The 288,358-nt window shown below is 44.2% G+C and overlaps 4 protein-coding genes across 14 annotated transcripts; 1 reads left to right on the top strand and 3 right to left on the bottom strand.

The window, feature by feature from the left end:
* Window positions 1–13,709: 13,709 nt before the first annotated feature.
* Window positions 13,710–96,500, bottom strand: LOC135545846 (vascular endothelial growth factor receptor kdr-like). The gene is made up of 30 exons (XM_064973788.1): window positions 95,914–96,500; window positions 83,000–83,087; window positions 81,424–81,626; window positions 79,323–79,450; window positions 77,924–78,083; window positions 77,687–77,823; window positions 77,413–77,596; window positions 76,816–76,942; window positions 76,430–76,599; window positions 74,789–74,945; window positions 70,525–70,639; window positions 63,132–63,240; window positions 61,693–61,980; window positions 61,275–61,421; window positions 59,813–59,941; window positions 58,685–58,791; window positions 49,847–49,970; window positions 49,191–49,295; window positions 46,462–46,575; window positions 46,194–46,282; window positions 45,837–45,990; window positions 43,853–43,950; window positions 43,150–43,272; window positions 42,518–42,629; window positions 40,045–40,144; window positions 33,957–34,062; window positions 30,770–30,891; window positions 29,573–29,651; window positions 27,072–27,172; window positions 13,710–16,034 (listed from the first exon to the last, which is right to left on the bottom strand). The coding sequence occupies exons 1-30, from the start codon at window positions 95,972–95,974 to the stop codon at window positions 15,851–15,853; spliced, it is 3,921 nt and encodes a 1,306-aa protein (XP_064829860.1). The 5' UTR covers window positions 95,975–96,500; the 3' UTR covers window positions 13,710–15,850.
* Window positions 96,501–103,912: 7,412 nt separating this feature from the next.
* LOC135545191 (testis-expressed protein 11-like) lies at window positions 103,913–106,013 on the top strand. Its single transcript, XM_064972823.1, has 3 exons — window positions 103,913–104,387; window positions 105,304–105,421; window positions 105,523–106,013. The coding sequence occupies exons 1-3, from the start codon at window positions 104,256–104,258 to the stop codon at window positions 105,687–105,689; spliced, it is 417 nt and encodes a 138-aa protein (XP_064828895.1). The 5' UTR covers window positions 103,913–104,255; the 3' UTR covers window positions 105,690–106,013.
* A 15,949-nt stretch (window positions 106,014–121,962) lies between these two features.
* LOC135545843 (disks large homolog 3-like) lies at window positions 121,963–261,857 on the bottom strand. 8 transcript variants are annotated; one of them, XM_064973776.1, is made up of 24 exons: window positions 261,062–261,857; window positions 259,139–259,270; window positions 254,223–254,308; window positions 242,297–242,410; window positions 182,623–182,676; window positions 175,480–175,530; window positions 172,826–172,950; window positions 171,135–171,304; window positions 170,730–170,866; window positions 167,691–167,835; window positions 162,159–162,318; window positions 144,426–144,621; window positions 143,673–143,775; window positions 134,596–134,710; window positions 131,804–131,980; window positions 131,631–131,706; window positions 130,611–130,707; window positions 129,198–129,239; window positions 128,847–128,897; window positions 128,620–128,721; window positions 128,331–128,503; window positions 126,801–126,910; window positions 126,600–126,691; window positions 121,963–126,480 (listed from the first exon to the last, which is right to left on the bottom strand). In XM_064973776.1, the coding sequence occupies exons 1-24, from the start codon at window positions 261,075–261,077 to the stop codon at window positions 126,374–126,376; spliced, it is 2,631 nt and encodes an 876-aa protein (XP_064829848.1). In that variant the 5' UTR covers window positions 261,078–261,857; the 3' UTR covers window positions 121,963–126,373. The 8 variants fall into 8 exon arrangements, with proteins under 8 accessions (XP_064829848.1, XP_064829849.1, XP_064829851.1 ...); XM_064973777.1 differs by having other exon boundaries at window positions 259,139–259,264; XM_064973779.1 differs by lacking the exons at window positions 130,611–130,707; window positions 242,297–242,410; window positions 254,223–254,308; window positions 259,139–259,270; window positions 261,062–261,857 and adding exons at window positions 129,963–130,008; window positions 216,759–218,006.
* Window positions 261,858–261,945: 88 nt separating this feature from the next.
* Window positions 261,946–275,460, bottom strand: LOC135545845 (glycerophosphoinositol inositolphosphodiesterase GDPD2-like). Of its 4 annotated transcripts, none has more exons than XM_064973784.1 (15): window positions 275,358–275,460; window positions 272,377–272,642; window positions 270,336–270,439; window positions 270,117–270,210; window positions 269,972–270,031; window positions 269,703–269,801; window positions 269,337–269,430; window positions 268,960–269,105; window positions 268,435–268,517; window positions 268,106–268,265; window positions 267,316–267,519; window positions 267,072–267,220; window positions 266,408–266,555; window positions 264,633–264,715; window positions 261,946–262,732 (listed from the first exon to the last, which is right to left on the bottom strand). In XM_064973784.1, exons 2-15 carry the CDS (start codon window positions 272,461–272,463, stop codon window positions 262,588–262,590), a joined length of 1,656 nt encoding a protein of 551 aa, XP_064829856.1. In that variant the 5' UTR covers window positions 272,464–272,642; window positions 275,358–275,460; the 3' UTR covers window positions 261,946–262,587. The 4 variants fall into 4 exon arrangements, with proteins under 4 accessions (XP_064829856.1, XP_064829855.1, XP_064829857.1 ...); XM_064973783.1 differs by having other exon boundaries at window positions 275,257–275,441; XM_064973785.1 differs by having other exon boundaries at window positions 261,946–262,657; window positions 275,257–275,439.
* Between the last annotated feature and the right edge of the window lie 12,898 nt (window positions 275,461–288,358).

Raw genomic sequence — 288,358 nt, 5'->3', positions numbered from 1 at the left:
CAGTTGGAATCGGCTAGCATCAAATAACCCTGATGGAGATTTAAGGTTGAATTTAATTGAATTTATTTGGGTAACATACATATACAACAAAATATACAATGTGGACCCAGTGGATATCACTTCCAAATATCAATTAAAACACGTCTTGTTTCCAAAGCGGTCCTCGATGGTACAAAACAACAACACATGTAACTTGTCTAGTTAAATAAAGGTTCAATCAAAAATAAATACAAATAAATATGAAAAAGGCAAGACAAAATTACAAACAGCCACATTACATTCATTTATATTGACATCTTTAAAAGTGGCACATTTCCCTAACCTTAAAAAATATATATTTATTGCATCATCCCTGCTGCCCTATATTTGTCCTCCTGGTGCTTTTTTCTGTTCAAAGTATGCAAAGTGTGGAAACAAATAGAGATCTGTATGGCATCTGAATCTCATTGACCATACATTGATACAGGTCAGGTGAATTGAGTGACTGTAAGCAAGAAATTGCTTATTTCTTCAGGCCTTGGTGTAAGGATATTTTTGCTGAGATAATTGATGACCACTGCTCCCTTGTGGATGGATACAGAGGTGAAATCCATCCCTAACAACTGTCATGTAGTCCCCTCAAGAGGGCACCATCTACCAGAGAATGAGATACTGTTCACCATGGAGTATGTTTGGCAATTTATGCACAAGACACTGATGCCTTCAGCAAAGGTACTTACTGAGAGCCATTTACAGTTCTAAAGTGCTGAATTTATATTGCAAGTCAAATAATTGCTTTACAGTAGGCCTATATGATGTACAAGTCCTCCCAGAACAGAACAGCAAAAATAATATTCATTACATTAAATAAAGAATTTAAAAAAAATCCCCTACTGAATCCAACTCATCAGCTGATATCCCTCTGTATGTACTTTGATAAGTGCATTCCATAGGTTTGTACAATGCATAACCACAGGATGTGTTGGAGTTACTACTGTATTTTTGGGGCACTTTTATGTATGTTTTTATGTGTGGATTTAGTTATAAATACGTGTAAATAGAATCTTCATACAAAGGTATTAATTACAGAACAGTGTAGTTTGTGCAGCTCCCTGTGACAACTGCTTGTCAGTGATTGCCCTCTGCTGGTGACAGAGTGAACCCCTCTTTGCACATAAATTCCTCTGTCTCTGTAAACCCCAAATCACTATGGAAATTTAACATATATGGTAATGTCGTCTCAAAATGCCAACACTTCCATAAGTCCAATGAATCCATATTCTCTCTCTCTCTCTCTCTCTCTCTCTCTCTCTCTCTCTCTCTCTCTCTCTCTCTCTCTCTCTCTCTCTCTCTCTATATATATATATATATATATATATATATATATATATATATATATATTTAGACAGTACCTGTCTAAATGTTGGACACACCTACTCATTCCAGGGTTTTTCTTCTCATTATCTATTTTCTACATTGTAGAATAATAGTGAAGACATCAAAACCATGAAATAACACATGGAATCATGTAGTTACCAAAATAGTGTTAAACAAATCAAAATATATTTTATATTTGAGACTCTTGAAAGTAGCCACCCTTTGCCTTGATGACAGCTTTGCACACTCTTGGCATTCTCTCAACAAGTTTCATGTGGTAGTCACCTGGAATGCATTTCAATTAACTCACACAAGGTGTGCCTTGTTAAAAGTTAAATAGTGGAATTTCTTTCCTTTTTAATGTGTTTTAGCCAGTCAGTTGTGTTTTGATAAGGTAGGAGTAATATACAGAAGATAGCCCTATTTGGTAAAGGACCAAGTCCATATTATGGTAAGAACAGCTCAAATATGTGAAGAGAAATTAAAAGTCCTTCATTACTTTAAGACATGAAGCTCAGTCAATATGGAACATTTCAAGAACTTGAAAGTTTCTTCAAGTTCAGTCACAAAAACCATCAAGCACTGTGATGAAACTGGCTCTCACGAGGACCGCCACAGGAAAGGAAGACCCTCTGTTGCAGAGGATAAGTTAATCAAAGTTACCAGACTCAGAAATTGCAGCCCAAATAAATGCTTCACAGAGTTCAAGTAACAATCACATCTCAATATCAACTGTTCAGAAGAGACTGCGTGAATCAGGCCTTCATGGTCGAATTGTTGCAAAGAAACCACTACTGAAGGACACCAATAAGAAGAAGAGACTTGCTTGGGCCAAGAAAGACGAGCAATGGACATTAGACGGGTGGAAATCTGTGCTTTGGTCTGATGAATCCAATGTTTTTATTTTTGGTTCCAACCGCCATGTCTTGTGAGATGCAAAGTAGGTGAACGGATGATCTCCGCATGTGTGGTTCCCATTGTGACCGCAGTGTGAAGGAAAAGCAGCCAACAAGTGTTCAGCATATGTGGAAACCTCTTCAAGACTGTTGGAAAAGCATTCCAGGTAAATCCCAAGAGTGTGCAAAGCTGTCATCAAAGCAAAGGGTGGCTACTTTAAAGAATATATTTGTTTCACACTTTTTTGGTTACTACATGATCCCATATGTGTTATTTCACAGTTTTGATGTCTTCACTATTATTCTACAATGTAGAAAATAGTAACAATAAAGAAAAACCCTTGAATGAGTAGGTGTGTCCAAACTTTTGACTGGTACTGTAATGTAACAAAATGTGGAGTCAAGGGGTCTGAATACTTTCCGAAGGCACTGTATATACACAGAGTGTTCAAAACATTAAGAGCACCTTGCTAATATTGAATTGCACCCACTTTTTCCCTCAGAACACCCTCAATTTTTTGGGGCATGGACAAGGTGTCAAAAGCATTCCACAGGGATGCTGGCCGATGTTGAGTCCAATCCTTACCACAGTTGTGTCAAGTTGTCTGGATGTCTTTATGTTGGTGGATCATTCATGATACACACAGGACACTTTTGAGCATTGAAAACCCTAGCAGAGTTGCAGTTCTTGACACACTCAAACCTACTACCTGTTCAAAGGCACTTTAATCTTTTGCCTTGCCTATTCACCCCCTGAATGGTACACACATACAATTCATGTCTCAATTGTTTCAAGGCTTAAAAATCCTTCTTTAACCGGTCTCCTCCTCTTTGTTTACACTTATTGAAGTGGATTTTACACGTGACATCAATAAGGGTCATAAGGGTCATCTGATCATTTAGCACTCCAGTGTTAATCTGCAAAATTGTAATTATTCGCCTACCTCCTCATGCCTTTTGCACACAATGTATATATATATAAAAAAATTCTACTGTGTTATTGACTTGTTAATTGTTTACTCCATGTGTAACTCTGTGTTGTCTGTTCACACTGCTATGCTTTATCTTGGCCAGGTCGCAGTTGCAAATGAGAACTTGTTCTCAACTAGCCTACCTGGTTAAATAAAGGTGAAATACAAATAAAATAAAAGGGATTATAGCTTTCACCTGGATTCACCTGGTCAGTTTATGTCATGGAAAGAGCAGGTGTTCCTAATATTTTGTGTACTTGGTGAACATGTTATATATCAGCGAGGTTTTGTTGGAGAAACTTTGTTTAATATAACTAAATTATGTTGCAGGTGTTTTTAATGTTGTGTATCTCGTTTCTGCTACCATCCCGATGTTGAACAGAAGTGCGTCTCGAGATGAGGTTGGAGAAGCACAAGTTTTTAGTTGGTTGCATAAGTCCAGAGATGACCCCAGGACATCGCTGCAGGAGAAGTGCTCGAACATGACCCTGTGCTAGTATTTCTAGAGTCGCTGCTCTGACTGACCCATGTAAAAGGCCGATAAAGCAACAGACACTGGATCTCAGTTTGTTGATGGGATGTAACGTCTTCACATGCACTTTCAAGTTCAAACAGGATGCTTGTTGAAGCCCAACTTAGGTTCAAGTATTTCAATCATTTTCTTCAGGGGATAACAGGAAAGGGGTGTTTTGCTAGCTTGTTGAAACAGCCTTTTCCCTCCCTGTGTTTTATCATTAGATTTACAGTGAACATTTTGTGCATCTACAGGACAGGATATTACAAGAGAAGTGAAGGATATTCATAGAGGAAACATGTACAGGAAACTTCAAGTTGAAGACATCCCTCTCAGAGCACAATGCACTGTATGTGTATCAGCAGCTGTGCCTCCACTAGGTCCTGTCCTAGTCACCTATAGATTGATGAAACTTACTCTACACTGTTTAAGTGAGCGAAACAACTTACTCATAGGCTGTAGTCATCAAGGAGTAATACAAGTATTTCATTCCGTCAAATATAGTGCATTTCGGAAAGTATTCAGACCCCTACACTTTTTCCACATTTTGTTACGTTACAGCCTTATTCTAAAATTGATTATTAAAAAAAAATGTTACTCATCAATGTACGCACAATTTTACATTTCAAATTGAACCTTTATTTAACTAGGCAAGCCAGTTAAGAACAAATTCTTATTTACAATGATGGCCTACCCCGGCCAAACCCGGACAACGCTGGGCCAATTGTGCGCTGCCCTATGGGACTCCTAATCACGGCCGAATGTGATACAGCCTGGATACCCCATAATGACAAAGCAAAAACAGTTTCAAAAAAATGTTTTCACATTGAAATAACTTATTTACATAAGTATTCAGACCCTTTGCTATGAGACTCAGAATTGTGCTCAGGTGCATCCTGTTTCCATTGATCATCATTGAGATGTTTCTACAACTTGACTGGAGTCCACCTGTGGTAAATTCAATTGATTGGACATGATTTGGAAAGGCACACACCTGTTAATATAAGTTCCTACAGTTGACAGGGAATGTCAGAGCAAAAACCAAGCCATGAGGTGGAAGGAATTGTCCGTAGAGCTCCGAGACCGGATTGTGTCGAGGCACAGATCTGGGGAAGGGGACTAAAACATTCCTGCAGCATTGAAGGTCCCTAAGAACATAGTGGCCTCCATCATTCTTAATTCAGAGTTATTTGGAACCACCAAGACTCTTCCTAGAGCTGGCCCCCCAGCCGAACTGAGCAATCAGGTGAAAAGGGCCTTGGTCAAAGAGGTGACCAAGAAACAGATGGTCACTGACAGAGCTCAAGAGTTCCTTTGTGGAGATGGGAGAACCTTCCAGAAGGACAACCGTCTCTGCAGCACTCCACCAATCAGGCCTTTATGGTAGAGTGGCCAGATGGAAGCCACTCCTCAGGAAAAAGGCACTTGACAGCCCGCTTGAAGTTTGCCAAAAGACACCTAAAGGACTCTCAGACCATGAGAAACAAGATTCTCTGGTCTGATGAAACCAAGGTTGAACTCTTTGGCCTGAATGCCAAAACCCGGCACCGCTCATCACCCGGCAAATACCATCCCTACAGTAAAGCATGGTGGTGGCAGCATCATGCTATGGGGATATTTTTCATCGGCAGGGACTGGGAGACTAGTCAAGATCAAGGGAAATATGAATGGAGTTTTTTATAAATTGATCAACATGACATTACATAACACGAATAACAACAAAAACATAACACTCAACAAGACAGCAAACAAGACAGCACCTTTCAACCATATATCAGTGGTTGGAATATTAAACAGCAAATAAAAACAAATAACAATCAAAAAAATTAAATGCACAAAAAAACCACCAATTATATATATATTTTTTCTAACTTATGCCCTAGCTTCTCACCCTTTCTCACACTTTTTATATAATTCAAAAAGTGTTCCCATATCTTACTACATTTCCCTTTCCTCTCCTGTAATTTTGCTATCATTGATTCATAAGATGCAGTCTCCACCATGAGTTTGAGCCAATCTGTTGATTCCAGACCATCTGCGCTCTTCCAGTTACGTGGTATGAGTCTAGCCGCAGTAAGAAAACCCACTGAGGCAAGACCAAACTCTTCTTTGTTAATACCTGGTGGTAAAATATATATATATCCCCTAATAAGCACAGCTGTGGGGACTTAAAGAGATATTGTTGGTGAAAATCTACTCCACAGCGCTCAGGACCTCAGACTGGGGGATGGCTTAGGGACAAGTCTCTGAATGTCCTTGAGTGGCCCAGCCAGAGCCCGGACTTGAAATAGATCAAACATCTCTGGAGAGACCTGGAAATAGCTGTACAGCGACGCTCCCCATCCAACCTGACAGAGCTTGAGAGGATCTGCAGAGAAGAATGGGGAAACTCCCCAAATACAGGTGTGCCAAGCTTGTAGCATCATACCCAAGAAGACTTGAGGCAGTAATCGCTGCCAAATGTGCTTCAACAAAGTACTGAATAAATGTCCTTGCTTCTTAAAGAAAATCAAAATTGTTGTCCATTAAAATAACATCAAATTCATCAGAAATACAGTGTAGACATTGTTAATGTTGTAAATGACTACTGTATCTGGAGCATCAGCATTTGTGGGTTCGATTACAGGCTCAAAATGGCCAGAAACAAATACCTTTTTTCTGAAACTCGTCAGTCTATTCTTGTTCTGAGAAATGAAGGCTATTCCATGCGAGAATTTGTCAAGAAACTGAAGATCTTGTGCAACGCTGTGTACTACTCCCTTCACAGAACTGCGCAAACTGGCTCTAACCAGAATAGTGGGAGGCCCCGGTACACAACTGAGCAAGAGGACAAGTACATTTGAGTGTCTAGTTTGAGAAACAGACGCCTCACAAGTTCTCAACTGGCAGCTTCATTAAATAGTACCCACAAAACACCAGTCTCAACGTCAACAGTGAAGAGGTGACTCCGGGATGCTGGCCTTCTAGGCAGCGTTGCAAAGAAAAAGCCATATCTCAGACTGGCCAATAAAAAGAAAATAATAAGATGGGCAAAAGATCACAGACACTGGACAGAGGAAGATTGGAAAAAAGTGTTATGGACAGACAAATCTAAGTTTCAGGTGTTCGGATCACAAAAAACATTTGTGAGACGTAGAAAAAATGTCAAGCATTGTGGAGGCAATGTGATGTTCTGGGGGTGTTTTGGTGGTGGTAAAGTGGGTGATTTGTACAGGGTAAAAGGGATCTTGAAGAAGGAAGGCTATCACTCCATTTTGCAACGCCAATCCATACCCTGTGGACGGCGTTTAATTGGTGCCAATTTCCTCCTACATCAGGACAATGACCCAAAGCACAGCTCCAAACTATGCAATAACTATTTAGGGAAGTAGCAGCCAGCTGGTTTTCTGTCGATAATGGAGTGGCCAGCACAGTCACCGGATCTCAACCCTATTGAGCTGTTGTAGGAGCAGCTTGACTGTATGGTATGTAAGAAGTGCCCATCAAGCCAATCCAACTTCTGGGAGATGCTTCAGGAAGCATGGGGTGAAATCTCTTCAGATTACCTCAACAAATTGGCAACTAATTTCATGTATGTTTTCATAGAAAACAAGGACATTTCTAACTGACACAAAACCTTTGAAAGGTAGTGTATGTAAATGTGACATTTCAGTGATTTTTTAATTTTTTTTTTATACATTTGCAACAAAAAAAACTGTTTTTGCTTTGTCATTTTGAGTATTGTGTGTAGATTGATGAGGGGGAAAAATTATTTTAACAATTTTAGAATAAGGCTGTAAAGTAACAAAATGTGAAAAAAGTCAAGGGGTCTGATTACTTTTTGAATGCACTGTAGTTTTGTCTAAATACTAGGCCATTGTAGGTCATTGTCTCTTTTGATAGAATGTGCTGGAAATGACTAATGACAACAAGCTAAAAGGAATGCAGAAAAAATGGAGCATGATATGCACATGTTTGACAAATGCACCTTAGAGCCAGCTCATTTCAAGACTGAATACTCTTCCAAATAAACGACAGCAAAGATCTTATTCTATGTATGGTTCATTTCCATTCATGTGTTGTGCATTAGGGAGATGAGATGGACATAGCTCAATTAGGATTTTAAAGAAAGATTTTGAAAAACAGACGAGAGGAACAATGGAATGCCTGTGTGGAAGTCTTTATTTGTATCAGAAAGGCATGCCATTGTGGGAAACACTAATCAACTCAAAGAGATATTGCACAATGTTTACTCTATTCATGGCGTGTTTCCCTCCTGTCGTTCTCTATTTGTGTATCTGCGGGTAAACTGAAAACACACTACATGCTTATCAGACAAACTGACTTAATCTGAAGATCTGCTTCCAGTTTTCACAAATATTACAGACTGCAGACTAAACTGGACTTGTAAACCTACATGATGGATTTGGTTTTCGTCCAAGATCTGTCAAAAACATCTTAGCTCTCACCGAAAATGTAATTGACTAAGTATGACAACCATTAGGCAGAGAGAGAATGTCTGCATATTTATCCCTGCCAATCAAATGAAAAACTCAGTGAAACCAGCTCACCCGTGTTGCCACGGCATCAGAGAGAGAAAGAACGCAGTGCTGGAACCATCAGGGGGGCATGGGGAAAATGCAGAGACCACTTTGTCATAATCAATTCCGAGGAACGCTGCAGCTATTTATGAGCACAAAGCCAAGTTTGTGGCAGGCTGCGGCGCTAATCCTGGTTGCCCAGACCCCTCTGGCTGGGTCTGGTGGTGCTGAGGCTACCATTCGGAAGACAACACATCCTGGCAGCCAACCCACCAACGCCTGCTCTGTGTCTAGGATGCTCCCAGTCAACTGGTCCCCATGTTGGACATCACATCACTACTTCCTGTTGCCTATCAGCATCAACCAATGTCGAGCGTGGCGGAGGCAACCAACCAACCAGCATCATCCTCAGATCTGTGATGGTGAACGTGCAGAGTTCGGTTTAGCCTCAACGCCACTGGGTCTAATGCTACACAGTGCCAACATTTTCAGCAGTTTTGTGTGGCTTAAATGATCATACATCATTCATGAATAAATGAATGAATGTGTAAACCCATCTATTGTTTTCCCTTGTGTTGATTTGCAGGCCATTCTCTTCAATGTCAGGCAACAGGGGCGGTCTGTTTAAGACAATGCAGTTACAGTAGAGCAGCTTTTGGGGGATTCTGTGGTCCAAATGAAATGATAAATTGGAGGGCTTTTATTTCTAGACCTCATTCTGCTTTGCCTTGAAACACTCGCAGATGCAATGCATTTTCTTTCAGTCACTGTTGGTAGAGGAACCAGCTAATGTTTGCTGGAACTCTGATGGTCTATACACACAGTGATTCTTTCCCACACCCGTACATCATGTTCTGCACCCCTGGAGTTTCCAAGTCCATTTTCGGGAGGAATCTTTATTTAGTTGCACTTATTGTTGCTTGTGATACTTCCTTGCTGCTTAAAGGTGGGGTGAAGCTCCAGCTAGTCTGTCTTTGCAGACAGCATCCGGGCCATTGTTCTGCTTCTAGGTGAGAGGAGGTGCGGACGTGACCCACAGTCCACCTTCTCGGGGCAAGGGGTCTGGGAATAGTTATTGGGCATTATTGTGTGGTGGATGGCTTCAAATGGGCACATGATAGGATTTCAAGCTGCTTTAATTTCCCCCTGATGAAGGGAATGTGTTTTGGCATGGTTTCAAAAGGCCCTCAATGTGTCGCCTCTGTTATAGTGATTAATGTAGAATTCTGCTACAGGGGGTGGCGTCTGTGTTTGTGGAAGTAGGATTTCAGGGAAGGGGGGAAATTTCTTAAATACAATAGTTAAATGAAAGAAAGGAAAACAGAGCTCAATAGGTGAGGCCCTTTAATTAGAGGCATTAGAGGATGTTTTTTTACAGGCCCGTCTTTTGTTGTTGTTGCAGAGACCATGGGGTTACCTGGGGCAACACACAAACTGTGACTAACAGCTTGTTTTGTGTTGGCTTGCAGTCAAAGCATTGTATTAATGATGCTTCGTCACAAGCCCTGGGTGCTTCAGATGGCAGATTTATGTGTTTTTTTTTTGTGTCATCTCTGTGTAGGTGGTGTATTAGTCATGTTTCTGATCACCTAAGCTCACAACCTTTTGAGTAAAGCTGTTTTAGGGGCAACGCTCATTTTTCACTGTACTATCAAGATGGATGTTTTCATTTGAGAGGTTCTGTTATGAAAGACCAGCGCCACTCAATTGATTTGGTTTCTGCTTAACAATGTTTTATGTCTTTACTGGCAGAGCAGTTCCACTAATGACATATTTCTCCTAGATATCCACTCATTGGTCAGTTCCAGTAATGACATATTTCTCCTAGATATCCACTCATTGGTCAGATCCAGTAATGACATATTTCTCCTAGATATCCACTCATTGGTCAGTTCCAGTAATGACATATTTCTCCTAGATATCCACTCATTGGTCAGTTCCACTAATGACATATTTCTCCTAGATATCCACTCATTGGTCAGTTCCAGTAATGACATATTTCTCCTAGATATCCACTCATTGGTCAGTTCCACTAATGACATATTTCTCCTAGATATCCACTCATTGGTCAGTTCCAGTAATGACATATTTCTCCTAGATATCCACTCATTGGTCAGTTCCACTAATGACATATTTCTCCTAGATATCCACTCATTGGTCAGTTCCACTAATGACATATTTCTCCTAGATATCCACTCATTGGTCAGTTCCAGTAATGACATATTTCTCCTAGATATCCACTCATTGGTCAGTTCCAGTAATGACATATTTCTCATAGATATCCACTCATTGGTCAGTTCCACTAATGACATATTTCTCCTAGATATCCACTCATTGGTCAGATCCAGTAATGACATATTTCTCCTAGATATCCACTCATTGGTCAGTTCCACTAATGACATATTTCTCCTAGATATCCACTCATTGGTCAGTTCCACTAATGACATATTTCTCCTAGATATCCACTCATTGGTCAGTTCCACTAATGACATATTTCTCCTAGATATCCACACATTGGTCAGTTCCACTAATGACATATTTCTCCTAGATATCCACTTATTGGTCAGTTCCACTAATGACATATTTCTCCTAGATATCCACTCATTGGTCAGTTCCACTAATGACATATTTCTCCTAGATATCCACTCATTGGTCAGTTCCAGTAATGACATATTTCTCCTAGATATCCACTCATTGGTCAGTTCCACTAATGACATATTTCTCCTAGATATCCACTCATTGCATCATACAGGGCATTCTGAGACTATACAGACCCCTTGACTTTTTCCACATTTTGTTACGTTACTGACTTATTCTAAAATGGATTAAAACATTTTTCCCCCTCATAAATCTACACACAATAACCCAGAATAACAAAGCAAAAACTATTTTTGGGGGATTGCTAATTTATTAAAAATGAAAACAGAAATATCAAATTTACAGAAGTAAATTCAGATCCTTAACTCAGTACTTTGTTGAAGCACCTTTGGCAGCGATTACAGCCTCAAGTCTTCTTGGGTGTGATGCTACAAGCTTGGCACACCTGTATTTAGGGAGTTTCTCCCATTCTTCTCTGCAGATCCTCTCAAGCTCTGTCAGGTTGGATGGGGAGAGTCAGAGCACAGCTATTCTCAGGTCTCTCCAGAGATGTTCGATCGGTTTCAAGTCCGGGCTCTGGCTGGGCCAGTCAAGGACATTCAGAGACTTGTCCCGAAGCCACTCCTGCATTGTCTTGGCTGTGTGCTTAGGATCATTGTCATGTTGGAAGGTGAACCTTCGACCCAGTCTGAGGTTCTGAGCGCTCTGGAGCAGGTTTTCATCAAAGAACTCTCTGTACTTTGCTCTGTTCATCTTTCCCTCCATCCTGACTAGTCTTCCAGTCCCTGCTGCTGAAAAACATCCCCACACCATGATGCTGCCACCACCATGCTTCGCCGTAGGGATGGTGCCAGCTTCCCTTGGCATTCAGGCCAAAGAGTTCAATCTTGGTTTCATCAGACCAGAGAATCTTGTTTCTCATGGTTTGAGAGACTTAGGTGCCTTTTGGCAAACTCCAAGCGGACTGTCATGTGCCTTTTATTGAGGAGTGGCTTCCGTCTGGCCACTTTACCATAAATGCCTGATTGGTGGAGTGCTGCAGAGATGGTTTTCCTTCTGGAAGGTTCTCCCATCTCCACAGAGGAACTCTGGAGCTCTGCCAGAGTGACCATCGGGTTCTTGGTCACCTCTTTGACTAATCATGTCTCGGAGCTCTCTGACAATTCCTTCGACCTGATGGCTTGGTTTCTGCTCTGACATTCACTGTCAACTGTGGGACCTTATATAGACAGGTGTGTGCCTTTCCAAATCATGTCCAAATCAATTTAATGTACCACAATTGGACTACATTCAAGTTGTAGAAACATCTCAAGGATGATCAATGGAAACAGGATGCACCTGAGCTGAATTTCGAGTCTCATAGTAAAGGTTCTGAATGCTTATGTAAATAAGGTATTTCGGTTTTATTTTATTTTATACATTTGCAAAACTTTCAAAAAACCTATTTTCATTATGGGGTATTGTGTGTAGATTGTAGAATAATTTAAGCAATTTTTGAACAAGTCTGTAATGTATGAAACTGTGGGAAAATTCAAGGGGTCTGAATACTTTCCAAAGGCACTGTAGTTTGTTGCAGCAATGGTGTCACATTGAATTCTGCCTGTATTAGAGTGCCATCCAAGGTTCATGGATGCATGTTAAAGGAATTGGTTTGTCGTATATTTTGAATTAACGCAATACAACTTCCATATCCATACTGAACAGTACACATTATAATATTTTATCAATATTCTGCACATTATTAGCTTCAAATGCAGTTTTTGCAATGCCAATTGTCTTAGGAGATTCCTATTTGACCTTACTCAGAAGATATGACTGCTTAGTACTCACAAAAAAAGCATTGTCTGAATGGTGACCAGCCCTGAAGAAAGGCCCAGGGAGGTTTTCCTGCTTGTGTCTGTCTGTGGAAAACTACAGATGTAGGATCTTAATTTGAGCCAGTTTGTTACAGCAGGAAAATAATCACACAGTAATAGGAAATGTGAACTATTACGTAAATTATAATTCATGGACATTTTTGTAGGGGTTGATACAGTTTTCGTTAGGGCAAATCAAGTCTGAAATTTATCAGTGAAAACCTTCAGAAGCTTTTGAAAGATTTCGCATTTCCTGATCAAATTAAGATCCTACATCTGTACTAGGTGCGTGCGTAAATACACAAGCCCTGTTGTGTTAAGGTCCCTAACCCCCAACATGCTTCTCATGTTTGTTTACACTCCATTTTCCGGAATCCGTTTACATCGGAGCTGAACTGCTTGGCTTGAGACTTCAATAATTCACTCCGTTGGTCCTGTATATCAGGAGTGTTAAGCATTCTCAATCACCTATCTGTAAACACAGTGAATCTCAAGAGTGATGAGCGGAGACAGTGGAGAGCCCAACCTGTCCTGCATGACGTTGCCAGTGGACTCACCCTGTGCCGGCGGTGGGGGCACCGTGGCCTCGTAGGAAGCCCTCCGCGTGGTGACGTACCAGGATGATTAAGGGCCCCTTCCTTTCCCGCTTGGAGGGGCATTGTCCCGGTGACAGGCACATTTTGCCCCGCTCAGGAAGTGTGTCTCGCTGGTCCATGGAGCAGGACGAGGAGAGAGTAGCCTACTGATGACACACACCAACGGTGGACACACGCCTCACCCATTCCCACATTCCCAGCCAGAGACAAGTTGTGCTACACACATTTTTAGAGTCTTTTAGAGTCTACCATTGTGCTAAGTGCTCAAAAAGTGTTGATGACCTGGTGCCAGGACTTCAGAGGGTAGAAAACGGTAGAATGTCCTAGAGAAAGCTGAGGGTTGATATATGAATCAATGTTAGCAACTTCAGCAACTAGCAAAAAATATCTCTGCACTAGAAGTAATGCATAAATATATTGATCTTTATTCATTTATTCACTTCTTATGCTTAGTTAATAATACAAATACATTTAGAGTACAAAAATCTATATTTGATAGAAAACAAAATCAGTGCATACACTTTTTTCCTCCACAATGGACACAAGACCCAATCAGTCCACATTAACAATACAAACATCATTTGGCAGTATTTAAGGGTGTAGAGACAGCATTCATAATAAATCTTAAAGAATAATGTATTGTGCAGCAAAATATTATCTAGCAGTTTACACACACAAGCTATTCCCTCTCTCCTATGTGTAATGAAACACTAGCTGGAGTGACTGGAATTCTAATTGAACCAAACATTGTGAATAATCCAAACATTTAGACTCTTCATCCTGATCATTTTCAGCCTTGTTTTTAACGGTAATTACGTAGACTAAACGTGCTAAAGTAGTCACCAGTATAGTGACCAGCCTGGTGATAACACGTAGGATTCCTGGAGCCTGCCCTGCAAGCTTTAGTCACACTTTTAGCACAACAAAATGGATCAGCAACAGAAGATTTCCATTACAAACATTCCCGCTTACAAACAGTCAATTCCTTCATCTTTACTAATGTAATTATAGTGTGTTCAGCAGTGCAAACGGAATATACATCTGGAATTAAATACTGGAATGTTACATATCGTGTTGTCAAGGAGGCAACGGGGTACAAATCCTTTGGTTAAATCTTCAGTGTGAAATTAATAGGTGACATTGTAGAATATAAACCTAAATAAATATGCATTGTTTATTTCACTGGTGCTTTCATAGACCCTCTTCATATGAAATTCTAACCCAAGCTCATGTTTTTAACTAGCTTTTTACACATACAAATAAACCAGTCTCTCTCGTATCATCCAATTTCCCTTTTCCCACTCGGCCATAACAATAATACACAGAGTTAGTCCCATATCGGGAAAGGAATCCAAATAGAAATGTTCATTTCAAATAGCTTCACGGTAGAGATGTAGTATTAAATCCAAAGCAGCGTGGTGTTCCTCTCTGTCCTGTCCTCTTCATGCCTTAACCCCATTCAGAGACGCTGGGAGCTGGGATTCTATTGGCTGGTTAACCTATTACTACTCAGACTGAGCCTAAGGGACTATGGGCCATATCCATCTACTGTAGACAACCCTGTCAACCCATGTGTCTCTCCATCTGATTCCGAACAACAACAACATGTTGACTGGGAATACTGGAGATTGGAGTACTCAAGTGAGAAGTCTTTTCTGACGAGTACATTCCAGTATTCACAAACTGTTCCTGTAATCTGTCTGACAGGTGCTTTTCTTTTTAAACAGGAGCTTTAGCTCAAGTCAACCTGAGGAACATGCTTGAAAAGATCCACTCTGTGACACAAATATTTTGTCAACCTTATATCAATAATCATTACTTATAATAAAATAAAATAGCACATTACAGTTTTCAAGTCTATAAAATATTTGTACAGAAATAAAATAGTATCAATGAAAATTCTCCCATCTTATTTCCTTCTCATCTACATGTTGTATCCCCGTGATAACACATTTTCCATTTACACTACAGTATAAACTGACAATAATACATTTCATGGGAATGTCATTCGTTACAAGTCTGGAATCGGTTGTGCTTCTTGGTGTTGTTCACAGTAGATTATAGGAATACCTGAGGCTGTCTATAGGTCTACAGAAGTCTATAGGGATCTTTCCATAGCTAGCTGTTATGTGTGGCTATCAGAGTGAGCTATGGAGAAGGCCAGCAGTACATAGGCAAACCTCTGGGTCAGGCTGAGACCTTTACAGAAGAGGGCAGGCTCTTCTTCCTCCTTCCTGCAGAGTGGGCTGATGGGAAGCAGGCAGGCTAAGTGCAGATCTACAGTAAGGTGTCTCAGAGTGTCCCTCAGTAACAGATCTCACGTTGTAGTAAAGCGTCTCAAACGTGTCCCTCTCTCAAGCCTCGGGGAGGAGGAGAAATGGAAGAAGATAAAAGGACGGAGGCAGCAGCCGTTTTACGGTGCGCTGTGAGGTCGGAGACGGAGTCAGAACCGAAGAGAACAAAGGAAAGGCCTCGAGGCATTTAGTCAGATAGATTCTCCCTGGGGCGGAGGGTGGACGGAGGGGCGTCTCCCACGGCGACGGCTACACAGGTGGGGTGGAGTAGCGCACTACATAGCTGTAGTCAGGGGGCGGGCTGTGGCACTCCAGACCGGGCTCCAGGGACGAGTCATCCAGGGTGAAGTCCAGAGAGGAGACAGGCTGATGGTACTTGTCCTTCTCTCCCTCAGTCAGCACCGACTCCTTACTCCTACTCACTGCCTTCATCCTAGAGAGAGAGAGAGAGAGGACATACTGGTTAATAACAGACTCAGTAAAATATAATTGACTTAGCTGCTGCCTTGGCAGGAACTAATGGGGATCCGTAAAATACAAAAATATAACAATAATGCCTTTCCATGATAATTGTTCATAAAGCATATCATCAATCACGTTCTCTGGCCTCTCTCACGGATGTTGACTTCTTCTACTCCCGTAAATGCTCCAAATATGAGTAATTGACTACTATTGTCTTCTGGTTGCTAGGAGATTCCAGAACTTCTCTCACAGGGGCCAAGGTCGGCTCTCAGTGGTGTAAATCACATGACTGACTGGCTGCATTGACTATGAGAGTGGGGAAATGACAGGGTGGTGTATTACAATGATTCTATTCTAGAATGGATCAGTAAATGTTAGATTGGTGAGTCAAGTACTGACAACGATACTATCCCAAGCATTTCCACACATCTACAACGAGAGAGAGAGAGAGCTAGAGAGAGATAGAACTATAGAGATAGAGCTATAGAGAGAGAGCGATAGAGCTATAGAGAGAGAGCGATAGAGCTATAGAGAGAGAGCGAGAGCTATAGAGAGACAGCGATAGAGCTATAGAACTATAGAGAGAGCGATAGAGCTATAGAACTATAGAGAGCGATAGAGCTATAGAACTATAGAGAGAGCGATAGAGCTATAGAGAGAGCGATAGAGCTATAGAGAGAGAGCGAGAGTTATAGAGAGAGACCGATAGAGCTATAGAGAGAGCGAAATAGAGCTATATATAGAGAGAGATAGAGCTATATAGAGAGATAGAGCTATAGAGAGAGAGAGCTATAGAGAGAGAGCTATAGTGAGAGCTATAGTGAGAGCTATAGTGAGAGCTACGGAGAGAGCTATAGAAAGAGCTGTAGAGAGAGAGAGCTATAGAGAGAGAGCTTTAGTGAGAGCTATAGTGGGAGAGCTATAGAGAGAGCTACGGAGAGAGCTATAGAAAGAGCTATAGATAGAGAGCTATAGAGAGAGAACTATAGTGAGAGCTATAGTGAGAGCTATAGAGAGAGCTATAGAGAGAGATACGGAGAGAGCTATAGTGAGAGCTACGGAGAGAGCTATAGAGAGAGCCATAGAGAGAGAGGGCGCTATAGAGAGAGTGAGAACTATAGCGAGAGTGAGAGCTATAGAGAGAGTACTAGAGAGGGAGTGCTAAAGAGAGAGCACTAGAGAGGGAGCACTAGAGAAAGAGAGCTAAAGAGGGAGCGCTAGAGAGAGAGCACTGGAGAGAGAGCACTAGAGAGAGAGCACTAGAGAAAGAGCTAGAGAGGGAGCGCTAGAGAGAGAGCACTAGAGAGAGAGCACTAGAGAGAAAGCACTAGAGAGGGAGCACTAGAGAGGGAGCACTACAGAGGGAGCACTACAGAGGGGGCACTAGAGAGGGAGCACTAGAGAGGGAGCACTACAGAGGGAGCACTAGAGGGAGCACTAGTGAGGGAGCGCTAGAGAGGGAGCGCTAGCGAAGGAGCGCTAGAGAGGGAGCGCTAGAGAGAGAGCGCTAGAGAGGGAGCGCTAGAGAGGGAACACTAGAGAGGGAGCACTAGAGAGGGAGCGCTAGAGAGAGAGGAAGCGCTAGAGAGAGAGAGAGCTAGAGAGAGAGAGAGACCGTTATAGAGAGAGAGCGCAAGAGAGGGAGCGCTAGAGAGAGCGCTAGAGAGAGAGCTATAGAGAGAGACCGTTATAGAGAGAGCACTAGAGAGAGAGCGCTAGAGAGAGAGAGCTAGAGAGGGAGAGCTAGAGAAAGAGCGCTAAAGAGGGAGCGCTAGCGAGGGAGCGCAAGAGAGAGAGCGCCAAAGAGGGAGCGCTACAGAGAGAGCGCTAGAGAGAGCGCTAGAGAGAGAGCGCTAGAGAGAGAGATCTAGAGAGGGAGCGCTAGAGAGAGAGCTAGAGAGTGAGCGCAAGAGAGGGAGCGCTAGAGAGGGAGCACTAGAGAGAGAGAAAGCGCTAGAGAGAGAGAGAGAGAGAGAGAGCGAGAGCGCTAGAGAGAGGGAGAGCTAGAGAGAGAGAGAGCTAGAGAGGGAGCACTAGAGAGGGAGCACTAGAGAGGGAGCACTAGAGAGAAAGGAAGTGTTAGAGAGAGAGAGCTAGAGAGAGAGCGCTAGAGAGAGAGAGAGACCGTTATAGAGAGAGCGCTAGAGAGGGAGCGCTAGAGAGAGAGAGCGCTAGAGAGAGAGAGAGAGCTAGAGAGGGAGCACTAGAGAGGGAGCACTAGAGAGGGAGCACTAGAGAGAAAGGAAGCGTTAGAGAGAGAGAGCTAGAGAGAGCGCTAGAGAGAGAGCGCTATAGAGAGAGAGAGACCATTATAGAGAGACCGCTAGAGAGGGAGCGCTAGAGAGAGAGAGCGCTAGAGAGAGAGCGCTAGAGAGAGAGAGCTAGAGAAAGAGTGCTAAAGAGGGAGCGCTAGCGAGGGAGCGCAAGAGAGAGGGCGCCAGAGAGGGAGCGCTAGAGAGGGAGCGCTCTAGAGAGAGCTAGAGAGAGAGCGCTAGAGAGATCTAGAGAGGGAGCGCTAGAGAGAGAGAGCTAGAGAGAGAGCGCTAGAGAGAGAGAGAGCGCTAAAGAGAGAGAGAGCGCTAGAGAGGGAGAGAGTGCGCTAGAGAGAGGGAGAGCTAGAGAGAGAGCGCTAGAGAGGGAGCACTAGAGAGGGAGCACGAGAGAGGGATCGCTAGAGAGAGAGAGCTAGAGAGAGACCATTATAGAGAGAGCGCTAGAGAGGAGCGCTAGAGAGAGCGCTAGAGAGCTCTATAGAGAGAGAGACCGTTATAGAGAGAGCGCTAGAGAAGGAGCGCTAGAGAGAGAGCGCACTAGAGAGGGAGCGCTAGAGAGAGAGAGAACTAGAGAGGGAGCGCTAGAGAGGGAGCGCTAGAGGAAGAGCGCTACAGAGGGAGCACTAGAGAGAGAGCGCCAGAGAAAGAGCGCTAGAGAGGGAGCGCTAGAGAGGGAGCGCTAGAGAGAGAGAGCGCTAGAGAGAGAGCTAGAGAGAGAGAGCACTAGAGAGGGAGCGCTAGAGAGAGAGAGCACTAGAGAGGGAGCACTAGAGAGGGAGCACTAGAGAGAAAGGAAGTGTTAGAGAGAAGAGCTAGAGAGGAGCGCTAGAGAGAGGAGCACCGTTAGAGAGAGCGCTAGAGAGGAGCGCTAGAGAGAGAGAGCGCTAGAGAGAGAGATCTAGAGAGGAGCACTAGAGAGGGAGCACTAGAGAGGGAGCACTAGAGAGAAAGGAAGCGTTAGAGAGAGAGCTAGAGAGAGCGCTAGAGAGGGAGCGCTATAGAGAGAGAGAGACCATTATAGAGACCGCTAGAGAGGGAGCGCTAGAGAGAGAGAGCGCTAGAGAGAGCGCTAGAGAGAGAGCTAGAGAAAAGAGTGCTAAGAGGGAGCGCTAGCGAGGAGCGCTAGAGAGGGCGCCAGAGAGGGAGCGCTAGAGAGGGAGCGCTCTAGAGAGAGCTAGAGAGAGCGCTAGAGAGATCTAGAGAGGGAGCGCTAGAGAGAGAGAGCTAGAGAGAGAGCGCTAGAGAGAGAGAGAGCGCTAAAGAGAGAGAGAGCGCTAGAGAGGGAGAGAGTGCGCTAGAGAGAGGGAGAGCTAGAGAGAGAGCGCTAGAGAGAGAGAGAGCTAGAGAGGGAGCACTAGAGAGGGAGCACGAGAGAGGGATCGCTAGAGAGAGAGAGCTAGAGAGAGACCATTATAGAGAGAGAGCGCTAGAGAGGGAGCGCTAGAGAGAGCGCTAGAGAGAGCTCTATAGAGAGAGAGAGACCGTTATAGAGAGAGCGCTAGAGAAGGAGCGCTAGAGAGAGAGAGCGCACTAGAGAGGGAGCGCTAGAGAGAGAGAGAACTAGAGAGGGAGCGCTAGAGAGGGAGCGCTAGAGGAAGAGCGCTACAGAGGGAGCACTAGAGAGAGAGCGCCAGAGAAAGAGCGCTAGAGAGGGAGCGCTAGAGAGGGAGCGCTAGAGAGAGAGAGCGCTAGAGAGAGAGAGCTAGAGAGAGAGAGCACTAGAGAGGGAGCGCTAGAGAGAGAGAGCACTAGAGAGGGAGCGCTAGAGAGGGAGCGCTAGAGAGGGAGCGCTAGAGGAAGAGCGCTACAGAGGGAGCACTAGAGAGGGAGCACTAGAGAGGGAGCGCTAGAGAGAGAGCGCTAGAGAGGGAGCGCTAGAGAGGGAGCACTAGAGAGGGAGATCTAGAGAGGGAGCGCTAGAGAGGGAGCGCTAGAGAGAGAGCGCTAGAGAGGGAGCGCTAAAGACGGAGCGCTAAGAGAGAGAGCGCTAGAGAGGGAGCGCTAGAGAGGGAGCGCTAGAGGAAGAGCGCTACAGAGGGAGCGCTAGCGAGGGAGCGCTAGAGAGAGAGCGCCAGAGAAAGAGCGCTAGAGAGGGAGCGCTAGAGAGGGAGCGCTAGAGAGAGAGCGCTAGAGAGGGAGCACCTAGACAGGGAGCGCTAGAGCGGGAGCGCTAGAGAGAGAGCGCTAGAGAGGAGCACTAGAGAGGGAGCACTAGAGAGGGAGCACTAGAGAGGGAGCACTAGAGAGGGAGCACTAGAGAGGGAGCACTAGAGAGGGAGCGCTAGAGAGGGAGCGCTAGAGAGAGAGAGACCGTTATAGAGAAAGAGCGCTCGAGAGGGAGCGCTAGAGAGAGAGCGCTAGAGAGAGCGCTAGAGAGAGAGCTATAAAGAGTGAGACCGTTATAGAGAGAGCGTTAGAGAGGGAGCGCTAGAGAGAGAGAACTAGAGAGGGAGCGCTAGAGAGGGAGCGCTAGAGAGAGCGCGAGAGAGTGCTAGAGAGAGAGAGCTAGAGAGGGAGCGCTAGAGAGGGAGAACGCTAGAGATGGAGAGAGAGCGCTTGAGAGAGGGAGCGCTAGAGAGAGAGAGCTAGAGAGAGAGAGAGAGACCGTTATAGAGAGAGTGCTAGAGAGGGAGCGCTAGAGAGGGAGCGCTAGAGAGAGAGAGCTAGAGAGGGAGCACGAGAGAGGGAGCACGAGAGAGGGAGCGCTAGAGAGAGAGGAAGCGCTAGAGAGAGAGACCGTTATAGAGAGAGCGCTAGAGAGGGAGCGCTAGAGAGAGAGCGCTAGAGAGAGAGCTATAAAGAGAGTGAGACCGTTATAGAGAGAGCGTTAGAGAGGGAGCGCTAGAGAGAGAGATCTAGAGAGGGAGTGCTAGAGAGCTAGAGAGAGAGCGCTAGAGAGGGAGCGCTAGAGAGGGAGCGCTAGAGAGAGAGCGCGCTAGAGAGAGAGCGCTAGAGAGAGAGAGAGAGCGCTAGAGAGGGAGAGAGAGCGCTAGAGAGAGGGAGCGCTAGAGAGAGCTAGAGAGAGAGCTAGAGAGAGAGAGAGAGAGAGACCGTTATAGAGAGAGCGCTAGAGAGGGAGCGCTAGAGAGAGAGAGCGTTAGAGAGAGAGAGCTAGAGAGGGAGCACGAGAGAGGGAGCACGAGAGAGGGAGCGCTAGAGAGAGAGGAAGCGCTAGAGAGAGAGACCGTTATAGAGAGAGCGCTAGAGAGGGAGCGCTAGAGAGAGAGCGCTAGAGAGAGAGCGCTAGAGAGAGAGAGAGCTGGAGAGGGAGCGCTAAAGAGGGAGCGCTAAGAGAGAGAGCTGGAGAGGGAGCTGGAGAGGGAGCGCTAGAGGAAGAGCGCTAGAGGAAGAGCGCTAGAGGAAGAGCGCTACAGAGGGAGCGCCAGTGAGGGAGCGCCAGAGAGGGAGCGCTAGAGATAGCGCGAGAGAGAGAGAGATCTAGAGAGGGCGTGCTAGAGAGAGAGAGCTAGAGAGAGAGAGCTAGAGAGAGAGCGCTAGAGAGGGAGCGCTAGAGAGGGAGCGCCAGAGAGGGAGCGCCAGAGAGGGAGCGCCAGAGAGGGAGCGCCAGAGAGGGAGCGCCAGAGAGGGAGCGCCAGAGAGGGAGCGCTAGAGAGGGAGCGAGAGCGCTAGAGAGGGAGCGCTAGAGAGGGAGCGCCAGAGAGGGAGCGCCAGAGAGGGAGCGCCAGAGAGGGAGCGCAAGAGAGGGAGCGGGAGCGCTAGAGAGGGAGCGCTAGAGAGGGAGCGCTAGAGAGAGCGCGAGAGAGAGAGATCTAGAGAGGGAGTGCTAGAGAGAGAGAGCTAGAGAGAGAGAGCTAGAGAGAGAGCGCTAGAGAGGGAGCGCTAGAGAGAGAGAGAACGCTAGAGAGGGAGCGCTAGAGAGAGAGAGAGCGCCAGAGAGAGAGCGCCAGAGAGGGAGCGCTAGAGACAGAGCGCCAGAGAGGGAGCGCCAGAGAGGGAGCGCTAGAGAGGGAGCGCTAGAGAGGGAGCGCTAGAGAGGGAGCGCTAGAGAGAGAGCTAGAGAGAGAGATCTAGAGAGGGAGTGCAAGAGAGAGAGCTAGAGAGAGAGCGCCAGAGAGAGAGCGCCAGAGAGGGAGCGCTAGAGACAGAGCGCCAGAGAGGGAGCGCCAGAGAGGGAGCGCTAGAGAGGGAGCGCTAGAGAGGGAGCGCTAGAGAGGGAGCGCTAGAGAGAGCTAGAGAGAGAGATCTAGAGAGGGAGTGCCAGAGAGAGAGAGCTAGAGAGAGCGCTAGAGAGGGAGCGCTAGAGAGAGAGAGAACGCTAGAGAGGGGAGAGAGAGCGCTTGAGAGAGGGAGCGCTAGAGAGAGAGCTAGAGAGAGAGAGACCGTTATAGAGAGTGCTAGAGAGGGAGCGCTAGAGAGGGAGCGCTAGAGAGAGAGCGCTAGAGAGGGAGCGCTAGAGAGAGAGCGCTATAGAGAGAGAGAGAGCGCCAGAGAGGGAGCGCTAGAGAGAGAGAGAGTGCTAGAGAGAGAGAGAGTGCTAGAGAGAGAGAGAGTGCTAGAGAGAGCTATAGAGAGAGAGAGCGCTAGAAAGAGAGCACTTGAGAGAGAGAGCTATAGAGAGAGGGAGCGCTAGAGAGGAGCGCTAGAGAGGAGCGCTAGAGAGAGGCGCGCTAGAGAGAGCGTGAGAGAGAGAGAGATCTAGAGAGGGAGTGCTAGAGAGAGAGAGCTAGAGAGAGAGCTAGAGAGAGCGCTAGAGAGGGAGCGCTAGAGAGAGAGAACGCTAGAGAGGGAGAGAGAGCGCTTGAGAGAGGGAGCGCTAGAGAGAGAGCTAGAGAGAGAGACCGTTATAGAGAGGGAGAGAGAGGGAGCGCCAGAGAGGGAGCGCCAGAGAGGGAGCGCCAGAGAGGGAGCGCCAGAGAGGGAGCGCCAGAGAGGGAGCGCTAGAGAGAGCGCGAGAGAGAGATCTAGAGAGGGAGCGCCAGAGAGGGAGCGCCAGAGAGGGAGCGCCAGAGAGGGAGCGCAAGAGAGGGAGCGGGAGCGCTAGAGAGGGAGCGCTAGAGAGGGAGCGCTAGAGAGCGCGAGAGAGAGAGATCTAGAGAGGGAGTGCTAGAGAGAGAGAGAGCTAGAGAGAGAGCTAGAGAGAGAGCGCTAGAGAGGGAGCGCTAGAGAGAGAGAGAACGCTAGAGAGGGAGCGCTAGAGAGAGAGAGAGCGCCAGAGAGAGAGCGCCAGAGAGGGAGCGCTAGAGACAGAGCGCCAGAGAGGGAGCGCCAGAGAGGGAGCGCTAGAGAGGGAGCGCTAGAGAGGGAGCGCTAGAGAGGGAGCGCTAGAGAGAGCGCGAGAGAGAGAGAGATCTAGAGAGGGAGTGCAAGAGAGAGAGAGCTAGAGAGAGAGAGAGCGCCAGAGAGAGAGCGCCAGAGAGGGAGCGCTAGAGACAGAGCGCCAGAGAGGGAGCGCCAGAGAGGGAGCGCTAGAGAGGGAGCGCTAGAGAGGGAGCGCTAGAGAGGGAGCGCTAGAGAGAGCGCGAGAGAGAGAGATCTAGAGAGGGAGTGCCAGAGAGAGAGAGCTAGAGAGAGAGCGCTAGAGAGGGAGCGCTAGAGAGAGAGAGAACGCTAGAGAGGGAGAGAGAGCGCTTGAGAGAGGGAGCGCTAGAGAGAGAGCTAGAGAGAGAGAGACCGTTATAGAGAGTGCTAGAGAGGGAGCGCTAGAGAGGGAGCGCTAGAGAGAGAGCGCTAGAGAGGGAGCGCTAGAGAGAGAGCGCTATAGAGAGAGAGAGAGCGCCAGAGAGGGAGCGCTAGAGAGAGAGAGAGTGCTAGAGAGAGAGAGAGTGCTAGAGAGAGAGAGTGCTAGAGAGCTATAGAGAGAGAGCGCTAGAAAGAGAGCACTTGAGAGAGAGAGCTATAGAGAGAGGGAGCGCTAGAGAGGGAGCGCTAGAGAGGGAGCGCTAGAGAGGGCGCGCTAGAGAGAGCGTGAGAGAGAGAGAGATCTAGAGAGGGAGTGCTAGAGAGAGAGAGCTAGAGAGAGAGAGCTAGAGAGAGAGCGCTAGAGAGGGAGCGCTAGAGAGAGAGAGAACGCTAGAGAGGGAGAGAGAGCGCTTGAGAGAGGGAGCGCTAGAGAGAGAGCTAGAGAGAGAGAGACCGTTATAGAGAGGGAGAGAGAGGGAGCGCTAGAGAGGGAGCGCTAGAGAGGGAGCGCTAGAGAGGGAGTGCTAGAGAGAGAGAGCAGAGAGGGAGTGCTAGAGAGAGAGAGCAGAGAGAGAAAGAGAGAGAAAGAGAGAGAGAGCAGAGAAAGGAGAGCAGAGAGAAGAGAGAGAAGAGAGAGCAGAGAGAGAAGAGAGAGAGAAGAGAGAGAGCAGAGAGAGAGCAGAGAGAGAGAGCTACTACAGCCCTCCTTTGTAAACCTCTAGAAGGTCAAAGGTGACAGTGTTCGAGCGGCGACCCAGTGAGGGTTCTCTCCTCTCAATAAATGGATCATTCTCTGTATACCTCTGGTGACTGGTTATCCCATGGCAGAGGGCATGGCAACATGGGTAAGGCTGTGGCTGTGCTCACCGGTAGTGGTCTCGTCTCTCTCTGCCCAGCGTTGTGCATCACATAGGGACACAGAGAGGAGGGGAGCACTGTAAATGAGTTGATGGGTGTGTGGGGGTGGATTGTGGCTGGGAGGGTACAATGGTTGCTGAGGGAGAGGATTCAGAATATTTTTAATCAAACCAACACCTTCCGGTATGTTCATTGGGGGTTGGGAAGAGTTTCATTAATCGTGGTGAAAGCCACCAGCAGGCCCCATAAAAATGATATCAAACTCCCCTCGCCTTTTATTTCATGCTCCCTTTCTGTCAGTTTAGGATTATTGCATAAAAAAATAACATTCCTTTGTTAGCTGTCCTTGCTCATTTAAATATGCATAATCTTTTTTTTTTGTCCAGGGAAGAGGTGTTTGTGCGCTGGGCATTTGAAAGACAGAATCCATCTATATATATATTTTTCACGCAATTCTGCTCCTTGAAGTACACAATGGATAATGTGTCATGTTTAGCCTAACCTGTCCTTAGCCCTGGTTCCTCTCTACTCCACAGGTACGCCGGGTTATGACAAGGAGAGGTAGTAACTCTAAAAGGGGGTGGTTGCTCGCCGTATCACGAGAGTAAACTCTCTATAACCCGAACACATCCCCTTGTTTACTCAGCTTGAACGTTGCTCGTTCTCTAAGCAAGTTGAGGACCCGAGTGTAAGGAGAGAGAGGGGTGTGACCTGCTACATGAACCCTGCGATTGGCTGACATTCAAAACGATAAACAATCTCTCCGACCTAAATCATCCACACAATGTACATGCTGATCTGGGACAGTGGGTGTACAGTACATGCATAATTGAATGTTTTCTCTATCTGAACATCAGCTCTCAGGTCATTGCATAGTGAAGCCTCAAAGACACAGGGCGATGGTAGACTTCTCAGACACCACAGTCTGTTTATACCGGACCAGATAACATCCAGGGCGATGAGACACCTGAGTCCACAACTGTTCCTCAGCCAATGAGAACAGTGTTGTTCTGAGGACATCTGTTATCTTAACTCTGGACAGAGTCTGTATCACAAACCTCTTATGTCATCTCAAACTATGGCGGTTGATTGATGTATGAAACACGGCCTCTACTCTGAACCTTAACAAGTAAGCTGTTGGAGGACGTCTCAATCAGGCTCGAGCAGCCTTTTGGCGAATGCCAAAGCGAGATTTAATGCATGCTCTTAAACCACCCAGGCACCGAGTCACACTTCCATTGAGCTTTTGTTCCCTGTCGTTTGGGTTGTCACCTTGGGGCAATATTCCTCCCCCCAAGTCCTTTGTCTCGCTGGGGATATAGCATGCTTTCTTTTGGCAAAACGGAAAACCAGTCATTGGGGTTAAGGGGGTGAGAAGGACTGTGTGTGTGTGTGTGTGTGTGTGTGTGTATGAGTGTGTGAGTGAGTGTGGGTGTGTGTGTGTGTGTGTGAGTGAGTGAGTGAGAGTGTGTGTGTGTGTGAGTGTGTGTGTGGGTGTGTATGTGTGTGTGTATGAGTGTGTGTGACGTGTGTGTGTGTGTGTGTGTGTATGTGTGTGTCTGAGTGTATGTGTGTATGTGTGTGTGTGTGTGTATGTGTGTATGAGTGTGTATGAGTGTGTGTGTGTATATGAGTGTGTGTGACGTGTGAGTGTGTGTGTGTATATGAGTGTGTGTGTGTGTATGCGTGTGTGTGTATGCGTGTGTGTGTATGAGTGTGTGTGTGTGAGTGTGTGTGTGTATGAGTGCGTGCGTGCGTGCGTATATGAGTGTGCGTGTGTATATGAGTGTGCGTGCATATGAGTGTGTGTGCATATGAGTGTGTGTGTGTGTGTGTGTGTGTGTGTGTGTGTGTGTGTGTGTGTGTGTGTGTGTATGAGTGTGTGTGTGTACATGAGTGTGTGTATGTATATGAGTGTGTTTATGAGTGTGTCTGACAATTCCAACATCGACATTCCAGGCCAGCAGGTGGGTTTCCAGGGCAGGGCCAGTTGCTTTCCTCTCCTTTTCCCCCTGGCACTTTCTGCCTCCCCTAACTCTTTATCCTGCCTCTCTACCCCTCCCTGCCTCCAGTTCCTCTGCATGTGGCTCCCCTGCCTCTTTCTGCCTCCCCTAACTCTTTATCCTGCCTCTCTACCCCTCCCTGCCTCCAGTTCCTCTGCATGTGGCTCCCCTGCCTCTTTCTGCCTAAGCCTGTGTCTCTGGATGCTGTCAGTGACAGGGATCATGTGGACTCACGCCAGGGCCATGATGCTGAGTGGTCGGGCCAAGGACTCCAGGCGCTTCAGGGTGTTCATATCATCAGACGACAGGCCCATCCCACTGTCCGACTGGCCCCCCTGCACGTGCAGAGAGAGGGAGGGAAATGGCAAAGAGAGGGATAGAGAGAGAGAGCGAGCGCGATAGAGGGAGAAATAAGGATGAGAGAGAGAGAAAGAGTCAGAGTCCACCAAAATGGTCTTACATGTCTATTCTTATAGGCCAGATGTTTTACACCCTACTAAAGGGGCAGCTCTGTACGCGTGGTTCAGAGAAATCATCATGTTAGCCCAGCAAACCAAAATTGTTTCTGTGAAAGTTCACAGAACATTCATTAGGTCGCGGCAAATGTTCTCATAAGGCAAAAACTTTCCAGTCTGCTGATGATCATAGAATGTCTGTATAAAACATTCGCCTGATGTTGCAAGAACGTTCCTAGAAAAACATTTAATCTGTTCTTTAAAGGTTCCCAGAATGTTTCATCAGGTGAATATTTTTTGCAACCTAAAATAAACATTGTAAACTCAACTTAAAAAGAAACGTCCCTTTTTCAGGACCCTGTCTTTCAAAGATAATTGTAAAAATCCCAAATAAATTCACAGATCTTCATTGTAAAGGGTTTAAACACTGTTCCCATGCTTGTTCAATGAACCATAAACAATTAACATGCACCTGTGGAACGGTCGTTAAGACACTAACAGCTTACAGACGGTAGGCAATTAAGGTCACAGTTATGAAAACTTAGGACATTAATGAGGCCTTTATACTGACTCTGAAAAACACCAATAGAAAGATGCCCAAGGTCCTTGCTCATCTGCGTAAACGTGCCTTAGGCATGTTGCAAGGAGGCATGAGGACTGCAGATGACGCCTAAGACAGTGCTACAGGGAGACAGGACGGACAGCTGATCATCCTTGCAGTGGCAGACCACGTGTAACAACACCTGCACAGGATCGGTACATCCGAACTTCATACCTGCGGGACAGGTACAGGATGGCAACAACAACTGCTCGAGTTACACCAGGAACGCACAATCCCTCCATCAGTGCTCAGACTGTCTGCAATAGGCTGAGAGAGGCTGACCTGAGGGCTTATAGGCCTTTAAAGCAGGTCCTCACCGGACATCACCGGCAACAACGTCGCCTATGGGCACAAACCCACCGTCGCTGGATCATTCAGGAATGGCAAAAAGAGCTCTTCACTGACGAGTCGCGGTTTTGTCTCACCAGGGGTGATGGTCGGATTCGCGTTTATTGTCGAAGGAATGAGCGTTACACCGAGGCCTGTACTCTGGAGTGGGATCGATTTGAAGGGTCCGTCACGGATTGAGCTTGTTGTCATTGCAGGCAATCTCAACGCTGTGCGTTACAGGGAAGACATCCTCCTCCCTCATGTGGTACCCTTCCTGCAGGCTCATCCTGACATGACCCTCCAGCATGACAATGCCACCATCCATACTGCTCGTTCTGTGCGTGATTTCCTGCAAGACAGGAATGTCAGTGTTCTGCCATGGCCAGTGAAGAGCCCGGATCTCAATCCCATTGAGCACATCTGGGACCTGTTGGATCAGAGAGTGAGGGCTAGGGCCATTCCCCTCAGAAATGTCCAGGAACTTGCAGGTGCCTTGGTGGAAGAGTGGGGTAACATCTCACAGCAAGAACTGACAAATCTGGTGCAGTCCATGAGGAGGAGATGCACTGCAGTACTTAATGCAGCTGGTGGCCACACCAGATACTGACTGTTACTTTTGATTTTGACCCCCCCTTTGTTCAGGGACAGATTATTCCATTTCTGTTAGTCACATGTCTGTGGAACCTGTTCAGTTTATGGCTCAGTTGTTGAATCTTATGTTATTTACACATGTTACATTTGCTGAAAATAAACACAATTGACAGTGAGAGGACGTTTATTTTTTTGCTGAGTTTATAATTATCCACACAACTGGACAGTTTTTTTGTGTTTTGGGAACATATCTTTTGTGATGTCCCCACAATGTATCCACCAGACTCTTCCCACAACCTAATGAAACATTCTGGAAACTTTTAAAGAACAGATAAAATGTGTTCTGGGAACATTCTTGCAACATCAGGCGAATGTGTTATACATCATTGTATAATAATCAGCACGATTTGACCGTTTTTGTGTTATGAGAACATCTACCGCAACCTAACAAATATTCTGGGAACTTTCACAGAACCAATTTTGGTTTGCTGGGGAAACATTAACACTCAGCTCCCGAGTGGCGCAGCGGTCTAAGGCACTGCATCGCAGTACTAGAGGTGTCACTACAGACCCTGGATCAATTCCAACATTCTTTGAATGTTTTTGGGATGCTATCATGCTAATGTTAGATACAATCCTAACTCGAACTTCATGGGAATCCTAGTTAATGTTCTGGGAATGTTCCCGGTTTGCTGGGAGGTTTGGGTCACTTGGTGTTCATCGTGTGAGAGTGGGATAGGGGTGATGGGTTAATTCACCTCCTGGTTGTCGTTAGAACCGTTCTCCATGGTAACCTCATCAAAGGTCTTCACACTTGCTGGACGGATCTTAATGTTCCTGAAAGGAAACAATTTTTAAAGTCAGATCTTAATGTAGGAAAAATGTCCCAGCCAGAGAAATCCAAGATTATACAGGCGCCAAAAAGCATAGAAAAAAAAACACAATAATCGGGAACATAATCAATTCAGTCAACAATTACATAGTGTCGGGGGAATTGATCTTTAAAAATAAACCCTATTTTCTTGGCTTTCCAACACAGAGAGAGAATCAAATAACTGCTTAATTCAGCTTAAGGGATAACTGACATTAAAGCATTTTAATACTTTCTCAATAAACCCACTCGTAGGACCTATGAAAATACGAGGGTTTAACAAATATTATTTTAAGTGGACATAAATCCTGGTGCAGGGTCTGTGGTTTGGGAGGAAAATCTTCGAAGGGGCCACAATGCTTTGGGCTCCCTCACCATCAGACTGCCAGGGTATATAGTTCTCATCCCAATCTTTATCAGGTCTTTCATTGTCCTCAAGCAGATCTACTTGCACTTCTTTAAGAGTAATAAGTACACGACCGGCCAAGCAAAGCATATGTAAAGAAAATGGAGTGTGCTTTGGACAATGTACTGAATAAAGAGTGGGGAAATTATTGGTTGTTATCTTAACAAACAGTTCAGTTAAAATAACACAGCTTTAAAGATAAATTAAAGTTACCATTAAGCCAAGATGCCCATGGAGATATTACATTTCACTGTTTAAATTTCTCTATTAAATGGTATATAATGAACATAGACTTACGGCAGAATTATTCAAATAAGCGCTCTTCAATATGTATATCGCTGAAGCGTTACAGATTGCGTGATAGAAATTTTAAGATCATTTCCCATTGAGCCGATTTATGCAGGGTTTTCCGCGAATGCAGTCCCTGCTAAGGCGGGAACATTGCCTTTAAATTTCAATCACGCTGTAATGCTAAACTTCCACAATGCAGATTGAATACAGCCCTAAATTGCAACACAATAAATGTGAGAACATTATTCAATACTGTTGTGAGCCACAGGTGTGAGTGTGATCTTGTGTGTTAGGTTGAGGGTAATATCTCTGTTAGGTTGAGGGTAATATAGCTATCTGGGTAATGTAGTGTACTGACTGGCCAGCTGACAGACTCATCCTTCTTACCAGGTGCTCCCTGAGTCGCGGTAAGAGATTGGCCTGGTGTTGGTCTCCTCTGACAGGGCCGTGTTGGAGGGGTCTCCCTCCTTAGACAGCAGGGCTGCTATAGGGATGTAATGCTTTCCCTCCTGAATGGACAGAAAGAGGAGAAAACACAACATGTCAGACCAGAGGCCTAGCTAGCAGCTATCATAGACCAGAGGCCTAGCTAGCAGCTATCATAGACCAGAGGCCTAGCTAGCAGCTATCATAGACCAGAGGCCTAGCTAGCAGCTATCATAGACCAGAGGCCTAGCTAGCAGCTATCATAGACCAGAGGCCTAGCTAGCAGCTATCATAGACCAGAGGCATAGCTAGCAGCTATCATAGACCAGAGGCCTAGCTAGCAGCTATCATAGACCAGAGGCCTAGCTAGCAGCTATCATAGACCAGAGGCCTAGCTAGCAGCTATCATAGACCATAGGCCTAGCTAGCAGCTATCATAGACCAGAGGCCTAGATAACTGCTATCATAGACTAAAGGCCTAGCCAACTGCTATCATAGACGAGAGGCCTAGCTAGCAGCTAGCATAGACCAAAGGCCTAGCTAGCAGCTATCATAGACCAGAGGCCTAGCTAAATGCTATCATAGACCAGAGGCCTAGCTAACTGCTATCATAGACCAAAGGCCTAGCTAACTGCTATCATAGACCAGAGGCCTAGCTAACTGCTATCATAGACCAAAGGCTTAGCAAGCAGCTATCATAGACCAGAGGCCTAGCTAGCTGCTATCATAGCATGACGGAAAGCACAGGTGTGTGATAAGCGTGTGAAGCTTAGGGAGATTTGAGCTTGATACTGTTTGTGTGCTTCATAAAAATCCATCCAGGACTAGCAGGGAATGTTGCCAAAGAAACCAAGGTCATGCCTAATAAATCCAATGTGGAATGTCTGAGGAAAGGGTGATGATGCTGGTGGAGACAACATCGCTGACTGGCCTGTAAAGGAATTAGTCTGTATGTAACAGACCTATATTAATGAAAGGGTTTGAAATCCTCCCTGTTCAGCTCTTTTCTGTACTGTCAGGATGGGGTCCCATGAGGTTGGTTTTCAGCGAGAGTGATTTGTTATGTTATAAAGTGTTTTAATTCTGTGGTTTTATTCTGATGGGAGGTCTGGCCTGCTATCATCTCTTTACTATCCCCACCACTGTCTGGTCTCATTTTAGTCCTGTCTGTGTGTGTCTGGGTCAATGAACTATCTGAGTTAATGAACTATCTGGACCTGGGCCCAGTTGCATAAAACATTTTAAGTGTTACCTAAGGGAATTGTTTAATGACGTTGCATAGAGCCCCTCAAATATTTCCTTAGGTAAGGGCATACTTAAGGGCTTTTACGGTCGTTTCAAGGCATGTATGGCAGAAAGAGTATCTGGTTACCATGGATACGGCCTGAAATCGCATGTATTTTGTGAGATGGCAAAATAGTACTTCTACAATCAAGACAGGATAACCAAATTGATTCAGAAGATAATAAAGCATGTTTCTTGTAGGGATTTCTTCTCTCAACTTGTTTCTATTACTTTCTACCACGTCAAGCGAATTTACAGAGAAGCTAGCCATCTAAGCAGCTACTATAGCTCTGGAGCCATGGGTAGTGCACCTTCCATTGTTTAGCTAAGTAGCTAACTGTTAGCTAACTAGCTAGCTGTTTGATGTTTTCCTTTTGAAACCAGGGCAGAGGAAAGCAAGATTCACCTCCATACTGAATGAAGCACCCTTAACCTTTTCACTTCATTTAGGGGGAAATGCACCGTACAATGTTTTGTGCAACTGACTTAAAGTTAAAGATACTTTAAGTTCAAATGAAAGCTCACTTAGGGTGTTTTATGGAACCGGGCCCTGTGCCTTGTGTCTGGGAGAGAGGTGAAACTGGGAGCATGGCTGTAGATATCTGAGGAAGTCTTCCATTCTCTCAGTGACTTAGTTTTAGACTGTCTTTTAAACTCAACGTTTTGGGCATTATAAGGACTTGATGGGAACCTATTGTTTTGAAACAGCCAATTTTCCATCAGCACTCACAATCGCTGCTTTCCTTCTCCCTCTCTTGATTCCATCCCTTATTGTCAAAATCTCCCTGTCATTCCATTACCACAAAAGCAGCCCGTTCTTTATTAACAGTGTAGGAAAGTATAGTCCAGGACTATGTTTTTGTGTCATGGTTTCATGGCCTATATTATTTAGATGTGTTCAATCTGGTCATCTTTCAGCTGGTGGTTGGGGCTGGTGATGAGGAGTGATGGTAATGTGAAAGCGGATTTAGTCAGTGTCAGATCACATCTGTAATCCTCCGACGATCTGTCATTGTTAACGATAAAAAGTGATCCTCCCCATTCCCTGCTGGGTTTGGGATGTTTCCATTGTCATAAATGGCCATTGTGCTCAAGTTCTCCAATGTCAAATCCTCCCCAAATGTACAGCCTCCCTCCCACATATACTACTGCTGCACTAAATTGACCACATTGTGAATACCTTAATACAGAGCTTATGATATTGCGTCATATTTTTCCTACAGTTTTGAAGTGTGGTTCCTCTTACGCGCTAGCTACTTTTTCAAAGGGAGCCGAGGGGGGGGGGGGGGGTTGAGTGTGACTTCCCCTCCAAGTTCCCGTGAGCACCCCCCTGGGCCAGACCCCTTCGCATCATCTACAGTCTGTACTGCTTTACACAGAGGAGCCTGAATAGTTGCAATTTGTGTGAGTCACCATCCAGAACCAGGGACTAATTTCATCGTTAAAAGTGGTTTTGTAAGGACAATGTGGCTCAAATACTTCACTGGGTTTTAGCTTACTCCACGGAAGTGGTTTTGAGCTATTTGCCTAAACTTGACTTACTTAAACCCTTTTACTCCGTGAGGAGCATACGTCATCCACAAATGTTCTCCTCCACACTGTTTTGGCTCTTGCCTCAGCTACAGACATTTACTGGTCAGTAGAAAAACAGTACGTCACACAAGCCTTAAGCACTTAGATGAAACAAGGCCTTATCCACAACTCTGCTGACCTCTGATCTCCAGGTCACCTTGAACCTGGTCTTCATCATGTGACACACCTTAACCCTTCATGGGTTCAACCACCTTCACCTAGTCACTCATTTCAGATTAGTGGTACCCTCACAGGTGGAAGGAATGATACAACAAAGCCATGGGGATCTTACCTGCTGTACGCTGGCCTGTAGCAGGTCTCCTAGTCTCTCCACCAGTTCAGTGAAGGTTGGCCGGTCTCCTGGCTCAGCCTGCCAGCAGTCCAACATGGTCTGGTATCTGAGGGAAAATACACATCATGTCATTATGCTGGCTCGCAAATGCACATTAATAACAAAGACACACTGTGTAGCTATACTGTTGCGCTAAACTCAAATAAATTATGGTAATAACATGATAATCGCAAGTATTCACATCCATATGGGTTGCTAGGCTTGCTTCGCTCTGCAGTGCCTTGAGAAATTTAACCATAAGGCAAAAGATACTCAATCTTTTACAATCAGGAATGCTTTGACATTCATAGAAACCCAATGCTCTCCTCCTCCACCAGACAGGCCCTGTGTGTGTGTGGACGCTGACTGACACAAGAGATGACCTGTAGCTGGCATTCACCCAAATCAACTGTCATCTACAATACTCATATACCAAATATTTCATTTTCCATTTTCATCTGGTCTCTGGGGCTGTATTTTGTTCCCTAGGTCTCGGTGTGAACATTAGGAAACCCCGCCCCTCAGCTCTTTGACGAGCTGTCAGCGTCTCTGCCCATGTGGGAAGACTCAGGGCCGTCATGTGCTGTGTTTTCACTGCAGCAGTGGCCTGTAATAATGGCCGACTCGGACGTGGAGGAATTCAGAGACGGAGCGCCGGCCGCTGCTGCTGTTTAAATCAAACCCCATTGCCAGCGTGGTGAACGAGCTCGGCCGGGGTGTTGATGAATCCCTAGCTCGCTTCACACTATGGAGCGCGGCCCCCAAACGCAGAGGCCCTTACGTAAACACAGCCAGGTGCCCATTAGCTCCATTATGTTCCTCTGATTGGCACCATATTGAGTCAATTTGAGTTTGGAGAAAATTACAGTAAAAAGCAGATTGTCCATTACGCCCTCGATCCTCCCCCATACCCTCGCCTTTTGCCCTCTCCATCTGTGTTTGTATTCAGGACAACTAGACCTTGGCGAGACATCTCCTCTCCCCTCTGTGCGGTGGAGATTGGCTGGAGGAAGCGGCTGGCCTGTGATTCCCATGTTCATGAGTGTCCTTGGCCAGGTGGAGGGACTCGTAACATCCTCAGTGACAGGATGGAAGCCCAGAGTAGACCACCATGGCCCACATGGCCAACAAATCAAGAGGAGGGGATGTAGACAGCATTGTGGACAGCACAATTTCAACCCTGCTTCCTGTCTGCTTCGTAATGGGAAAAAAATTGGTTCCACCCCTCTTCTGTCTCTTTAGGGAATACGCTGCCGTGGGGGGCCATTGTGGTGGTACGAATTCCAAAGTCCACTTCTCTCTTCCCTGCAGGAAAGCTGTGGGACGTTGGGAGGTGGACATCCGTTTTTCTTGATTCCTACGTCTTGAGGAGTGTCTTCCACATTCTGATGAGGATGCATCAGATCGGAGCGCCGTTAGGCTGATGGAGGAAGTGGACCTTTCAATCTTCTAAACGGAGGGACACATTCCTGATACCACCCCATATCGCCCGGCCCTACGGCCCCTTTCATCATCCATATAACGGGGGGTTGGGGTCAAGGTCAGGGGCTCTGGATCTCAGGCTCCCACACACATGATCATCATCAGGCCTGGGAGGCTCTGAGGAGAAGTGTGGGAGACAGGGGGGTATTACCCCTGTAGAATAGAGTGTGTACCGCTCCCCTGCTTCCCATTTAAACTGATATCAGAAGGTTGTAGTTCATGGTTCCTTGGCATGAGATTAGCAGAGTGTTATCTGCTCTCTCTATCTTAATTCGGTCAATGGAGTACTTTGCTTTGAACCAGAATTGAAAGGATCTTAGAGAGGAGAACTTGGCACCAGTGGGTCTGACTGGATCTACAGAGCTGCTATTTAGTTCTATTCCCAGTCCCCATGCTCTAAGACTCCAGTCTGGGTCATATTTTTGCAGGTCAACTCCAATCACCATCTCCCATGTCTCCGTGATACATCCATTCAATTGGCTGCAGTTGGCACAAGATGTTATAAACATTCTGGACATCCCGGTGGTAAAGGGTTATGAAACATAAGTACAGGATTGATCCTTTCCAAATGAATAAGACAGAGGGAGTTTAACTCCACCACGCTTTGTCACAAATGAAATCCAAACGCTACGCACAGAGACACACACACACACACACACACACACACACACACACACACACACATAGCAGAATGTGAGATAGATTGAGAGCAGTGCTCAGGATGTGAGAGCGAGGGGTCCGTTGGGAGTAGGTTGTAAACTCGCAGGGTTGAGTGCGTTACTTTCTAACTGTAATCCGTTACAGTTGCTAGTTACATGTTCAAAATTGTAATTAGTAATGTCATTTTTGGATGACAAAAACTCTGTAACATAATCTGATTTATTTCAGTTACTTTTAGATTACTTTCCCCATAAGAGGCAATATTACCAATTGAAAAACATCTATTGCGGGATACATCAGTGTTAGAGTTTACATAGTTGGCCTTAAATGGATGTTGCATGTTATTTTATGGGTTGGTTATGTAGGCTTCTTCAAACCCATTGCTTTCTACTACAGATAATAATATATTAGCTAGTTAATATCTTTAGATTAAAATCCAAAGTCTGTCAGATTTACAGTCATTCCAATTAATTTAATACCTCTTGATCTTCAAGAATACGAATTGGAAATAAAATAATAAATAACATAATTTGGAGCGTGCTTATATTTTGACTATTTCACACATGTTCAAGTGTGTATTAATGCACATGTGTGAATTGGACATGTGTTTTTTGCATATCACAACCAGGGTCTGCCATTATCAATGTCAGCCCTGGAGCAATTAAGGTTATGTGCCTTGCTCAAAGGCACATAGACCTATTTTCACCTTGTTGTCTTGGGGATTCTAACTAGCGGTCTGACCTTTTGGTTACTGGCCTAACTTTCTAACTGCTAGGATACCTGCCACTACCTGGAAATATAGATTAGCCAAGTTGTTTTACCGGAGCATAACCCAAAAAAAAAGACTAATTTACTACTCTGTTTATGATTTTGTTGTCATGGAGCGAGTTTTCCCAAACTCAGTCCTGGGGCACCCCCCAAGGAGCATGCTTTTTTTTGTTGCTCTAGCACTACACAGCTGATTCAAATAATCAAAACTTGATGATGAGTTGGTTCATTCAAATCAGCTGTGTTATGTTAGAGCAAAAAAATTAAATATGCCCCCAGGGGGGCCCAGGACCGAGTTTGGGAAACCCTATCATGGAGGACTGATTGGGCTCATTGCTTCAAGTTGAAAAAGAAATGCTGCTCTCATGGAGTGGCATGCTTTGAGCAGTACTGATATCTCAATCATTTGCAGCTGTTGAAATTTATCAAAAGTGTGCGAGTTTGAGCATTTGTCCATTAGGCCTATGGATATTCAAAAAATTATATCAGCAAGAATTAGATTGAGCAATAAAAGCCCCACTCGTGGTCTTCTTAAATGAAACTTGTTGTTGACACTGTGGAGCACAATACCACGGAGGAGTTTAGAAGGGAGGAACTCCCTCAAACTTTAATTCCATAGGCTGGGATCCGCACTATGCTGCTGTTGCAAAAGCGCATTTTTAACTGTCTGTCCACTGGTTGCAAAAACAATGATTGATAGGCAGCTTAAACTTCTTGAATTCAACCATTATTGGGTTAAAGTACACTTTTGTGAACAGTCATCAACAACAACCACAATTTGCAAGGCGCAAGAAATAACTAAAGAGAGAGGAGCAGAGTGATCCAGATCTTTGCACTATGTACAGTCAAAGTCAGAAGTTTACATACACTTATTAAAACTCGTTTTTCAACCACTCCACAAATTTCTTGTTAACAAACTATAGTTTTGGCAAGTCGGTTAGGACATCTACTTTGTGCATGACACAAGTCATTTTTCCAACAATTGTTTGTTGGAGGTGTACCTGTGGATGTATTTCAAGGCCTACCTTCAAACACAGTGCTTCTTTGCTTGACATCATGGGAAAAACAAAAAAATTCAGCCAAGAAATTCTAGACCTCCACATGTCTGGTTCATCCTTGGGAGCAATTTCCAAATTTCCAATTTACTAGGATTAAATGTCAGGAATTGTGAAAAAATGAGTTCAAATGTATTTGGTGAAGGTGTATACTTCCGACTTCAAGCGTAGATACTATATCAATAATAAGTGATATCTGTATCGGCTACACTCTTTGAAAAAAGGGTTCCAAAAGGGTTCTGCGGCTATCCCCAAAGGAGAACCCCTTTTGGTTCCAGGCAGAACTCTTTTGGGTCCCATGTTGAACCTTCTGTGGAAAGGCTTCTACATGGAACCCCAAAAGAGTTCTACCTAAAACCAAAAGGGTCCTACCTGGAACCAAAAGGGGTTCTTCAAAGGGTTATCCTGTGGGGACAGTCGAAGGACCCTCTTTGGTTGTAGTGAGCATCTTCTTTTTCTAAGAGTGTACACCATTGCTGTCGTCCTTACCTCCAAGCCTTGTATAAAGTGTATAATCTTTACACCATTGCTAGCCTAAAAAAGGCTATTCCTTCGCTTTTCACTCGATCCATCAAACGCATTTTGTGAGTCATCATAGAGGTCTCTGACTTGTGGTCACACTTGCTCAGGCGGAACAAACAAAAATGTTTGTCTTTTTCAATTACGATCTTGTCTCATCGCTGCAACTCCCCAACGGGCTCGGGACAGGTCGAGTCATGCATCCGTGACCCGCCAAACCGCGCTCCTTAACACCCGCTCGCCAGCTGCACCAATGTGTCGGCAGAATCACCGCTCAACTGACGACCGAAGTCAGCCTGCAGGTGCCCTACCCGCCATAAGGAGTCACTAGAGCATGATGAGCCAAGTAAAGTCCCCCAGCCAAACCCAATTGTGAGCCAACCTAAGAGATTCCCGGTCTCGGCCAGTTGTGACACAGCCTGGGATCGAAGCCGGGTCTGTAGTGACACTACAAGAACTGCGATGCAGTGCAATAGACTGCTGTGCCACTCAGAGGCCAATATTTTACCTTTTTTCAATGTTGATTTGAATGTCATTGAGAAAACAGAAAGGTGCCATAGGTTCCTTTCTGAATTTAAAAGTAATCCTAGAAGTAATCATCTAGTTTTTCAAAAGTATCTGTAATCTGATTACAATATTTTTGCTGGTAACGTAACAGATTACAGCTGCAGTAAAAAAAAAAAAATCAGTTACATGTAATCCATTACTCCCCAACCCTGTAAACTCGGACGTGTGCCATAGCCTGGGACAGTGAGTGAGAGAGCCCCAGGACATAGTCCTCCCTGCTGAGAAGCCACCCAGTGACCTCATAAAGGCAACAACCCCAGCTCCTCCTGTTCAGTCCACCTCTCTGCTAGACTAACAGCACTGACACCACAGGGGCAGGAGAAACCACCCTCGACTCCCCCAAAGATATTCTGTTTCAGCAGCACCGTCCACATCTGCCCTGCGTCTGATCCCCCTTGTGTGGACAAGGGAGGGGAGTCTCCCGACCCTTGCTCTCATTACCCCGTGTCCAGCTACCCCCTGGCCACTCCCCACTCCCACAGTCTTTAATGTGGGGCTCAATTACGACCGCATTGATGTCAGTCCGAAAACGGATCCGCACCTCGCCGCCCACCACACCCCTCGGTTAACTGCCAATCAGCAGCTCCTGTCTCCCCTCCACATTCAGAGCTGGATTACCCATGATGCCTATCAAGCCCTGTCACTCATTCAGACGAATGAAGGAGCAGATACAAGGCCTCTTTTCAGTATATCGATATGGGAGGCTTTTCTTTACTGCCCTCTAATGTGTTGCCCTGAGTAAGAGTACCTGGCGGATAATTACCCTCAGGAGAGGTTGGGGGATACGTTGAGAGAACTAGAGGCATGCTTCGGGGTCTTTACAAGTTTCCGAGCCAAGGGAGCTCGATGCATTATGCACTGCCAAGAGGTGAGAGAGCTTTCTGTCATGGGCCACTCTTCAAACTGCAAGTGTATTCCTTTTTTTTGCCCTGAGTTAGAGGATGAGATTGGGGTTTGTATGTTAAGTAATGGAGTAACAAAGATCGCTTGATCCTTACATTTCAGAGGAGGAGTATTCTGGAGCTCTCATCCTGGTCCCTTCCTTCAGTCGGCAGCAGAAGTCCTCGTCGATGTGTAAGCCGGGATACGGAGAGGCACCTGGGGGGGGGGGGGATTTATCAGACACTTCTCCCACACAGAGAGGGCCCGGATACTTTACACAGATTAGACAAGAAAGCTTCATAAACAGTCAGTTAAGACTTCAACTGATTGACCTTGCACATGGACAATGTCATGACTCTACTCTCGACAACAATGATATTATACACTGAATAACATCTAGAGACAGCAATATGATTTAATTGGACTATTGGGGCTGAAGTAAGACTCTTCCTAGAATAATTAGAATTTATGCTGGGCTCAGCCGAAACGAAAACAATAATACACGACTAAGCCAACTTGTATCGAATATCCAATCCAGTTGGGGTTTTGGAAAATATTGCCCACGCCATCTAATCCATAAAAATGTCCAGACTCATGAACCAATATTTTCATGTACCCGACTGACATCCCTGACACAATATCAGATAGCATCGAAAGCTCCAGAGCACTATGTCGGTACGATGTACCATCTACTAGTACGCCATGTTATACTTTCTCTTCATCACGTCAACCGAACACGCTATGTAAATAGGAAGATTACCACGCAACACATGTCTAACACAGAAACCGAAGTGTAGATGAAGGTTTGGCATCTAAACTAACAAGACGGTGAAATCCCAAAACACAAGACAAAACTCAAGCTGCTAGACTGTGGGTCACGTTGCGATATGCAGGTTCCAGCACCATGGGACTGCAGCAAACTTTTGACCTCTAAACACCTATCTGTATCAGATTGCCAGACTTGAGTGTTTGAAAAAAAAGTTGCAGTTGTTTTCGTGTCCTAATTTATCTTTCTGAGACCATGTTAACACTACCCAGATGTGTGAGTGAGTGGTTCTTTGAAGGTATCAGTGTCTGTGGTTCTGTGTGTGTGTGTGTGTGTGGTTCTGATCGAGAAAGATTACGGGAGAGTGAGAGAAAAAGAAAGAGAGCGAGAAAGAAAGAGAGCTAGAAAGAAAGAAAGAAAGAGAGAGAGAGAGAGAAAGAAAAAGAGAGAGAGAGAGATAGAACAAGAGAGAGAAAGAATGAGTGTTTGAATGCTGAAAATGGTTTGGCTTCATGGCAGAGGTTGAAGTGTAGATGCCCAATGAATCCAAAAGCCCTGAATCGATGTACTGTTCTTTCCGTACACTTTTGTCACATTTACTCTGAATGTTGTCCTTGCTACCTATGGTGACATTTGAGCATACAATATGTCATGTGGAGTCTTGCTATAGAACAGCTTGGCCGGGTGTGGTGCACGGTGCATAGACAGTCATGGACCGACATACAATGGCATCTTGAAGGTGGCAGAGGTTTCACAGCAGGGGCAAACATTTACATTGATCGGCTGCTTGGTTACACGGTGTTTGCATTGCCAGCTGGGAAGGCAACGGCCAACTTAAATGGAAGGTATTCTTTCTTTTTAATGGCCCTTGCCTGTGATAGAATTCACAGTCCAAGTTCACTAATGTTTTTGCAGGAGCAGCATGAAAATAGTTTTCTCAAGCTGACAATGCACCCCTGTTTGCCCCAGAGGCACACTTACGCAGCAGCAGAAGCCAGCTATGACCCAGTGCATCTGGAGGATCTGCATGGCTGGGGGCACCTTGCCTCGCCTGGCTAGCTGACTGGAGACTAGTCTCCTCGCTGAACCTCGCTGGCTGATGACAGAACAAAACCTCTACCCTCCTTTGGAAGGAATACTGCACGCCGTGTGCAACATTGTAAGATTATGTGTGCAAATAATTATACAGACAATAGTTTTTTTCAAACTATTTTGTGACTATTTGATAAAAAACAAACAAATTATAAGCAGCAACATTTGTACTGAGTATCATCATAAATAGCGTCATAAGAATTCTCTGATAGAAATCCATTACAGGCCAGAAAAGATCAGTGTGCACCAAAGCAGTCTATGTTTGCAGTTTCATTAACAATCCTAAAACAGTAGTCCTTGTTGACGTGATTCAGGACCTACACAACAGAGGAAATCTGCTTTGAATAAGTCTGTATTGTTCCAAATGGCTGTGCACAGATGTTTGTTAATTTCTGCTCATTCATTCTGCTAACGGTGAGGTGAGGTGAGGTATTTGTCTTTGTATTTATTATGGGTCACCATTAGTACCTGCCAAGGCAGCAGCTACTCTTCATGGGTGGGGTCTAGCGAAATGAAGGCAGTTATACCATTTTAAAAACATTACAATACATTCACAACAGATTTCATTACTCATTAAGTGTGTTCCCTTAGGCCCCTACTCTACTACCACATATCTACAACACAAAATCCATGTGTACGTGTGTGTATAGTGCGTATGTTATCGTGTGTGTGTATGCATGTGTCTGAGGGACTAGAAGGCATGGTGAGTCATTCCTGGTATGTATATTTACCCAGAGAGAAGATCTCCCACATCAGAACTCCAAAGGACCACACATCGCTCTGAGTGGTGTAGATCTTGTCAAAAATGGCCTCTGGCGCCATCCACTTGAGGGGCAGTCTGGCCTGTGAGGGGAGAGATGGAGATAAGAGATGACAGCTCTTTTAAATCAGTATCTCATCTCACCTGTGTGACTGGCTGTCTCATCAATACCATCAATAACTGACCTGTCACATCTGAGGTGAAGCAGAAGGGCTTGTTGAGTAAAGTAGGGTAAATGCCCTCATGACATAGTACTACCAAACATCCTCAACAACCAAACGTCCTCTAGTCTATGCAGACAGACACGTTTATTACATTTTCAGACAAACAGTGAAATCTGCCCAGAATATCTGCCATTTCCCAGATTTCCTGCATTTATTCAATCCCTCTTTTGTTTTTGCCAAGTCGGTAGTAACAAAACACGTGTTCTGGTTCTTTTCCATCAAGCTGAGTGTTTTTGAATGCCGCTCTCTCTCACACAACAGGCGATAATCGACGTCAAGTGGTTGGTGCGTTTCATCACGTGTAATTGACTTATTATGTCAGATGAATAGTAGCACAGCATAGCATTGTAAAAAATATCAGATTGCTGTTCATACTTACATCTCCTTTGCGAACGTAGTCTGGGTCTTTGTAGATGTCTCTGGCCAGTCCAAAATCGCATATCTTCACAACATTATTCTCAGACAGTAGGATGTTTCTTGCAGCCAGATCACGATGAATACACTAGCAAAATAAGATAAAACATCCAGTTAGATTAGGATTGACATCGATGCATGACTTTACATGAACGTTTGAGTTATGAGGACATATCTCAAGTTACGATTCAGCCTAATGTGATAAAGCATGGCTCGGACTATTTCCTGACCATGTGACCTGATAGGAAACACTCAATGCTCTGTGCATGTCAGCTAAGACAACCATATGGAACAGTCATCAATTGTATTCGGAATGCGAAGTGTTCCATACCTAGGTTAAAGCCTTCTCTCTAATATTGACAACAATGGGTTCACTAATTAGTACCATCCGCTCTCGCAGAGCTTGTGACAAACCTTTAAATCTGAATGAGGTTTAGACTGATTATAGCCAATAGACTCGCAAGGAACATAGTGTTCTATGAATAAAATATGTGAACAAAACAACTTCCCCAGCTGTCAAAATACAACAGCCTTTTATTAAATCTAAAGTCAACTGTACTGAATAAAGCTTTATAAACTGGTATTAGATTAATACCCAACATGTGTGTCACAAGACTACCTTTAGCAAAGTATTTTGATAGCGTCATTTGCCTGGAGGAGCTGCATACCTTGCGTGAAGCCAGGAACTCCATGCCTTTTGCAACTTGGAAAATGTAGCAAATCAAATCTTCCATTGTCAGCACTCTTTTGTACAGATCCTCTGGCTCTGAGGGTAAAATGGAACATAAAGTGGAAATTAATACAAACTATTTTCATGAACGTGATTTAGTACGGTGTAACACGTACAGTGAGCTCCAAAGGTTTTGGCATGAAATGACATGATACAATGACTATGAGGTTAAAATGCAGACTGTCAGTTTTTATTTGATGGTATTTTATCCATATTAGGTGAACTGTTTAGAATTGACAGCACTTTTTGTACATAGTCCCCCATTTTAATGGAGCAAAAGTATTGGGACAAATTCCCTTATATGTCTATTAAAGTAGACAAAAGTTCAAATAAAAAATGGAAATATAAAAATAAATAATAAATAAATTGGTCACAGTCATAGCACGCAATTATCACATTTGTCACATCAAGCTTGTGACTTGTCACATCAAGCTTGTGACATTTTTTATGCATTTGCAGTTTGTTTTGGTTGTGTTTCAGATTATTTTGTGCCCAATGGAAATTAATGGTAAATAATCTATTGTGTAATTTTGAAGTCACTATTATTGTAAATAAGAATATACTTCTACATTAACGTGGATGCTACCATTATTGCGGATAATCCTGAATGAATCGTGAAAAATGGTGAGTCAGAAAATTACAGAGGCATAAAAAATGCCACCCAAAAATGCTAACCTCCCCTGTTATTGTCATGGTGAGAGGTTAGCATGTCTTGGGGGTATGATATAAAATGCTAACCTCCCCTGTTATTGTCATGGTGAGAGGTTAGCATGTCTTGGGGGTATGATATAAAATGCTAACCTCCCCTGTTATTGTCATGGTGAGAGGTTAGCATGTCTTGGGGTATGATATAAAATGCTAACCTCCTCTGTTATTGTCATGGTGAGAAGTTAGCATGTCTTGGTATGATATAAAATGCTAACCTCCCCTGTTATTGTCATGGTGAGAGGTTAGCATGTCTTGGGGGTATGATATAAAATGCTAACCTCCCCTGTTATTGTCATGGTGAGAAGTTAGCATGTCTTGGGGGTATGATATAAAATGCTAACCTCCAGTGTTATTGTCATGGTGAGAGGTTAGCATGTCTTGGGGGTATGATATAAAATGCTAACGTCCCCTGTTATTGTCATGGTGAGAAGTTAGCATGTCTTGGGGGTATGATATAAAATGCTAACCTCCCCTGTTATTGTCATGGTGAGAGGTTAGCATGTCTTGGGGGTATGATATAAATGCTAACCTCCCCTGTTATTGTCATGGTGAGAAGTTAGCATGTCTTGGGGGTATGATATAAAATGCTAACCTCCCCTGTTATTGTCATGGTGAGAGGTTAGCATGTCTTGGGGGTATGATATAAAATGCTAACCTCCCCTGTTATTGTCATGGTGAGAGGTTAGCATGTCTTGGGGGTATGATATAAAATGCTAACCTCCCCTGTTATTGTCATGGTGAGAGGTTAGCATGTCTTGGGGGTATGATATTTGTGCGCCTGTAACTTTCTCACTCATCATTCACGATTCATTCAGGACTATCCGTAATCATGGTCGCATCTACATTAATGTGGAAGTGTTAAGAAACATATTCTACTCTTATTTACAATAAATGTGACTCCAAAATGACAATACATTATTTACCATTCATATATATTGTTATATATTATATTTAAAATGGCCAACGTGCAAAGCAGCAGGCAAACAGTCAGGACAGAGGAGGATGTCAACAGAGGCCTCCTCCTCCACTCCTCCTTTTCCTCTCAGCCCGGGGTTCCTGTCCTATCGATTTAATTTATGAATACGAGGAGGAAACGTCCTATCAGGCCCAGGGAAGAAAACAATCAGGGGGCATGGGAGTGTGGGTGGAGGTGAGAGGGAAGGGTGAAGGGGGCGGTGAGGGGAAGGAAGACGCTGTTGGCTCATTTAGTTTACCTTCCTCCTCTTCCTCTGAGTCGCAGTAGCTCTTATCTTCCACAAAGCCGGAGCTGGCCGAGCTTCCGGTGCTGGCCACGCTCTCCAGGCGCCGCTTGATGAGCTCGCTTAGGTCACAGCCCGACCCCGACGTCACCACCTTACCATCCTGGCTCTGACATACGAGACACACACCAGATCAAAAATACAGATGCAAACCTTGAGTCACTTTAGAAAACGGTTCTTCTGACAATCTGGGGTTTTCCTATTAGGTTGAGAAATGTACAGAACCATGAAGGTTTTGACAGCTAAGTAGACTAAATCATGAAGGCTTTTGATTTGATGAGAAAGCAGGATTTCTGAAAGCTGCTGATTTACCTTATAAACAATGAAATCAGCCCTCTTGCTTCTCAAGAAGTTTGACAAGTTTCCATATTTGCAGTACTCCACTATCATCATCAATGGACCTGAGAAGAAAGACGCACGGAATTCAAAGAGGATTCCAAACAAGTAATGATTCATAAACAGTCAAAAACAGGATTTTCTCTGAGATTCCATCAATTTATAAACATACTTCACAAATTGCATGCAAGTCATAGTGTGACTAAGTTTAACCATAGAGTTAACCCTGTCCTCTCTCTCTCACCTCCAGGCTTGGTGCAGGCTCCCAGCAGGTTGACCACGTTCAGATGATGACCAATGTGGATCAGGATCTTCAGCTCCGACATCAGAGCCTTGCGCTCATTTGTCGTAGCTCCTCCTGTTTCAACATAAACACAGGCTATTTACAGGGATGAAGGTTAAAAATGTCCTATTGCGGGGATACTGTTTCATACTCCACAAAAGAGTGGATGTATTTTGGACTTTTAATGAAAATGTCATATAAATTCTTTATCTTGGTTTAAGATTACGCCAATTGATGTAAGTTCCTGGACGTCTGGAAACCAAACAGTATAAATGGAAAATAAAGAACAGATTTTTACGCATGCGGAGGAGATTTTAGATAGGCAAGACATTTTTCACATAAGGTAATATGATTATCTGCATGAGAACATTCAATGTGCAAGGTGAAGATGGTATGCAATGATGGACAGCGGGAAATAAATTAAGTCAACATGGGAATATATAGGACTTAAAAGACAAACATCAGCATTCTCTCACATTGAATTAGATACTCGCATACATGAGGGAACAACCCAAAGCACAGCCATACATTACATCACAATAAACACTGCAGCACACATGGAGAGTCAATATGACAGTAACATTATTTCTTCCCAGAATATAAAATGCTGTTTTGTTTCTCAGTTGTATAGCTAGTCTACACATAATATAAGAGGCCGATATCTTGGTCAGGAATGCTATGAGGTCAGAGGGAGGGATTTATTTAACCACGTAAACTAAACACCACCAAAGTGACTCATCCTTTTTTACGGGGGGGGGGGAGGCATCGACGCCAAGATTAACGGTCCCTCTAAACCACTCAGTAACATTGATCTCAAAGACTGTGGAATACCAACTAGACAATGTTGGGTGGCAGCCTAATGCATCCAATGTGCCTGTGTAATGTCTCTCTCTTCTTTTATCTGAAAAGCTCATCTGGACACAGGTGGTTGGAGTTAGCAACGGTACCAATAATGTCCCTAACTGATAAACAGAATGAAAACATTGACTGAACAAAATGGTGTTGCAAAATAATCTTGCTCTCAGCCATCACTGACTCCCTGGATGTGGTTTAGTCTAACGGGGATTTTGGGCGATTTAAATAATGAATCAACGACTTGAATTTAAAAAATGAATGGCGAACGTTCGATGACCAAATTACCAAAAGAATGGAGGGGGAAAACGACCAAATCGCCCTCTAGTGGCCTCAGGGGTGGAAGGTTATTCATATTTGACATAATTTCATAATTAATAAACATGTTATATTCTTCTGTAATATTGTGATGCAAACTCAAAATTGAATACATTGAAACGCTGTATCTGACATGGTACAGGTGTCTTCTTTTTAAAGCCCGTAACCATGTGTGTGAGGTGGATACTTTATTTGTTTAGGACTACCAAGAAACACTCTGTGTGACCCTGATTTAGCCCACTGCAGTAAAAGGTTTTAAACAATGAATCAATTACTTGAATTTAAATAACGAATGGAAAACTTGTGAATTGTGGGACTATACTTCTGGTCTGTCTTATTTTGGCTCATCACAGTGGTCCCAGCCTGCTCTGGAAGCTGGAGCTGACTGACGCTGAGTCTCAAACCACACTGCACGGAGGGTCAGTTTAGGGAAGTGAGCTGCTTTTCATTATGTTTGACCTGGGGGGCTGGAGTAGAGCAGTAGAGCAGCGGAGCAGCAGCCGGCCTGGTGAGTTTAGTTCCTCCATGATTAATGGAAAGAGATGATTAATGCTTTAACACTGACAGAAATATCTAACAAATGGCCTGATTTATCATCCCCATGGAGCTAGATGTTTCACAACACCATCCGTATCCATCTGTGGTCCCATTACTCTACAGAGTTATAGTTGAATATCCTAACAGAACCCGGAGGAAAGTTAGTTGGACCACATCAACCCTAAGGGGATACAGCCAGTGTCAGTGATATTGGGCTGAAATGTTTAATCTGCTAAGATCACTAGGTAAAATTCCTTGGACAGTCCCCCCCCCCTTCTCTCGGAGTCTCTCTCCTTCTGCATTCATTTTTACTGCTTCTTTACTCAATTGTTGTTGGGATAAATATGCCCTGCCAGATTTAGAAAGACTGAAATGTGACCATAATTTATGGTGACCATAAATCATATGTGGGAAGCAGGTGTGTGTGTGTGTGGGGGGGGGTCATTGTTTCCAATTGTTTGTGTATCTCCAAAGCATCTGGGTTACAATTATTAATAAGCACTTTTATTTTCTAACCTTTATTTGACAACCTTTTGTTTTTTACACTTTTAAACTTTGCAATCACTAACACCAAGTGGAATGCTATCCTGATTCCTGTCATATCTGTAGACTGTCATCCTCCTCAGGGACACCAAGGTCTCAGGCAGCCAACGCACGCCTCCTTTGAACAAATAGCCTGTGCATGACTGTTAATTACGCGCACATGTGCTAGCACAGCTTTTGAATTCATATCATGCGCAAGAAACCAAATTGTCTGCTGAAATGACAGATGGCTGTTTTACATCTGTTACACCCAAAACAATGGATATTGTGTTTGTATTTGGCGAGAAGCACCTTTATCAGTACCATTTCCACCAGGTGTGAACGAAAGGAAGCTATGTGGAAAACAGCCTGTATGACTTTTCAACGTGGTTTTTCAACAGAAGTGCTCATGAGAGTAAAGTAGCATATATAAAATGTTGATAATAATGTTTCTTCCATACCTTTCAGCATTTTGACGGCCACAGTCTTGCAGGTCGAGAGCTTGTCAATCCCAAAAGCAGAGGCCTCCACCACTTTCCCGAAGGCTCCATGGCCCAGAGTTTTGCCTGAGAGAGAGAGAGAGAGAGAGAGAGAGAGAGAGAGAGAGAGAGAGAGAGAGGGGCCAATGGGTTATAATAGGTCTACATGTAAATGAAAGTGGCTGGCCCCTGGGGAGTAGTAAATCTGGTTGGGTTCTCTATCAGGGGAATTATGGGTAATTAAAACAACCTGCTGAGGTTCTGACCACTGGGTCCGTGAAGCGCTCCTCCATGGGATTTATAGTGCCGTTAAGACCATGCGACAGTGGAGGGTCGCTGATGAGCAACGACGCTACACCCTCTTCACAGGGGGGTGTCACCTCTGCCACATACCATCCTCTCTGGCACTATATTTCAATGTAATGGGCAAACAGGGTCACACAGTTTAAGAGGACCCAGATGGGTGCCACATTATCAACATCACATTGACCTGTGGATGTGAAATGTAGGCTGGACAAGTAAATACGCTTACAGTAGGTGCCAATTCATGGTGCGTATAGGCCTTTGAGTGACAGCGTGGTCATGGTGAGTGACTTCTTAGACTGTACCAGTGCTGTATGCTGTAGTAAGGTACTCACCCAGTCTGAGGCGGTCTCGGGGAAACTCCCATTTGCTGCCATCGTACTGCAGGCGTTCACACTGCTCGTCCAGAGGACACTCGTCTGGGTCGATGATGATGGATGGACCCATCATGTAGTCCGGCTGGAAGGGGGGAGAATAAAATAGAATGTAATAGAATATAATAAAATGGTGACGGAGCGCATTGTGCAGTAAGTATGTTAACTAAAAGACAAGAACACATGCTCTACTATCACTGTTAACACCAATACACTATTACGGGAACTATTCAAATCAAATCAATGTTTATTTGTCACATGCACAGAATACAACAGGTGTATACCATTCAGAGAAAACTTCCTCCCCAAAAAATAAAATCCAGAATAGAATCTAAAAAAGCATGGACAGGGCCTCCCAGGTGGCGCAGTGGTCTATCTATCTGTGCCACCAGAGACTCTGGGTTCAAGCCCAGGCTCTGTCGCAGCCGGCCGCGACCCCTTGGTCCATGGGGAGACGCCCAATTGGCCTAGCGTCGTCCGTGTTAGGGAGGGTTTGGCCGGTAGGGATATCCTTGTCCCATCGCGCACTAGCAACTCCTGTGGCGGGCCGGGCACAGGAGCATGGTGTTTCCTCCGACACATTGGTGCAGCTGGCTTCCAGGTTGGATGCGTGCTGTGTTAAGAAGCAGTGCGGCTAGGTTGGGTTGTGTTTCGGAGGACGCATGGCTTTCGACCTTCGTCTCTCCCAAACCCGTACGGGAGTTGTAGCGATGAGACAAGATAGTAACTACTAACAACTAACAAACTACTAACTAACTACTAACAAGCATGGACAGGCCTCCCAAGTGGTGCAGTGGTCCAAGGCCCTGCATGGCAGTGCTAGCTGTGCCACGCCCGGGAGAGAGTTTGGCCGGCAGGGATGTCCTCGTACGATCGCTCACTAGTGACTCCTGTGGCGGACCGGGCGAAGTGCACGCAGACATGGTCGCCAGGTGCACTGTGTTTCCTCCGACACATTGGTAACGGCTGGCTTCCGGGTTAAGTGGGCCTCTCCCGAGTCCGTACGGGAGTTGCAGCGATGAGACAAGACTGTAACAACCAAACATATTTTCCAGATGTTATCGTGGGTGTAGCAAAATGCTTACGTTCTTAGCTCCAACAGTACAGTAATATCTAACAATACAAAACAATACACACCAATCCCCAAAATGTAAAGAAACAAATGACTTTTGCTACATATATTAGAACGAGCAATGTCAGAATATAAATACAGTATCCTGTATATGTACGGAGCATTCGGAAAGTATTCAGACCATTAGAATTTTTCCATATTTTGTTACGTTCGAAGGAATAGTCCGTAGAGCTCCGAGACTGGATTGTGTCGAAGCACAGATCTGGGGAAGGGTACCACAAAATGTCTGCAGCATTGGATGTCCCAAAGAACACCGTGGCCTCCATAAATGGTAGAAGTTTGGAGCCACCAACAACTCTTCATAGAGCGAGCTGCCTGGCCAAACTGAGCAATTGGAGGAGAAGGGTGGTGACCAAGAACCTGATGGTCACTCTGACAGAGCTCCAGAGTTCCTCTGTTGAGAAGGGAGAACCTTCCAGAAGGAGAACCATCTCTACAGAACTCCACCAATCAGGCCATTATGGTAGAGTGGCTAGAAGGATGTCACTCCTCAGTAAAAGGCACATGACAGCCCGCTTGGAGTTTGCCAAAAGGCACCTAAGACTCTCAGACCATGAGAAACAAGATTCTCTGGTCTGATGAAACCAAGATTGAACTCTTTGGCCTGAATGCCAAGGAAACCTGGAACCATCGCTATGGTGAAGCATGGTGGTGGCAGCATCATGCTGTGGGGATGTTTTTCAGCGTCAGGTACTGGGAGACTAGTCAGGAATGAGGGAAAGATGAACGGAGAAAAGTACAGAGAGTTCTTTGATGAAAACCTGCTCCAGAGAGCTCAGGACCTCAGACTGGGTCGAAGGTTCACCTTCCAACATGACGCTCCCCATCCAACCTGACAGAGCTTGAGGATCTGCATTGAAGAATGGGAGAAACTCCCCAAATACAGGTGTGCCAAATCATACCTAAGAAGACTCAAGGTTGTAATCCCTGCCAAAGGTGCTTCAACAAAGTACTGAGTAAAGGGTCTGAATACTTACGTAAATGTGATATTTAATTATTATTTTTAACTTTGTCATTATGGGGTATTGTGTGTAGATTGATGAAAACATATACAGTTGAAGTCGGAAGTTTACATGCACTTAGGTTGGAGTCATTAAAACTAATTTTTCAACCACTCCACAAATTTCTTGTTAACAAACTATAGTTTTGGCATGACGGTTAGGACATTTACTTTTTGCATGACACAAGTCATTTGTCCAACAATTGTTTACACACAGATTATTTCACTTATAATTCATTGTTTCATAATTCCAGTGGGTCAGAAGTTTACATACACTAAGTTTACTGTGCCTTTAAACAGCTTTGAAAATTCAAGAAAATGATGTCATGGTTTTAGAAGCTTCTGATAGGCTAATTGACATAATTTGAGTTAATTGGAGGTGTACCTGTGGATGTATTTCAAGGCCTACCTTCAAACTCAGTGCCTCTTTGCTTGACATCATGGGAAAATCAGAAGAAATCAGCCTGGTTCATCCTTGGGAGCAATTTCCAACCACCTGAAGGTACCACGTTCATCGTGTACAAACATTAGCACGCAAGTATAAACACCATGGTACCACGCAGCCGTCATACCGCTCAGAGAGGAGATGCGTTCTGTCTCCTAGAGATGAACATACTGTGGTGCAAAGAGTGCATCTCAATCCCAGAACAACAGCAAAGGACCTTGTGAACATGCTTGAGGAAACAGGTACAAAAGTATCTATATCCACAGTAAAACAAGTCCTATATTGACATATCCTGAAAGGTCGCTCAGCAAGGAAGAACCCACTGCTCCAAAACCACCATAAAAAGCCAGACTACGGTTTACAACTGCACATGGAGACAAAGATCGTACCTTTTGGAGAAATGTCCTTTGGTCTGATGAAACAAAAATAGAACTGTTTGGCCATAATGAACATCGTTATTTTTGGAGGAAAAGGGGGAGACTTGCAAGCTGAAGAACACCATCTCAACCGTGAAGCACGGGGGTGCAGCATCATGTTGTGGGGGTGCTTTGCTGCAGGAGGGACTGGTGCACTTCACAAAATAGATGGCATCATGAAGAGGGAAATTATATGGATATATTGAAGCAACATCTCAAGACATCAGTCAGGAAGTTAAAGCTTGGTTGCAAATGGGTCTTCCAAATGGACAATGACCCCAAGCATACTTCCAAAGTTGTGGCAAATTGGCTTGAGGACAACAAAGTCAAGGTATTAGAGTGGCCATCACAAAGCCCTGACCTCAATCCCATAGAAAATGTGTGGGTAGAACTGTAAAAGCATGTGCGAGCAAGGAGGCCTACAAACCTGACTCCGTTACACCAGCTCTGTCAGAAGGAATGGGCCAAAATTCACCCAACTTATTGTGGGAAGCTTGTGGAAGGCACAAGTTAAACAGTTTAAAGGCAATGCTACCAAATACCAATTGCGTGTATGTAACCTTCTGACCAACTGGGAATGTGATGAAAGAAATAAAGGCTGAAATAAATCCTTCTCTCTTCTATTATTCTGACATTTCACATTATTAAAATAAAGTGGTGATCCTAACTGACCTAAGACAGGGAATTTTTACTAGGATTAAATGTCAGGAATTATGAAACAGTTTAAATGTATTTGGTTGAGGTGTATGTAAACTTCCGACTTCAACTGTACATATAAAGTGGGTAAAACAATATGCAAACATTATTAAAGTAACCAGTTCCATAACTATGTACATTACTGTAGGCCAGCAGCCTCGAAGCTGCAGGGTAGGGTACCGGGTTGTAGCCAGGTAGTAACAGTGACTATGATCAGGGCAGGTTACTGAGCGGAGGCTGACTAGTGATGACTATTTAACAGTCTGATGGCCTGGAGATAAAAGCTGTTTTTCAGTCTCTCGGTCCCAGCTGTGATGCACCTGTACGGTCTCCGCCTTATAGATGGTAGCAGGTGAACAGGCCGTGGTTCGTGTGGCTGAGGTCCTTGATTAACTTTTTGGCCTTCCTGTGAAACCGGGTGCTGTAGATGTTCTTGAAGGCAGGTCGGCAGTGTGCCCCTGGTGATGCGTTGGGCAGATCGCACCACCCTCTAGAGAACCCTGTGGTTGTGGACGATGCAGTTTTCGTACCAGGCAGTGATACAGCCCGGGAGGATGCTCTCAATGGTGCATCTGTAGAAGTTTGTGAGGGTCTTAGGGGCCAAACCAAATTTCTTCAGCGTCGTTAGGTTGAAGAGTTGTTGTTGCGCCTTCTTCACCACACTGTCTGTGCGGGTGGACGATTTCAGGTTGTCAGTGAAATGTACACCGAGGAACTAGAAGCTTTTCATCCTTTCCACTGCGGCCCCATAGGTGTGGATGAGGGTGCCCTCCTCCTTCTTTCTCCTGAAGTCATCGATTAGCTCCTTCATTTTGTTGACACTGAGGGAGAGGTTATTTTCCTGGCACCACTCCGCCAGGGTCTCGTCGTTGTTGGTAACCAGGCCTACTACCACAGTTGTGTCGTCTTCAAACTTGATGATTGAGTTGGAGACGTTCGTGGCCATGCAATCATGGGTAAACAGGGAGTTCAGGAGGAGGCTGAGCATGCACCCCTGTGTGGCCCTCATATTGAGGATCAGCGTAGCGGCTGTGGTGTTGCCTACCTTTACCGCCTGTGGTCGGCCCATCAGGTAGTCCAGGATCCAGTTGCACAGGGAGGGGTTCAGGGACCCAGTGCCTTGAGATTAATGATGAGCTTGGAGGATACGATGGGGTTGAAGGCTGAGCTGTAGTCGATGAACAGCATTCTTACATAAGTGTTCCTATTGTCCAGATGGGATAGGGCATTGTGCAGTGTAAAGGCGATTGCCTCATCCGTGGATCTGTTGGTGTGGTATGCAAATTGTAATGGATCTATGGTGTAGGGTAAGGTGGATGTGATATGATCCTTAACTAGCCTCTCAAAGCACTTCATGATGACAGAAATGAGTGCTACGGGTGATAGTCATTTAGTTAAATCAAAATCAAATCAAGTGCTTTCCTCAAAGCAGTCGAAGAAGGTGTTTAGCTTGTCCGGGAGCAACGAGGTCGTGACATGTCTAGCTTTCCCTTTATAATCTGTAGTCCCTGCCACATGCGTCTCGAGTCTGAGCCGTTGAATTCACTTTCTTTGGTAAGTGGTGACCATAGACTGGGATAGGGAGAGATGGCCAGCGGCGGTGGCTCGCGGCGGCGACACTGTGTTTTCCTCGAAGTGAACAAAGAAGGTGTTTGGCTTGTCTGGGAGCAAGGCATCAGTGTCCGCAATGTGGCTAGGTTTCCCTTTATAATCCGCGATTGTCTGGAGTCCCTGCCACCTTTGTCTGAGCCGCTGAATTGCAACTCCACTTTGTCTCTGTACTGATGTTTTGCCTGTTTGATTGCTTTACTGAGGGCATAGCAGGACTGGTTGTACTTGTCCATGAGTGTGTGTGTGTGTGTGTGTGTGTGTGTGTGTGTGTGTGTGTGTGTAAGTGTTAGTGTCTGTGTCGTCAGTATATGTATGTTTGTGTGTATATGTGTGTGTGTGTGTGTGTGTGTGTGTGTGTGTGTGTGTGCGTGAGAGTGTAAGTGTTCAGAATAATGGCGCTGTTTGTAACTTATTTTGTACATAATGTTGCTGCTACCGTCTCTTATGACCGAAAAGAGCTTCTGGACAACAGAACAGCGATTACTCACCTCGAACTGGACAAAGATTTTTCTTTAATGAATCCGACACGAAGGATATACTGCTTTGTCAAGACCAGGCCCAAATCCCTGTCATTCACGTGAAGAAAAGACGGAGAAAAGGGGGGATGGGGGAGGGTACCTTGTGAGAATTCGCAGGCGAGTAGGCAAACCACCACTACCCTCCGTATTATTGTTGCCAATGTGCAATCATTGGAAAATAAACTGGACGATCTACGATTAAGACTATCCCACCAACAGGACATTACAAACTGTAATATCTTCTGTTTCACGAGACATGGCTGAGCGACAAAATGGATAATATAGGGCTGGCTGGGTTTTCCGTGCATCGCAGGACAGAGCAGCTACATCTGTTAAGACGAGGGGTGTGTGTGTCTATTTGTTAATAAATGCTAGTGCAAATATTAGGGACGTCTTGAGGTATTGCTCACCTGAGGTAGAATACCTCATGAGAAGCTGTATACCACACTATCTACCAAGAGAGTTCTCATCTATATCATTCGTAGCTGTCTATTTACCACCACAAACTGACGCTGGCACTAAGACCGCACTCAGCGAGCTGTATAAGGGCATAAGCAAACAAGAAAATGTGGGGACTTTAATGCAGGCAAACTTAAATCAATTTAATTGAGGAGTATACCCCCTCAGTCACCGGCTTCATCAGTAAGTGCATAGACGATGTCGTCCCCACAGTGACTGTACATACATATCCCAAACAGAAGCCATGGATTACAGGCAATATTCGCACCGAGCTAAAGGCTAGAGCTGCCGTTTTCAAGGAGCGGGACACTAATCCAGACGCTTATAAAGAAATCCTGCTATGCCCTCAAATAGGCAAAGTGTCAATACAGGACTAAGATTGAATCCGACTACACCGGCTCTGTTGCTCGTCGGATGTGGCATGGCTTGCAAACTAATATGGACTACAAAAAACCCAGCTGCGAGCTGGCTAGTGACACAAGCCTACCAGATGAGCTAAATGCCTTTTATGCTTGCTTCAAGGCAAGCAACACTGAAGCATGCATGAGAGCATCAGCTGTTACAGACAACTGTGTGATCACGCTCCCCATAGCCGATGTGAGCAAGACCTTTCAATGGGGCCATACGGATTACCAGGATGTGTACTCAAAGCATGCGCGGACCAACTGGCAAGTGTCTTCACTGACATTTTCAAGCTCTTCCTGACCGAGTCTGTAATACCTACAAGTTTTAAACTGACCACCATAGTCCCTGTGCCCAAGAAAGCGAAGGTAATCTGCCTGAATAATTACCGCCTCGTAGCACTCACGTCGGTAGCCATGATGTGCTTTGAAAGACTGGTCATGGCTCACATCCACACCATCATGCCAGAAACCCCAGACCCACTCCAATTCGCATACCACCCCAATAGATCCACAGATGACGCAATCTCAATCGCACTCCACACTGCCCTTTCCCACCTGGACAGAAGGAACACCTATGTGAGAATGCTATTCATTGACTACAGCTCAGCGTTCAACACCATAGAGCCCTCAAAGCTCATCAATAAGCCAAGGACCCTGGGACTAAACACCTCCCTCTGCAACTGGATCCTGGACTTCCCGAGGAGTCGCCCCCAAGTAGTAAGGGTAGGTAACAACACATTCACCACACTGATCGTCAACACAGGGACCACTCAGGGGTGCATGCTCAGTCCTCTCCTGTACTCCCTGTTCACCCATGACTGCGTGGTCAAGCACAACTCCAACACCCTCATTAAGTTTGCAATGACACAACAGAGGTCACTGACAACGATGAGACAGCCTATAGGGATGAGGTCAGGGACCTGGAAGTGTGGTGCCAGGACAACAATCTCTCCCTCAATTTGACAAAGGAACAAGACAAAGGAACGAAGGAGCTCATTGTGGACTATAGGAAAAGGAGGGCTGTGCAAGCCCCCATTAACATTGACTGGGCTGTAGTGGAGCAGGTTGAGAGTTTAAAGTTCCTTGGTGTCCACATCACCAATGAACAATCATGGTCCAAGCACACAAAGACAGTTGTGAAGAGGGTGCGACAACACCTTTTCCCCCTCAGGAGACTGAAAAGATTTGTCATGGTTCCTCAGATCCTCAAAAGGTTCTACAGCTGCACCATCGAGAGCATCCTGACCGGTTGCATCACCGCCTGGTATGGCAACTTCTCAGCATCTGACCGTAAGGTGCTACAGAGACTCCAGCTGCTACTCGCTGCTTATTATCTATGCATAGTCACTTTACCCCTACCTACATGTCCAAATTACCTCGACTAACCTGTGCCCCCATACATTGACTCGGTACCGGTACCCCCTGTATATAGCCTCGCTATTGTTATGTAATTTTCTTGTGTTACTTTTTTATTTAGTAAATATTTTCTTTACTCTATTTCTTGAACTGCATTGTTGGTTAAGGGCTTGTAAGAAAGCACTTCACAGTAAGGTCTACACCTGTTGTATTCGGCGCATGTGAAAAATACAACTTTATTTTATTATATTTGAAGTGTGTGTGAGTGTGTGTGAGTGTGTGGACAGAGACCTATAAGTGTGCATAGAGTCAGTGCAGATAGTCAGTGTGTAGGTAGCCATTGCTGAGCTATTCAGCAGTCTTATTGCTTGGAGACAGAAGCTGTCTCTGAACCTATTCTTTCTCAACATGCAGTACACAAGCACTTCTCCAATGTCAGGAAATGTGGAAATCGTAAACATAGAGATAAAATGATCCAAAGTAAATTTGCATTTCACAAGAGAAATGGCTCAGTGATGGCAGTTCGTGGAATTTGTATGACAAGATTGCATCCACTCCTGAAACACATACAAAACCCTTAAACATGTAGTGTGGGTGTTTGAATAGGTCTTGAGAAGAGCATTTTGTAATTGGCATGATCCTGCGGTGAGCAAAGTGCTCAGTGCAGTATCCAAACAGTTTACACTCTCAAATGTCTTCACAGTCAAGAAGAGTGAGAGACACTGGAGAACTAGCTGTGATTGCAGGGAGATCTCTTGTTACCTTCCTCAGCTTGCGGATGAAGAGGATGAGCATGAGCCAGAGGAAGGTGGCAGCAGCTCCTGTACACACCAGGACGATCACCTCAATGTTGGGCTTCCCCTCATCACCTGGAAGGAGACCACAGGAACCATTAGTCAACTGTTGTTGCATAGGGTGTTTTATATGCTTGTTGAAAAATGAATACGATATGATAACTGGCAACAAATATATACAGGGACATACACAACAGAGGAATGGTTTTGTTTGTATTACGAAATATTAGACTAACATGACACTGACCTACTTGAAAGTTGCCAAGTGATTGCAAGGACGGGAATTAAACAACGCATTTCTCTGAAAGTTCTTCGTTTTTTGCTAGATTAACTCATTTCCGACAAGTTGGGTACACACTAAAAGTCAAAACACACTCCATTGTTTATTTCTTAGTTTTTTTGGGCTATGCATCCGACATTGTTGCACATTCATCTCACATTAAACTGTTTTCTTAACTATCCATCTCAACATTCACTGTCCTAGCCAGCTCACATTCATAAAGCTTTACGAAATTGTCAAATAGTTTTGATAGAGAAATGCCACATTTTTGACATTTTCTTCTAGTAATATAATGGATTGTGCTGACACTGGGGTTGGACGTTGAGGGAAATTGACATTTTTTAGGGGAACAGGAATTCATGTCTGGTGCCAAGTCTAGTCGTCAGAATAAGTCACATGACCTTGCTCCCCCCTCCCTCCCAGTCTGTGTCATCATGTTTCCAGTTCCATGGTTCTTTAACGAGAGAACTTCTCCCCTGGCCGTGCCCACAGTCATTAGTGGGAACTCTTCACACACTTCTTGCAGGTCACGTCCCATGGGTGGGGACCTCAGAGCTCCATGAGCCAGTGGAGGAATTCGCTGGGCATTCTTGGCAGACTCTTGGCTTCTCTCTCTGGGGAGGGATTTCATATTGAATCTGGCCAGAGCTATTTGTACTGGTGACAAGAAAACATTTCCCAGTTTTGCCAAGAGCTGTGATTGGTCCGGCTGTGGCTGTGCTGGTTGAGTTCATGGTGTGTTTGGTCACTGGTGTGGTTAATGTACCTTAGTTAGATTCATTGACCATGACGGAAATAAAGAGGTAAGTGACTCACCCACGACAGTGACGACAGCGCTGGCTTTCACACTCCCCTCATTGTTGCTGGCCAGACACTCGTACAAGCCCTCATCATCTTTCTTCACTCTCTCGATCGTCAGCACCCCATCCTCCCTCAGAGTAATACCTGGAACACAGCATGAAGTCTACAGCTCAGATTTTATGGAGAAAATTATAATAAAACACATTTTTGGGGTGGAGGGGTATATACAGTGGGGCAAAAAAAGTATTTAGTCAGCCACCAATTGTGTAAGTTCTCCCACTTAAAAAGATGAGAGAGGCCTGTAATTTTTTATCATAGGTACACTTCAACTATGACAGACAAAATGAGAAGAAAAAAAATCCAGAAAATCACATTGTAGGATTTTTAATGAATTTATTTGCAAATGATGGTGGAAAATAAGTATTGTACTGACATACAAGACCAAATTACAGGCCTCTCTCATATATATATATATCTATATTTCACCCCATGCTTCCTGAAGCACCTCTCACAAGTTAGATTGGCTTAATGGGCACTTCAGTCAAGCTGCTCCCACAACAGCTCAATAGGGTTGAGATCCGGTGACTGTGCTGGCCACTCCATTATCGACAGAAAACCAGCTGGCTGCTACTTCCCTAAATAGTTATTGCATAGTTTGGAGCTGTGCTTTGGGTCATTGTCCTGATGTAGGAGGAAATTGGCACCAATTAAACGCCGTCCACAGGGTATGGATTGGCGTTGCAAAATGGAGTGATAGCCTTCCTTCTTCAAGATCCCTTTTACCCTGTACAAATCACCCACTTTACCACCAACAAAGCACCCCCAGACCATCACATTGCCTCCACCATGCTTGACAGATGGCGTCAAGCACTCCTCCAGCATCTTTTCATTTTTTCTGAGTCTCACGAATGTTCTTATTTGTGCTCCGAACACCTCAAACTTAGATTTGTCTAAATGGACAACAATACCTAGTCTTCTACTTCCAGCTTCAGCTCCCCTAAACCCCTCCCATCTATCTCTGAGGACCATCCAGTTTTGATTTATAATTGCCATATATCTTTCAACTGTGCTAGGATGTTTCACAAAAGTTCTTAACCTTTCTATTCTCATAGTTTCGACAGATTGTACATTTGCTAAGAGTATTATTATATTGTTGATCGATTGACTGATTGATCACCTATCAGTGCAATTTGCAGAGTTGGCTCCATTTAATGTTTCAATTCTTCAGCCATTCCTGAACCTGTGACCAAAACAAGCTATGTACGGGCAATACCAAAACAAGTGATCTAATGATTTTGCCTCTTCGCAGCAAAATCTGCAGAGCTGAGGTTGTATCCACCATATACTGTATATAATATTCTATTATTTTCAAGAATTTTGTATAATAATTTAAATTGAAACACTAAAAGCAATGAGTAGGGCCCGACAATGGAAACCTCGGGGCCCCTAATCATGAGTCATTTCCAGCAGTTCTTACCTGGACCCTCCTGTACTGGTAGCTTGTCTTTGTACCAGGTGATGTAGGGTGGCGGCATACCCAGGGCGTAGCAGGCCATAGTCAGAGTACTGCTGCTGTTTACATCCTGATTGGTCAGGTTCTGTCTCAGCCACGGCCTCTTCCTCTCTGCATCAACCACAGAAACATATCTGAATTAGATCACTCTGCTTTTCAAGACTTTCCCAGACAAACTCATCCCCCTACTGGGTTGCATAATCACGAGTATGATTATATCCAGGAACAGTCACCTTTTACCAAAATCCAATGTATTACATCCATGTTACTCTTAGAAAGAGTTGATCAATACCCGTATGACATGACAGTGGTGTGGCAATTACTGTTCTGATAGACCTCATTGATTACCCAGGAGGCAATGCTCCTCCTGTCTCCTACTCACCATCCACAGTCAGCACAGTCTGGACTATGACCCTCTTGCTGTGGAGGTTACCCGCCCAGCACTGGTAGCCTGTTGTTTGACTCCTGGACACGTTGTGCAGGGAGAGGGAGAGAGAGATAGCGTAGGGGCTGAGCTGCAGGGCTGTGATGTTGGCGGGGGTGACAGTGTAGTTCTGAGGGTTGTACCACTGCAGGTCTGTGTACAGGTACCGAGTGCCGCGACAAGTCAGAGTGACGTCATCACCCTCGATGGCAGTCTGGGGCTCGATGGCCAGGTGCTGAGGGTGATCTGGTGGGGGAGAGGGGAAAAACACATTAGGTCATAAGGAGTGTTAGAGCATTTTTCTGCCAGTATGTAAGTGGGTTACAAGAGCATCTATGATACTACAACTCTCTTCTCACTAAGGGAGAGAGACACATAGCATGAGATAGTCAGCTGACTGAAGCTGTCCTAACCTGGGAAAGTACATCTCGAAAACATCAAGCTGCACATCACCATGTTAGGAATTTCAAATGTGCAGTTATTTCCTGTGTCATCACTGTGTTAATTGGAAGCAGGTTGGCGGTGTGCGGCGAGCGACGCTGATGGGCAGCCTACAGCTGTCCATTAGGAATCAGTCTGGAGGCCGGGCCTGAGGGGAGCATTCTGTGTTCCGTAAAAGAAGACCGCTGTTATTACAATTCCGCCGTCCTCTTTTTCAGCAGCAATCCAGCACTCTCAGTCACCTCCACCTCAGGAATGGTGGTACATTGCAGTGCTTCTTCCTGAAAATGATCTTTATTCTTATCCGGGTCTTCAGAGTTTGGCATCATCAGCAGTGTCTCCAATCACAGTGTCACCACCATTCTCATTTCCAAACTACCATCAATCAGCTTTCAACCTCAAATCGTTCAGGTTTGTAATTTCTGAGGACAAAAATGATGACTGCTTGCATGGCCAGCCAGCTGATTTCTCTTGTCATTACACAACTGGACTGGATGAAATGTTCATTTCATCAACATTTGGAACTGTTCAGATACATATAACAAGTGAATTATGCAGCAGCAGGCTCAAAGAAGAAGATGAATGACCTGCCGGCACTACAGTGAATGCTCAAAGCGGTTTTTAGACTGTAGCATATGGCTCAGGACGTTTGCCTCTTCCGTTCGGTCCTGAAGCCTGCCTGCTCCGGAGGAAGACGGTTTCAATTAATGTCCACCCGGAGCAGCTCTATTTTTACACAATACATCCTGTGCATTCTAGCGATCGCCTCACGATCACAGTGCATATGTGTAAGTCATTGGAAACTAAACGTCATGTATGTTTCAGCTATTCTGTACGCCTGGCACGTAGAAATAAAAACCAACCAGCATTTTGCCTTATGCTGTACAAAAAAAATCTACCATGTTGTTCTTTCAACCAACTCCCCACGCTGTGTAGTGTTAGGTTGACCCACTTACCGTCCACATAGAAAATGGTTCTCAGTGTGCAGTTGCCAAGTTCATTCTCGGCCACGCAGGAGTAGATCCCCGAGATGTGAGCCGCTCCCACCACTAGCGTACTCACAGTCTATGGAGGAGAGAGAATAAGTCAACCATTAGATCTACAGTACAGCCAGCGAATGTTGCACTTATCTGCTGTACATGTGTCTCCTGCAAAATAGATTTCACTTCAGTGAGATTAACCTGTATAAATAAAGCTTAATGAACATTTTTCCGATTGGCTTCAATATACAGTACCAGTCAAAAGTTTGGACACACCTACTCATTCAAGCATTTTTCTTTATTTTTACTATTTTCTACGTTGTATAATAATAGTGAAGACATCAAAACTATGAAATAACACATACGGAGTAACCAAAAAAAAAAGTGTTCAACAAATCAAAATATATTTTATATTTGAGATTCTTCAAAGTAGCCACCCTTTTCCTTGATGACAGCTTTGCACACTCTTGGCATTCTCTCAACCAGCTCCATGAGGTAGTCACCTGGAATGCATTTCAATAAACAGGTGTGCCTTGTTAATTTGTGGAATTTCTTTCCTTCTTTTTGCATTTGAGCCAATCAGTTGTGTTGTGATAAGGTAGGGGTGGTATACAGAAGACAGCCCTATTTGGTAAAATACCAAGTCCTTTTTATGGCAAGAACAGCTCAAATAAGCAAAGAGAAATGACAGTCCATCATTACTTTAGACATGAAGGTCAGTTAATCCAGAAAATTTCAAGAACATTGGAAAGTTTCTTCAAGTGCAGTCGCAAAAACCATCAAGTGCTATGATGAAACTGGCTCTCATGAGGACCGCAACAGGAACGGAAGACCCAGAGTTACCTCTGCTGCAAAGGATAAGGTCATTAGAGTTACCAGCCTCAGAAATTGCTGCGCAAATAAATGCTTTACAGAGTTCAAGTAACAGACACATCTCAACATCAACTGTTCAGAGACTGCTTGAATAAGGCCTATATGGTTGAATTGCTGCAAAGAAACAACTACAAAAGGACACTAATAAAAAGAAGAGACTTGCTTGGGCCAAGAAACACAAAATCTGTTCTTTGGTTCCAACCGCCGTGTCTTTGTGAGACGCAGAATAGGTGAACGGATGATCAGCGCATGTGTAGTTCCCACCGTGAAGCATGGAGGAGGTAAGATGGTGCTTTGCTGGTGACACTGTCAGTGATTTATTTAGAATTCAAGGCAGACTTAACCAGCATGGCTACCACAGCATTCTGCAGCGATACACCATCCCATCTGGTTTGTGCTTAGTGGGACAATTATTTGTTTTTCAACAGGACAATGACCTAACACACCTCCAGGCTGTGCAAGGGCTATTTGACCAAATAGGAGCATGATGGAATGCTGCATCAGATTACCTTATTTAACACTTTTTTTGGTTACTACATGATTCCATATGTGTTATTTCATAGTTTTGATGTCTTCACTATTATTCTACAATGTAGAAAATAGCAAAAAATAAAGATAAACCCTTGAATGAGTAGGTGTGTCCAAACTTTTGACTGGTACTGTACCTCAGAAGACTTTCCATCAACACCAGTGTGGTTATTTGCCATTAGCAGGTGGGTCAGAGGTCTCTTCAGTTAGTTCACATTAATGGAAGGATACATCTGGACTTTTTAAAACCTGCCGCGTCTCTCCACCGCTCCCCAGAACGAGTGCCTGGCCCTCCATGTCATTTCCCGAAGAGCATTTACAATGCCACACTAGATTCTATCGCTGTTGGAGTGGAACCCATTTAACGGCTTAAGTAGACATAATAGTGAGTAAGATTTGGGCAAGGGGCCAGATCGCGTGGGGTTCTGTTTTGTGTTCAGAACGACATCTGTTTTCAGAGCAGCTACATCAAAAGGTGCTGAATGCTGTGGCTGTATTGTCTAGGTGGTGTCAACTTCCTGGGTTTCTAGCGGCATTGTGCTCTGACCCTCAGAAACAGGGCTTTGCTCATGAGACTTGACTGTGTGTGACACATTTTCACTGTTTCAGTACATTTTCAAAGTCTCAGCTGATATTGTGCGCTGTTTAAACATCTTTGGAAGGAAAAGCTAGCTAAGTTGTTTAAAGTTGTGTTACGTTGTCTACCCTGAGTTGCTATGACATTGGTCAGAGTATTGATGGAGTAGTTGTGTGGTGTTGCGTTCCTGCCATTACCAATGATAAATGTAACTTGAGCTGGAAAACAGTTGTTTCAGAAAGTGCACTCTGTCCCTAAGTGGTGACTTGACCAGACGCACTGAGACCCTCTGAGGCCAGCCCTGCAGTCCTGACCAACACTTTACTCTCGTTCACGGGGCACAGCGATTTATGCGGGGTGACAGAGAGGAATTCACTCCCAACAAATCCCTCTCTTTTAAACCTCCGCTTGTTATCACTGACCCTTAGTCCTCACCCCTATAAAGCACCGGTGTTTGGGCCCCAAGCGCTTGTAAATAAGGAGTGCCTCCCTATTTATGTCAAACAGAGATTGGTAGTGCTGGAAGTGAATGAGGTCTAGGCTCTCTATTACTACTTGTGTATGTATACAATTAGCATGATTCTAAATGCCATCAACCATGTATCATCAGCCGGTGGAAACGCCTTCATAAATCTCCCTTTAGGGTAAAGCAGGAGAAATACCATTTAATAAAAGTTTACTACACCAGTATATGTGTTTGGGTAATGGCTAATTACCAGTATTTTCTTCACTGGTTGGTTTGCTTGTGCTGTTGAAATATTTATATGCTGACTGGATTTATGCCCCAATTTGACCCAGTGTGTTGGAACGGCTGTCTTTCAACTAATCCAATAGGCTTTTGGGGAAAGCAGTTGAGGCCTGCACTTAATTACGTTTGGGGTGAATGGTTTTGGTAACAAGCTCCCCTAGGATATGTGCTGCAATGTCTACAGTCAGCTTTGGGAACGCATGCCAAGATGTGGGCCATTTTTAGTGAGAGGAGATGTAACCATTACCTTCAGCTATACCATATTAATACAGATATGACAAAAACAATGAAAATAACATATTATTCCAATTTCCAAACTTAGTTTCAATATTTTCAAATCAAATGTTATATGTCACATGCGCCGAAAACAACAGGTGTACATCTTACCGTGAAATGCTTACTTACGAGCCCTTAACCAACAATGGAGTTCAAGAAAAATAGTTTTTACTAAATAAACTAAAGTGAAAAATCTAAAATCTAAAAGTAACACAAGAAAATGACTTAACAATAACAAAGCTATATACTAAGGGTACCGGTACCGAGTCAATGTGCAGGGGTACAGGTTAGTCGAGGTAACTTGCAAAGTGACTATGCATAGATAATAAACAGCGAGAAGAGGCAGTGTAAATAGTCCGGGTGGCCATTTGATTAATTGTTCAGCAGTCTTACGGCTTGTGGGTAGAAACAGTTAAGGAGTGCTTTAGTCTTACACGGAACCCAAACCGGCTGCGCGCGTGCGCCATCGTGCATAAGTGTATTTTGTCCCCCTACACCAAACGCGATCACGACACGCAGGTTAAAATATAAAAACAAACTCTGAACCAATGACATTAATTTGGGGACAGGTCGAAAAGCATTAAACATGTATGGCAATTTAGCTAATTCGCTTGCACTTGCTAGCTAATTTGTCCTGGGATATAAACATTGAGTTGTTATTTTACCTGAAATGCACAAGATCCTCTACTCCGACAATTAATCCACACATAAAACGTCCAACCGAATCATTTCTAGTCATCTCTCCTCCTTCCCGGCTTTTTCATCTTTGAACTTATATGGTGATTGGCATCTAAACTTTCATAGTATTACCACGACAACCGGAAAAACATTTAGTCTTTCAATCACCCACGTGGGTATAACCAATGAGGAGATGGCACGTGGGTACCTGCTTCTATAAACCAATGAGGAGATGGGAGAGGCAGGACTTGCAGCGTGATCTGCGTCAGAAATAGGAATGACTTCTATTTTAGCCCTTGGCAACGCAGACGCTTGTTGGCAGTGTGGGTGAAATAATTGAATAACATAGATTTCTACATTAATTTTGCAACGCTCGCGCATGTGACACTAGCGGTGTGGTCAGCCTACTAGGCTTCAGCGTATGTCATGATCGTCGTCGGAATGAGACCAAGGTGTAGCGTGGTGAGTGTGCATTTTCTTTTATTTGTTAAAATGTCACCAACAAAACAAGAAATAACAAAAACGACCGTGAAGCTTACAAAGGCTTTCGTGCCCCTAACAAAGACAACTTCCCACAATGACAAAAGGGAAAAAGGCTGCCTAAGTATGATTCCCAATCAGAGACAACAATAGACAGCTGTCCCTGATTGAGAACCATACCCGGCCAAAACATAGAAACACAAAAAACATAGAAATCCACCCTGACCAAACCAAATAGAGACATAAAAAGGCTCTCTAAGGTCAGGGAGTGACAGCGTATTTGTTTTCAGCATATTACAGCTGATCTGTTCACAGGTCAGCGGAGTTAGGAGGGAACCTATAAAAGGTCAGTCTCCTCTGTCTGCACACGCATGGCTTGAGCCATATGGCTGTATTGTGCTATCTACACAGAGCTCCACAGCTCTCAGTGATCCAACAGACAATGATCCAGTGATGTCAGAATAAACGCTGCTCTCTGGCAGAGCAGGCAGAGCCTTGGCTGGAGCTTCAGGCCTCGCTTCTTTAGATCCAAGGACCTGCGTTTTGTCTGAGGGTGTTTTTCACTCCAGCAGGGTGAAATGAATGGTGTCTGTCAGTTGAAGGACAGACGAATGAACGACTCAGGAGAGCAGCCCTGAAGAGAGCCAAAATGCTTTTTCTTCATGGCAGTTCTGGCGCTCGACTTGCTTTGACTATAATTGAAGGCTAAGGGGCTTCTTTTAATCAAAAGCAAATAATGACAGATTTGATGGTCTATTTGTTGCTGACTACTGTATATATGAATTGACTTGTGAGTTGCTTAAAAATGCCTGGCAGTTAAGACAGTGTATACAATAAAGTGGGATTCCTTGTCATAAATATACCTACTGATATACAGTAAATGTCCTTTACCATTCTTTGCTTTCCCCCTATACATACTGTATTTTATACAACAATGTATAAATTAACTGTATTTACAATGTACTGTAATATATTTCATTATTGACCCTTGTGACCTAAATAATTATGGCCTTATTTATAAACTTTCTTGCCTAGCTAAAATTTTAGAATCCTTGATTAATTCTCAGCTTATATCTTCCTTATCTAAGAAATGTAATCATTAATGTACATCAGTCAGGATTTAGACCAGGTCAAATGACGTGGTTAACTGTGTGGATAAAAGGCAACATTGTGCTGCCCTCTTCATTGACCTGTCAAAGGCCTTCGATACTGTTGATCACTCGCTGCTAATTCAGAGGCTTTCCTTAATTGGCCTAGACCAGGCTGGATTATATGGTTTAAGAAAGAACTCAACCATCTACTGATGGTGTTAAATTAGCTTTCCTGAATATTACAAAAGGTGTCCCGCAGGGGACGCTTCTGGGTCCTATAATTTTTACTGTTTACATTAACAACATCGACTTGTCTATAAAAAAATTGTAACCTGTACTTGTATGCCGATGATACTGTTGTGTATGCTATTGCCCCCTCGGTTGACTAGGCTCTATCTGAACTACAGCCTGCCTTCATTGTATTAGAGAAAAACGTTTTTGACCTGAATTGAGTATTGAATGCAGGTAAAACTAAGTATATGATGTCCTCTAGAGTGCATAAAAATAACAGATTATTTCAGCATATGTACTTTGGATGGTGTCCATATTGATCATGTCCCTACTTACAAATATCTAGGCATCTAGATAAATAAAAAGCTGTCTTTTAAAAAGCATATTTATGAGTTAGTTAAGAAGCTGAGAATAATAATGGGCTTCTAGGTCCTGCCTCTCGCTAAATAGTAGAAAGCAGATTATTCAGTCGACATTCCTATCGGTCATAGACTATGCCACTTCATTCAAGCCGTTAAATGCAGTTTATCATACAGCACAGTGCTTTATGGGCAACAGTTTTAGCACTCATCACTGCATTCTCTACCAGAAAGTTGGTCTCCTTTGATTTCATGTAGGTTGATACATTGCTGTGTTGTCATCTATAAAGGCAATTTTACAAAAACTCCCACTGTACCTAACGTCATTACTAAACTTAAGACAGGATTTACCACACCTGCTCTCAGGGACGGCTGCCTCTGGACATTCTTTTAGTTTTATAGCACATTATTCGTGGCACAATCTTCAAAACATTCTTAAAATGTGATGTTCTGGTGCCTCTGGGGCGATTCAGAAAGGTGATAGAGGACCTTACTACTGATGAATGTGATGTTCTGGTGCCTCTGAGGCGATTCAGAAAGGTGATAGAGGACCTTACTACTGATGAATGTGATGTTCTGGTGCCTCTGGGGCGATTCAGAAAGGTGATAGAGGCTTACTCTGATGAGTGTGATGTTCTGGTGCCTCTGGGGCGATTCAGAAAGGTGATAGAGGACCTTACTACTGATGAGTGTGATGTTCTGGTGCCTCTGGGGCGATTCAGAAAGGTGATAGAGGACCTTACTACTGATGAGTGTGATGTTCTGGTGCCTCTGGGGTGATTCAGAAAGGTGATAGAGGACCTTACTACTGATGAATGTGATGTTCTGGTGCCTCTGGGGTGATTCAGAAAGGTGATAGAGGACCTTACTACTGATGAATGTGGTAGTTTTTTATGACAGTGTCTTTCTTTCTGCTTACATTTTATATTTTGATGTGTCTATTTTCTGTCATTTATGGAAAGTATTTTGTTATGTTACACCCTTACTCTAAAATTGATTTAAAAAATGTTTTTACTCATCACTCTCCACATAACACCCAATAATGACTGATCAAAAACAGTTTAAAAAAAATAATATTTTTTTAAATAAAATAAAACAATTATAAATGCATATTGATGTTCCTTCCATAACTTTTGGCTACATTTACATAAGTCTAAACTATTGCAGATAGAATGAACCATTATAAAACAGTGACATAATAAGGCATATTGTAAAGTTTAGGTGTTGGCGTCTCAAAGAGAACGATCGTGGAGAACCCCACTTCAGTGTTGATCTCTCAGAGCGCTCTCTCTCTATCTGGACATTTAATCTAGATCCCTTTTTCATATAAATCTTTAAGCAATTGTTGTATTGGCCGACATAAGAGACTATTTTGTCATGGGAAATTGATGCTCAGTATCAAACATGCATCATATATGATAAGCACACGTACATGAATCATTGTTCTATGTTGTCCAACGTTAAGAAGTGTCAGTTTCTCTGAGTACATAACAAATCTAATGACATCAAAACCATACTATAAGCATACCTTGTTCTTCCCTTTTACCAGTTCATTTTTGTTGTATATGTTCTCAATCCAGTTGTGTGAGTAGTTCCCCTTAACGTCCATTTGAACCGGGATTGGCTCAGTGTAAAGGGTACACCTATAGGACAGAGGAAACCAGTCATTACTGATTTAGACGAAACGTTACCTAAAGTATAAAGTCTGTTTTGAAAATTAGTACAGAACAGTGGACAAAACAGAAGACTCTTAGAGCAGAATGCTGTGTGGACATGTCATCCTTTCCTATATTTCATTAGTGGGAATCAGAAATGACACTATGGACCAGCGAAAGTGGTCCAAAAAGTTTTACAATGTGTCGCTCTGAGCGGTCAGGCATTTAGCCTTATGAGGCTCTGACTAACATTATAGATTTTGTATGGCCTTTTAGGGCGGGCTACAGCCCAGGCTGCCTAGGCTTGTTAAACCAGACAAACACCAGCCAGCCCCTCCTCCACTCCTCGCTTTCCTCCAGTCTACTGAGGGGAACAATCAGACTGATGAGGAGTGAGGCGGCCAGGCCAAGCGGGCTGGGAGGCAGGAGGAAACGGCAGGGTGATAGGAAGGGCTGTGCTATGCGTCACCTCGCACAGGAAACCCCCTCATTCTCTGACTAGAGGAGATAAGGCTAATCCCCAGACCTTGGTGGGTCAACAACAGACAGCTGATACCTTCTTACCCTGCTGCTGATAAAGAAAGAACCCTTCCTGCCTCCTTCACCTCTCCCATCCCTCTTTCTTGCTATCTAAGACGTTACGCTTCCCCAACCACAAGGGGACTGTGATTTATACGAGGTCTGATCCTGAAATGGTAAATGGTCAATTTGCAATGAGAAATACTTGAAGGGGGTCTGAACTGTATAAACAAACATTTGGCTCAATCTGCCTCCAACTAGGCTGTGGCTGGGCTGAAACCTCTATTTGATGCACCTCCCTCATTAGCTGTTGAAAAAACAGGCCCTTTTCAGCTTCAATCGTTTATGAGCAACTTTTTCCAATACCAGAGCTGGTTATCTTTAGGGCTGCAGAAATGAGGCACCTTGACACAGCTTGAACCTCCACCATCATTTCTGTTACAAATTTGGCAACCAGGAGTGTTTTTACAAATGATTATTTAGGAATGATGGATAATTAACAGAAGTATTTGTCAAGTTACAGCGCCTGAAGTGTAACATAATTCAGGCCCTCCATTGTGAGGCCGTCCCCGAGCCGTGTTTTTCTAGCGGTGTGGGGTCCTGATAACCAACACTTGATAACCCTGCAGTAATGGCCCATTGTTTGCCTCAGTTTTCGCCTCAGAAAGGACCCCTGCTGTCACTGACAGGGGTATAGCAGCTCTGGCTCTCAGGGAATGTTCATGTTGTTTATGAAGGTTCGCTAGCCGCCCAATCACTCATACCACAAGCTCTGTCCCGTTCAGCTCTATAAGTATGGAACGGTGTTGGGACTTTGCATGTCAAAAAACATATACTTCAAATATGCTTGTAGACCAATCAGAACCTGGATATGACTACACACCACATAGTCATTTAACACGTTCATAACTTTTTAAAGTGGTTATTACATATTGATTACACTATCACTCGTATTTCATATGTCACAGCGATTTACCGATACGTATGCTATGATGCTGGTAAAGTTTTGTCTCTGCCGCACAAGCTCTGGGACAGTGCCGGTCAGAAAAAAAGCTAGCTAGTTGATGGACACAAACATGTTCTTCCCCAAAAACATAGCAAAACGACATAATCTGTTTCAGTAGATATAGTTAGTTAGACTATCTAGCTAGGTGTCATCATCTAAAAGACCCGTAATTTATAAAACAGTTTGTATTTGATTAATGATGGTCGGACCCACCTATGTGAAGCTAGCCAAAATAATGATTGGCCACAAAAGTGGAATTTGCATTTCGCCTTTCAAAATAAAAGTCACTCATAGAAAGTGATACAAATTAAAACAAATAGTGGAATCTTGCCATAATGGAATAGATCACGCTAAACAAGGTTGGAATGTTTACTATATAAATTCAACAAAAGACAATGATTTGTTAATTTGACAAAAATCTGTTGAAATCACACTGGTTGTATTAGACTTTAGAGTTGCATTGGGGGCATACTAATTTCACTGTACAGCCTTACCTATGGATTGTGGATCAATGACATGGGGTATCAGTCTACTCAGTGACACCCACAGAACACAGTTGCAAAGAAATTACACAAATATTAGCATTTTAGCTCTTATTGCAGGACTCTGAAACCACTGTGAAATGAGCAAGGAAAAACAATACAACGTGGATGTTTTGGGGTCTGAGAACTGAGGACTTTGGGGGAAAAGCACTTGGGTACAGAGTAGACTGATATGCCATTTCATTGACCCCCAATCCTTATGTAAGGCTGTAAAGGCTGTACAGTGCAATACGAAAGTCAATGAGAGGTGATTTCCCACAGTCAAAGTCTTGCAATAAGAGCTAATATTTGTGTAAACTCTTCACAGTTGTGTTCTGTGGATGTCACTGAGTAGACTGATAACCCATTACATTGCTCCACATACCAACACTCCAACCTTGTTTAGCAATATCTAGTCTAAATATGGCATGATTCCACTATTTGTATCCATTTGCATCACGTTCAAAGAGGGACTTTTACTTGGAAGGCAAACCACAAATTCCACTATTGTGGCTATTCCTTATTGTGGCTAGCTTCACATAGGTGGGACTGCCCATCATTAATCAAATACGAACTGTCTGATACACTGTTCATGTTGTTTATGAAGGTTCCCTAGCAGGTCGACATTCACGCCCATACCACACGCTCTGTCCCATTCAGCTCTATAGAAGCTTGGGGAGTTTGAGACTAAAATATCCTCTCTCCCCACCCACAGAGCCACTGGCCACAAATGAGTGGGGAATTCTCCTGGGGCTGCATTTCTTTGACAAATGTCTGTATTTTGGGACAGAGTCAATTAAATGGATGCAAGCCTGTTTCTGGAGAGGGAGCCTCGGGCTAGCCCGGTGGTTCTGGACTCCAGACTCACAGACTGTGTGTGTGTGTGCGTGTGCGTATGTATGTGTTTGCGTGTGTGTTTGTGCGTGTGTTTGTGTGTGTTTGCATGTGTGCATGTGTGTGTGTGTGTGTGTGTGTGTGTGTGTGTGTTTGTATGATCCAGTTCCAATACTCTGACAGCTGAGCTCAGCATCAACAAACCCTAATGTAACGCAGCAGGCGTAAAAGTCCTGACGAGAAGAAATAAACTGCCGGGGGAGGTTCTCTTCTGCACTGTTGAACCAATCCAGTAAATGTGGAGGAGGAGTTAAGATGGAGTGTTGCCTTGTTAACACCCAAAAGCGGAAGTAGCGTCAAAGGCTCTCTTTCCATTTCCCCTGAACACCTGATGCATCTGCTTGTTGCCGGCCCCCCTGAGGGTGATCAAACGTAAACACTCATCCAAAACATAACCAGGATGTGCACTGGCAGGGACAATGCTGGTCTGCTTCACTAATCATGTGCATTGACAGAGACCAGACGAGAGGACAATTAATCTCAGGGTCTGTGTGGACATATGGACGATACGTGGACGTATGACTGTCTTGCACTTCCAAGAACTAAAACAATAAACTCAGAACACCAAGTCTATGTTACAGAAATAACTAGAAATGCGCAGTGACCCTCCCCGTGATCCGGCAGTTTCTGTCAGTCAGATGGTTCTGGTGACTCAGAAAAAAGATATGACTTCATCACAGTTCTTAATTTAGTGCTTTGATTCCTGGAAGTGGTGCCTTATGATTGTTTCCTGGAAGTGCTGCCTTATGATTGTTTCCTGGAAGTGCTGCCTTATGGTTGTTTCCTGGAAGTGGTGCCTTATGGTTGTTTCCTGGAAGTGCTGCCTTATGATTGTTTCCTGGAAGTGCTGCCTTATGGTTGTTTCCTGGAAGTGGTGCCTTATGGTTGTTTCCTGGAAGTGGTGCCTTATGGTTGTTTCCTAGAATTGCTGCCTTATGGTTGTGCAAGATACTACACAGTTCTAACATATTCTTATGGTTTACAATAAATAACAGAACACATCGAAGTACATCAGGAACGAAGGAACATTGTGAAAACTTAAAACAAGAAGTGCAGAACACACTCAAAGGCACTGACACCGTAGGTGAATACAAACAAAATGGTCTTCACAGTTTAGTTAACGATTCAGTTAATATAACCACCTGGATTGCCCAGGATAAACAGCCTAGGATGGCCCACTCTTTGTTAGTGACTCACTCTTTGTCGGTGGGGTCAGGATGGCATGGTTGCCAGAGCCACGTGATGTTGGGCATGGGCACTCCAAAGGCGGTGCAGGTTAGCTGATGCTGCATGCCGAACATGTAGGGCTGCACGTACTCCGAGGCCACCTCCTCTTCAGAGATCTTTGGTCTCACTGCGGGAGACACATACACACATAGAGACAAAGAGATCAGACACTGTTGCATCAACAGTTACACCTGGCCATTGGCGGTAATAATGTCTTTATAATGAGAGAGAGTTTGATGAATAACCATGGAAAAGGTCCCATGGACACCAGTTGTCTTCTAACCTCTGAGCGTCGGCTGTAAAGTGCTTGAAAAAGGTTGAGTGATTGCATAGCCCTGATACCCTGGGGGTTGTCCATCACATCAGGGTGTCAGTGTCTCAGAGCTTGGCCCAGTCTCTGCCCAGCTGCCTATGGGCCAGATGTGGCCCTATGCCCCGTCCCAGGTCAGTGGATCAGCAGTGTGGGAGAGCACAGCAGTAATCAAAACCAGACTGACGGACTTACTGACTGGATGCCACCTCAAGAGGAATGCTCTGCTCACATCAGTTAATCATTCTCCACCAGTCAGTGTGTGTGTGTTGTGTGTGCGTGCGTACATGTGTGCGTATGTGCAAAGTCGTGACACGGTTTCTCTCAGTAATGTCCTCAGTTCAAGCCCCGGCTGCTGAATCCATTTGAGATCTGGAACACTGGGGCTGGACTTCAAACGCCTGATGAACGATGTTTAAAATAGTTCCCTAACTGTTCCCAGGAATTTCCTTTATTTTTCTCCTTCCATTGTTTGTGTCTGTGAGAGTGAGTCTTTTTTTTTTTTGTCATTCCAATAATAATGATTTGTGGAGCAAACGGGAACGTGAGGGACTATAAATACAATTTATATGGGGCTGACCTTTACACTTTGGCAGAGAAGGAGGATTCTTGGATAATGTGCAGGGAACGGAATGGAATACTTTGTGATGCATTCTTTTGCCCCCCATCGACAGCTTGGACTAGTATCTGAGTGGCACATGTGTTGCTCAACACAGTTCTTAACGGCAAGCACAATGCACTCCCCGACTCTCCATCCAACACACTATCAAAGCCCCATAACAAAATACCGACCACGTTTATAACCGCTAGTGTTTAACAACCATCAGTATTTACATGGCAATCATTACAATATATTTGTTTCAAATGCTATGCTAAATCATATATAGTACACATATAGCCCTGTATCATGTTGTTTACATGAGCGGTGCTGAAGGCTACATACACATGATGTGAATAAAGGTTAGGTCTCGAGTGGGTAGAGTGAAGAGACAGGGCCGTTTACACAACCCGCGAAGCCCCTTCAAAAAGAGCCTGGCTAATCAATACCAGCTGGCCCGGCTACATCAATCCACTGCTGGAAACAACAAACCCCACAAGCCCCCAGGTTCCTGTCATGCTGGAGCTGCTGCTACCTGCAGCCCTGCACCAACCAGGGGGTACACAACCCAAAGTGCTGAGACTGCTCGAAATGCTGAGGCCCAAAGTCCAGGGCATTGCTTCATTTCCTCAGGATCGCCAGTCATTTGGAGGGATAAAGGACGGATATAGGACAGGATATCATGGGGATATAAGAGCTTTACCTTGGACTATCAGAGTGTAGCTGAGATTCCTGTAGAGGCCTCTCTCTTTGTTGCCCAGGGCGATGGTGAAGACCCCGGCATCCTTCTGCTTCACGTCCTTGACGAAGAGGTTGTAGCCTGAAGACTCGTAACAGGTGGAGTTCTCGTTGATGGGGACGCCATCCTTATACCTGGGAATGGGATACACCCACATTTACTTTAGAAGTTCAGCAAATCGGAACATACTGATATGAATGTTGTGATGATAATAGATCAGCATCTCTGCATCCTAAATCGAACACTTGTACGCCCCAGTTTAGTGCACACAGTCACAACAGTGCCATTATATTCATCAGGAGTTGACAATACATTCAGTGAATAGTCCCAGCAACTGAACTCAGTCTTACCATGTCATAGTGTCGGGTGGTGGCAGTGCATTGACCTTGGGTTCAAACATCAGCTTGTTTCTACCCTCGGTGTAGACCACTCTCCTGGCCCGTTCATTCTTATAGGACACATTCAGGTATGGATGTTCTGAAATCACACAGAAGACCAATACGAGAGCATGAAAACGACTGCTGAAAAACAACACCATAAATGTATTATAAATGAGATCATAAACTGGGTGGTTTGAGTCCTGAATGCTGATTGGCTGACACTGTGGTAAATCAGACCGTATACCACAGGTATGATAAAATATTTATTTTTACTGCTCTAATTGTGTTGGTGACCAGTTTATAATAGCAATAAGGCACCTCGGGGGTTTGTGGTATATGGCCAATATACCACAGCTAAGGGCTGCATCCAGGCACTCCGCGCTGTGTTGTGCTTAAGAACAGTCCCGAGCCTTGCTATATCGGCAATACACCACACCCTCTGGCCTTATCGCTTGATCACACAATCGTTGCCGAAGATGAACATTACGATGGAGTTATGTCTGCCTGTGCCTTAGCTCAGTGAGACCTTGCCTTCACGCAGGACCAGTTTCTAACACAGTGACCCACCGTAGATGGTGACTTTGGCTGAGGCGTGCTTCTTGTTCCCCATCTCAGCGCTCCCTATATCAGCCGTGCACCTGTACACGCCCCTGTTGTCCATGGTGATGTTGGACAAGGTGATTGCTTGGTACATACTGGTGACCAAAGACGGATCTTCTTTGGACTTGTTGATGATAGGGTTCCGATGGACCTGGGGACGCAAAGGCACTCATCAACAACCCTGAAACAGCGGATTCGTCGACCAGTAATCTTAAAGGATGTTGAGTGACTTACAACTTACCATTCTCTTTGGGTATTCCCAAGTGAAGTTGATCCTTCCATTGAAGGTGGTCTCTGCGGAGCAGTTGAGGACCAGGGTATCTCCCACTAACAGCTTGATACGTCTTGGGTTGATTTTCACGTTCCTCAGCAAGATAGCTATGCAAGCAGAGGTAGAAGGGAAGACAGGGTGAATTAGCACCATCGGTAGTTTCCCTGTCGCTCTAAGAGCTCAACAAGCGAAGGAGAAGTTACTCACTAGTCCTCAGAGGGATATATTTGGACTGGACCCGTTGGCCGTTGACGCTGGTGACACAGGTTAGGAGATGATAGAATTTGTAGGGACCGTATGGGATCTTGAAGCCCATTTTGGGGTCCCATTCCTTCCCTTGTTCAACCTCCTTTGATAGGGGTGGCCACTGAAAGAAGAGACAGGTAGAAAGGTGTTTATGAAGGGGCTTATATGTTTAGTGGAGCTTCTAGTTCTGCAGTCTTTAAAAAGCACTCAGCCAGTCAGACTGAAGTACGATGTGGACAACTGGGTTTGGTATGAAACTCCACACTCCAATGAGCTCAGCTGGCGACGCCTGCCCATCAGAGCCAACATTTAATTCCTTTTTGCGGTTTTATGGAGTGTAACCATCGCAATTATCCATGCAGTGATGCGCGGAGCACTATTGACTTTGAACAAAGGATGAAATGGATGGATGTGGCCAAGGCCTACCACTGCGGTTGTTTGTTCTCCAGCCAAGTGTTATGCTGCTAGGAGAGAGAGGGGAAGGAAGGAAGCAGGCAGGCAGGAAGGAGAAATGCCATAGATCTTCCAGTAGCAAGGTCACACAACCCACTATCTTTGCCCTCTGAATAAGACTTGTTTGTCCATGTCCAAGGCATTGTGAGACGCAGCTATATATCAACCCTGTGAATACAGACACAGCCATCTATTGTTGAGGGTGGTGGCTCTGAGCTGTGGCACCGTGAAGGAAAAGTGCCACTCTGTTCACTGTTGCACATGATTTATAGGAAGGCCGTCTCGTGTTAAAGGCTACTGCAAAAAGACAAGGAGCTTGGTCACATCGAGAGAGATTTCCTCCTGATATAATTATATTAAAAATCACTGAACTATACCCAGGAGCATCATCAGCCTATTGTTTCCTCTGATTGGATATGGATTGTTTTTTAGATCCACATTTCCTGGACAAGATGTTTAAAAAGAAGTCGTCTATATTTAGACAGAGATTCTATTCTGAGGAAAATCTGTCTTGGAGGACCTTCCTGTTCTTAACAGGAAGCAGACAGGATGACTCCCTTTTCGGTCCCTGCCCCTGAGCCTCCCTTCCCACTGGCCACTGTCCCCTGGCTGTTTCCGCATGCCTGAATGGCCTACCGTTTGATGGGTGTGAGAACTCCTATGTTGTCCATTGTGCAGAGGGCCTGTGTTTACCATGTCTCTTTGCGATCTTAACTTTAGTGACGTCTTTCAGACATTGTCATGGTACACTCTGTCTGGTAAAGTAATCAATCTCATGCCCATACTGTCTCATACAACTGGTCGACATTGCTAAGTCTCATAATAAATGCTAACATTTGCTCTACTTTGAAAGACAATGGGAATGATATGCCCATTTCAAATGACAAATGATCATGAAAAGTCTTACCGCTTCAAGAGTGACGATCTGGTCAGGAGAAGTTGTTCTACAGGGAATCACTAGGGTGGCTTCATGTCTGTAGCTAAACAGGGTGGATGGATTGCGGAAATGGTGCTCCACAAACGGATGTTTTTCATCTGTAGAAGAAATCAGAAAATATCAATCATAATTTAAGGTCATACGTTTTTAATATCGTTTAATTTAACTAAATGGTTTTGCTGTATAAAGTTGAAAGTTGTGGTCCTCAGCCTAAAGTGAAGCAGGAGAGAACATTTTCTTTAAAAAAATCAGGTTTTAAAAATCAAAGTGAGGATAATGTTAGGCCATCCATCTCACTCAGAGATCAAATAGAATCTTCCAGACCAGTGAGAACCGCTCCTACTCCAAACCCCCTCCTGCTCCTCCTGCTAGGTGCAGATCTGGATAAAGAGACAGGGTGGAGACGGAGCTATCATAGCTATCACAGCTCCAGTCTTTCTCACCAGGGCAGGCATCCAGAGCCTCTCTGACTGGCTGTTCCTTCGCAGACCTGCTGTGGGAACTTCGTGGTTACACAAATACTTGAGTGATTTGTGGCAGGCTGAGCTGTTTAGGCATGATAAAGGGACTAGTATTTGAAAAACAAACAGGGAAAATGATGTAATAAACAGTTGGAAGGGCTTTGAAAGAGTCCTGGTTAGACTAAACACTTGGCTACCAGGCTGTCAGATCGCCAGGGGAGACAGAGAGAGAAGGCAGGGAGTCAGGCTAGGACCTCAGTAGGAAGACACACAACCTGTCCAGTGCTTTTCTGAGGCACAATGTTACTTTGGCCATGAATATCAGCATCTGTTCTAAAGGCCAGACATTAAGACACAGGAGCTGGACAGAAATATGTCCTGGAAAGAAATATGTCATGAACAGAAAAATGTCCTGGACAGAAATATGTCCTGGAGAGAAATATGTCCTGGACAGAAATATGTCCCGGAGAGAAATGTGTCCTGGACAGAAATATGTCCTGGAGAGATAGAAGGACCTCTCTGTTTTTCTTCTACAAACGGTTATTAATCAGGCTTGACATTCTTATCTCTCTCTGCCCAGTTACTCCATGAGACGTATCCCCACCACAGTCCCTCAGACTGAGACTACAATATTTAAAGGGACACTGATGTCAATCTCAACTATGACAATGTTTTAAGATATTTAGTGTTGTCCTGCATCGCTCTCACTGAGTAGAGAAAATTGTCCACGTTTTAAGGGAGGACGAGGCCTGTAACATGGGAGAGACCATAGCCGGTATCGTGAGAGGCTCCAGGACAGACTGACTGGAAAACAGAAGCCGGAGAGAGCAGGAAATAATAGTCAATGACCAGGGCTTCCGATGCGATCACACTCTCCTTCCCTGTTCCAGAAGGAGTCGGGCAGCGGAGGAAAGCCTTCCTCTCCCTGTTAGAAGCACAACTCCTTCTGCCCGTCTTTGACTTAAACCCCCCCCCCACACACACTTTTACATATACCTGTAATGACATACTCTCTATAACATGTGGAGAGCTTGGCTTTTGATGCTTGGCTAAATTGGGTGTGGAATGGATGGAGCCTCTCTTTTATAATATTTTTTAAAATCTTATTCCATTTTTTTGTATCATGCAGGAAAACGTCAGGCTATTCAGTGACCGTGGCCCTACCCTGGCCGTTAAGAGGCTCTAAGTTTGTTGTATTTGTTGGCTCTGTTTACACCACACTGCACTGGAAGGTGTCGGCCCATTTAACATCACCACCCGTTCTTAGAGAGAATGTCTTGAACTTATGTTGCTGTGAAACAAACCAACTCAACAACAAAAAATGATGGGGGAAAAACATAAAAAATGTGAAAAAGCTCCTTATCGGCGTTAAAGTTAACAGAATCCAACAACTGATTTAATCACAAAGTGAGATCCCTTTCATTTCCATTTTCACATGCTGGATTTCAATGGAGTTCATGGGAGAATGTCATTATAGAACTCAACAATGATGATCTACTCTGTCAGCATGTACATGGAAAGCAATTTGGGATGCAAACACAGTATTGTATGTATGAAAGGTGCTATACCATCATCATTACAATGTCTGAACAGTATAAAGCGGGTCTCACCTTTGACATATACGTAGGTAGAGCTGATGTCGGCAGAGGGCTGGGCGTACCTGCAGCTGTAGAGCCCCGTGTCGTTGGGGATCAGGTTTCTCACCAGCAGCTTACTACAGTGGGTGTTCGCCCGGGACTCACACTCCTCCACATGAACCCCCTCCGAGGTGACGTTCCGCCAGGGCAGCCTCCAGTGCAGCTGGGACGCACCTCTGATGAAGACAGCAGAAGTTATCCATAATAACTGACACAGGATCCGATATTATTTATTATCCCTAATGGTTAAGATTTAGATTGAGGATAGGGACATCTGATTGGAGATCTGTGGTTAAGGGCAACCTCTAAGTCAAGTGACAAAGTAAAGGGGGTCCATCTGAGAGGGTCAGCCAGACCACCTGCATCATCACTATCTAAATTACCCTCCTACACCCCCTAGAGCTCTGGGTCGTCATCCTCAGGGTCAGCATGACATCACCAGGTCAAACACCTTCATTGTCTCACCTGATTTATGCACACAAACATGCTCTTACAGGACACAGGCACCAGCTCTCAAGATTCGATCTCAGTATTACTTAGATATAGAATTGATAGTGAAATCAGTGTTAAATGCTGGCTTTGACCTGACTTGACTTTGATAGTGGCCCCTCCCCTCAGGACCTCTCAAATTCTGTTTATTTGGAAGTGTTCGAAGGCCATTCCAATAACCTGGAGTCATCTTGATAACAGGAACTTTTACATGGGAACCTGGCTGGGATCTCTGGGACGATGTGTTCAAATAACACATTATCTCCAGTGTTCGTTTTTAAGGTCCCATTAAAAGCGATCCCGGTGGAGCTTGAAATATGTCCCACTGCATACCACTGCCTCTGCCTACATTGCCTGGGGTCAAGAAACTCTCATCCAGAGGCCAGAAACCATAGACAGTTATCGTCCGGGGCCTTTTTAGCACATGGCCTTGTAGGGAAGCGTTGCATTGGGCCACAGGGGTTAGCATTCCTGGAGTGCCTAGAAAATGATGCAAGGCTCTCTAAACGCTTAACAAATGTGTGAACTTCCGACAGACAGGGGTCCCACCGGCCCCCCGAAGGAAATTGGAACAGATTGATAAATTGGGACCACACTGTTTGCCTGGCTGGGAGAGTCACTGCCTATCTGCCTCTGTGGTCTGATGCTCCTGCAGTCCTTTTCATATATACTCTCTCCTCTCTTTATCCTGGCCTAGCTGTCTAATGGGGCCAAATCAGAGCCTGGGTCTTTATTGCTTCAGTGATAGTCCAGAGAACAGCCATCAACTGGAGCAGGACCAGGCCTCACCTCCTGACTGACCCTGATCTAATGAATAACGGGGGAGGGGGTTGCATGAACCTGTTTTTTTGTTGTTGATGAAAGCCTTGCCAGGGAGTTCAGATTCTTTCCTTTACCTCTGTCATCGAAATGAATGACACATTTTAACAGTCATCTCCCCCCTTTTTTCTGTCCATATGACCTGACCAAGATAAACTTGTGTGGTCAGGAACAACTCTTGTTGTTGGGGAACATGACATTAAGTCTTTTGGTTCAGTGTGTGTGTGTGTGTGTATAATACCTGCAGGTGAGGTTGAGTGAATTTCCTGTGTGTAGAAGGTGTGTGTCCTCAGAGGGCAGCAGCAGAGGGGCTGGAAGGCTGACTTGACCTGTACAACACAGAAACACAAACACACACACACATTCAGACATTGACTAAAACTCTGAGTCATTGGATACAAGAACACACTCTGAACACTTCAAAGTGGCGCTTCATAGTACTCTCATACAACAAATGACACCATGCCTCCATTTACAGTCAAGCAGTTCCTCTCTCACTCTCTGAATCCTACAGTCTGACTCACCAGTGGTGTGATAAATGCATTGGGAGTTTTTTCCTGAGTACAACCCATGTGTATTCACTTAGTGCTGGTCTATTCTGCTGTGAGGGGGTGGGAGGTGTTTACGGGGCAGTCCGTGCAGAGTAGGGTGCTGGAGGATACTGGTCTGGTCTGATAGTGATGAGTTATGTGAGTGTGTTTGAGAGGAGTGGGTGTGAGGCAGATGAGAAGGGGAGGGGGGAGTAGGGGGGACATGGGGAGCAGCTGTGCCCCTCAGCCAGAGAGGTCACTCCAGTCAGAACCGGGGAGAACTGGGCAGACCCAGATGAGCTCGGCAACATGTCCACAAGTCCTTCGTCCAGCTCAATCAGTCAATCTAGTTTGGTGGGGACTCTCTCTTCCTCTCTTTCTCCATTATATAACAATGCTGACACACATTTACAGTATATGGGCAGATTCACTTTTTGATTGACCTCTGACCTTTGCTGCATGCGCTGTATTCTATTATTACATTTATAGAGAAGAGGGACAAAAGGGGAAGTTGGATTAAAAATCCCAGTTGTTGGTGGGCCGGCTGAAGCTGTTGATAGGTGCTGCTCGCGGTGCTCAGCATAGGAAGCACTGTCATTCTCTCTGCTGTCCGTGAGTTGTGACGTCTCACAAGTGATTTCCTTCTTTTGACTCTCTACTCCCCAAGCAGCTTGTGTACAGTCAACATGTGGTTTCCAGGCAAACACGTTTATAAAAGGTTCTCTTTAAGAGCAAATGTCTGCCTGCCCAGCGCTGACAGTATCCAGAAAGACAATGGAATTACACAACAAGGCTCATTCCCTGGGTGGACTCCAGAAACCTAGACACACACAAATGCAGGTGAACACACCAAACACACACACGCATACACACTCAAAAGTACACCGAGTTGCAATTTGTTTTATTGTGGGGGTCTGAACAGCTGTTGTCCAAGAATGAACTGACAGTGCCAACGTTGGCACTCAATATCAACTTCCTTCCAAAATGTTGTAACATCATTGTTTCATAGTCCAAGGTTATTTGGAGGGGAAGGGATGTGGTCAAAGGTTTTCAAAGTGATGAAAACATTCCTCTCAGTATGACAGAGTACTACCAGTATAGGGTCTAAGTATACTACATCGCTCTCTTTAATACTTTTACTTCTGCGAAACATAATCAGAGATCAGAATCTCCAGACAAACACGTTATTAATAGTCTGTAGATATTACTCAGTTGTTATTGCCCATGTGTGTATTTCCATATGGATAGATTGATGTACATAAACAAAGGCCTTGAAGAATTTGCAGGTGCATCTTGAACACGAGCTGAGACAAAAGAATGTACACTGAGATTCCTAGAAAACTTTCCATTAATGTTTTATATATATTGGTGTCTGGGACACTACTGTTGATATTAAGTTACCAAGCTAAGGGATGGACCAAGAGAAATGCAACCACTCTCGTGGATGGTCATGGACTGAACATCCATGATATCAAAATGAGAGTTTTAACCATGTTTTGAGGTTATAGTGTTTGTTTACAGTGTTTGTTTACATTTACATTGTTTACAAACATTGGAGTAAAACAAGCTTATATTTGAGGTTTTGATCAGGTACAACAGTTAAACTAAGCTCATGAGGCATTTATAAGTTATATCCTTCAATAATCAGTGCGTATATATCCTGCATTTATAAGTTCAAAAATGAAGTCCAAAAAAAATGTAGCAACTTTGGAACCAAGAACAGTTTCCCCGCTCTGCACTATAACAAACTACAGATGGATGGTTCAGCAGGGGCCCCCGGCAGCCCACTTAAAAAGCCCCCCCCCCCGGCTTACCCCCTTCATCAAGCCCTCCACTCCCTGCCCTGTCCCTGTCGCTCTCCACCCACAGCCTCCCATCCCATCCTACCCCCACCTGCCTGCCCAGCGCTGACCTCAGCAGGCCCCCCGCCACAACCCCCCGCGAACAGCTGTGTGCTGCATTCCTCCAGTGGAACGCCTGGAAATGCTAGAAATTGTGCTTGTTGTGCTGGTTCAGTTCAGAGGGCCTGGCTCTCTTTAGGAGACATTAAAGAAGAGGACAGACATGGAACCAGACCATGCCTCCATTTACAGTCAACCAGTTCCTCTCTATGAATCCTACATAAATGCATTGGATTTTATGGACACGGAACCACTATCTGATGTCTCTCTAGGTTGCCATATTCAGCTCACTCTGCTGGCTGGTGTTGGGCTCTTGTGCGTGTTATCAAACAGTAGTTGACATTGTCAGTGTCAGTCTGGGACCCCCCATTCATAAGTCCCAAGCCTCCCTCTGTGCAGAGCTGGGGCATCCTCAGCAGGGTCGGTACAAACTGGAAGCATCAGATTTTCAGAGGAAAAGCAAAGAAGATGCCTCCGGTTTCATTTGACCCCGCTCAGGTGTTTCTTTTACGCCTGCAACGTTACAGATGTAGGATTTTAGCTTGATTACTCTTTTGTTGCTTAGAATTTTCCTGCACTGCAGGAAATGCTAACTTGTACTATAGGTTTAAAAAGGCTTCTAAAGTTTGCAATTCCCACTTTAAAATGTCAGACTTGATTTGCCCTTATCAACCCCTACAAAAAAGTCCATTAACTATAATCAACATAATAATTCACATTTCCTGTTGCTGCAGGATTATTTTTCTGCTGAAGCAAACTGGCTCAAATTAAGATCCTACACCTGTAGGTTATGTCACGTCTTCCCCAGCTCCTGCTCTCCGGCGCTCGATGTAGCCAGTTTACTCATTATTACACACACCTGCCGCCATCGTTACACGCACCTGTACCTCATGAGAATCACCTAGACTTCATCACCTTCCTGATTACCTCCCCTATATCTTTCACTCCCTTTGGTTCTTTCCTCAGGCGTTATTGATTCTGTTCCTGTATTTCATGTCTGTATGCTACTCTTGTTTTGTTTCATGTTCCGTTATTTATTAAATGTAGTCTCTGTATTCTTAGCGTACACGTTACAGGTTAAAGCTGGGAAAACAGCACAGGACATTGCAGTCGCTACATTTCCAGGAAGGACTTTTGCTCCCATATGATGGGATTCCAAGTTCTATTCTGAAGTGTTTGTGGTCAAGCCAAACAGAAAACAGAGAACAAACAAGGCCTCCAAACAATGACCAATTCCAACATTTGACTGTTTTTAAACTAATCCAAACCCTATCTTTGTGTCTAGTCCCCATGGAAATCAGTGTGCTCTTTAAAAACCCCAAAATAGTTTCAGCTGTGCTGCCAAACACTTGTGTAATACAACAACTATCTCATGATGTTGAATCCATTGGGTAAGAAACTGCTGAACCCAATGTGAATATGCTTAAAGAGGAAGAGAGAGCGACAGAGAGAGAGAGAGAACAAAAGCAAGAGCGAGTGAGAGAACAAGAGTGGGAGTCTGAATGTGGCTGTGCCAGGCAGTCCGGGCTAGCGGCCAACAGCTCATGTCTGATACTATGTAATAAAACCCCATTCTTTATTACAGTATGAGATGACTGTACTGTCACTGTGTTTGTGAGGAAATCCCCAGTCACACCTTAAAGTGCAGGGTATAATGTACGGAATTCCCTCATCTGCAGCTGGTACATGTCTCCCTGTGCTTCCCGTCCTACCATGTACCAGCAATGCCATCTCTGGAGTGAGGATCTTTTTTGGGGTCTTCAAGGCAAAAACAACAATGTGGAATAATGACTCCCTCGTTTAACCTTGCCACTCCATCTCTTTGTATGTCCAACATGGAGAACAAAGGGAGAGAGAGGATGGTGGGGGGTGCACTCCTTTATGAAAGAGAAAGGTCAGAGGCTTGTGAGTCATCTTCGCTGCAGTGTGTCCATGGATATAGCAGAGAAGCACAACAGTAGTCAGCGGTAGTCAGTCAGTGGCCACTGACATGATCACTGGTTTCCTGTATCGCACTGTGGTGCTCAGGGCCACCATTTTTACCTCAATGGAACATTACAATATTTCCACACATTTATCACAATATATTTTGGTTAAGCAACTGGCTTTAATGCTGCTGTGAATTTCCCAGAAAAGGAACTAAAAATGTTCCATTATTCATTTCCAGGCTTTACTGGCTCACAGTTGGTGGGCTATACTGGTTTTGTAAGGTTACATTGGGGTTAACCTGTCCTGTACTGTTATATCCCTTCATTGCCTCATAGTGTGACGATGCAGCCATCCCGCTGCGATCTCGTTCTGAGACAGTGGTATTTCACGGTGAGTTGTCTCTAGTTTGAGTCTTTCAGAACATCAAGACAAACTCACAAGTTGTTTTATGCTCTGGTGGCAGATGTACAACGGAGACCTGAAAACCATGACAAGAGTACTGCCAAAATAAGAAGTTGCTACTACTATTTACTGTGCAGTTAGAGTTTCTAACTGTTGTGACTGCACTCTCACACTGGGTCCTTCAGAAAGCATTGCACTCTGCCAACAATATGGTTAAGACAACAGTAAGAGAGACTTTTTTATTAGTCCGTAGATTAGCTTTGGGAGTTTGGAGACAGAATGCACAAGCCTCCCCTTTAAAAAAGCAGAATAAAGGAACATCTGGCCAAGATGGGTGGCCAGTCAGCTTTTCCTGGATATATATAGAATTAAACGTGGTTAACTATAGGAAGATCCTGTATATTGAGATTCCTACGAGCTCTTCAACTGTGTAAGCCAGGAGGATTCTTGAAATTAAAATCTCATGCAGGGGTTAAAACTAAATATACAGCTGGCTCAGCAAGAGAGATGTACATGTCTTATAGAGGGGGATGCTGCTATCATCCCTGTTAACAACAGCAATAGCAACTGAACATCCAGATTCAACTGACGTGCTTCTGCTGTGCTGGTAGAAATCTCCCAATACAAGAATCCATCATGCACAGGAGAGGTAAGACCTATGAGGAATCTGCAAACACCAACAGCTCAGTTCACATTTCACATTGGAATAACACTGCACTGGTGGCTATGTTGGCAGTCAATCAAAGAGAAACAGAGATGCTTGGTGTGTGTGTGTGTGTCAGGGGGAAAAGCAATAGGAAAGAGGATTTACCAATTTCAAGCATCTACAGTGTAATCAACGCTTCCTATTTCACCTATCACCAGCATTGCCTTACAAATCCACCAACAATCTCAATGCTAAACAAGGTAGCACCACCAATACTATAATGGAAAGGGGATACCTAGTCAGTTGCATTCAACCGAAATGTGTGTTACGCATTTAACCCAAGGAATAGATAGATGCCTATTATTCAACTTAGTTGGGTTTATTTCAGATTGTAGAGGACAAATCACCCCCCCCCCCCCATCTCTGTGGTGCTGTACCGTACCTGTCCCACAGACCAAACCTCTCCACATCTGCCTCAGTCTTGAGATGAGTTTACCACTAATGGCTCTACCATATGGCCAACCGCCATGCAGAAACAATGATCCACCTTTGCTCAGCCTCATTGTCTTGAGATTGGGGCTTGACATACATTGGTGCTTCAATGAGAACGTAGCATGTCACGTTTCCGTGACCTCTATTGGCCAGAACAATTCCAGGGTGCCTCCTGCCCTCCCCACCCCTTGTCTGTTTCTTCCTTGTGTTTTTCCCATGCTCTGCGTGTGGACAGTGAAGGAAATCTACTTGGAAACAGTGTAGATAAACTAGAGAGACTGAAAAAGTAGCAGGGGAGGGTTTAGTATTTTTAAAATCTAGTCATGGGGAGAGTCATGCCATTTTCTAATTGATGAAATGTCTATATTTCTCAGTATTTAAAAAAATAGTTGCTTATTAGGCTATATATTGATGTGTGCCCAATGCTGCCCCTGATCTCTGATTTTCCGCAAATAGGATATTTAGTGTGGTCTCAATCAAACGATCCATAGCCTATAAGCTATGGTCCGAAATACAATATTCTTGAAAAAGACCGATACCGATATCTGATATTTTCTTTGCCAAAAAAAAAGAATACAGATAACCGATATTAAATCGTCAAAATCAAAAGTAACAGTCAGTATCTGGTGTGGCAACCAGTTGCATTAAGTACTGCAGTGCATCTCCTCCTCATAGACTGCACCAACGTTGCCAGTTCTTGCTGTGAGATGTTACCCCACTCTTCCACCAAGGCACCTGCAAGTTCCCGGACATTTCTGGGGGGAATGGCCCTAGCCCTCACCCTCCGATCCAACAGGTCCCAGACGTGCTAATGGGATTGAGATCCAGGCTCTTCGCTGGCCATGGCAGAACACTGAGATTCCTATCTTGTGGGAAATCACGCACAGAATGAGCAGTATGGCTGATGGCATTGTCATGCTGGAGGGTCATGTCAGGATGAGCCTGCAGGAAGGGTACCACATGAGGGAGGAGGATGTCTTCCCTGTAATGCACAGCGTTGAGATAGCCTGCAATCTCAGACCATGACGGACCATCCACCTCCAAATCGATCCCGCTCCAGAGTACATGCCTCAGTGTAACGCTCATTCCTTCGACGATAAACGCGAATCCGACCATCGCCCCTGGTGGGACAAAACCGCGACTCGTCAGTGAAGAGCACCTTTTGTCAGTCCTGTCTGGTCCAGCGACAGTGGGTTTGTGCCCATAGGTAACGTTGTTGCCGGTGATGTCTGGTGAGGACCTGCCTTACAACAGGCCTACAAGCCCTCAGTCCAGCCTCTCTCAGCCTATTGAGGACAGTCTGAGCACTGATGGAGGGATTGTACGTTCCTGGTGTAACTCGGGCAGTTGTTGTTGCCATCCTGTACCTTTCCCGCAGGTGTGATGTTCGGATGTACTGATCCTATGCAGGTGTTGTTACACGTGGTCTGCCACTGCGAGGACGATCAGCTGTCTGTCCTGTCGACCCTGTAGCGCTGTCTTAGGCGTCTCACAGTACGGACATTGCAATTTATTTCCCTAGCCACATCTGCAGTCCTCATGCCTCCTTGCAGCATGCCTAAGGCACGTTCACACAGATGAGCAGGGACACTGGGCATCTTTCTTTGGTGTTTATCAGAGTCAGTAGAAAGGCCTCTTTAGTGTCCTAGTTTTCATAACTGTGACCTTAATTGCCTACCGTTTGTAAGCTGTTAGTGTCTTAACTGTTCCACAGGTGCATGTTCATTAATTGTTTATGGTTCATTGAACAAGTATGGGAAACAGTGTTTAAACCCTTTACAATGAAGATCTGTGAAGTTATTTGGATATTTACGAATTATCTTTGAAAGACAGGTTTCTTTTTTTGCTGTGTTAATATAGCTAGGCGTCATCATTTAAATAACCTTCGTTCATAAGACAGTTCTTATTTGATTAATGGTGGTCGGACCCATCTATGTGAAGCTAGCCACAATAAGGATTAGCCCTCAGCGTTAGCATTGTGGTTAGCCTTCAAAATAAAAGTATGGCATAATTCTACTATTTATATTCATTTGCATCACTGTCAATGACACACTTTTATTTTAAAGGCAAACCGCAAATTCCAATATTGTGCCTAATCCTTATTGTGGCTAGCTTCACAACACATAACCCGGTCCGGTCAAGCCTGGCTAGCCAGATGAAGCTGGCCGGCTGCTTATAACATTTGCTTTGGGAACAGGGTTAAGTAGATGGCTAGCTATTTTTTTTCATGAGCTGAAGTTCAATTTCAATAGGTGAACAACAAGTGGCAACCTAGCTAATACTTATTCACAAGGATTCCTAAATCATTGCTAAGAATAATGAAAATGGCTGCAGTTTCTACTGGTCATTGTTTTCAGGCTGGTTGTATTGGTGGTAGCTAGGTACCAAGCTAAAGCTAGCTGTCCCAGAAGTTGCGGTCGAACAAATTATGCTTTATTACCAAAGCGGTGATGTAAACACATCTTTCGTGGCCGGTGTTGGCTTGTTTGCAGATTTTTTGTACAGTATTGACAGTGCTACTGTATCTTATTAGACAGGCAAAGACCCAAACGGCGTTCACTAGTATGTATGTTGTGAAGCTAAAAGCAGTGACGATATTACTGTGTAACTCCGATAGGGCAACATCTGAAAAATAGCGCACTTGGTTTTGTGTACCAGTGCTCAACCAGTCGACGAAGGCCAACATCACCCACGACAGAGAACGGTTGATTGTCAAGGGCAATGAATTCCATTATCTTGGCTTTAATGGATTTCGCCTTTGAGTTGTCTTGCTGAAATTTTCTTCCTCTTTCAAATGACTGCTCGACTTGTTGATTGCTCGAGCCACACAGCAGACATTGTGGGCTAGGTTAGGGATGCTGTGTTGCATGTGTAGAGCAACATTTGATGCGGCGTTATTACGTCATGTACCTACATTATATAGGCATGCACGGCAGCTTTGACATCAGTTTTTAACATCAGCGTTAAACTAGACATCGGGTCGATACTGATGTTGTCATTTTTAGCTAATATCGTCCGATTCCAATATGTTCACCGATATATTGTGCATCCCTAGTTTAAACCCAGACAGATTTTGGGGAAACACTTCTCTCATTGGGTTAAGCAACGGAAGAAGAGTAACCAGCAGTTAAAGCTTTTCTCTGTGTCGGTAGGCCTACTCTGTCTGGGGTGGAAAGGTAGACCTACTCTGTCTGGGGTGGAAAGGTAGGCCTACTCTGTCTGGGGTGGAAAGGTAGGCCTAACTAAGTACCATGCTCAGATTCCTAATGACATCTCAGATTTAATTATTTTTGTTGCAAACAAGACACACTGATTTGACATTAGAGAAATATGATGAGATGAACACATAGGCCTAGCTCTCTGTCCATTCTTAGCCTGTAATGTCGGTAATTTTTGTTACATTAAAAAGACACTGCTAATATGTAAAATAATGTTGAATTGCATGAAATGTTTATTAATGGTCATGCGTTCTCAGACCTGCAAATACAAGGATAGATTAATTCAATGCTTTTACAGATCTTTCCAACCCTTCTCTTGTCAACAGTGGTCTGTGAATCCACAACCATCTGGCTTGAAGCCCTGTGCGCTATCAAAATTCCTGCAATGCCATGTAATGCTTACAGGACAAAAAACAGTTCCTAAAAGTGCATATCTAAGGCTCTGGTCTGTCCAAGAAGTGAGGGTAAACAGTAGGCATGTTCTTTGCTATCCCATTTATGTGTTCATTATTATTTTGGTATAGGGGAGGGTCACTTGTTTTTTTTAAGCGTTCAGGGATTGTTTGTGTAAAATATATTTTGCTGGAGGGCTATAATATCCATTTCAGAGGTCCAATTTTCTCCATGTAAGCCTTATTATAAATAATGTTCCCTCCCTTATGTGGAGAGGCATCATGATCCTGGATCTGGCAAGTGATAACAATGTGGCTTACTTTGTGAAACACATTCTATTCTCAAGATGTTGAACAACCTTTCACTCTGGATCCACGTGATAACAATGCTGAAATAAATATTTTCACCATAACTGAAAACACTGGTTATGTTTTCAAATATTTTTCACCTCCTCCAGGGGCCTAGTTAATTGTAACACATCTGCGAAATAACTCCACCAAATTTGAGATTAAGTGGGAACAGTTAACTTAATAAGGTATAGATAATAAACTCATAATTATACGTAATAAACTCATAGGTAGGTATAGGTAATAAACTCATAGGTATAGGTAATAAACTCTTAGGTAAGAAAAAGTAATAAACTCATAGGTAGTAATAAACTAAAAGGTATAGGTAATAAACTCATATGTATAGGCAACAAACTTAAAGGTAGGTTTAGGTAATAAACTTATGGGTAGGTATAGCTAATAAACTCATAAATAGGTATAGGCAATAAACTCATCGGTATAGGTAAAAAACTCATGGGTATAAGTCATAAACTTGTAGGTATAATTAATAAACTCATTAGGTAGGTATAGGTAATAAACTTATAGGTATAGGCATTAAACGCAAAGGTATAGGTAATAAACTCATAGGTATAATTAATAAACTCATAGGTATAGGCAATAAAGTCATAGGTAGGTATAGTGTACAAGTCAAAAGTTTGGACACGCTACTCATTCCAGGGTTTTTCATTATTTGTGCTATTTTCTACATTGTAGAATAATAGTGAAGACATTAGAACTATGAAATAACACATATAGCATCATGTAGTAACCAAAAAAAGTGTTTTATATTTGAGATTCATCAAAGTAGCCACCCTTTGCCTTGATGACAGCTTTGCACACTCTTGACATTCTCTCAATCAGCTTCATGAGGTAGTCACTTGGAATGCATTTCAATTAACAGGTGTGCCTTGTTAAAAGTTAATTTGTGGAATTTCTTTCCTTCTTAATGCATTTAAGCCAATCAGTTGTGTTGTGACAAGATAGGGGTGGTATACAGAAGATAGCCCTATTTGGTAAAATACCAAGTCCATATTATGGCATTAACAGCTCAAATAAGCAAAGAGAAATGACAGTCCATCATTACTTTAAGACATGAAGGTCAGTCAATGTGGAAAATTTCAAGAACTTTGAAAGTTTCTTCAAATGCAGTCGCAAAAACCATCAAGCGCTATGATGAAACAGGCTCTCACGAGGACCGCCACAGGAAAGGAAGACCAAGATTCACCTCTGCTGCAGAGGATAACTTCATTAGAGTTCACTGCACCTCAGATTACAGCCCAAATAAATGCTTCACAGAGTTCAAGTAAGAGACACATCTCAACATCAACTGTTCAGAGGAGACTGCGTGAATCAGGCCTTCCTGGTCGAATTGCTGCAAAGAAACCACTACTAAAGGACACCAATAAGAAGAAGGTACTTGCTTGGGCCAAGAAACATGAGCAATGGCCATTAGAAAGGTGGAAATCTGTCCTTTGGTCTGATGAGTCCAAATGAAAAATGTTGGTTCCAACCGCCGTGTCTTTGTGAGATTCAGAGTAGGTGAACGGATGATCTCCTCATGTGTGGTTCCCACCATGAAGCATGGAGGAGGAGGTGTGATGGTGTGGGGGTGCTTTGCTGATGACACAGTCAGTGATTTATTTAGAATTCAAGGCACACTTAACCAGCATGGCTACCACAGCATTCTGCAGCGATACGCCATCCTATCTGCTTTGCGCTTAGTAGGACTATTGTTTGTTTTTCAACAGGAACAATGACTCATAACACACCTCCAAGCTGTGTGAGGGCTATTTGACCAAGGAGGGTGAGTGATGGAGTGTTGCATCAGATGAACTGGCCTCCAAAATCACCCGACCTCAACCATATTGAGATGGTTTGGGATGAGTTGGACCACAGAGTGAAGAAAAAGCAGCCAACAAGTGTTCAGCATATGGGGGAACTCCTTCAAGACTGTTGGAAAAGCATTGGTTGAGAGAATGCCAAGAATGGCTACTTTGAAGAATCTAAAATCTATTTTGATTTGTTGAACACTTTTTTGGTGACTACATGATTCCATGTGTGTTATTTCATAGTTTTGATGTCTTCACTATTATTCGACAGTGTATAAAATATTAAAAATAAAGAAAAACCCTGGAATGAGTAGGTGTCCAAACTTTTGACCAGTACTGTAGAAAATAAAATCATAGGTAGGTATAGCTAATGAACTCATAGGTATAGGCAAAAAACTCATAGATACATGCAATAACTCATAGGTAGGTATGAGTAATAAACTCATAGGTAGTTATAGTTAATAAACTCATAGGTATCCATAGGTAATAAACTAATAGGTAGTTATAGTTAATAAACTCATAGGTAGGCATAAGTAATAAACTCATAGGTAGGTATCGTAATAAACTCATAGGTATAGGCAATAAACTTAAAGGTAGGTTTAGGTAATAAACTTATGGGTAGGTATAGCTAATAAACTCATAAATAGGTATAGGCAATAAACTCATGGGTATAGGTAAAAAACTCATGGGTATAAGTAATAAACTTGTAGGTATAATTAATAAACTCATTAGGTAGGTATAAGTAATAAACTCATAGGTATAGGTAACAAACTCAAATGTATAGGTAACAAACTCATAGGTAAAGGTAATACATTCATAGGTATAGGTAATAAACTTATAGATATACATAATAAACTAATAGGTACGTATAGGTAATAAACTCATAGGTATAGGTAATAAGTTCCCAAGGTAACACACCACAGCAGCGTTTACTCAATTATATCCTCTCTTCAATGGAAAGTGACTACCTCTACTGGTGACAAATTGTACTGCAATGTCCATACGCGTATGGATTCCTAACTGCCGAACCTCAACCTTGGATTGTTGGATGTTTCAATGAACTTGAATTATCATAATGACTCAATTTCAACGACATGGAATTTCAATCCCAAGAAACAACATGTGCATTCAACTTCAGCAACAGGTGACATTTTAACTCAAGTTGGATTGTGTGATATGGTCACGCTTTAAACAAGATTATTCTTTGCCGCATCAACATCATATTTCGTAAATGGATACAAATCCAAAACAAACTTAGTTCATCTCTTCAAACCATTCGAAACAAATTTAATAGAAAAACGCCTTCCGCTCATTAATACTCTGCATTCCAGCATAATAACAGAGCAAATGTGAATATCAATCTTAATTTATTCATACAGGGGGGGGGGGGGGGAATCACCAAATGTAGAGACATTAACTTTAAGTGACTTCAAGGAACATAATTATAAAAGGAGAAACCTTCTCTGGATACATATGGAATAATTCTTACCGCTTATAGTTGTGATTAAATGAAAGACGACTGAGAGTTTGGCACAGTTGAGCGGGGCCATTCTGTCCACCACCGGTGATACCCCCAGAAAATCCCAAGAAATAGACAAAAATGTTGGTTGAGAATAAAACGCGATATAGTCTCTCAGGTAACAGTCCAAAAGTGAAATAAATGAAAATGTGTCCTTTTAGATTTTAATCCAAAAAATCCTTAGATCAAAATGTAAGAAACTCAGCAGTTGTCCACGTATCCCATAGCTTGTTTTGAAGGACAGCTCCCCTGTGCAGTTTTAGTTCCACTCCGACTAGTACTTGCAACTGAAGAGACAGATGAGTGCAGGTGCGACCTGTGCGACGATTTCCCTCTACTCTTTGGAACTGAGTGAAAGGAATTTAAACAAGCATTGCCACCAAGTGGGTGATTCTTACAATATTTTGTATAATAAAACGAACGTCTCAGATTTTAAACAAAACAGAGCAAAATCAGCCATTCATCCTCTGAACAACGGTAGTGTAGATTAATTCACGTGCAACTGTCTGAGAAGTTCTTATCCCGCCCCTGTACTCAGCACCGCTTGCAGTCCACGCGCTGAGTCTTTATAGTGAAGAACAGAGGAAGGACGCAACGTCAAAGACAAACTGCAGTGACAGTGTGACGTTCTAGAATCACTTTCTACATTATTTCACTGTATATGACATGTGAACAGCCTACATTATATTTCTATTTATTGATGACGTGTAGGCCTCACCTATTCTACATCAAACATTTGTATTGTTTTATTGGTTTTGAATGACGTGAAGAACCTTTGAAATAATTCACTGACAGGAAGAGAAAGAATTTTAATGAACCAGTCAGACACCAAAAACAGAAGCATTTAGTGCAACATCAATATTACAGTGAATTTCAATTCTTGAATTTACTGTTTCCCAATTCACCAACTTACACAGCCCTTTATTGCCCAAAACAAGTCACAAGTGAATGTAAAACCGGCTACTTTGGTTGGGTGCCTGCCCTTGACCTTGATCAATTGAAAATAGTAATCCTAGTATTTAAAAGTAGAGATGATCTTGTCTGGGGTACCCATCATCATGTCAGAGATGTTTTTTTTTCTTTCAAAAATTAAACAACCATTGTCATATCTGATAGAAGGTATCAGTCTGAATGTTTACAATAAATATTTGCTGGATTTATTTTTAACTTTGGAAACAGGATATGCAGCTTTTTATATCAAATGTAAATACCGGTAACACTCTGTACGTAGCAGGAGACCTCTGTTCCCAAGCAGCACCCCATGGTGTGTGGATGTGCAGCAGACTGTTTTCCTCAATCACTACAACAAATGGCTCTGGCAGCTCTCTGTGGCAGGAACTGTAAATAAGAACATCCTGCCTCACCTTTCCGCCCATCACAACTCAAGACCTGCATGACCTACCATTCTGAGGAGTTGAGCAGCAGTGCAGTACGGCAGAGCCAATCTGGGCTGTGTTCCCTCATGGCCCCTGGACAACTGATAGGTGAGACTCACTACTTACGCCATGATCTGTGAAGAACAACATTCTTCCTTCCCCTGCAGTGGGGGAAAAAATGGTGATATGGTAAAGAATTGATAAAGCTCGACTTGTAGTGGGAGTAATGCCATTTGCTCTGCAAGTGTGTGTGATGACTTAACTCAACCTCTAGATAGAAGGAATTAATCATGAATGTGACTGTGTAATAAACGGCAAAATCCTTACCAGATTATTGAAGGTAAATAATATGTCCAGAAATGCAGGTTCAATCTCTTTTACTGACGCACATAAATCAATCATACATCAAGAATACCCTGTCCTGTGGTATGTTTTATGTCTACTTTTTTCGATTTTACGTGTCAATAAATAATTTTAAAAAGCTTGAAAAAAATAACTCATAGATTGGCCTACCACAAGATTATGGGCTACATAATCCTCTAAAGAGGCCATGATTATGGGCTACATAATCCTCTAAAGAGGCCATGATTATGGGCTACATAATCCTCTAAAGAGGCCATGATTATGGGCTACATAATCCTCTAAAGAGGCCATGATTATGGGCTACATAATCCTCTAAAGAGGCCATGATTATGGGCAACATAATCCTCTAAAGAGGCCATGATTATGGGCTACATAATCCTCTAAAGAGGCCATGATTATGGGCTGAGTGAAGAATAAATAGAGACATCTCATTGACCACAGATAATGGAGAGAGGACAAAAAGGCAGGAGGATATATTCAATTTGTATGTAATCCGACTTCAAAATATGATGAAACAATGTTATTTAATTCATCAAACCTTTTGTTCCTGACCACATGAGAACGTGTGAGACTGGTCATGTGGTCACCATGTCCCACCCAGAGTGAGGATCTAGCTGCTATCCAGTGTGTTCACTAATGTGATAGTCTTCAGAGAACAGGGCACATTACCCTTGGGAAAGGGAGGGCAGCCAGATAAGACTCAGGCAGAAACAATTGCTGGAAGTGGAGAGCTGAAAGGAGAGGGGTTTTAAGACGTTTTATTTTAGAATCTGCGGTAGGAAACACAATAAGAGGGCCAGCTCTACACACGCAGCTTGCAGTCTTTCCTCTGTACCAACAATAAAAGGCTTAGTAAAATGAGCGCAAGTAGCAACAAAGGCTTTCTTCAGTGAGGCCCTGACCGCCGGTGACCAAATGACCATGATGGGAATAGGACGTAAATGATAGCCCTCATTCTAAAAGTCTCTTTGTCATACGATGGCAAAGGAAGGTGGAAAAACTCTTGACATATGCAGCACACTGCACTATGTTCACTTTGTTTTGATGGATGTTTACAAAGCATCATCCAACAATCATCCCTTGATTAATATGTAACTTTTACCTGTTGTAACCTTGACCTGGAGTAATTGGGAATTGCATTTTATGTAGGCTATGTCAAGACTTTTATATTAAAGTTATATTAAAGCCATTTGATAAAAAAATTGAAAATGATTAAAAGGTTGTTGTTTTTTGTTAATAGTTTATTATCCTCATTGCATCTTTATTAACCTACATAGACCATGGTGGATAGCCAGGCTCAGGGATAGGCAACTGGTGGCCGCTGCCCCCTTTTTGTAGCCCCCCCCCCCCAAAAAAAATAAAAATAATAGAAAAATATTTTTGGGGGAACTGAGTTGGGGTCTCAACATACTGTTGAGAGTGTTGAGAGTTAGAATAGTGGAATACACAAGGTGCAATTTACAAATTTGGTAGTGCATCAGCAGTTTTCTTGTTATGTCAGTCAATTGGTGAATTAGTCTAGCTGGCCAGCTACCTAAACTTGTAGTATTTCCGACCGGATGGCCCCCACTGATTTTGTTAGCCAACCAAATTTCGCATCTGAATGAATGAGGGTAAGCAGACCTGCAACCACTGCGACCCCTCATGAGTTCTTAATTTTTGTGGCCCCCACCCCCATCAACGATGCTCATCCCTGGCCTAGCTCAATAGACTGTATTTTGGATCAGAGCATACAGGCTACATTAATGACTGCCGTAGGCTATTCAGTGCTCCAGTATCTGACACCATCTTGTGGGTGTAAAATAGAATTGCACCAAAAGTTTTCACTAGAAGAGGGAAAGAACAGTTTACTTTATTTTTCAGCTCTAAAACGTTTACATTCAATTTCATTTACAAAATAACTGACAAAAATAAACACTATTTCTATAAAAAGTGAATTAGGCCTGCCTGAAAATTTGATGCTTCAATCATAAAGACACATCTAGATTTCAGTCTGGCAGGTGGCTCACCTTAATTTTTTCTGTTCTTCATATCCCTGTGCAGTTCTTCATTACCTCACAAGAGTAGCTCGTGCGACGCCAAGATTACAGCTGTCATTGTGACATCTGACTGGAACATTAGCTAGCAGTTAACATTAGCTAGCTGGCTAGCGAGATAATGGTTACGTTAGCTACTTAGTTACATTATTTGTATTTTTAATGCCTTGTTACATTGAAACCTGGACCTGTCTGTCTCAAATGGGAAATGTGAGTTCATAGCTACTTTTTCCGAAATTTGAGAGCGAACTCTGGGTAGCCTAGCTAGCTAGGTAGCTGTCAACAGGTGTACAGTGTTTCCTCCGACACATTGGTGCGGCTGGCTTCTGGGTTAAGTGAACATTGTGTCAAGAAGCAGTGCAGCTTGGCGGGGTCGTGTTCCGGAGGACACACAGCTCTCGACCTTTGCCTCTCCTGAGTCCTAACGGGAGTTGCAGCGATGGGACAAGACTGTAACTACCAATTGGATATCACGAAACTGGGGAGAACAAGGGCTAAAAAAAAATCAATAATAATATATATTATTAAAAAAGAGATAATTTGCCCTTATTAAAAAACGGCAGATCATTTTCCATCAATAGATGTCAACTTATTGTCTGTTTCATAATAGTTCACTGTTTGCTGTTCTACGTTTCATCATTGGAGAGGTCACTAAACTCTCATGGCCATTGTTTATTTGTGGTAGTCACCTCCATCTTTCTCTCCAAAGTGTTACTCTTCGCATTGTGTGTGTGCTTCACACCTTCTATGTGAGTCACTGTACAGATAAAGTTTAGGCTTGGTGTTTTTACTTTACAGTTATGTTGTTTAGTAAATTTAGTCAACTGTAATTCTGGGTGTCTTACAACAATATATCCCTTTATTTTAGTCACCAGAGAGTGGAGGATGCAGAGGATTTGGATGATGACGTTTGGGAGCCACCCCTCCCCAGCAAGCTCCCCTTCCGGTCAAGGTCTTCGCCCACCACTGCTATGTCAATCATCCCGTCTGATGGCTCTACATCCACCACTCGACAAAGATCCGGCTCCTCTTCGACCACCCCACTGCAGGCCCTGGGCACCACTCCCCTCTCTGCAAGATCATCTGGAGGTGCGGGGGCAGGGAGGAGATCTAGGCCTCAACAGAGAAGAGGGAGAGGCAGTGGAAGCAGCACAACAGAGGGAGATGAAACTGAGGACAGGTGGCAAACGGTCCTTGAAGATGATGAGGAGCCAGAACAATTTAGGTTTAAACCCAAAGGACCTGAAGGCCCAGTTGGTTAGCGATGAAACATACACCCCCTTACAGCTGTTTGAGCTCTACTTTACCACCTCTGTACTAGGAACACAAATTAGTAATACCAACAAGTATGGGGACAAGAAGCATCAGAGGGGAAAGAAGATGTCCTGGAAACCTGTCGCCACGGGTGACATGCTCAACTACATTTCCTTGGTGATTTACATGGGACTGGTAAAGGTATCAAGACTAGTTGACAACTAGAGTCCCCACTCTATCGGTGCCAGTCCCCACCTCCATCATGAGTGAAAACCGATTACTGGCCATCAACCGTACTCTTCACATGAGTGACCCACAAAAGGATCAGGAGAATGACCAAGAAGAAGGGGACTGCAGGGTCTGATCGTCTTGCAAGAGTCAAGCCCCTTTATCATGATGGAGGCATGCAAAACGTACTACCAGCCTGCTTAAAATCAATCTATCACACCCACAGGTATGGGCCTTAGTTATCTCTGTCATGCAGCTGATATACTTGTCCTTACTTGGAAGTGGTTACAAGCTCTTTGTGGACAATGTTTATACTCCTCCCATGCTTTTCATAGACCTTTTCATAGACCTCTTGAAAAAGAAAATAGGGGCTTGTGGCACCATTCGTCCTAACAGAACCGGTTTCCCCAAGACCAAGGTAAACGACATGACAAAGACATTGGAGAGGGGGACCATACGTTGGATCAAGACTGACAAGCTGCTTTTTGTGAAATGGAAGGACACTAGGGAAGTGACCATGCTCACCACACAGCATAAGGCATTCAATAACAACCATGTCTCAAGGAGGGTGAACAACGCCAATGGGGCATGGGTGAGGAAGAATGTCCCCATTCCTGTTTCTATGAAGGACTACAATGCCAGCATGGACAGTGTCAACCTTTCTGATACTCTGATAGGCTACTACCAGGTCCTCCACAAGATCAGGAAGTGGTATAATACTTTTTTTTACCACTTTGTGGACATTGCTACAGTAAATTCAGTAGGGCTCCTGAGTGGCACAGCGGTCTAAGGAACTTCATCTCAGTGCTAGAGGCATCACTACAGACACCCTGGTTTAAATCCAGGCTGTATCACAACCGGCCGGGAATGGGAGTCCCATAGGGCAGTGCACAATTGGCCCAGCGTCATCCGGGTTTGGTATGGCTGAGAAGGACTTGGTTTGTGGAGAAGGACACACCTGACAATGTAAATCTAACAATGTTGTACATGTTGGATTGTGAATCCATCTCTATTTGACAGACTCTGCTTGACTAGACATAACTCAAAACAGGTCCTTCTCCACATCTCCTTTCGATGTGTTGATGTCTGTCCCTCCATCGCCTCGGGATGTAAGTTGGCTGTATAATGTCTTCAAACTCTGGTCAAATAATGTTATGGAATATATTATGTGAATTCACTATTATCAGTCTTATGGCAGAAATTTGAGAAGATTATCAGCTCTCTTATCTACTATAGTCATCATAGGGTATAGTTTGACATATTCAAGCATACTTTGACAGCAAGACTTGTGAAGTTATCAGTAAGATGGGTTCTTTTTGTCAATCTAGCCAAGTTCTTCCTGTCTTGCTGGCCATCTGTAAAGAAATAAGAATTTGGAGTTTTAGTGTAATTACAGTAACACAGACGTATATATGCCTTACAGGGCAGCGGTTTATTTCATGTGAGACGATTCACTGACAGGATATGTTTGCGCATAGCGCCCTCTATTGGATTATCAGGCTCACAGGAGCAGGGTTGCCATGTTCGCGGTTATCCTGAAATTGGGCTACTTTGAAAATGATGTCGCGGGTGAAAATGTATTAGTTGCAGGTTTTTTGGGCTACTTGAATGTTGCCGTTTCTCTTAAAAAAATACAATTATTCCACTGTGACTTGCTGCTGCTGACTATCAGGCAAGTGGAAATAGCCTATTAATTTATATTCCATTGTAGGCTATTGTAGGCTACCATTCGAGACAATAAATATGTTGAAATGACAATATCACCGGAGGCATTGCAAATCAATTTGTGCCACTTGTGTATCCTACCTGGAGCTGGCAAACTGATCAAATAAATAGCATATAACTTCAATGTATTGCTGTTGTAGCCTTGTGTTATTATGCAATTATTAATGGCTATGTTTAGTTAATTAAATTGGAAGTATTCAAACCTCTATCGCAATTGCCGATCAGTTGTTCGAACGCATTAGATTGAAGGTAACAGTCAATCAGATAAAAATAAATAAACTAGAGATGGATTCACAATCCAACACGTACATCAATGTTAGGATTATTTTGAACTAAAGGCAGAAAAGATGTACTATCTGTTCACATATCGCTTTAACTTACTGATGTACTGGCTCAAGATAAATATATCTCTCGGGCTATAACTTTGAAGTGGATTGTCCAACAATCTGTAAAAGTGTGAGGCCAGTTCCTTTTGGTTGAGATAAATAGCATTGACTGTAAATCAATTATATTACTACACATAAATGGAGGCATTACAGAAGCTCAACATCTGAAATACGTTACTTATTTTAATTACAGTATATGATACATATCTACACAGTTTTCCAGACAGAGTTATGATATAGGGAAGATTAATATAAAATAGCCCGCTGGTGCTGAAGTGCAAGTAAGAGAGTACTGCAATTTATACAATTTATAGTTCTTTCACTAGTACTTCCTGGTTATTAGAAACAGCAACAGTTCCAATGTTTCTAATTAGTCCTTAATTACAGTGCAGTACAGTAAAGTTGCTGAACCCTTTCTCTTAGTCAGTGACAAGGAGCCTCAGGACCTTGGACTATCTAGAGTAGGGCTCTTGTTGATACTCTTTAATATTAAACTAGATTATTTGGCTTTCTATTAATACTTTGCAATTTGACAGGAAAGTGTGAATCTTTCTGGCCTCTAGCTCGAGATCAGAATTCTACTCTAGATGTGGGGCTCAGGATGATCACATAAGAGCTGGTGAGTAGGACATTTACCCTGCGTCTCTCTCTTTCTGCTCTTGAATGGCATGGGTGGGAGTTTTATATCAATTGAAGGACTCCAAAACCTCAATTTACAGTACTATATAATGCATTACCATATCATCTTGCTGTCTCCACTCAGGAGTGACATAGCTGCTGGAGTCAGAGGTTCCTCTGGAAGCCTCCAAGAACTTTGGGTACAGTAGAACTGCTGAAAAAAGTGATATGTCTGTTTGCGTTGTGATATAAGTCATTTTCCTGTCCCAGGCTAAGAACTTCTCAGAGGCTCTGGAGTGGTATTACCACTCTATGAGTTTCTACAGATGGAGCCCAACCTTTCTACAGATGGAGCCCAACCTTTCTACAGATGGAGCCCAACCTTTCTACAGATGGAGCCCAACCTTTCTTCAGATGGAGCCAACATGCAGGAAGCAGGACGCCTCCTGCTGGACAAGGTGACTCAATGCTGTGACAACACATACACACAGCATGTTGTCATGGTTACGTAAGAGATCATCAACGAGGGGCAATGCGTTCTATAGAAAATCATTCACGACATGGAAGGTGCTTTCCACAACGTGGAAGCGCAGTGGAAATAACCTTCCACGGAGTTGCATTATTTTCCAGAGAACGCATAGAGCCCCGAGTTGATTATCCCTTTTATACCATGGCTACAATTTAACACATTTGTCGCTAGAAATGTGTTCATTTGTCTGTATAAATGTGTTCAACATCCACTGAAGTAGCTAAAAGTTTAATAGAGAGCTGCAGTGGTTGCCTTGGTAACCAAACAAAGAGACTTGCTAGTTTAGATAACCAAACCATCCGCCCTGGCTTGCAATTATGAGAATTGAATTCAACAATACCAATAATGTTTTCAATTCGACTTTTGCTTTCAAAAAGCATCTCAAACATAGTTCATTCTTACATGATCTATAGCCATTGAATTCTACCGTGCAAATATACAGTACATTATAGGAAAATAATACACATTCTAGAATGCCCTTCAAGTCAATCAGAAGTGAGTATTTAACAATGCCATGATATAAATATGCAATAAGGCCTAAGGGGGTGTGGTATATGGGTCAATATACCATGGCTAAGGGCCGTTCTTAGGTACGACGCAACGGAGTGCCTGGACACAGCCCTTAGCTGTGGAATATTGGCCATATATCACAAACCCCCGAGGTGCCTTATTGCTATTATAAACGTGTTACCAACATAATTAGAGCAGTAAAAATATATGTTTTGTCATACCTATGGTATACGGTCTGATATACCATGGCTTTCAGCCAATCAACATTCAAGGCTCGAACCACCCAGTTTATAATGTATAGTAATCTTTCTGTGTGTACTTTGTGCATCCCTAAGTGTGCGTGTGTGTCAGGCCAAGAAGCCATAGAGGACGCAGAGAGACATGATCCAAACAGCATCTTCACTCAGTTCAGTGTTTACAAGATTGCTGTCCTGGATAACAATGTGGAGGAAGGTAACAGCATATTCCATGTGTGGTGAGTTTGGGAGTTTTAGGATTGACTACATGTATCCAGGCCCTCTGTACTGCTCAGTCTGAAAACCTGTTTCTATCAGCTTCAGGGGCAGTGAAGGCCATCGGGACTCTGGCACAAAGTCCTGTGACTAGCGAGGACAGACTGCTGTTGGCTAAGAACGCTGACTCCAACCACCATCAGTCTGGCTGCTCAAATCGCTCTGGAGGTGTGTCCCCATTACTGACCTACCTCTGGGAAGTATGGTGAAAATGTTGGTGATTATGGTGATGATAATGATGATGATGACAATTCTTGAAGGAGAACATACCCACCATCATCATGAACAACAGGACACAGCCACGAAGGCTCTGGAGAGTTTGCGTGAAAACTCAAAAGATGTAGCTCAGGTTGTCACTGCTCTCAGGACAGTTACTAACACACAAAATCAGTGAACTCTTGTCCAGCAAGATCGGAACACTACATGTGAATCGTAATACATACATTACGTTATCATAAACATGACATAACCTACAATGACAGTTGATTGTGGCCATTTGTGTCACCAGTCTTCCACCATAAATGCATTATAAAGCATGCAAGCATTTCATTACACCCGCAATAACATCTGCAAAACATCCGTATGTGACAAATAAACTGTGATTTGATGACACATGGTGCTGTGCAAGGTTTCAGTGAGGTTTCACTGTCTGCCAGATCCACTGACCTACATCTTCTTCTTTCTCCTGTGAAATATGTGCCTCTCAGTACAGTGTTAGTAGGTGAAAGGAACTAGGTCCCCAGTCCTCCTCATCGTTGTCTTTTATAGGCATTTGGTTCGACTGGTGGCATCAGCAATAGAAGAAGCCAGTGAGGAGACAAAGCAAGATTGATGAGATATTGTTAAACATGATGAATTATACAATGGTGTTTAAATGCTTAATTTCTACCAGGAGTGTGACATTTAAATACATTTGGGATTGTTAATGTTTAGAAAAAAATTCCTAACCCCAAATTCAGTTTCTTAAAAAAAACAAAAAATGAAAATCAGTGCCAAAAATCGAACTACCACTAACAAGTCTCGATCATCATCATAAAGGCAAAACATTTTTTAAACAAATAATGCTAAAATGCTGTAAATAGGGAGAGCGCTCCGCATCATCATTTGCCAAAGATATAAAGCGCTCCGCACGTCATCTTCATCAACAGTTGGAGAAAATGGCAGAGCGTGAGACAGGGCAGAGCGTGAGACAGGGCAGAGCGTGAGACAGGGCAGCGTGAGACAGGGCAGCGTGAGGCAGGGCAGAGCGGAGAAGGGCAGAGCGTGAGACACTTGTGGAAGATACTCAGAGAAGTTAAATAAGAAGAAGATGATGAAATGCAAACTTTGCGAGGTGGGATTGAGCTATAGTGGCAGTACAGGTGCTGAAAGGGAGGCACAGCGAGATGATGAAATGCAACCCGTTGCTGGCTGCAGTGGCAGTACAGGTGCTGAAAGGAGTCAGACAAGCACAGCGAGCCCCAACCCGTTGCTGGCTGCAGTGGCAGTACAGGAGCTGAAAGGAGGCACAGCGAGACCCAACCCATTGCTGGCTGCAGTGGCAGTACAGGAGCTGAAAATCACAGCTGACTACAGAAATGCTGGCTGCAGTTGAGGCACAGGAGCAGCCAACCCAATGGTTGCTGGCTGCAGTGGCAGTACATACCCTAATGGCATATCTAGAGCCAGACCAAGAGGCCATGTCTGCAACAAACAGGTGAAGGCCCTGATGGAGAAATTGTACAATGATTGCTCTGCAGTACAGGTGGAGTACAGCTGAAAGGTAGGCACAGCGAGACCCAACCCGTTGCTGGCTCATACACCATAAGGTGCTGAAAACAAACTGTTGGATGTCTATGAACACGCTGTCATACATCACTGGCAACAGGTGCTGAGAACTGGGACATGAAGTCCCTTGGACTGACAACTGAGCTGACCAGTGCCAAAAATCGAACTACCACTAACAAGTCTCGATCATCATCATAAAGGCAAAACATTTTTTAAACAAATAATGCTAAAATGCTGTAAATAGGAGAAATGATTTGCCAAAGATATAAAGCGCTCCGCACGTCATCTTCATCAACAGTTGGAGAAAATGGCAGAGCGTGAGACAGGGCAGAGCGTGAGACAGGGCAGCGACAGCAGCCAAGTCCTGTCGGGAAATACTCAGAGAAGTTAAATAAGAAGAAGATGATGAAATGCAAACTTTGCGAGGTGGGATTGAGCTATAGTGGCAGTACAGGTGCTGAAAGGGAGGCACAGCGAGACCCAACCCATTGCTGGCTGCAGTGGCAGTACAGGTGCTGAAAGGGAGGCACAGCGAGACCCAACCCATTGCTGGCTGCAGTGGCAGTACAGGTGCTGAAAGGGAGGCACAGCGAGACCCAACCCGTTGCTGGCTGCAGTGGCAGTACAGGTGCTGAAAGGGAGGCACAGCGAGACCCAACCCGTTGCTGGCTGCAGTGGCAGTACAGGTGCTGAAAGGGAGGCACAGCGAGACCCAACCCGTTGCTGGCTGCAGTGCGATAAGGGACGGAGTGAGAAAATCACAGCGCTGACTACAGAAATGATTGCAGTTGATATGCAGCCATTGTCAATGGTAGAGGATGTCGGCTTCAATACCCTAATGGCATATCTAGAGCCAGACTACAAGAGGCCATGTCGGAAAAAAACGTGAAGGCCCTGATGGAGAAATTGTACAATGATTGCTCTGCAAGTACAAAGCGCAAGCTCTCATACACCATAAGTGGTGTTAACAACAAACTGTTGGATGTCTATGAACACGCTGTCATACATCACTGCAACGAGCCAACACATTGATGAGAACTGGGACATGAAGTCCCTTGGACTGACAACTGAGAACGTAGAGGAGAGGCACACAACAGAGAACCTAAAACAGCATTAATACCATCGCTGCTGAATGGGTTGGGGACAACAGTAGCGCCGTCAGTTCCTCTACATATAGACATGCAAATCTGGATGTTCTGCTGTCATATCTAAAAATGGGTGAGTACAATGTATAACAGTCCCACAGCTACATTTGTCTCTTAATATATGAGTTGCCTGAGGTAATGCTTTAGCACCGATTCTATTTTTATCTGCTGTGCAATGCTTGGTTTTCACCACAACCCGTGTTTGTTGTCACCAGAACAGAAATGTAGAAAGTATCACAGCTCACCCCTGGGCCTAGCATGGCTGTGGAGCAGCAGAAAACAGAGGGAGGCCAACTGGTTCACTAGCATGGCTGTGGAGCAGCAGAAAACAGAGGGAGGCCAACTGGTTCACTAGCATGGCTGTGGAGCAGCAGAAAACAGAGGGAGGCCAACTGGTTCACTAGCATGGCTGTGGAGCAGCAGAAAACAGAGGGAGGCCAACTGGTTCACTAGCATGGCTGTGGAGCAGCAGAAAACAGAGGGAGGCCAACTGGTTCACTAGCATGGCTGTGGAGCAGCAGATAACAGAGGGAGGCCAACTGGTTCACTAGCATGGCAGTGGAGCAGCAGATAACAGAGGGAGGCCAACTGGTTCACTAGCATGGCTGTGGAGCAGCAGAAAACAGAGGGAGGCCAACTGGTTCACTAGCATGGCTGTGGAGCAGCAGATAACAGAAGGAGGTTCACGAGCATGGCTGTGGAGCAGCAGATAACAGAAGGAGGTTCACGAGCATGGCTGTGGAGCAGCAGATAACAGAGGGAGGCCAACTGGTTCACTAGCATGGCTGTGGAGCAGCAGAAAACAGAGGGAGGCCAACTGGTTCACTAGCATGGCTGTGGAGCAGCAGAAAACAGAGGGAGGCCAACTGGTTCACTAGCATGGCTGTGGAGCAGCAGAAAACAGAGGGAGGCCAACTGGTTCACTAGCATGGCTGTGGAGCAGCAGATAACAGAGGGAGGCCAACTGGTTCACTAGCATGGCTGTGGAGCAGCAGATAACAGAGGGAGGCCAACTGGTTCACTAGCATGGCTGTGGAGCAGCAGATAACAGAGGGAGGCCAACTGGTTCACTAGCATGGCTGTGGAGCAGCAGAAAACAGAGGGAGGCCAACTGGTTCACTAGCATGGCTGTGGAGCAGCAGAAAACAGAAGGAGGTTCACGAGCATGGCTGTGGAGCAGCAGATAACAGAAGGAGGTTCACGAGCATGGCTGTGGAGCAGCAGAACGTTATTATCTAGAGATATACTGTTATCTATCTTAATGTTGTACATTTATCTGGATCATCTTGCTATTTTACGAGTTACAGTGGCACCGTGAAAGCCTCATAGTGCACTGTGCATTTTGTCTCATTTTATTCCTGTGTGTGTGTGTGTGTTTGCGCCCACGTGCTTGTGTGTGCCCATGTGTGTCTTAGTTTGGAACTCTGCGCTGCAGTGTGAGAACAGCCCTGACAGGATGAGGGATTTCTTTGTGTTACCAGACAAATCATTTTATTAGCATCGCTGGGAGAATAGGTCTGTATCTGTGCAGGTGTAGATCAATATAACCCACAGGGAATGAGTGTTGCCATAGATAAAGAAACATAAAGCCCTGCAGCTTCAGTACAAAACAACTTGGTCAGTCATTGTATCGTCACTCCCCCAAACACACAGACATGGACTTTCATGCAGGCACACTCCGTTAAATGCGTTCTCTCTGTGGTCCTTAATCTTTATGGTTCTCTTATATATATATATATATACACACACATATAGTACCAGTCAAAAGTTTGTATACACCTACTCATTCAAGGGTTTTCCTTTATTTTTACTATTTTATACATTGCAGAATAGTGAAGACATCAAAACTATGAAATAACACATATGGAATCATGTAGTAACCAAAGAAAAGTGTTAAACAAATCAAAATAGATTTTAGATTCTTCAAAGTAGCCACCTTTTCCCTTGATGACAGCTGTGCACACTATTGGCATTCTCTCAACCAGCTTCATGAGGTAGTCACTTGGAAAGCGTTTCAATTGGCAGGTGTGCCACGTTAAAAGTTCATTGGTGGAATTTCTTTCTGTCTTTATGCATTTGAGCCAATCAGGAATGCTTTTCCAACAGTCTTGAAGGAGTTTCCAAATAAGCTGAGCACTTGTTGGCTGCTTTTCCTTCACTCTGCGGTCCAACTCATCCCAAACCATCTCAATTGGGTTGAGGTCGGGCGATTGTGGAGGCCAGGTCATCTGATGCAGCACCATCACTCTCCTTCTTTGTCAAATAGCCCTTACACAGCCTGGAGGTGTGTTTTGGGTCACTGTCCTGTTGAAAAACAAATTATAATCCCACTAAGCGCAAACCAGATGGGATGGCGTATCGCTGCAGAATGCTGTGGTAGTCATGCTGGTTAAGACGACCTTGGTTAAGACGACCTTAAATAAATCACAGACAGTGTCACTAGCAAAGCACCATCACACCTCCTCCTCCATGCTTCACGATGTGAACCACACATGCGGAGATCATTCGTTCACCTACTCTGCGTCTCACAAAGACACGGCGGTTGGAACCAAAAATCTCTAATTTGGACTCATTAGACCAAAGGACAGATTTGCAATGGTCTAATGTCTCTTCTTCTTATTGGTGTCCTTTAGTAGTGGTTTATTTGCAGCAATTAGACCATGAAGGCCTGATTCATGCAGTCTCCTCTGAAAAGTTGATGTTGAGATGTATCTGTTACTTGAACTCTTTGAAGCATTTATTTGGGCAGCAATCTGAGGTGCAGTTAACTCTAATGAACTTATCCTATGCAGCAGGGGTAAAGCTGGGTCTTCCTTTACAGTGGTGGTCCTCATGAGAGCAAGTTTCATCATAGCGTTTGATGGTTTTTGTGACTGCACTTGAAGAAACTTTCAAAGTTCTTGAAATTTTCCGAATTGACTTACCGTCATGTCTTAAAGTAATGATGGACTGTCATTTCTCTTTGCTTATTTGAGCTGTTAATGTCATAATATGGACTTGGTCTTTTACCAAATATGGCTATCTTCTGTATACCACCCCTACCTTGTCACAACACAAACTGATTGGCTTAAACGCATTAAGAAGGAAAGAAATTCCACAAATTAACTTTTAACAAGGCACACCTGTTAATTGAAATGCATTCCAGGTGACTATCTCATGAAGCTGGTTGAGAGAATGCCAAGAGTGTGCAAAGCTGTCATTAAGGCAAAGGGTGGCTACTTTGAAGAATCTCAAATATAAAATATATTTTGATTTGTTTAACACTTTTTTGGTTACTACATGATTCCATGTGTGTTATTTCATAGTTTTGATGTCTTCACTATTATTCTACAATGTAGAAAATAGTAAAAATAAAGAAAAATCCTTGAATGAGTAGGTGTGTCCAAACTTCTGACTGGTACTCTATGTATGTTTGTGTGGTAACCCTAGCTGTCCCAGTTCTGCCCTCTGGAACAGACTGAGTCGACGTGCCTGTTGATAGCTGCTGCTGCCTCTGGAGCTCTGTAGGAAGTCTCCACACTCTGACCAGGTGCCACCCACTCTCCCTCAATCTCTCTCTGCCTGTCGTCCACATTTAGCTCCCTCTCCATCCACATGGATGGAAATTTCCGGAAGATTCTTAACGTCTCTAATTATCCCTCCTCTTTCCATTCCATGCTATGCTTAGTTCTGGCATGATGTTGGATTACGCTGTGCGAGGAGAATAATCTGACATCATCCGACACGCACTCCCAGGGAACTTGTCCAAGGACCCAACAGATATCTTGCTGCTGTTTTATGAGCTTGAGGCTCATGCCAAGCTCAACCACCCCAAGGTGGAGACAGTGCTAGAGCTGGATAACCTTGAAACCAAGGTGTTGGAGACGATGGCAGGTGAAGAGGACACACCGTAGCTGACCCTCTCCTTACATGACTTATTCTCCTCATCCAGGCGTGGTTTGTTGTGATGAGTTTCTTCTGTTATGGACCCTCCTGCCCACTTCCCTCTGCTGTGTAAGAAGGCCTTGAGGATTGCTCTGTCTCTGTACAGGAAATGACCACAAGCAGACCTGGCCCGCTGCAGGTGTGCCCATCTCATCTTCCATTCCATCACAACAAAAAAATCTATAAATAAATAGGTCCATCAGATACTGGTTATGATCCAGTCAGATGTTTGCTGTGACAGAGCTCCAGTGTGTCAGTGCATAGGTTCCTCTCTCTCGCTCTTCCCCTCTCCCTCTCCCTCTCAGCCAGCGTGTGCACAGCCTGATCTTGCTGTGACTGCCGAGCGGTGTGTCTAAGGCGGCGGCCCGTGTGCTGGAGGAGGATATGAGGGCTAATATGAGGATGGCCTGTCCATCATCACAGCCGCAGTGAGTCAGCACCAATCACGCCCCCGCATCCCCGCACTGTCATTACCACCCCTCATCCCTTCGCCCCCCTCCGCCCACTGCTGCTGCCCTGAAAGCATCTCCTGTTTTTTTTTTATCAATGGGCTTTCAGCACCACTTCAATTAGCAGATGCTTCCATTCACCATCCCCTTCCTGCCAATTTGAATGGTAATGTGCTGTACAAGCCATCACTCTGCTGTTGAACAAGCCATCACTCTGCCGTTGAACTAAGAGCTTTATTGAATGTTATTGAAGCATTACCAAACTTTATGTTCACAGGCACATTTTCATATGCAGTTGCTACTGCCATGCAGATTTTCCATTACACCACCTTGAAATTGATACATTAAAACAATGGATGGACAAGTGCCTAAAAAGGACAAGTTTACCCAAAATCCAGAAACTCCCAAGTGATTCCATACATTTAAACTAGTTCAGTGGAGTTTTCCCTCTCCCCCCTCTCTCCCTGCAGTGCTGTCACGTGACTCGTGACGTCCCCCCCCTCTCTCCCTGCAGTGCTGTCACGTGACGTTGCTGGGTGCAGGCCTCGCTCCGCTCCATTGCCAGTCAATTCATGATTCAGAAATCTGCGAAGTTTGGACAAATTTTTATATAGCGTATGGCCGAATTAGCTATTTTTCAGCTTTGAGTCAGGAAATGTGTACATTTCCACCTACGACGTGTAATAATTTTATATAATGGGATATTTTATGTAGCCGACCGCCACAGCTGTGGAGATGGGTAACAACTGTGCATGTGCGCTCTCGGGGGTATCAACGGTACGTAGAAACGGCACGTAGAAACGGCACGTAATGCCCTAATTCGCAGATCAACAGAAAAGTAAAGACAACTTTACACATTTTCAGTGGTGTAAAAATACTTTCAAGTACTATTTAAGTAGATTTTTTTGGTAGCTGTACTTCACTATTTATATTTTTGACAACTTTAACTTTTACTTCACTACATTCCTAAAGACAATAACATACTTTTTACTCCATACATTTTCCCTGACACCCAAAACTACTCGTTACATTTTGAATGCTTAGCAGGACAGGAAAATGGTCCAATTCACACACTTATCAAGATAACATCCCTGGTCATCCATACTACCTGATCTGGCGGATTCACTAAACACAAATGCTTTGTTTGTAAATGATGTCTGAGTGTTGGAGAGTGCCCCTAGTCAGTAAATAAAAAAAAAACAAGAAGATGGTGCCATCTGGCTTGCTTAATATAAGGAATTTGAAATTATTTATGCTTTTACTTATCAGACTTAAGTACATTTTAGCAATTACATTTACTTTTGATACTTAAGTACATTTAAAACCAAATACTTTTAGACTTTTACTCAAGTAGTATTTTACTGGGTGACTTTCACTTTTACTTGAGTCATTTTCTATGAAGGTATCTTTACTTTTACTACAGTATAACAATGGGATACTTTTTTCACCCCTGCACATTATACAAAGTAAACAACAAACTACAAATATGTCTGACGATGAAAACTTGCGAGTGATGAAGAAAACTACTGGAGTGGCGCCCAGGTGTTATTTAACCATCATTATTTGAGCCTGAGTATTCGGATGAAGAATTGAGGCAAATTGAGCTTCAGACATCTAGCCATCATAGCAGTAGCTAGACCACAGCCCCAACCAATCCCCAGGATCACCACCCTTACAAAAAGCATTGCAGTTTTGAAACTGCAGTAAAAGTGCAGTAACTGCATTTGATTGTGGTATTTTGCAGGCTGTCATTGCAGTTATACTGCAAAATTACTGTTATTTTGGACGCAGTATTTGCAGCATACTGCAGTTATACTGTTATCTTTTTTTCGTAAGGGCACAGACTGGTGGTGCAGTTGTGGCAATATATTTACATGTTGGAGACAGCTGGGCCAATTGGACAGTTCTCTACCGGGTAAGTAGCTAAACTTTACTTTATAGAATGATCGCTTATCATAAACCTCTATGAATGGGTCATTAGTGGATTTTATGTTTTCATATTAGCCCAAAACACTGAGTGTTCAAAACATGAAGAACTTCTGCTCTTTCTTGACAGACAGACAGACAGGGGGGAGGGGTTGTTGCAACTCAATATTAGGAATGTTTGGTAGCCTATGATAATTTATCGCAATGTTTCTCCCATCGTCATAAATACATAGGGTACATACGCTAACCTGTAGAGCACCCAGGCCGATGTCTAAGCGATATGGTGCAATGGTAATAACACAATAAGGACACCTCGAACTTCAAGAATCAGGCTTGGCTACATACCTCCGCATGCTTGCTTTGTCGCTTTCTCTTCTCAAACGACTATTTGTATTTTGGCACTGCGCCAGAACCAGTCCATGGATCCAGTAACAACTTCTGCATTTTTTTTGTATCCTTCGGTTTTCTGTCCCCATAATTTCAGAAACCATATCTCGTGCATATACATCGTCGCTGAAGTGCTTGCTACACACGCAGTGATGCAATGTTGGCTGCAGGAGTATTTACATCGTATTTACCATTTCGAATGGCTGCATCTCTTCATATCTTTAATCGGAAAACACTGAAATGTGGTGCCTTTTCCAGCCTTTCCGGTATGCGGTGCCTTGATTTCCAGTATAAAGTGCAGCCCCGGACCAAATACCCAGCTTACTATTGCTGCCATCTCTTTACTTTGCGTAACTAACTTTACCAGCGATATACCAGTGGCGACCCGTCATTCAGGGCAGGTGGGTCTGTTTTGAGCGCCACATTTTTAGCAACAAAAAAATATATATTTTTTTTTTGGGGGGGGGTTGCCTGCTTTGCATGTTATATTGGCATTAATACGTGTCACATACCAGTTTGCATACAATGTAAAAAATATATAATTGAGTTAATAAAGCCAAATACAAACATGGACTCTTTTTTTGTTTTCTTGAGTAAGGGAGCTCCAAAATGAAGGTGTTTCAGCCTAGCTCAGTGCTTTCTGTGGTGGTGGGGCAAGCTAGCAGAAAATACAGAGCGCTGCGTCGTGATTGGCTCAGTGTTCTGTCACTCATGGGGACACTACGTCACCGCCAAGTCTAAGGGTGGAGCTTGAAAATTCTAGCCCCTTGGGTACTGCTATATATTATATTAGAAGTAGCCATCCAAGAAGGCTCAAGGTCATTGGTCACAGATAAAATGACGTCAAATCACGTTATATCTACAGTAGCTTTGATTGGACTGAGGTCAATATCATACTTAGCTAGCAGTCATCATCATGAATCATGTCGACAAATCTACTGGCAAATCCTTTTTAATCCTTGTCATATGAAGAGAAATAATGAAGAGAAATTATAGATAGATAAAACGTATCGGTGCTCATCAGCCATTAACATTACACAACAAGTTGGAAATCGTAAATTCAACAATGAGTGGTTTGGAAGGAATCAGTGGCCAACTGCAAGCATTGCAAAGCAATCATTAGCCTGCTATTCAGCAGAGTGGCTGTGTGGTCCCAAGTCTAAGATTAAGGGTTTATTTTCCTAGTTTAAAATTATAAACATTCAACATTGGCCATGCTGTCAATGAAGCATGATTTGTGCCGCGTTCAAAACAACAGTTAACTCGGAACTGCAAAATCTGACTTTAGTGAGTTCAAGACAACTGAGAACTCGGGAAAAATGAGCTACGACTGAGAAAATACATTTTGAACTTTCATTCAACTCTGAATTAAAAATCAGGTACTCTGGCCTCTTTCTAGAGCTACGACCTGAATATCACTGACGTCATCATGATTTCCCAGTTGTCTTGAAAGCACCATAAATCCAGAGAATGCCAGACTTTGATGACAAAGTTTGATGACAAAATTTGCCCACAAAGGACCGCTGTGCCACCTTCATGTTCAAGTGAGCACATCACAACAAGGTGAGCCCAAAAATGTATTGTATGCTGCTGCATAAATTATGTAATATGCCAGGAAGATATGTATACTGTAGCTAAGAAAGTAATACTGAGTGTATGTTGTGTAGTAAGCTGTTAGTAGCCCATGTGTCCCACCCTAATAATTTGGTTTATTTTCACATCTTATTTTCGCCTTCTGTTCTGACTTGGTGGTGCACATGTAGCCTATAACCAGTTTTTGAGAAATGTAATCATCGAACATTGTAAGAGCTTTCATTTTCTGCTTATATGCCCATCAACATTCGCATCAGCTCGTCCCTCACGAACTCCATATAAGGGAATACTGTGACGTTTCTAAGTACACATTTAATTACTCAAAATAGGTAATACTTTTGATGACAATGAATTTGTCCACACTGCGCAGATTTCTGAATAATGAATTCATTGTCAACCGAGCAGAGCAACGAGTCACGTGACCCGTTTTTCCGTTGTCCAAACACTTAAAAGACGCACCCTATCCCCTCAGCCCTCAAATTAAGTGGACACTCTGATGACGTATGACGAGTATACACTTGCAGGGCAAGGGGGAAAGGAATGATGAATTTTTATTTATTTATTCAATTACAGTTCAACAATTTACATTCTTACATCATACAAAACAGAATGCAGTTATTAATACTGGGGGGAAAACAAAATTTAAAAAATCTAATGCAATTGTAATCACTGAAAAAATCTTATTGTAATGATTTAGGAAAATGTTATTCTTGTTGTTGTTCACTAGAGGTAATGTTTTAATTAAATAATTGAATTCCATTTTTTTAAATGAAATTTTGGTGTAGAATTTTGGAATTTTTGTTTGTGTATGAAGTATTTGGCAACAAGAATAAAAAAACGTACAATCATTTCAGTGGTTTTGTTATCATTGCAATAGTAACATTATATATTTCATGTCAAAAACATAGGCAGTGTTCATAATGGTAAATAAGTACTTTGCAAGGTTTTCCCAAAATTCTGACACAAATTTACATTCAAAGAACAAGTGAGACAGATTCTTACCTTCTTTTTCACAGAAAACGCAGATATCATCAATAGCCACAAATGTGGATATCATAGAATTACATGGATGTATCTTATGTACAATTTTGAAGTGCACTTCCTTAACTTGGTTTGGTATACAATATTTGTAAGGCCTTAACCATGCATTTTTCCAGACAATGTCAGGAATAAGCATGTTCCAGAAAAACTTTCCTCTCGGTGTAAGTTGGTTTTGTGAATGAAGAATTTGTCTTATATATTTATTACAACAAGATTTCTCAAGTAAGCCCACGCCTTCCAATCTGAGTTCTGGATAAACTTTGTGATCGTTACCAAAGCTAAGATGAGTTTTCATTCGTGTAGTTAGACCACTGGGAACGGCTTTGATCACAGAAATAAACTCTCTGAAAGGTATTGGAAACTCTTTCAATGTTATAAATTGTTCATATGAGAGAATATTACCCTTGTTGTCGAAAATATGAAGAACAAAGTCAATATTCCTCTCATGCCAGCTGGGGTTGAACAATGACTTATTCCTTATAGTTATGTCTGAATTATTCCACAAAAGAGTTTTATGTGGGGAAAAATTGTGCAGGAAACATATTTTCCAGGCCATTAAAGCTTGTTGGTGAAACCTAGCCAATTTAGCGGGTAATCTTTCAGGAATATAATTACATTTCAGTAAAAATGTAAGACCTCCCAATTTATTAAACACATTATTTGGAATTAAATATATTGAATCAATATTGATCAAACATTTTTTTCAACCAGTTTATCTTGAAAGTGTTATTTATGTCAACAAAATCCAATACTTCTAGACCGCCTTCAGCTCTTTTGTTAGAAAGAACTGATTTTTTTTAGTTTGAGACTTATTTTTCCAGATGAAGTCAAGAAAGGTCTTATTGATCTCTTTACAAGTAGCAGGATTTACACATAACGATAATGAGGGGTACACAAAAGGAGACAGTCCCTCTGCCTTGGACAGAAGTACTCTCCCAAGTATAGAAAGATCTCTTTGTAGCCAATTATTAAATATATTTTTAGTTCTCTTAATTTTAGGAGAGAAATTCAAATGTCTGACTAAGTGGTTTTTTGACAGATGTATTCCTAAATATTTAACACAGTCCTTTACAGGAATATTTTATATTTCTTTATCATCAGTCAAATAAACATAAGATTTCACATTTAGAAACATTCAGTATTAATCCTGATGCAATAGAAAATGCAGTTATAGCATTAAGGGCATGGGCGACCTGGTCTTTGTCTCTTAAGAAAAGAGTAGTATCATCAGCCAGTTGAGACATTTTGATTTCTTTGTTAAAAATGGTTAAGCCATACAAATTTTCATTATTCAGAATATCTAAAGATATAAGTTCCACAACCAAAATGAATAAAAATGGGGAAATTGGGCATCCCTGTCGTACATTTCTGTTGATACTGAATCTTTTGGAAGTATTAAGGTTTAGTAGCACAGTACTATTTATATCGTTGTAAAACATGCAAAGTACTTTAATAAAATGTTCACCAAATCAAAAAGTTTAAAAGAACCTAAAGAGAAATTCATGTTCAATTGTGTCAAAGGCTTTACAGAAGTCCAAAAATAAGACAACCGCATCTGAGTCAATTGCATCTGAATAATCTATAAGGTCGAAGACTAAACGAATGTTAGAGCTTATGTGACGGCCCTTCATAAATCTCGTTTGAGTCTCATTTATAATGGTATCTATTCCTTTCTTTAATCTGTTGGCATAAACCAGAGCAATCCATTTGTAATCAATATTTAATAAAGTAATTGGTCTCCAATTGTCAATGAGAGAAGGGTCTTTATCGGGCTTCGGAATCAATGAAATAAGGCAATGTTTCATAGTGGAGACCATTTCCCCATTTTTAATGTAATCTTGAAACATATTGAAAATCGGGTCTTCTAGTAACTCCCAAAACTGTCTATAGAATTCAACTTCATTGAATTCAGAGCCTCTAATTTCTTCAATTGACAGGTGAATTGCAAACTGAGTGGAAATCATCCTCAATTACAGGGACATAATTCTGAATGTGGCAAATGTAGCTTTCACAACCATCTTCCTGAAATTGAGAGCTGTAAAGGTTTTCATAAAAGGAATTGACAAATGATGATATTGCAATGGGATCTTTGCATAAATTTTGAGTGCAGTTATAGATTTTATTTTGTAGTTTCTCTTTTCAAGTGCATAAAAAGTAACTAGTGTTTCTTTCCCCCTCTTCAATCCACTTTTTTCTTGACCTTACAAAGGCACCCATTGCCAGAACCGTGTAAAGCTGTTCTAATTCTAGTTGTAAAGATTTGAATACAGACTCCTCTTCTTCAGACAAATGATCTTTCTTCAGAAAACTGTCAAGCTTGCTCATCATCTCATTTTCTCTAAGGTTCTTTAATTGCATCAGCTCTTCGGCGCGTTTAATGGCTACCACTCTGACTTTATATTTGAAAAATTCCCATCTACTTCCATGACCCAAGTCTTTTCTTGCAAAAAGGAGGAATGATTTGTGAATGGGCCACCCTTGGCCGGAAATTCGTCACTCGTTCATCCCGCGATGATTGTGTTTTTAGCCACCGGGAGTTTATATGCGCTAGTCAATTATGAGTGCATGTCTATATAGAATTATTAATATACGCCTACAGTATGATAGTTAGCTAACTAACGTTAGCCTGCATAGCTGGAACCTCTAAATAAGGAAAAATATTTATTTCTACAATTTCCAAAAGATAACCAAACAAAAACATGTACTTTTTACGATACGTGTTTGTGCCGTCATGTGCATTAGAAGCACAATGTAACTTATTTCCATTCGTTTTTACTTACACTTGTATGTTGACTTCTCCATTGATGTTGTTTTTAAGTTTTCGCGGACTTTTCTTAGCAGATGTACAATCGTCGCAAATTGAATTATGGAGTGTTTCAGGCCCCGGAGTGAACATACTTGTACACCTGCAAAGCCGACGAAAACGAGGCCTGAGGGGCTTACGTTGCAAACTGCCCTTGCTTGGCTAATCATTTGGACCGCCCACCAAGATGGCGACAGGGATTTCCCCAAGGGCATAAGGGACAAGTGGACGAGGGTGTTTCTTTTCAGTGTTTTTACCGCCACCCCGGTGTTCCAGCATAGCACTACATCACAGCACTACAGGGAGAAATGGGGAAACTCCACTGAACTAGTTTCAATGTATGGATTCACTTGGAAGTTTCTGGATTTTGGGAAAACTTGTCCTTTAAATCAATATACATCAAAATCACATTTAAGTCTTCCTCAGCAACTATAACACTTGCTGTCGTGTCATTCCCAGACTAACTGTAGACGTTAAAAGCCCATTCATATGCATACCTGGACTCTGAGGCCATCATCACAGGTGCTTCTAGACAGGTGGACTGCGGCAGCATGAATGTGTTTGTTGTCTCCTCTCCAGCCTGAGGACTTCCCTGAGATGGAGATCTTCTGGCAGCTGACCTGCGCCTGGAAAACAGGCATCCAGCTTTACAGCCTGGCCGAGTACCCTGAGGGCTGGTGTGGCCTGGGCATGAGCTTCCTCCGCTGCCTGGGCTCCCTGTAGGAGAGCTACCAGACACAGCTACTACTGACTGACTGAGGGAGGAGACAGCAGTGGAGCGTGACAGGGCTGAGTCAAATGAGAGGTTTTGGCCCATGGAATACTGAATTGTTTTTTTTTTTAATGTAATCTTTATTTAACTAGGCAAGTCTGTTAAGAACATTCTTATTACTGATAAGATGTCTTAAGAAAAGTTTGGTTGTATACCTGTAAATGAAAAGAGATATAGACCTAGCCATTTGTTTCTTAGATTGCCATTATCCAGTATTGTTTGTCCACAGATGTCAGATCTGTACACAGGTCCTGGATAGTCTGGACAAAGCCAAGAAGAACCTCATCTTGGAGTAGTGATTTGAGCTGGTAGAGCTTTGCAGAGCTCTTTTACTGTCTTGCACCTGATATTATTCATGTGGTAGCTGGGATGGTAGTTTACTATATGATGTCTCACTGGTTCTTGTATGACTGGTCTCCAGTTTAGTGAGCTCCTCCAGGATGCCAGTTGCATCCTGTCCTCCCCCAATATTTCCCTCACTTTCCCTATGTAGTTTAGATAACCGTTTCTCATAATGTTTTGGTACTTCTGCACATGAATGGACTTTTTTTTAAGCCTCTTGCATATATTACATTCATATGAATTTTACATGTAAACATTTCATTTGTCTTAATTAAACAAATTGTCTTAAACTGCCAATACCAGTGGACTCAAATAAAACACATCAAAATCATATAACCGAGTCACATATTTTATTATTTTCAAACAAATAAACTCTTGTCCAGTCCAAAACAAAACCCCAAACAAAATAGGTTGCAGGACTGTTCCCTCATGACTAGGACAGGGAAGACCGTTCGGCCCAGCGTCCTGATAGGCTCTACCACCTGTAGTGTGACAGGAAGGAAAGTACTGTACAATCAAAGGGTTCGCAAGCACTTACTGCACAGGTGCGCTGTCAAACAACTCATCACCCAGAAGGACAAACCATAACCCGACCGACCCCAACCCCCCAGAGCTCATGTCTCTCTCACTGGAAAAAAAGACCCTCATCAATTATACAAACACAAGAGGCATTTCGGTTCAATCTTGTTCTACCGCAATAGAAATAATACAATTAAATCTAGTTCTTTGGGCTTTATTGACATGGCTGACCGAGAGGTATAAATACCAGACGTTAACAGTCTGGTGTTTAGTTGAAACACAGCTGAGGAGCAGTTCTAAATGAGATAATGATCAATGCACCTCATGGTTTCTGGAATATCACCTTGTAGGTTGCTGCCTGTGTCTCATCTTCATTTTTTTACATAATTGTTTAATTCTATACACCCAGACACCATTTTCCACAAGAAATAACATGTAGACAGGCCCTACTTGAAGGAATTACATTCCCAACTGACAAACATTTTTCCAATAGGCAGCTGAAGATTTGTCTATAGAGAAATACCAACATTACAGCACATTTGTATGGAAATTATATCTCAGAATAGCTCAGTTTACTTACCTGACATTTGTGATCTAGAAAACATGTTTTGCCCCAGTTTGTTTCACACATGCATGAAGCACAGGTGAGGGGGATCTGCTGGGGACATATTTACATTTGACAGCTACCACACCCTTTGAAACAGTCTGTATGCAGTTTATAAATGGCTCTGTTCCCTTCGGTTATTCCCTGAACTCTGGTTTTGACACAGGTAATGACAGCTGGTTTAGCAGTGGTGCCTGGCAGGTGGGCACACCTGTTCAGAAAATGCCTTCAGGTACAGGTGCTTTAGGGGGAAGTAAGGGACCCAGAGGGCTAGGTGACAACTTCCTGTGGGCATATAGAAGATGGTCTGGCTCTCAGGTATCTGAGGAAAACCCATTCCCCTCTACCAAAAAAAGGTGGAAAATCTAAACGTTCACAGGGTAGGGAGCCACAGCATTCCTTATCCTTCAACAAGTCCCCTCACATGTACACAAACACACAGTGCCAAGATCCACAAAGGGAGATGGGGCAGGTCATTTCAATCCTGTTGAATCCATAGAGCCAACTCAGGCAAGGGTTTACCACAGAAGTGGTCTTCACAAAGCTTCACCGCATCATAAGATAGACATATTACATTCGCTTATTAAATAGTTCAATGCAAATGCCTTTAAAATCACTCAGATTGTTCAGTCAATTACTCTCATTCACATTTAACAGCTTTGAACTCTCCATGTCTCCTTTCAAACATGGCATTTCAGTCACAGGGGAAATTAAATCTGCGTGTTAGATTCCTGAGCTGACCTTGCTCGCCCCAGACATGCCATGGGTTCATAACACAGTGGTTCAACACATGCCCAGAATTCATTCAAAAATGATTTAAAAACGTTAGATACACAGAGCATATACAGTGTATTCAGACCCCTTTGACTTTTTCTACATTTTGTTAAGTCACAGCCTTATTCTTAAATTGATTAAATACTTAAATCTACACACAATAACCCCATGACAAAGCAAAACTTTTTTTTTTTAAATGTTAGCAAATGTGTGTGTGTGTGTATATATATATATATATATAGAAAAAAACAATGATAACACATTTACATAAGTATTCAGAACCTTTACTCAGTACTTTGTTGTGAAGCCCCTTTGGCAGTGATTACAGCCTCAAGTCTTCTTGGGTATGACGCTACAAGCTTGGCACTCCTGTATTTGGGGAGTTTTTCCCCATTCTTCTCTGCAGATCTTCTCAAGCTCTGTCAGGTTGGATGGGAAGCGACACTGCACAGCTATTTTTAGGTCTCTCCCGAGATGTTCGATCGGGTTCAAGTCCGGGCTTTGGCCGGGCCATTGAAGCCACTCCTGCGTTGTCTTGGCTGTGTGCTTATGGTCGTTGTCCAGTTGGAAGGTGAACCTTCGCCCCAGTCTGAGGTCCAGAGTGCTCTGGAGCAGGTTTTCATCAAGGATCTCTCTGTACTTTGCTCTGTTCATCTTTCCCTCGATCCTGACTAGTCTCCCAGTCCCTACTGCTGAAGAGTGGCTTCCATCTGGCCACTCTACCATAAAGGCCTGATTGGTGGAGTGATACAGAGATGGTTGTCCTTCTGGAAGGTTCTCCCATCTCCACAGAGGAACTCTGGAGCTCTGTCAGAGTGACCATTGGGTCCTTGTTCACCTCCCTGACCAAGGCACTTCTCCCACGATTGCTCAGTTTGGCCAGGCGGCTAGCTCTAGGAAGAGTCTTGGTGGTTCCAAACTTCTTCAATTTAAGGCCACTGTGTTCTTGGGGACCTTCAATGCTGCAGAAATGTTTTGGTACCCTTCCCCAGATCTGTGCCGTGACACAATCCTGTCTGAGCTCTACAGACAATTCCTTCAACCTCATGGCTTGGTTTCTACTCTGACATGCACTGTCAACTGTGGGACCTTATATACACACACAGTTTTGTGCCTTTCCAGATCATGTCCAATCAATTGAATTTCCCACAGGTGGATTCTAATCAAGTTGTAGAAACATCAAGGATGATCAATGGAAACAGGATTCACCTGAGCTTAATTTCAAGTCATAGCAAAGGGTCTGAATACTTATGTAAGTAAGGCATTTCTGTTTCTTATTTCTAATACATTTACACAACTTTCTAAAACTGTTTTTGCTTTGTCATTATGGGGTATTGTGTGTTGATTGATAAAAAATGTATTTAATCCATTTTAAAATAAGACTAATGTAACAAAATGTGGGAAAAAGGTCAAGAAGTCTGAATACTTTACGAATGCAATGTGGGTTTTAATTAAACCCCTCTTTAGTGTTATTTTGGGTGGGGGGAAAGGGGACAATCCAAAAGCAGGTTAAATTGCCTCTGTTAGGACATCCAATACAAGTATTGTCTTGTTCTACCCGTTTTTAAGGCCACCTTCATGATGGCATATTCAGGACAGTACCATGTGACCATTCAATCAGAAGACACACTCCTCTTGGAAGGTAGAGAGTGTAATAGGGTGATCTGCTGCTCAACGTGGGTGAGGGCGCTATGGCTGCCTAAATTGAAATCCAATCAAATCTTAAATTACAAACAGGAAAAGGGTCAAAAAGAATACAAAGGGAAGATAGAAGTCCACAGAAGTGGTTCGTCTATTGCACTCACAAGTTAGGCCTCCTGGAAGTCAGGAGACAACGCAGAAAAAGTGAACATTTAAAATAAAAAATTCCATATTTTTTTCGTTGTCAATTATTTATAGCTTCCCTCAAAGTACAGGTAGTAATATAACAATTTGTATTTGATGTAAGGCAGTTTGGTGTTTTGCAGAGAGCCCCGTTACACTTCTCTACTCCCATCCTTTACACAGAGCAGCTAAAAACCCAAAAAAAAAACCCTTCAAAAAAAAACAATCTAACAGCCCTCCAAGTAGACAATTTTAGTGAAGTGTAAAACGTGTAGTTTTTAATATGTAGTAAAATCGCAGTAGGATTTGATAATTTACCTTGTGATTTCATTATATAAATGTAGAGATTCAGAACTAATTTCTTCCATTGGTTCTGCCTCCCAAGAGGTCTGTATCAGCTGCAGCACCAACAACTGGCAGCTGATCAAACAGCAAGCTGGTAGATCACCAGTCTGTAGGCTTCTCCACCAATTTCTTCAGTAATTACAAAGAAGAGCGATAACTCCAACAGTACCATCAGCTGGGCTTGATATTATCCAGTCCTTGTAGAAAAAAAACCTAAGTGGTCTTTGCTTCTCATCTTGCGTGTCTTTTTTAAAAATGTGATTCGATGAACATTTACAGTGTTCCAACTTGTATGATTGGTCTGCAACTTATCCTGAATCCCTAACTCCTCCTCACTCCAGCGTCGTCTGTAAAACATTCTGATCTTCAACTGTCAGTCCCATTTCACAAAGAACGATTCATTTTGCTTTTCCCTTGTTTTGTTTTAAAATGACAAATTCATTTGAAATGGCATTTCCAGTCTTGAATGGATTTGCTGAGAAACTCATGCAGGGGTGTGCACAGTCACAGAAATGGTGATAAGACTAGTTTTCATTTGAGATTAACATAATGATGACACTAAAACTTGATATGAAACATATCTGCAAAAAGGGGGAGGGAGGAGCTCTTCGGGGGATGGGCGGGGTGTCGGGAGGGAGGGGGGGTCTCTGCGCCGACAGGGGGGTACAGCTGGGGAGCTCAGAGCTTCTCTGAAGAAGGTATCCAGATGTAGGGGCCCGACTGTTCCTCAATGATCATCTTGATTTTGTTGTAGATCTCCTCTAGCGAATCACCCTGTACAATGGCTGGAGAGAGAGAGAGACGCAAACAAATATCACGAGTGCATCAAGATTCCTACTCGCACTACAATACAAGCTCACCTAAAATATTTAGCATCTGTGAAAAAATGTAATAGTGGACTTACCTGTGAAAAATTCTCCAAACTCTTGTTCAAGCTTAATTGCTTTATCAAAGACTTTATTAGCTTGTTCGTAAGTCTGTCTCTTATTCATGTCCCTGCAACACAAGACATGATTGTGCAGTACAGGAAGTGATTGTTGTATGGAGTTAACAGTAAAAGTGCAATGCTTTTAACAGTTTATTAGTTCCAAGAACACACACTTACATAAGAGCTTCAATGGATTTTGGTTTGATGAAAATTGCGATCGAATAAAGTTGTGCTTGTTGAAGTCGCTTTATAGCGTTCCCAGACACGTCCAGGATACAATGTTTTCCCTGCAGGAAGAGGAAAGAGAGAACGAGCAGGTCAGTATGAAACTACCACATACTCTATCAAGCTCTACATCCATTAAGAATGAATCAGAAATTAACCCTGGATGCAAACTTGTGAGGACCCAAAAAGGTGACAGTTTTTCCACACAGAAACATGCAGAAATCTATACGCCGTAAGAATTTCTCTATTTTCAGAGTGGGGTTATAACAATACCAACATTTTACTAACAATGTGATCCCAGGCCAAGTATCACGATACCAAGTAGTATTGATACCAGATTTAGCTTAAAATTAAATTGATTAAGCATATGCATCCTACCTTTGAAGCATCTTTTTGAGTAGGCTATCACTTTTCTGTTTGTCCTGTGCCATCCAAATTTGTGCATAGCCAAGGTACCATGTTGTTAGCTAGCTAGCCAGGTAACATAACTAAACAGGGTTGTTTGCAGTAGAAAAGGGAGAAAGGAGCATAACTTCTGACTGGTTTGGCCGAGAAACTTTCAGTGATATAAAGGCGCAAGCATTACTGTCACTGTGCTCTGTTTTTCCTCTATGGCTGCGTGACAGCAAAGCCTAGCAGACCGGCCTGCTTGCTCTAACAGGAGAATTTAAAAGCTACTTATCCACTTCGCTCGCGCTGCGAGCCGCTCCAATAACTAAACAAATATAACAGAAGCCTCATCACTTGTCTGCACACCCTCAGCTCGCCATCACGGCTAAATAACATTTCAACCTGATGGAGATGCGCAGATAGAATGGACAGAGAGAAGCAGCTGAGGAGGCTAATGGCTCGCTAGGCTGCTCACAGCAGTCACCGGTGAGACCGGATGAAGTATTTTGATATATTCTCTCGTGGACCGACTACATGCCAAACGTTCGCGTGAAGATTTTACTTCTGGGTAACCAAGATTCATTCTGATGACATATCGGACGTCACGCTCTGAACTTAGTTTGATATTCTATTTGAGGGACGCATTCTGTGCTCAGTCATTCATTTAGTTAAGAAACAAAATGTAAAAATGTAATGTAAATGTGAGTAATTTAGCAGACGCTCTTATCCAGAGCGACTTAAAAAGTCAGTGCATTCATCTTGAGATAGCTAGGTGGGACAACCACATATCAAAAGGCAAGTACATTGTTCCTCAATAAAGTAGCATTCACTTGAGATAGTAATGGGGAGGGGAAGTCACATTTATTTAGTGATCTCACAGGGAGAAGACAAGATCTGAGCCTCTTATCTCAATGGGTGCTGAGCACCTGCTGTCAGACCCCACGCGTACTTATTTTATTTTGAATACGGATCTACACGATTTATGTGGATGACCTATTTTGAGATCAAACCCGGCAAATATCGCAGAAAAGTGACGAGTTTGCATCCCTGTATGCTGTACATTTAATGGTGTGTGTGTGTGTGCCTCCATACCCTCTCAGCCACTGCTCTGACAGACAAGATGCTGGTCCCATAGAGGTTCTCGTTGAACTGGCCCGCCTCAATGAACTTATTATCCTGAATGTCCTTCTCCATCTGCTCCCGCGAGCCCACAAAGTGGTAGTCCTGGCCGTCCAGCTCGTTCTCCCGCTGCGGACGTGTTGTGTCTGCACAGAGAGAGGGACCAGTTCAACTGACGGTTTAGAGAGTGTGGCCACTAAAACACAGCGTTGCCATACACTGCTGTGATAATGTGATGCATGTTGCGGAGTGGTCTACTCACGAGGAACGCAGGAGCCAAACTTGTGAGAGAACTCTGAAATCAGGTCATCGTTAACTCTGTCTTTCATTGGGCCTAAGATGATCACAGGCCTCGTGTAATGAACTGCAAACGAGAGGAGAGGAAGCAGGTCAGAACTAATGTCTGCAAACACTGGAATAACGATAAGCATTAATGGTCGCCAACCCGCTTCTACACAGAGAACAAATATATACGTATATTATACTTACTCTCCTGTCGAATCACTGGCTCGTATGAGAGTATTGTGTCTTCCTGGCCCTCTGAATAGCAGAAAGGAAGAAGACAGTATGTCATCTTTATTATAATCCCATGACAATGGATGACCAGATGTGGTTGATAGTAGTTTAAAGGTAGTCTTTTCATGCAGTCACATAAGAGAAGGTTTTCCTACAAAGTGCCTGAGACCACCTCAGTGGAATGCCAGCTAACTACAGCACAGAGGACTCAAATAAGTTATGGATACGGGCGTAACGGCGTGCAGCATGCTTTTCATTTAGGTGGATTATCTTAGAAACAAGGCATTAACATTTTTGTTGTTGAAGAAAGACACGGTTGCTTACTTGAGCTGCTTTCACTGTCGCTGGTGTTTGACGTCAGGCATTCTGCAAGGAGAGGAACATGTTTAGGGTGGGGAAAGTTAAACCCGTCAGTGGTTGTAGTAGCCACAATCATTTTGGTGAGAAAAAAAAAATATATATGTTCACCACCGGTCTCAGAACATCAAGGAAATAACGAATCCCCCCGTTGTCCCACTGCTTAACCCCAAGGAAAACAACAGCCTTGTTCAGAGTGACATCACTCTCTATAGGGGGAAGTGGTTGGAGGTGGCAGCAATAGGAAATGAAGTGTTTCCTTTCACAAAATCCCAACTGACCCTGCGGTCCCTTGCCTATGTTTACTACGGAGGGGCCTGAATCTGGGACGTCACATACAATGTCAGGGACAAGCAAAAGAAAACCGTGGCGGTTAGCCCGTTAACAAGGATGCTTCGGCACTGGGCAGTCAGCTCGGCTGGCTAACAGGGAAAAACAGGATAGGAAAAGCAAACCCTGTCCAGTAAGTGAAGGGAGGGAGATACTAGGTTCTTCCAAGTAATCACTCTGACAATGCCCTGCTAAACTTTTATAGTCAAATCCCTACAGGGGAGGAGGAAGTCAGACGAGGTCTAACGCTTGTACTCTTATCCTAGAGGGTGTGTGTATGTAAGCAAGAGAAAGCGCATGTGTGTGTTGCAGCCATTGCCAGTCGGGTCTGCATTGAACAGGCATTTAGCTCGGCGCTCTGGGGACAGCAGCTGCAGCGTGCCAGTCCAACCACACACTTACTCAAACTCTTTGATCCATAAAAGTCATCGCTTAACCCTGGGAAGTCCTGAGTGTCCCGACAGGTGAGAGCAGAAACAGAGAGAGAAGAGGCAGACAGGAAGAAGAAGAGGTTAGTGAGCGCTGGCCGAGAGCAAGGGAGGTGTGCTGTGCTGCTCGCTGGAAGGCAGGGAGATGGGGGGGACCAACACAAGGCACTGTGCTCCCTAAACCCTACTCTATTCCCAGTGAAAACCAATTCCCTTTTCAATTAGACACAGTCAGTCCCATTAAGAATGGGATTTAGACCCGTTGGTCGTAATGCGTTTTAGTGCTGCCGTCCAGGTAATGTGATTCCACCTGGGCAGCAGTAAATAGTGGGGGTGTATCAAGGCCTCTAGAAGCAGTACACGGTTACTGTGTTAGTGCAGCCAGACACACAGATGCCCCGGCAGCCAGCAGAACACACCTGGAGTCTCCACCAGAGGACAGACAGACACCAGAGAGAGGCCGACACCTGAACCCCAGGCCTGGGTCTGTGCGGGTCCTCTCTGGGTGATTAAATGAGAGGAGAAAGACAGCCACGGTCTGCTCCCAGAGGTGAGTGGAGAGATGAAGCGGAGAGGAAAAGCGCAAAAAGCAAAACCCTCTTATCACACGTTGCGTACTCACGTTCAGACTCCAACTCCTGCACAATATTCTCCTTGCTCTTGTAAAACGGGAACTTGTGTGAGAGGTTGAAGCTTTTTTTGCGCTTTATTTTGATTGACTGCTTGGAGATGTGCATGATGATGGGGGGGGGGGGGCAATGGGGGGGATGAAACAAAAAACACAACAGAATGGTTTTGTTCAACGAGGACACCAAACACACATGCAAAATGAAATAAAACAGACAAAAATGTAACAGTAAATTAAGGAAGATAACCAGGGTGAAATGAATGGTACACTTATGCAAGGGGGAGATGCTACTTAAACGGTATATAGAAGCTGAAATTGCATTCTTATATCATTACAGGAGTGTGAATGACAGGGTCAAAATATTACATGAACATCATGTGATAACTTAGCCAATCAAAAATTGACCAACGAGAGCCTAGATTTGTGAACCAGCGGTTTCGCACATTGCCAATGTACAGATTTTATATCACATAAACAAATATACCAATATACCACCAAGTATACCAAATATACTACGGGTATGACAAAACACTTAGTCCAGGCACTTTTACTGCTAAGGGCTTAATTGCTTTGCGTTGGTAACCAGTTTATAAAACAGCAATCCAGACAACGTTGGGCACCTCAGGGGTTTGGCTAAGGGCTGAGTCCAGGCACGGTCAATAAACCACGGCTAAGGGCTCCAGGCAAGGGCTGAGTCCAGGCACTCTGCGGCTAAGGGCTGAGTCCAGGCACTCTGCGTTGCGTTGTGCATAAGAACAGTCCTTAGCTGTGATATATTGCCCATATACCACACCCTCATCGGGCCTTATTACTTAATTATGCATGAGCCGGTTTGGTAGCCTGTCTGTAATTTATTGTGAGTCTTTAGTTTCCTGCACTAGCTCCAGTGAGTAGCTTGGTCCCTGCTACCTGCTCCTGTTCCCACATTGCCTGCCTCAGGGAGGGGGAAGTGGGTCAGCTCCTTAGGTCCCCACTGCCAGGCAGGAGCACCAGAGAGCCGCCCTCCACACTCACCCGGTTGGACTCGATCATGCCCGTCCTGGCGTGGAACTTGACTGTTTTTAACCTCGCTCGCTCTTTCTTCTCCACCCTGCATAGAAAATAACCATTTCAAATTGCTTACTGAGGCACTTTGAATGTCACAACAGCTACACATTTTGAATAGTAAATGGGGGTGCTGAGGTTACCTCTTCTTGCTTGGAATGACCCCGATCTGCTCGCTCTCCCCGTGGGGCGTGACCAGGCGCGCCTGCCACCACTCGTCATCGGAGGCGTTGATGACATGCAGGATGTCCCCATAGGAGAAGCTCAGGCCCTGGCTGGGCAGACAGCTGTCTCTGGTCCGGTCGTAGTCAAACAGAGCTCTACACACAGAGAGAGACGCACACAGAGAGAGACGCACACACACAGAGAGAGAGAGACGCACACACAGAGAGAGAGAGAGACGCACACACACACAGAGAGAGAGAAAGAGAGACGCACACACACACAGAGAGAGACGCACACACAAAAGAGAGACGCACACAGAGAGACAGAGAGAGACGCACACACACACAGAGAGAGAGAGACGCACACACACACAGAGAGAGAGACGACGCACACACACACAGAGAGAGAGACGCACGCACACACACACAGAGAGAGAGAGACGCACACACAGAGAGAGAGAGAGACACACACACAGAGAGAGACGCACACACAGAGAGAGAGAGACGCACACACACAGAGAGAGAGACACACACACACAGAGAGAGAGAGAGACACAGACACACACACAGAGAGAGACGCACACACACAGAGAGAGACGCACACACAGAGAGAGACGCACACACACAGAGAGAGACGCACACACACAGAGAGAGACGCACACACACACACAGAGAGACGCACACACACAGAGAGAGACACACACACAGAGAGAGACGCACACACACAGAGAGAGACGACACACACACAGAGAGAGACACACACACACAGAGAGACACACACACAGAGAGACGACACACACAGAGAGAGACGCACACACACACAGAGAGAGACACACAGAGAGAGAGAGAGAGACACACACACACACAGAGAGAGAGACGCACACACAGAGAGAGAGACAGGGAGAGATAGAGACAGAGAGAGAGAGAGACACACACACAGAGACACACAGCGAGAGAGAGATGCACACACAGAGAGAGAGAGACAGAGAGAGAGAGAGAGAGAGACACACACAGCGAGAGAGAGACAGGGGAGGGGTGTTAGAGTCAATCACTCAACAACATATTACTGCACCATACTAGTAACAGGTTATGAAGTTTAAAACCCACTGCTTCTCATGATGAAACTTGACAATGTTATTGCAAAACAGACACTGGCTTCTTTGTTGCCACAGTTTCTATTGAAGACAGCTAGGCTGCTGCAGGCCATCTGTTCTCTGTCAGACAGGTCAACCACTGCTATTTTACAGGGAAGAATTCCTGCTCTACAGGTTCCACTGCTGCCACCAATCTGACCTGGATCTGCAGGACACTTCGTGTTCCAGTGTGGTGTTACCAGTGTGTTCTCCCTACTGGTTGCCTGGTCTGAAGGTCCAGTGTGTTCTCCCTACTGGTTGCCTGGTCTGAAGGTCCAGTGTGTTCTCCCTACTGGTTGCCTGGTCTGAAGGTCCAGTGTGTTCTCCCTACTGGTTGCCTGGTCTGAAGGTCCAGTGTGTTCTCCCTACTGGTTGCCTGGTCTGAAGCTCCAGTGTGTTCTCCCTACTGGTTGCCTGGTCTGAAGGTCCAGTGTGTTCTCCCTACTGGTTGCTGGTCTGAAGTATTCAGACTGCCCTGCTACTAGCTACCTGCAGGTAATGGTATTGAGTCTCACTGCCAGGTTGCATGACTGCCTCCCCTCACATAGGCATTCAGACACGCCCTGGGTGTGTGTGTGGGTGTTGTTGGAGTGTGTGTGAGCACTGGAGAGGCCTCCTCACATTCCAGAGGCTGCTGCAGTGGGCTAAAACAGACAGCCTTTTCCTCCATAACTGTATGCTTAGTCACCCACACAGATGAAAGGAGAGGATGGTTCTCCCTGGCTGACAGGAGTCTTATAGAGCATTAGTCATCCTGGTTTACGCCGTCTACAGGCGGCCCAGTGAGCTACAGTCTTGCTGGAGGACAACACGAATGGTCAAATCACACAGCAGAAGAAACTTACTTTTTTCATTTACCTTTTTTCCCCCCCATTTAGGACACTGAACCGATGACACTTCAAGTATTTTAATCTGGCTTGTGTTCATAGTAAGATGCTTCTTTCTCTGTCAAGAATCTCCATCAAATAGGATCTGAAAGTGTTCATTATTGCAGGGTTTGTAGCCATATTGGGCTCACGTGAAGCTGCTACACAGCACTTAAGTTGAAATATGGTTCCAGTACTTAGGACATGAGTGTTACATCATAGAAGAATCCTTTTCACCATGACCCACCCAGAGCCCTTCTTGTCCTGAATCAGACAGCTGCACTCATTATAGCAGAGAGCGAGAGGCCTGCCTGCCACCTGTTGCTCTTCCTGACTGACTGGCTGGTTGGCTTACTGGCTGGGGTTTCATACAGTTTGGCTTCATGCCCACAGAGTGATAACATTATGATCCACAGCAGAACCTTCACCAGTCATAAGATGTGCTATTTGTAAAATAGTTCATGTGTGGCATCCAACAGAAAAGCTTGCTCGTCAAATTAAAATCAGATGAGCAGATATTTGGCATCTGATGGTCTAATGATGACCTACTTTGTGATTATGAAAAATCTTAGTATTTGTGAGTGATGAGCTAAATGTGAGGAGTTTGGGAGCTGTGTGTGTGTTCTGATACCTGACGTAGACAGAGCGTTTATCGCTGGTGCGCAGGGAGGTTTGTGTGTGTGTGTGTGTTCTGATACCTGATGCAGAGTTTCTCGCTGGTGCCCAGGGAGGTTTGTGTGTTGTGTGTGTGTGTGTGTGTGTGTTCTGATACCTGACATAGAGGGAGCGTTTCTCGCTGGTGCGCAGGGAGCCCGACCCAGAGCTCATGCTGCTGTTCATCATCTGTTCCCGCAGGTCGTGGATCTTGGACTCAAACCGGCTGTACTCTGCAGGGTCACACAAATGGTATCAAGTCAGAATGTCACACACAGTCTCTCCCCATTTAAATCTCACACACAATCGGATGTACGGTTGATGCACTTGCAGGGACAGAAAAACTGTGTCCATATCCGCAATGACACACATTAGGTTTGCAAAGGTAGGGTAAAATACTGGTAACTGGTAAGAAATGTTTTAACTATTTTTCTCTTGAACCATATGGTCTATCCACTAGAAACTCATGAACACAGATATAAAAGTGAATACTTCATATGAATATAAGTTATTCAAATATAAATTAACGAACACCCTAACACTTCCATTTCATTTTCACATACAGCGCCTAAAAATATCATTGCACCACTTTCCAGCTCGAAGGTTGACAATACTCATAGCCTGCGATAATGTCAAATAAAATGTTAGTCACATACACATGGTTAGCAGAAGTTAATTTGAGTGTACCTAAATGCTTGTGCTTCTAGTTCCGACAGTGCAGTAATATCTATCAAATTCACAACGACTACCTTATATACATTGTAAGGGGATAGAATAAGAAAATGTACATATGAATATATGGCTTCGTGATGGCCGTGCGGCATAGGCAATATACAATAGATGGTATAAAATACAGTATATACACACAGACACAAGATGAGTAATGTAGAATATGTAGACATTATTAAAGTGGCTTTATTTAAAGTGACTAGCAATACCTTTATTAAATCCATTTAATAACGTGGCCAGTGATTTGAGTCTGTATGTTGGCAGCAGCCCCTCCATGTTTGTGATGGCTGTTTAACAGTCTGATGGCCTTGAGATAGAGACTGAAAAATAGCTTCTCGATCCACCTGTACTGACCTCGCCTTCTGGATGATAGCGGGGTGAACAGGCAGTGGCTCGGGTGGTTGTTGTCCTTGATGATCTTTTTGGCCTCCCTTGACATCGGGTGCTGTAGGTGTCATGGAGGGCTGGTTGTTTGCCCCTGGTGATGTGTTGTGCAGACCGCACCACCCCCTGGAGAGCCTTGCGGTTGAGGGCGGTGCAGTTGCCTTACCGGGCTGTGATACAGCCCTACAGGATGCTCTCGATTGTGCATCTGTAAAAGTTTGAGGGTTTTAGGTGACAAGCCAAATTTCTTCAGCCTCCTGAGGTTGAAGAGGCGCTCTTGCACAGTCTTCACCAAGATGTCTGTGTGAGTGGACCATTTCAGTTTGTGTACACCGAGGAACTTATCCCTTTCCACCGTCTCCACTGCTGTCCTGTAGTTGTGGATTGGGGGGGGGGGGTGCTATGCTGTTACATGGAGTCCGGAATCATCTCCTTTGTTTTGTTGACTTTGAGTGGGGTAGTTGTCATGACACCACACTCGAGGGCCCTCACCTCCTCCCTGTAGGCGGTCTTGTCGTTGGTAATCAAACCTACGACTGTAGTGTCGTCTGCAAACTTGATGATTGAGTTGGAGGCATGCATGTCCACATAGTCATGGGTAAACAGGGAGAACAGGAGAGGGCTGAGAATGCACCCTTGTGGGGCCCCAGTGTTGAGGACCAGCAGAGTGGAGATGTTTCCTATCTTCACCACCTGAGGGCGGACAGTCAGAAGGTCCAGGAGCCAGTTGCACAGGGTGGGGTCGAGACCCAGGGTCTCAAGCTTAATGATGAGTTTGGAGGGTACAATGGTGTTGAATGCTGAGCTGTAGTCAATGAACAGCATTCTTACATAGGTATTCCTCTAGTCCAGATGGTTTAGGGCAGTGTGCAGTGTGATGGCAATTGCATTGTCTGTGGACCTATTGGGGCAGTAAGCAAATTGGAGTGGGTCTAGGGTTTCAGGTAGGGTGGAGGTTATATGATTCTTGACTTGCCTCTCAAAGCACTTGATGATGATGACAGAAGTGAGTGCTACGGGGCGATAGTCATTTAGTTCCTAGTTCAGTTACCTTCGCTTTATTGGGAACAGGAACAATGGTGGCCATCTCGAAGCATGTGGGGACAGTAGACTGGGATAGGGATTGATTGAATATATCCGTAAACACACCAGCCAGCTGGTCTGCGCATGCTCTGAGGACGCGGCTAGGGATGCCGTCTGGGCCGGCAGCCTTGCGAGGGTTAACACGTTTAAATGTTTTACTCACATCGGCCACGGAGAAGGAGAGCCCACAGTCTTTGGTAACAGGCCGTGTCGGTGGCACTGTATGGCCTCAAAGCGCGTAAAGAAGTTGTTTAATTTGTCTGGGAGCAAGCTGTCTATGTCCACGACAGGGCTGGTTTTCTTTTTGTAATCTGTGATTGTCTGTAGACCCTGCCACATACGTCTCATGGTTGAGCCGGTGAATTGTGACTCTACTTTGTCGCTATACTGACGCTTTGCTTGTTTAATTGCCTTGGAGGGAATAACTACACTGTATTTTTTTATGTATAAATCGTCACAGAGCGTACAACATCTCCAATGCACTTCCTAATAAACTCACTCACCGAGTCAGCGTATACGTCGATATTATTGTCTGAGGCTACCTGGAACATATCCCAGCCCATGTGATCAAAGCAATCTTGAAGCGTGGAATCCGATAGGTCTATCCAACCCTGGTCTGACCAAAGTACGGGCACGTCCTGTTTTAGTTTCTGGCTACAGGAGGGGAGCAACAAGATGGAGTAATGGTCAGATTTGCCAAATGGAGGGCGGTGGAGGGCCTTGTAGGCATAACACAAGTTAGAGTATCAGTGGTCCAGTGTTTTGCTTGAGCGGGTACTACAAGCAATGTGCTGGTAGAATTTAGGTAGGATGGTTCTCAAATCAGCTTTGTTAAAATCCCCAGCTACAATAAATGCAGCCTCAGCATATATGGTTTCCAGTTCACATAGAGTCCAGTGAAGTTCTTTCAGGGCCGTCGAGGTATATATACGGCTGTGACTATAATCCAAAATAATTATCTTGGGAGATGATGCGGTCAGCATTCGATTGTAAGGAATTCTAGGTCAGGTGAACAAAAGGACTTGAGTTCCTGTATGTAGTTACGATTCCACCACGAGTTGTTAATCATGAGGCATACACCCCTGTCCTTCTTACCAGATAGATGTTTGTTTCTGTTGGTGCGATGCGTGAAGAAACCAGGTGGCTGAACCGACTCTGACAACATATCCTGAGTGAGCCATGTTTCCGGAGAATGTTACAATCTCCGATGTCTCTCTGGAGGGCAACTTGTGCACAACTTTTGTCCACCTTGTTGTCTAGAGACTGGACATTGGCGAGTAATATGCTGGGAAGCGGTGGATGGTATGCTCACCTTCTAAGTCTGACCAGGAGGCCACTGTCTGCCTCTCCTGCGCCGACAACGTTGTTTTGAGTCGGCCTCTGAGATTAGATCCAATGTCCAGGGGAGGTCTGAACAAAATCTCCGCTTCGGGAAAGTCGTATTCCTGGTTGTAATGATGGTAAGTTGACGTCGCTCTTATATCCAGTAGTTCTTCCTGGCTGAATGTAATAACACTTGAGATTGTCTGGGCTAACAATGTAAGAAATACATTTTTTTTAAACAAATTACTGCATAGTTCCCTAAGGACTTGAAGCGAGGCGACGATCTTGCTTTATGAAGTGATGTGAACCCAGTCGACTACTAGCGTCTCCTGGCCATTGAATGTGTGGCTCAGCACTCGGGTGAGAGTGGTGGTTCAGTAGCGGCTCCTTTCAGCCTGATTAATTACCTCAGGACCAGATGGAGCTTCATCATGTCTCTTCCTCACACATCCACTAATGTCTCCTGTCAGGTCATTGATTATGCAGATTAATTAAGTAGGTTCAACATGGAACTAGCCACTCCAACACATTTGAAAGCCAGTCCAACCCGTTTGAATGGATGACCATTTGTCATGGCGTATAAATCCACCGCTTCCTGATACATGAATCCACCTAAGCCTCCTCATTAAACATGCACTCAGCAAGATCAAAACCAACAGACACTGACCGAAAAACAAGTACTCGTGATGAGAACCATGTAAACGTCAGAACCACAATGGTGTTCGTGGAGTGCCGCAACCAACGTTTGTGTCTGGAGTCCTCACCACATGAGATAAGGCACGATAAAGCATATACACGTGGAAGCAAAACATTGATTCCAACAGTATTGTCAGAGGTTCCACATTGACAGTAACATACTGGACAAGATGCCATTCATTCCATTGAGTGATAACCTACCACATACCATTGCCTCTGAAGTCACCACTATCGACAAACTAAGGGACATTCAGTACGTGTCAACTTCAAAAAGGTTATACTTTTAGAACAGAGTTGCCTGTTGTGCAATGAGTCTGACTCCCATCCCTGTAAGGGTTTCACTCACCTTAGAAATCAGTCGGCTGGATGGAAACACTTTCCAATATGAGAATGATTTCTGATCAGTGTCCAGATACCATGCACTGCAATATTCTAAAGGTAGCCTAACCTCAGAAACAACCTTTCCTTTAACGATGATTTAGGCTATTCCAGTTTCTCCATAAATAAACCCTGTCAGATGTGAAAAAAAGGTCATTCTCTCTGGCAGTAGGTCCCCAGCCTCAACTCTACCCCCAGTCGAAACCCGCAGTAGAGAGGATTCAAAGCAAACAGAAACCACTCCCGAGGCATGATGTGTAGTCTCCGCCCTGCTCCCTCTCTCTGGCTGCGGCTTAACGATACAGGAGGATGGCACAGCAAGGTGAGGTAACCCGACACCACCACCTGCCGCCTGCCTGTAACTAGGGGCAACGCCCGGGCACTATCAGGAGCCACAGAGCAGCCTATGCGGAAGCAGCCAGGCAGACTAGTCCACTTGGCTCTCAGACAAGGGAGGGGAGAAAAAGGAACACTGCCATAAGCAAGGATATAAGAGGACAGGACGGACAAGAAAAAGAGACTGAAGAAGAGACCCAGACATTAGTGTCCTATTTCCAAGAATATCAACACACCACATCGTTAGTCAACGCTCCCCAGAGCAATGGAGAAGAGAGTGTAGTGGGTGGAGGTGGCGGGGCCCTCACTCCTAAAGGTCTGTAAGCAGCGCTATATCCATTGTCAGTCATCCCTTCAGTCCTAACCACCAGAGAGAGAGACTGAGGGGCAGGACCACCCTGCAGCCCCCCTCCAGCTGCCAGGCTCCACAGGGAACACATGTAACAACAGAGGAAACAGCTGTAGTCTGCAGTCAGCCTGGTTTTCAGAGGGGATTGAAGCACTGCAACCTGATATGGAGCTGATACCATAACCATGTCCCAAACGCCATAACCAAGTCAAAACAGAACAACGACAATCTTCAAATCTACACTACCAAAAAGCACAAACTCTTATCGGAATAAGTACGATAGGAGACTACATTTTGGAATGATCCCTAAGGAAGAAGTACAGGGAGACAAGAACAGAAACTGGGTCATTTCTGCATCTCGCCATCTCCTACTGCTTGTCCTTATTAGCTGTACTGTCTTTTATTTTTTTTGTCGGGGGTGGGGGGGGTGCTGCCTGCTCCACTCTTGATCCTGTTATGAAACAGCCCGGGCATGTGTTTGTAATATAAGTTTACAGTGCTATGTTTCTATGTTCTCCGGGTTAGTCTACGTTGGGACTACTTTTCCCAGTGCTATAAAATGAACATGTAAACCTGGGCTACCCTCATCCGTGTAATGAGTTGCTGGGGTTGACATTTAGCCTTGTCTTGTCGCTGTGAAACCCCTCGCCGGGGCAGGGATAAGGTCTACTGTAATTCTACCCCAGTGACAGGGGGGGGGGGGGGGGGATATGAGAGTACACTATGCACCTCTCCATTCCGCTCAATGAACTCAATGTTACGATTGAGAGGTAGAGTGACATTTGGTGGCAGTCCAGTATGTATGAAAGGGCGCAGTCTCTACTCTCTGCTGTGAGTTCAGCTCATGTATTCTTCAGTGCTGGCCTTCCATCAGAGGTCTGTGGAGTGGACGGCCGGGCTCCTGCCCCTGAGAGAGAGGAGTCCAGGCAGTGAGCCCAGCATGAACCAGCATTTACACTCCACTTACTCCTGACTGACTGTCCTCTACAACAGGCCGGGTCCCTCCTCTGAATAGACCCAGGCTAAGGACATGTCATGTCTGAGCTCAGGACGCCAGCTGAGTTATTGGCCACAGATCTTAGTGCACTCTTGACTCATCCGTCTAGGTCTGGTTAAATATTGCCAGCACTAGACTTTAAAGACACTGATCAGATTGTCTTGAAGGACACAACAGTAGACAGGCACGATACTACAAAAGCCACTGTTGTATTGACTTGAGGCATTTTATAAAACAAGTGTTCACTCTGGCAAATACAACATTATTTCAAGATATTGTTTGACCCCTGTAGATCAAACATTTAACAGACTGGCAACATTTACTATGGTAGATGGGTGTCTTTTTACAGTAGATAATCAATGATGCCCCTTTGCTGTTCTTGTGCTTGGAGGCACATCAGCCTAGCGGGCCTGGGCCACTAGCCCAACTGGTTCCAGAGCCAGAATCCAACTCTGATTCAATGAGCTTTCCCGGCCTCTATTACCTGACCTTCCTTCCCACAGAAATGCCAGACCCGTGGAGAGTAATTAAACCATCCTTGATCCAGGTTGATGTTTGTGTTTTATTGGAGGTATCCGGAAGCTACAACTTAAGACTCCTACATTCCTGTCATAGTCCAAGCTGAGAGGAGAGCTGAGACCTAAAGCTCATATCCTTTCAATTGTTGTTACAGCATGTACATGCATACCAGAATCTACTTCTAAAGAATGTCATATTTACCTATGATCTGCCCTTTATGCTTTTGTTATTAGGCTGTGTTCGTCTTTGTTACCTGCATATGAGAATTGTTCTATGACAATGTATAAACTGCCTTCATTTTGCTGGACCCCAGGCAGAGTAGCTGCTGCTTAATAAATACAAATACATCCGAACTGCCAAAATGACAATATCAAATCCTTCTGACTCATTCATTGCTTTAGGCAGACAAATGTGTAAATATTATGTCAACATGACCAGATGAGACATGTAAATGGTCAAGCCTCACCCTGACATATCAATCAGGTGGTTGAAAATGTTTGTTTCCTGATGAGGTCACTTCCTGAAATGACAGGAAATGTCCACGCACCTGCTCCATTCTGGTCAGGGCTTTAAGGATGCAGCGAATGTCAAAGTGAGGTCAAAAGTCGCATGTTACAGTCGCGTCCGGAGAATATTTGCGTTTTAATTAACGCCAAACGAATTATAATAACCGGCTACGAGAAGCACTTCTGACATTAGCTGCACCCCATCTACTCTGACCACACCTCTGTGTCTACCTTTTTGTTATCTAATGAGGCATTTCTTATCGCTAAATCAATAAGAACACTGACAAGAGTAACGTTAGATTGCTAACAATCTACGTTGGACAGTAATTTACTAACTCGTTCACTATAATGCAACATTTATGAACTAACGTTACCTAGCTAATAAACCTTTAGAGAACCCCTGACATATTAAGGTTGAATACTAACGTTAACACGCTAGTTAGCTAGATAACGTCAAATCATTTGACTAACGTTACCGTACCTAGCTAATTTACCTAACTGCATTTGGTGGAAACTGGCGAGCTATGGGCACATAACTAATATAGCTAGTTAGCTACAAATACAATCTCGTTTATAGATCATTCCAAACGGATCCTAGCATTTGGTTCAACTAAGAAGAGTTTACCAAACGGCGCAAACAGGAGCTAATCCACGGCGCAGGTTTAGCTTGGTGGCAAGATAATACTTTGTGTTTGCCCCGTAATTTGGTTGTACAACAACAGAAATCCCTATAATGACAAGTTACTGTTGTTAACCGACCCCCAAAAGCTTGAGTGCCGACACAAATGTTACAGTAAATGTTCCTGATTCCACTGTATTCTCTCCACCCTCTTTCCTGTAAATGGGAGCGCGCGGGGCAACAATTGCTCCAGTTGATTTCCTCACCTCTGTTCAGTGCAATGCTGTGTTACTTCGCAGCCCGTGGTATCTGATCCTAACATCCAGCCGACTGTGAATTCATGCCCATCCCCCATGCACATTTGTGTGTAGCTGAAGAAGTTCAACAGTTCCTCCACCTTTCCTTTCTTTTCTTCTCCCTAGTATATCCTCGCGCACGCTCTGTAACTATGTTCGCGCCCCTCTGCCTGCCCTCACTCCAGTTTGTTTTGTTTCCGTTTTCCTTCCCTAGTACAGTGACCGCCGAGACGGATACACTGTACACGGAGGATTGGACTCGAAACAGTGGAAAGAAGGACAACAGCCAGTCCTTCGGTTGCCCGCCGTGCAATTGGCTCTACTCTTCAGCCTGGCTGTACAGCGAACGTATCAATGTAAGCGGAGCCCCTGAACATGAATCCCGGCACAATCAGCCAATCACAAGACTCTCTGTAGCCTACTGTCCTCATTTGCGAACCAGACTATCTTCAAGATAACTAAGAAAAACCAGGTAAGGGCTTGCATGTACCCAGACGAAGACAGCTTGGCTGTCCAAACGTTGGTTCTAAAATGATTTCATCTGAGCTCCTAGAGTGTGAGGCTCTCCTTTTATTTTTCAATGTGTGCATGTAGCCTACACCACTGCAGTAGTTTAAACATTTGGGATATTTACATGTCACATGGTTCTGAAAGATTGGTTTTGCTTTATTGTAAATATTTACATTAGTAGGTCTACACTTCAAAGTAAGAAATACAAATACTGTAGAGGCTGGTTCGCTTAACTAGATCACCTGTGTACCCCTCATCTAGTGCAGTCCTCTGTAAGACTGAGATGATTATTCAGCACATCTGTTACACAACATAAAGATCAAGATAAAGAATGAGCTGTTTGTGCAGTTGCTCAGCAGCCCCCTTACTACACATAAACAGACCTTTAGTTGCTTTGGATGACAGCAACTAAAATGTAAAGTGTGTGGGGTAGGTAGGTTTGGGTTGAGAGAGAGCAGAGAAACTCCTACCTTCTGGTCGGTACTGGGCGATGATGGTGACCGTCTGGCCGGCCCTCTTCAGCGCTGCAGCTGCCTGCTCGTGGGTGGCATTCCGCAGGTTCACCCCATTCACCTGAGACACACAGCAGAGGGCAGAACCTCAACCATGGAGCCTTGATTGACAAGTCAATGGACCAACCAGCACTGTTCCTCACAGAGCTATTGAGCCAACAAAGGAATAAGACTACCTGGCACTGAGATAAGGATGTGGAGGAGAGCCTCATCCTGTTTATCCTCTCCTGGATCACCAGCTGGATGATTAGTTTTCAATCAGTGGAGGTATGACCGTGGCATGATGAACAGTTTTGTGACTAGAGAAAATGGCTGATTCACAATCCCATGAGGACCATTGAGCAGATGTGCCCTCCAGAAAGGTACTTATTTGTCATCATGGGGGGCCTTGCATTAGCTATAAGATATTTTTGGTTTAAATGAGAGCTGTGACCTTGACTGGAAGATGGTCCAATGGTCTCTTTGGTTTACTTTGATTCCATGCTGCCCAACTTCTCATGTTTATCCTGTACCACTTTGGGTCTACTCCTCTCTCCATTGTTATTGTCTATTGGTAAAGTCTTCGATGGTAAATCTTCAGTGCTAAAACACCTTAAATGCACTAATACTGTATACGGTATGCAACTTGCTATACATTTTAAAGCAATGTGTAAACCCTGCCACAGGTTGGCTGGCTGGTTAGTTAGTTGCTAGGACCGGTAAGCCACTGACCGAGAGGATGCGGTCTCCCCTTCTGAGCTCTCCGCTCAGGTCTGCTGGTCCTCCGGCCAGGATGAAGGAGACAAAAATGCCCTCTCCATCCTCGCCGCCCACGATGTTGAAGCCCAGCCCCGTGGAGCCCTTGTGCAGCAGCACCTTCCGCGGCTCCCTGCCAAACAGAGCAACAGCGTCAGGGCGCGGGCCGGGACTGGGAGAACAGGAGAGAGGCAGAGACAGACAAAGAGGGAGAGAGAGAAGTGTTTAGTTTATTCATTCGACCGTAAAAATAAAAATAAAAAGAACATGAAACTTGATGCACATCATGGAGGATAACACAACAGTCTGGGACTTATTTACAATGTGGTCCTCTTGAGACAAGATGGCTAGGCAAGATCGGACACGGATGAACACAATATGACAGCGAGATAATAAAACATACAAACAAAAAATAACATCTATCTCATCATTGCAGTTACATCGTAGGGTACATTCATATGGGCACAGAAGACAAAACTATTTTTTACTTTATTTTTAAAGCTGCGCAGAGAGGATGTTATTTTTATGGGCAGCGGCAACTCATTTCACTCGGAGGCCCCAATATACAAGAAAGCACCTTTCCCCGCATTACTCCTGAACCTGTAGAAGCACACATCAGTAACACCTGATCTGGTGCTGTGATTGTGTGCATCCCTAACATGGGGAAAGTAGTCATTCAGATATCTGGGAACAGTACCATAAATCCTCCTGTAAACCAGACCTATGTCTAATCTGGGACAACCTCATTAAACCAGACCAAGTCTAATCTGGAACACCCTCATTAAAACAGACCTATGTCTAATCTGGGACAACCTCATTAAACCAGACCCAGTCTAATCTGGGACAACCTCATTAAACCAGACCAAGTCTAATCTGGGACAACCTCATTAAACCAGACCTAGTCTAATCTGGGACAACCTCATTAAACCAGACCTAGTCTAATCTGGAACAACCTCATTAAACCAGACCCAGTCTAATCTGGGACAACCTCATTAAACCAGACCCAGTCTAATCTGGGACAACCTCATTAAACCAGACCAAGTCTAATCTGGGACAACCTCATTAAACCAGACCCAGTCTAATCTGGGACACCCTAATTAAACCAGACCCAATCTAATCTGGGACACCCTGATTAAACCAGATCCAATCTCATCTGGAACACCCCCATTAAAACAGATCCAATCTCATCTGGAACACCCTCATTAAAACAGACCCAGTCTAATCTGGGACACCCTCATTAAACCAGACCCAGTCTAATCTCGGACACCCTGATTAAACCAGATCCAATCTCATCTGGGACAGCCTGATTAAACCAGATCCAATCTCATCTGGGACACCCTCATTAAAACAGATCCAATCTCATCTGGGACACCCCCATTAAAACAGATCCAATCTCATCTGGGACACCCCCATTAAAACAGATCCAATCTCATCTGGAACACCCTCATTAAAACAGACCCAGTCTAATCTGGGACACCCTCATTAAACCAGACCCAGTCTAATCTGGGACACCCTTATTAAACCAGACCCAATCTAATATGTGACACCCTGATTAAACCAGACCCAATCTCATCTGGGACACCCTCATTAAAACAGACCCAGTCTAATCTGGGACACCCTGATTAAACCAGACCCAATCTCATCTGGGACACCCTCATTAAACCAGACCCAGTCTAATCTGGGACACCTTCATTAAACCAGACCCAGTCTCATCTGGGACACCTTCATTAAACCAGACCCAGTCTAATCTGGGACACCCTCATTAAACCAGACCCAGTCTAATAATCACCCACAACTCAAAAGTGAAACCAGGCTACCTAAGTATGGTTCTCAATCAGGGACAATGGTTGACAGCTGCCTCTGATTGAGAACCATACCAGGCCAAACACAGAAATCCCAAAACATAGAAAAAGGAACATAGACAACCCACCCAACTCACGCCCTGACCATACTAAACGAAAGACATAACAACAGAACTAAGGTCAGAACGTGACACACCCTCATTAAACCAGACCTTCATTAAACCACACCCTAATTAAACAAGACCCAGTCTAATCTGGGACACCCTGATTAAACCAGACCCAGTCTAATCTGGGACACCCTGATTAAACCAGACCCAGTCTAATCTTGGACACCCTCATTAAACCAGACCCAGTCTAATCTGGGACACCTTCATTAAACCAGACCCAGTCTAATCTGGGACCCTCATTAAATCAGACCAAGTCTAATCGGGAACACACTCATGAAACCAGATCCAATCTAATCTGGGACACCGTGATTAATCCAGACCCAGTCTAATATGGGACACCCTAGCCTGAACAGGCAGCCAGTTGATTCCTGAAAGCAGCCTCTGCCTATGTGAGTACATGGACTCACCTTAAATACTACCCTGATCAGTTTATTCTGGGCTATCTGGAACTTCCCCTTCAGAAGCTTAGATAAGCCTCCAAACCAGGAAGTGCTAGCAATGTCTAAATGGTATTGTATAAGGGCAGTGTCTAGCACTCTCATGGAGTCCTTATCAAGAAGCTTGGACATTTTAGCCAGAAACTTGGTCCTGGCATTAACCTTCCCTAGCACTTTAGTGGCTATGGTCACAACCCCCAAGCCTCCATTAAGGATGCACCCCAGGTAGCTAACAGAGGTTTTAGTGGTAGTAGGTTTTAGTAGTGGAAAGTGATGGAGAGAATGAGAAGAGAGAAAGAGGGGGGAGAGTGGGAAAGAGGGAAGGAAGAGAGAAAGATAGAAGGGGAGACGGAGGTAGTTTAGGAACAGCCCACACCAACATCTGTTTATACATGGCGCCAACTTGTATTCTGGAAAAGGTGACATCTCTCATTTTGAAGTAAATGTTTCAAAGTAAATAATTTCATATACCTTTGCAGGAAAGAAAATCCTAGCATATAAATGAGTAAGAAACATAATTCCACAAACGGAACCAAAAAATGTGAAATAGGAAATGAAATACTTAGATGGCACTCTCACGGGTTGACCTACACTGGCAATAGGCATGTAAGAAGAACATGTGGTGATTATGATCAGACTTCACCTCGAACAATGCTTTGAGTTTCAAGGGACAACTGGGCCCACCAAGACAGGCTGTCTTTGCATGAACAATTTGCCCCCTCGGGCACTGTTCCGTCTCACGCTCATGTGCTCACACACACACAATGAGCAGCCCCACGCTTGACTGCTCCTGCTGCAGCTCTGTTTTGGCTTTAGCCGCTGTGAGTCATCATCAGGCAGTCTGAATTCCAGACTGTGTCGGACTGAGGATCTTGAAGAGGCTAAACCACTGCTAGGGACCATCAAAAACCTTCTTGAGAACATGCCTCGGATATAAGGCAAAGACACACTTTGCAGAGGCTCTGGAAGCTTACACAGACACACACACACAGTCGCCCCTCTCAGCAGAGCCCTCCCCATGGTTCCCATTAGTGGTCTTCACTCCCAGTACTCAGCCTGCGGTCCACAAGAACAATTCCTACTCAATCCCTAATGGCTTTGCTCTAAGTTGCTGAAGAGACTCTTTTTACATCAATGGGGGCCAAGGCTGCATACAGTATATACTTTCCTAGCATTAGTCTTAGGGCCTGACTGAAAACAACCCTGATTGTTCCAGTAAAACATGTGAAGAGGCATGGTAAGTTTTAAATGGTTTCACAAAGGTTGATTAACATTAATAAAAGGTACTTAGACTGAAGAGCAATGATTGAATGGTACTTACATAAATACTTCACATTGATCTAAAACCCATATCAGCACATTCTGGATTGTTACAAGAGGGTTGGAACCAAAATTATTTTCTAATTGTTTGTTTCGGACAGAAACCCTTATTTTTTATGTTCCATTCCAGTGTTCCAACCAGAAAATAAAGTTCTGAACTGGTTCGAACTGGTTCCTTTGCATTATTTTTTAACCTGTGAAATCTACATTTTTACAAAATAGCTCATTAATTTACTTGACCCATTAGTACAGATAGAGAATCTTGCTATGGAACGTGTAAGCTACAGTAGTTGTTTGCATGTTTGATTGGTCAGATAAGTAAAGATGCGAGATGCGACTGAAATTTCACTGATGGGGAGGAAGCGAGAGAGAGGGGTAGACATGGAGGGGGCTTGGCTTGAAGCGCTGAACATAATGACATGATTTGAAATGCGTTTAGGCTATTACTAGTATTGTAACTTCACCAAATTACAGAATTATATACTAGACATTAGGAATATTTCGGGGAACAAAAAAATAACATTATTAACCAGTTCTGTTCCAGAACACTAGAGATCACTTTCGTTTCCGGTTCCGTTTCTGTTCCTCCCCCAAAATGCTGTTATTTTTAGTTTTTTAGTTCTGTTCCTTGAACCGGTTACTACCCCTGGTTACAATACCCTCCAAATATAATGCATTTCCTCTATTGAGAGTCCCTTAATTTAAGTTCATGCCCATGGCCTCAACCTAGAGCATACTGTATGACTAAAGCATATTTGGCAGTGAAAGCCTGATGAACAATAGTAGCAGTGCAGTAGGTCTGGGTCTGAATAAGGCAGTCTTTTTCAAATGACTGCATTAGGTTTGTTCCCACATGGGAGGGTGAGTCAGATATTCATGAAGCCCATACTGACCACATAAACACACTCCTCTTTTGGTCATCCATCCACAATTCTGCTTAGCAGTGGCTCTTTTCTATATATCTTTCTAAAGGATGAATACCTTTTTGAAAAACGACATAACACTTACATACATAATTGAGTAACAGACATGAGAATAGCACATGAGAAATGATCTTTAAAAGACTTCGTAAAATAGCAGCAAGCAGCAAAACAAGAGGACCGTTGTACCCCCCCCCCCCAAAAAAAAAGCGGACCCGGAAGAAATATGATCATTCAGAGGAGCTCTATGTGCTCATTCTGAAAAGACCCTCCCATTCCAACTCAGACACCCGCATCACCATGGTTACCTGAGGTTCCTATGTTTGCTCCTGATTGACAGTCGCTTCCTCAGCCGCTCGGGGTGAGCTCTCACAAACGACATGGAGGAGGAGATGTTCACCGTGAACATGGTGGCTACTGACTGTGGCACATTATTACTCAAACCCCAGGCATTATTACTTTAACTCCAGGGAGAAGTTAGCTATCCCTCTAACACCGCTCTCTATCTCTCCCTTGCTGGTGAGAGGAGCTCTGGTTGAGTCTCGCTGTGTACCGACGGAATCGCAGGCTGTTGTGTGATGGGAAACAGCTCCACTTTGGCCTGTCAAAATCTACATCTCATCATCAGCAACAGGACAAGACTTAACCCTCACCCGCCCACACAGAGCAGACCAGAGACATCTCTAAAGAACAGAACCACATCCTACAGGTATGGTAGGTTCCCCCGTGCCAAGCTTCCTCCTCACGTCGCCCAGGCTTCCCTTGAGTGGCTCAGAGGGCTGTGTGTCACAGCAAAAGGTGACAGGAGTGGGATGTTGTCGGGAGGACCTCCAGACTACATGTTGTCCCTCATCGCTTATCTGACGGTGGTGTCCTGGGCCAGCCCACCCAGACGCAGCAACAGCACACCAGCATTCCTGTCCATCAGCCCAGTGCTCTGGAGATTAGGCAGACAGTCTCCCAGCAGCTCCCTGCTAATTTGTGATAGAATAAACAAGCTGAGGAAGTCGTGAACTTAACTTACAAACCCCTGACATCACATCCTCAAAGAATTGATGACAGTCAGGACCCGGAAATAACATAGAGGCCCAAAGTTGTCTTTCAGTAAAACAGCAGGATACAACTCAGGAGAAAATGTGAATAACCAAAGTGACAAGGAGCTTTGCTAAAGTTATTTGAGTGTTGGTGATCTCTAAGTAAAGGTGTGAGTTTGTTTTATGTTCCAGCACACGTGTGTATGGAATCCTGATAACAGAAAAAAAGGCTTAGGCAGTGAATTCCAAAGGTTATGAACACAGGGATCAAGCACTCCCTCCCTATCATATGACCTCCTCCCCCCTCGTCTTCTCATCCACGGCGGGAATGTAAACAGTTATGGTGCTGTAAAACCTTTACTCTCTATGCCTGTCTATGGGCCTCTCTCTCCCGTTCACCCTGTCTCTCTCTCCTTCTCTTTCATTGTCTCTCTCTCTTTGCCTCACTCACTCTATATATATATATCACTGCCCCAGCCATCCTCTTCCCCTCAATGTTTTGGCTGAGGCTGTGAGGCTGAGGCAGCTCAGTCCTAATGCTCTGAATGGAGATGTGGGGTTCAGCAGGTCGTGCCTCCCCAGTGCTGTGCTGCTCTGCTGCTCTGCTCTGGCAGTCTCCCTCTCCTCAGCCCAGTAATTGGCTCTGTTTGGCTGATTAATAGTGGACACTGTGGACCGCCATTTTCCATGAACACAGAGAGACCAAGTCTCAGTGGAAAACATTAGCTCCCTGTCTTTCTCTCTGGCAGGATCACAAGCCTGCTGCGTGCAGGGCTGGCGTGTACAGATGTAAGAAAGACCGCTCTCTCGTCCCTCTTTTAGTTCTCCCCTTCACATTCTCCAGTGGATTGTACCACTACTTCCTCCCACTCTCTCTTTCTATTTCATTCGAATTCAGTGGTGTTCAAACTTCTTCAGCGGGGACCCCCGTTTTTCCCCAAGGAATTTCTTGCGACCCCACCCCAAATCTAATGACACAAGCTTAAACCTGTACACTTAGATTGTTAACGACAACAAATACATCTCAATTAATAGCATTTTCATCCCTTATCAAAATGAGAGAAAAAAAAACATTTACTCAATATCGTTGTATCTTTCAAATTATCTTTCTCAAAAACGTTTATATTGTCCTATACAATAATCTGTACTCTTAATTTTTTGTTCCCAAATAAATAAATAAAAACCATTTTGGCAACCCCACTGCAGTAGTGGGGCCGCGTCCCTGAATTTGAATACCACTGTTCTAATTTGACATGGAAAAGAAAGTCCTCACTGCTTAGGCAACAGACGGTTAAATATATTTCAAGCCTCTCAGAGCAGCTAAGAATAAACCAGACGCAATGAATGATTAACAGTTTAGACTCACTCTGGAGTACAACTGAACAACTTTTATTTTTTTATTTACAAGGAACAATGATGCCCTTTTTCTAACCTTCCAGCTGTCTTTGTCCAGACTCACTCCAATCTGTGCTATGAATGGTTTCCAGTGGCCATTGAAGACCCTGCTGCTAATGTGTATAAATCCCTGTGATCCCCTCTAAAAGCTTATCGGGTCAAAGGTTGATCAGAATCCCAAGTGAAGAACAATGTCAAGTCACTGATTAGCTCACCTGCTGCAGGCTCTGTGGATTCCTGTTGTGTTTACAGTAGCTAGTCTCTGGGAAAACAGTCCTGGCCCATAGCATTCTTTACTCTGATAGTGCCCAGTTACACAGTTCAGGTGGCAGTATTGGTCAGCTGAGACAAACACACACGAGCTGTTGTCTCATTTAAAAAATATATTGTATCTCAACGAGGATTAATTCACCTGGATTAATAAAGCTCACATAGCCTACAGCAGGGCTCCAACCCTGTTCCTGGAGAGCTACCGTCCTGTAGGTTTTCACTCCAACCCTAATCTAGCACACCTGATTCTAATAATTAGCTTTTTGGCAGACTGAATCAGGTTAGTTACTACTGGGGTTGTAGTGAAAACCTACAGGAGTGTAGCTCTCCAGAAACAGGGTTGGAGAGCTCTTGCCTACAGACACCAAAGTGATACAGTCATGGATAAAAGTTTTGAGAATGACACAAATATACATTTTCACAAAGTCTGGCATGCTGTCAATTAACTTCTGGGCCACATCCTGACTGATGGCAAACCATTCTTGCATAATCAATGCTTGGAGTTTGTCCATCCGTCTCTTGAGGATTGACCACAAGTTCTCAATGGGATTAAGGTCTGGGGAGTTTCCTGGCCATGGACCCAAGATATCGATATTTTGTTCCCCGAGCCACTTAGTTATCACTTTTGCCTTATGGCAAGGTGCTCCATCATGCTGGAAAAGGCATTGTTCGTCACCAAACTATTCCTGGATGGTTGAGAGAAGTTGCTCTCAGAGGATGTGTTGGTGCCATTCTTTATTGATGGCTGTGATCTTAGGCAAAATTGTGAGTGAGCCCACTCCCTTGGCTGAGAAGCAACCCCACACATGAATGGTCTCAGGATGCTTTACTGTTGGCATGACACAGGACTGATGTGTCATGCCAACAGGACTGGACTGACAGGACTGACGTTGTCTTCTCCGGACAAGCTTGGTTCCAGATGCCCCAAACAATTGGAAAGGAGAGAAAGGAGACATCAGAGAAAATCACTTTTCCCCAGTCCTCAGCAGTCCAATCCCTGTACCTTTTGCAGAATATTAGTCTGTCCCTGATGTTTTTCCTGGAGAGAAGTGGCTTCTTTGCTGCCCTTCTTGACACCAGGCCATCCTCCAAAAGTCTTCGCCTCACTGTGCTTGCAGATGCACTCACACCTGCCTGCTGCCATTCCTGAGCAAGCTCTGTACTGGTGGTGCCCCGATCCCGCAGCTAAATCAACTTTAGTAGACGGTCCTGGCGCTTGCTGGACTTTCTTGGTCTCCCTGAAGCCTTTTTCACAACAATTGAACTGCTCTCCTTGAAGTTCTTGATGATCTGATAAATGGTTGATTTCGGTGCAATCTTACAGGCAGCAATATCCTTGCCTGTGAAGCCCTTTGATGACGGCACATGCTTCCTTCCAGTCTGTTATTCGAACTCAATCAGCATGACAGAGTGATCTCCAGCCTTGTCCTCGTCAACACTCACACCTGTGTTAAAGAGAGAATCGCTGACATGATGTCAGCTGGTCCTTTTGTGACAGGGCTGAAATGCAGTGGAAATGTTTTTTGGGGTATTCAGTTAATTTGCATGGAAAAGAGGGACTTTGCAATTAATTGCAATTCATCTGATCACTCTTCATAACATTCTGGAGTATATGCAAATTGCCATCAAACAAACGGAGGCAGCAGACTTTGTGAAAATTAATATTTGTGTCATTGTCAAAACGTTTGGCCACGACTGTATATTAAGATCTCTGCGTATGATTCCAGTGAGCTAGTAGTGTCATATGGAGAGGGGAATGGGTCTGTGAGGTGACTGTCTGTAGCACCACTGAGGGCGACGCAGATGGGCACAGGGCCGACAATACCGGCCCTCTCTCTCTGACTCACCCTCACACCAGTGGAGGCTGATGAGGGGAGGACTGTCTTTTTTATTCTCTATTTGGTTAGGTCAGGGTGTGACTTGGGTGGGCAAATCTATGTTTCTATTTCTTTGTTGGCCTAGTATGGTTCCCAATCTATTTTTTTTGGTGAGTTTCATATTTATTAAGCATGTGGAATTCTACGCACGCTGCACCTTGGTCCAATCATTCAAACGAGCGTGACAACGGCTCATAATAATGGCTGGGTTGGATGTATTTGATACCATTCCACTTATTCTGCTCCAGCCATTATTACGAGCCCGCCCTCCCCAATTAAGATGCCACCAACCTCCTGTGCCGCCACTTTACACAATAATTCTCAAACTTCAACAAACCCCGAGAATATAACCCTATGGAAATCCTCCTGGGCTGCAGAGAGGTCTCTCTCCTATCTGACAGCAGGGAATCTGGATTGTTCTGGACGTTGATCTACTCTGACTGGACTGGAAGTCTGTTGGCATGATGTCTTCCATGACAACGTCCCTCTATTTAGGTTTGAAGCAGACGTGACGTACTGCAGAGACCCTGGAAAACAGAGCAGGTCCATGGATGCGTTTGAAGACCATGTGTGTTGATTTATGTGTTGTCTGGGTGGGTATGCCTGTATAAGTTGCATCGTGAGGGAGCCTGCAGTAACGTGTGTGTCTATGAGTCAGCACATTATGAGGGAATGTCTGAGTAGATCAGTGTGTTTGATTGGTGCTGGCAGCGTGGGCTGCCTGTGTGAGGGGTGGAGGGGGGTGGTGGACCTGGGTGCCATGGCCTGGTTTTCCCAAAGTGCAGATGAATCATGACAGCTGCAAGAATGTCCGGCGTCTGCCGCTCCTCATTTGCTGCCCCGTGCTGGATCAGCCTCTCATTTCCCAGTACATTTATGGTAAGACCACGGCCCAGTGTTTATATTTACATAAGGACAGCAGCAGGCAAAACATTCCTGTGCTGCAGAGCTGCGTGTATGTGTGTGTGTGTGTGTGTGTGTGTGATGACAGCCTCCAGTTACCCCTCCTCCCAATACTGTGTTCACTTTACCCCCACAGTCTACCTACATCAAGACCTCACAAATACAGTGGCATGCACCCAGCAGCATAAAGGCTTCCATGATGACATAGTGATTGATAAGGGAAGTGCAGACAGTGGAGTGGACATGCAACATGAACATACACTGAGTGTACAAAACATTAAGGACACCTGTTCTTTCATTTATATTTGAATCATTTAGCAGATGCTCTTATCCATAGTGACTTACAGTAGTGAGTGCATACATTTGACATACTTTTTTGTACTGGTCCCCAATGGGAATCGAACCCACAACCCTGGCGCTGTAACCGAGCGACACGGGACACCCCAGTATATTTCCATGACATAGCCTGACCAGGTGAATCCAGGTAATAGCTATGATTCCTTATTGATGTCACTTGTTAAATCCACTTTAATCGGTGTAGATCAGGGGAGGAGACAGGTTAAAAATGATTTTTAAGCCTTGAGACATTGATTGTGTATGTATGCTAGTCAGAGGGTGAATGGGAAAGACAAAAGATTTAAGTGCCTTTGAACAGGGTATGGTAGTAGGTGCCAGGAGCACCGTTTGTGTCACGAACTGCAACGCGGCTGGGCTTTTCACTCTCAACAGTATCCCGTGTTTATCAAAAATGGTCCACCACCCAAAGGACATCCAGCCATCTTGACACAACTGTGGGGAGCACTGGAGTCAACATGGACCAGCATCCCTGTGGAACGCTTTCAACACCTTGTAGAGTCCATGCCCCTACAAAGTGAGGCTGTTCTGAGGGCAATAGGGGGTGAAACTCAATATTAGAAAGGTGTTCCTAATGCTTTGTACATTCAAATCAACTAAACAGACACAGAGACAGGTAGATGACTTAAAATACACAATCATAAAGGACACAGGCACAAATTAAAATTCTATCCATATATCCACTGTGGAAGATTTCAGTAGGGCAGCTAGGACAATGACAGTGGCTTGGCTGGGGACAGCTCTGGGTTAAACCCAGCTCCTGACAGATGGGATTGAGCAGCATGTGGGAGCGAGCAGCTCTGTCAGTCATACTCCTGTGGAGAGTGTGTCTCTGTGAAGGGCAGGTAGGACTCTCATCTTTAACTCTCAGTTAGTCGACTCTGCCTCGACCTCGCCTCAGGACTGGAGGGATGTTACTGTTTCTAATTCATATACATGATCAGTTTGATGACTCATTACATGTATTTAACACTATTAGCACGTAGTATTTTCACTCTTAATTAACGTGAAATGGTATTTATGAACATTTGCAATAATTGAATGGAGGTTAGAATGGAAGTCTCCTCTATAAACAAAACAATCAATCAAATGTATTTATAATACCTTTTAACATCAGCAGAGTGCTTATACAGAAACCCAACTTAAAACCCCAAAGAGCAAGCGTTGCAGATGTAAAAGCACGGTGGTTAGGAAAACCTCCCTAGAAGAGCAGGAACCTAGGAAGAAACCCAAAGAGAATCCATGCTCTGAGGGGTGGCCAGTCTTCTTCTAGCTGTGCCCGGTGGAGGTTAACATGGCCATTAAGGCCAGACCGTTCTTCAAGATATTCAAACATTCATAGATGACCAGCAGGGTCAAATAATAATCACAGTGGTTCTAGATGGTTCAACAGGTCAGCACCTCAGGAGTAAATGTCAGTTGGCTTTTCATAGCTGAGCATTCAGAGGTCGAGAGAGCGTGAGAAAGAATTGACCAAAAAACAGAGCAAACTAGAATGCTATTTGGCCCTAAACAGAGAGTACTTAGTGTCAGAATACCTGACCACAGTGACTGATGCAAACTTAAGGAAATCTTTGACTATGTACTCAGTGAGCATAGCCTTGCTATTCAGAAAGGTCGCAGATGGCAGACCTGGCTCTCAAGAGAAGACATGCTATGTGAACACTGCCCACAAAATGAGGTGGAAACTGAGCTGCCAAATGTATGACCATATTAGAGACACATTTCCCTCAGATTACACGACCCACAAAGAATTTGAAAACAAATCTAATTTTGATAAACTCCCATATCTATTGGGTGAAATACGAGTGTGCCGTCACAGCAGCAACATTTGTGACCTGTTGCCACGAGAAAAGGGCTACCAGTGAAGAACAAACACCATTGTAAATACAACCTATATTTATGTTTATTTATTTTCCCTTTTGTACTTGAACTATTTGCACATCATTACAATACTGTATTAAATACATAATATGACATTTGAAATGTCTTTATTCTTTTGGAACTTTTGTAAGTGTAATGTTTACTGTACATTTTTATTGTTTATTTCACGTTTGTTTATTATCTATTTCACTTGCCTTGGCAATGTACAGTGCCTTGTAAAAGTATTCATCCCCCTTGGCGTTTTTCCAATTTTGTTGCATTACAACCTGTAATTTAAATTTATTTTTATTTAGATTTAATGTAATGGACATACAGAAAATAGTCCAAATTGGTGAAGTGAAATTTAAAACAAATACCTGTTTAAAACAAACAAAACAAAAATACGGAAAAGTGGCACGTGCATATTTATTCACACACTTTGTTATGAAGCCCCTAAATAAGATCTATTAACCAATTACCTTCAGAAGTCACACAATTAGTGTGATTAAATAAAGCCCACCTGTGTGCAATCTAAGTCCATGGTGCTTGCCTACGGAGCTGTGAGGGGAACGGCACCGCAGTACCTCCAGGCTCTGATCAGGCCCTACACCCAAACAAGGGCACTGCGTTCATCCACCTCTGGCCTGCTCGCCTCCCTACCACTGAGGAAGTACAGTTCCCGCTCAGCCCAGTCAAAACTGTTCGCTGCTCTGGCCCCCCAATGGTGGAACAAACTCCCTCACGACGCCAGGACAGCGGAGTCAATCACCACCTTCCGGAGCCACCTGAAACCCCACCTCTTTAAGGAATACCTAGGATAGGATAAAGTAATCCTTCTCACCCCCCCTTAAATGATTTAGATGCACTATTGTAAAGTGGCTGTTCCACTGGATGTCATAAGGTGAATTCACCAATTTGTAAGTCGCTCTGGATAAGAGCGTCTGCCAAATGACTTAAATGTAAATGTAAGTATCAACTGATCTGTCACATAATCTCAGTATATATACACCTGTTCTGAATGGCTCCAGAGTCTGCAACACCACTAAGCAAGGGGCACCACCAAGCAAGCAGCACCATGAAGACCATGGAGCTCTCCAAACAGGCCAGGGACAAAGTTGTGGAGAAGTACAGATCAGGGTTGGGTTATAAAAAAATCGGAAACTTTGAACATCCCACGGAGCACCATTAAATCCATTATTACAAAATGGAAAGAACATGGCACCACAACAAACCTGCCAAGAGAGGGCCGCCCACCAAAACTCACGGACCAGGCAAGGAGGGAATCAGAGAGGCAACAAAGAGACCAAAGTTAACCCTGAAGGAGCTGCAAAGCTCCACAGCGGAGATTGGAGTATCTGGCCATAGGACCACTTTAATCCGTACACTCCACAGAGCTGGGCTTTATGGAAGAGTGTCCAGAAAAAAGCCATTGCTTAAAGAAAAGAATAAGCAAACACGTTTGGTGTTCTCGAAAAGGCATGTGGGAGACTCCCCAAACATAAGGAAGAAGGTACTTTGGTCAGATGAGACTAAAATGTAGCTTTTTGGCCATCAAGGAAAATGCTATGTCTAGAGCAAATCTAACACCTCCCATCACCCCGAGAATACCATCCCCACATTAAAGTATGGTGGTGGCAGCATCATGTTGTGGGGATGTTTTTCATCGGCAGGGACTGTGAAACTGGTCAGAATTTAAGGAATAATGTATGGTGCTAAATACAGGGACATTTTTGAGGGAAACCTGTTTCAGTCTTCCAGAGATTAGAGACTGGTACGGAGGTTCACCTTCCAACAGGACAATGACCCTAAGCATACTGCTAGAGCAACACTTGAGTGGTTTAAGGGGAAACATTTAAATGCCTTGGAATGGCCTAGTCAAAGCCCAGACCTCAATCCAATTGAGAATCTGTGGTTTGACTTAAAGATTGCCCTACACCAGCGCAACACATCCAACATGAAGGAGCTAGGGCAGTTTTGCCTTGAAGAATTGGCATAAATCCCAATGGCTTGATGTGCCAAGATTATAGAAACATACTCCAAGAGACTTGCAGCTGTAATTGCTGCAAAAGGTGTCTCTACAAAGCATTAACTTTGGGGGGGTGAATAGTTATGCACGCTCAAGTTTTCAGTTTTTTTTGTCTTATTTCTTGTTTGTTTCACAATAAAACATATTTTGTATCTTCAAAGTGGTAGGCATGTTGTGTAAATCAAATGATACAACCCCCCCCCCCAAAAAAAATCTATTTTAATTCCAGATTGTAAGGCAACAAAATAGGAAAAATGCCAAGGGGGGTGAATACTTTGGCAAGGGGGGTGAATACTTTGGCAAGGGGGGTGAATACTTTGGCAAGGGGGGTGAATACTTTGGCAAGCCACTGTAAACATATGTTTCCCATGCCAATAAAGCCCTTAAATTGACATTTAATTGAATAGAACATTGAATTGAATTGAGAGAGACTGTAGTGTGTCTGTGTAGGGAAAACAATGTTTAATATGTTAACTCTGGAAATACAAATCTAGATGTGTCGATGGAGAGGATAAAACGAACATCAGTGGAAAACGTTCACACTTTGATGTTAGGTAGTCAAAGCAGATAATTATCTAAGCCACTGTGGTTACCGTCATTAAATTAGGGCAGTGACACAGCCCGGTAAAGGATTTTATAGATGTAAACTGTGAGTATGACCACCAACATAACAAGCATGAGCTAACATGGACATGGAGGGGTAAGACATGTATAGACTGTTACAGACAGACAGACAGATTCTAAGTGGCTATCTATCAGACACAGATGAGAAGCCCTCCCTTACAAGGGAGCTCTGTCAACTCAGACAGCACTCTTTCCTCCTTTTCCCTCCCTCCTTCCCTATCTCTTCATTCTGCCGTCTCTCCTCCTCTGGTCTCAAAAGTGCAGCCACATGCAGATGTGGTGTAGGGGGTGAAGGCAGGGCCATAGCTAATACACAGGACAAATACACAGGACAAATAAACAAGACAATACACAGGACAATACACAGGACAATACACAGAACAAATACACAGGACAAATACACAGGACAATACACAGGACAACACACAGGCCAATTCACAGGACATACACAGGAGAAATACAGATATGTACGTGCACATTCATTGCAACTATTACACACAAACATTGTAGAACTTCACACCCACACGCACCGTACAGTCATTGCCACGCACATCCCACATACACACACACATGCACACGCACCCTCACTTACGCACACACACAATAGCTTGCGTATTAAGGTGACTCTGCGCCTCTGGGGCTTTCAAATCAAGCTAAGTGAATGATGTTTCGCTGTTTGGCCAAGAGGTCGTAAGGCAGAATGAGGGAGTATGGGATGGGCTTCTTTGAGGGCTTCTTTGAGGTATTTGGGGCTTCTTTGAGGTATTTCGGCTATACCGTGCCACCTCAGACAGAACTGAACCCTCCTTGCACAGCTAGTTAACCTGAGACAAACACATTGCCACTCCGGTGGGAGTCCCACTTAACTACATCTATCCATATACAGTGCCTTCAGAAAGTATTCAGACCCCTTGACTTTTTCACCATTTTGTTACGTTACAGCCTTATTTCAAATTGATTCAATTGTTGTTATCTTTCTAATCAATCTACACACAATACCCCATAATCACAAAGCAAAAATTGTTTTTTTTATAATTATTTGCTAATGTATTAGACCCTTTACTCAGTACTTTGTTGAAGCACCTTTGGCAGCGATTACAGTCTCTAGTCTTTTTGGGTATGACGCTACAAGTTTGGCACACCAGTATTTAGAGAGTTTCTCCCATTCTTCACTGCAGAACCTCTCAAGCTCTGTCAGGTTGGATGGGGAGCGTAATTGCACAGCTATTTTCAGGTATCTCCAGAGATGTTCAATCGGGTTCAAGTCCGGGCTCTGGCTGGGCCACTCAAGGACATTCAGAGACTTGTCCATAAGCCACTCCTGCATTGTTTTGGCTGTGTGCTTAGGGTCGTTGTACTGTTGGAAGGTGAACCTTTGCCCCAGTCTAAGGCCCTGAGCACTCTGGAGCAGGTTTTAAGGATCGTTCTGTACTTTATTCCGTTCATCTTTGCCTTCATCCTGACTAGTCTCCCTGAAAAACATCCCCACAGCATGATGCTGCCACCACCATGCTTCATCGTCGGGATGGTGCCAGATTTCCTCCAGACATGACGCTTGGCATTCAGGCCAAAGAGTTCAATCTTGGTTTCATCATACCAGATAATCTTGTGTCTCATGGTCTGGGAGTCTTTAGGTGCCTTTTGGCAAACTCCAAGTTGGCTGTCGTGCATTTTACTGAGGAGTGGCTTCTGTCTGGCCACTCTACCATAAAGGCCTAATTGGTGGAGTGTTGCTGGAAGGTTCTCCCATGTCCACAGGGGAACTCTGGAGCTTTGTCAGAGTAACCATCGGGTTCTTGGTCACCTTGACCAAGGACCTTCTCCCCGGATTGCTCAGTTTGGCCAGGCGGCCAGCTCTAGGAAGTCTTGGTGGTTCCAAACTTCTTCCAATTAAGAATGATGGAGGTCACTGTGTTCTTGGGGACCTTCAATGCTGCATAAATTTGTTGATACCCTTCCCCAGATCTGTGCCTTGACATAATCCTGTCTCTGAGCTCTATGGACAAATTCCTTCAACCTCATGGCTTGGCTTTTGCTCTGACATGCACTGTCAACTATGGTACCTTATAGACAGGTGTGGGCCTTTCCAAATCATGTCCAATCATTTGAAATGGACCACAAATGGACTCCAATCAAGTTGTAGAAAAAGGTCATGGATACTCAATGCACCTGAGCTCAATTCCAAGTCTCAGAGCAAAGGGTTTGAATACTTATGTAAATAAGGTACTTTTGTTTTTTGTTTTTAACACATTTGCAAACAAATCTAAAAAACATGGTTCACTTTGTCATTATGGGGTATTGTGTATAGATTGAGATTTAAAAAAATAAAATTTTAGAATAAGGCTGTACCGTAAAAAATTTGGAAAATGTCAAGGGGTCTGAATACTTTCCGAAGGCACTGTGCTTATCACCAAAGAAAGCCACAACACCAACACCGGGGAATGCCAGGTAAAGCAACGGTCACCACACCAAAATCAAATAGGGAATATTCTAAAGTTCACGACAAAAAGCCTTTTACTGCTCTCTCTGATGGCTCTGTTTTGTCATGAGAAAGTGACTAACCCTATATTGTAAAAAAATACTATTAAACCTACATTCACATGGTGAAAACAATATAATACATTTTTGCGTGAATTTTACATTATATCATTCTGTTAAAAGATGAATGTGCTGTACAAGAATGAGATAATAAGGAAACATGCAAAAATGGTACTGACCTGGTGAAGTCTTCCTCCCCCAGCATGTGACGGGGGTCTGGGGAGTACCTGGAGGGCGTGACCTGGGGGGGCTGGCTGTAGACAGGCTTGGGCTCCATAGCTCCCATGTAGGCCATGCCTGAGTTGTGGCTGACGTGGTTGTCCACCATGGTGGGGAAGGCTGGAGGGAGGGCGGGGAGGGCCAGACCAGTAGATGGAAAGGAGGGATGATTAAAACAGTGGTCCACTGAAGGCCTGCCAGGACGGATCAACTCATACCACTATCATACATGTGACGATGCCTGTTCATGGCCCATAAAATACAGTATTCTCTCTACATGAGATTAGTCAGTGTGGGTAGTATCTATACCTGAGTCCCCAGATTTACATTCCATCATGGGGGGCTACAGTACTTATAACCCATGGGGGGCTACAGTACTTACAACCCATGGGGGGCTACAGTACTTACAACCCATGGGGGCTACAGTACGTATAACCCATGGGGGGCTACAGTACTTATAACCCATGGGGGGCTACAGTACTTACAACCCATGGGGGGCTACAGTACTTATAACCCATGGGGGGCTACAGTACTTACAACCCATGGAGGGGCTACCGTACTTATAACCCATGGGGGGGCTACAGTACTTATAACCCATGGGGGGGCTACAGTACTTACAACCCATGGGGGGCTACAGTACTTATAACCCATGGGGGGCTACAGTACTTACAACCCATGGGGGGCTACAGTACTTATAACCCATGGGGGGCTACCGTACTTATAACCCATGGGGGGCTACAGTACTTTTAACCCATGGGGGGCTACAGTACTTATAACCCATGGGGGGCTACAGGACTTACAACCCATGGGGGGCTACAGTACTTATAACCCATGGCTTTAAAAATCAACTATAGATCATCTGACTATACTGTAGAACACAAGTGTCAATATCATTCCACGGAGCGCCGAGTGTCTGCGGGTCTTCGCTCCTCCCTTGTGCTTGATGGATGAATTAAGGTCACAAATTAGTAAGGAACTCCCCACACCTGGTTGTCTGGGTTTAATTGAAAGGAAAAAACAAAAACCTGCAGACACTAGGCCCTCCATGGAATGAGTTTGACACCCCTGCTGTAGACAAGACTGTCAGAGCTGCTTTAGGTCAGTATGAAGGGCTTGCCCAAACCATGGCAACCATACATACTAAACAACAACCTACTATGCATTCGGAAAGTTTTCAGACCCGTTGATCGTTTCCTCATTTTGTTACGTTACTGCCTATTCTAAAATGTTTTTTTTTAATCCTCATCAATCTACACACAATAGCGCATAATGACAAAGCAAAAACAGTTTTTTTTTTTTAGCAAATGTATTCAAAATAAAAAACAGAATAACCTTATTTACATAAGTATTCAGATGCTTTGCTATGAGACCCGAAATTGAGCTCAGGTGCATCTTGCTTCCATTGATCATCCTTGAGATGTTTCAACAACATGATTGGAGTCCACCTGTGGTAAATTAGATTGATTGGATATGATTTGGAAAGGCCCAGACCTGTCTATAAGGTACCACAGTTGACAGTGCATGTCATAGCAAAACCAAGCCATAAGGTTGAAGGAATTTGTCCATAGAGCTCAGAGACAGGATTGTGTCGAGGCACATATCTGGGAAGGGTATCAAAAAATGTATACAACATTGGAGGTCCCCAAGAACACAGTGGCCTCCATCATTCTTAAATGGAAGAAGTTTGGAACCACCAAGACTCTTCCTAGAGCTGGCCGCCTGGCCAAACTGAGCAATCAGGGGAGAACGGCCTTTTTCAGGGAGGTGACCAAGAACCCAATGGTAACTCTGACAGAGCTCCAGAGTTCCTCTGTGGAGATGGGAGAACCTTACAGAAGGACAATCATCTCTGCAGTTCTCCACCAATCAGGCCTTTATGGTAGAGGGGCCAGACGGAAGCCACTCCTCAGTAAAAGGCACATGACAGCCCACTTGGAGTTTGCCAAAAGGCACCTAAAGACTCTCAGACCATAAGACACAAGATTCTCTTTGGCCTGAATGCCAAGTGTCACGTCTGTAGGAAACCTGGCACCATTCCTACCGTGAAGCATGGTGGTGGAAGAATCATGCTGTGGGAATAATTTTTCAGGCGGAAGTTACTGGGAGACTAGACAGGATTGAGGGAAAGATGAACGGAGCAAAGTACAGAGAGATCCTTGATGAAAACCTGCTCCAGAGCACTCATGACCTCAGACTGGGGCGAAGGTTCACCTTCCAACAGGACAATGGTCCTAAGCTAACAGCCAAGACAACGCAGCAGTGGCTTCGGGACAAGTCTCAGAATGTCCTTGAGCAGCCCAGCCAAAGCCTGGACTTGAACCCGATCGTAAATCTCTGGAGAGACCTGAAAATAGCTGTGCCGTGACGCTCCCCATCCACCTGACAGCCTGAGAGGATCTGAAGAGAAGAATGTGAGAAAGACCCAAATACAGGTGTGCTAAGCTTGTAGCGTCATACCCAAGAAGAGGCTGCAATCGCTGCCAAAGGTGCTTCAACAAAGTACTGAGTAAAGGGTCTGAATACTTATATAAATTTAATATTTCAGTTTTTTTTAAATAAACTATATATAAATTTGCACACATTTCTAAAAAACAATTTTTGCTTTGTCCTTATGGGTTATTGTGTGTAGACTGATGAGGGAAACAATTTAATACATTTTAGAATAAAGCTGTAACGTAACAGAATGTGGAAAAAGTCAAGGGGTCTGAATACTTTCTGAATTCACTGTATACAGTCCTTTTCTTGAGGGGGTGGATCAGATTTAATAATTCAAATAGATTGCGGCTTCTATCAATGTAACTATCTGCATCATTTCCAATCCCCCATATATATTTTTTGTAAATATATACTGTAAATAATTTTAAATATATACAGTACCAGTCAAAAGTTTGGACACACCTACTCAGTCAAGGGTTTTTCTTTATTTTAAAATCAAAATATATGTTATATTTGAGATTCTTCAAAGTAGCCACACTCTGCCTTGATGACAGCTTTGCACACTCTTGGCATTCTCTCAACCAGCTTCATGAGGTAGTCACCTGGAATGCATTTCAATTAATAGGTGTGCCTTGTTAAAAGTTAATTTGCAGAATTTCTTTCCTTTTTAATGTGTTTGAGCCAATCATTTGTGTTGTGACAAGGTAAGAGTGGTAAACAGAAGATAGCGCTATTTGGTAAAAGACCACGTCCATATTACGGCAAGAACAGCTCAAATAAGCAAAGAGAAAAGACAGTCCATCATTACTTTAAGAGATGAAGGTCAGTCAATACGGAACATTTCAAGAACTTTAAAGTTTCTTCAAGTGCAGTCGCAAAAATCATCAAACGCTATAACGAAACTGGCTCTCATGAGGACCGCCACAGGAAAAGAAGACCAAGTTCATCAGAGTTACCAGCCTCAGAAATTGCAGCCCAAATAAATATTTCACAGAGTTCAAGTAACAGACACATCTCAACATCAACTGTTCAGAGGAGACGGCGTGAATCAGGCCTTCATGGTTGATTTGCTGCAAAGAAACCACTACTAAAGGACACCAAGACGAAGAGGAGACATGGAAATCTGTCCTTTAGTCTGATAAGTCCAAATATGACATTTATGGTTCCAACTGCCGTGTCCTTGTGAGATGCAGAGTAGGTGAATGGATGATCTCCGCATGTGTGGTTCCCACCGTGAATCATGGAGGAGGAGGTGTGATGGTGTGGGGGTGCTTTGCCGGTGACACTGTAAGTGATGTACTGTATTTAGAATAAACGAGTTGGACAGCAGAGTGAAGGAAAAGCAGCCAACAAGTGCTCAACATATGTAGGAACTCCTTCAAGACTGTTGGAAAAGCATTCCAGGTGAAGCTGGTTGAAAGAATGCCAAGAGTGTTCAAAGCTGACATCAAGGCAAAGGGTGGCTACTTTGAAGAATCTCAAATATAAAATATATTTTGATTTGTTTAACACTTTTTGGTTACTACATGATTCAATATGTGTTTTTTCATAGTTTTGATGTCTTCACTATATTCTACAATGTAGAAAAAAGTAAAAATGAAGAAATACCCTTGAAATAGGAGGTGTGTCCAAACTTTTGACTGGTACTATATATATATATACTGGTACTATATATACTGGTACTATATATATATACTGGTACTTTTTACTGGTACTATATATATATATATATATATTATATATTTTTTATGTATTTTCCTTTATTATTTTCCCCTAACCCTACCACCCCTCCCCTAATTGGAGTAAACTAATGGACAACCATACTTCGGCTTCTACTTCCAGCTTATACACACTACATACATTTTACGGACACAGTATATTTAAATTATTTTATTCTGTTTGTTTTAATCTACAGTCCTACTGTACAGGCCCTTTTGATAATAAACCACTGGTTGACATGCATATTGTTTGGTGCCATACAGGATACCTGTAATAATTACACATAGTCAAGTACAGGTGTGTGTGTGTGTTTGTGTGTGGCTCCTCTGTAAATCGATGTGTGTGGCTGGCAAGAGCCCCATCCCGTTTGTTCTCCTGAGCAGGCATGTGTGGATGTGAGAAAGCCTCCCCACTCAGTGGGAGAGAGAGACAGACAGACAGAGCTGTTGCAGTGGGCAGCAGTGTGTGCTCACCATGTAGGAGTCTGGGCACAGCTGCGCTGAGGAGAACACACTGAAGCAGCTCTACCACTCACGAAGATAATCTACAATCATCCCTGTTACAGGGACAATGACATACACCTAGACTTAATGCTAATCAACAGAGCATTCTTCACACAACTGTTGCCGGGGTTTGATTTTGAGGTTGAGGTATGAAATGATAATGAGCGGTGTGAATAGAGAGCCAGTGTTATTACTGCAGGGTTCCTGTGGTCTTCCATTAAAACAAACTGTGGACCAACTGAGAGGCACAGCGGTCTAAGGTACTGCATCGCAGTGCTAGCGGCGATGGGTTTGATACCGGGCTGTGTCGCAGCCGTCCGCGACCGTGAGACCCATGAGGTGGTGGACAATTGGCCCAGCGTCGTCTGGGTTTGGCCGACCGGGATGTCCTTGTCCCGTCGCGCTCTTGTGACTCCTGTGGCGGGCCGGGCGTATGCACTCTGACACGGTCGCCACGTGTACAGTGTTTCCTCCGACACATTGGTGCGGCTGGCTTCCGGAATAAGCGAGCATTGTGTCAAGAAGCAGTGCGGCTTGGCGGGGTCGTGTTCCGGAGGACACAGAGCTCTCGACCTTCGCCTCTCCCGAGTGTTGCAGCGATGGGGCAAGACTGTTACTACCAATTAGATATCACGAAATTGGGGAGAAAAAGGGGCAAAAAGTACAAACATTAAAAAAATGATTAATAAAAACTGTCTGCTGGTACCATTGAGGCAAGGCCTGGGATATATAAGTGTGGTTGGATGCATTATAAGCAGTATGAGGGTAGGAGAGTGGGAGTGTTTTAGTTTGAGCTACAGTGGACTACAGATGCTAGCAGAAGAAGGTACGTACTGCTGGAGTAGTCCGGAGGGGCATACATGTCGTTGAGGTGCACAGGTCCGGGCTTGGCCACCTTGAGGTAGACCATGTCAGAGGTGTTCTTCAGCGCCGCCACCGCCTCCTCGTGACGCACGTCCTGCAGGATGATGTTGTTCACCTGGAGCACACAGACCACAGGGAAACCCTCAGGTCCACAACACTGAGGCTTATAGCTACCTCTCTTAGTTTGCCTGAGCCACACCCAAATCAATCATACACTACTGTTGCTGTGTCCTACTAAGACACAGCGTGTGATATGCGAGCATAAGATGACGCCGACGGAGATGGTCCACATCTTACGTGCTCCGACCCGACTGACTCGGTACCGGTACTCCTTGTATATAGCCTCCGTATTGTTATTTATTGTGTTACTATTTCTGATTTTTATTTACACATTTTCGTACCTTTTCTCTCTGCATTGTTGGGAAAGGGCTCGTTAGTAAGTATTTCACGGTAAAGTCACCTGTATTCGGGGCATGTGACATATAACATTGGATTTGATTTGAAAATACTTCAAAGGTTTTGAAGAGAGCTGCTCTATATTATAATAGAGATTGTTTACTCCGGGAGCCACCACGTCTGCATCATTGTGTCTACAGATAAAATCATGGATTTGGGAAAACGCTTTAATCAAATAGCATAAATGATCAATACGGCCGTCCGCACAGCTCTCCCCACAAAGGTTGTAGTGCCTTAATGACTTTGTTTTTATGTATGACAGCCTTAAACACATCTCAAATTCTTCAAACAGCGTTGTCAATCATTCAGCCTGGCAGGTGGTCCAATTTATCTTCTGCCAGTGTGGAACAGAATATACCCGGGGAGCAGCCGGGAAGTTTGTGCCCAGTCTGCAACACCGTTTCAGTCACACACATGGACATAAACGCTGAAGAGTGTCGCCTGGCTCTCTTGAGAAACGGCCCGGTAAGGGCACCTAGAGGCCTTTTGTGCAGGGTATGAATGTAGATCAGTGTCCTGATGTCTGCAGGGTATGAATATAGATCAGTGTCCTGATGTGTGCAGGGTATGAATGTAGATCAGTGTCCTGATGTGTGCAGGGTATGAATGTAGATCAGTGTCCTGATGTCTGCAGGGTATGAATGTAGATCAGTGTCCTGATGTCTGCAGGGTATGAATATAGATCAGTGTCCTGATGTCTGCAGGGTATGAATGTAGATCAGTGTCCTGATGTGTGCAGGGTATGAATGTAGATCAGTGTCCTGATGTCTGCAGGGTATGAATGTAGATCAGTGTCCTGATGTCTGCAGGGTATGAATGTAGATCAGTGTCCTGATGTCTGCAGGGTATGAATGTAGATCAGTGTCCTGATGTGTGCAGGGTATGAATGTAGATCAGTGTCCTGATGTGTGCAGGGTATGAATGTAGATCAGTGTCCTGATGTGTGCAGGGTATGAATGTAGATCAGTGTCCTGATGTGTGCAGGGTATGAATGTAGATCAGTGTCCTGATGTGTGCAGGGTATGAATGTAGATCAGTGTCCCAGGGTATGAATGTGATCAGTGTCCTGTGTGCAGGGTATGAATATAGATCAGTGTCCTGATGTGTGCAGGGTATGAATGTAGATCAGTGTCCTGATGTGTGCAGGGTATGAATGTAGATCAGTGTCCTGATGTGTGCAGGGTATGAATGTAGATCAATGTCCTGATGTCTGCAGGGTATGAATGTAGATCAGTGTCCTGATGTCTGCAGGGTATGAATATAGATCAGTGTCCTGATGTGTGCAGGGTATGAATGTAGATCAGTGTCCTGATGTGTGCAGGGTATGAATGTAGATCAGTGTCCTGATGTCTGCAGGGTATGAATATAGATCAGTGTCCTGATGTGTGCAGGGTATGAATGTAGATCAGTGTCCTGATGTGTGCAGGGTATGAATGTAGATCAGTGTCCTGATGTGTGCAGGGTATGAATGTAGATCAGTGTCCTGATGTGTGCAGGGTATGAATGTAGGTGGGGATGGAGTGTAAAGAAGAACTCTGGCGCTGCTATGCAAGTGGTCATGGACACGAGTGCTGCTGCTGCCAAACGTTGTTTGTTTGTTTGTTTTGTCACAAACTGGGTGAAGTAACACGCACTATTATGCCTTTGAAGCACGAGTGACTGGCAAGGATTCCTGGACTACTATTAACATGGCTGATTATTTTCAGCATCACGCAATGTTCCACTGCTAGGACGCCGCACCTGACACAGGGTGATCGGGCTTCGTGGACATACACCAGGAAGGAGCTCCTAGCACTACGGGACGATGGAGATTAACCGCCGGGCGGCCTGCTGAGCGAAGTGCCAGAGGAGCTGCTACACCGGCGGGGAGCAGAGCGATGGCAGCGGCCTCCAACGGCACTTCCACTTCCTGCTTGGACTCAGGATCTATGGAGTCAACCAGAAGATCATCTCCTCTTCTATAGATCCTCCATTAAGTCAATCCTCTACACTACAGACAGAATTTTCACATGGTTTGCTAACCTGACAGCTCAAAGCCTAAACCTTGAGAATGACCAAGACAGCAGGGAAGATAATAGCCATGACCTCCAGCACATTATACAGGATACCGTCATCAGACCATCACACCTGCACTGAACACAGAGTTCCAGCTGATGCCATCGAGGAGGCTACAGGGTGTTTATACGCTGGCTGAACAGATATAAACTGTAGGCCTTCATCATGTGGAACTGCCCCCTAGTCACAGCCTTGCCTGACATGAACTTATTCATGTTGGGGGGGGTTGTGTCAATTGATTCTATGTACTTACGTGGAAGCAGCAGCACACTTGACGAGTCAAATTTCTCCTCGGGGACAATAAAGTACATCATAACATTACAGTAAGAGAATCAAGAGTGTCCTTGGGCATCCATCAGAGCTCAGTATCTGTGTGATTGACTGGGTATGGAACAAGACTGTGTTAGGCTGCTGAGCTTAAGACAAACTGCCTCTGCTACATCAAATCAGGGCTAAACTCAGTTAATGAAGGAAGGTCCCGAGTAGATGTGTTCTTACAGCGAGCAGGCGGTCTCCGGTCTGCAGCCGCCCGTCTTTCTGCGCGGCCCCGCCCTCGATGATCTTTGTGATGTAGATGCTGTTGTCTCCAGGGATGTGCTGGTTGCCGATCCCGCCAGCGATGCTGAAGCCAAGGCCTGGGGTGAGAAGCACACAGAGGACAGTCAGTACTGATTCACAGGCTGATTTCTAGGGGTTGGGGTCAATTCCACTTCCTTTTAGACAGCTAAGTAAAGAATAGAAACTTACATTCAGGTTCTCGGAAATAATCTCAATTTATGTTCCAATTTCAGAGTTGAATTGGAATTTCCCAAGGAAACAGGGGTTTAGTTAAGTTATAGGGGCCTAGAAAATCCTATGCCTCCCAATGAGGATTCATTCATGTACATAGTGTATATAGCTGACCTTTGGGCCCCTTGAGCAGGTTGATCTCCAGGATGGTCTCAGGAGGGGCCTGTCTTCTCCTGACCAGCAGCCTGACCACAGGGCCAGCCTCTTTCAGGGCCTCCACCGCCCGGCTGTGGACCACCTCAGAGACATCCACCTCGTTCACACGCAGCACACAGTCATTCACCCTGGGGAGACGAGGGGAAACAAAGTTCATATTTGACAATGCTGTTAGTACTGTAAAAACACATGCATGCTATACATGCAACCCTAGTCAATCCACAGCCTCAACAATACAGACTGAATCGAATACACGCACCCCCAGTCAATCCACAGGCTCAACAATACAGACTGAATCGAATACATGCACCCCCAGTCAATCCACAGGCTCAACAATACAGGCTGAATCGAATACATGCACCCCCAGTCAATCCACAGGCTCAACAATACAGACTGAATCGAATACATGCATCCCCAGTCAATCCGCAGGCTCAACAATACAGACTGAATCAAATACATGCACCCCCAGTCAATCCACAGGCTCAACAATACAGACTGAATCGAATACATGCATCCCCAGTCAATCCGCAGGCTCAACAATACAGACTGAATCAAATACATGCACCCCCAGTCAATCCACAGGCTCAACAATACAGACTGAATCAAATACATGCACCCCGAGTCAATCCACAGGCTCTACAATATGGACTGAATCAAATACAAGCACCCCCAGTCAATCCACAGGCTCTACAATTTGGACTGAATCGAATACATGCACCCCTAGTCAATCCACAGGCTCAACAATACAAACTGAATCAAATACATGCACCCCCAGTCAATCCACAGGCTCAACAATACAGACTGAATCAAATACATGCACCCCCAGTCAATCCACAGGCTCAACAATACAGACTGAATCGAATACATGCATCCCCAGTCAATCCGCAGGCTCAACAATACAGACTGAATCAAATACATGCACCCCCAGTCAATCCACAGGCTCAACAATACAGACTGAATCAAATACATGCACCCAGAGTCAATCCACAGGCTCTACAATATGGACTGAATCAAATACAAGCACCCCCAGTCAATCCACAGGCTCTACAATTTGGACTGAATCGAATAGATGCACCCCTAGTCAATCCACAGGCTCAACAATACAAACTGAATCAAATACATGCACCCCCAGTCAATCCACAGGCTCAACAATACAGACTGAATCAAATACATGCACCCCCAGTCAATCCACAGGCTCAACAATACAGACTGGATCAAATACATGCACCCCCAGTCAATCCACAGGCTCTACAATATGGACTGAATCAACTGTTAGTCAGACTGCTAGTCAAAAATGCACACACACACACACGCACGCACGCATGCGCGCACACACAAACACACACAGAGGCCAGCCCCACACCAAAAGCACTCAATATCATATATATTTTTTTAGGCATTGGTTTCCCAGTGAATCATAACTTAGTGGAAACACAAACAGAGCCCGGTGGCAGAGAGCTGTAGAGACACACACACACACACACACACACACACACACACACACACACACACACACACACACACACACACACACACACACACACACACACACACACACACACACACACACACAGAGCTCTGGCTGCCTGGCGGGACATGGTATAGTGACAGAGAGAGAGAAAAAGAGAGAGAGAGAAGGACTAACTCACCCCAGCCTGCCGTCCATAGCTGCAGCTCCTCCAGGGATGATCTTGGTGATGAAGATCCCTGGGTCATCTGGGATGTGTGGATTGTCCATCCCCCCAGCGATGCTGAAGCCCAGGCCAGAGTTACCCTGCAGAAGGGTTATGAGGCAGGGATCTTCTTTTTTATATCTTTTGTTTGTTGTGTAGTAAATATTTCAGCTTTTACTTTCATTGTTTTATATTTGTTCTTTTCCTGTGAAGAACATTCCATGTCTGAAATATGCTGTGTAAATAAAGCTTGACTTGATTCGACATACAGTAGAGAGGCACAATAGTCACACACACACACACACACACACACACACACACACACACACACACACACACACACACACACACACACACACACACACACACACACACACACACACACACACACACACACACACACACACACACCTCTACTGCATAAGTGATGGGTTTGCGTCCCACTCTAGGAGTGTGGGATAATGGGCTTCTTAATGGTATAGGAGTCCCAGGGGAACATGAGCTGTATGCAGACTGCTCAGGGTGACATTAGATCTATGCAGACAGCTCAGGGTGACATTAGATCTATGCAGACCATTCAGGGGAACATGAGATCTATGCAGACCGTTCAGGGGAACATTAGGTCTATGCAGACCATTCAGGAGAACATGAGATCTATGCAGACCGTTCAGGGGAACATGAGATCTATGCAGACCCCTTTGGGGAATTCAACATTGCTGATGACCACGGCACTTTCTCATACATTCAGTGTGCTTTATACTATACTGAACACAAATATAAACACAACATCTAAAGTCTTGGTCCCATGTTTCATGAGCTGAGGAGTATTTCTTCTGTAGTAAAGCCCTTTTGTTGGCAGAATCTCATTCTGATTGGTTGGGCCTGGCTCCTCAGTGGGTGGGCCTGGCTGCCTAGTGGGTAGGCTTATGCCTTCCAAGGCCCACCCATGGCTGCACCCCTACCCAGACATGTGAAATCCATTGATTAGGGCCTAATGCATTTATTTCAATTGACTGATTTCCTCATATGAACTGTGACTCAGTAAAATATTTGAAATTGTTGCATGTTGCGTTTATATTTTTGTTCAGTATACATACTGAGATCAGGTCACTTAATTCTAAATGTAAGACAAAGCAGTCCAAATGGTGTGGGTCTAATCTTTTTTTTTTTTACGGACGGATTCATAAGTGGAAGAGAAGATTCAGGGAAGTTTCATTTCTCTAAAGACTTGGCACACAACTTTCCTTTCTTCTCTCCATATATCTATGCACCCCCCTCCCCCCCCCCACCTCTCCCTCAGCATGACAAAGCACCCATTTGGATCCAGTGGGCCCAGGCGTGCTGTTCTATCTGACAGCTGCAGAGACAGGCTCCAAACAAGACAGCTGAGAAAAGACTTCGCTTTATTCTTTTCTATAATTAATGAGCAACGGTCACAACCAATTAGGGCAGAGGGAGGCTGAGGCCTCCCAGTGCACTTCTCCCAATCCAAAAGGAGTGCACTGGGCCCGACCATCAACTGTTACCCACCCACAGTCCTTTTAAAGTGTGATTTTTATCTAGTTTATTTAAGCCTCTGCATGCAGAAATGCCACTCAGAGGGGGAGATGGAGAAAACAGCCCTGCATCTATCTGTGGGTGGAATAACGAGAGTAGGAATATACAGGATGTCTGCCCTGCACTATAGACTGAACTCTGCCACTGACAAGTGCAACTGTCAATGTTCCTGAGAGTGTGTGTGTATGGGGAGAGGACGTAAGAAATATTGAATATGTGATGCAATGTGAGGCATATAGGGGGGTCTGACGAAAACTGATGTATACTGACATCATAATCTTTGTCACTCCTACGTATAGAATTACTATACGTAATATATTAGAAATGTCATATGTGATAGAGAAATCATTTGGTTTGGTTTTCTATAATATATTATACTGAACAAAAATATAAATGCAACACGTAACAATTTCAAAGATCCCCCCCCCCCCCCCATTGTTACACATGGTCTGCGGTTGTGAGGCTGGTTGGACGTACTGCCAAATTCTCTAAAATGACATTGGAGGCAGATGATGGTAGAGAAATGAACATTCAATTCTCTGGCAACAGCTCTGGTGGACATTCCTGAAGTCAGCGTGCCAATTGCAATCTCCCTCAAAACTTGAGACATAAGTGGCATTGTGTTGTGTGATGAAACTGCACATTTTAAAGCGGCCTTTTATTTGTCCCCTGCACAAGGTGCACCTGTGTAATGATCTTGCTGTTTAATCAGCTTCTTGATATGCCACACCTGTCAGGTGGATGGATTATCTTGGCAAAGGATAAATGCTAACTAATAGGAACGTCAACTAATTTGTGTACAACATTTGAGAGAAATAAGCTTTTTGTGCACATTGAACATTTCTGGAATCTTTTATTTCAGCTCAAGAAACATGGGACCAACATGTTGCGTTTATATTTTTGTTCAGTTTATATGCAACATTTACTGTACTGCAAAACCTTCAAGCCAAAGAGAGCAGCTTACTGCCATCTAGCGGGAAAAGCTGATGTGTTTAACAAAAGGCTTTGAAGAACACATCTGATCACAAGACGTGAACATAATAAGTGGTTATAAAGGTTTTAGTGAACCTCACCCTTTCCAAGATGATCTCATCATATTTATACATCCCATCACTGCCATTTACCTGTCAACACAGAACACATGCATGTAATTTACATCACCATCATCATCATCATCATCCCACATGAAAACATTGTACAAATAATATGAAACAGAAAAGGATAAAAGAACATTGACTGTGATCTTTCATCTCAACATAATCATTTTTAATTACCATAGACTTGAACACAGACATACAGGTAACTGCCAAAATAAAGGAAACACTTGCGTAAATGAGGGATACAAAGTATACTGAAAGCAGGTGCTTCCACACTAGAGGTCGACCGATTAATTGGAATGGCCGATTAATTGGGGCCGATTTCAAGTTTTCATAACAATCGGAAATCGGTATTTTTGGACACCGATTTGGCCGTTTTTTTTTTTTTACACCTTTATTTAATCTTTATTTAACTAAGCAAGTCAGTTAAGAACACATTCTTATTTTCAATGATGGCCTAGGAACGTTGGGTTAACTGCCTTGTTCAGGGTCAGAACGACAGATTTTTACCTTGTCAGCTTGGGGGATCCAATCTTGCAACCTTACAGTTAACTAGTCCAATGCTCTAACCACCTGCCTCTCATTGCACTCCACGAGGAGCTTGCCTGTTACGCGAATGCAGTAAGCCAAGGTAAGTTGCTAGCTAGCATTAAACTTATCTTATAAAAAACAATCAATCAATCAATCAATCATAATCACTAGTTAACTACACATGGTTGATGATATTACTAGTTTATCTAGCGTGTCCTGTGTTGCATATAATCAATGTGGTGCGTATCGTTGCTCCAATGTGTACCTAACCATAAACATCAATGCCTTTCTTAAAATACACAGAAGTATATATTTTTAAACCTACATATTTAGCTAAAAGAAATCCAGGTTAGCAGGCAATATTAACCAGGTGAAATTGTGTCACTTCTCTTGCGTTCATTGCACGCAGAGTCAGTGTATATGCAACCGTTTGGGCCGCCTAATTTGCCAGAATTTTACGTAATTATGGCATAACATTGAAGGTTGTGCAATGTAACAGGAATATTTAGACTTATGGATGCCACCCTTTAGATAAAATACGGAACGGTTCTGAAAGAATAAACATCTTGTTTTCCAGATGATAGTTTCCGGATTCGGCCATATTAATGACCTAAGGCGCGTATTTCTGTGTGTTACCATGTTATAACTAAGTCTATGATTTGATAGAGCAGTCTGACTGAGCGATGGTAGGCACCAGCAGGCTCATAAGCATTTATTCAAACGGCACTTTCGTGCGTTTGCCAGCAGCTGTTAATGACTTCAAGCCCATCAACTCCCGAGATTTGGCTGGTGTAACTGATGTGAAATGGCTAGCTAGTTAGCGGGTGGGCGCTAATAGCGTTTCAAATATCACTCGCTCTGAGACTTGGAGTAGTTGTTCCCCTTGCTCTGCATGGGTAATGCTGCTTCGAGGGTGGCTGTTGTCGTTGTGTTCCTGGTTCGAGCCCAGGTAGGAGCGAGGAGAGGTACGGAAGCAATACTGTTACACTGGCAATACTAAAGTTCTTATAAGAACATCCAATAGTCAAAGGTTAATGAAATACAAATGGTATAGAGAGAAATAGTCCTATAATTCATATAATAACTACAACCTAAAACTTCTTACCTGGGAATATTGAAGACTCCTGTTAAAAGGAACCACCAGCTTTCATATGTTCTCATGTTCTGAACAAGGAACTTAAACATTAGCTTTCTTACATGGCACATATTGCACTTTTACTATCTTCTCCAACACTTTGTTTTTGCATTATTTAAACCAAATTGAACATGTTTCATTATTTATTTGAGGCTAAATGGATTTTATTGATGTATTATATTGAGTTAAAATAAGTGTTCATTCAGTATTGTTGTAATTGCCATTATTAAAAATGCATGTAAAAAATTGGCAGATTAATCGGTATCGGCTTTTTTTGGTCCTCCAATAATCGGTATCGCCGTTGAAAAATCCTAATCGGTCGACCTCTATTCCACACAGGTGTGATTCCTGAGTTAATTAAACAATTAACATCCCATCTTGCTTAGGGTCATGTATAAAAATTCTTGGCAGGCCTTATTTGGCCTACCATGGCTAAATAAGAGATCTCAGTGACTTTGAAAGAGGGGTCTCAAAGTAGCATAGGGAGTTTAAAGGATGTGTGTCTCAGTCACCAGATCTCAACCCATTTGAACAGTTATGGGAGATTCTGGAGTGGAGTCTGAGACTGCATTTTCCAACACCATCAACAAAACACCAAATGATGGAATTTCTCATGGAAGAATGGTGTCACACCCCTCCAATAGAGTTCCAGACACTTGTAGAATCTATGCCAAGGTGGATTGAAGCTTTTCTGGCAGCTTGTGTTGGCCCAACGCCCTACTAAGTCATGCTATGTTGGTGTTTCCTTCATTATGGCTGTTACAGTGCCTTCAGAAAGTATTCATACCCCTTGAATTATTCCACATTTTGTTGTGTTACAGGCTGGATTCAAAATGGATTAAATGCATTTGTTTTCTCTCACCCATCTACACACAATAAGCGATACTGACACATTCATCATGCTCTGTCACAGGAGGCTGGTGGCATTGAGGAGGACGGGCTCATAGTAATGGCTGGAATGGAACAAATAGAACGCTATCAAACTCATCAAACATCGTTTCTATGTGTTTGATACCATATACTTGAAAATATGAATAGTGGTAGTAGTATTGTGTTGTATTGGATTTGCCCCAAAAATTACATTTTATAATTGCTTTGCCACATTTTTTGCATAATTACTTCAGTGTCTTTTTGCAAACAGGATGCATGTTTTGGAATATTTTTTTTTCTGTACAGGCTTCCTTCTTTTCACACTGTCATTTAGGTTGGAATTGTGGAGTAACTACAATGTTGTCGTTCCTCAGTTTTCTCCCATCACAGCCATTAAACTCTGTAACTATTTTAGAGTCACCACTGGCCTCATGGTGAAATCCTGAACTTATTTAGGCTTGCCATAACAAAGGGGTTGAACAAGTATTAACTCAAGACATTTCAACTTTTAATTTTTAACGAATTTGTAAACATTTCTACAAACATAATTACACTTTGACATTATGGGGAATTGTGTGTTGTAGGCCAGAGACAAAAAAATAAAAATAATCCATTTTAAATTCAACCTGTAACACAACACAATGTGGAAAAGGTCAAGGGGTGTGAATACTTTCTGAAGGCCCTGTAACTGTACATAAAACATAGCATTGCTGGATTGGGCTATTATATCCAGATTTTTACAATGAACACAAAAATATGATATTTAAATATGTTGCATTATCATACTAAATGCATAACTGCAACATATTCATCCTGTAGGGGCAGTGTCAATAGAACATAGAACAATGTTCACATGGTGAACACAGCAGTATGCTGCAACTGTGAGACACATCCATTTACAAAGAGAGAAAAACAGAATAGATACTCCAACCACACAGAGAGACAACAGAAAAGATATTCCATCCACACAGAGAGACAACAGAATAGATACTCCATCCACACAGTTAAACAACAGAATAGATACTCCATCCACACAGAGAGACAACAGAATAGAGACTCCATTTGCAAAGAGAGAAAAACAGAATAGATATTCTATCCACGCAGAGAGACAACAGAATAGATACTCCATCCACACAGAGAGACAACAGAATAGATACTCCATCCACACAGAGGGACAACAGAATAGACACACCATCCACACAGAGAGACAACAGAATAGATACTCCACCCACACAGAGAGGCAACAGAATAGATACTCCACCCACACAGAGAGGCAACAGAATAGATTCTACATCCACACAGAGAGATGCCAGAATAGGTACTCCATTCCACACAGAGAGACAACAGAATATATACACCATCCACACAGAGAGACAACAGAATAGATACTCCACCCACACAGAGGCAACAGAATAGATACTCCACCCACACAGAGGCAACATAATAGATACTCCATCCACACAGAGAGACAACAGAATAGACACACCATCCACACAGAGAGACAACAGAATAGATACTCCATCCACACAGAATATATACTCCATTCACACAGAGAAACAACAGAATAAATACTCCATCCACACAGAGGAAACATAATAGACACTCCATCCACACAGAGAGACAACAGAATAGATACTCCATCCACACAGAGGCAACAGAATAGATACTCCATCCACACAGAGAGACAACAGAATAGATACTCCATCCACATAGAGAGACAACAGAATAGATACTCCATCCACACAGAGGCAACAGAATATATACTCCATTCACACAGAGAAACAACAGAATAAATACTCCATCCACACAGAGGAAACATAATAGACACTCCATCCACACAGAGAGACAACAGAATATATACTCCATCCACACAGAGAGACAACAGAATAGATACTCCACCCACACAGAGGCAACAGAATAGATACTCCATCCACACAGAGGCAACATAATATATACTCCATCCACACAGAGAAACAACAGAATAGATACTCCATCCACACAGAGGCAACATAATAGATACTCCATCCACACAGAGAGACAACAGAATAGATATTCCATCCACACAGAGAGACAACAGAATAGATACTCCATCCACACAGAGACAACAGGACACTCCATCACACAGAGAAACAACAGAATAAATACTCCATCCACACAGAGGCAACATAATAGATACTCCATCCACACAGAGACAACAGAATAGATACTCCATCCACACAGAGAGACAACAGAATAGATATTCCATCCACACAATAGATACTCCATCCACACAGAGAGACAACAGAATAGATACTCCATCCACACAGAGAGACAACAGAATAGATACTCCATAGATACTCCATCCACACAGAGAGACAACAGAATAGATACTCCATCCACACAGAGAGACAACAGAAACAACAAAATAAATAATAGATACTCCATCCACACAGAGAAACAGAATATATACTCCATCCACACAGAGAGACAACAGAATAGATACTCCATCCACAACAGAATAGATACTCCATCCACACAGAGAGACAACAGAATAGATACTCCATCCACATCCACACAGAGGCAACAGAATATATACTCCATCCACATAGAGAGACAACATACTCCATCCACACAGAGCAACAGAATATATACTCCATTCACACAGAGAAACAACAGAATAAATACTCCATCCACACAGAGGCAACATAATAGATACTCCATCCACACAGAGAGACAACAGAATAGATATTCCATCCACACAGAGAGACAACAGAATAGATATTCCATCCACACAGAGAGACAACAGAATAGACACACCATCCACACAGAGAGACAACAGAATAGATACTCCATCCACACAGCGGCAACAGAATAGATACTCCATCCACACAGAGAGACAACAGAATAGATACTCCATCCACATAGAGAGACAACAGAATAGATACTCCATCCACACAGAGGTAACAGAATATATACTCCATTCACACAGAGAAACAACAAAATAAATACTCCATCCACACAGAGGAAACATAATAGACACTCCATCCACACAGAGAGACAACAGAATATATACTCCATCCACACAGAGAGACAACAGAATAGATACTCCATCCACACAGTTAAACAACAGAATAGATACTCCATCCACACAGTTAAACAACAGAATAGATACTCCATCCACACAGTTAAACAACAGAATAGATACTCCATCCACACAGAGGCAACAGCATATATACTCCATCCACACAGAGAAACAACAGAATAGAAACTCCATCCACACAGAGGCAATATAATAGATATTCAATCCACACAGAGAGACAACAGAATAGACACTCCATCCACATAGAGAGACAACAGAATAGATACTCCATCCACACAGAGGCAACATAATATATACTCCATCCACACAGAGAGACAACAGAATACATACTCCATCCACACAGAGAGACAACAGAATAGATACTCCATCCACACAGTTAAACAACAGAATAGATACTCCATCCACACAGTTAAACAACAGAATAGATACTCCATCCACACAGAGGCAACATAATATATACTCCATCCACACAGAGAGACAACAGAATACATACTCCATCCACACAGAGAGACAACAGAATAGATACTCCATCCACACAGTTAAACAACAGAATAGATACTCCATCCACACAGTTAAACAACAGAATAGATACTCCATCCACACAGTTAAACAACAGAATAGATACTCCATCCATACAGTTAAACAACAGAATAGATACTCCATCCACACAGTTAAACAACATAATAGATACTCCATCCACACAGTAAACAACAGAATAGATTCTCCATCCACACAGAGGCAACAGCATATATATTCCATCCACACAGAGAAACAACAGAATAGAAACTCCATCCACACAGAGGCAATATAATAGATATTCCACCCACACAGAGAGACAACAGAATAGACACTCCATCCACATAGAGAGACAACAGAATAGATACTCCATCCACACAGAGGCAACATAATATATACTCCATTCACACAGAGAAACAACAGAATAGATACTCCATCCACACAGTTAAACAACAGAATAGATACTCCATCCACACAGTTAAACAACAGAATAGATACTCCATCCACACAGTTAAACAACATAATAGATACTCCATCCACACAGTAAACAACAGAATAGATACTCCATCCACACAGAGGCAACAGCATATATATTCCATCCACACAGAGAAACAACAGAATAGAAACTCCATCCACACAGAGGCAATATAATAGATATTCCACCCACACAGAGAGACAACAGAATAGACACTCCATCCACATAGAGAGACAACAGAATAGATACTCCATCCACACAGAGGCAACATAATATATACTCCATTCACACAGAGAAACAACAGAATAGATACTCCATCCACACAGAGGCAACATAATAGATACTCCATCCACACAGAGAGACAACAGAATAGATACTTCATCCACACAGTTAAATAACAGAATAGATACTCCATCCACACAGAGAGACAACAGAATAGATACTCCATCCACACAGAGAGACAACCGAATAGATACTCCATCCACACAGAGAGACAACAGAATGGATACTTACATAAGGGCCTGCATCCAATGAGTCTGCGTTGACGATGACAGGGGGAGGGTTCGCCTGCAAAGATAGATGAAGAGATACAACATTACCTCAGTGTGTGTGTGTGGCAGCTAGGAGCCAGTAAGTGAATGCCATGGGAACAGTCGTTGTGTGTGTGTCGCTGGGGATGGGTGGATGATGGCTACAGTAGGTGTGAGGACTGAGAATGAGAAGTGGGGAAAAGAGACCAGTGGTGTTATTATTGCCGGCTTCCTGTGTTAGACTCCATTTGAACAAACTGTGTGTGTGTTGGGACCATTGGGCCATCACCTAGGATATCACAATCATCTCTTCCTGTCTGCTACTTTCACTACCTGTTCTAAATTGCTGGAAATGATAACATGAAGTCTGGCATCCAACACCACGTCTATGTTTTGATGGCCTCCCATAATGCGGACGACGCTGGGCCAATTGTGCGCTGTCCTATGGGAATGAACCCGGGTATGTAGTAACGCCTCTAGCAATGCGATTTCTTCCAGGGAAAACCAGATGTTTAAGTTATTAGTTATTGTGAAACACGTCAATTCTGGTCTTCATTTCGACAGTTCGTTGCAAAAGTGATATATTTTGGTCTGTTAGTAGTAAATCTAGCTATTTTTGCCCCTAGTAGTTGAACTCTACCATTGACCTCATGATGTTTACGTCATCTCAAAGGAGGGGTTCGGTATGAAATACACTCCCTTCTAGATGTACACTCCATTCTAGATGTACACTTCCTTCTAGATGTACACTCCCTTCTAGATGTACACTCCCTTCTAGATGTACACTCCCTTCTAGATGTACACTCCCTTCTAGATGTACACTCCCTTCTAGATGTACACTCCCTTCGTAACAAGAAATACACGACAACGGTGGTCATGTCCACTCGTATTATTTCCGAATGGCGATGAGTGAATTGTGGTGCAATAGGCTCATAGTTCAATGGTTGAGAATTCTAATCCCACATGGGTTTGTTATCTTTTTTTTGTTTCTCAAATCGTTAATTTACAATATTCATCCCGTGCCCACACTTCTAACTCTGAAAAGTGAAAGCATACCTGTTGTAGGTTTTTATACAGTACCCACGACCAATCTGCCCCAAAAAAAGAGCTACTGCGTAAATACTGCAGTGCAGGTTGGATTGAATTGAGCCACTAATATTCATTTTCAAGATGATGATTGCACTTTTCTTCCCAACACAATACCGCACTAAATGTAAATCTACACTTCACCGGGTTTTTTTGCACGGGGGATTCCAACTTACACTGCAAGAGGCAATAGATGGCAGGAACTCGGCGGCTTACCAATGTGAGACGTATATGCTCGCGATGCACATCATTTTATTATCAGAGTCTGACAGTGGACTTCTGGTAAGTATGCTTTAGTGAGAAAGTGTTGGGATCTACTACACTTAACCACACCCAAAATGAATATAATATGAGCAATCCCCCCCCCCCACCCACAACTTCTCACTTGAAAGCATTTTTTGTTGTTGTTGAAGAGGTTGGGTAAGGCTGAAATCGGAGTTGAGTTACCCTTTAAAGCTAATTTCCTGCAATTCTAAACATTTTGCCATGTCTTATGTGTGTTCATATAATACCAGGGGTTGAGATCTGACTGAGTTCAAAAATAAATTGTGACCCCGTGGCCTGTATTGACCTCATTCTGGGTCTGGATCCGGACCGCAGTCCTCCTGTTGAATATGGCTGGCCTATAAGGTCAGTAAGACACAAAAACTGATCCATTCCTGGATTTGATCCGAAATAGATCTCAATTCGGCTGTTCAGGCTCCATTACGCCCCCTAGTGGCTGACGTTCATTTCTCAAAATCTCATGCATGTTGTATCAGAGGAGATGTTCTGGTCCTGTGGAGGGGGCACCAGTACAAACAGAGTGCAGGAGAGGGCACTGCAAAGACATGCATCTCACAGCGGCAGTTATCAACATCATTTCTTCTTCGAAAACGTCCCCTCGCAAGGATCTGATGTGAATGCTGTTCTCAGTTAAATGTTACAGAAAGACTAGCAGCTCTCAGTAGAGAAGAAGACAGAGGAGGAGCAGGACACAGTACCAGTAGACTGGACTGGACACAGAGCGTAATGGCCTCTCCTTATAAGTCTGGAATGCTGGACCACTGGCTGTTCTCTCTATTGATCTGATTCAGCTGAAAGGGGCAGAAAGGAGCTACTGGTCCCTCACTACCTCCACATCCCCCTGCCTCCCATTACTGTCTCCCTCCAGTATTCACTATTCACACATTACCAGATTCTTAGGGCTTTTTGATGTGGAGCCACTCCTATTGATCCCCATTGATTCTAATCTTGTTCCACCAACCTCTATCGCCACACACGATGAGCACACATGCATTCTCCATGCTTTGGCAGCGTGATGTGGCAGCCTATGGCCTGTGATATTACATATGACCTAACTACTTTAAATGTGTCAAGGGGTCGTTGCAGCTACGGGCTGATTGCTTTCGTGGCACAGACTCTCGGTCGTTAATTTATTTCCGTAGCGTCTCTCCACCTTAGTGACGGCATCGAAGGTTCACTTGAGACAAGTTTTGAAACGTTTTTTCCCTTACGTACACGGCTCTTTTATTCCTAAATGGTAATTCTTTCACACAGGACTCACAGGAGGTGCACGCGCAGTGCAACACTCCAATATAACAGGTCACAGCCTGAGAGAAAAGAACCACACAATTTATGGCACAGCTTGAGTTATAAGTCCTTTGATGCTGGGCCATGGTATATAAACACACAGACATACAATTCGAGCTGTATGTGTGTGTATTTAAGCCTCACTCCCTTCGATTGGCATCATTCATTATCCAACATGCAAGCTGTTAAACCCCAGTTTGTCTCGTTGTCGTTCCAGAGCTTCGTTATTTTATTTTCACTCAGTGACTTCTCTTATCACGCAAACGCCTCTTAAAATCCAGCGTTAAAGCTACGTACTGTAGACGTGACCGTTTCCTCAGAACTGCAGTATAGTTTCATGGCGAGCTGTGACGTCCCTCACTCGGCACAAACGTCCCTCACTCGGCACAATCATGGCTTGTAACCTGCATATGGATGAACAGATGCTCGCCACAGTGCTTGTGTGTGCACGTCTTTCATGACCTGCACACATTTAGGCATTTCCTGTTTATCATACAAATACAGGGCAGACATGTTCTTATCAGACCTAAACCAAAAGGTTTAAGGGAGCAGCAGCTCCCTTTACATGCTTTTAGAAGTATGCGTGTGTGTTTTAGATATGCACAGTGTGCCACAGCACCATAGACTGTGGGGAGACACCCAGGCTTTTAAGAGGTCTATTCATCCCTCACAGCCAATAGGTCCCAGTGGAGAGACGAAGCCTGAGGGCCACAGTGGGGACTATTTCTGCTCTGTCACTGTACTGGACTAAACTAGCGAACTGAATCCAGTGCCACAGCCAAGGGACCACAAAAGACAAGCACAACAGCAGGAACAAAATAGTTTATCAAAAGCAGCAGAGAGGTTACTTCCTAGCTGGCTAATCAATGATAAAAATAAATAAACATCAAAATAGCACTATAAACCTCATAGGGTTTCAAGACTGTCTGTCTGAAAATAAAAATGACATCCTTGTCTGGGATTGAAGTGGGTAATCCCAGTATCTGTATCACCCTTAACAAGCAAACAAAAAGAAAGGGGAAGATAATCTGTCTGTGTAATCCTAAATCCGCCATAGAGTGGTGTGTTGTCTCTGAAGTGGGAGTTGGGTTGGAGGAGGAGAGGGCTGATGAGCGTGGGGCCGTGGGGCCAGGGCAGCAGCGTGGGGCCAGGGCAACAACGTGGGGCCAGGGAAGCAGCGTGGGGCCAGGGCAACTGCGTGGGGCCGTGGGGCCAGGGAAACAGCCTGGGGCCGTGGGGCCAGGGCAACAGCATGGGGCCAGGGCAACAGCGTGGGGCCGTGGGGCCAGGGCAACAGCGTGGGGCCAGGACAACAGCGTGGGGCCGTGGAGCCAGGGCAACAGCGTGGGGCCAGGGCAACAGCGTGGGGTCGTGGGGCCAGGGCAACAGCGTGGGGCCAGGGCAACAGCGTGGGGCCGTGGGGCCAGGGCAACAGCGTGGGGCAAGAGCAACAGTGTGGGGCCGTGGGGCCAGGGCAACAGCGTGGGGCCGTGGGGCCAGGGCAACAGCATGGGGCCAGGGCAACAGCTTGGGGCCAGGGCAACAGCTTGGGGCCAGGGCAACAGCGTGGGGCCAGGGAAACAGCTTGGGGCCAGGGCAACAGCGTGGGGCAAGAGCAACAGTGTGGGGCCGTGGGGCGAGGGCAACAGCGTGGGGCCAGGGCAACAGCGTGGGGCCGTGGGCCAGGGCAACAGCGTGGGGCCAGGGCAACAGTGTGGGGCCTTGGGGCCAGGGCAACAGCGCGGGCCTGGCCGCACACAGCTTTATGACATAGATACAGTAGCAGACAGCTTGTTCTTTCTGCTGGGACTAAGAGAGCCCTGGACAGGTCACGTCCTTGAGAGAGAGGTTTACACAGTCTGATCTCTAGGCTCACAGAGGTCAAGATAAACACACATTTACAATGCCAGGGTACAGTGCTGTGTGTGTGTGTGTGTGTGTGTGTGTGTGTGTGTGTGTGTGTGTGTGTGTGTGTGTGTGTGTGTGTGTGTGTGTGTGTGTGTGTGTGTGTGCATCAGGGATTGTGGAGGTTAAATGGGGATGGCTGGCAAATGAGGTGAAAGGGCAGAGGGTAACATGAGAGGACGCCGGTTAAAAAGGTTGGCGACCGTCCAAATGTGGTATAAGGGTGTGACTGAGCTGCATGGGGGGAATTAACCAAATCTGGATAAGATTATCATAAAATCCCGTAATTTCCTTTTAATTCAAACAGTAATCATTAAATGCTGTTTTCCCAGCCATCTGTCTCTGTTCACTGTTGTCCACCTGCAGCTCAGGACTCAGGGCAGGCTTGGAGAGGACACACACACATAAAGACAAACACATACACACACACCCTGCTCAGGCTGCTCTCCCAACAGGACTGACTGTACAACCATTACAACCAACCAATCCCAAATGACCAACATACCATACAAAAAAAAACATGTCTATCTGTATACATCCATGTGTTCACATTTGTGTCCTCCAAATTGTTATCTATCGATTTATTCATCCCTCCTTCCATCCATCCATCCCATTCATCCATCCTCCCTCCATACATCTCTCGTTCCCTCCATCCACCCTTCCTTCCTTCCTTCCTTCCTTCCTTCCTTCCTTCCTTCCTTCCTTCCTTCCTTCCTTCCTTCCTTCCTTCCTTCCTTCCTTCCTTCCTTCCTTCCTTCCTTCCTTCCTCCCTCCCTATTTTCATCCATCCATCCATCCCTTATTCCATCCATTCATCCCTCCCTCTCTCCATCCACACTTCCCTCCCTCCCTCTCTTAACCATCCATCCATCCCTCCTTCCTTCCTTCCTTCCATCGGTCCATCTATTAATCTATGATTCTTGTTTCCTCATGTATTATCTCAAAACAGCACTGCACCTTACAGCACTGAGTTGGCTCGGGACTGCAAAGCTACAAAGACTCCCACTAAACCTTGGCAAGCGTAGGGCACAGGCTTCGTCCAAATTGTTAAATAATCAATGTGTTCCCATGACAACCAGTGCTCGCCCCGCATTGGCTGCGCGGCCCGCTTAGCTGCCTCTCCCTGGTTCACCTCTCAGGACGCTGACTGCAGCTTATGCGTCTCTGTCACACATGCGTGGCCAGGGGCTCAGCATCAGCTTGGCTGGCCTGCCTGCACACTGCCTGTCTGTCCACATCGCATTAGGACTGTAGCTACAATCCTCCCCCTGCAATGAATGAATGAAACAGCAGAGGGGCCAGCAGGAATGGTCTGTCTTGGGGAGAGACGGTCAGTTATGCTGGTTACAGATCTCTACTAAATACTGGCAATTAGAGCCCACACGCCCAGATGCCCTCTGTCTCCACTACCTAGCTAGAGTACAACTTCAAAATAATCCTCTTTTGTGAATGAAGTGTGATGCTACACCTTTAAATTGTTAATCTGATTCATTCCCGATTTTTACAATACAGTTACGATTCATTCTCTGAATAATTGCATGAAAATACCTATTATTATCATATAAAACAGTATCGTAAAATAAAGTACAAACAATATTATCCTATATATGATGATGTCATATGTTGGCACTGCAATAGATAGCGAGGCCACGCCTCAAATGAAATCCAAGCTCCTCCTCATGCAGCAGTATTTCTATGGTGTTTTTAACTCCTTGAGTTCCCTGGGGTACAGGAGGGTTTGGCATGTGCATAGCAACGAGATGCTGACAAGACAATAGGTTATTGTTCCTTAGCAGACATCTCCATCCTCCATTATAGAGCACACTGATACTGTATGGCAGCCCTGTATGGCAGCCTAATGGCAACACCACAGTGAAATATGACAGTACCTCTGATCCATTACAGGGTAATGGAGGCTGTTCTGTCTGAAGATATGTGTACCATTAGGAGATGCTTTCCCTCTGCCTTCACTCATTCGTGCTGATTACTAATATATAGACATGGTGTGCCCAAGACCAATAGAGTCAATCTTAACCTTCCCTACAGTACCTAGTAAGCTTCGGCGGTATCCACATTGTCATACCTTCATACCGACCTTGTGCCATACCGGGATATTCGGTAATACCGGCACTGAACACAAGGGGTGATGTTTTCAAACCTCACTAACACTATGTAATCTAATGTTTAGTAATGCTAACAAGTATATGGAAAAATAGTGAAAAAATAATGAAACTTCACTGAATATATTCATGTCACAAATAATTGATTAAAACACACCATTTTGCATTGAAGGTCTACAGTAGCCTCAACAGCACTCTGTAGGTGAGCACCATGGTGTAGCCAGAGGACAGCTAGTTTCCGTCCTCCTCTAGTATATTGACTTCAATACAAAACCTATGAGACTTGGGATTCCATAGTCTTACTCAGTAATTATTCCAGAGGACATCCTCCAACCTATCAGAGCTCTTGCAGCATGAACTGACATGTTGTCCACCTAATCAAAGTATCAGAGAATGAAACTAGCAGTGAAAGCATAAGCTACAGCTAGCAAGCACTGCAGTATTTAAAATGTGGTGAGTAGTTGACTCAAAGAGAGAGAAAGACAATAGTTGAACAGTTTTGAACAAATACATTTCATTAAAAATAAAGGAGAAGCAAGAGAGAGAGAGAGAGAAAGAGCTGGCTATATTTAATTTCCCCCCTTTCACTTAGCTAGCAAATGCCGCAAGCTAACTAGTTTAGCCTACTCACCCGGCTGAAACAGAGAGGGATGCTATGTTAGCTAGCTGGCTATGGCTATCCAACACTGGAACTCTTCCAAGTCAAGGTAATCTTTTGGTTTTATTAATTTATTGTCATAGGGGCCCACCGGTTTAACTGCTAAGTACACTGTACTACTGCATGCTTGTAGAGGGTTTACTAATGTGTTAGTTCTATTAGCTATGTTGTTGACTTGATGTTAGCTAATATGGTGACAACGATGAAGTGGTTTGTAGCGGTTATGATATGAAGGTTTGACTTGGAAAGGTTTTTCGCCTGGTCACAGACAGCTGGTGCATTGTGCACTGAAGTCCACAAGTAAAGGGAAAAGGTGAGCGGAGGAGAGTGCGTAGATGCAAGAAGCAATTATACAACGATCTGGCTGCTATGAAAGTGAACTGTGTTTGCATATGATCAAGGGTGTATTCATTCCGCCAATTCTGTTGAAAAAAAAAATTTAAACAGATGCAAATGGAACATACCAGAATTTGACCAATATAAACTCTTGTTTGAACTGTTGGACTAATGATTACACCTTAGATCAGCTAGATGCAAGCAAGATTGTGCACGGTGGTATTGAATGTGTCGATGTCTGTCACCTTGATTACTCAAATTTATCTCGACCTGTGCCCCTACGTTGTAAACTTTCATTCATAGGCTAGGTTGCAGCAACCTCATGATGGGTATTGGGGAAACGTTTGTATCATGTAGTAAGTAGCCTAAACCTATCCATTTTACATTGAGCTGGGTGAATGGAATATGAATGACAATCATCCAATATGCTGTAATAGAAATAATGCTATGCTCATAAAAAAATATATTATCCTCACTCATCTTAAACAGCACCGACCACCACTGGTATACAAGTAACAACAAAATGCTACTCACAGTATTCTGCATGCACAAAACAAATATTAGCCAGCAAGGCTCTTGATCCAGAAGGGGATTCTCTGCTGTTACCAAGTGAATGCTTGATTTTGAAAGAAGCTAACCACTTAGAAAATCAAATACCCAACTGCAGAGCATTTAGCACATTTGAAACAGTTAACTTAATAGTTGTAAGATATCTAGCAGGAAAACATATAGTAGTGAATTCCATACTGTAACGAGATCACCTGGCGCATGCTGCACAACAGTGAGTGACAAGGTTCCGGTCTCTTGTTGTTGTGTGCTTGTAAACAAACACCATGTGACACGTGACTGGGGACCACCATGAGCTTCATAATGATGTGACAGGTGACTGGGGACCACCATGAGCTTCATAATGATGTGACAGGTGACTGGGGACCACCATGAGCGTCATAATGATGTGACACGTGACTGGAGACCACCATAAGCTTCATAATGATGTGACACGTGACTGGGGACCACCATGAGATTCATAATGATGTGACACGTGACTGGGGACCACCATGAGCTTCATAATGATGTGACAGGTGTCTGGGGACCACCATGAGCTTCATAATGATGTGACACGTGACTGGGGACCACCATGAGCTTCATAATGATGTGACACGTGACTGGGGACCACCATGAGCTTCATAATGATGTGACAGGTGACTGGGGACCACCATGAGCTTCATAATGATGTGACAGGTGACTGGGGACCACCATGAGCTTCATAATGATGTGACAGGTGACTGGGGACCACCATGAGCTTCATAATGATGTGACACGTGACTGGGGACCACCATGAGCTTCATAATGATGTGACACGTGACTGAGGACCACCATGAAGCTTCATAATGATGTGACAGGTGACTGGGGACCACCATGAGCTTCATAATGATGTGACAGGTAATTGGGGACCACCATGAGCTTCATAATGATAATGATGTGACATAATGATGTGACGTGACTGGGGACCACCATGAGCTTCATAATGATGTGACAGGTGACTGGGGACCACCATGAGCTTCATAATGATGTGACAGGTAACTGGGGACCACCATGAGCTTCATAATGATGTGACGCGTGACTGGGGACCACCATGATTTTGTATTGCACAAGTTAATTGCAGGTATTTCCTTAAAAAGGAGCTACAAATATTCAAATGTATTAGTTAAATAGTTTGAAGGTGTTCAAAAAACATCCCTTGGCTATTTCCAAATACCCTGGTATATGGTATATAAGGTATACCGCTCAAGCCTAGTACCTACTGATGCTTACAAAAAACAATGGTTCCATACACTATATATACAAAAGTATGTGGACACCCCTTCAAATGAGTGGATTCGGCTATTTCAGTCACACCTGTTGCTGACAGGTGTATAAAATCAAGCATACATTCTCCATAGACAAACATTGGCAGTAGAATGGCCTTTCAATTTTTACCTTTATTTAACTAGGCAAGTCAGTTAAGAACAAATTCTTATTTTCAATAACAGCCTAGGAACAGTGGTTTAACTGCCTGTTCAGGGGCAGAACGACAGATTTGTACCTTGTCAGCTCAGGGATTTGAACTTGCAACCTTCCGGTTACTAGTCCAACACTCTAACCACTAGGCTACCCTGCCGCCTTACTCAGTGACTTTCACTGTGGCACCATCATAGGATGCCACCTTTCCACCAAGTCAGTTCGTAAAATGTCTGCCCTGCTAGAGCTGCCCCCGTCAACTGTAAGTGTTGTTAGTGTGAAGTGGAAATGTCTAGGAGCAACAATGGCTCAGCTGCAAAGTGGTAGGCCACACAAGCTCACAGAACAGGACCACTGAGTGCTGGAGCTCGTAGGCCTTAAAAATCGTCTGTCCTTAGTTGGGACCACCGAGTTCCAAACTTCCTCTGGAAGAAAAGTAACCACAAGGACTGTTAGTCGTGAGCTTAATGAAATAGGTTTCCATGGCCGAACTGCCGCACAAAAGCCTAAGATCACCATCCGCAATGCCAAGTGGTGTGAAGCTCAGCAGTGGAAACACGTTCTCTGGAGTGATGAATCACACTTCGCCATCTGGCAGTCTGACGGACGAATCTGGGTTTGTCAAATGCCAGGAGAAAATTACCTGCCCGAATGCAGTGCCAACTGTAAAGTTTGGTGGAGGAGAAATAATGGTCTGGGGTTGTTTTTCATGTTTCGGGCTAGGCCCCTTAGTTCCAGTGAAGGGAAATATTAACGCTACAGCATACAATGACATTCTAGACGATACTGTGCTTTTAACTTTGTGGCAACCATTTAGGAAAGGCCCTTTCCTGGTTCAGCATGACAATGCCGTGCATAAAGCGAGGTCCATACAGAAATGGTTTGTCGAGATCGGTGTGGAAGAACTTGACTGGCCTGCACAGAGCCCTGACCTCAACCCCATCGAACACCCTTGGGATGATTTGGAAGCCCGACTGATGTTGCCCAACATTAGTGCCTGACCTCAGTGCCCAACCTCACTAATGTTCTTGTGGCTGAATGTAAGCAATGTAAGCATGTCCCAGCAATGCTCCAACATCTAGTGGTCCCCCTTTAAAGCAGTTAAAGGGGGACCACTCCATATTAATGACCATGATTTTGGAATTAGATGTTCGACGAGCAGGTGTCCACATACTTTTGGTGATGTAGCGTATCAATACAACGTCATCTACAATTACTTGTCTCTGTGAGCTGGTCAGTGTGTTGTAAGACGTACTGGGTTTGTGTGTTTCCTGCGGAAGGTGGGATGAGCAGCATAGTCAGTCGGTCGGTGGTGCCTCATTCTGTTCCTTGGGCCTTCATTGGCCTCTCGTATGCCACGCTGCAGTGCAATCAATACCTATTCAATTACCATGCACCCAACATCTTATTCACGCTGAGCTGAGGCCCCGCTCACTATCAGAAGGACCAGGGGAGATGGGAGGAGGAGGGAAGGAGAGGAGAGAAGGAGATAGGAGGGAGAGAAGGAGGAAGGGAGCGAAAGAAGGAGAGAGAGAAGGGACAGACAGATGGACAGTATATAGAACCTGCTCTTGTTGAACCTTAGCGTTGTATTCTCCATTAGTGTTCCATTCCCCCTTAGTGTTCCATTCTCCCTAAGTGTTCCATTCTCCCCTTGGTGTTCCATTCTCCCTGAGTGTTCCATTCTCCCTGAGTGTTCCATTCTCCCTGAGTGTTCCATTCTCCCTGAGTGTTCAATAGTGTTCCATTCTCCCCATAGTGTTCCATTCTCCCTTAGTGTTTCATTCTCTCCTTAGTGTTCCATTCTCCCCTTAGTGTTCCATTCTCCCTGAGTGTTCCATTCTCCCTGAGTGTTCAATTCTCCCTGAGTGTTCCATTTTCCCTTAGTGTTCCATTCTCCCCTTAGTGTTCCATTCTCCCCTTAGTGTTCCATTCTCCCCTTAGCGTTCCATTCTCCCCTTAGTGTTCCATCATCCCCTAGTGTTCAATTCTCCCTTAGTGTTCCATTCTCTCTAAGTGTTCCATTCTCTCTAAGTGTTCCATTCTCCCTTAGTGTTCCATTTCCCTTAGTATTGTATTCCCCCTTAGTATTGTATTCCTCCTTATTGTTCCATTCTCCCTTAGTGTTGGAGGGCCAGTAGGAGGCACTATTTTCTATGGTCAAAAGGGTGCTGTTAAACGGGTATCCTGACTCTCTGTGGTCACTAAAGACCTCATGGCCCTTATCATAAGAGTAGGGATGTTAACCCCGGTGTTCTGGCTAAATTCCCAATCTGCCTCTCATACCATCATGGTCATTCCACAGGTTTTTGCTGTAAATGTGAATGTGTTCTCAGTCAACTATCCTGGTAAAATACTGTATATTTATTTATTTTAAAACAAGTAAGTGAATTACTTCACTCATAAAGCAGGTCTATTAAACAACATGGTTTGCATGGGAAGAACAGATTTGATGCGAATGATTGAGCATTGTGACACGCAAACAGGCATGATGCTCCTTTGCTTTCTCACAGAGCGAGAATGACACGCACACACAGTCACAGTTTTAGGAAAGGATAATTAATAGGCGGTCACAGCTGTCAGCAGCATTCCCTCCTCATCTTGATGTAATATTACTAAAGCGTGCTCAGGCTTAGCTTCCTGTTTGGTCACGGTGAACGGCTCCAAATGAGCCTCGGAGAGGTGGCAAGTCTGACCTTCAGCCCAGCAGACACAGCCACACTCTGAAATTGTATTACTTATCACTCCCAGTGGATGCTTCAGAATTCATGATCCTGTCATTACGTGGTAATCAAGTTGGGGCATGGGAATGTGTGTCTGATGACTCCATGTACTGTATCTAGGCTGGTATATAGAGTAGGTGTGTGTATATGAATGGTATGTGTGTGTGTGTGTGTGTGTGTGTGTGTGTGTGTGTGTGTGTGTGTGTGTGTGTGTGTGTGTGTACTAAGCCTTACATCTGAGTGTTTGTTTGGGTGCGTCAAATCAAATCAAATCCATATTTTTTTGCCACATGCTTGGTAAACAACAGGTGTCGACTAAAGGTGAAATGCTTCCTGATGGGCCCTTCCCAACAATGCAGTGTGTGTATGCATGAATGTGTATGTGTTGATGCATTCATGTAAGCTCGTATTTAAACGTGTGTTGTATTGTGGTTGTTCCTGTGTTGTATTAGGGTTGTCCATGCGTTGTATTAGGGTTGTCCATGTGCTTTAATAGGGTTGTCCATGTGCTTTAATAGGGTTGTCCATGTGTTTTAATAGGGTTGTCCATGTGTTGTAATAGTGTTGTCCATGTGGTGTAATAGGATTGTCCATGTGTTTTAATAGGATTGTCCATGTGTTGTAATAGGGTTGTTCACGTGTTGTATTGTGGTTGTCCATGTGGTGTAATAGGGTTGTCCATGTCTTGTAATGGGGTTGTCCATGTCTTGTAATAGGGTTGTCCATGTGTTGTATTGTGGTTGTCCATGTGTTATATTAGGGTTGTTGATGTGTTTTAATAGGGTTGTCTATGTGTTTTAATAGGTTTGTCTATGTGTTGCATTGTGGTTGCCCATGTGTTGTATTAGGGTTGTCCATGTGTTTTAATAGGGTTGTCCATGTGTTGTAATAGGGTTGTCCATGTGTTTTATTAAGGTTGTCCATGTGTTGCATTAGGGTTGTCCATGTGTTTTATTAGGGTTGTCCATGTGTTGCATAGTGGTTGTCGTCTTGTAATGAGGTTGTCCATGTGTTTTATTAAGGTTGTCCATGTGTTGTAATAGGGTTGTCCATGTGTTGTAATAGGGTTGTCCATGTGTTTTAATAGGGTTGTCCATGTGTTGCATTGTGGTTGTCCATGTCAGGATTTGGCCAGGGTTGTTCCGGGTTTTGGTCACTAGATGCCCCCATTGTGCTTTTTGACCTTATGTTTTTTCCCTTGTTCCCCATTATTATTTGCACCTGTACCTCGTTTCCCCTGATTGTATTTAAACCCTTAGTTTCCCTCAGTTCTGTGCTCTGTGTTTGTATGTTAGCACCCAGCCCTAGTGTTCTGTGGTTTCCTGTCGATTCCGGTGGATGCTCTTGTGGAATTCTGTTTTTGTTTTTGAGTGTCTCTTGAGGCTTTTTTGTGCTATTCCTACCACCTTTTGATTTGCCATTTTTGTATTTAAGGACTTTCCTTTTTACTTTATTAAATACACCGGTACTGCTGTGTCTGCCTCATCTTCTGGGTTCGGCTGTCTCAGTTGGTGACTGTTTCTCACTCCGGAGACCCAGGTTCGTAACCGGGTCCTGACAGTCCATGTGTTGTATTAGGGTTGTCCATGTGTTGTATTAGGGTTGTCCATGTGTTGTAATAGGGTTGTCCATGTGTTTTAATAGGGTTGTCCATGTGTTGCATTGTGGTTGTCCATGTGTTGTATTAGGGTTGTCCATGTGTTTTAATAGGGTTGTCCATGTGTTGCATAGTGGTTGTCCAAGTCTTGTAATGGGGTTGTCCATGTGTTTTAATAAGGTTCTCCATGTGTTGTATTGTGGTTGTCTATGTGTTGTCAGTGTTTATTTTGTGGGATGCCCAGGGCAGTGGCAGCTGCTGCCTGGTCTGTGGATTACGCTGTATGGTAAGAGAATCAGCAGAATCTGGGTTAATAATGTCATCTACCCCTACCCCACACCTCCATGTCCGCCTGATTCCTCTGGTACCAGGTTACTTGACCCACCACCATCCGTCCACACTGCTCTAATCATTTCCACTCGCTATTACACGGAATGCGTCGGAATTGGCACACTATTCCCTATTTAGTGGACTACTTTTGACCACAGCCGGACTGCAACAGGCTCTGTCACTCCTTGATTGACGGGTTGCTTAAAATGACCACAAAAAGATGTGCATCATTATATCGTTACGGGAAATTCTGAAAAATAAATCGAATGAATACACATTATTATTGCTAGAAATTCGGAGAGAACGGTGGATGCCCTTTCAAATCCATTAACATGGCCCACTGATCTGGAGGGGAGAAAACGTGTCATATGTACGCATCATCCTCAGTATGCTTGGTATGATCCCGCCCCCACTGCTCCGTCTACATCAGAGGTCTCTGCAGATTGCTAGCTCGCAGGCAGCCCTCTCTCGGCTGGTTGCTACCCCTTGTTGCTAAGCTGAGAGCAACACGTGTTCCTCTGTGCGGTTTGGGATTCTGCCTGTACTGAGTGAGAGCCAGCGACAGTGTACAGCCCTACGCTGCCATTTTGAAGCTATCTGACGATTATAGTGTTATAATATTGTTTTGCCATCCATAGTCAATTACATTACCAAATAAAGGACTTTGTGTTCTGGTCATTGAACATAGTCCCTTTACGCGGGCTGTTTCTCTGGGATGCTAAGCGTCTCCTGATGTTATAGCCTTATTTTGGCAGCATATTTTGCCACCACAGTGTGAACTTTGACCTTTGACTGTGTTGGTGTGCTGCTTTCGGGGCATTAGCCGAGCTGACAGCTTCCAAGCCATCCCTGCCTGAGCACCAACATACACAGCACCACCTATTTAAACACAAAAACAACCATGGCTCAAAAAAAAACAACCAAAACAAATGATTCATTTGTTTCTTTAAAAAAAGACCATAATTTGAATCACTAAGCTGAACCTGCGAGCCATGGGGAGATGGGGAGGGAAGCAGAGAGAGGCAGTTGTGCGGTAGGGAGAAGTACACTGTACAGGAGAGGCTACAAGGTGCTGGATGGTCAATCCAAAGTCTGCACTGGCCATGCAGTATTTACAGTGATATGGCCTCCGCAGAAGTCAGGGCATTCATACTTCTTGCACTTTGCGGAGCAGTGCAGAGCTGTTGTGAAGGAAGTTGTCAAGGAAGTGAGTTTGTGTTTATACAGGACCTCCCGCCCCCACTGACTGTCAACCAATCAGAGCTATAAGCATTGTTACAAAATTTGGGAGGCTCACGGCGATGCGGCACAGAGCTCAAATTGGCTTCTGTATGCTTCCGGAGGAGCTCTGATTGCGTTACACCCTCCATACGGAGCTTCCAACCACATTTTCAGATGAAACATAAATTGGTCGGCACATACACCACAGATCCTCTTTGGAGAGCCACTGCTAAAACAACCAACGCCGATGACAGAGCCACCTATGACCCTGGCCAGGATAGAGAGAGGATGGAGGGGCTGGTCCCAGGCAGTACCCCGTGGTACTAGAAACAGCCCAGCAGCCCTCCTCTCCACCCCCCCCCCCAGTCATCATGGCCCACAGAGCCCAGCAGCCCCCTCCCCCCCAGTCATCATGGCCCACAGAGCCCCAGTCATCATGGCCCACAGAGCCCAGCAGCCCTCCTCTCCATCCCCCCAGTCATCATGGCCCACAGAGCCCAGCAGCCCTCCTCTCCATCCCCCCCCAGTCATCATGGCCCACAGAGCCCAGCAGCCCTCCTCTCCATCCCCCCCAGTCATCATGGCCCACAGAGCCCAGCAGCCCTCCTCTCCATCCCCCCCCCAGTCATCATGGCCCACAGAGCCCAGCAGCCCTCCTCTCCATCCCCCCCCAGTCATCATGGCCCACAGAGCCCAGCAGCCCTCCTCTCCATCCCCCCCCAGTCATCATGGCCCACAGAGCCCAGCAGCCCTCCTCTCCATCCCCCCCCCAGTCATCATGGCCCACAGAGCCCAGCAGCCCTCCCCCCTCCATCCCCCCAGTCATCATGGCCCACAGAGCTCAGCAGGTCGACTGTGGAACACCCACACGCAGCTCCATTCACCGCCTGTCCTCCTGGGCTCTGCCCGCGTTCACTTTGGCTGGCAAAGCGTGTAGGTGTTGAAAGTGATGAAGAATTACAGTAAAGTAGGACAATGGCGAGGCAACAAAAAGTGTGACACTACTTTCTACTGCACAATTATGAATACATTCATGAGCACGTTTGTCCATATGCTGGTATATTTACTGCCAAATGAAATGGCGATGAAAAAATAAATGTCCTTTTGTTTCAAACATTTGTATTACTTTGGGGATTGCCAAGCCAATCTGCCTCCTGTTGAGGTTCCAGACTTCCCTGTCTCTTCTTCTCCTGTAGAACACCTCAGGTTGGATCACGACACACAGGCTTCATGGAAGACCGTGTCACAGCACAGATCAGAGCACACTCAGAGCAGCCATCATTTGGGCATGGACACATGACACAAACACTGATCGGAGCAGACAGGCAAGAGGCTTAAAAGTTTAAACATTTCAGCATCTAGGCCTCAGATCTGATGATAAGGCATTTGTTCATAGAGTCCTTCAGTCAGACCAAGGGAAACAACATTGGAGCATGGGGAAAAAGTAAAATATTCAAATTCAATAATATTCTAAGCTTTAAATCAAGATTTGAATATACATTGAGTGCACAAACATTTTTGAACATTGACTAGCCAGGTGAATGCAGGTGAAAGCTATGATCCCTTATTGATGTCGCGTGTTAAATCCACTTCAATCAGTTAAGATAAAAAGACAGGTTAAATAAGGATTTTTAAGCCTTGTGACAATTGAGACATGGATTGTGTATGTGTGCCATTCAGAGGGTGAATGGGCAAGACAAAAGATTTAAGTGCCTTTGAACAGGTAGTAGGTGCCAGGCGCAGCGGTTTCAGTGTGTCAAGAACTGCAACGCGTCTGGGTTTTTCACTCTCAACAGTATCCCGTGTGTATCAAGAATGATCCACCTAACTTGACACAACCGTGGGAAACATTGGAGTCAACATCCCTATGGAACGCTTTTGACACCTTGTAGAGTCCACGCCCTGACGAACTGAGGCTGTTCTGAGGGCAAAAGGGGGTGCAAGTCATTATAATTAAGGTCGTCCTAATGTTTGGTACACTCAGTGTACACACAGGAAGGTTACGATAAACAAGATCATTCCTTTAGTGTGCTAAGATCAAAGAAGCCTATCGTGGTAATTTAATATCTCCCATGAAGCAACTCTGTGGTAATTACATACGGTACATGACTCCAGCAGCTCATCGCTACCTCGTTCTCTCTTGAGGACGCTTAGAGGAGAGAGGAATAAGTGGATGTTTATAATTCTTTATATTGGCACAACACAGAGGAGGGTCATGACCTAAACATGAATAACAATACTTTGGTGTATTCAATTGGAGTAGAAATATAATATGGATCTGTTATAACAGACATGAAAAGATGGCTAATACTATACTGCCTATGGCCATTCTAGCTGGGAGGAGAGTTTTCAAACAGCTTTTCATCTCCTGGGCACAAGTGAGAGCAATCTGGCGTTGCGGTGTCATTGGCTTCATTTTGATAATGCGCTGTAAATAGCAGCGCAACCACATGTAACCATGGCATTACCTGGTCAGCCTGCCTAGCGGAAACAGCATCCACAGGAGATGACATTCCAGGGTTCAAAGTGCACAGCCTGATATTGCATCATTGCTCTCACTTCCAAGCTCCCCCCCCCTCCTTCCACCCTCTCTCTCTCTCTCTCTCTCGGCCCATCCCTGCCAGACACGTCATCAGGCTCAGAGATATTCCAATGAGCAAATGCCTCGCTTGGATTTGTCTGATTACATCATTTGAATTTGAAATGGGGAATATTAATCCACATGAGCCCATATTGGGTTTTCTAAACTGTCTGATCATGATCTGCAGCCTCTCCAGCAGCCTATTCACAGCAAGGCTCTGGGGCTCGGCTGCCTGGAAGACCTCTCTGTGTTACATAAGTGGGACGCTAGGTAACACAGGAGAGGAGAGGGAAGCAGCACCATGACTAGAACCAGAATGGCTCCTCATTCCTCCGCTATCTGCCTCTACCTAAAACAGCATCCTTCTCTGCCTGTGCAATAGTAGTGGGAGCCTATAGGATTTATACTCCACATCTTCATTTTACATGTTTGTGAAATATTTATTTTAATGAAAACATGTATGTGTGTTTACTAGCTACATGTACTCCATATCTACAGTGGCATGAAAACATCCTTTACTAAAAAAGGCCCTTTGCCCTGCTGCGTGCTTGCCTGCCTTACTGCCTGTCTGTCTTCCTGCCTGCATTACTGGCTGCCTACTTGCCTGCCTTAATGCCTGTCTGTCTGCCTGAATTACTGCCTGTCTGCCTACCTTACTGCCTGTCTTACTACCTGTCTGTTTGCCTGTCTTACTGCTTGCCTGTCTGCCTGCCTTCCTCCCTGCCTACCTGCCTGCATTGCTGCCTGCCTTGCTGCCTGCACGTAAACATTGCAGTCTCCATAATTAACTGAGCAGCAGAGCTTATGTACAGCTCTGGTTAAGATTGCACCATGGCAACACACTGGCTCTTCTCCTCTCCCCTCCCCTCCCCTATTCTTTCTTCTCAACTCCCCTCTTCTTCCCTCCTCTCCTCAACTCCTCTCTTTTCCTCTTCCCTCCCCCTGCCCTCCCCTCCTCAACTCCTATCCCAACTCCTCAGCTCCTCTTGTCTCATCTCTCTCTCCCTTCCTCTCCTCAAGCTCCTCCGCCCCAGCTTAAGACACCTTATGGCTTCACGTGTGGGAAGGCAGCGCTCAACATACTGTCTTACTTATTCTAACACAGGGATATATATGTACTCGGATATTATGTAATTCAGTTCAACTACAAATTAGGGCCAACTCCAAGATACGGTGCCTAACATCAGTGCTTAGACATCACGCAGTTGCCCTCAGTGAATCTTTGTTTGTAAAAGGCTGGCAAGAGTGATATTGAGACACATGAATGATCAGGCCATTCAACTGATCGTTGATCATTTTCTGGGATTCATTGACATGAATAGCCCTGCACATTCAGGGACCAACGCTAGGAGCCTGAGCTCTGTGACATTACCATGGGCCAATAGACAGACTGAGACGACTGAGAGAGCAGGCAACTAACCCCAGGTTCAAGCCCATCCAGCCCTGGCTTTGCTGCTCCGAGTGTAAATGTAGCGAGCAGGCTGAGGCATCTCGCTATTTCGAAGGTTTAACGGGAGTTCACATCTCTTTTCCTGTTTCCCGAAGCAGCCCTTCTGAAAATAGCAATCACTGACGTCACATAATAAACTGCTCTTCTTCTTTTATTCTGTTTATGCCAGATGCAACATGAAACACGAAGCAAATATCTATTTTGTGCTTCTTCAAGCATCACAGCCCTTTCCTCACTTGTCACGAGTTTTGGGGGACTCAGGTTTCAAGAGGACACCATCAGCCTGAGGTTAAAGAGTCCACAGTTAACCCTCAATACCCAACAGACAACAGGCCTGTACTGCATTCACTAGTGGTGGGCACCAATATCGCTAATTTGATATGACATTGATATCGTTTGAGGGATATCAGTTTATCCTTTCTGCATGCAGGAACATGACTGTTCCTACATGTACAAAACCCTCTCAACTTAGCAAACTTAAAAGGTTAGTGTGACATTTTAGCAACCAAGCCTTTTTTTCCTACTTACCCAGAGTCAGATGAACTCAAGGATACCATTTTGGATACTAGCATGCTAGATGTTCCTGTAGACTTCCAGTCATTGTACTAGGCTAGTTAGCAATGGCTCCAGAAACTACCTTCAACTTCCTTCAAATTGCATGCAGAAACATACAAATGGCATCCATGAGTTCATCTGACTCCGGGTAAGTAGACTAAATGAATTGCCAAAATGTCACACTGTCCCTTTAATTGCCTGCTCATGGTGCATCGATCGATGGCCATTGCGTTCAGACTGGTTGGGTAGGTCTTAGGCTCCCAGAACAGTCACACCTGGCCTAATGGTCAACAAGAGAACATTCACACATTGGCAATGTTTTATTGAGGAGGGGGGTATGATATCGATAATGGAAAAATGTAACTGATCTCAATATGGACGTTCCATTCAGTGTCCATCACTAGTACTTACGAACAGAAGTATGGTCACACACCGTCTCCATGTCAAGGATTCTTCCCTGCAGTCTCGGAAATATCTGCCTCCAGAGAAAAACCCAAGGCTACTGCTTAAGTGAGGTTTAATTCGAGAGAGAAAAGACAGAATAAAAGGTAACATTTCCACAAATTCCATCCGCATGTCACGTGCCCATGAATACGGCACGATCCCACCAATGTATTGGCAGGAGACTCACAAAAGCCAGTGTTGGAAAGGGAGACGACATACTTGTGGTGTTTCCAGGCGGTAGTTGTGTATAAACCCATAAAGATCTGAGGTATGGCTTTCTAGTCCAGCAAAGTACTCCTAGTCACAACTCCTCTCCGTGCTACGTCTCATTAAACTAGGTCTTTATGCTCGTCACCATTCAGATAGGAAAACATACATAGAATATATACGCAGTCTCTGCTAAAACCAGCTCTTCGGACCAACTCTATAACAGTAAAAAGAAGACAGTCAAATCAACACTGGGATTTAGAATAATCCATGTTCACACCGCAACTACAATCCCCAACATATTTATTTGGAAAGTGAAGCTAAAACTTTTCATTTGACTCCAGCATTTTGGATATGAGATCATATTTTTTATATGAGGTGACAGTACATAACGTCACCTTTTATTTGAGGGTATTTTCATGCTGTTAATGCGTCTCTTCCCATGTGTAGCGTAGTCACACTGAGTGCCATCCCCCATAATGCATTATCCAAGCAGCCCTTCAGCCATTTGGTCTGCTGGCCTCCATTTTTTTCCTTCAGTTTTTCTTTATTTCTGTCATCCTCCTCTGCCGTCTGTCTTTCTTATACATCGTCAGAATCAAAAGTTCCATTTCAGGGTGTCGACTAGCTACATAGTGAGGGTATGTTGCAGCAGGCTGCTTCAGCTCTGTGCGTCTGTATAATTAGCACAGCTTTTCTCTGCCGTTTTAAGAGGATGTGCTCAAGCTGCCGTTTCATTAAAATACAGCCGCTATGCCTTTAAAACAATCACGTCTTTAATCTTTGAATACAGCTTTTTCTCCTTTCGAAATGAGGCCTTGACCAAATGTAATACATTAAAGGAAATGTTGAAGGTTGATCCGTGGTTGAAATATGTGGATTACTTTTGACAAACCTATCAATGAAACTGTGGATAGATCTCTCTGAACCTGCTGTTCATTGAACATCTGTTTAACATAGCACAATTGGTCTGGAATTATTCATGTTTTCAATGCCATTCCTGTAGTCTGTCTTATTCGTTTACATTGCTCTTTCTATTGGTCTTAGTCCATGTGTCTCTGAAAAATCAGTCGGCTCCTAAAGGGATGGACACAGTACAAGCACCATATAGATGCATATGTTTGTCTGCCACTGCATCCTCCCTCTCTCCCTTCTCCTCCCCAGTAAAAAGACAGGATGAGTGAGAGGGTGACTCATGTTATCCAAACATTTGTCTATGCTAGAGCACAGACCACATAATATCCTTTAACAGGCCCTTGGTTCATTATCAGTCATTATTGCCTAGTGGATATATACTGTGTCTGCCCATTGACCTTAATGTGCTCAAGATAGTGTATCTCTCTCTCCCCCCTCCTCTCTCTCTCTCTGGGAAATGGAGACAGATATCCCAGCCTAGAGACAGAGGGGGCGAGAGAGATAAAGACAGAAAGAGAGAGCACAACCATACCCGTTCCTGGTTACAAACAATACAAACAGTTCCGTCTTAATATCCTACTTCTCATAGCACTGTAGATGGGGCACACCGGCCTTGACATAGCTTATTCTGGATTTATTACATCTCTCCCTCTGTTCATCTAGGGTGTCTGTGAATATGACATATTTGAGTGGAGGTTGGATGTCTGTCTGTGTCTTGTCTACACTGTATGATTGCATTGTTGTCCCTCAGGTAGGCAGCTCTCTCCCTCATATTTCCTTTCCTCCCCTGGATTTCCATTAGTTCTGTAGTATGGGTGTATTTGACTGTGTTCATGAAGACCACTAAGACACTGGCCTGCCCAATGTCTCAGGACTACAGAGCTGTACTATGCCTATGTAATATTTCCCTGTACTGTGGGCCTAAGTGTCATCTCTGCATCTCTCCGTCCCCTGACTGTACTCTAGTGCTGTATTTCAGATTTAACACAAGCAGAGTCTGTCCAGATTACGTGCTGGATTACCATGGTATGTTATCAAAGTTTCTAAGTAGTACATGGTCAGCAGGCAGCAGCCCAGCGTTGGAGCTGGCTGGGCTCAGCGGGCCATACACAGCAAAACAATAAGAACTTCATTTGGCACTGATGTAATTGTCTTTATGCATCAGTGTAGCACCTCTGCTGCTCACTGCTATTGTGATGCTCTTCATGACTGGCTGCCGAGGCAAGGCACTCGAGGGTAATTGGGTGTGTGGTTGATTTCTAAGTATTGGAAGTATAGAGCGTTGGCACCATGACTCAGTGTAACATTATCATGCCATCTTTATACTAACAGAACAGCATCCATTTTGTAGCCATTACTTCAATGTTGTGATGTTTATTGTTCAATATCAAAAAATGTGGTCGACTGCCATTCCTCAACGTCAACCATGGATATATACTCCCCTACGTGTTTATTTGGACAGTGAAGTTGAAACTTTTAATTTGGCTCTATATTTTGGATTTGAGATCAAATGTTTGATATGAGGGGACAGTACAGAACTTCACGTATGGTGGACTCGATTGAGTCAAAAGTTTAGTAAATTGAATTTCGTAGTTTGTTTTGGTTGTGTTTCGGATTATGTTGTGCCCAATAGAAATGAATGGTAAATAATGTATTGTCATTTTGCAGTCACTTTTATTGTAAATAAAAATGGAATATGTTTCTGAACACTTCTACATGAACGTGTATGCTGAATACATTGTGAATAATGATGAGTGAGAAAGTTACAGAGGCATAAATATCATACCCCCCAGAAATGCTAAGCTCCTCTGTTATTGTCATGGTGAGAGGTTAGTATGTTTTGGGGGCGTGATCTTTGTGCATTTGTAACTTTCTCACTCATCATTATTCACAATTCATTCAGGATTATCCATAATCATGGTAAACAATATTTATCATTCATTTCTATCGGGCACAACATAATCCGAAACACGACCAAAACAAACTGCAAATGCATCCAACAAATGTGTAGAGTCACAGGTTGATGTAGTCATTGCGTGCTAGGAATATGGGACCAAATACTTTGACTAAATGTAATACACTATAAGTGAATTTATTCAAATACTTATGACAACTTCAATTGTGGGGACTAAATACAGTACAGAAAGTGGTTTCATTTCTAAACGGTAGAACAGATATGTATGAAAATACCCTCACATAAAAGGTGATATTCTGTCCTGTCCCCTCATATCAAACATTTGATCTCAAATCCAAAATATAGAGCCAAATTAAAAGTTTCAACTTCACTGTCCAAATAAACACGTAGGGGAGTATATATCCATGGTTGACGTTGAGGAATTGCAGTCGACCACATTTTTTGATATTGAACAATAAACATCACAACATTGAAGTAATGGCTACAAAATGGATGCTGTTCTGTTAGTATAAAGATGGCATGATAATGTTACACTGAGTCATGGTGCCAACGCTCTATACTTCCAATACTTAGAAATCAACCACACACCCAATTACCCTCGAGTGCCTTGCCTCGGCAGCCAGTCATGAAGAGCATCACAATAGCAGTGAGCAGCAGAGGTGCTACACTGATGCATAAAGACAATTACATCAGTGCCAAATGAAGTTCTTATTGTTTTGCTGTGTATGGCCCGCTGAGCCCAGCCAGCTCCAACGCTGGGCTGCTGCCTGCTGACCGTGTACTACTTAGAAACTTTGATAACATACCATGGTAATCCAGCACGTAATCTGGACAGACTCTGCTTGTGTTAAATCTGAAATACAGCACTAGAGTACAGTCAGGGGACGGAGAGATGCAGAGATGACACTTAGGCCCACAGTACAGGGAAATATTACATAGGCATAGTACAGCTCTGTAGTCCTGAGACATTGGGCAGGCCAGTGTCTTAGTGGTCTTCATGAACACAGTCAAATACACCCATACTACAGAACTAATGGAAATCCAGGGGAGGAAAGGAAATATGAGGGAGAGAGCTGCCTACCTGAGGGACAACAATGCAATCATACAGTGTAGACAAGACACAGACAGACATCCAACCTCCACTCAAATATGTCATATTCACAGACACCCTAGATGAACAGAGGGAGAGATGTAATAAATCCAGAATAAGCTATGTCAAGGCCGGTGTACCCCATCTACAGTGCTATGAGAAGTAGGATATTAAGACGGGACTGTTTGTATTGTTTGTAACCAGGAACGGGTATGGTTGTGCTCTCTCTTTCTGTCTTTATCTCTCTCGCCCCCTCTGTCTCTAGGCTGGGATATCTGTCTCCATTTCCCAGAGAGAGAGAGAGAGAGGAGGGGAGAGAGAGATACACTATCTTGAGCACATTAAGGTCAATGGGCAGACACAGTATATATCCACTAGGCAATAATGACTGATAATGAACCAAGGGCCTGTTAAAGGATATTATGTGGTCTGTGCTCTAGCATAGACAAATGTTTGGATAACATGAGTCACCCTCTCACTCATCCTGTCTTTTTACTGGGGAGGAGAAGGGAGAGAGGGAGGATGCAGTGGCAGACAAACATATGCATCTATATGGTGCTTGTACTGTGTCCATCCCTTTAGGAGCTGACTGATTTTTCAGAGACACATGGACTAAGACCAATAGAAAGAGCAATGTAAACGAATAAGACAGATTACAGGAATGGCATTGAAAACATGAATAATTCCAGACCAATTGCGCTATGTTAAACAGATGTTCAATGAACAGCAGGTTCAGAAAGATCTTTCCACAGTTTCATTGATAGGTTTGTCAAAAGTAATCCACATATTTCAACCACGGATCAACCTTCAACATTTCCTTTAATGTATTACATTTGGTCAAGGCCTCATTTCGAAAGGAGAAAAAGCTGTATTCAAAGATTAAAGACGTGATTGTTTTAAAGGCATAGCGGCTGTATTTTAATGAAACGGCAGCTTGAGCACATCCTCTTAAAACGGCAGAGAAAAGCTGTGCTAATTATACAGACGCACAGAGCTGAAGCAGCCTGCTGCAACATACCCTCACTATGTAGCTAGTCGACACCCTGAAATGGAACTTTTGATTCTGACGATGTATAAGAAAGACAGACGGCAGAGGAGGATGACAGAAATAAAGAAAAACTGAAGGAAAAAAATGGAGGCCAGCAGACCAAATGGCTGAAGGGCTGCTTGGATAATGCATTATGGGGGATGGCACTCAGTGTGACTACGCTACACATGGGAAGAGACGCATTGTCTGCATCGCCAAATGTCCTCCTCACAAGACACAACTCTCCAGAAAATGGAAGACGTCGAAATCTCAGCTCTTCAGCTTTAGTATCTAGTTTTCATTCAGCAGCTAAACGCCTCACGATACTGCATGAATAACAGCATCCCGTCAATGCTCAGATGAACCAAGCGACACCGTACTGCTACAACATTCTAGACGTGCAGGCTCTGGTCCACGCCGCTACAACACAGTACATGCATCCACTGGAGCCAGAGCTGCGTTTCTAAAATTGCGAGCCATGGAACAATAGCGCGGGGGCTGTTGAAAGCACCCACGGACACCCACAAAAACAGAATTGAAGTCAGAAGGCTTGGGGATAGGCCCACTCTTCAGCGTTATCGATTGTGATGCATGCAGATTCTGTGGCAGCGTGGGGGTGTTCTAGTACGCTCTGGCCAGGATGTTAGTGCTGCAATCTGAAGCATACACAGCCAAGAGCAATAGGATAAGACTGTAGAAGTACCCTACATAAATCCTACAGCACTGTTTTCTGTACATATCCTTTAGTATTCATCATTAGTTACAGCAGTAGGGGGCGTGACCATGTCCCCCATCATCACCCAATAAAAGGCCTATTCCTTCTCTTTTGTCTTCCTGTCAGAACAAGGGAACGATGGTTCCATTGCTGAATCAGGAAGTACGGTCCCGTTTTCTAGGCCAGTCGCTACTGTGATTAGCAAAAACAGCGAAATAAAACAAAGCAGGCAAGCAAACAAACAGCCCTTCCCCTCGCTCCTATCGTCCCTGGCTGATTGGCTGGCTGGCTGGGAGAGGCAGAGGGTTGGGAGGCCGGGGCTCTGACAAACAGCATAGAAAGCAGACACAGCTGTGTACACATACTGTTCAAACAGCCCAATAAACACATTACTCAAATTCTGCAGTATATGTTTTTATAAAGGACTCCACAAGATCGCTATGTTTTCATGATGGTTTGGTTGCATCTGAGAAGCATGTGTACAATATGTATATTTACAGTAAGCCTAACGTTGAAACAAAGCAGGTCCACCTCTCTGTGAATGACGTGAAAAAGCAGCAGGTTTTACAGGAGGTATGGGAGGTGAGGTTAGACCGCTCCAGTCCAGTGTCATAGTTAGACCAACACACCTGCCCGCTGTTCAGAGATTAAGCTGCAAACAAAAAGTTGAAAAAGTTAGACTTTTGTAAAAGTGCACATTAATATTGCAGTACACCTTCTGCCCTCTGTTTCATAGTGCATTTGTAGTGATTCACCGTGCTGCTCTCCTTTATGTGTCTTGTTGGTACATTTGGTTTTAGGCAAAGGCGTGTTCCATGGAGGGGTGTTCCATGGTGTGTGTGTGTGTGGTGTGTGTGTGTGTGTGTGTGTGTGTGTGTGTGTGTGTGTGTGTGTGGGAGAGATCGTAAGAGACAAAGAGGGGAGACATATTGATGGATAAATACAGTATTGGACAGGCAGTATCCACAGGCAATAAGTCCTTGTAAAATGACAATTGATACTGCAAGTGAGCATCAGTGTGCAGCCAGCCGCTGACAGGCAAGTCAGACAACATAGCAATTACTTACAGGGTAGAAAGTCTCGTGGCTGTTAACCAGACTAGCAGGTTGTCAGAGCTAATACGATTATGGTGTAACTGTGTTACACTGGACCACATCAGCTAGCTGGACGTCTCCCATACCCTCCTCTCCTCTTCCCCATCTCACAGGGTAGGGCCACTGCTGGCCATCTTGGCATGGAGGTTATACAATACTAATTTCTTTACCCAAATCCAGCTTTATGTGCACAAAGAGAAACCGACAGACCTACTGTCCTATGTTGTATCATGTCAAAATGTTCACGGCTGAGATCCCATGAGTCTCATCTATAACGTAGCACTATGTAGCAATTGCATTTCGTAAAAGCTATGAGCAACACAAAAGTGTGTAGGCCTACAGTACATGTATTCCAATAACTATCAAACCAAGCACAGAACATCCCACACTGTCTGATATCAAGCAGACTTTGAACATCCAGTTCTGTAACCCCTGAGCATCCATCCAGCACTCAGCCCCAGTGATTAGTCAGAAACAAGGCACACAGAGCTCTGTTTTCAAACAAGTGTGTAGACCTCCATCCATCCCTGTTTCTTCCTTGTTCATACCCCCCTTTTGTACAGACATGCACAACATTTCAAATGACATCATTCTCCGGATGCCAAGCTGTCTGGCCTTTTAGAGTCACCAGAGATAACGGTCAGGGAGGATGGAGGATGGGGGGTGGGGCCCTCTGGGATCTACCCCAACCCCATCTCTGTCTGGGGCAGCCTGTGATCAACACTCTCTGTCTGCCACCCCTGTCTCTGTCAAAAGGAGCGGCAGCATCTCACCAATCCACTCCACTCACAGACAGGCTTCACCACCAGGAACCTAGCTGCTCCTGATTCTTACGGCTCTCAGTTAACCTTCCAGATGTACTGTTAGAAAGCTATGCATTATTACTGACTTTACATGTCCCAGGGGTGACATCTCAGGCCAGACAAATAGCGAAAACCAACTACCCAACCCCCTCTTCTCCTCTGCTATCCTCTTCCCTCCCATCATCTCCCTTCCATCCTACCCCATCCTCTTCATTCTCTCCTACCCTCTCCTCTGCTCTGCTCTCTTCTCCTCTCCTCTGTTCTCCTCTTCCCTCCATCATCTCCCTTCCATCCTACCCCATCCTCTTCTTTCTCTCCTCCCCTCCCCTCTCCTCTTCCCTCCGATCATCTCCCTTCCATCCTACCCCATCCTCTTCTTTCTCTCCTCCCCTCCCCTCCTCTCCTCTGCTCTCTTCTCGTCTGCTCTCCTCTCCTCTTCCCTCCCATCATCTCCCTTCCATCCTACCCCATCCTCTTCTTTCTCTCCTCCCCTCCCCTCCTCTCCTCTGCTCTCTTCTCGTCTGCTCTCCTCTCCTCTTCCCTCCCATCATCTCCCTTCCATCCTACCCCATCCTCTTCTTTCTCTCCTCCCCTCCCCTCCTCTCCTCTGCTCTCTTCTCGTCTGCTCTCCTCTCCTCTTCCCTCCCATCATCTCCCTTCCATCCTATACCATCTTCTTTCTCTCCTCTCCTTTCCTATCATCCCCTCTCTCCTCCCCTCCTCTCCTCTCCTTTCCTCTCCTCCATGGAGACCAGCCCAGAGAGCAGCCCACTGCCGAGGCCCCAGTGACAACATGGTACTTTGGATATCTGCTGACATATGTCATATAGATGGGACATATCTTCCCCGTCTGAGAGAGGAATAATAGCTGGCGTGTAACGTTACATGTAACATATGCAAATGACCCCTCCACCTTGATAAAGACACTTAAAAGACAACCATGAAGGATTCATCTGTAACAATGGCCAGGGTGTACGGATCTCAGCATATATGTAATGAAAGGCCATACAGCTGGTCCTTATTGCGTGTTCCTGTAAAAAGGATGCTACAATGCTCCAGTCCCAGTCTAGTGTAGCCGTAGCCTATCGAGCCAACATCACCTCCTCCTTGCTCCCCATTTTGAGATCAGCTCAGAGATAAATCCCTCTTGAGCTGATGAGAATATTGCTGCGTTCAGATGGAGGCTGTCTAAGTCACGGTAGGGGTCTGAGCTTAAGACATTTGGGTAAAAAAAGCCTTTGGAAATCCTCTCCTGTAATAGCCCCTGGGCCCCCTGTTATAGGCCTGGCAAATGACGTCAAAAATGGACCAAATCTTCACATGGATGTACAAACACAACAACACACAAAATCAAATTGCTTTATCTACACATACTGCATTAAATGTGGTATCATACAAACACACAGATATGTGGATTTAATAAGTATCAAAGAAAGACAATCAAAAGCACAAACATTGGTCCATCTGTTAATTACTGTTCCTTTCCTATTCAACTAGACGCAGCTGGTGGTTGGATCGTCTAAAATGGATATATTGAAGATCGATCCAAACACAGAACTATCGAGGCAAAGGGACATTTCTGATCTGACCCTAAAGGCTCTCGACAGGAGACCACCTTTGGGAGTGTTAATGAGGTAAGCCCACCCAATACCCATGCATTACAATGATCCTGTACATCCACAGAGCACCAATCATCAGGTAAACAGTAGACCCACAACGGAGCATGGGGGATTTGGAGAGCAGTTTGGAAAATATTTAATATCTTGCTCGTAATAAATAAAGTAAAATCCAATTAACATTTAAAGCTAATCATAGCCACAGAGCTGGAGAGCACACACAGACAGATTGGGGCCTGAGGGGGGGGGGGGACGGAGCGTTCTGAGTGAAGCCCCTCCCATTAGGCCAGTCTCCTCATCTCTCAGATGGAAATTCAACTGCTCTTGTTTAAAGAAAATGCTCCTTTTAATCCCAACTGGCTTCATGAACATCCGTCCATAATTAACCTAACCAACCCCCCGACAATAGACCATTATCTTGCTTTATAGGAGATATGGTGGTAAGGGAATGGAACACAGACGTGCGGTTAAATGGAAGGCAATATACTGTACTTTGTTTAGTTTGGAACAAGATCTTGGGCATTTTCGGGGAACACTTGTGTCTAGAAACGTTTGAACGTGTGTCAAATACAGCATACGAATCCAAACAGTGATAATCTGCCATGTAACCGGCACAACATAACTGGAAACACAGAGACAGAATAAGTGGTGATAGTAGAGGTGAAATGTTGTAAAGAAAATCCCAACTGGCTTCATGAACATCCATCCATAATTAACCTAACCAACCCCCCGTATAACTTTTGAGAGATTATGTCAGATGACTACTAATAACTATTTCAGTCTTCCAAAAATCTTCAGATCAGTGGTTGAGTGGCTGTGTCTAATATGAGCATTATGTCCATGACCTGGGACCGAAGAGAACAGAGGCTACGGGGTCCATCCAAGGCTATGCTCTGTGTTGTGGGCGGCCACAACAAGCAGGGAGGACGGTGCTACTGTATGTTGATGCTGTACTCGAGACAAAGAGGCCTCTCTCTCTCACTCACTCACTCACTCACTCACTCACTCACTCACTCACTCACTCACTCACTCACACACACACACAACCCCTCCCCATTTCCAGGTCGGCCACCTTTATTGGCTTATTTCTCTCTTTTCTTTACAACATTTCACCTCTACTATCACCACTTATTCTGTCTCTGTGTTTCCAGTTCTGTTATGCCGGTTACATGGCAGATTATCACTGTTTGGATTCGTATGCTGTATTTGACACACGTTCAAACGTTTCTATGTACACCCAGACTATCTCCTAACAAAGATGTGTGATAATGTGTAACTGCCTGAGCTACAGTATGTGCAGTATGAACCATCCCAACCATCCTCTGACAGGATGACAGAAGAGGAGCAGGACCAATCATTTTTACCTCCACTGATTTCATCTATCAGAGGCTGTGGCTAATGCATGCTGTAAAGGCTGTGGCTAATGCATGCTGTAAAGGCTGTGGCTAATTCATGCTGTAAAGGCTGTGGCTAATGCCTGCTGTAAAGGCTGTGGCTAATGCATGCTGTAAAGGCTGTGTCTAATGCATGCTGTAAAGGCTGTGGCTAATTCATGCTGTAAAGGCTGTGGCTAATGCATGCTGTAAAGGCTGTGGCTAATGCATGCTGTAAAGGCTGTGGCTAATGCATGCTGTAAAGGCTGTGGCTAATTCATGCTGTAAATGCTGCTAATGCATAAAGGCTGTGGCTAATGCATGCTGTAAAGGTTGTGGCTAATGCATGCTAATGGCTAATGCATGCTGTAAAGGCTGTGGCTAATTCATGCTGTAAAGGCTGTGGCTAATGCATGCTGTAAAGGCTGTGGCTAATGCATGCTGTAAAGGCTGTGGCTAATTCATGCTGTAAAGGCTGTGGCTAATGCATGCTGTAAAGGCTGTGGCTAATTCATGCTGTAAAGGCTGTGGCTAATGCATGCTGTAAAGGCTGTGGCTAATGCATGCTGTAAAGGCTGTGGCTAATTCATGCTGTAAAGGCTGTGGCTAATGCATGCTGTAAAGGCTGTGGCTAATGCATGCTGTAAAGGTTGTGGCTAATGCATGATGCATGCTGTAAATAACCCACCCTCCTTTGCATGAATTAACAAGCCGCCACATAAATGAACGAGCGACCAAAAAACATCTCACACGAGATATTGGCTCCAATTCATTTGAAATCGGGACATTCAATATACGCTGGGAACAAGCAGTTGGCAGGAGGACATTTGTACTGATGATGGTAAATAAATAGTAGCCACGAAAAAAATGCTTGCATGATCAAAAGTGCTGTGAGATTTTAAACGTGTGAGAAGTGAAATCTGTCTGATTGGATGAGGACCGGTTAGAATACTGTAGATGATCATCACGGTACTATTATGTCAAGGGTGCAGCAAATCCTAGACTAATTCACTGTTTCTCCTACAGTTCAAACCTCTCCCTCCACGGTTGTTGTAGAGCAGGGATGGGCATCTTTCACCCCTAAAAAATGTATCAGAGGGGAGGGGACTCAGTCGGGATCTCAATTTACTGTTGCGAGATAGAATAGTAGTATACACCAAGTGCAATTTCAGTTACGGGTCAGCAGTTTTTCTCTCGTTATGTCAGTCGCTGACAGTCACTTAATTAGCCCATGTCAGCTAGATTTTTAAAGATTGGTGAATTAGTCTAGCGGACAGCTATCTAAACTTGTAGTAATGTCGAATTTGAGCCCCCCCCCCCTTTGATTTTGTTAATCAGTCTCATTCAGATATCATAGTACAAACTGCAAACATGTCTCTCCACCCTATGGCAAAATGTGTAGAATTGCAAGAAATTAGCTGTGAAACTGCTCATTTTTCTCCCCACCTCATGGCCAAGTAGAATTGCAGGAACAAAAAAATGTGCATGAAAGTAGTTATAAATTTGCTAAATATTCTCTCTGCTCCATGACAAAATGTGTAACATTTCAGCAAACTAGCTTAAAAAAATACGAATTGTGGCCCCTCACCATCGGATCCAGATCATTTTTGTGACCCACATCCCTGCTGCTGAGGAAGGCTAGCTAGTGATATCAGTCAGGTTGCTGTTCATCTGTGCTCTGTGTTCAGTAGAATTTCTCCAACATTGCCAGTGAGATTTCAGCCTCCATTTTACCCCCATGATGTTTCTCACTCTCTCACTCTCCTGCCATTCGATGCTCTTTGCTTAAATACACAAACAAACACACACTGACTTCCTAGCTTTAGTCAAACGCGATATGTCTAGACTGAGATGATAGAGGCCCCGGGAAAATGAAGGAAATGTTAAATGGAGAATATGAAACGTGCCGGTTTAGATGGTCCTAGTTAAGTATCACATTCACCCAGTAGGATGGATGCTTCTTCCCTTTCGTCAGTCCGCTTTTATCCAACCCTCCACCTCAGGACAAATGAACATTTTATAAGGAATAACTAGCCGCATACATAAGACATCTTAATGGAGCTCTTCCTTCTCTCCTCTCTCCCCCCTCCCTCATCTCCATCTCCTCTCCCCCTTCCTACTGAAAATCTGCCTGATGAGAGATAACCCTTTCATTAGTTCATCTGTGAGAAACATGCATCACATATGGGGTGTTCGTGTCAGGCAAAATGTTTTTTCTTTTTTTTGGAACGGGCCGATAGAGACAAATGTCTGTCTACATTTCAGTGTAATGAGCCGGCTTCAGCATCATTTAGCTTTCAACGCATATCTCTCTATCGCCTCTACACTGTGGCTGTAGTAATGTTAACGTAGAGGCCTTAGATGAAATAAAACAAATAAGCAATTTCAATCCCATCTGACCTTTATGTAAGGCATTACATTCTTATGATGAAGTGAATGGAGAATAGTCGGCCTGTTCTGTATAGTTGAACAATGTAGAGCAAACAGCCCACTACTCCCTAAATGAATGAATGAGAATGACCAGATGAACAGAGAATCTGTATTAGAGCAGAAGGCTGGGATGAAGGAGTGAATATGAGGCATCAGCGCTGGCTACCACACCACAGCACAACAGGCTCCACCAAGACAGATGAGCACCTCTAAAGATGTACACACTCGTGTCTGTTCCAACCCAGCAACCTCGTATCAAATCCCATTCACCCACTGGCCATCTGCCTAATCCCTATGCTCCCAGAGGCGTGGGACAGAAGGCCATGAGGCCGGCTGAGGATGTTGAGGTAGTTACCTGGTCGTACCACTCCCGGTTGGAACAGGTGCACTCCGGCCACCAACCTGCTTGACCACCAGAATTGTTGCCATTCACCTTGTTGCCGCCCTTGGATTGGCCCTTGGGATTTGGGCCTCCGGGACCCCCGGCAGACGTCATCTTGCCCTTACTTCTCCCCAGAGTGCCCCCTCCTCCTCCCATGCCTCCTCCTCCTCCTCCCCCTGAGACTGGAGGCTGGGGTAAGGTCTGCCCGCCTCCGGGCCCGTACCCGGCCGGGTATCCATAGGGCTCGGCCTGCCATTCTTGGTACTGAGGGGCGTCCATCCTGCGCAGGGCGGCCATGCGGGTCACCTCGTAACATTCTGGGCACTTGCAGCAGTGGTGGTGTTTGTGCATGCTGGCTGGGCTGGCGCTGGGCTGGCGCTGAGCGGCGTGGTGTGGCACTTTCTCTCTGCTGCCTCCTCAGATCACACGCAGCACGCTGCGATCGGCTCGCAGAGCACTAATACCGACGAAAATAACACTAATCACAGCAATTCGACAGATTTTCCCCTTTTCTCCAAATCCTGTTACTCTCCTCTCTTCATTCCCCTCAGATGACAAAAAAAAGAGCGAGGAGGTGGAAGTTGCAACAGGAAAACAAAAAATGAGTACGTAGTCTTCCTTCTTCTTGACGTAGAAGATAAAAGAAAATAATATTGAAAATATTGTATACGATCACACAATCAGAGACCAGCCCCGATGGTACATTTTCCTCTCGCCGCTCTTGTTTCACAGTGATATGTATATAAATTCATAGATATATTAATTTGTTTATATATATTTACACACACACACACAAATACATATAAAAATATTAGTATAAACAGACAAGCACAAATACACAGATATATACAGAGAAATATGTATATAAATATCTATATGCGTGTGTACAAATATATATATATATAAACAATATGTACAGGTATAAATGATATCCTCAGATGAAATCTTCCTCGGTATTTCTCTTCCCTTTTTCCAAACCCGTTTTCTTCCTCCCGTTTTTCCTCCTGCGTTGAGAAGCAGCGTTTCTATGTCTTTCTCTCTCTCTTTTCTCAGCCTGCAGAGAGGAGCTGAGCACTGGACTGGCTCTCAATCAGCTTGCCCTAGATGTGGATTATACAGAGGGAGGCGAGCAAGCGAGATGGAGAGAAAGAGAGCGAGAGGGAGAGAGAAAAGAGCGAGAGGCGGAGAGGGGGAGACTGAGCATCCCTCCAGCACCTCAGCCCTGACAGCCACAGCCAATCAACTGGCAGCACTGCCATCATCAGCAGCAGCAGCAACAGGACTGAGCGCTTCACTGGCTGCTCTTAAAGGGGCCACGCCACCTACAGTACCAGTCTAAAGTTTGGACACACCTATTCATTCATTGTTTTTTCTTTACCTTTACTATTTTCTACATTGTAGAATAATAGTGAAGACATCAAAACAATGAAATAGCACATATGGAATCATGTAGTAACCAAAAAAAGTGTTAAACAAATCAAAATATATTCTTCAAAGTAGCCACCCTTTGCCTTGATGACAACTTTGCACACCTTGGAATTCTCTCAACCAGCTTCATGACCAGTAGTCACCAGGAATCCACTTCAATTAACTGGTGTGCCTTGTTCATTTGTGGAATTTCTTTCCTTCTTAATGCGTTGGAGCCAATCAGTTGTGTTGTGACAAGGTAGGTGTGGTATACAGAAGATAACCATATTAAAGAAGAAGAAGAAGTCCATATTATGGCAAGAACAGCTAAAATACGCAAAGAGAAACGACAATCTCACATTACTTTAAGACATGAAGGTCAGTCAATCTGTAAATTTCAAGAACTTTTAAAGTTTCTTCAAGTGCAGTCTCCAAAACCATCAAGCACTATGATGAAACTGGCTCTCATGAGGACTGCCACAGGAAATAAAGACCCAGAGTTAACTGTGCTGCAGAGGATAAATTCATTAGAGTTAATTGCACCTCAGATTGCAGCCCAAATAAATGCTTCACAGAGTTCAAGGTAACAGACACATCTCAACATCAACTGTTCAGAGGAGACTATGTGAGTCAGGGCTTCATGGTCAAATTTCTGCAAAGAAACCCCTACTAAAGGACACCAACAAGACAAAGAGACTTGCTTGGGCAAAGAAACATGAGCAATGGACATTAGACCGGTGGAAATCTGTCCTTTGGTCTGATGAGTCCAAATATGACATTTTTGGTTCCAACCACCATGTCTTTGTGAGCGCAGAGTAGGTGAACACTCAGCGCTTAGTGGGACTATCATTTATTTTTCAACAGGACAATGACCCAACACACCTCCAGGCTGTGTACAGGTGATTTGACCAAGAAGGAGAGTGATGGAGTGCTGCATCAGATGACCTGGCCTCCACAATCATCTGACTTCAACCCAATAGAGATGGTTTGGGATGAGTTGGACCGCAGAGTGAAGGAAAAGCAACCAACAAGTGCTCTGCATATGTGGGAACTCCTTCAAGACTGTTGGAAAAACATTCCAGGTGAAGCTGGTTGAGAGAATGCCAAGAGTGTGCAACACTGTCATCAAAACAAAGGGTGGCTACTTTGAAGAATCTAAAATCAAAAATATATTTTGATTTGTTTTACAATTATCTGGTTACTACATGATTCCATATGTGTTATTTAATATTTGTTGATGTCTTCACTATTATTCTATAATGTATAAAATAATTAAAATAAAGAAAAACTCTTGAATGAGTTGGTGTCCAAAATGTTGACTAGTAAACCACACCGTTCACTGCATAGGGAGGAAAGACACTCCCTCACACACGAAATGGCTATTACCTAGTCACATGTGTCTCCTTCATATGTGTGAACTGTGTGATTTGGGGGTAAAAGATAGGCCGGATCATAACCTCTGCTATTCGAAATCCATGTATTCCCTGGTTCCAATGCAGCCAAAATCCAACAGACAGACTCCAATTTACAGCCCTGTTCCTGGGACCGGTCCCTGGGCTTCTACGGTCATCTCTGGTTCAATGATAGGAGCTTTGTTGTCTTGGGCCATTGATTGACACCCTCAGGGCTAATGTCATGCTGTGGCGCTGAACATCTAGACGCGATGTAACAATGCAACAGGTGTTGTTGCGCTGAACATTCACATGACAATCCTGTTACAAATGGTATATTATCCAAAAAATACTCGGGGTTATGATACAAAAATCTTTTACCATTATAGGGCTTTGCCTTGTAATAAAGGGTGCCTCTGAATCCCTATTATAGATCCCTCCCTCTTCTACCTATACCAATGTATTCCATTTTCAGCAAGCCTGGAACAATATTGAATCACGTATTACTAAACACCCCGAGATCAAACATAGTATGATGACCAGAGCCCTCTACTGACAGGGAGAGACTACTATATCTATTAGAAAACAATGCTGTTCCGTACATCTAAGACTCCATGGTACACTAAAGAACCATGGGGGAAATATCTCACATGTTCACAATGATGACATCAACACATGTGTACGCAACCAAAAAGATTACACGCTTGGGTTTTCGAGTGGGTGGAGGAAGAGAGAGAGGGACTGAGAATGTGGAAGAGAGACGGCGAGGAAGAGAGAGTATGGATGGACATGTATTTATGTGTGTGGTTACGTTTTTTTAGTCAGTGATGACTGCCCGTGTACTACTTATGCAAGCTTATAAGTGTAAGTGTTTATAAGAGCTCCATCCATCTGCGTGCGTGTGTGTGTGTGTGTGTGTGTGTGTGTGTGTGTGTGTGTGTGTGTGTGTGTGTGTGTGTGTGTGTGTATTACAGTATCTGCATTAAATACCTGTATATGTACATTATTCATTCAATGTGGTGGTGAGATAGACCTGGGTGTGTGGGGGAAGAGAGTATATTTACAGTGTCTGAGTTGTGAGAAAGAGAGAAACTATCTATGAAGAGAGTACCTTAGAGCACTGGTTCCCAAACTGGGCTACTAGGACCCCTGGGGGCACTTGGCCTATCCACAGGGGGTACTGGAGGTACTTGGCCTATCCACAGGGGGTACTGGGGGTACTTGGCCTATCCACAGGGGGTACTGGGGGTAGGTACTTGGCCTATCCACAGGGGGTACTGGAGGTACTTGGCCTATCCACAGGGGTACTGGGGGGGGTACTTGGCCTATCCACAGGGGGTACTGGGGGTACTTGACCTATCCACAGGGGGTACTGGGGGTATCCTGGAGGTACTTGGCCTGTCCCCAGGGGGTACTGGAGGTACTTGGCCTATCCACAGGGGGTACTGGGGGTATCCTGGAGGTACTTGGCCTATCCACAGGGGGTACTGGAGGTACTTGACCTATCCACAGGGGGTACTGGGGGTACTTGGCCTGTCCCCAGGGGGTACTGGAGGTACTTGACCTATCCACAGGGGGTACTGGGGGTATCCTGGAGGTACTTGGCCTGTCCCCAGGGGGTACTGGAGGTACTTGACCTATCCACAGGGGGTACTGGGGGTATCCTGGAGGTACTTGGCCTGTCCCCAGGGGGTACTGGAGGTACTTGACCTATCCACAGGGGGTACTGGGGGTATCCTGGTACTTGGCCTGTCCCCAGGGGGTACTGGAGGTACTTGGCCTATCCACAGGGGTACTGGGGGTATCCTGGAGGTACTTGGCCTATCCACAGGGGGTACTGGGGGTACCCTGGAGGTACTTGGCCTATCCACAAGGGGTACTGGAGGTACTTGGCCTATCCACAGGGGGTACTGGGGGTACCCTGGAGGTACTTGGCCTATCCACAGGGGGTACTGGAGGTACTTGGCCTATCCACAGGGGGTACTGGGGGTACTGGAGGTACTTGGCCTATCCACAGGGGGTACTGGAGGTACTTGGCCTATCCACAGGGGGTACTGGAGGTACTTGGCCTATCCACAGGGGGTACTGGAGGTACTTGGCCTATCCACAGGGGGTACTGGGGGTATCCTGGAGGTACTTGGCCTATCCCCAGGGGGTACTGGAGGTACTTGGCCTATCCACAGGGGGTACTGGGGGTATCCTGGAGGTACTTGGCCTATCCACAGGGGTATCCACCTGGGGTACTGGAGGTACTTGGCCTATCCACAGGGGGTACTGGGGGTACCCTGGAGGTACTTGGCCTATCCACAGGGGGTACTGGAGGTACTTGGCCTATCCACAGGGGGTACTGGGGGTACTGGAGGTACTTGGCCTATCCACAGGGGTACTGGAGGTACTTGGCCTATCCACAGGGGGTACTGGAGGTACTTGGCCTATCCACAGGGGGTACTGGAGGTACTTGGCCTATCCACAGGGGTACTGGAGGTACTTGACCTATCCACAGGGGTACTGGGGGTACTGGAGGTACTTGGCCTATCCACAGGGGGTACTGGAGGGGCCTACTGGGGGTACTGGAGGTACTTGGCCTATCCACAGGGGGTACTGGAGGTACTTGGCCTATCCACAGGGGGTACTGGGGGTACTGGAGGTACTTGGCCTATCCACAGGGGTACTGGAGGTACTTGGGGGGTACTGGAGGTACTTGGCCTATCCACAGGGGTACTGGAGGTACTTGGCCTATCTACAGGGGTACTGGGTACTTGGCACCCTGCAGGTACTTGGCCTATCCGCTAGGAGGTACTTGGCCTATCCGCAGGAGGTACTGGAGGTACTTGGCCTATCCACAGGGGCTACTGGGGGCACCCTGGAGGTACTTGGCCTATCTACAGGGCGTACTGGGGGTACTGGAGGTACTTGGCCTATCCGCAGGAGGTACTGGAGGTACTTGGCCTATCCACAGGGGCTACTGGGGGCACCCTGGAGGTACTTGGCCTATCCACAGGAGGTACTTGAGAAGACTCATGAGACCATAAGCCTACTGGTAAGGGGGTACTTTGGAGGGGGTACTTTGTGGGATTTACGGATAGAGCAAAATGTGATTCAGGGTACAATAACCAAAAAAGGTTGGGAATCACTGTCTTAGTGTCTACATGAAGGATATATGTATGTGTATATGTACCTTGGTGTGTGTCTGGGGACATATCTTAAGAGTAGACGAGTGTATGCGTGTGTGTGCATGCGTGTGCGTGTGTGTGTCTAAGTGAGTGCTTACAGCCAGTACACAGCTACTGCAGCCCTGCCCGGAGGCACAAACAGCAGGCTCAGCCACACTTAATTACATGCAACAGTAACTCACTTCATTATCATGATATTCTATTCCTATAACTTCTGGAGATTCTGCAAGAGGAGCAGAAAGAAGGGGGAATGTTTACATTTTTAACGGAGTGAGAGGTGCCACTGAGAACGCCCATCTCGGTTACGAAGGCGTAGTCACAACTTTGTCAAAGCCAATCACTGCTTGAAGGCGCTGCTTGAAGGACGTGTTTGACGGTGCTGCTTGAAGGCGCTGCTTGAAGGAGGTGCTTGAAAGCGCTGCTTGAAGGCGCTGCTTGAAGGTGCTGCTTGAAGGAGGTGCTTGAAAGCGCTGCTTGAAGGCGCTGCTTGAAGGTGCTGCTTGAAGGAGGTGCTTGAAAGCGCTGCTTGAAGGCACTGCTTGAAGGTGCTGCTTGAAGGCGCTGCTTGAAGGCGCTGCTTGAAGGAGGTGCAAGCATATCCATCACGGCACACATGACCGAGCACATGTTGGAACCATCCTCCCTCTGCCTCTCTTGTCTCTATGTCTCTCATACCCATCGCCTGCATCATATTTACGGTCCAGCGGTATGCAGTGAGGGCGTTTGCAGTATAAAAGGCACAATATGACAGAGGGAATGAAAATAGATGGATACAGTACAGGCAGGAGAGATGGAGGAGAGCAGCAAAGAAACAGAGATTGCCTGCACTGTATGAACACAGATATGGTGTGTGTGTGTGTGTGTGTGTGTGTGTGTGTGTGTGTGTGTGTGTGTGTGTGTGTGTGTGTGTGTGTGTGTGTGTGTGTGTGTGTGTGTGTGTGTGTGTGTGTGTGTGTGTGTGTGTGCGTGTGTGAGTGTGTGCGAGTGCATGTGGGCGTTTGTAGTACCTCTGGGGAAAAGAATCCTATTCCTTTAAAGATTATATAATATGAAATATAAAACATTTTGGTAGTTCTCCTTAGAACCAATCAATGACCGGTACTCTCCGTGTAAGCAGGACAGGGAGATGGAATGAGAGAGAGAGAGAGAGAGAGAGAGAGAGAGAGAGAGAGAGAGAGAGAGAGAGAGAGAGAGAGAGAGAGAGAGAGAGAGAGAGAGAGAGAGAGAGAGAGAGAGAGAGAGAGAGAGAGAGAGAGAGAGAGAGAGAGAGAGAGAGAGAGAGAGAGAGAGAGAGAGAGAGAGAGAGAGAGAGAGAGAGAGAGAGAGAGAGAGAGAGAGAGAGAGAGAGAGAGAGAGAGAGAGAGAGAGAGAGAGAGAGAGAGAGAGAGAGAGAGAGAGAGAGAGAGAGAGAGAGAGAGAGAGAGAGAGAGAGAGAGAGAGAGAGAGAGAGGAAGAGGGGAACAGGGATAGAGGAGGGGGTTACCAATGGAAAATCAGACCAGTGGTTCTATGAAATGGTCTCCAACATGGCATAGTGTGCATTATATCAGCTCATACGGTAGCAAGGATGTGCCTTTAAGATTATTATTACTGACTGACATGGATGCATTGTATATACAGTCATTCTGATCAAATGCTTTACTGGCCCTTGAAGCTTGGGAATAGTGTGTATAGCAGTATACTATCCTAAGAGTGGGTCCATATCCCAGTGCAGTCCCACTCACACGCTGAGGAACAGATGCCTCTGCTCAGAGGGTAATTTCTCAAAGCTAAATGTGTTCACTGTGTTGTTACCACAGCTGCACTGTCAAACCAGTGGTCAGGATTCTCCTTAGTTTACAAGAGTCAAGTAGGATGTCTACAAACCACTTACACAGAGGAGCGTTTCTACTGAGATGGAACACATCTATAAAGATTGTTTACAGTATGTCATGTTTCATGCTGAGAGGGATATCATAAACTAGATTTCCGTCCAATTGGCAACAGATTTTAATGTGAATATCCTAAAATCGGCATAAAACATGCACATTTTCCCACCAGAGAAGTGTTTCCATCAAATTGACTTGAGACGTGCGTGATGACGTAGGGCACATAAAAATACATTTTGCGGTGAAAAAAGTTAAACAGGTTTCCATTGCATTTTCAACTCTACTGCTTTTCTCACAAAAAAATGTTGCGTTATATAGTGAGTGTGCCCACTCTGGTATGGGCACGTGCGCTCTAGCAACAGCGTGCTGTTGGCCACAGCGTACGTATAGTCTACGCGATCAGATTATTATGGACTAAAGAGAGATTATTTTTACTTGTCAAACGGAAGCCAAGCATCGATTATCATTTCACCAGAATAAGACCCTTGATATTTATCTGAAAGGAGCATCAAGCTCATCACCGTGCTCTTTCACCACCCTGTAAAGTTCATCGTAACTTATTTCATCTGTAGTCTAATAAACTACTTGCTTTCCTGACGAGTCGTATTGGGAGGACCACAAAACGTCATCACGTGACTCCAGGTTTACTTTGATTAGATGTTCATTATATCGATATCAATATCAAATCAAATCCAAATGTATTTGTCACATACACATGTTTAGCAGATGTCAATGCGGGTGTAGCGAAATGCTTGTGCTTCTAGTTCCGACAGTGCAGTAATAACCAACAAGTAATCCACCGATCCCCAACAACTACCTAATACACACACATCTAAAGGGGTGAATGAGAATATCTAAATGTAAGTATATGGATGAGCGATGGGCGAGCGGCATAGGCAAGGTGCAATAGATGATATAAAATACAGTATATGCTTGTGATATGAGTAATGTAAGATATGTAAACAAATAAAATACAGTATATACATGTGATATGAGTAATGTAAGATATGCCAATACTATTAAAGTGGCATTATTTAGAGTGGCATTGTATAAAGTAACTAGTGATCCATTTATTAAAGTGTCTAGTCTGGGTCTCAATGTAGTCAGCAGCCTCTCCGAGTTAGTGATTGCAGTTTAGCAGTCTGCTGACCTTGAGATAGAAGCTGTTTTTCAGTCTCTCAGTCCCAGCTTTGATGCACCTTTACTGACCTCACCTTCTGGATGGTAGTGGTGAGAACAGGCAGTGGTTCAGGTGGTTGTTGTCCTTGATGATCTTTTGGGCCTTCCTGTGACATCAGGTGCTGTAGGTGTCATGGAGAGCAGATAGTTTGCCCCCGGTGATGCATTGTGCAGATTGCACCACCCTCTGGAGAGCCTTGGGGTTGAGGCTGGTGCAGTTGCTGTACCAGGCTGTGATACAGCCCGACAGAATGCTCTCGATTGTCCATTTGTAAAAGTTTGGGTGTCAGGGTTTGGGTGACAAGCCAAATTTCTTCAGTCTCCTGAGGTTGAAGAGGCGCTGTTGCCCCTTTTACACCACACTGCCTGTGTGGGTGGACCATTTCAGTTTGTCTGTGATGTGTACACCGAGGACTTTAAAACGTTCCACCTTCTCCACTACTGTCCCTTCGATGTGGATAGGGGGGTGCTCCCCCTGCTGTTTCCTGAGTCCACGATCATCTCCTTTGTTTTGTTGACGTTGAGTAACAGGTTGTTTTCCTGACACCACACTCCGACTGTATTCACTTCCTCCCTGTAGGCTGTCTTGTCGTTGTTGGTAATCAAGCCCACTAATGTTGTGTTGCAAACTTGATGATTGAGTTGGAGGCGTGCATGGCAGGGAGTACAGGAGGGGGTTGAGCACACACCCTTGTGGGTCCCCAGTGTTGAGTGTCAGCGATGTGGAGATGTTGTTTCCTGTTTCCTACCTTCACCAACCTGGGGCAGCCCGTCAGAAAGTCCAGGACCCAATTGCTCAGGGTGGGGTTGAGACCCAGGGCCTCCAGCTTGATGTTTCTACACCTGCATTGCTTGCTGTTTGGGGTTTTATGCTGGGTTTCTGTACAGCACTTTGAGATATCAGCTGATGTACGAAGGGCTATATAAATACATTTGATTTGATTTGATGATGAGCTTGGAGGGTACTATGGCGTTGAATGCTGAGCTGTAGTTAATGAACAGCATTCTTACATTGGTATTGCTTTTGTCCAGATTAGATATGGCAGTGTGCAGTGTGATGGCGAATGCGTCGTCTGTGGACCTGTTGGGGCGGTATGCAAACTGTAGTGGGTCTAGGGTGGCCGGTAAGGTGGAGGTGATATGATCCTTGACTAGTCTCTCAAAGCACTTCATGATGACAGAAGTGAGTGCTACGGGGCAGTAGTAATTTAGTTCAGTTATCTTTGCCTTCTTGGGTACAGGAACAATGGTAGCTATCTTGAAGCATGTGGGGACAACAGACTGGGATATGGAGCGATTGAATATGTCCATAAACACACCAGCCAGCTGGTCTGTGCATGCTCTGAGGACACGGTTAGGGATGCCGTTTGGGCCAGCAGCCTTGCGATGGTTAACACGTTTATATGTTTTTACTTCAGCCACGGAGAAGGAGAGGAGGGGAGGGGGGGCAGTCCTTGTTAGCGGGCTGCGACGGTGGTACTGTATTATCCTCAAAGCGTGCAAAGAAGGTGTTTAGTTTGTCTGGAAGCGTGACGTCGGTGTCCGTGACGGGGCTGGTTTTCTTTTTGTAGGCCGTGATTTCCTGTAGACCCTGCCACATACGTCTCGTGTCTGAGCCGTTGCATTGCGACGAGTCCCTGTACTGGCGTTTCGCTTGTTTGATTGCATTGCGGAGGGAATAACTACACTGTTTATATTCAGTCATATATTCCCAGACCTCTTTCCATGGTTAAATGCGGTGGATCACGCTTTCAGTTTTTCGTGAATGCCGCCATCCATCAACGGTTTCTGGCTAGGGTAGGTTTAATTAGTCACAGTGGGTACAACATCTCCAATCCACTTCTTTTTAAACTCACTCACCGAGTCAGCGTATAGGTCGATGTTGTTCTCTGAGGCTAACAGGAACATATTCCAGTCCGCGTGATTGATCAAAACAATCTTGAAGTGTAGCTTCCGATTGATCGGACCAGCTTTGAATGGTTCTCGTCACTGGTACATCCTGTTTGAGTTCCTGTCTATAAGACGGTAGGAGCAAAATTGCATTGTGGTCGGATTTGCCGAAGGGTGGGCGGGGGATGGCTTTGTATGTATCGCGGAAGATAGAGTAGCAGTGGTCGAGGGTATTGCCCATGCGCGTAACGCAATCAATATGCTGGTAGAATTTAGGTAGCCTTGTTCTCAAATTTGCTCTGTTAAAATCCCCAGCCACAATAAATGCAGCCTCAGGATATATGGTTTCCAGTTTGCATAGAGTCCAGTGATGTTCCTTGATGGCAGTCTTGGTGTCTGCTTGAGGGGGAATGTACACAGCTGTGACTATAACTGACGAGAATTATCTTGGTAGGTAAAATGGCCGGCATTTGATTGTAAGGAATTCTAGGTCGGGTGAGCAGAAGGACTTGAGTTCCTGTATGTTGTTATGATTACACCATAAGTTGTTCATCATGAAGCATACACCCACGCCCTTCCTCTTCCTGGAGAGGTGTTTATCTCTGTTGGGGCGATGCATGGAAAAGCCCGGTGGCTGAACCAATTCCGACAACATATCCCGAGATTTGCATCTCAGGACAATTAATTTCTCTTTTATCCTTATTAAAACAGGGTCAATATCAGGTAATAGAAATGTCTAGAAGCGAATAATGAAGACATACTAATTTACCTCGCACCTGACCAACTGAAAAACATGTGCGTGTGTGTATGTTTGTGCACACATACATGTACGTGTGTGTGTGTGTGTGCGTATGTTTGTGTTTGTTTGGGTAAACACTGTGTCCAATTAAAGGCTTGGGGACTGCTGGGAAGATTTGTATCAACAATATATGGTGATTTATCTTCTGAAATTAAATCAGCAACCCTTGACCCTCCCTTGACAAATGAAAAGGGGAGACCTGTGATTTACGGTGTCACGGAAGGACCTTTCCTTTGGCTTATGGGATGGCTACAGCATATCCCACCTCACAGCCTCACAGCACATCTGCCTGTCAGCGTACTGTTACCTAGCGCTCACATCCCCATTATATAAACCCACCTGGAAGAACCAACACACTCACACACTCACACACACACCCATTATCACCATAGCAACACCCCCACCCCCTGCACACACAGCATGTGTAATGTGTAGAGAGCATTTTGGTCATTTCTATGCACTCTCCGAGAAGCAATGTGACTACTCCCTGGTCACCTGACAGGATGCATGCCCATGTAAGGAGAGAGGATGTTGAGGCAGTCTTAAAGGAGCAGTCACACCAAAACCCATCCTGATCCTCTCCTGTTGACTTAAAGGAGCAGTCACACCAAAACCCATCCTGATCCTCTAACCCTCCTGATCCTCTCCTGTCTTAAAGGAGCAGTCACACCAAAACCCATCCTGATCCTCTCCTGTTGACTTAAAGGAGCAGTCACACCAAAACCCATCCTGATCCTCTCCTGTTGTCTTAAAGGAGCAGTCACACCAAAACCCATCCTGATCCTCTCCTGTTGACTTAAAGGAGCAGTCACACCAAAACCCATCCTGATCCTCTCCTGTTGACTTAAAGGAGCAGTCACACCAAAACCCATCCTGATCCTCTCCTGTTGACTTAAAGGAGCAGTCACACCAAAACCATCCTGATCCTCTCCTGTTGACTTAAAGGAGCAGTCACACCAAAACCCATCCTGATCCTCTCCTGACTTGACAGTCACACCAAAACCCAATCCTCTCCTGTTGAGGAGCAGTCACACCACACCAAAACCCATCCTGGATCCTCTCCTGTTGACTTAAAGGAGCAGTCACACCAAAACCCATCCTGGTCCTCTCCCTGTTGACTTAAAGGAGCAGTCACACCAAAACCCATCCTGGTCCTCTCCTGTTGACTTAAAGGAGCAGTCACACCTGTTGTCTTAAAGGAAACCCATCCTGGTCCTCTCCTGTTGTCTTAAAGGAGCAGTCACACACCCAAAACCCATCCTGGTCCTCTCCTGTTGACTTAAAGGAGCAGTCACACCAAAACCCATCCTGATCCTCTCCTGTTGACTTAAATCCTCTCCTGGTCTTAGAGCAGTCACACCAAAACCCATCCTGATCCTCTCCTGTCCTGACTTAAAGGAGCAGTCACACCATAACCCATCCGGATCCTCTCCTGTTGTCTTAAAGGAGCAGTCACACCATAACCCATCCATGACTTAAAGGAGCAGTCACACCAAAACCCATCCGAAGCCTCTCCTGTTGACTTAAAGGAGCAGTCACACCAAAACCCATCCTGGTCCTCTCCTGTTGACTTAAAGGAGCAGTCACACCATAACCCATCCTGATCCTCTCCTGTTGTCTTAAAGGAGCAGTCACACCAAAACCCATTTGTGATGTCTCTATGTTCTACTAAACATTTTTGTGGGTGTCGATATGGTTGTCCTTGTTCGATAGAGCCAGTGGACTTCTTTCAGCGAAGTTGCTATCGGCGGATTCATTGCTAAATATACAAGCAGACATCATTTTCCAGTCACTGAAAGACTACAACTTGTGTTGCTCTGGCCCCCGTCCCTTCCTCAAGGCAGGCTTTATTTAAAAGGAGACAGACACTAACAACAATCCTTTGGGCACAACTGAAATTGTTGATATTCAACCATACATGTTTCAACCGGAATATAGCAAATAGGATTGAAACAAAAGGTTTAGAAGCTCAGCTACAGCCGATGCCAGCACCAAGAGGGCAGATAACAAATACGATGCCTAGCTAAGTAAGTTATGTTTCCTGCAAAGCACCGAGCTAACTTGAGTGGGTTGAGTCACTGATGACATCTTCCTGTCTGGGTTGGCGCCCCCTTGGGTTGTGCCGTGGCGGAGATCTTTGTGCACTATACTCGGGCTTGTCTCAGGAAGGTAAGTTGGTGGTTGAAGATATCCCTCTAGTGGTTAGGGGGCTGTGCTTTGGCAAAGTGGGTGGGGTTATATCCTTCCTGTTTGGCCCTGTCCGGGGGTATCATCGGATGGGGCCAGTGTCTCCTGACCCCTCCTGTCTCAGCCTCCAGTATTTATGCTGCAGTAGTTTATGTGTCGAGGGGCTAGGGTCAGTTTGTTATATCTGGAGTACTTCTCCTGTCTTATCCGGTGTCTGTGTGAATTTAAGTATGCTCTTTCTAATTCTCTCTTTCTTTCTCTCTCTCGGAGGACCTGAGCCCTAGGACCATGCCTCAGGACTACCTGGCATGATGACTCCTTGCTGTCCCCAGTCCACCTGGCTGTGCTGTTGCTCCAGTTTCAACTGTTCTACCTGCGGCTATGGAATCCTGACCTGTTCACCGGACGTGCTACCTGTTCCAGACCTATTATTTGACCATGCTGTTCACTTATGAACATTTGAACATCTTGGCCATGTTCTGTTATAATCTCCACAGCCAGAAGAGGACTGGCCACCCCTCATAGCCTGGTTCCTCTCTAGGTTTCTTCCTAGGTTTTGGCCTTTCTAGGGAGTTTTTCCTAGCCAACGTGCTTCAACACCTGCATCGCTTGCTATTTTGTGTTTTTGGCTGCGTTTCTGTACAGCACTTTGAGATATCAGCTGATGTACAAAGGGCATTTTAAATACATTTGATTTGATTTATCTACTGAAACCCATATTGTGTATTGCTGGCTAACATACTACAGTGGGGTGAAATTAAATTATTTTTCTGTTTGCTAATTTAGCTAGCTAAACAACTACCAGTAGCCAAATATAAACCTATTCTCTTTTTAGTCATTGGTATGACTAGCTACTAAACAGCAAGCTACAACTTTACAACCAGCCACCTAATGTCACGCCCTGACCTTAGTTATCTTTGTTTTCTTTATTATTTTGGTTAGGTCAGGGTGTGACGAGGGTGGTTGGTTTAATTTTTGTATTGTCTATGTGTAGTTGCCTGTCAGCACAAGAAGAATGTATGCTTATCACGCTGCACCCTGGTCTGATCAATATGACAAACATGACACCTAAAGCTAGGTTTACCAGCAAACATTTGTACATGACTGGAGTTGGCTAGCTATTTAGCCTGGTGCCTGTTAACTTGTTATGTTTTATATATTTTTTTTAATTTAAACTTTATTTAACTAGGCAAGTCAGTTAAGAACAAATTCTTATTTACAATGACGGCCTACACCGGCCAAACCCAGACGACGCTGGGCCAATTGTGCACCGCTCTATGGGATCCCCAATCATGGCCAGTTGTGATACAGCCTGGATTCGAACCAGGGTGTCTGTACGCTGGGCCAATTGTGCAAGATATTGTATTAGCCATAGATTGCTAAGTTTACAAGCAAACAGTGAGGAGAAACAATAATACAACAATTTACTATTGTAAATCTCTAAAACTGAAGCTATACTATAAAATATATTTGCCTAAGCATGCCTGATAGACATGGCTGTAGGTAGATACTGTCTGCCTACCTACAGTACCAAAAGGTTGAAGGTTACGCCCTATTTCTTTTTATTAGGCTAGATATTGTTGTATGTTCAACTAGTCTACCCTAATGTTGATGTTGTGCTGGCATGGTTCACCTGTTGGTCAAAGTATAATTTTGTTTGTTTTTTGTCTTACACATAATACCGTGTGGTGCCTGGGCTTCTTCCTGAACTGTATTTTTGATACAGAAACAGAATTCCTTTGCCTGCGTGTGCCATTGTAGCAGAACTGTTTCCTGTGAACTGTATCCCTCTCGAGGGATTAGACATTATGCTCGATTTCAAGCACATGACTCATGAGAAGCTGAATGGCAGTTTGATCAAAACACTCCTCTCACAGCTTTACAAGTATTCCCTGAACTTACCATATGTCTCATTGGAATAGCAATTTCATCATGACCACCTCTCTCATCATCTGCTGATCACCAGTTCTCTTAGCTACAGACTGTTACACCAGATAATGAGATTTAACCAACATTGTTGCTATCTATTACTGGGAGTTACAGGATAGGTACTGTTTGGTGTAGCACAGAGATGTTTTGACCAACCTTAGTGTTGTGTCTATGGACTATTCATTAATGTAACAACTGTTATATGAAATCAGTTCTCTATGTGTAATTATTATTACGTGATTTAACTAATCACATAAACATTAAGTAACTAGGAAGTCAGGGCACCACGGGAAAATGTTGTTTAAAGAGTTACTGTACACTCATTAATGTATTATTGCCTTATCAGTCATATTCTGAAGGTCGCAAACCCTTGGAATCGGCACAAACCCTAGCATAAATGATGAATCAACGATATACAAATTGGCTTAATTATTTATTTACTAACTAAATAATCACACAGAATTACATAAACACACACACGGGATAGGTTATACATTGGTTACTACATAATGCAATGAAAAGTCCCTAGTGGACTAAGCCCGATATGACGGCTTGGTAGACAATGGGAAGGGGTGGGGACAGATAGAGTGGGAAAGATAAAGGACTCCACTATCGTACACACATCTAATAACTAGGCTCATGGAAATGCTAACACTTTGCACATGAACAGCCTCTCATTCGAAAATAAATGGCATTTTATATATTTACAACTGTAGGTCTTTTTTGTCTCTCTCTGAGATCACCGGTCCCTCTGCTGGAGAATCAGTCGACAGAAAGTCTCTGGTTTGTCCACTAGAGATCAAAGTCTTTCGTAGTTGTAGCTTGTTATAATGGATACGTCAGGGATACCAATTGTCATTCGATAGTGAAATGTTCTCCAAAATGGATCTTTCAGAGTACCATTTGATCGTTCGATCGGTCGCGTTTACCAGACTAATGTACTCAAACAGCTGCAGACTGAATGCGTAGTCTTCAGTTTTGTAGAACTTTTCTTCTTAACCATTTGTAACATATGGACAGCGTCCCTATGTCCTCTGGTCTGTATTTAAATTGCCAACCATTTCAACGTCACTACAGCTCCATGCTCTCTGGTCTAATGTAGATTTTGTCGCGTTTTTTTAAAATATTGGAGTAGAAAACGGAGCGTTTCATCATTTCCACCTAACGTCTGTGTTCACTTGGGGCGGGGTCACTGACTGGTCATAAGTTACTATGAAAAATAATTCTCATTTAGAAGACTAAAATCACATTGTTATCTTTCCAAAAGTATTCATATACTTAATCATTTATTCTATACAACATTCCGATGCAAATCCCATAATTGAGAAGTGTATACAAACAAAGATACAGTAATGTGGTTATACTGTCTTTCATGAAGTCACAAAATGAAACAAATTCGACATGGTCGTTCTTTGATTTCCCACCGATCACCTACCAATTTCTCTAAAATAGGGATATTGTTTAATTCTTCAATTTTGGGATGTAGGAGTCTTGTGGGAACAGTGTCTTTTGTTCTCCATAGGTTCTCTCCCTCAATACTCCATGGCAGTGAAGAGAGAGTTTCTGCAAGGAATTCACGACCTGTCGTTAAGTCATAAAAATGTGAAGAGAGAGGGGGGGGGGCTATGATCCTCCGCCCCAAGGGCACGTCATGACATTAGCGATGCCGTCTTCATCCTCGATTTGGGCAAACAGGAGTCTCATAAAATGTATGTGTCCAGTTGCAGGGGGTCAGTTTGAATTCAGAAAATGCTCCGTTATGAAAATACTTTTTTTGCTCCATAAAGTCGTCCAGCAATACAGTGCATTCGGAAAGTATTCATACCCCTTGACTTTTCCAGTTAGAGCCTTATTCTAAAATAGATTAAATAATTCCCCCCTCATCAACCTACACACAATAACCCATAATGCCAAAGCGAAAACAGGTTTTTAGACATTTTTGCAAAAAATGTCTGCAGCATTGAAGGTCCCTAAAAACACAGTGGCCTCCATCATTCTCACATGGAAGAAGTTTAGAACCACCAAGACTCTTCCTAGAGCTGGGCGCACGGTCAAACTGAGCAATCAGGGGAAAAGGGCCTTGGTCAGAGTTCCTCTGTGGAGATGGGAGAACCTTCCAGAGGGGACAACCATCTCTGTAGCACTCGACCAATCAGGCATTTATTGTAGAGTGGCCAGACAGAAGCCACTCCTCAGTAAAGGGACATGACAGCCCCTTTGGAGTTTGCCAAAAGGTACATAAAGATCCACAGACCATGAGAAACAAGATTCTCTTTTGTCTGATGAAAGCAAGGTTGAATTCTTTGGCCTGAAAGCCAAGAGTCATGTCTGGAGGAGCAGCATCATGCTGTGGGGATGTTTTTCAGCTCCAGGGACTGGGAGAGTAGTCAGGTTCGAGGCAGAGATTAACGGAGCAAAGTACAGAGAAATCCTTGATGAAAACCTGCTCCAGAGCGCTCAGGACCTCAGACTGGGGAGAAGGTTCACCTTCCAACAGTACAATGACCCTAAGCACACAGCCAAGACAACACAGGAGTGGCTTCGAGACAAGTCTCTGAATGTCCTTGAGTGGCCCAGCCAGAGCCCGGACTTGAACCCAATCTAACATCTCCGGAGAGAGCTGAAAATAGCTGTGCAGCGATGCTCCCCATCCAACCTGACAGAGCTTTAGAGGATCTGCAGAGAAAAATGGGAGAAACTCCCCAAATACAGGTGTGCCACACTTGTAGCGTCATACCCAAGAAGTAATAGCTGTAATAGCTGACAATAGCTGACAAAGGTACTTCAACAAAGTACTGAGTAAAGGGTCTGAATTTACTTATGTAAATATGATATTTCAGGGGGATTTAAACATTTGCAACCATTTAAAAAAAAAACGTTTTTTCTTTGCCATTATGAGGTATTGTGTGTAGATTGATGAGGGGAAAAACTATTTAATCCATTTAAGAATTATGCTGTAACATAACAAAATGGTAAAAAGTCAAGGGGTCTGAATACTTTCCGAATGCACTGTACGTGCGCCGTCATCGTGTCCATTTCAAGTCTTCTCACACATTGATCGAGACAGGTCTATGTCATCATGATATGAGGTACTTTGGGGTGGACATACACCTATCTCGATCAATGAAAGAAGACTTGGCATAGACAAGATGTCTGCAAACGTCTTTGGTGAATCACATTATCTGGTGTAAGAATCTATAACTACAGTTCCCTGCACTTCTGTGTCTCTGCACCTGACACACATTTGGACACACTGAACTGTACTACTGTAATAAATAAATACATGTGTATGTTACTTTTACCATATACCATTGTTGTGAAATACCCAGTTCTCTTGATGTAGCATTAAATAGTGTACACTCCTGTATTGTAGATTGACAAATAAACAAACGTTCTTTGGATATCTGAATGTCTAGCATCTGTTTGATGCAACAGAGCCATGTACAACTTATATACAGCCATAAGGGCCGAAATATTCCGAAGATTCATAGAAAATATCCATATTTATTTTATGGTGGTTCTACAGCAGGGCTCTCCAACCCTATTCCCGGAGACATACCGTCCGGTAGCCCCTACCAAATTCTAATAATAAACTGAGCCAGGTTAGTTACAACTGGGGTTGGAGCAAAAACCTACAGGAGGATAGCTCTCCGGGAACATGGTTGGAGACCCCATGTCCTACATGGTCTTAGGCCAGGAATTCCCAAACTCTGTCCTGGGGATCCCAAGGGGTGCATGTTTAGCTTTTTGCCATAGCACTACACAGCTGATCATCAAGCTTTAATTATTTGAGTCAGCTGTGTAGTGCTAGGGCTAAAACTAAAATGTGCACCCCTTGGGGTCCCCAGGACCGAGTTTGGGAAACACTGTCTTATATTGAGCCACACTGGCTGCGTTTACACAGTCAGCCCAATTCTGATCTTTTTTCCACTAATTGGTCCAATTTGTGAAAAAATATCAGAATTGGGCTGCCTGTGTAAACGCAGAATAAGTTCTTTATCCGGCTTCGGGACACTGGCAATGGTGGGCTGGGGAAGCTGGGACTCTTTATGCTTATGACGATGGTCTTGTCCGGTCTGCAGTGAACGGCCAGCTGGATAAGACTCTGACGAAAGTGTTGTAGGGCTTCTTAACACCAACTGTTTTGTCCTCTTGCAGAAGATTTGCTGGTACTGCATGTCTCCTGGAAAGACATGGTTGTGTTCTTAGCATTTTACACTTTTTGTGGAAGGGACGTAGGGCAACACGCCTTTGTTGGTAAAGGTGTCACCCAAATGGGACCGGATAGAGTATTGTTTAGGGACAATGAGGGGGACATTGGGAGCTGTTTTTGAGAGGAAAGATCAGTCAACAAAGTGAATGTGCTAAAGAAGATGTGAAAAGTCTTAGGAAGACAGCTCTTACACAGTATGAATGGTTATGTATGGGAGATTGAGGAGAAATTACACCCCAATCCCTCTCATACACAACAATGCATGTACTGTCTAAGCACAACCAAAAAAACCTTCCTCATCTCAAAGTACTGTCTGTAAACCTTCCCCAGCCCATTGACTTTGACATATCATTCTTGTCAATAGCAGTGTTTTATAGATAAGGGTGGAATAGATAGCTTCCAAATTGAGACTCGTGTTTGGTAACATTAGCTAGTTTACGTTAGCTAACATCAGTCAGGGACAGAACATGTTTACTCTGCTGAAGGTAGCAAGCAGTATAACAGTGACTACCATGGCATAGGCAAAATTGATTGACAGTGTGTATACCAAAAGATAGCCCCATGATTTAGCTAATGGCTTTCAGTGTTCAATACAGGACTGTAACGTTAGCTAGCTAACTTACCAAGCTAGGCTAGCAAGCTAGCTAACGCTAGGTTAACTCTAATTGAGAATCTTTTGTTTTGTTGTGAACTAAAAAAGATGATGGTATCGCATCACTTCTCCGCTGTCGTCGAAATGGATTCCCCATCATTTCAGCCAGAAAATTCCTCTGATAATCTTTGGTCACTGCATCATTCGTGATAGGCGCAACGCAAGCAACTGGCAGAATCTGGGTAAATTGGGTGTGAATCTCTGGAATGGTCATTTCCGCGCTTGTTTGTAATTAGCACAGAACACCACACAGGCATGATGACAACCATTAGTGTAAACAAAACCTTTAAAAAAATATTTTGCCTCGAAAATTTCTGAGATTACTGTGTGTTGGTCATTCTAAGTAAACAACGCCATTATTCAAGTTTGTGGACACGCCACCTCTAACTAGCGGGTGGTGTCAGGATTTGCTATGAATGCCAGACTTAGTGGTTCACTATGAGCAGACGAATACAAAGGGGCACTTCCTGATTCTACCAGTGAAATGAAAATGTGCTAGTTGTAAGCTTGTGGTTTGGATAATGTTGATGTTTATGATAAGGGGCGGCAGGGTAGCCTAGTGGTTGGACTAGTAACCGGAAGGTTGCAAGTTCAAACCCCGAGCTGACAAGGTACAAATCTGTTGTTCTGAACAGGCAGTTAACCCACTGTTCCTAGGCCATCATTGAAAATAAGAATTTGTTCTTAACTGACTTGCCTAGAGGTTAAGGTTAAAAAATAAAACATAATGTTGTTAATATAGTAATGACTATATGCCATGGCAGGTCTGTCTCTCTCAGGATGAATCTCTACATCAGAGCACTATCCACCTGTTTCCTCAGAAGAAGAAAAGGGATAGAGCAAGACATCTTCCCAGCAATATGAAAAAGAACAACCATACAGCAAATATTGTCAACATGGTCAATAGGAATGTATCCAGAGGAATTGACATAAGACATACTCGTATCAATCGTCAAAACTCTCACCTGTGGGGGTATGACACACACACACAAACTCTGCACTGAACCAGAATATAACCTGCCAAGGAGCCTACAGTTTGCTCTACCAGAAACACAGAGACAGGAAACAAAGGCTCCACGGCTGTGACTCCTATTAATAGGCCCCAGTGGCAGAGAACAGCTGCTCCACCAACACAGCACATCCAACTGATAGAATAATGAAGAGAGAGAGAGCAAGAGAAAGGGAGGGGATAAGAGAAAGAGAGAGAGTGAGATGGAAGAAAACAAGGAAAAGGCAGAGTCAAGAGAATAGTGTAGGTAAGGTATAGTGGTGGAGGGGTGTTGGATAGATAAGGTGTAGTGGTGGAGGGGTGTTGGATAGATAAGGTGTAGTGGTGGAGGGGTGTTGGATAGATAAGGTGTAGTGGTGGAGGGGTGTTGGATAGATAAGGTGTAGTGGTGGAGGGGTGTTGGATAGACAAGGTGTAGTGGTGGAGGGGTGTTTGATAGATAAGGTGCAGTGGTGGAGGGGTGTTGGATAGACAAGGTGTAGTGGTGGAGGGGTGTTGGATAGATAAGGTGTAGTGGTGGATGGGTGTAGTGGTGGAGGGGTGTTGGATAAGGTGAGTGGTGGAGGGGTGTTGGATAGGGGTGTTGGATAAGGTGTAAGGTGGTAGTGGTGGAGGGGTGTTGGATAGATAAAAGGTGTAGTGGTGGATGGGTGTTGGATAGGTAAGGTGTGTTGGAGGAGGGGTGTTGGATAGGTAAGGTGTAGTGGTGGAGGGGTATTGGATAGATAAGCTATAGTGGTGGAGGGGTGTTGGATAGATAAGGTATAGTGGTGGGGGGGTGTTGGATAGGTAAGGTATAGTGGTGGAGGGGTATTGGATAGATAAGCTATAGTGGTGGAGGTGTGTTGGATAGATAAGTTATAGTGGTGGAGGGGTGTTGGATAGGTAAGGTGTGGTGGTGGAGGGGTGTTGGATAGGTAAGGTGTGTTGGAGGAGGGGTGTTGGATAGGTAAGGTGTGGTGGTGGAGGGGTGTTGGATAGATAAGCTATAGTGGTGGAGGGGTGTTGGATAGATAAGCTATAGTGGTGGAGGGGTGTTGGATAGATAAGGTGTAGTGGTGGAGGGGTGTTGGATAGGTAAGGTATAGTGGTGGAGGGGTGTTGGATAGATAAGCTATAGTGGTGGAGGGGTGTTGGATAGATAAGGGGTGTTGGATAGATATAGTGGTGGAGGGGTGTTGGATAGATAAGGTGTAGTGGTGGAGGGGTGTTGGATAGATAAGGTGTAGTGGTGGAGGAGGGGTGTTGGATAGATAAGGTATAGTGGTGGAGGGGTGTTGGATGTAAGGTGTAGTGGTGGAGTGTTGGATAGGTAAGGTGTAGTGGTGGAGGGGTGTTGGATAGATAAGCTATAGTGGTGGAGGGGTTGATTGGATGGAGGGGTGTTGGATAAGGTGTAGTGGTGGAGGGGTGTTGGATAGATAAGGTGTAGTGGTGGAGGGGTGTTGGATAGGTAAGGTGGTGTAGGGGTGTTGGTGGAGTGGTGGGTGTTGGATAGGTAAGGTGTAGTGGTGGAGGGGTGTTGGATAGATAGATAGTGGTGGAGGGGTGTTGGATAGATATAGTGGTGGAGGGGTGTTGGATAGGTAAGGTGAGTGGTGGAGGGTGTTGGATATAAGGTGTAGTGGTGGAGGGGTGTTGGACAGGTAAGGTGTAGTGGTGTTGGAGGGGTGTTGGATAAGATAGTGGTGGAGGGGTGTTGGATAGATATGGTGTAGTGGTGGAGGGGTGTTGGATGGAGTGGAGGGTGTTGGACAGGTAAGGTGTAGTGGTGGAGGGGTGTTGGATAGGTAAGGTGTAGTGGTGGAGGGGTGTTGGATAGGTAAGGTGTAGTGGTGGAGCGGTGTTGGATAGGTAAGGTGTAGTGGTGGACGGGTGTTGGATAGGTAAGGTATAGTGGTGGACGGGTGTTGGATAGATAAGGTGTAGTGGTGGAGGGGTGTTGGATAGGAAAGGTGTCGTGGTGGAAAGAGAGAGGGAGACAGAGGTAGAGAGAGAGACAGAGAGCAGGAGAGATAGCGGGAGAATAAAGACAAGTGTGTGCATCACTGCATAATCACACCGGTTTATTTACACATTTAATTCCTGCAGTGAAGCAATGTATTTAAATCACATGATCCATGCTAAATACAGCATCATTTGAGGATGTACGGATGAGTGTGTGTATAGTACGGCTGGAAATGTGGCTGGGAATAAAAGAGAGATGCAAAAGAAGGAATGAAAAATGGAGAGAAAGAGAGCGAGAGAGAGAGTCAGAACTGTCTGTAGGGATGCAGGCAGGGGGAGGAATGTGGTTACCATGGCAACCCAATGAAGGCTGAGCTCTGGGTGTTCGTTCCAGCTCTGACTGTGCGTTGCACTGCACCGGCCCTCGCTTCTCTGCCGCCTAACTCTCGCCATCCTCCCCCACGCTCTCTTTCTCCCTATATTTCTCCCTCGCTCACCCATCCCTCCCCCGCCGCCTCCTCGGCTCCCTCCCTCCATGAGAGAGAGAGGAACTCAGCACTACCCACCCAGCTCCATATTATCCAGCCCAGCTATTCACTGAGCACCATTGAGTCAAACTGTACTGTCACTGTGCTTTTATGCTGATATTACATTACCATAGAGCACAGTGATCCTGTACCACCGTGCCTCAACGCAGGCAGCAGCCCCCTACCCTCTACCCCCCGAACCTCTCTCCTAACACCCCCGCCCCATGCACTAGTTCTTGGCTCAGCTGAAAAGCCAGCGCCTGTGGGTATTATGCTGCCGTGTGCCGCTGGGCGTGTTGTGATTGGGAAGGCATGTGAAAACAAGGCCTTCCATGGTACTGTACTGTTGTACTAGGGAACACGGACATGAGGCCTCCCCTCCCGCTCCCAGACAGACAGACAGACAGACAGACAGACAGACAGACAGACAGACAGACACAGGGGCTGTGTGACAGCAGGTGAGTCACACCCCTCCATTCTGAGGTAACGTGACCTGCTACAGATTACACTAACATACATTAGAGAGCACTGGAGGTTGCTGAGGGGAGGGAGGCTCACAATAATGGCTGGAACGGAGTAAATGGAATGGCATCAAACACATGGGAACCATGTTTGATGTATTTGATACCATTCCACTAATTCCGCTCCAGTCATTACCACGAGCCCATCCTCCCCAATTAAGGTGCCACCAACCTCCTGTGGTATAGACATATTTTTGATCTTTGATGATTCATCATACATTCATGATTTACATAATTTACATATAGTCTCAAAACATATATACTTTTAAAGATATTCGAAAGTATGACAGTTTACCAAATTAGAAGAAGCTAAATACCATGAACTACCAGGCCCCATCATCTGCCCAGTGTTTACATATGAAGTTGAAACGGCTGTCAACATGCATGCCACTTCCTTGTTTGACATAATGAACCCAAACTAAGCAATTTTACAGCCTCCATCTCCACAAATATCTCACTGAAAAATAGAAGTGGAATTTCAGAAACCCACACCAGCAAAATCTACAACAATTGAAAATATTCTCATATTCAACAATATGATGAATTGTACTAAAGGCTGTGGTCATGACAACTGATATCACTGAATTGAGTCTCTGGGATTTGTCTGTGATTCCGTGTGATGCAGGAGCTGTGACATCCTTCTCTGATTATTAAAATGTTCAGAAAGGTCATCGAGCTTAATGAAAAAAATAACGAAAGGGCACCCGTGTGACACTTCACTGAGCAAGCTGGAACAGGAGTGAGAGAGAGACACTCTGATTGGGCTCCTTTACATTATGGAGCGTTCATTTGACCCATGGGTGACCCTGGGTGACTGACCTTAGGCGTCTCGATGTGGTAGCGGCTCACGAGCCCCAACACATGCTCCACCTTCTGAGGGTAACTCCTGCTGGTCACTCGTACCCGCGACACTCCCTCCTCCTCCTCAGAGTTCTGTAGGAAGGACAGGACAGAATGGATCAATACCCGATTAATATAGCAACACGCATGCCCCGCCCACCCGAGGAGCTGTCTTTTTCAGCCATCTATTTCCTGTGATTTGGGGTGAAAAATCAATTTGTCACTTAAATGGTCGCTGGATTGATTGCATTCATTTGACTCCTGCGACTCTTTCATACTTGCTTGTGCCTGACTTTCTTTCCAATTAACGTTATGACCGTGGAAATGTTTGTAATGACCTGTCAAGCACATCCCGGTAATGGTGGAAAAGGGATCAATGGAATACATTGTCTTATCGTTGAATCAACAAGAACGCTAAACCTTCGTCAGGGATTTAACGCACCGTCACAACATTTACATCACAAGAAAGATACCTTCATTTTGATGGTAGTTAATTTTATGTGGAATTGAAATAGAGTATTCATTTAATATAGTTTAAATGTTTACAAAATTAGATTCCGAAAATGAACACTCGGGAAAGTGATATTATGTCTGCTCTCGCAAACAATGTGAAGTATGTATAGCTCGGTTTAATCTAGAGCCAAGCGTGTTGATCTTGAAACCGAGGGAATCCTGCTATTGACACACTTTAATTAATGAGGCAATATAGACAGGGCAGGTGAGTACAGGGAGGTCTAGACAGAGCAGGTGAATACAGGTAGGATAGACAGAGCAGGTGAGTACAGGTTGGGTAGACAGAGCAGGTGAGTACAGGTAGGGTAGACAGAGCAGGTGAGTACAGGTTGGGTAGACAGAGCAGGTGAGTACAGGTAGGGTAGACAGAGCGGGTGAGTGCAGGTAGGGTAGACAGAGCAGGTGAATACAGGTAGGGTAGACAGAGCAGGTGAGTACAGGTAGGGTAGACAGATCAGGAGAATACAGGTAGGGTAGACAGAGCAGGTGAGTGCAGGTAGGTCTAGACAGAGCAGGTGAGTGCAGGTAGTGTAGACAGAGCAGGTGAGTGCAGGTAGGTCTAGACAGAGCAGGTGAGTACAGGTAGGTCTAGACAGAGCAGGTGAGTGCAGGTAGGTCTAGACAGAGCAGGTGAATACAGGTAAGTCTAGACAGAGCAGGTGAATACAGGTAGGTCTAGACAGAGCAGGTGAGTACAGTTTGGTCTAGAAAGAGCAGGTGAGTACAGGTAGGTCTAGACAGAGCAGGTGAGTGCAGGTAGGTCTAGACAGAGCAGGTGAATACAGGTAGGTCTAGACAGAGCAGGTGAGTACAGGTAGGTCTAGACAGAGCAGGTGAATACAGGTAGGTCTAGACAGAGCAGGTGAGTACAGTTAGGTCTAGAAAGAGCAGGTGAGTACAGGTAGGTCTAGAAAGAGCAGATGAATACAGGTAGGTCTAGAAAGAGCAGATGAATACAGGTAGGTCTAGACAGAGCAGATGAATACAGGTAGGTCTAGACAGAGCAGGTGAATACAGGTAGGTCTAGAAAGAGCAGGTGAATACGGGTAGGTCTAGACAGAGCAGGTGAGTACAGGTAGGTCTAGAGAGAGCAGGTGAGTACAGGTAGGTCTAGACAGAGCAGGTGAATACAGGTAGGTCTAGAGAGAGCAGGTGAGTACAGGTAGGTCTAGACAGAGCATGTGAATACAGGTAGGTCTAGAGAGAGCAGGTGAGTACAGGTAGGTCTAGAGAGAGCATGTGAGTACAGGTAGGTCTAGACAGAGCAGGTGAATACAGGTAGGTCTAGAGAGAGCAGGTGAGTACAGGTAGGTCTAGAGAGAGCAGGTGAGTACAGGTAGGTCTAGAGAGAGCAGGTGAGTACAGGTAGGTCTAGACAGAGCAGGTGAGTACAGGTAGGTCTAGACAGAGCAGGTGAGTACAGGTAGGTCTAGACAGAGCAGGTGAATACAGGTAGGTCTAGAGCAGAGTACAGGTAGGTCTAGACAGAGCAGTACAGGTAGGTCTAGACAGAGCAGGTGAATACAGGTAGGTCTAGAGAGAGCAGGTGAGTACAGGTAGGTCTAGAGAGAGCATGTGAGTACAGGTAGGTCTAGACAGAGCAGGTGAATACAGGTAGGTCTAGACAGAGCAGGTGAGTACAGGTAGGTCTAGACAGAGCAGAGGAGTACAGGTAGGTCTAGACAGAGCAGGTGAATACAGGTAGGTCTAGAAAGAGCAGGTGAGTACAGGTAGGTCTAGACAGAGCAGGTGAGTGCAGGTAGGTCTAGACAGAGCAGGTGAGTGCAGGTAGGTCTAGACAGAGCAGGTGAATACAGGTAGGTCTAGACAGAGCAGGTGAGTACAGGTAGGTCTAGACAGAGCAGGTGAGTACAGGTAGGTCTAGACAGAGCAGGTGAATACAGGTAGGTCTAGAAAGAGCAGGTGAGTACAGGTAGGTCTAGACAGAGCAGGTGAATACAGGTAGGTCTCGACAGAGCAGGTGAATACAGGTAGGTCTAGACAGAGCAGGTAAGTGCAGGTAGGGTAGACAGAGCAGGTGAGTGCAGGTAGGGTAGACAGAGCAGGTGAGTGCAGGTAGGGTAGACAGAGCAGGTGAGTACAGGTAGGGTAGACAGAGCAGGTGAATACAGGTAGGGTAGACAGAGCAGGTGTGTACAGGTAGGGTAGACAGAGCAGGTGAGTGCAGGTAGGGTAGACAGAGCAGGTGAGTGCAGGTAGGGTAGACAGAGCAGGTGAGTGCAGGTAGGGTAGACAGAGCAGGTGAGTGCAGGTAGGGTAGACAGAGCAGGTGTGTACAGGTAGGGTAGACAGAGCAGGTGAGTGCAGGTAGGGTAGACAGAGCAGGTGACTGCAGGTAGGGTAGACAGAGCAGGTGACTGCAGGTAAGGTAGACAGAGCAGGTGAGTGCAGGTAGGGTAGACAGAGCAGGTGTGTACAGGTAGGGTAGACAGAGCAGGTGTGTACAGGTAGGGTAGACAGAGCAGGTGAGTGCAGGTAAGGTGGACAGAGCAGGTGAGTGCAGGTAGGGTGGACAGAGCAGGTGACTGCAGGTAGGGTAGACAGAGCAGGTGACTGCAGGTAGGGTAGACAGAGCAGGTGAGTGCAGGTAGGGTAGACAGAGCAGGTGAGTACAGGTAGATCTAGACAGAGCAGGTGAATACAGGTAGGTCTAGAAAGAGCAGGTGAGTACAGGTAGGTCTAGACAGAGCAGGTGAAGGGTAGACAGAGCAGTGTACAGGTCTCGACAGGGAGACAGAGCAGGTGAATACAGGTAGGTCTAGACAGAGCAGGTAAGTGCAGGTAGGGTAGACAGAGCAGGTGAGTGCAGGTAGGGTAGACAGAGCAGGTGAGTGCAGGTAGGGTAGACAGAGCAGGTGAGTGCAGGTAGGGTAGACAGAGCAGGTGAGCAGGTGAGTGACAGAGCAGGTGAGGGTAGACAGAGCAGGTGAGTGCAGGTAGGGTAGACAGAGCAGGTGAGTACAGGTAGGGTAGACAGAGCAGGTGAGTGCAGGTAGGGTAGACAGAGCAGGTGACTGCAGGTAGGGTAGACAGAGCAGGTGACTGCAGGTAAGGTAGACAGAGCAGGTGAGTGCAGGTAGGGTAGACAGAGCAGGTGAATACAGGTAGGGTAGACAGAGCAGGTGAGTGCAGGTAGGGTAGACAGAGCAGGTGTTTGGTGGTTGCAGCCCTGTTCCACTCATTTCTGTTACTTTATTCATATATGTAAATACAGTTGGCATGCTTATGCAAATGAGGCACATATCATTTTCTTTATTTTAACACAAAATGTATATTTTTAAATACCTGATACAATATGCACATTTATATATGAGTGAAATCAACAACAACAAAAAAGGTGTCTTGGACAATAAATTGAATACCTGAATTCCCACCAAAATCCCTGAACTCTGTGCCAGTAAAATGTTTTATCTGCTATAATCAAGACAATCTCTGATTACAACAATTCAAAACATTTGGAGTATCTTCATCCAATATCCAACTGCTGCACTTATTAGAATAGTTTTTAAAACCTTTGAACAATTTGGATGAGCGTTGCTAGATGAATATTCACACAGTGTTCACTGCCAGAGAAGAGTCCAATCCAGTAAAACCAGTAAAGAGTCAACGTTTATGGACCTTGTTATGGACAACGTTTATGGGTAGCTATGAGTAATATAGCGGCTGGGCACTCTTCCTGCCTGCCTCTCTCCTAACGACCATTGACTGACTGATATTTGTTGTGCAAACAGTCACCGGGGCCCAGTAGAACAAATGGAGTAAAGCCAGAGTATAAACTGGATGGACCAGTCTATCAAAGATCTGTTGAACATGACAAACATGACAGGAGTAATTCCTACACACTAAAAACAAATGGTTCAATTTGTGTCAAATAAGGGTTATTTGGATTGTGACCATATCGGATCCCTTTTTGATGCTGTACTGAACCCTTATTTGAAGGTTCTATAAAGAACCATGCTCATATGGTTCTAAATGGACCCGTTATGGTGCTATAAAAGAGCCCTTTCCTAAGGTTCTATAAAGAACTATTACACCAGGTTCTATATAGCTCCAAAAGGGGTTCCACTATCATTAAAACCCTTTGAATGCAAAGATCCATTGAAGGGCTCAAAGGGTTCTTTGGGTCTGTATGGTTCCACATAGAACCATCCCCTCTCCCGAGGAACCCTCATTCCTTGGTGTGTGTGCTCCAGGCTAATGCAGGACAGGCTGGTAGCCTAAAGACTGTAACTGTATGAAAGGATATGAGGATGTTGGCAGCTATTGATTCTTACACACCACGTTATTCAACATTAAATCTGACACAGAGGCTTAGCCTACCTGTGAGCTGCTGTGGCCACAGCTTAACCCGCACAGACCCTTAACAGACAGCAGAGGGCAGCGTTCAGAGTAGACCAAGGTCACAAAAGGCTCGGGCCAAAATTGGATTGATTACTATCCTGATGATCAAGGCTCCCGCGCTTCTTTGTCCTCCCAGCAGAAGTGAAAGCGTGTCCTGATCTTACCCTTAACACGAGGCTGATGTTGTAATATAGACACCACACTAACAGAAGCATGCAGGCTACTTGACCTCAACCACACTCACTTGAGCAAGAGCTTGAGTTAAACACATCCCTCATCCCGTAAAAAGCATGACATACAGACAGCTGTATCATATTTCAAATGAATGCTTGTAAACTGTCATTGTGGTTCGGTACTTTAACAAAGCATGTAGCTGAGTCGCTGCATGCTTCTGAATATGTTATCGGTGAGATGATAAGTGAGCTTTGCTGTGAGCGTCAATCACACGGCTCTGTTCCCACATGGCAGTGCTGACAGGCAGGTCAACTGACACCGGCAGGGTCAAGGGTGCCCCTTGCCCTCTCAGTCCAATGGTGGCCGCTAGGAGGATGGCCTCGGCAGCACTAGCAGGTCACTCATCACACACAGGCAAACGCACACACAAATGCAGGCACCCCCCCCCCCACCCACCCCCCACCCCACACACACACACACACACACACACACACACACACACACACACACACACACACACACACACACACACACACACTCTCTCTCTCTCTCTCCGTAGTGTGCCCAGAGACAAGCACACATGAACACACTGCACGCAGATGCACGGTCGACAGATGAGTCTATGAGTTACTTATCATGAGTCAACAAACAGCATGCAGTGTTCACTAGAAACATCCCTATGAGCAGTCATGGTAACGAAATAGACCAATCACACAAATAGGACATTCCGTTTTTACAGTATCAGGAATCACACTTTTAGGCCCGAACTAGATTCAACTCTTTGTGCTCTCTGTCACCTGGGGCTGCATGGCAAACAGCCCAGGAACACAAGACACAAAGGACATTGATTTAAGGGCCAGTACTCACTGCCCCCCTCTGAGGGGTCAAAATGTATCGCTCTCTCCCTCCAACAGTAACCAGAGAATTGACTACAGAAATGTGTGTTAAAATAACACTATTGCTGCCATGTCTGGTATCTATCTGAAACTTGTTCTCTGAGGATTACTTTGATGTCATCTATACGGATGGGTGATCTCTGTGTTTACTTGTAGTTCTTCAGAGTGAACTCTGATGATGCTGTATGCAATCGTCTTCTCAGGAATGCTGTCTTGTCTCTATGGTAACAAGCCTACCCTGCAGGTCATCACAAATAGACGTGACCCCTTCCTAGAGGTTGGCTGGTTCGATATATTCGTTTTACTACTTTTGGTTTGGTCCGAAGACTGGTCACCAGTTGATTTTGTATACAAACAAGTCAGATCTGGTAGAAATGGAATGGTCTGTTGTCCTCTCTCTTATCCTGTATCCAGCCCATTAGAGAATGGTCTGTTGTCCTCTCTCTTATCCTGTATCCAGTCCATTAGAGAACGATCTGTTGTCCTCTCTCTTATTCTATATCCAGCCCATTAGAGAATGGTCTGTTGTCCTCTCTCTTATCCTGTATCCAGCCCATTTCTCTTATATCCAGCCCATTAGAGAATGGTCTGTTGTGTATCCAGTCCATTAGAGAATGGTCTGTTGTCCTCTCTCTTATCCAGCCCATTAGAGAATGGTCTGTATCCAGCCCATTAGAGAATGGTCTGTTGTGCTCTCTCTTAGTATCCAGCCCATTAGAGAATGGTCTGTTGTCTCTCTCTTATCTGCCCATTAGAGAATGGTCTGTTGTCCTCTCTCTTATGTCCTCTCTCTTATCCTGTATCCATCCAGCCCATTAGAGAATGGTCTGTTGTCCTCTCTCTTATCCTGTATCCATCCATTAGAGAAGCCCATTAGAGAATGGTCTGTTGTATCCTGTATCCAGTCCATTAGAGAATGGTCTGTTGTCCTCTCTCTTATCCTGTATCCAGCCCATTAGAGAATGGTCTGTTGTCCTCTCTCTTATCCTGTATCCAGTCCATTAGAGAATGGTCTGTTGTCCTCTCTCTTATCCTGTATCCAGCCCATTAGAGAATGGTCTGTTGTCCTCTCTCTTATCCTGTATATCCAGTCCTCTCTCTTATCCTATATCCAGCCCATTAGAGAATGGTCTGTTGTCTCTCCTGTATCCAGTCCATTAGAGAATGGTCTGTTGTCCTCTCTCTTATTCTATATCCAGCCCATTAGAGAATGGTCTGTTGTCCTCTCTCTTATCCTGTATCCAGCCCATTAGAGAATGGTCTGTTGTCCTCTCTCTTATCCTGTATCCAGTCCATTAGAGAATGGTCTGTTGTCCTCTCTCTTATTCTATATCCAACCCATAAGAGAACGGTCTGTTGTTCTCTCTCTTATCCTGTATCCAGCCCTAGAGAATGGTCTGTTGTCCTCTCTCTTTGTCCTGTAGTTCCAGCCCATTAGAGAATGGTCTGTTGTCCTCTCTCTTATCCTGTATCCAGCCCATTAGAGAATGGTCTGTTGTCCTCTCTCTTATCCTGTATCCAGTCCATGAGAGAATGGTTGTATGATACTTTTATATTTCCTAGGCTTCTAGGCCTCTTTGTCCTGTAAGTTAGCCTTAGGATCTAAATGCCTAGAATTAAGCTTTGTTAATGTCAGTATTACCTTGTAACTTGAGATTTATACCTTGTATGTGAATTTTACAAAGTTATTAAATAATACTTGTGTTTTGCATTCACTTCCTATGACCATGTATTGCTCTTAGTCAGCTAAATGCATAATACTTGATTCCACATGGTATTTCTATAATATTAAACGTAGTCAGATAACCTAATATATTCCACTCGTACATCAAGCCTCTCTTGAGCCACCTTCCTTCATTCTATCTCTACAGAAGCTATTCTCCCCCTAACCTGCCTCACTGCACCAAATCAGTGAATTTGCAGACTCATTTAATGTCCCTCCCATCCTCCACTCAGGTGACAGCATGCCTGGAATGCTGATGAGGGCCTCCTCACTGGCCAACCACTGAACTGAGCTGTCCCATTCACTAGCCCCCACTGCTAGGGCTTCCTCACTGACCAGCCACTGATCTGAGCCATCCCATTCACTAGCCCCCACTGCTAGGGCTTCCTCACTGACCAGCCACTGATCTGAGCCATCCCATTCACTAGCCCCCACTGCTAGGGCTTCCTCACTGACCAGCCACTGATCTGAGCCATCCCATTCACTGACCAGCCACTGATCTGAGCCATCCCATTCACTAGCCCCCACTGCTAGGGCCTCCTCACTGACCAGCCACTGATCTGAGCCATCCCATTCACTAGCCCCCACTGCTAGGGCCTCCTCACTGACCAGCCACTGATCTGAGCCATCCCATTCACTAGCCCCCACTGCTAGGGCTTCCTCACTGACCAGCCACTGATCTGAGCCATCCCATTCACTAGCCCCCACTGCTAGGGCCTCCTCACTGACCAGCCACTGATCTGAGCCATCCCATTCACTAGTCCCCCCACTGCTAGGGATGGGGCTGAGGCTGAGGCTGAGCTTCCTGGGGCTGAGACTGATGGACCAGCCACTGATCTGAGCCTCCCAGGATCACTAGGCCCAGGGATGGGGCCTCCTGGGGCTGAGGCAGGGATGGGGCTGAGATAAGGATGGGGCCATGGGGATGGGGCTGAGGCTAGGATGGGGCTGAGGACCAGCTGAGGCTGATCTGAGGCTGGGGATCCCATAAGGATGGCCCCCAAGGCTAGGGATGGGGCTGACTGACCAGGACTGATGGGGCTGAGGAGCCATCCCAAGGATGGCCCCCAGGCTAGGGATTGGGCTCACTGACCAGGCATGGGGCTGATCTGAGGCTGGGGATGGGGCTGAGGAGCCATGGGGCTGAGGATTGGGCTGAGCCTGGGGACTGAGGCTGGGGATGGGGCTGAGGCTGGGGACTGGGCTGAGCCACTGATCTGAGCCATAAGGATTCACTGGGGATGGGGCCCTGGGGATGGGGCTGAGGATAAGGGCTGAGGCTCCTCATGGGGCTGATAAGGATGGGGCTGAGGCTGATGGGGCTGAGCCTGGGGATCCCATTAAGGATGGGGCTGAGGCTGGGGATGGGGCTGAGGCTGGGGATGGGGCTGAGGATGGGGATGGGGCCAGGATAAGGATGGGGCTGAGGCTGGGGATGGGGCTGAGGATAAGGATGGGGCTGAGGATAAGGATGGGGCTGAGGCTGGGGATGGGGCTGAGGATAAGGATGGGGCTGAGGCTGGGGATGGGGCTGAGGCTGGGGATGGGGCTGAGGCTGGGGATGGGGCTGAGGATAAGGATGGGGCTGAGGATAAGGATGGGGCTGAGGCTGGGGATGGGGCTGAGGATAAGGATGGGGCTGAGGATAAGGATGGGGCTGAGCCTGAGGCTGAGGCTAGGGATGGGGCTGAGGGATGGGGCTGATGGATGGGGCTGAGGCTGGGGATTGGGCTGAGGGATGGGGCTGAGGCTGGGGATTGGGCTGAGGGATGGGGCTGAGGCTGGGGATTGGGCTGAGGGATGTGGATGAGGGATGGGGCTGAGGCTGGGGATTGGGCTGAGGGATGGGGCTGAGGCTGGGGCTGAGGCTGAGGAATGGGTCCTAGGCTAGGGATGGCACTGAGGGATGGGGCTGAGGCTGGGGATTGGGCTGAGGGATGGGGCTGAGGCTGGGGATTGGGCTGAGGGATGGGTCCTAGGCTAGGGATGGCACTGAGGGATGGGGCTGAGGCTGGGGATTGGGCTGAGGGATGGGGCTGAGGGATGGGGCTGAGGCTGAGGCTGGGGATTAGGCTGAGGGATGGGGCTGAGGGATGGGTCTGAGGCTAGGGATGGGGCTGGTGTTGAGTATGGGCTGGGGTTGGGAATGGTGACCAGCTGTAATGCAGGGAGGGAGGGCTGGGGAGGGAGGGCTGGGGCCCTTGTGTGGCTGATGTAGTTGTAAGCAGCACCAGGGTGTATCAGAGGAGAGGTGGGTGGGGCACTAGGTCTTTGGTTAAAGCTTTTGACGTGATGTGACGCGTGACCACAGTGTGTGTTTGACATGGGCCAATAAGATGAGGGATTTGAAAAATGATATCTGTCACGTGAGCATTAAATCTGACTGTAATTCATTGAATGAACGAAAATCTGATTACGTTAGGGAAATGATTGGTTCATGACAGTGCAATACTACTAAGGTTGAATAGTTTAAACTAGAAGGTACACATAGGAATCCCTAGAGCCAACAAATACATTGAAGTACTGTGACTGGAATCTTTCTAGAAGCATTCACACCTTCAACAAAGGCATCAGGTTCCTTTCTCCAGGCTTGGCTCCTATTTATGTCATGTCACACACTAAGATACGTGTAGCAGCCACGTACTGTACAACACAATCTTCTGCGTTAACTCGTCCATTCAATTCAATATGGTGAGCGATTACTGACATGTTTATTGCACAGTCCCTATTTGACTGACCATACGTAATGCTATTAATGCATGGATTTTAAAAAATATTGCCATTACTTGATTGTTTTGGGGGCTGGTTAAATCATGACGGGATATAAGACCCAATTTTGGCAGAATGAACATGCTAGGTAAACGAGATTTTTATCGGATGTCCTGGATTGATTTATTATGGACTATCAATATTACATTAAAAACCACTTCACTTAAAGCAGGTGAAAAAGCGGTTGTAAACGGATGCACGAGCGCTCGTGCACAAACACACACACACACACACACACACAATGTGTAATACGAGACCGTAGTATTCCATAAAAAGTGTTCCCTTAATGGACCATAGAAATCAGCCTAGGATCAATTTCATTAACATTTTGACTTAGCTGGAACAAAGTTATGAGGCAATATTGAATCATTCAGGTGATATGAAATCAGGCATCACCTCCCATTCAGGGACCATTACAACATCAATCACAACAAGGTACTACTTTAGAGCAGATACATAGGGCCCTGATTCACAGGCGGTTGTCTAGAGTAAATGGCCTGTAGTTACTGAAGTGTACACCCTACTAGAAAGTTGGTGTTTTATGCTCTCCTGCTTTGAATTGAATTACTTTCTACCAAACTTCTCAGTGTTTATTTTTCCTGAGCTGGTCTATAAATATTACCGGTGGTGACCATGTGATGCAATTGCAAACACTTGTAATGAAAGGTCTGTGTGACATCGTCATCGTGTGACATCGTCATCAGCAGCCCACTGATGAGCACATGGTGTTACCACTGTTGAACTGACTAATGCTGTGATGTCTGTCTTCCTCCATCACTCCCAGACAACCACTTCTTTCTCTCTCTCTCTGTCTCTCTGTCTGTCTGTCTGTCTGTCTGTCTGTCTGTCTGTCTGTCTGTCTTGTCTGTCTGTCTGTCTTGTCTTGTCTTGTCTTGTCTGTCTGTCTGTCTGTCTGTCTGTCTGTCTGTCTGTCTTGTCTGTCTGTCTCTGCATATCACAGAGTCACTATCTCTCTCTCTGTCTGTCTCTCTGTCTGTCTCTCTCTCTCTCTCTCTCTGTCTGTCTCTCTCTGTCTGTCTGTCTCTCTGTCTGTCACTATCTCTCTCTCTCTCTGTCTGTCTCTCTGTCTGTCTGTCACTCTCTCTCTCTTTCTGTCTGTCTCTCTTTGTCTGTCTCTCTCTGTCTGTCTCTCTCTGTCTGTCTGTCTCTGTCTGTCTGTCTCTCTCCCAGACAACTACTACTTTTTCTCTCTCTCCACTTCTGACACCAGTGTAGAAAATGGCGGGACAGGGGAGCGAATCTGGGTTGCTGGAGTGAAAGGTAAACACCCTACGCATAGCACCAATAGAGTTGGCTCACATTAGCAAGGATCGCTACAATCTGTTGTGCATTATGCAAGATGCGTAGAGCATTTTTAAAGGTATTTTTTAAAATCTGGTTAACAGATTTTTACATTGTGTACAAGTTGACTGAGAAAGTGAAGCAGGACTTTCTCGAAGCTTCTCACCTCCCCCGCATCCTCAGCACTGGCCTCCTTCACTGCATTCTGGGTTGTGTTCAGTTGCAGGGTCACCTCGTAACATTCTTGGATATCTGCAAGGAATTGAATAAACACCAAGTTATCAAAATAAAGGCCATTGTCTCCTCAGATGTGAGTACTTGAAAGACAATCCCCCCGCCCCCCAAAAAATAGTTTGTTTCCTTCAGTGTGGTTCTCTGTATGGGTGGGACATCTATTCACTATTTCTCATTTATGTTTTTGTCGAAAACTTTTCTAAATGTTGTTGTACGACTCAAATCCTGTCTGCTCAATGTCCAATCTGCCCCAACTTCAACAACAAGTCATCTTTTGTATGGTCTAATAAAGATCAGCACTCTGCCTCCTACGGAATTGAGTTTAGACTAAATTATAAGGGAGAAGTAGAGATTTCTCCACAAATACCCCATCTGCACGAATGGTATGGCATGAAGACGTTGGACTGTCTGTGATGTCCATAGACCCCCTGAGGTCATTGGTGCCTATACCTAGATGTTAGTCAGATCAGGAAAAACTCCTGTTCTGTGTCACTTCCTCTCACTCCATCACCACTAGGCCATGCTGTGTTCCACTGCTGTCCAGCTCTGTACCGCAGGCCTCCCTCACTGCCAGCCCAAAACGTCTCACCCTCCCAAATCCTGCTTACTCTCCTACCATGACCATTGCCTTCATTTCCTCAACTCATCCACCTTCTTTATTTGAGTTTCTAAAACACTCCCCCTTCCTCTCTTCCCTCTCCTCCTTTCTCTCCCTCCTTTCCTCCCCCTTCCTCTCTCTCCCTCTTCTCCTCCCTTCCCTTCCCCTCTCCTCCCCCTTCCTCCTCTCTCTCCTCCCTTCCCCTCTGCTACCACCTCTCTCTCTCCTCCCTCTCCCTTCATCACCTTTCGGGTCATTTAGCTGCTGTGTCCTGTGGTCACCTATTGACTGGCAGCCACTTGATGAGAATGCGGGGAGACATTGTTGCTGATGTCACATACTGGCCCCCTTGCTGAACTGTTGACATAAAGAGATCGCTGTTCTCATAAGAGCTCAGGCTACAACTTTGTTAGCTGGCAGGACACATGGACAGAAACAATGTGTAGAAAGCAGATCAACAATAACTTGAAATGTATAAATATGTATTGTGTACAAATATGTATGTGATTTCTGTGAACTAGAGCTAAAGGAGTGAAGGCACTGTATGTACCAATGTGTGTGTGTGTGCGTGTGTGTGTGTGTGTGTGTGTGTGTGTGTGTGTGTGTGTGTGTGTGTGTGTGTGTGTGTGTGTGTGTGTGTGTGTGTGTGTGTGTGTGTGTGTGTGTGTGTGTGTGTGTGTGTGTGTGTGTGTGTGTGTATCCCAACAGTGGGAACAAAAGTGGAAGAAGGGGGCATGTGAATCATCACTGTGTAAGAGTGTCTGATTGTGTGGGAGTAGAAGCAGAGATTTTTGCTGCCCAGCTGGTTTGAGAGGCACACACACACACACAATTATTTAGTCCTATGATTTTACAATGTAGTATTTAGCTTTGTTGTAAGCATTGTACAAACAATGCAAACATATAACTTGCCCTGATAGTAAAACAAAATAATTGAGATAAATATATTACTGCATATCGCTCGTGTAAATTGTTCAATTTATTTGAAATTACTTTGCACTAACCACCACTTATATGAAACCATTATCACACGGCAAACCCTTAAAAAAGGTGCATTATCAACAGAGAACAGTGTGTTCAGAGCTGTGAAGAGGTGCAATGTTTTCCCAAAACCCAGAGTCAGATGAAACCTCAGAGGCTGCTGCTTCCTCTTTCTCCAGCTTTCCAAAACATTTTCCAACCCTCGAAGACCACATCAATTCCTGGCCACGGAACAGAAAATACAAACCCTGTTTTATCCCGGTTACCTCTTTCACAGGCCCTCTCACAGATCTCTGTTCAGCACTGTGGACCCGTTTTGGGATGTCCTGGTTAGAATGTGTGCCTCAGTCAGTCTATAATGTCTCCAGCTGTTACATCTCTCTGTTCTACAAACGACACCGGGGGCTTTGTATGTATATGTGTGTGTGTGTGTGTGTGTGTGTGTGTGTGTGTGTGTGTGTGTGTGTGTGTGTGTGTGTGTGTGTGTGTGTGTGTGTGTGTGTGTGTGTGTGTGTGTGTGTGTGTGTGTGTGTGTGTGTGTGTGTGTGTGTACACCCATGTTAGACCCCGCCTCTACGTATATCCGGTAGACCTATTCAAGTGTACTGGAGACATCTCTCCACTCATAGCCAGCTCTGGGTGAATCAGCCTGAAAATAATGTGGCCCTGAGTGCTTTCCATGGGATGACAATGAGCAACAGACAGACAGACACTCTGCTCATTAGAATCTAACAAAATTGGGTCAGAGGTAAAGGAGCGTACAATTCCAACCTCCCTCCCCTCCTACCCTACAATAATATCCTCCTCCACTACTTATGGACTAAGTTGTGGGAGTGTTGTGTGTGGGTGTGTATGTGTGTGTGTGCGTGGTTGGGTGGGTGTTTGTGTGTGCCCAAACCCCCCCCCCTCTAGCCACGACCTCTTCCTGCATGTTTGCATGTTGGGGAACAAAGAGATGAGTCCGCAGTTAAGGCGACCTTTGTTCATGATTGTGCAACCATGCAAAACATCCAATCAAGCGCTCAGTGCTCCAACTTCCCACAGTGCATCACAAGCAAGGGCACTCCCATTCATTCACACATCAAATACTCAAATACTGTACAATGCTGCCCACAGCTGAACTGATGAACACTTCTTTACACCAGTCATGCCAGTTTTCAGTCACTTTCATAATACCTTGTTTGACACAGTGCCAATACTGTTCATTTACACATTTCCCCACTGTGACACAGCATACCGATAGCGATACATTGGCAACAACAAAAATACAGCCAGTGGCAAAAATAGCTTCACCACTACAACAATCCCACTACAACAAGTAGCCTAAACAAAGTCCATCTACCTCTATTTAAATAGGTACTGTACAAATGTACAGTAGTGACAGTAGCAAACAAACCTCGGCCCTGAAGGAAAACAGCAGAGAGCATCTGGGAGGCTAATGCGGTGAGTAATGTTTGAATAACCCTGTGTTCCCGTTAGCTGTGTAAACGTTCAGCACCTCCCCTGTGCCTGGGCTGATGATTAAAACCACATGTTGAGGAGAAAACCCGGGCCTCATTTGACCCCGCTCTGCCCCTGGGTCTAAGACTCTCTCTCTCACCCACAGACTCTCTCGGCTGTATCCTCAGGCTGAACTCAGGCCAGGAGAAACAGAGGGTGAGGATGGCGCGGGCAAAGGCAGCCATGAGCTGTTTTTTTTCTACAGTACTCTACTCTACCGTACCTCCAGCCCCAGACTATGGCTGCACATTCCTGCCCTGGGATCCAGACTCTTTGGAGTGGAATGCTTGGAATCCTGACTCGGAATCTGAAACCCCCTCACTGTACCCCAGCCTACTCTTTGATGTGGAGGCAACCTCTTTAATAAATCAGACATAAACTGCTGGGATAGTCATATGTGGTTTACAAAGCCATCCTTTGAATACTGGAGATATTGACCACATGAACAGGCTGACAGATACATCAATATATCTGGTCTTTTCTGTTGGGATTTTAACACATCGTTTTCTAGTTAGACCGCAGCAACAGTTTCGCTAATAGCACATTATCATCAACGTATCTGTTCAGCGGGTTTGGACAGGCAGGCATCCACGTCTGGAGAGACCACTGGTCACGGTGGACAGCCTCCTCAGTCTACCCTCTTCTCCAGTCCTCCCCCCTGCTCCATGGACCCCCATCCCCCATGGAGGCTCCAGAGTTCTGGGCAGAGCAGCCGAAGCAGCAGACCCACAGGGTAGCATCATTCGGGAATGATAATGATAATTTGAGGGGCCACTCAGCCATTGGTTAAATGGAACTAATTTGTCTCTTTTGCAGGGTAAAAAGACAAAAGTGAAATATAGTTTCACAGGAGCTGATTTGGTGCCGTAACTGCTTATTAAGGTATCGTTGCAATACACTCAAGAATCAGTTTAGCTCATGGTTCCAGTTAAGCAATGATACTGTCGAGGTGGTGAGGTCATGCACATTCATGGTATTGCAAAAATCTATTCTGGACTGGTAACACCCTATTATTACAGCTCATACTGCAGTGTTTTGGCTGTTGCGAATGAACCACATCTAGGAAGTCTTCCTATGAGATGATCCTGACCAAGGCAGGATAAAATGGCACAGTGCAAATACTGACTGATGTGCAAGTTGAAAAAATATGTGTAAAGAAATGTGAGCCTCTGGTAAAACGTTGAGCTCTCTGAGAGGGCCGGCTTGTGATCAGCCCATAGACAGTGTCACGGCCATGTTTAATAGGATTTCATTACCATCCGAGTACATTAGAGAGGGGGGGGGGTTACAGCAAAACCTTTTGTGAGTTGAACTGAAAGGCCTCTTTCATGGGACTTCACTGAAAAACGTTTAGGCTCTTCCCACAAAAATGAATATAACCTGACTGTGCCATCTATGTCTTTTAGCTCTGGTCAAGAACAACCCTCCACACAAAAACAACTAGTGAGGCGTTGCTCATTTTCTTGAAACTAAACGCACTAGTTGAGTGTTTCCCAACCCTGGCCTGGTGGACGCTCAACAGTACACATTGTTATTGTAACCCTGGACAAGTACACCTGATTCAACTTGTCAACTAATCATCAAGCCCTCAATGAGCTGAACGAGGTGTGTTTGTCCACGGCTGTAATGAAAAATGTGTACTGTTTGGTGTACTCGAGGACCAGGGATGGGAAACACTGCACTAGCTGATTTGTTGTCTGGTTGGACTGAGACTTCTTTATTCATAAAATAATAATAGTGAAAGCATGTGCGTATTTTCCTCGTCTTACCAAGTAGGGCGTGAAACAGTTGGCTGCCGAAGATAGCGGAGACCTTCCCCACGCTGGTCTTCAGGGCCTGTTCCTCTGGCCTGGTCAGACTATCCTGGTACTGTCTCAGCAGACCCACTGCCCTCTCTGTGTCTGACAACATGGATGCTTCATGTTAACACCCTCACAGAGCCAGTCGTAGTGATAAAAAGTTAAGAAACTGATCAGATGTGCAGTGCAGTGCAACATTACCATTATGGTCCTTCAAACATTTGGCAATATTATTCCACTATTAGCATAACACAAGTCTAAGTGTACGTGAAACAGTAGGAAATTTCTAAACTGAGGGTTTAGAGGCACACTTGTGATAGGCTACTATGCAATTTAGGATCAAGTTGGTTTTGTTCATTGCTCAAGAGTTTGTCTGACTTTTAGTGCTGCTATGGGCAGGAAAGGGGAGTACTATCAGAACTAGAGTATAGTATGCCTACTCTATACTGAAAAGCAGCCATACTCTATACTGTATACCAGCCATACTCTATACTGTATAGCAGCCATAGTCTATACTGTATAGCAGCCATACCCTATATTGTATAGCAGCCATACCCTATATTGTATAGCAGCCATACCCTATACTGTATAGCAGCCATAGTCTATACTGTATAGCAGCCATACCCTATATTGTATAGCAGCCATACCCTATATTGTATAGCAGCCATACCCTATATTGTATAGCAGCCATACCCTATACTGTATAGCAGCCATAGTCTATACTGTATAGCAGCCATACCCTATATTGTATAGCAGCCATACCCTATATTGTATAGCAGCCATACAGCCTATATACTGTATAGCAGCTATACTGTATATCAGCCATATATACTGTATAGCAGCCATAGTCTATACTGTATAGCAGCCATACCCTATATTGTATAGCAGCCATACTGTATATCAGCCATACTCTATACTGTATATCAGCCATACCCTATACTGTATATCATATATACTGTATAGCAGCTATACTGTATAGCAGCCATACCCTATATTGTATAGCAGCCATACTCTATACTGTATAGCAGCCATACCCTATACTGTATAGCAGCCATACTCTATACTGTATAGCAGCCATACCCTATATTGTATAGCAGCCATACCCTATATTGTATAGCAGCCATACCCTATATTGTATAGCAGCCATACCCTATACTGTATAGCAGCCATAGTCTATACTGTATAGCAGAACATATTCCTATATTGTATAGCAGCCATACCCTATATTGTATAGCAGCCATACCCTATATTGTATAGCAGCCATACTCTATACTGTATAGCAGCCATACCCTATATTGTATAGCAGCCATACTCTATATATGGAACATATGGAATATGGAACATTTCTGGGATCTTTTATTTCAGCTCATCAAACATATGACCAACACTTTACACGTTGCGTTCTGAATTTTGTTCAGTATAGTATTTGAGTACCCCTGCTGTTTACATTGCATGAGGGTGCACAGCTGTTTGCTGAAGCCAGGTGGGAGGTGTAGGTAGCCTAATTAACAGCATTGAGATGATCCACCCTCACTTACTACAACCACATAAAGTTTATTATGAGTAAACTGAATTACTTCCCTTGGCAGTGTGAAAGTGCTCCATGGCAGTAGCCTATATATGAGTTCATGGAAACATACTTCCTGTTTTCGCTTAGAACATTTCAAGTTTCTTCCAAAAATGCACTAGTTCATTCTGTTCATGCTTCATAGCTGACAACACAGTGGCAAAACCACGGAAAACCTACATTGTAGTTTCTATTTTCGACGTGTCATTACTTTAACAACCATAACAGCGAATAAGCCTAAACGTTCTAAAAAAAACTGCCTCGAATAAACTTTTAGTTTAAATCTTTTCCTCTAAACTCCTGAGAAACATTATGTAGGCACTTACCATACTTGTGGACCATGGTGTGTAGAAAATATTTTGAGAACTACTTTTCGAGGCAAGCCGAAAACTAACTTCGGCGTTGAAAGTTGTACCGTTACTCTTCACCAAAACAACTGTAATCCCGCAGTTATAAACGCAACCACCAAAACAGACACTCCCAAATTCGCTCTACACTGAAATGTTACTTTAACCGTAGCAGCAGCAGGGCACTCGGCACGAGAAGAATTTCTTTCATGTGAAGTTCCCGGGAATTCTGTTGAAATAGTGAAAGGGTTTATGCGCCACTGTCGCGGCCTCGGCCCCTCGCCTAAACATGTGATCACTGTATATGAATGAGTCTGTAGCCCACCCATGGGGATGTGGGTCTATAGGCAGCCCAGCACCGACACATTCCTTGTCATTCAAAAATACACCCAGGTTTTTGTGGGATCATTTTCATCGACTAAAATCATAATTTCCATCATCTTCATCATTCATCTCTGCTAATTCTGTTCTCATGTCCTCCGGATCTAATGACACCTGTATATAACTTCGTTTGTTGCCTGTGTTCTATGTTCTGGATTGTTTTTATAATTTTTATTATTATTCAAAAATATTTATTTTTTTGCCCCTTGGTGTGAGAAAAGTGCTTTACAAATGAACTGAATTACTATTATTAATTATTATTATCATCGTCTTCATATCCACCACCACCAACCCGATTACTATCATCAGTATCACCTAGGAACAATTACTTTAAGTTCCAACTTTTTAAAATAGCCAACCAAAAATATTCAATAGTTTGACACTTGACCATCGCACAAAAACCTGGTTACTCCTGCCATCTAGTGGTTGGAGAAGAGACTTTCATATTGCCAAGGACCAGCATCTGCAGCAACTGAACCCAACACATTCCATTTTTTTTATTCAAACAGAATAAATAAATAAATCATGACATGTAATTTTCTGAAACACACGCTCTGTCTCTCACGCACACAACTACTCACTCACGCACGGGCGCGTACACACACGGTCGCGTTCACACACACAGACAGGTGTCAAATCCAGATAACATTTTATTTAAAAAATAGGCTATAAGATGATTTGTGATCATTTTGTAAATCTCTCATTCAGAATGTAAGCCCCAGTGGAAATAGTGCTGACATTTATCAGTGAACCCAACACCAGTAGTTTCCAAATAAGACTTAATGTAAACTTAATGTATACAGTGAACAAATAATATTTTTTTTTACAAATACAGTGTCACGCAAACATTTTCTATAGGAAAACACTATTTACAAATATTTAAAATATATTGAAATAAAATGACAATGAAATGACTTCTTGAATGGCCATCCTTGTGGCAACCCATGTGGTATTTTCACCTTTGCTCATAAATTCTCATAATGAATGTAAAATGTACTTTATGCATGTGATCCACACATTTTTATAGATACTGTCTTTTCAATTAGCCTAATTACTTCCTGATTCAAGACTGAGCCATTCAGACAGTAGGGTGGGGTGGGATGGATTTCTGGATCCAAGCTGAACTATTCGGATGGTAAGAAGGAAGATAGCTCTCTTGATTCCAAAGCAGAAAATGTGTGCATCTCTTTTCTTCTAGAGACAATCAGACACAAACCATTATTCCACTTCCTCATTATAGAATGTCTCTTTATATGATGCTCTTGTGTCCTAGTTTATAAGATCATAAGCACAAATACAGCAGTTATTTTCTTTGCATGTCATTAATGCAACCGAAACACTACAAATTAAATGATTTACACCAACACAAGAATGAAATGTATTATGGTAAGAGAGCATAGTATAATCCTTCTTTATCAGTTCCATTCAAGAAACATACAGTGCCTTCAGAATGTATTCACACCCCTTACATTTTTCCACATTTTGTTGTGTTACAGCCTGAATTTAAAAATGGATTACATTTAGATATTTTTTTAATCACTGGCCTACACACAATACCCCATAATGTCAAAGCGGATTTTTTTTGTTAGTTTGTTTATACAAATTAATACTTTCAAACTGAAATGTCTTGAGTCAATAAGTATTTAAAATTTTAAAATGTACTTAACCAGTTTCATAATAAGTTGCCTGCCCTCAATCTGTGTTCAATAATAGTGTTTCAAATTATTTTTGAATGAAAACCTCATCTTTGTACCCTACACATACAGATAATTGTAAAGTCCCTCAGTCAAGCAGTGAATTACAAACAAAGATTCAACCACAAAGACCAGGGAGGTTTTCCAATGCCTCACAAAGAAGGGCACCTATTGATAGACGGGAAATTTAAAAAATAAAAAACAGACATTGATCATCCCTTTGAGCATGGTGAAGTTAATAATTACACCTAACTCAGTTGCCTGAGAGGAAGGAAACCACTCAGGGATTTCACAATGAGGCCAATGGTGACTTTAAAACAGTGATAGGAAAATTGAGGATTGAATTGAACATTGTATTTACTCCACAATACTAACCTAATTGACAGAGTGAAAAGTACATAATAAGAAATATTCCAAAACATGCATCCTGTTTGCAACAAGGCATTAAAATAATACTGCAAAAATGTGGCAAAGCAATTTACTTTTTGTCCTAAGTACAAAGTGTCATGTTTGGGGCAAATCCAATACAACATATTACTGATTACCACTCTTCATATTTTCAAGCATAGTGGTGGCTGAATCATGTTATGGGTATGCTTGCAATCTTTAAGTACTGAGGAGTTTCAGGATAAAAAATAAACCGAATGGAGCTAAGTACAGGACAAATCCTTCAGGAAAACCTGGTTCAGTCTGCTTTACACCCTACACTGGGAGATGAATTCACCATTCAGTATAACAATAACCTAAAACACAAGGACACATCTACACTGGAGTTGCTTACCAAGAACAAAGTGAATTTTCCTGAGTGGCCCGAATTAAAGTTGACTTAAATCTACTGGCAAGACCTGAAAATTGTTGTCTAGCAATGATCAACAACCAATTTAAAAGAGCTTGAAGAATTTCGAAAGGAATAATGGGCATATGTTGCACAATCCATGTGTGTAAAGCTCTTAGAGACCCAGAAAGACTCACAGCTGTAATCACTGCCAAAGGTTCTTCTACAAAGTATTGACTCAGGGGTATAAATACTTATGTATATTAGATAATTCTGTATTTCAGTTTCTATAAATGTGCAAACATTTAAAAAAACATGTTTTGTCATTATGGGTTATTGTGTGTAGATGGATGATAAAAAAATATATTTAATCAAATTCAGGCTGTAACACAACAAAATGTGGAATAAATCAAGGGGTATGAATACTTTGCATTGCAGATAGCAATGAAGGCATTGCAGATAGCAATTATCTTAGTAGTTAGTACCGTACAGGAAACAGTAAACATTGCTAAAAAGGGAAATCAATTTGAATTTTTTCATGTTTATTATATTGATCATCAATGTCTACTAGCAAAACCCATCTTTAGCATGACTGAGACAGCACCTTTTTCAAAGCAGAAAACTAAAGGGAACAAATCAGGTCCTAAAATTCCAGACTGTTTCCATTGTCTTTTACAAGCAATACTAGTGTACTACTCACCTATTTAAGATGAAGAGTGTGAACATTATGAGCAATGACCCCAGGTCCAATGTGATCCATATACATCTGTATGTATCACGTCCCTGAAACACACAGACACACATAAAATACGTACCAGCAAACCGAGTAGGTACATTTATACGACCCATAGATGGCGCACAAGATGAAAAACATGTAAGAAAATGTCAAGTTCAATTCTACACATGGATATCATGATACAGTTGAAGTCAGAATTTTACATATACATTTCAGCTTTTATTTCTTTCATCGCATTCCCAGTGGGTCAGAAGTTTACATACACTCAATTAGTATTTGGTATCATTACCTTTAAATTGTTTAACTTGGGTCAAGCGTTTCGGGAAGCCTTCCACAAGCTTCCCACAATAAGTTGGGTGAATTTTGGCCAATCCTCCTGACAGAGTTGATGTACCTGAATCAGGTTTGTAGGCCTCCTTGCTTGCACACGGTTTTTCAGTTCTGCCCACACATTTTCTATAAGATTGAGGTCAGGGCTTTGTGATGGCCACTCCAATACCTTGACTTTGTTGTCCTTAAGCCATTTTGCCATAACTTTGGAAGTATGCTTGGGGTCATTGTCCATTTGGAAAACCCATTTGCGACCAAGCTTTAGACTGATGTCTTGAGATGTTGCTTCAATATATCCACATAATTAACTCCCCTCATGATGCCATCTATTTTGTGAAGTGCACCAGTCCCTCCTGCAGCAAAGCACCCCCACAACATGATGCTGCCATCCCCGTGCTTCACAGTTGCGATGGTGTTCTTCGACTTGCAAGCCTCCCCCTTTTTTCTACAAACATAACGATGGTCATTACGGCCAAACAGTTCTATTTTTGTTTCATCAGACCAGAGGACATCCCTCCAAAAAGTACGATCTTTGTCCCCATGTGCAGTTGCAAACGTAGTCTGACTTTTTTAATGGTGGTTTTGGAGCAGTGGCTTCATCTTAGCTGAGCGGCCTTTCAGGTTATGTCAATATAGGACACGTTTTACTATGGATATACGTAGATACTTTTGTACCTGTTTCATCCAGCATCTTCACAAGGTCCTTTGCTGTTGTTCTGGGATTGATTTGCACTTTTTGCACCAAAGTACGTTCATCTCTAGGAGACAGAATGCATCTCCTTCCTGAGCGGTATGATGGCTGCGTGGTCCCATGGTGTTTATACTTGCGTACTATTGTTTGTACAGATGAACGTGGTACCTTCAGGCGTTCGGAAATTACTCCCAAGGATGAACCAGATTTGTGGAGGACTACAATTATTTTTCTGAGGTCTTGGCTGATTTCTTTTGATTTTCCCATAATGTCAAGCAAAGAGGCACTGAGTTTGAAGGTAGGCCTTGAAATACATCTACAGGTACACCTCCAATTGACTCAAATGATGCCAATCAGAAGCTTCTAAAGCCATGACATAATTTTCTGGAATTTTCCAAGCTGTTTAAAGGCACAGTCAACTTAGTGTATATAAACCTCTGATCCACTGGAATTGTGATACAGTGAATTATAAAATAATCTGTCTGTAAACAATTGTTTGAAAAATTACTTTTGTGATGCACAAAGAGGTGTATGTAAACATCTGACCAACCTAAGTGTATGTAAACTTCCGACTTCAACTGTATATGTTAACTAATGTTTAAAAGCAACGTTGACTTTGTGAGAATTACAATGTCTGGGTGGGGTGATCTGTTTGACCTTTGAAGAGGGGGTGACTATGGGAGAGTGAAGAAGATGGGGTTTGATGTTGGTCCCTCACCATTGTCCAGTCAGGCTTGTTCTTGTCCTGTAGGACAGAGCAGGCGTTGGTGGTCACAGAGCTGGCCCCCGAGCACCACATTAAAGAGAAGAGCCATGGTTCATTCACCACCCACAGGTTCACCGAAACATTCCTGTTCCGAAGCTCCCTGTCTCACACAAACACACACAAACACAAATTCAGTAGCGAATGAAAAGATTAGGTGAACATAGCAACATATAATCAGTAGTAGCTTAGACAGAGTTACTTCAGCAAACATGACACCTGTTAAAGACTACAGACAGGAGTGGTTAATCATACTGTAAGGTGTCATACTATTAAAGGAAACATCATGCTTGTTCAGACAACACTTTCCCATTCATTTCACTAAATCAACAGAAACTAATCATCCCATGAGGAACTTTCACTACTGGGCTCTCAGCCATTCGAAATCCACCTGTGCGAAAACATGATTTGAATCTCATTCCCCCCTGAGGCATTGTGTGCATCTCAGTCTAAGATAGTGCCATTTCCTTGTCTCAGCACGCCAACATAAACACTTGTAATTATGAAACCAGTACACCTGCAGCTGTCAGCACAGACAGGTAGAATGTGGTTTTGGAATGAAGGTTTATTTGGCCACAGCTCTGAGAAAAGCGTGGGCGCTTTGAGGTAGGCTACTGACCCGATCTCTGCGACGCTCAACGCACTGTACTTGACATTCAGATAATCTGCTCCATCATGGTTCATATCAAGCACATTGTTGTAAACCTGTTTGAACCCTGGTGCAACCTTCTTCACATCCTCCCTATGTGTGGGGGGAAGCCAGAGGATCTAGAGAGAGGAGAAACACACTGTCAAACAACTGTAATACGAGTATAACTACACAGAACTGGTGAAGTAGTGACACTGATAGACATTCCCCTAACCTTGTCGTGGGGGATGCCAGAGTTGAGGATGGTTTTCACAGTGTCATTAGTGTCATTGTTGTTGTCATTCTTCAAGTCAAAGATGACAGAGGTGTTATGAGTCTTGGCCAGGTCAAGCAGCTGCAGAAGAGAGGGAACACTCTGGTTCCCAGCTGTCTTCTTCTCCTGTTCTGAGAGCTGGGACACTGAACGGAATGGATCTGTCTGAAAGGGAGATATGCATAGTATATATGTCATTATGTCAATCATTTTTTAAATTTAACCTTTATTTAACTAGGCAAGTCTGTTAAGAACAAATTCTTATTAACAATGATGGCCTAGAAACAGTGGGTTAACTCCCTTGTTCAGGGGCAGAACAACAGATTTTTACCTCGTCAGCTCGGGGATTCGATCGAGCAACCTTTCGGTTACTCACCCAACGCTCTAAACACTAGGCTACCTGACGCCCCTAGTCAATGAGTTGGTATAGTTCAACTAAGCGGAAATAATTTCCAACTAATAATAATTTGGGGGGTGCTTATACTGTGTAATGGAAATGTGTTTCTTTAATATCCCAACTCCCCCCTGAGACATCTGCAGGGATTGGGGTCACAGCCAGGGTCACCATTGTACAGCATCCCTGGAGCAATTAGTGTATCTGCCTTGCTCAGGGGCACATTTCTCATCCTGTAGGCTGCGGTATTCAAACCAGCGACCTCTCGGTTACTGGCCCAACGCTTTGACCTCAAGGCTACCTGCCGCCCCACTACAAAATACAAGGGAGGCTGGTGAAATTGGATATCACCCTTACCTTCAGGAACCAATCACCAGTGTTTAATTCCTGTAGCTCCTCCCAGGTGAGGTTTGTGCTGTGGTTCAAGTCTTTCCCAGGGAACTTCTGTAGAACATCTGTAGTCCTCCTCAGGAAATGGTTGCCGTTGTCGTGCATCAGGTAAGGAACTCTGTCCTTACTGGAGGAGAAAGAAACGTCAATAAACTGCCTCTTTGGGTCTTTGAAAAGCGCTATATAAATCCCATGCATCCTTATTATTAAACTGAAAACAATTTGAAACAGCAGTGCCCTTTTGATCTATCTCTGCCACGTCTATGTACAGGAAGCCGCCCTAGTCCCCCGGGTACCTGAGCTGCACGTCCGTCTCAAAGGCAGTCACGTTGCACCCCACACTCCTCCTGAACGACATCATGGTGTTCTCTGGGGCCAGCTGAAAACACAGAGAGAGAGGACAGATGGGTGAGAAACACTCCGGTGACTACCCTGACTCTGTGTGAACACTGAGCCATGCTGCATATGTTACAGCTGAGATGGGTGGGCCTACGGTGGCGATAGTGGAGAGGACTGGAGCAACGTAATGGGGGCAGAGCAACATGCCTTGTGGTGCCATCACATGACTGGACAGCAATTCAAGCTTCAGACCTCTGGTTCATATTTATACTGAATCATAAGGGATGATTATGAAACTTATGTCAACAGTAAAACACATCAGCCATTTTTGGATGATGGTCTTATAGCTCTGTAATCAAGTCGTATCCACTGTATGACTACGGTAGCCAATCACCTTTAGGTGCTTAGCATTTCCCAGCTTAGCACTTTAATATTGAGACCATAGAACCACAGTATGATAAATTAAGTGGGCACTTCCTCACCATTGGTGCTCCGCGATGACCAAAGAGGGCAGGTTTAGGGGGCAGCTGTTTCTCGTCCACCAGACAAGGGGATTGGATGAGGAGTGGGCTGAGGAACATTGCCACTGACACGCCAGCAAACACTACCATGATGAGGATCTTAGAGGCTGACAGACACAGGTTAACAAACAAATCAGTCATACTTTAACTGTTGTTGTGAATGCAAAAAGGCAAGGAAAGAAGATAGTCAACGGATTTGAAATTGTTCCAGGGTTCACAGAACTCAATTATACTCTATCAATATTGAATTCATATCTATAGGTTTGTACTGTACATCTCATATTATTGATGTCACGGTGAGTATTTGTGTATTTTCATTGGACAAGTTCAGCACTGACCTACTCTGCGGGATCTATGGAAGCCCTGGAACACCAGCCAGCTGACCAGGGTCAGGGCTCCAACCCCTCCCATCTGTAGGAATGGAGCCGTGGCCTGAGGGAGATCAACGTTACATACAGTGTATTACACACAGCAGGGAGCTGCATACTGCTGGCAAAGCACTGACCCTAAACACACAGGCTTACTCCACACCTCACTCTAGCTCGAACATTCTCACACACACACACACACACACACACACACACACACACACACACACACACACACACACACACACACACACACACACACACACACACACACACACACACACACACACACACACACACACAGTTCCATGGTGCTGTACATTGGCCCTACTAAACCTGCAGTGACAGAAGAACCGTGTGCCACTCTTCTTTCCACTGTAGACTTATTCCAGCGATGCCCAGGGTGATGAAGACCACACCTAAAAACAGGAACAACTGGACAGAGCAAACCACAACACAATATAATGCAGTCAATACACCTGAAGTGACTTACTATGGTTAAATCAGCCATGCTATTGCCATTCATGTTATGCCACTATAGCTGTGCACTTCTTAAATAACATGTAAAGGGAAACATTCTCGGAAACAAAGAATGTTCCTAATACCTTGTGCAGACAGTGTAAGTCCAAAGGCTCTTTCAAGGCAAGTTGGAACAGCGCAAAGACCTGCAATTGTACAGCCATTACAACTCAGCTGATGTCAACGACATACTGTAAATACATTGACAGGTGTGTGAATTGTGTCTCTCACCAGTAATAGGGTGCAGTAGATGGTCAACACAGCAGAGATGATGATTAGCACCATGAACCAGTTCACCCACAGTTTCAGAATGGAAAAGGCCTTCCTGGTACGGGACAATTGAGGGCAGATCACAGGGTTTGAGTCCATTGCTGTCAGTGTGTGCGTTTGCGTTTGTGTCTGCAGCTGTATGTGCACACATGCACACACAGAGTGTATGACCAAGCTCACCAGTTAACATCCTCGCGGTCATTGAAGGCCATCAGACAGACGTACATCCAGAACAGAGTGAGGAGGGACACAGCGGTAAGGACTGACAACCTGCAGCGGGAGCACTGTAGCAAGGAGAGTCAACAATTACTCCTGGAGCCCTAAACCTGTTCTCATTTCTACTGACATTGGAAGATCTCATTACTAAACTTCTTTGTCAGGAAGACATTTAACTTCCAGGATGAAATAAAAAGTATGCAAATGGGTTGTTTCAACAGTCAGAAACTGTTTGCAGGACTTGCATCCAATGAATTTGATTGATCTCCGGGGTTCATTTGAAAATGATTAAAATAACCCCTAGCTATGGTTTACAAACACATATTCTCTGAGTGCTATTGTACTTCTGATCAACAAGTGTGTTGTGTGTGCATGTGCATTGGTGTGTGTGTGTTTGGGTGCATGTGAGTGTGTGTTTGTGTGCATGTAAGTGTGTGTTTGTGTGCATGTAAGTGTGTGTTTGTGTGCATGTAAGGGTAAGTGTGCATGCAAGGGGGGTGTCTGAAGGGCTCAGCGGTTAGCTCCCTCAGGGCTGTTGGAGCCTCTCCAATGCCTCTTCATGTTTGGTTTCGCCTGCTATTCCATTCATCCATAAAAGGAATCAAAAACAGCATCCACCATCCACCCACCCTTAATTGTGTCCAAACAACCCCCCCCCCCCCCCCCCACACACACACACACTTAAGACACCTAAGACACTAATGGTTTGTCCCCTTTTCACTTCTGTCCAGTGGTGTAAAGTACTTAAGTAAAAGTACTTTAAAGAATGATTTAAGTCATTTTGTGGGGTATCTGTACTTTATTATTTATATTTTTGCCAACTTTTACTTCACTACATTCCTAAAGAAAATGATGTACATTTTACTCCATACATTTTCCCTGACACCCAAAAGTACTCGTTACATTTTGACTGGAAAATGGTCCAATTCAGGCACTTATCAAGAGAACATTCCCGGTCATCCCTATTGCCTCTGATGTGGCAGACTCACTAAACACAAATGCTTTGTTTTTAAATTATATGAGTGTTGGAGTGTGCCCCGAGATATCCATACATTTTAAAAGAAAAAGTAAATGGTGCTGTCTGGTTTGCTTAATATAAGGAATGTGAAATGATTTATAATTTTACTTTTGATACTTAAGTATACTTTAGCAATTCCATTTACTTTTAGACTTTTACTCAAGTAGTATTTTACTGGTTGACTTCAACTTTTTCTCAAGTCATTTTCTATTAAGGTAACTTTACTTTTATTCCAGTATGACATTTGTGTACTTTTTTTCACCACTTGATCTTTCCCAGATACGCTTTTACCCAGCCAGTAGGAGCTTGTTTGTTCAGTTCAGAAAGTAGTCCTGGCACACATGCACATGCTCTACTCTGCATCGCAATCTCCCTCCCAATTATCCTGCCCTTATTTACACAACAGGTCTGAATGAATGGATGCCTCTCCAATAACATCCATCCACATCTCACTGGCCTCACTGGAATAAAGGCTTCCGATTATACAACCACAATGAGTTTATAAAAGGGGAAAAATCCTCACGTTTCCACTGAATGTTGCCCAATGGAATGTTAATCCATTATAATCACGGTAATGCAGGTACAAGAAATTGAACTGCAGAGAAGGCGCAAGCAAATTCAAAGCTGAATTCCCTTGGCAGTGTCTCAGCGACTGCTGCTGCTGGGGGACGATGACGATGATGATTTTTATTGCAACACATATCAAAGCAGTGTGAACATTTCCTTGTAGACCAACTGTAGCTCTGACCTGAGAGAAGTCACTAAAAACAACATTTGAGCTACATGGAATTACAGTACATAGTAATACACTGATTATAGGTCGCTCTGGATAAGAGTGTCTGCTAAATTATTCAAATGTCAAATGTACATAAACCAAAAGGTGAGGATAGTGAGAAGTTGGTGCCAAAAATAATAATTGTCTTAATGAATGTCCTGTAGTTACAGTATATTCTACACACAATAAAATTCTAGGCATACAGTACTCACTTTTCGTATCCTCTCACTGGGGTGCCTCCAGTAGCAGCTATATACCCCCCTGCAGCATATTCGGCAACAGCTGTCCTCTGACATCATCACCTTATCTCTTGATTCACAGTAAACAAAAAGGGGGTTCCTGTCCAGAGGAGTGGGGATCCTGTCTGTCCTAGAGGGTTTGGATAGAGCGGTGGGGTGTGTGGGGGGTGGACAGCTCTGTGCTCTGTAGGTGAGGAGAGGGGTTCCACTCTGCTGAGGGCTGACTCACCACTCTGAACCTACACAGTGTAGGAGGAGAGAGAGAGACGAAAAGAGTAAGGACGGGAGAGTGAGGGATAAAGAGGGAATATCTGTGAGTATTAGGGCCATCCCTGTTCAATACATCCCTGAATAGAGCTTCTATGTTGGGGGCCGGCCTGGCTGGCTGCTGACAGAGCTGACAATGGCCGACCCTGTGGGGTTCTGTAAGAGGCCTCAGAGTGAAGTCGCGCCATAAGACCCTCTGTTCCAATACAATATGGGAGAACTGACAGTGACAGGCACATCCATACACAGGGTGGGAGCAGGGATGGAGAGGAAGGAGGAGGAGGGGGTTCATTGTCACTAGGGGGTTGCAGTGGGGAGACTTTAACCAGGGGTTTAGTATGGGGGACTGGCATCCTGGTTTTACCAAACCAAGACATAAAGCTTCACAATATAAAAATGTTACTTTGTAAAGAGGGTTAAAAGATGGTTAAACAGGCTGAGGCAGATCCATGCTGTTATTCTCTTTACTGGGGTGTTGATAAGAAACTAGGGCAGGGTGCCCAGTTCCTAAAGAACAACAGAATGGTGAAATACACATTTCAAGTTACAGACTCGTAGCTATTCTAATGAGTCAGTGAATTTCTAAATCGTTCAACAACATTGTAAAGCAAATTGACATTAGACCATCTATTGATCAAAAAAATATTTAAAGCATGAGCTGTTAATCCATGAAGTTAGCCTTTACAGAGAGGGGCACATGCAGTGTGAAGGTATTCTGTGCTGTGGAAAGCCCTCCGGTCAGGCTCATGTGAACCTTATGATCACAGGGGCATGTCTGAGCAGGTCGGCAATAAGTGAAACTCCAAGAAATCTGAATAGATTTTACCGCATGAAACCAGATGCCTTGCCATTGTGAAATGTAAGATGACTAGGTTACAACTGAAGAGACTAAAAATGTATGTACAGAATTGAATTTCAGGATGGTGGGGGGGACCTCCCTTAAATCCACCACCTCTTGCCCAGGGCTCTCTTGAAAAAGAGACTGCCAGCTGCTACAGAATCACAGTGTTCACAGAATGTCATCAATACAACACAACGGCGAATAATTCGTGTGTCCTTGTACACCCAGTCTGGCATCAATCACTAGCAACAGATATGAGAATAATCCATAACATTCTGCTTCAAGTCGAGTGACCATCAACTCACACCGTAAGTTGAGTAAATGAGATGTTTCGTCTAACAAATATGGATATTATTTTTCGGACCACACACGTTTAAAGGAATGTTTTTGATGCTGTTGCCATCTTCCTGTTCATTGTCGGATGTTTTGTATTCTATGTTTTTATGTATTCGTATTGTAATGGGGTAATTTAACATCACTAAAGTTCGCATTTAGTTTAGACTGATCAACACAATGTTTATCATATTCAGATTTTCTCTAATAAACATAAAGTGTTCTATTTGTAACACTCAAGGGCTGTGTTTACACCCGGCCGTCCAATTCGGATCTTTTTTCACTAATTGGTATTTTGAACAATCAGATCAGTTCTGAAAAAGATCCGATGTGATTGGTCAAAAGACCAATTGGTGGAAAAAGGATCAGAATTTGTCTGCCTGTCTAAACACAGCCCTTGAGTGTTACAAATAGAACACTTTATGTTTATTAGAGAAAATCTGAATATGATAAACATTGTGTTGATCAGTCTAAACTAAATGCGAACTTTAATGATGTTAAATTACCCCATTACAATACGAATACATAAAAACATAGAATACAAAACATCCGACAAAGAACAGGAAGATGGCAACAGCATCAAAAACATTCCTTTAAACGTGTGTGGTCCGAAAAATAATATCCATATTTGTTAGACGAAACATCTCATTTACTCCTAACAATATTAAGTTATGTTGTCAGCAGTGTTACCAGTGTGAGAAAACATGATGTACACCTTGCTACACATCAAGCACTACGACTTGGCAGTTACATAGTAAGCATTCTTTGTTCCATGCACAGGTGAGCATGGTCAACTAGCCTACACGGAAATAAGGGAAGCTTACTGATCAGAACAGGAAAGGGGAAGATTATTTTATTTGAGCCAAGATTCCAACATGTTTTATCAACTACCTGTCTACAAAGACTGTTGCAATTGAATCATGGATCTAAACCTGATTGTTGCCCTTTTAAATATGAGCACTTGAAATCAAATGAAATGTGCCTTGACTGTCCTGGATTTTAACATTTGGAATGCTTTAAAAATACTAAATTAAACCCACTCATGATGACATAAAAACGGTAATAAAATGCCATACAAAAGTAAGCGACAGAAATCACAGCCTACTATTTAGCTATTTCTGTGGTGAACCCTGCAATGAGTAATGTGATTCAGAAGTTTTTTTGATGTGCTAGTTAGAATGTGACCTACTGCATCATAACCACAGTCCACACAGCACATTTCACGTTCTCCTCAATTTACCAAAGTTTAAAAACAACAGATAACCATCTCAGTTCAATACTGATACAGACTGAATGTGTTTAATTCAACATTTAGTTGAAATAGGCAGATCTATTAGTCAATTTGAGTTCATTTGACAACGCATTAAAATGCAGTAGGCTAGTAAAAGCTGGAGGCATGAGATGCACCATACCTTTAGATCATAGTGTGTGTGCATCTCTATTGCAACACCATAACAGCCGGTGATGTTCTGTTCATCAACTTGTTCTAGTCCAGTCCACTATATTTCATTACCTCTTTTCTGTGCCTGTTGTTCTGCCGTCCACTCCGGTTCTTTGTGGAAATATGTGGCAGGAATGTTAATGAATCAGAATGAATGGGTGCAAGTCCCTAAAGTAGCAAGGGGGAGGGGTATGCCTATTTAGAGGGAGGCACTCAAACGCAGGTAGCCTACAACTGCAGAGAAAGCATTGTCAGATCTGTCAAATTAGAATGAACATGTGTAAGGGTAGAGGCAGGGACGTTTTTCAAGCACCTCATCAATGTACTAAATATATGCTATTAACTTCATCATTTAAGTGTCAGAAAACCAGGGCTTCTGTCTGAGGATGTCTACAGCTGTACCACCGCATTTCAATGAACTCTGAGGAAACCAAGCATACTTGAGTCAGTTATTACAGTAAACTAAAAGTGAAACTAAATCTAAAATGATATAATTTAAAAAACGATTCAATAAACTGAAATAAAATAATGAATAAACCCGTTAGAAAAACAAAAACATATACTGAAACTATACTGAACAAAAATATAAACGCAACACGCAGCAATTCCAAAACCTTTTCTGATTTACAGTTCAAATAAGGAAATCAGTCAATTGAAATATATTCATTAGGCCCTAATCTAATCTATTTATTTTTTTAAATGGTATTATTATAAAAAAATGTATCTGGATTTCACATGACTGGTAATACAGATATGCATCTGTTGGTCACTGATACTGTGCCTTTAAAAAAAAGTAGGGGTGTGGATCAGAAAATGAGTCAAATGAGTCAGTATCTGGTGTGATTACCATTTGGCTCATGTTTGTGGAACAGGGAGAGTAAGGGAAGACACCTGTATAAGATCCAGGAAAGTTGACGGCGGGCGGCGGGGTTGGTCCTCAGGCTGAGAAAGAAGGAAGGAAATTGTAGACACAAGGCTGAGACTGGGACACACAAGGCTAAATAGTACATTGAATGTGGTGGGGAAACATCTGACTGGGAGGTGTGATCATTATCAGGAGGTGATGGAGACAGTGGAACATGTATTTCAGTGCCAGAAATATGTGAGAGAAAGGGAGCAATTGTTATTAGATTTGAGGAGTAATACGGTTGAAGAGCCAGGATTAAATGAACTGCTGGAGAAATCTTCAGGGGATGTAGTATTTATGTAGTTTCCTTAGGGAGACAAAATTATTGGGAAGGATTTAGACCTTCCCTGTCTCTGGTCCACACTCGAGTTGGTGACGATAATGCACCTTAAAGTTGGTTGCCAACCGCCATATACAATCCACAGAAGTAGAAGAAGAATTTACCTCGTGCAGTGCGACACCTCCAATCGCATAGAGTTGATCAGGCTGTTGATTGTGGCCTGTGGAATGTTGTCCCACTCCTCTTCATTGGATGTGCGAAGTTGCTGGATATCGGCGGGAACTGGAACAAGCTGTCATACACGTTGATCTGGAGCATCCCCAACTTGATCAATTGGTGACATGTCTGGTGATTATGCAGGCCATGGAAGAACTGGGACATTTTCAGCTTCCAGGAACTGTGTGCAGATCCTTGTGACATCGGGCCATTCATTATCATGCTGAAACATGAGTTGATGGCGGCGGATGAATGGCACGACAATGGGCCTCAGGATCTCGTCACGGTATCTCTGTGCATTCAAATTGCCATCGATAAAATGCAATTGTGTTCGTTGTCCATAGCTTATGCCTGCCACCATAGGGGCAATCTGTACACAACGTTGACATCAGCAAACCGTTTGCCCACACAACGCCATACACGCTGTCTGCCATCTGCACAGTACAGTTGAAACAGGGATTCGTCCGTGAAGAGGACACTTCTCCAGCGTGCCAGTGGACATCGAATGTGAGCATTTGCCCACTGAAGTCGGTTACGATGCCGAACTGCAGTCAAGTCAAGATCCCGGGGATGGACGACCACACAGATGAGCTTGTGGAGAAATTCTTTGGTTATGCAAGCCAACAGTTTCATGTTGGAGGAGAGAGAAACAAAGAGTAAGAAAGGGAGATTTAGAGATAAAGAGGGAATATCTGTGAGTCTGCCACGAGCAGCACCGCATCTCATTGACTTTACCGTCGGACACCAGATTGCTATAACATATGTGGTTAGGGAGTGAACGTTGTTTATCATAAGGGTTACATGGAGAATATCGGACCTCTATGAAATGAAAACGGATGGCCTTCCTTTCAACAAAATACATTTGACCTGACCTGACCACACTTGAATAAAAACAAGTGACCCTCCCAATTCCCCCAAAATAATAATTAAAACAAAGAGATAGAGGTCAAAGAGAGGTCTACCATTTACCCTCACTTCTTGGACAGACCAGATATGCAGTTTCGAAACTGTTCTTGGTCCAGTGAGCAATACATGGCAAACTAAATACATTTGATGACGCACAGGGCTGTGAGGCAGAGTACAAGAGTAGGAGTGGAAATATCTCCTTTATAGTAAAAGTATTGCATGAATCTATCCTCGTATTTGCAGAAAAAAAATTGCCTTTCATAAAAATGTCATGCAATTCAACATAATTTTACATATTAACAGAATCCTTTTTAATATCACACAAATTACCAAAATGGCAGACTAAGCATGGACAGAGAGATATGCCTACCTGTTCATCTTATCACAATTCTCCATTGCCAAATCAGTGTTTTGTTTGTAATGAAATTCTTCCTGTTTATAAATTATTACATCCGAGAGACTTCATTAGGAATCTGAGCATGATACTTTCAAACGTTAGGCCTACCTTTCAATCCCAGACAGAGTAGGCCTACCTTTCAATCCCAGACAGAGTAGGCCTACCTTTCAATCCCAGACAGAGTAGGCCTACCTTTCAATCCCAGACAGAGTAGGCCTTACAACACAGAAACTGAAAGCTTTAACTGCTGGCAACTCTTCTCTGAATGTCAAAGAAACTAAACAATGATCTTCCCATATGCAGCTTGTTTCATTGCCGTGGGAAGTAGGTGTGCTGAGGGTGCTGCAACCACTGAAAAACCTGAATTGAAAAAAATATATATATATACAATACCAGTCAAAAGTTTGGACACACCTAGTAATTCAAGGATTTTTCTTTATTTGTACTATTTTCAAATCAAATCAAATCAAATCAAATTTATTTATATAGCCCTTCGTACATCAGCTGATATCTCAAAGTGCTGTACAGAAACCCAGCCTAAAACCCCAAACAGCAAGCAATGCAGGTGTAGAAGCACGGTGGCTAGGAAAAACTCCCTAGAAAAGCCAAAACCTAGGAAGAAACCTAGAGAGGAACCAGGCTATGTGGGGTGGCCAGTCCTCTTCTGGCTGTGCCGGGTAGAGATTATAACAGAACATGGCCAAGATGTTCAAATGTTCATAAATGACCAGCATGGTCGAATAATAATAAGGCAGAACAGTTGAAACTGGAGCAGCAGCACGGCCAGGTGGACTGGGGACAGCAAAGTCATCATGTCAAGTAGTCCTGGGGCATGGTCCTAGGGCCGCGGTTCAGTTGAAACTGGAGCAGCAGCACGGCCAGGTGGACTGGGGACAGCAAGGAGTCATCATGTCAGGTAGTCCTGGGGCATGGTCCTAGGGCTCAGGTCCTCCGAGAGAGAGAAGGAGAGAATTAGAGAACGCACACTTAGATGACAGGAGAAGTACTCCAGATATAACAAACTGACCCCAGCCCCCGACACATAAACTACTGCAGCATAAATACTGAAGGCTGAGACAGGAGGGGTCAGGAGACACTGTGGCCCCACCCGAGGACACCCCCGGACAGGGCCAAACAGGAAGGATATAACCCCACCCACTATGCCAAAGCACAGCCCCCACACCACTGGAGGGATATCTTCAACCACCAACTTACCATCCTGAGACAAAGCTGAGTATAGCCCGCAAAGATCTCCGCCACGGCACAACCCAAGGGAGGGGGGGGCGCCAACCCAGACAGGATGACCACATCAGTGAATCAACCCACTCAGGTGACGCACCCCCTCAGGGACGGCATGAGAGAGCCCCAGCAAGCCAGTGACTCAGCCCCTGTAATAGGGTTAGAGGCAGAGAATCCCAGTGGAAAGAGGGGAACCGGCCAGGCAGAGACAGCAAGGGTGGTTCGTTGCTCCAGAGCCTTTCCGTTCACCTTCCCACTCCTGGGCCAGACTACACTCAATCATATGACCCACTGAAGAGATGAGTCTTCAGTAAAGACTTAAAGGTTGAGACCGAGTTTGCGTCTCTGACATGGGTAGGCAGACCGTTCCATAAAAATGGAGCTCTATAGGAGAAAGCCCTGCCTCCAGCTGTTTGCTTAGAAATTCTAGGGACAATTAGGAGGCCTGCGTCTTGTGACCGTAGCGTACTACGGCAGGACCAAATCAGAGAGATAGGTAGGAGCAAGCCCATGCAATGCTTTGTAGGTTAGCAGTAAAACCTTGAAATCAGCCCTTGCTTTGACAGGAAGCCAGTGTAGGGAGGCTAGCACTGGAGTAATATGATCAAATTTTTGGTTCTAGTCAGGATTCTGTATTTAGCACTAACTGAAGTTTATTTAGTGCTTTATCCGGGTAGCCGGAAAGTAGAGCATTGCAGTAGTCTAACCTAGAAGTGACAAAAGCATGGATTAATTTTTCTGCATCATTTTTGGACAGAAAGTTTCTGATTTTTGCAATGTTACGTAGATGGAAAAAAGCTGTCCTTGAAATGGTCTTGATATGTTCTTCAAAAGAGAGATCAGGGTCCAGAGTAACGCCGAGGTCCTTCACAGTTTTATTTGAGATGACTGTACAACCATTAAGATTAATTGTCAGATTCAACAGAAGATCTCTTTGTTTCTTGGGACCTAGAACAAGCATCTCTGTTTTATCCGAGTTTAAAAGTAGAAAGTTTGCTGCCATCCACTTCCTTATGTCTGAAACACATGCTTCTAGCGAGGCAATTTTGGGGCTTCACCATGTTTCATTGAAATGTACAGCTGTGTATCATCCGCATAGCAGTGAAAGTTAACATTATGTTTTCGAATAACATCCCCAAGAGGTAAAATATATAGTGAAAACAACAGCGGTCCTAAAACGGAACCTTGAGGAACACCGAAATTTACAGTTGATTTGTCAGAGGACAAACCATCCACAGAGACAAACTGATATCTTTCCGACAGATAAGATCTAAACCAGGCCAGAACTTGACCGTGTAGACCAATTTGGGTTTCCAATCTCTCCAAAAGAATGTGGTGATCGATGGTATCAAAAGCAGCACTAAGGTCTAGGAGCACGAGGACAGATGCAGAGCCTCGGTCCGATGCCATTAAAATGTCATTTACCACCTTCACAAGTGCCGTCTCAGTGCTATGATGGGGTCTAAAACCAGACTGAAGCATTTCATATACATTGTTTGTCTTCAGGAAGGCAGTGAGTTGCTGAGCAACAGCCTTTTCTAAGATTTTTGAGAGGAATGGAAGATTCGATATAGGCCGATAGTTTTTTATATTTTCTGGGTCAAGGTTTGGCTTTTTCAAGAGAGGCTTTATTACTGCCACTTTTAGTGAGTTTGGTACACATCCGGTGGATAGAGAGCCGTTTATTATGTTCAACATAGGAGGGCCAAGCACAGGAAGCAGCTCTTTCAGTAGTTTAGTTGGAATAGGGTCCAGTAAGCAGCTTGAAGGTTTAGAGGCCAACATTGTAGAGTAACAGTGAAGACAATGAAAACTATGAAATAACACGTGAAATCATGTCGTATCCAAAAAAAATTTAAACAAATCAAAATATATGTTATATTTGAGATTCTTCAAAGTAGCCACCCTTTGCCTTGATGACAGCTTTGCACACTCTTGGCATTCTCCCAACCAGCTTCATGAGGAATGCTTTTCCAACAGTCTTTAAGGTGTTCCCACATAGGCTGAGCACTTGCTGGTTGCTTTTTTTATTTTACCTTTATTGAACTAGGCAAGTCTGTTACTCGAAATCTGTGTAGCATTTATTTGGGCTGCAATTTCAAATTGTATTAGTCACATGTGCCCAATACAACAGGTGTAGACCTCACAGTGAAATGCTTACTTTTGAGCCCCCTAACCAACAATGCAGTTTAAAAAATACAGATAAGAATAAGAAATAAAAGTAACAAGTAATTAAAGAGGAGCAGTAAAATAACAATAGCTAGACTATATACAGGGTGGTACCGGTACAGAGTCAACGTGCGGGGGCACCGGTTAGTTGAGTTAATATGTACATGTAGGGAGAGTTATTAAAGTGACTATGCATAGATGATAACAACAGAGAGTAGCAGCGGTGTAAAAGAAGGGGGGGGCAATGCAAATAGTCTGGGTAGCCATTTGATTAGGTGTTCGGGAGTGTTATGGCTTCGGAGTAGAAGCTGTTTAGAAGACTCTTGGACCTAGACTTGGCGCTCCGGTACCACTTGCTGTGCGGTAGCAGAGAGAACAGTCTATGACTAGAGTGGCTGGAGTCTGACCATTTTTAGCGCCTTCCTCTGACACCGCCTGGTATAGAGGTCCTGGATGGCAGTAAACTTGGCCCTAGTGATGTACTGGGCCGTTCGTACTACCCTCTGTAGTGCCTTGCGGTCGGAGGCTGAGCAGTTGCCATACCAGGCAGTGATGCAACCAGTCAGGATGCTCTTGATGGTGCAGCTGTAGAACCTTTTGAGGATCTGAGGACCTATGCCAAATCTTTTCAGTCTCCTGAGGGGGAATAGGTTTTGTCATGACCGCTTCACGACTGTCTTGGTATGCTTGGACCATGTTAGTTTGTTGGTGATGTGGACACCAAGGAACTTGAAGCTCTCAACCTGCTCCATTGCAGTCGGTCCTCTTTTTCCTGTCGTCCACAATCATCTCCTTTGTCTTGATCACGCTGAGGGAGAAGTTGTTGTCCTGGCACCAAATGGCCAGGTCTCTGACCTCCTCCCTATAGGCTGTCTTGTCGTTGTCGGTGATCAGGCCTACCAATGTTGTGTCATCGGCAAACTTGATGATGGTGTTGTAGTCGTGCCTGGCCATGCAGTCATGAGTGAACAGGGAGTACAGGAGGGCACTGAGCATGCACCCCTGGGGGGGCCCCTGTGTTGAGGATCAGCGTGGCACATGTGTTAAAACCTACCTTTACCACCTGGGGGCGGCCCGTCAGAAAGTCCAGGATCCAGTTGCAGAGGGAGGTGTTTAGTCCCAGGGTTCTTAGCTTAGTGATGAGCTTTGAGGGCACTAAGGTGTTGAACGCTGAGCTGAAGTCGATGAATAGCATTCCTCACATAGGTGATCCTTTTGTCCAGGTGGGAAAGGGCAGTGTGGAGTGCAAGAGATTACATCATATGTGGATCAGTTGGGGCAGTATGTAAATTGGAGTGGGTCTAGGGTTTCTGGGATAATGGTGTCGATGTGAGCCATGATCATCCTTGCAAAGCACTTCATGGCTACAGATACGAGTGCTACAGGTCGGTAGTCATTTAGGCAGGTTACCTTAGTATTCTTGGTCACATGTACTATGGTGGTCTGCTTAAAACATGTTGGTATTACGGACTCGGACAGGGAGAGGTTAAAAATGTCAGTGAAGACACTTGCCAGTTGGCCAGCGCATGCTCGCAATACACATTCTGGTAATCTGTCTGGTCTTGCGACCTTGTGAATGTTGACCTGTTTAAAGGTCTTACTCACATTGGCTGCGGAGACCGTGATCACACAGTGTTTCCCGGATCAGCTGGTGCTCTCATGCATGTTTCAGTGTTATTTGCCTCGAAGCGAGCATAGAAGTAGTTTAGCTCATCTGGTAGGCTCGTGTCACTGGGCAGCTCTCGGCTGTGCTTCCCTTTGTAGTCTGTAATGGTTTACTGGCCCTGCCACATCCGAGGAGATTAAGAGCTGGTGTACTAAGATTCGATCATAGTCCTGTATTGATGCTTTGCCTGTTTGATGGTTCGTCGGAGGGCATAGTGAGATTTCTTACACACTTCCAGGTTAGAGTCCCTCTCCTTGAAAGTGGCAGCTCTGGCATTTCGCTCAGTGCAGATGTTGCCTGTAATCTGTGGCTTCTGGTTGGGGTATGTCTGTATGTGTGTACGGTCACTGTGGGGACGATGTCATCAATGCACTTATGGATGAAGCCAATGACTGATGTGGTGTACTCCTCAATGCCATCAGAGGAATCCCAGAACATATTCCAGTCTGTGCTCGCAAAACAGTCCTGTAGCTTAGCATCTGCTTCATCTGACCACTTTTTTATAGGCCGAGTCACAGGTGCTTCCTGCTTTAATTTTTGCTTGTAAGCAGGAATCAGGAGAATAGAATTATGGTCAGATTTGCCAAATGGAGCGCGAGGGAGAGCTTTGTATGCGTCTCTGTGTGTGGAGTACATGTGATTTAGATTTTTTTTCCTCTGGTTGCACATTTAACATGGTGATAGAAATTTGGTAAAACGTATTTCGGTTACCCTGCATTAAGGTCCCCGGCTACGAGGAGTGCTGCCTTTGGGTGAGCGTTTTCTTGTTTGCTTATGGCGGAATACAGCTCATTCAAGGCTATCTTAGTGCCAGCCTCTGACTGTGGTGGTATGTAAACAGCTACGAAAAATACAAATGAAAGGTCTCTAGGTATTTACCTACCTGTGAATGGACACTTGAAAATCTCTACTCAATGTTGTTGCTAGCACTTTCCCCCCAAAAGTGTACCATCTGGGTTCATTTGGTTGAGTTTACAAAAACAGATCAGCTTAAGATCAACCTCACTGACTGGGGTCTACCATATTTATATTATTTATTTTATATTTCACCTTTATTTAACCAGGTAGGCTAGTTGAGAAAAAGTTCTCATTTACAACTGCGACCTGGCCAAGATAAAGCAAAGCAGTGCGACACAAACAACAACACCGAGTTACACATGGAATAAACAAACACACAGTATATGGGGCTTTGGTGACAAAACGGATGGCACTGTGATAAACTACATCCAATTTGAGTAGAGTGTTGGAGGCTATTTTGTAAATGACATCGCCAAAGTCAAGGATCGGCAGGATGGTCAGTTTTACGAATGTATGTTTGGAAGCATGAGTGAAGGATGCATTGTTGCGAAATAGGAAGCCAATTCTAGATTTAACTTTGGATTGTAGATGCTTAATGTGAGTCTGGAAGGAGAGTTTACAGTCTAACCAGACATCTAGGTATTTGTAGTTGTCCACATATTATAAATCAGAACCGTCCAGAGTAGTGACGCTGGATGGGCAGGCAGGTGTGGTCAGCGATCGGTTGAAGACCATGCATTTAAGAACTGTTGGAGACAACGGAAGGAGAGTTGTATGGCATTGAAGCTCGTCTGGAGGTTAGTTAACACAGTGTCCAAAGAAGGGCCAGAAGTATACAGAATGGTGTCATCTGCATAGAGGTGGATAAGAGAATGACCAGCAGCAAGAGCGACATCATTGACGCATACAGAGAAGAGAGTAAGCCCGAGAATTGAACCCTGTGGCACCTCCATAGAGACTGCCAGAGGTCCGGACAACAGGCCCTCCGATTTGACACACTGAACTCTGTCTGAGAAGTAGTTGGTGAACCAGGCGAGGCAGTCAGTGGGACTCAAAATGGTTGGTGATCTGTTTGTTAACTTGGCTTTCGAAGACCTTCGAAAGGCAGGGTAGGATAGATATAGGTCTGTAGCAGTTTGGGTCTAGAGTGTCTCCCCCTTTGAAGAGGGGGATGACCACGGCAGATTTACAATTTTTGGAGATCTCAGACAATACGAAAGAGGTTGAACAGGCTAGTAATAGGGGTTGAGACAATTTCAACTGATAATTTTAGAAAGAGAGGGTCCAGCTTGTCTAGCCCTACTGATGTGTAGGGGTCCAGATTTTGCAGCTCTTTCAGAACATCAGCTATCTGGATTTGGGTGAAGGAGAAATGGGGAGGCTTGGGCAAGTTGCTGTAGGGGGTGCAGGGCTGTTGACCAGGGTAGGGGTGGCCAGGTGGAAGGCAGGGCCAGCCGTAGAAAAACGCTCATTGAAATTCTCAATTATTGTGGATTTATCGGTGGTGACAGTGTTTCCTAGCCTCAATGCAGTGGGCAGCTTTGAGGAGGTGCTCTTATTCTCCATGGACTTTACAGTGTCCCAGAACTTTTGGGAGTTTGTGCTGCAGGATGCAAATTTCTGTTTGAAAAAGCTAGCCTTAGCTTTCCTAACTGCCTGTGTATATTGGTTCCTGAATTCCCTGAAAAGTTGCATATCGTGGGAGCTATATGATGCTAATGCCATACGCCACAGAATGTTTTTGTGCTGGTCAAGGGCAGTCAGGTCTGGAGTAAACCACAGGCTATATCTGTTTCTGTTCTACATTTTTGGAATGGGGCATAATTAGTTAAGATTGTGAGGAAAGCACTTTTAAAGAATAACCAGGCATCTTCTACTGACGGAATGAGGTCAATATCTTTCCAGGATACCCGGGCCAGGTCGATTAGAAAGGCCAGCTCGCTGAAGTGTTTTAGGGAGCGTTTGACAGTGATGAGGGGTGGTCGTTTGTCCGCAGACCCATTACGGACACAAGCAATGAGGCACTGATCGCTGAGATCCTGGTTGAAGACAGCAGAGGTGTATTTGGAGGGCAGGTTGGTTAGGATGATATCTATGAGGGTGCTTAGATTTTAGGATGGCCGGGTAGGTTAAGCATGTCCCAGTTTAGGTCACCTAACAGCACGAGCTCTGAAGATAGTTGGGGGGCAATCAATTCACAAATGGTGTCCAGGGCACAGCTGGGGGCAGAAGGTGGTCTATAGCAAGCGGCGAGAGAGACTTGTTTCTGGAAAGGTGGATTTTTAAAAGTAGAAGCTCAAATTGTTTGGGCACAGACCTGGATACTAAGACAGAACTCTGCAGGCTATCTCTGAAGTAGATTGCAACTCCGCCTCCTTTGGCAGTTCTATCTTGGCGGAAAATGTTATAGTAGTTATAATTTCAGGGTTTTTGATGGCCTTCCAAAGCCAGGATTCAGACACAGCTAGGACATCCGGGTTGGCAGAGTGTGCTAAAGCAGTGAATAAAACAAACTTAGGGATGAGGCTTCTAATGTTACCATGCATGAAACCAAGGCTTTTACAGTTAGAAGTCAACAAATGAGAGGGTCTGGGGAATGGGAGTGGAGCAAGGCATTGCAGGGCCTGGATTAACCTCTACATCACCAGAGGAACAGAGAAGAATTAGGAAAAGGGTACGGCTAAGGGCTATAAGAACTGGTCGTCTAGTATGTTCGGAACAGAGAGTAAAGGGAGCAGGTTTCTGGGAGCGGTAGAATAGATTCAATGCATAATGTACAGACAAAGGTATGGTAGGATGTGAATACAGTTGAGGTAAACCTAGGTATTGAGTGACGATGAGAGAGGTAGTGTCTTTACAGACATCAATTAAACCAGGTGAGGTCAACACATGTGCGGGAGGTGGGACAAGAGGGTTAGCTGAGGCATATTGAGCAGGGCTGGAGGCTCTACAGTGAAATAAGACAATAATCCCTAACCAAAACAGCAATAGATAAGGCATATTGACATTGGGGAGAGATGAGTCATGGGCAGAACAAGCAAGGAGGGTGGCAGAGCAAAACACGAGCTAGTGAGATGCTTTTGGCGCGTTCTAGCATGTATTTGCATATTTCCTTTAGGGAACGCCTATTCTGTGAAGTGCATGTGTGCAATAACTCAATTTGCCCTTCATTCCTAAACAACCCAATTTTGTAAAACTTTGACAAAGGGTAAAAGCTACAAAACTTAGTCCACTCTGTTCATAACAGATTATAGTTTTGGAAACAGAAAACTACATAGAGATCAAATATTTCATCAATTAGAAAATTAGCATAATTCAGTCAAAATCCATCTTGCGCCATCTTCTCCCACTGCCGGCCAATGGGGTTCCTCTCATTACCATATTTGGTAGTGAGTGGAAACGCCAACTGGATGCTTCACAATTATAGTTCAGGTGAAATATCTGGCTAATTTTTCTATCTGTAATAATTGCGCTTACTAACACTAATAAGTTAACAAGTGTTTAGTTACATTGAAAAGGATCTAACGTTACTCATGGGGCTTTATTTTCCGCTGGCGTTAAGGCGGCGCTAGCATCAAACATGTTAATTTTTACATTTTACATTAACTATCGCACTGGCATTTCCCAGCCCTAACGCAAGGTTTGGCAAGTTACCCGTCTTATAAAAACTCCTTGAGCTCAGATGGGCGGGGTAGACTTTTTTTTAGTTGTGTCCTTAAAAACATTATCCAAAGTGCACATTTTGGACAGCGCTGATAGGGATATTTAAGATTAACCTAAAGCTGATTATGGCAGTAACGCAGTTGGTTATGGCATGAATTTTGGCAACGCACACTGCCAATATATATGCGCATGGAACAAGTGTAGCCTCATGTGCTTTTGGTGCCTGTACACTTTGTATTTATGAAACATTTTTTTTTTAACATAATGTTTTTTCCCATTTTGTTTTATTTGATTGATTTATTAAAAACCAAACATAGCCTCCCCTCCACTCAATTAAGTGTTTTTTTTTGTCTGCCCAATGCAATCGGAAAGCAGTCACGACTGTCGATAAAGGGTTTGGCTCCTGAGACCGCTTGGAAATAAATCTTAATCACTAAATATTTATTAAAATATTAAGTTTGAGAGGAGTGAAACCCTCCAGTGTTTGCGTTGTTCTAATATTACATGCCCACAGGGGGGAATGTTCTATTTTTTCATTTAACCTTTATTTAACCAGGAAAAGTCATCTGAGACCCAGTGTATTTTTGAAGGGAGACCTGGCCAAGAAGGCAGCAACAATCAATGCATTACAGAATTAAAACATACAACAATACAATACAATAACATGATCCAGCCTAAAAAAGGCTTTTACACTCCTCTGTAAAGGTCTCCCATCAACATTTTAAATTCATTCAGTGGCACTAACATGGATTGTAGACTATTCCATGCCTCTGGTGCACAAGAGGAGAAGGCAGTCTTGCCTTGTACTGTGAATGTCCTGGGGACTTTAAGT

This window comes from Oncorhynchus masou, chromosome 9 (genome assembly GCF_036934945.1).
Source record: "Oncorhynchus masou masou isolate Uvic2021 chromosome 9, UVic_Omas_1.1, whole genome shotgun sequence".
In the NCBI taxonomy this organism is placed as follows: domain Eukaryota; kingdom Metazoa; phylum Chordata; class Actinopteri; order Salmoniformes; family Salmonidae; genus Oncorhynchus; species Oncorhynchus masou.
This window is presented reverse-complemented; position numbering and strand designations above follow the sequence as displayed.

Coding starts and splice junctions, on each gene's coding strand:
- LOC135545846 (XM_064973788.1), bottom strand. CDS start 95,974: ATGGCCCCGCTCAACTGTGCCAAACTCTCAGTCGTCTTTCATTTAATC. Junction 74,946..76,429: donor CTACACTCTGATAGTCCAAG/GTAAAGCTCTTA, acceptor TGTCTCCCGCAG/TGAGACCAAAGATCTCTGAA. Junction 30,892..33,956: donor TACAGGCCAGCGTACAGCAG/GTAAGATCCCCA, acceptor CTGTCCATTCAG/GAGGGAAAGCATTACATCCC.
- LOC135545191 (XM_064972823.1), top strand. CDS start 104,256: ATGGAGCCCAACCTTTCTACAGATGGAGCCCAACCTTTCTACAGATGG. Junction 104,388..105,303: donor GACGCCTCCTGCTGGACAAG/GTGACTCAATGC, acceptor TGCATCCCTAAG/TGTGCGTGTGTGTCAGGCCA. Junction 105,422..105,522: donor GGATAACAATGTGGAGGAAG/GTAACAGCATAT, acceptor TGTTTCTATCAG/CTTCAGGGGCAGTGAAGGCC.
- LOC135545843 (XM_064973775.1), bottom strand. CDS start 217,136: ATGCACAAACACCACCACTGCTGCAAGTGCCCAGAATGTTACGAGGTG. Junction 143,776..144,425: donor GGGGAGACCGCATCCTCTCG/GTCAGTGGCTTA, acceptor TGTGTGTCTCAG/GTGAATGGGGTGAACCTGCG. Junction 128,898..129,197: donor CGACAGTGAAAGCAGCTCAA/GTAAGCAACCGT, acceptor TCTGCTATTCAG/AGGGCCAGGAAGACACAATA.
- LOC135545845 (XM_064973784.1), bottom strand. CDS start 272,463: ATGATGTCAGAGGACAGCTGTTGCCGAATATGCTGCAGGGGGGTATAT. Junction 269,802..269,971: donor ACTTACACTGTCTGCACAAG/GTATTAGGAACA, acceptor TGCTCTGTCCAG/TTGTTCCTGTTTTTAGGTGT. Junction 269,106..269,336: donor CCATAGATCCCGCAGAGTAG/GTCAGTGCTGAA, acceptor TGTGTCTGTCAG/CCTCTAAGATCCTCATCATG.